The sequence below is a fragment of the Peromyscus leucopus genome, chromosome 17 (genome assembly GCF_004664715.2).
Source record: "Peromyscus leucopus breed LL Stock chromosome 17, UCI_PerLeu_2.1, whole genome shotgun sequence".
NCBI classification, from domain to species: Eukaryota; Metazoa; Chordata; class Mammalia; order Rodentia; family Cricetidae; genus Peromyscus; species Peromyscus leucopus.
Window position 1 is genome coordinate 29,426,739 of NC_051077.1, and position 288,358 is coordinate 29,715,096.

At 42.7% G+C, this 288,358-nt stretch overlaps 3 protein-coding genes across 10 annotated transcripts; all 3 read left to right on the top strand.

Moving 5' to 3' along the window:
* The first annotated feature begins 4,478 nt into the window (after window positions 1–4,478).
* LOC114701145 (60S ribosomal protein L23-like) lies at window positions 4,479–4,906 on the top strand. Its single transcript, XM_028881113.2, is given in 1 exon segment — window positions 4,479–4,906. A coding segment is annotated over 1 exon segment (423 nt). The 3' UTR covers window positions 4,902–4,906.
* A 111,126-nt stretch (window positions 4,907–116,032) lies between these two features.
* Window positions 116,033–239,573, top strand: Fat1 (FAT atypical cadherin 1). Of its 8 annotated transcripts, none has more exons than XM_028881124.2 (30): window positions 116,033–116,412; window positions 132,086–135,371; window positions 171,294–171,608; window positions 192,632–192,693; window positions 195,696–196,025; window positions 196,358–196,568; window positions 198,251–198,319; window positions 199,220–199,359; window positions 203,852–204,127; window positions 204,271–204,481; window positions 209,435–213,502; window positions 214,191–214,387; window positions 216,100–216,253; window positions 217,078–217,311; window positions 218,542–218,931; window positions 220,316–220,530; window positions 220,842–220,979; window positions 222,153–222,296; window positions 222,834–223,031; window positions 223,353–224,154; window positions 224,753–224,881; window positions 226,213–226,370; window positions 227,244–227,706; window positions 228,600–228,753; window positions 228,937–229,047; window positions 230,655–231,286; window positions 232,106–232,243; window positions 234,706–234,765; window positions 237,018–237,053; window positions 238,036–239,573. In XM_028881124.2, exons 2-30 carry the CDS (start codon window positions 132,104–132,106, stop codon window positions 238,662–238,664), a joined length of 13,932 nt encoding a protein of 4,643 aa, XP_028736957.1. In that variant the 5' UTR covers window positions 116,033–116,412; window positions 132,086–132,103; the 3' UTR covers window positions 238,665–239,573. The 8 variants fall into 8 exon arrangements, with proteins under 8 accessions (XP_028736957.1, XP_028736961.1, XP_028736962.1 ...); XM_028881125.2 differs by lacking the exon at window positions 116,033–116,412 and adding an exon at window positions 116,787–117,099; XM_028881127.2 differs by lacking the exon at window positions 116,033–116,412 and adding an exon at window positions 119,027–119,159.
* An 18,143-nt stretch (window positions 239,574–257,716) lies between these two features.
* Mtnr1a (melatonin receptor 1A) lies at window positions 257,717–273,956 on the top strand. Its single transcript, XM_028881115.1, has 2 exons — window positions 257,717–258,008; window positions 272,857–273,956. The coding sequence occupies exons 1-2, from the start codon at window positions 257,816–257,818 to the stop codon at window positions 273,723–273,725; spliced, it is 1,062 nt and encodes a 353-aa protein (XP_028736948.1). The 5' UTR covers window positions 257,717–257,815; the 3' UTR covers window positions 273,726–273,956.
* The last annotated feature ends 14,402 nt before the right edge of the window (window positions 273,957–288,358 follow it).

Genomic DNA, 288,358 nt, shown 5'->3' on the forward strand with positions numbered 1-288,358 from the left:
CATAAATATGGTAATACACATGATGTATGCTACCAGCACAGCCTGGGCTACAATGATATGGTTGAGTTTCAACTCAAAAATATCTCACCACTATTTCTGGAAGCCAAAAGCAGAATTTCTTCAATGACACTGCAAAGTAACAGTTTTAAGTACAATGCTAAATTGTTACAATAGATGACGGCATTTCACATCTGTGAGACAGAAACAGCTCTTAAGCAATTTAAGTTAAATTTAATAGTGAACAGAGGGTGACATTTAAGAGGACCCTATGTTGATTTTTGAATGATCACTGCTACTTTTAAAACTGAAGACAAAAACTAGGAAACAGCCAGCCTAACTTCGTTCTCATTTTTTGCAAAGAGAACACACAGCTCATCATTAGTCAAAAGTAAAGGGATTTCACTTTATCCTCGGGTGTGAAGTCTCATCTTTCCAGCTCCCTGCATTAACAATTTCCACCATCAAAACTCGTTCCAACTGAGTAGGTAGTAATAACCCAAATTGAGTAGTTAGGACCCATTTTCTCTCTTTGCCCTACAGACACAGGGGAGAGAAATTTCTGTGTGTCACCAAGTTAGAGAAAAAGGTTTGATGCTCGTCAATATGGAACACTACAGTGCTAGATTAAACATCAGCGTGCCTCTTAAGAATGAGCAGCTAAGCTTGGAAGCACGAACAAAGAAAATCCTTTAAGGTCAAAACAAATTTAAAAATAAGATCCCTGGGAGATAAAAAGACAATGAAATAAGTGGTTGAACTGGCATGTCCCCTAGTCGCAAGAGACCTTGAACTGTGGCTTTAGTTCTGAGTAGGGTCTGGGGTCCTTGCAAGCAACCATAGCCTGGAAGGCTATTGTAACAACAATAGCAAGATAAAATAGATGAATGGAAAGATACCACATAGACACAGACAAATGTATTCTCCACTTTAGTTATCCATGGAAGAAAAGAAGGTAACATAGTCCTGAGAGTTTGGGGCCAGAAAAATTAAGTTGCTCAGAGAATTTATGTGAACTTGGAGCCTAAAGGATCATTGATTTTGCATCCCTGGAGACCGCCAATCAATTCCATTTTTGATTAAACACTACACACAAGGAGTAAAAAAACACAAAACACGAGTGAACTGGTTGATGATTTTCACATACTGAACAAAATGAAAACAGCCAGCTGGAAGCCTTTCAGGGGCAACTCCTAACCTCTGTATCCCTCAAAGGATTGTCATTAGCTGTCAAAGAAAAAAGTTTGTGACTTTACTTTTTAAATTTTATATTCTTTGGCAATTTCATACATGGATACAATATATTTAGATAACGTCTACCCCTTCTAACTCTTCCCAGATCCCCATGCACCACCACCACCACCTCCTCCTCCTTTCTGCTCTTCCTCTCCTCCACCTCCTCCTTTTTCTTCTTTTCTTTCTTTCTTTTCCCTTCTCCTTCCCTAATCACTGAAATCAATTAGTACTAGCCACATGTATATGAGTCCATATGTGTATAGTTGTGTACTGAAGCATGGACAACCTACCATGGACCATGTCCATAAGGATAACTGCCTCTTCTCTCCCTTTGCAGCCCATTCCTTCCAAAAGCTCCTCAGTTAGGGTTGGGACCTAAGGATTTGCTCCACAACCTATGGTGTGGTATTAACTGGGTTGATAGAGCAGATCTTACACAGGCAACCACAGCTCCTATGAGTTCATTAGCATAATGATCCTGTCATGTTCAGAAGACATGGCCACTTTTGAAATGTGTTATCAATGAAAGTGTTTTATTAACTCTCTTGAACCAGGCTTCCTCCTCTATATTTTCTTCACTCCATTCATCCAAGTTACTGGTATCTGTTCTCATTTTCCACTAAGTAAACATATCATAAATTTTTTGTTCATTGTACTGTTGATTTGGGTTAGTTTCAGGTATGGATCATGTGTCTATGCTTTGATGAGTGCATTCATACTTATCTCTTCCATTCATGAAAGGGACTGATGGGTCATGGGAAACACAAACAACTTTGTAAGTTAGTGCTCATACCAGTGTACTCTCAGTCCACAAGGTATAGGAGTTCACCTCATTCTACAGCCTAGCTAAAGCCAAGTACTTTTCAACTGTTCTCCTTTAGTTGTTTTGGTAAATAGCTGATATTTTCCATTTTAAGCTATAATCCTGCTTGATAGGGCATCCAGATATCTGGAAGAGGCAAATCAAATGCTTCCTGGAGAAACGTGCTCTCAACTCAAGCAAATAAACAGAAGAAAACTGAAAGATTTTTTTTGTGTGCCAAAGTATTATCAGAGAAAAAAAAATCATGTTATGAACAGCAATGGGTTGGTAAATTGGAACTGTGAGGGGTGGAAACCAACCTTGATTGCGGCATTTACTAATTCCCACAGTGTAAATGCTACTGTTGGCAAGCTACCAAGAGGACTTCTCTGAACACAGATGTGAGAAGAAATGTGAGCTCTCAGGAGCCCTGTGAAGTGGCTCCAGATCACATGTAGCAATGCCAATGGTCAATGTGCTCAACAGTTTCTCCCGGGAAAAGCTACATGAAATCACCAAATTCCCCCTTTTAGTGGATATGATGGTTAGTCTTCGTTGTCAATGGACTATGAAATGAGAGATACTCGGGAATTAGAAAAGCATAGTTCTGGACATGTCCACAACGGTGTTTCCAGAGACAACTAACTTGTAGAATAGTTGGAAGGGAAACAGTACAAATGCCCATGGCACCCTCCAATACACGGGAGCCTGGTAGAATTAAAGTACAAATGAGAAAGCAAGCGCCATCCTTCCTGAGCAAATGAATCCATCACTTAAGGGCCCGAGATTGTGGTGCCTTCATACTTTTAAGGTGAATTCACACCAGCAACTTCCAGGAAGCTGTCAGTCCTTCAGCCTCACACTGGTGGGACATCCGTGGTTTGTTCTGGGGCTTCTAGTTTCTTGAACTGAGTATAACTGAGTGGGTCTCTGATTGCTGACCTTGTAAACAGCCATTATTGCACTAACCAGTCTCCAACTTTATAAACAAGTCTGATGAATCCAGACGTGTGTGTGTGTGTGTGTGTGTGTGTGTGTGTGTCTGCATGTGTGTTCTGTTCCTCTAGAGAACCTCTGACCATGTGGATTCCTTCCCCTGGGATCCGAGGACTAGCCATCAGTCTAATCGGGCACAGTTACAAAATATCAGCCATGAAGACAAAGTGAAATGAACTGCCATAACCCAAATTACGTTTCTTCATCACAACTCAATAAAGATAGGAACCGGTAACAACAGAAAGGATCGAAATCACAGCCATTTGAAAATTGTGAACTGATAGGATTTCTCCTGAATGGCTGCTTCTGCTCTATAAGAACAAAGTTTACTAAATATCAGACCTGAACAAAATGTAATGCTACTGTGCACTTAATTGATGCTTCTCTGGTGGGGGATGCTGGGGATCAAACTAGCCGCATGTACCTAGCACTTAACTACACCATCCCTCTCATCCAAAATTCCACTGTTTTGACCCCTTTGTGGCTTTGTTATAAGTGTACTGATATGCCTATATGTTTTATATAATGATGGACCTTTAGATAATGATTCATCCATTTAACATGAATATTTCTCAAAACAAAATGTATGTAAATTACTGTTTTGAACTGGAAGTCTTGGTATTGATTTTAGAAAAGAGAGTGAGAACAAAGCATATAACACTGGATAAAAGAAGCTATTTTCCTAGGAGACATCCTACCACTACTATTTTGCTAATGGTCATGGTATTAAACTATCCTCTGAATGTTTATCTTTATACTCATAGACTAATGTAGCTCTCAATGCTTATCAGACAAGTTTCTTTATGCTATGGTGATGATTAATACAGAGGCTCATATCTGGTCAAAGTGCAGAGAATAATAGACTATGGAAGTGTTCAGCCTTAAGTAGGCTATCTATATCACCTCCCCTCCTCCCAAGTCTAGGGATCATCACAGTAGAGAATAGAAAGATCGTAATAGCCCAAGGTTATAGGGGACCATGTGAAACAAAGATCTGGGGACACAACAGAGCCACAGCACATAGGAGCTCACAGTGCCTGTGGCTGCATGTACAAGATCTGAACAAGACAGCCACATTTCCAACATGGATTGGGAGTATGGGGGGGCAGTGTAGTCCCACCCTTAGTTGATGAGCTATTAGCAGGTGACAGATACTCAGGGAGGAAGGGTTGATTTTTCTTCAGGGAAGTGGCCACTGATAGACTGTCCATTGCTCAGCAAATAGCCTTGCACACTTACACCCATGTACTAATAGCACTAAATGGACTCAGTGTGTTAAAAAGAGAGTGCATGAGGTTGGAATGAAGAAGTGATGAGGGAGTATGGGAAGATTTGGAAGAGAGAGTGGGGTATAGATGTATTATAAAACATTGTATACAAGTATGAAATTCTCAAAAAATAGAAAGAGTGTGGAGCTTTTTTTTCTGACTCTTTCCAGGCATTCAAGATGTCGAAGCGAGGATGTGGTGGGTCCTCTGGAGCGAAATTCCGGATTTCCCTGGGTCTTCTGGTAGGAGCTGTGATCAACTGTGCTGACAATACAGGAGCCCAAAATTTGCATATCACCTCTGTGAAGGGAATCAAGGGACGACTGAACAGACTTCCTGCTGCTGGTGTGGGCCACATGGTGATGGCCACAGTTAAGAAAGGCAAACCAGAACTAAGAAAAAAGGTCCATCCAGCAGTGGTAATTTGACAATGGAAGCCATATTAAAGAAAAGATGGGGTGTTTCTTTATTTTGAAGACAATGCAGGAGTCATAGTAAACAATAAAGGTGAGATGAAAGATTCTGCTATCACAGGTCCAGTCGCAAAGGAATGTGCAGACTTGTGGCCCAGGATTGCATCCAATGCAGGCAGCATTGCATGATTCTCCAGTGTATTTGTAAAATATATTCATTAAAAAGTCAAAAAAAAAAAGGAAAGAAAGAAAGAGTGTGGGAGGCCAGCTTAGAGGCCAGCTCCCATATTTTACCCCAGGTACTCTTGAGGAGTGAGGGATAAGAGATTTAAATAGAAGGATAGAGGGGAGGGAAACAGATAGAAACACAGGAGAGCCTCAGGAGGGCCTGGATCCTTATCCATCAGCCCCTTCTGTCTCTTCTAAAGGGCTGTTTATAGGAATGCCAAGGGGTGGAGCAAAAGACCTCCCTCCCCCCAGCACAGCCGAGTGTGGACCCTTCCAATCACCTAGTAACCACACATGTGATCAAGCAATCCTCTAATGCAGCCCTGCTGGGTAAAAGCAAGCTCAGATCTCACTAGGAAACCTTTATGGGCCTCCACAAAAGAGGAACTTTTTGCTCAATTCTCCTCACTTCTATGTTCTATTATAATTTTCCCCGTGTTGTTAGTAAAAGTAGTTCTATTTTCTCAGATGCACCCTATAAATTGTTTTGTTGCAATATACTCCCTAGAAAGATTAAACTGTATAGTTAAGTTCATGGCTCCCACCTAATCACAGGAAAATTAAAATTACAACTTCTCTAAACATGTCACCTTTTTTTTTTTTTTTTTTTTTTTTTTTTTTTTTTTTTTTTTGGTTTTTCGAGACAGGGTTTCTCTGTGTAGCTTTGCGCCTTTCCTGGGACTCACTTGGTAGCCCAGGCTGGCCTCAAACTCACAGAGATCCGCCTGGCTCTGCCTCCCGAGTGCTGGGATTAAAGGCGTGCACCACCACTGCCCGGCTAACATGTCACCTTTTTTAGTTCAAGTAATTCAGTTGTCTCATTCCTCAAGGTCCAATATTTTCATTCATTTTTTCATTTCATACATATTGAAATGATATGAACTATGTGCTGGGTAAACCTGGCCATTGAAGATACAATAAGAAATCTAGGGACTGGAGAGATGGCTAGGTCATTTTAGAGTCCTGGCTGCTCTCCCGGAGGACCAGGATTTGATTCCCAGCACCCACATGGTGGCTCACAACTGTCTCTGATTCCAATCCCAGGGGTCTGATGTCCTCTTCTACACTCCTTGGGCACTGCATACACATTGTGCACACACAATCATTCAGGAAAAATACCTGTACAGTAGAATAAATAAATAAATAAATATTCTTCTAAAAAAAAGATACCGTAATTCTAACTATCAGTTTACTTTGTTGTAAGAAAACACACACATATATTCATAATGCATTAAATAAATATTAATCTAATTAACAAAATAAACATACAACATGTGTCCATAAAATTAATTTCTTTTCATGAAAGTATACAATGTAGAAAAACAGTGTGTGCATTCTATTAAAATTGGTCCCAAATCTGTATTTACACAGAACTAACAAAGTGTCTTTGTATAAAACAACCGATCCCTTCAGTTTCAAAATACAACTTAGGCCAGAATAAAGCGGAAACCTCCACTAGCTTAGAACAAGTGGAGAAAATGTTTCCTTCAAAGAACATACATTACAACAGCTTTTGAAATACGATCAGCTAACCTTTATAACTAAAAAGGAAGTGCCCGGAAAAAAACAAATGATCCATTCTACTCAGAAATGGACTGTGCCTTCGTGACAGTTGTTAGATGGTGGTATAATCCCCCTAGAAAAAAAAAAAAAAAACCAAAGGGTTGCTCTTTCCCCCCAAAGGGAAAAAAAATCAATTTGCACATAGTGTTTAGTCGACTATGACCTATTTGTGTAGCACAACAATTCCCAAGACACTCAGCTCGCCAATGGGACCACTTGCTGGATCTGCTGGTTGGAGCCAGTCTTTTAAAAGTTGAAGAAGGACGGCCTCTGGGGGGGTTGATGTAAAAGGGAAAGACAGAATCCAATCCTTCATAGAAGGCTGGCAGCCTGCCAAGGTGTGCTAGAGGAATTAAAACACGCAGAGCCTGGAATGCAAGCCCATCTGGGGAGCTCATCCGTGACGGAGAAGAAATTTGGGGAGCTGCTGCTGCTGCTGCCGCCAGCACACTGCCCACACTGACACTGCACCACCCAGTGGGGAGCAGACACTGCATCATCATCATTTCTGTCTTCAAGACATCCTCGTCTCAGATGCTTGGAGGGAGAGGCAGAGATGAAGAACGATTTGTCTCTAGTATAGAAACATAAGCAAATGATTTATCTTAATTATTTTTAGATTGCAATATGTTGCCTCATATGTCAAATGTACATTAAAGAGCAATTAGCTGAAATGTCAGCATTAGATGATTCGCTACTTAGCATTTCAAAAGCAGAAGCAGAAAAAAAATTGATGAAAGCAAGTATCAGTGTATACCAGCATGAAAAAGATGAAAAGTTTAGGTAGCTGTAGACACTTGTTTCTGCTCTGAATTTGGAATGAAGATGTCTCAAATGAGGCATAGTAACAAAGCATGAATGTGTGTGTGTGTGTGTGTGTGTGTGTGTGTGTGTGTTTGTGCGCGTGCGCGCGCGCGTGTGCGCAACTGTGGCCACATGCATATACTCACACAAACATAGCACTATCCACTGTCATCCCCAAATTAAGGCCCATAAACCAAATCTGGCCCATCACCTATTTTTATACAGAAGTTTTATTGATACGCAACCATACCCACTCACTTATGTATTGCCAATGAGATCAGGCTATTATGACAGAGTCAAATAGTTGCAGCAGAGTCGCAGTGTTCTTTATACCCTAAAACATTTTTTCCTTCCCATAGGAAAAATAAAGAGCGGGGAAAGTTTACTTATAAAATGCAGCTTGGGAAAGTGCATATCATCCTTCTGGATTCACTCTTGATGCAAATGCAAGTACTACATAGAAAGAGAGCTGTGCAGAGAGCCCTCGCCAGACTAGAGACAAGTGGTAAGAACGTTGAAGAAGCTATGAGAAGACTGTCAGGAATGGTTCCACACTCTCACAAAGAGTCCAAATGTGTTCATATGAATCATCCTAGAAAACACCATGAATCCAAAGCACTGGGTGGGCTATTAGAAGAGTGTTGTAGGACCAGAGAGTCGGGAGTTAAAAGTCCAGGAAATAACAATGGACAGCCTTTCAGAAGAAAAGATTAATAATCTTGAAGGAAAGAAGCACAAAGTACCATAATAGGTCTCCAAAAATGATTTTTTTCAATTAAGTGAAAAAGTATTGAGTAATTATGAAACAATAATATTGATGAAACTATTAAGGCCACTCCATGTAGTTAAAAGGAAGATTTATTTAGTAGATAACTTACAAATGAAGGGATAGGTAGGTCGTGGGGTCTGGGGAAGGTGTATCACAGTCCAGTGTTGTTCTCTGGAGCTCTGGTCGGTCAACCTCCACCATCTAGAGTCCAGGAACAGAGAGAGCGCTGGCCCATCCAGATCTCAGGTCTCTCAGCGCCTCCCTTGGCCCCACTTTGTAGGTGTGACAGTTGCCGAAGCATCAATGGGGGTTGGAACTTCCAGATCAAAGCTGGAATGGCTACCCACTACATCTCCCCCTTTTTGTCTAAATAAGAAGTTTCTAACCTAATATAAGACTATATACAAAGGAATGGTTATCAAATATTGTCCAGGAATAATGAGGGATAATGACCTAGATAAGATGGAACTACAACCAATGTGAACAATATCAAGCAAGAAATACATACTAAAATCCAGAGAAGTATAGAGCATAGGTAAATGGCATGTTACAAAGATCATTCCAAAAGGTGTCCTATCCTAAGGAACCTGAATCTAATACTTAATATGTTCTATCTAAGATATTATATGTATATATACTAAGTTGTAACTATAACTGCTAGTCTTCAATCCCATCAAAGACCTGAGAAGGAATATAATGGTACCTGAGAAATGGTAGATGGATGCAAGCAACTTTCAGTAATCTTGCAAGAGTAGACCAAGACAGCTGGCAGCCTGGACAGTCACCTAATGTTTCTCAGCATTGTTGGTGCATTCAAATTGACTACAGGCCTACAGTATCTGACAGACCATTTTCAGAAGCAGGAATTCTGAAAGACCATCTTACCCTGTCTTGGCAGAGTACAGTGGTCGCTTTCCTTGTGTCCTGCTTGTCCAGAAAGGACAGCATTGCATTCGTACTGTCAGCAGTCAAGGCAAGGGCAGTTCTTTGCCCAGTAGGCCATTTTTGTGCCAAGAAGACAAATTCCCAAATGGAAATGTCTTAGAAGCCCAACATTCTCTCAGAATCAAATTGGTGCAGCCAGGAGCAATTGTGTCTCACATCAACAGAATTCTAAGTTATTTAAATGCCATATTCTCTAGGTCTATGAAGTGTTTGAAGATTACCTGTCCATCTGACCTATGTATCTGTAAATCTGGACAACCTAACTAATGTAACTATAGAGATAACAAGCATAGGTGACTATAAATCTATAAGTCTTATCTACAGAAATAACCTAAGGACTAAGGCTTCCTGTAAACAAGGTAAACAGTCTATAAGCAAATGTATGGTAAAGAACGATGACCTCAAAATTGTGACAATATGCAAGATATTTATAAGAGAGGTAGGAATATATAGTGTGATATGCAATATGACAATAATCTTAAATATATATCAATATACAGAATATCCTAAACAGAAGTAGAACATACATACAGTATGACAGATATAAATTTACATCTGCATCAATATACAAATATTTCAAATAAGAGTAGAAATATATGTACATTATAACAAATATAGTTCTGTATTTGTATCAATATACAAATTATCTTAAACAGGAATATAAAAATAGTTTACATTTGTATCAACGTATAAGAATCCATAACCGTGCAAATTATCTAAGTTTGCTATTTTACTAAATTCATTTACTAGTATATACAATAATCTACCATAATATACCTATCCATTCCATTTCTTCTTTTCCTTTTTTTTATTTTTTTAGAATACTGAGTCTAATATTTTCTTCCACCCCCAACCCTATAACCATCATCCATAAACCTGAGAATTATGAAACCTAAGGGAAAAGGGGCATCGTTTTCTTAGAATTGCTTCCTGCTCTTTAGGGGGTGATGTTATCTCTATTGGGTACTGTGAGAAAACTCAGATAGTTAAATCTCAGTTAGACTAACTGTAGGTACTGCAGCAAGTCTTAAAGTAATGGGTAAGATTGTCTGAAATTCTGGCAAGAAGTGTAGTATGATGATGATTGCCATGGCATCATTCTGGATTGGGTAGAGTTGTTGTTGGGGCCCCATCTTCCTTCTGGAGACTTCAGAGATTGCTACTGGAAAAACTTATTTGTTATCAAAATGGAAAGTTTGGATTTAAAGAGGACATAGAATGTAAAAAAGGATTCTGAGAAATCAAGAGCAAGCATGGAGAGAATTAGAATCTTGAAGACAACGGTCCCTTTTTTTTTTTTTTTTGTTTCCTCTGTCCCACACCAGAGGGCTCCTCTGATATGGGACTGAAGAATCTCTCAACCTTTTCTTTTAGCAATATGCTTGGGTTTAGAGAAGGAGTGAGCCAATTCCATCTCCAAAGCCAGCTTGGCTTATAATTGATTTGGAACCACAACTTTTCTAGATTGATAGAGAGATAGATGTTAGACAGTGAGATTTTACCCTGTGTAGACTGATACCAATAAATTTTTTCTTTATGCTGTAAACATCCAGATATCCAAGGCCTTATGATTTTTGGAAGATGGGAATTTCCATTATCCTGGAAAAACAAAAAAAGAACCCTACCCCAACCTTTGATTGTTAAATTTTTCTTACAACTTGTAGAGATGTCACATTGGTGGATGATCTTTTACTTCTCCTCACCAAAGGGTTTTTCCTGTTTGAATCAAATTTTTATTAATTTTGTTGATATCCATAGCTTTTCTTCTCCTGCAGAAACAAAGACAAAACCCCTTCCTCAATGTAGAACATATCCAGGTTTCCATTCTGAGGTCAGCATATCCTTGAAATAAACCGGTTGGTTTAGCTCAGGAGTTTTGTCTGTCGTCCAATGTCTCTCCGCAGCTGTTGTTCCTTTCTCATCAGCATTGAGAAAATTCAAGGTTAATAAAGCACTATGAAATCTATTTCTAGGAGTCATTGTTACCTGTTGCTGTTTGTTTAGCATATCCTTTAAAGTTCGATTGGATGATTGGATCTTTCTATGACTGCTTGGCCTGTGGGATTGTGTGGTATACCTGTAACATGCTTTATATTGTAATAAGCAAAGAATTGTCTCATTTTATTGGAGACATATGCTGGGGCTATTGGTGAAATTATTATGGCCACTCCACGTAATGAAAAGGATATTTATTTAATGGTGTAACTCACAAATTAAGTGATAGGTAGGTCGCAGGGTCTGGGAAAGGTGTATTGCAGTCCAGCGGTGTTCTCTGGAGCTCTGCTCAGTCAACCTCCATGGCTCAGGGTCCCGGCACAGAGAGAGCGCACAGAAAGAGCTCTCTGGTCTCCAGGCGCCTCCCCTGGCCCCGCCTCGTAGGCGTGACAGTTGCCAGAGTCTCAATGGGGGTTGGAACTTCCAGATCCAAGCTGGAATGGCTACCCACTACATGGGGCATTGTCTGTCTTAATTTGTACAGGTATTCCCATGATGGCCATAATTTCTAAAAGGTGTGTAATCACAGAATCAGTCTTTTCAGAACTCATAGGAGTTGCCCATTGAGAGCATGAGACTCTTAATCTCAGGGTCATGGGTTCGTGCCCCACATTGGGCACCAGATATTGGTGAAACTATTAAGGCCACTCCATGTAGTTAAAAGGAAGATTTATTTAGTAGATAACTTACAAATGAAGGGATAGGTAGGTTACAGGGTCTGGGGAAGGTGTATTGCAGTCCAGCAGTGTTCTCTGGAGCTCTGGTCGGTCAACCTCCACCATCTAGGGTCCAGGAACAGAGAGAGACCTTGCCCATCCAGATCTAGGGTCTTTCGGCGCCTCCCTTGGCCCCACTTTGTAGGTGTGACAGTTGCCGAAGCCTCAATGGGGGTTGGAACTTCCAGATCAAAGCTGGAATGGCTACCCACTACACAATAATGTACATTTTACTTATTCCTTGGAAACAAGAGAGAAAAGGGAAACACCAAAAAAAAAAAGAACAAATTATGGGCCAAATAATTCCACATGTAACAAAGCATAAAGCCACAAGTTGCAAAGCTCAGTAAACACCAAGTCCAAGAGACAGGAGATGCAGTACTAAGGTTAATTGCCCCCATCATTTCTGTTTAACATTGCACCAGAAATGCCAGCTACTGCAATAATACAGAAGTCAGAAATGAAATACATCTAAACTAAAAAAGCAGGAAGGAAAACTACTTATGAATGACGAAATTGTTTATGTGAAAAAAAACTCAATGGAAATTACCAAAAAAAGGAAAGAAAGCCATTAGAAATAATAAATGCTTTTAAGACAAACCATGATCAGTATGCAAAACCAATTATAGTCCTATATGCTGATAATAAACAGTTGGAAGCTGAAGTCTAATAAATAAAATATTAAAAAGTACAAAACACTCCAGGATAAACACCTGCACGGCAAATGACAGCTGAGAGAAATCTCCAAACTGCTCGGATATTACACTGTGAAAGCAGGATGCTATTGCTTCAGGGTAGGAAGTAGAAAGCAGAGTAGAAAGCAAAACCAGACCCCCATGGATCACCGTTTTAGGAGGAAGTTGTGAAAGCAACTTAGTGGAGAAAGGTCTTTATAATAAACAGTACTGGAACAAGCGGTCATGCACGGGCAATTAAAAAAACCTTAATCAATACATTGCGCCATATTAAAAATTAACATAAAATAATATAGATCTAAGTGGAAAACCAAAACTTATAAAACTTCTAGAAGAAGCACCAGTGGAAAAATCCTTGTAACTTTAGACAAAAATTCATTGTTGGGTTTTTTTGGGGGGGAGGGGATTGTTTGTTTGTTTGTTTGTTGGGGGATATTTATGGTTGGTTTTTTGAGGCACGGTTTCTCTATGTAGCCTTGACTATCCTGGAACTTGCTCTGTAGACCAGGTTGGCCTCGCACCAGGCTGGACTCAAACTCAGAGATCCACTTACCTCTGCCTCCTGAGTGCTGGGATTAACAGCGTGTGCCACCACCATACCGCTTACTTTATACAAAAATTTCTTATACAACACACAAGAAAATACATATATGTACACACTGACTAATATGATCATACTGAAATAAAAAAAAAAAACTTTGACCTTTTGAAAGATATCAATGATTAAATATCAAAACAAGCCTAAAAGGAGGACAAAAATATTTGCAAGGGGCTGGGCAGTAGTGACACATGCCTTTAACCCCAGCACTTGGGAGACAGAGCCAGGCGAATCTCTGTGAGTTCAAGGCCAGCCTGGTCTACAGAATGAGATCCAGGACAGGCACCAAAACTACACAGACAAACCCTGTCTCAAAAAAAAAAAAATTCAAGGTCTGTGTCAGATAGGACTCATAGCTAGACTATGTAAAGAATTCTAAAAGCCTAACAAGAAAGTGAACAGTTGGGCCGGGCGGTGGTGGCACACGCCTTTAATCCCAGCACTCGGGAGGCAGAGCCAGGCGGATCTCTGTGAGTTCGAGGCCAGCCTGGGCTACCAGGAAAGGCGCAAAGCTACACAGAGAAACCCTGTCTCGAAAAAACAAAAAAAACAAAAACAAAAAAAAAAAGAAAGTGAACAGTTGAAAAAAAAAATTACAAAACCTTTCCACAGATACTTCATCAAAAACGTATAGGTGACATATAAGCATATGGATAAAAGCGTCATTAGTAATTAGGAAAATGCTGTTATTTATACGTTAAAACTGCAATGGGAGAGATTTACATGCCAATCAATATGGACAAAATTGAAAAGATTGGCCATTTCAACTGATGGTGAGTGTGCAGAGGATCTGAAATTCACACATGGGAATGTAAATGTTTCTACTACTTTGAAAAGCTTTCTTTTTTCAGTTTCTTAAGAAGTTCATATATCTAATCATTCGACCCTAGAAAATTCTCAACAAGAAATAAAAGCAAAGGTTCATATAAAGACCTACACACCAATATTCATAGCATTCTTATTTCCAGTAAGATAGAGGATAAGCAAATGTCCACCGGTGGCTTGGTAGATCATCAGTGGCATTCCCGTGAAATGGAATATAACATGGAAACAAATCTTAGTGAATGACTGATATGTTTGCTGGTGGTTTGGATGAGAAATGTCTCCCACAGTCTCCACATATTTGACCACTTGATTTCTGGTTGATAGTATTATTTGGGGAGGTTTGGAAATACTTAGAATGGGAAGCGTGCTAAAGGAAGTATGTCACTGGCTTTGAGAGTGTGCCTTGCCCCATTTCCAATTAACTCTCTCTCTGTGTGTTTGTTGTTGAAGATAAGGACTCTGGGCTTCCTGCTCCAGCCACCAGCTGCCACGCTTTCCCTGTCATTACAGACTTACCCTCTGGAACTGGAAACCCAAACAAATTCACCCTTCCATAAGCCATTTTTGGTCATGGAATTTTAATCACAGCATCAAAAAGTACCTAATACGGTCAGCAAGTATTAACTTCACAATCATTGTATAAAGCGAAAAGAGGTAAACAAAACAGAGTACGTTCTTGCTCATTCTGGTTACATAAAACTCTGTAAAATGCTAAAATACACCAAAGTTCACAAATCAGTGGTTCCTCAGAAGGGGGGGGGGTCAAGGAGCAAAGGGGAGCTGCCAGGGAGGGGCTTGGGGAAGATAAGAGGACATTTTGTGGCTAGGGAGTATCTTCACGCTTATGTGGTGGTGGTGCCTTGTGTCTGTCACAATGAATCAAGCTGGATAATTTAAAGATGTGCATCTTAACGACAGTGTGTGTACAGTGTTACATTACACCTAAATGAGGCAGTTCCAAAGGCGAATATTTGAAGATGTACATCACAAAAATCAATTTCCTTTGGAGCCAGGTTGATTACAATATATATCAATATTTATTGACCCTCCAGGCAGTTTTGTATATCTTACTCCAGTTAACCATCATAACATATCATATGAGACAGGAACTACTGACTTCACCTCATAGATAAGAAAACCAAATTGAGTGTTCATTAATTCCCTGAGTGTCATGCAGCAGCATGTAGCAACTTGCTTTTGAATTCTGTGCCCCAACCTACTCTCCAACATGCTCTGCCTCAGCAATAATCTCTTTTAAAGAAATAATTATCAAGTAATACATTAACTTAATACCCATTCTAAATTTCACTAACCTCTCAAGCCAACTAAAGCACACTTAATTACTAACATTTATAAATCAAATCTACTTCATACAAGTATTTATCATCATATAAAAGTCCTACCTATAGTGTTTTAGGAAGTGAATGGCTTTAATTTTCTTGCCCTAGAGTAAAGACTGAAACACAACTGAATATTTATGTACAAGAGAATGAAGTCAGAGACCTGCCCTACGCCACATGCAAAAGTTAAGTCAAAGTGGACCAAATCTAAATAAAAGAGCTAAAACTATAAATCCCTTAGAAAACAAAGGAGTTGATCTTCATCGCTTTAAATTTGGCAATGAACTCCAGCTGCGACACTAGCTTAAGCCTACTTTATAGGACTATTTCTCACAGCCTGACATTCTCCTGTGTAAGAAGGTGCTTAGATGAAATTTGTTGATACTTATAGTTACTTAGCAAAAGAAATGGCTGTCTTGTGAGCCACCGTGTTCTTTCCTTTAAAGGATGCTATTGTTTCCTTTAAAAGAAATTGGTGAGTCATTCAGAATTGCATACAATATTCAATAACCTTTGACTTACAGAAGCCTTAAAAATATAAGGTTTGTATTGTCTCCCGTTTTTCCATTCAATGTGTCACATCAGTCGCAGAAACACCAACTGAAGTAAGTTCTGTGTCCCATGAGTTACTACTTCCAAATACAGAGAAGTTTGCTAATGACACCATGTGTTCTCGCATTATTTTATTTAAATAAATGAGATCTTCAAAAACTCTGCCAGCCTCACCACAGTGTTTAGGACTTCCAAGGATTTCATTAACTGACAATTTTGCAAAGAAACAAGAAGTGATTTGCTTCTCTATTTTATAAGAAAGAGGACAAGAATAGACACGCAATGTTTAATTTTTTACTCTATGGTTTTTATGTAAATATATTTAATATCTCTTCACAGAATTCTTTTATATTCAGTTTGAAGGTTTCAGCCTCTTTCTAGAATCCACCAATGTTTGCTTTCATCAAGACAATCTTCTGGGATACTACTTCTGATCACTCTGGATAGAGTTCTAATCTCTAGACTATTCCAAAGAGATGCCCCCTTTGACTAACAGATTTAGCCAGAGATACCAACCCCATTCTTCCAGTCCTTTCACTTTTAGTTATCAAAAAACTTCATCTTTTAGTTTTAACTGTCACACTTCGTGGTTACAGACTATGGCTACCCCCCCAATGATATCTAAAATACTTCACTATACAATAAATACTATTTGCATTCATATTAGACATGTGTGTTTGCACAAGTACCTACATTTAGTGATGCTGAAATAGACACAGAACTTGAGTTATGCAGCTCTAGGTCTGGAACTCAGCATGGATTCTGATACAGGCATGAATACCGCTACCTCTACCTGTAAGATTCTACAAACAAAGGGCAGGATTTATATTTCCAAGATTCGAAGGAAAAACATAGCCATCATGGGCAACCTCTCTGCAAATGTAGGGATTTTCTCTTTGGTGTCCTGACTTTGGCTGGAATACTGCTAAACATAGCTCACATGATCTCAAAAAAAATATGTTGTACTTTCTTGAGTAACTAAAATTTATAGGAAGTTAATCATTGTAGCTAGGGTTAAAAAAAATCTGTTCCATGCCGTATACCCACTGGCCTTAGATCAATGGGCTGAGGCTAAAATGTCTGTTCTTTTATGGGAAAAGGAAAGAAGAGGCATGTACTAGTGGGGAAAAGTATAAAAAAAAGAGAATGTGGTGCAGTGAAATGCCGGTGGACGAACTAATTATTAACGGGCTGTGAATTAATTTGAGGAGGTTCTTCAAGAGGCTAATGATGAGATGGACATGTTTCATTAAGCTGTCAGCTTCTGGCCACAGGAACTCATCTATAAGTAAAATGATTTGACTAGTCAAGGGGTACAAGGTGACTTGTTTTCTAGAGACAGAAGCAAGTCAATGAACAGTTGACAAGAGAGAACACTCGTGGCAGTGTCAAACCAAAGAGCCGTATGCTCACAGTGATCCTAGTGAGAGCCCCCACCCACCCAACAAATACATCCTCAGTCGCAATCTGGATTTCAGGTTTATGATTTCTTCCCTTAGTCTAGACAGTCTTTCAACATAACAGCCTTCATCTACCAACAACATCTAGAGAGTTGTGCTCAAGTGACCCCTCACCACGTCATTCTCTGGAAAGTCTGCTCCTCGCAGGTATTCTGAACTTCTGTCTATATTCTGAGACATGATGTTATTTCTACATTATATATTACTTTGTCTTTTTTAAATTCATTTTTGTAGCTTACTTATTACAACCTGCTTCTCTCCCACAGCAATTTCATCCCCATCATTATATAAGAAACTAGATATGTTTTTCCAGGAATGTACAGTTCCCTCTAGGAACCTCAAGAGAATCCCTTCTCTTAAAGCAAAGGTTTAAGGTATAAGATGGCATATCAGGAATGCCCCATGAAAGTAAATCTGGGACAATTTGGGGAAACAGGATTAAAATTTTCAGTGTTATGTTATGTGTATGCCTTTCCAAGTTTTCAATGTACTTATATCACAGTAGAAAATAAGATGAAAACAGACCAAGGAGATGGCTCAGTGGATAAAGCTCTTGCCACAAAAGCATGAGGACTTAAATTCAGATCTGCAAAACTCAAATAAAGCTGGAGATAGTAGTTTAGTGTGTCTGTAATGCCAGAGCTTTTGCTGGGAGATGGGAGGTGGGAACAGGAATATCCTCACATGACGGTTACTGTTAACTGTCAAACTTGGCAGACTTTAGAGTCACCTAGGAGATAGGGCTCTGACTTATTTATGGGGGATTATCTTGAGTACATTAATTGAAGTAGGAAGACCTGCTAACTGCCGGTGGCACTATTTCCCATTAAGGGAATCTTGTACTATTGGTGTAATTATTAAGGCCACTCCATGTAATTAAAAGGAAAGTTTATTGGTGGCGTAACTTACAAACGAAGGGATAGGTAGGTTGCAGGGTCTGGGGAAGGTATATCGCAGTCCAGTGGTGCTCTCTGGAGCTCTGCTCAGTCAACCTCCACCATCCAGGGTCCAGGAACAGAGAAAGCTCACCCATCTGGATCTTGGGTCTTCAGGGTCCTCCCTTGGCCCTGCCTTGTAGGCGTGACAGTTACCGAAGCCTCAGTAGGGGTTGGAACTTCCAGATCAAAGCTGGAATGGCTACCCACTACATTGTACTATATAAGAGCAGAAGAAAGTGAGCTGAATACTAGCCTGCATGGAGTTATTGCTCTCTTCTTACTAACAATATTACATGACCAGTTGCTTGTAGTGGCCTTACTTCCCCATCATGATGGACTGAACCTGGAATCATGAGATAAAATCAACCTTTCACATTTAGGTTATATGTATTGGAATATTTTATCATAGTAACAGGAAAAGAGATTAAAATACCTAAGAAGCTTTCAGACAAGGTAGTCTGGCATACATAGTGCATATAGTAAGATATCTGGTCTCAAAAAAAAAAAAGATGAAAGGTAGAACTCACACCAGAGGTTCATCTCTGACCTCCACAAGAGCACCATGGTGCATGTGTAGGTATATCTTTATTCATAAACATGCCCACACATAGACAAAAATGTAGATCTCTACATCATATACAAACATACACAGGAACACACACCTATTGTCAGATTTTTCTGTCCTACCAGCCAGCTCCCAAATCATGACATGGAGTCTTATTATTAATTATGAAAGCTTGGCCGATAGTTTGGCTTGTCCAACTAGCTCTTATAACTTAAATGAACCCATTTCTATTCATCTATGTGTTGCTACGTGACTCTTGGCATTTACCTGTCCTCCTGCGTGTCTTGCTTCTTCTCCATCTGGCTGGCAACTCTACCTTTTTCTTCCCAGTATTCTCTCTGCCCCCAAAATCCTGCCTAGCTATTGGTTATTTAGCTAGGCAGCACACACACACACACACACACACACACACACACACACACACACACATACATACATGCACACAAACAATTACATGCACGCACAAGCACACATACATATGCACACACACACAATGTCAGTGAGTGGTCTGTAAATGTCAGCCCCTGTGTTGATGACCATTTGTATTTATTTGTTAAAATAATTGTGATAAACAGTGAATGTAGACAACTCCTAATTATCAGTCAAAAAATAAAAATTATTTTTTAAAAGTGTGGTGTGCTGCCAGTGACACTATACTTTGGAGAAGTAAATGGCACAAGGTCATTCTCTGCCCCTGAGCAGATCAATCTTTTTGTAAAAGACAATTTATTGCAACTTAGTTTTCCAATATAGAAAGTCTGATGCTTATCGCGCTTAATACATGGAATTGATGTGAAAACACACACTGAGATTGTATTTACTTTATAAAATATAAATAATTGTATTATAGGAGGTATAATTAAATTTATTGACAATCTCAGATTCTGAGATGTAGCAGTTATAAAAGGCCAGCGCTACTACTGCAAAGGTAAAAAAAAAAAAAGATAAATTTTTTAAAAAAATAATACGTCCTTAATGATAACAGAGAACTTTGAAAACAATAAATTTAGACAAAAACTAAAACTCCAGGTAGGCAGAAAACTTCGGAGAGGAACTGGTCATGAGCAGCCATTTTTTGTCCCGTAGAGACATTTGCTGAGTCTAGGCCAGGCACACAAAGAGGCTGGTCTAATCCCAGATCATTACCATGGAAAAGGAAAACATTTAGCTACAGCAGAAAGATACAGGACACATTACAGGCCTGGAAAGTTTAATGGCCTGATGTTCCACCTCCTGGAACATTTGCGAGGTTCTACAATAGGCTGTCAATCTAAGCCTGACATTCCTAAAAGTCAAGGTAATATCCCCCGGCATTTCCCAGTAAAGTATTCAAGATGTCCACCTGTCAAGAAAGAGATCTCCCTCAATCCCAAGAGCAAGACATTTGCTAGTTTCCTTTAAGACTCTTGGTTAGTTCTTTTGAGATAGGGTTTCTCTGCATGGCCTTGGCTGTCCTGGAACTCACTCTGTAGAACTTACAGAGATCTGTCTGCCTCTGCCTCCCAAGTGCTGTGATTAAAGGCATGCACCACCACCACCTGGCTTCTTGGTTAGTTCTTGAAGAAGCCTGGCGAAGGTGGCTGCCAATCTCAACTGGGAACTTTCAAGACACAGGTCTGGAACTTTCACAATCTTTCAGCAATGAGGAGGATTACTGATGAACTTCCAGTCGAATACCATGAGAACTGCTGTTGTGCTCTGGCTATGAAAAGTAGCCCAAGAGACTCATGTGCTGTTTGATTTCCAGCTGCTGACTCTGCTGCGAGGTGACTGGATCATGCGGACTCTACATCATCTGTTGATGAGCCCTAACTTATCCAGGTTGGAAGAAGTCAGCCTCTGGGGCATGCCTTTGAAGGGTATATCTTGTCTTCATCCATTGCCTCTCTGCATCCTGGCTGTCTAGAGGGGAGAAGCCTTCCCTGCAAAATGCTTCCAATGCTATGATGTTTGTGCCCTACCAGACCTAGGAACACATTTCTGAAACTGTGAGCTGAAACAAATGCTTTGTCACCTAAGTTATCTCAATGTCTCATCCAAGTGAAGAAAAGGTTGACTAACTTGATCACAGTTAAAGAACAACAGCAGCAGGGTGGAGAGTGAACTGTACCAACACTACCACTCAGGAGCAACTCGACACAGTCTCTGACCATGTAAGTCATGAGCACTGTAGTGGGTAGCCGGTCCAGCTTTCACCTGGAAGTGCCACCCCCATTAAGGCTTTGGTAACTGTCATGCCTACAAGGCAGAGCCGAGAGAGGACCCCTGAAGATCCGAAATCTGGATGGGCAGGCTCTCTTGGTTCCTGGACCCTGGAAGCTGGAGGTAGACCGAGCAGAGTTCTCCAGAGAACACCTCTGGACTGCGCTACACCTTTCCCAGACCCTGTAACCTATTCCTTCACTTGTAAGTTACCCCACAAAATAAACCTCCCTTTTAACTTCGTGGAGTGGCCTTAATATTTAAACCAATAGATCACTATACGCCATATCTCTCTGTCGGCACATTGGTGGAGGACTAAGTCCTTTGGATTGATGTGATTGCTTTGTTCACCATGTATACTATGAAGTCAAAACTTACTGGGTGTGATGTTCTATGTTAACTGTCAATTTAACAGGTATCACCTAGGAGATGGGCCTTGGACGTGCCTATAAGGCGTTATGTTGAGCAGGTTCATTGATGGAGTAGACGCATTTTAACTGTGAGCATGATCATTCTCTGAACAAGGACCTCAGACTATACAAAATGGGGAAAGTAAGCTGAGGACAGCCACACATTCATGCTCTTTGCTTCCTGACTGAGTATGTCACATGACCAGCTGCCCAAACACCTACTACCTTAGTTTTACTGTGAGCCAGACTAAATCCTTTATTCTCTAAGTAACTTTTCTCAGGGCACTTTATGATAGCATCAGGAAAATTAATTAAGGCACTAGGTACAAATGAATCAAAGAAATAGGACCCATAATAAGTAGGAAAATATGACAATGAATGAAGTCTCATGGATAATTTCAATATGAGAGATAGGAAATGCTTTTACAGAATGCATAACAAAAAACAAAGAAATATACAAACAGAAGCACAAAGATACACATATCAAAAAGCTGCACACTATGTTCTATTGCAGGATTATTTGTAATTACTAAACTGGAAACAAAGTGAATAAATGAATTGTGATATATTCAAACAAAAAATGCATTCACGAGTAACACTGAGCAATGTAAAGCTTCTCATAATAATGTATATGAATCTAGTAAGTGAAATATCAAATGAGAAAAAAAATCAAGTTCAAAAATTCATACAAGAAGCTGGGTGGCGGTGGTGCACACCTTTAATCCCAGCACTCGGGAAGCAGATCCAGGCAGATCTCTGTGAGTTCAAGGCCAGCCTGGTCTACAGAGTGAAATCCAGGACAGGAACCAAAACTATACAGAGAAACCCTGTCTCAAAAAACAAACAAACAAAAAAAATACAAGATTTTTATAAAATCAAAATTAATTTGCCATTTAGGCTGGGAGTCCAGATCAGCAATAGAACATGAACCTAAATGTGTAAAGATCTGGGACCATAGAAGGAAAAAAAAGTCTATAATTTTGAAATGAGGAAAATCATTACAGCATGAATGAGAGAAATGCCTAGGATGAAGCAGGAGCAGAATGCATCTGATGTTGGGAAAGCTGGGGGACGGGGAGGCGTCTATTTGTTTTAATTTACGTTTTTCTTGAGAATTTGATGCATGAGTATTGTATTTATTTCATTTACATCAGCATTTGCTCCAGCTCCTCCTGTGCCCCTTCACTTCCTCCCAAATCCACGGACTCTTCTTCTATATTATTAATGTTCCATCTATATGTATATATGTTACATTTAAATATAGCCGGCTGAATCCATTTAGTGTTGCTAGTACATTCATGTGTTTAGGACTTATCTCTTGGGATAACCTATCAGGGAGCTCATCCCTAGGGAAACTGAGTCTCCCTATCTTATCTAGGAGTGAAGCTTTCCGAGAATTTACACATCCACATTGACATGTCCATTGGCATTGTCATTATGAGGGGATTTTTTTTTAATGTAAGTATAATGTTGAGATTCCAAGGGTAGAATTTTGCTTTCATTGTCTAGAAAACATTATCTAGTCTTATCCTCTGGCTCACAATCTTTCTGTTCCCCCTTCTGTGACATCACCTATGTTTTAGGTATAGGGTTTCCATTGTATCAGTTGTGCATAGGCACCCCACTGCCTGCTGTTTTCTGCATTTTGACCAGTTGTGGCTTTTTTAATGCTCTCTGGCTGAAAAAGAAAAAGGAAATAAAAAAGCGTCTTTGATGAGGGCTTTTAAGAGCTACAGTTATCTGCAGGTATGATGATAAGTATTTAGAATGCTGTTAGGAATTATATTGGCTTATTGGCAGTACCAGAGTATCCTTGGAAGTCCATGATGTCTCCAGGCATCAGCAGGCAAGAATTCCCTGCTTCAGAGTGGGCCTCATGTTCATTAGAGAGTCATTGGTTGCCCCCCAAACAAAAGTGCCACTATTGCAGTACAGTGCATATTTGCCAGACCAGTGGTGATTGCAGTCCACAGAACTTAAAGATTCCTAGGACTCTCGCTAGCTTAACTTTTCTCCCTTGGTGGCTTGCATTGCACCTAATGTTGCTTTGAGAGCTGGATCTCTGGAATGTGCTCCCACGTCAGTTCCAGCTCAACTCCCTCAAGTCCTTTGTGTGAAGTGTGTGTCCTCCACAGCGACAGGGTCTTACTTTCAAATTCTGAGAAGCAATGCAGCTGTCTCCTGATGAAGAGAGGGTGGGAGGCCACAGTAAGAACTGGAAACTTGGCCCTCTGCATACATTCAAAATAGATGCCCTTTTCCATGAAATTCAACACAGTTTTGTGGTTTTGGTTTTTAGCAAAAAAAAGTAATCCATCTATTTATCTACCAAAATCCCCAAGCTAATTATGTAAAGCATATAACAACACACCCTATTTATTGATAACCTAAGACTATTCTAGGGGAAAGTTCAGCTGGTCCAGTTTTCCATGAACAGCATCGGAGACCTCATTCTACTACAGCTTGTCATTCTCCCAATCGCTGTCTTATCTCCCTCTTAGATCTTTATTTTTTTTCCTTAAATCGCTTGTAATTCTTCTTTTCCCAGCAACTGGTTCCAGCACAAAGCATTCCTTTGTGCAGATGCTCCTTTAAAATACTCAGAAAATTTGAGGGACACCGTAATGCACAGGCACATCTGCTTGGTAATATCCAGACCATAGGCAGCAGGGCACTGGGGACGTGTTCCCCACGGTATTTTCACTGTCATTTTGTCTGGCAGATCCTCAGCTATAATCCTCAGCTAATAGCCTCCAACTAAAACTCAGTCATTCGGAACATCTTGAAAGGATCCTGCTGCCTCCGCTGTGGTTGGCTTGCTCTCTGGATCTGTAAGAACTTGTTGATATTACTTCAGCAATCCTTTCTGGGGGACGTAGAGGGATTCTCAGAATCAAAACCTCACTTACTCCCTGTTGTACAACGGCATGGTCAGGGAGGAAATGCTTGACCATGGGGATGATTATTGACTTGTATACCTGGACACACCACACTCACATATAAAAAGAGATACGTGCAGTTGGGCAAACTGGCATACACCTGGAATTTCCCATACTTGGGAAGTAGACATCAGAGTATCTGGAGATCAAAGCCAGCCCAGGGAACATGGCAGGACCCTGCCTCAAACAAAAGCAGTAGGAACAACAGATATGTAACCAAAAAAACATCAGAATGACAGACAGTTCCCTCCTAGTATTATTACCATGTACATGTTTTTCCAGAAAGGGCTTAATGCACTTCAAAAAGCTGTACTGCATCTTTAATTTAAAATATTAACACATGTGCTCCCATGAAACAATACGTTCTATGTTTATGAGCCATTTTTCTTTGTAAGACTGACCAGAATGTCTTACTTAGTGTGTATTGTGGAATCTGCACTTTATTAGCAGGGTCCTTGTCAGGAATTTTTGAGAAAACCCCAGTGCCCTGCCCCTTTTTTGTTCTAGAGCTGAAGAAGATCATTGATGAGCTCATGGATGCGAAGGTCAGCACACCTAAGACCGTGCCAATGAGCAGAGGGAGGCAGACATTTTCCCAGAACAAGCAGAGTTGCGATGAAATCAGATTTTCACAAGCAAGCCGGGACTCCAGGAACAAATACATGGTTGTGACCTCCTTGCTAAATAAAAACAGTTTTCAAAGCCAAATTCAATGCTGTGCTGTAGTTTAAAGAATCATGTTCGTGAGAACGTAAGTAGAATTAACCAATGCACACTTGTTGGTGGCTGAGTAATTTGAATTTTTTTCTTCCATTACAAAAACACGGTAATTCAGGATCTAAATGCCAAAACCACTGTACTTCACTGTCGCCGCCACAGAGACCTGCCTGTGACAACAGTAGCTCCCTCATCTGTCACTCCTTGGGAGGATCATTAGCACATTTCATAAACAGCAGTTGCTGGCTTGTTTACCGATTCCTTTTCTTCCTTCTGGATAAAAAGGGATCATTTATCTGGGTTGTCAATCTTAAAGTTTTCAAATGTCAAGCTTAGGAAGTCAAGCCTCGTTGAAGGGGCATAGTGTGAGAGCTTTCCTTGTGTCTCCAAAGTTGTGTTTCAGCGTAAGCCAGAACAAAACTGCTGTGGACTGTAAAGTGGTCTCTAATGCTTGACATTTCAGAGGCTTCGGGAAGACATAAGGCCAGGGTGAGATGGTTTGTTGATGTTTGCCAGTTATATTTGCCACATTAGAGAAACAGTTTGGACAACATCCCTAGAAATGTCCTCTGGAAACAAGTCTAAATTTAGAAGAAATGTTTTTGCTAACCCATAAACGATAGCTTTACAATAATGAGTTGCATATGAATCTCCCAGTTTGGGTTAATCACAACTAATTATGAAAGGAAATGCACCCTTTGCATGTCCACCCACTGAATCCGCAGTGTGTGCCACTGTGAATTTTTTAAATCCAATAAAAAGCCACTTAGACTCAGCTTCTGCCTGATCCTTCTGATGCTAAACAGTCCATCTAACAAAAATGTTAAATGCCTGGTTTGGGGGAATTAACACTTTGTAACCATCATTTGCATTTGTAAGTTACATTTTTTAAAAAAAAATGTGATATTAGAAAGATTTTGCAACTGTGGCGTAATCTCTGTAAACATGATTTTATGCGATCCAATAATCCATGTTACAGCAAAAATTAATTGCAAACAAGTGCGAGAGACACTGAACACATTGAAAATCTCAGTCGACAGACAGCTTCAACAGCTGCTTCTGGGTGCAAAGTTTCAATGAGTTTACTGTCTTTGCTGTTATTGTTGTTTTTTTGAAACAGAGGAAATACAAAGTCCATGTTTAATGTCACAATTAATGATTAATTTCTAAATGACAAATCTTCCCTGCTCCCTCCCATCTGTCCCCCTCCCCGCTCGAGTGGCTCTTTAACTTTGAAGTGGTCCATCTATAAAACCAAGGGGGGTGGGCACAAAGCCGCCTTCAAGTGCCAAACTTCCTTCTGGAAGATTTCTTTTGTTCCACGTGGGACAATCCATCCTTATCCCTCATTAGTTCTAATAAACTCAGACAGGTGGCTGGCTTTCTCAAAAGACTTGCTTCAAGACTATAACAAAACTTATGTCTACACACATCAGATGGAGGGCAGAATTTAGCCACCTTCTGTTGAACTCAATTAGTATAGGCTGCCAGCTTCGATTATTTGGAGAAGAAGGAAAGAACAGGAAACCTTCTTTAATAGGCAGAAGCACTTGCCTTGAACTGCCCAGGTCAGCAAGCTGACTCACAGGCTGCCTAATCCACTGTCCTTACAAATAAAGTTTTATTGGAACACAGCAATGCTTGTCCGTTTGCATTTTTCCTAAGGATACCTCCTGCTACAACTACAGCATGAGTAGCTGTGGCATAGTTCAAATGGCCTACAAAGCGTAATAGATTCAGTGTACGGACTTCTACAGAAGGTTTGCCAACTCCTGAGCAGATCTACACCTCAACCCTTCTTATTTTCACTTCTGTGGAAGTAGCCAACAATGTGTGTGGGGGGGGGGGATCATTTGGCGCAGTTGATAGTAACATCTTGATGATGACTTTCGCTTTCTATTACTCCTAATTTTAAGGAAGAAAAGGCAAATCATTTCATGCAGGACTTTAAAAACTACACTGATATGCAAATTGGCATGGTTTTAGTTTTGCTATGGCCTCAAAGGGCATTTAAAAATTCTCCCTGCTGAAAAACGCGTCTTACTCAGTTAAAGAGATTTGTTGCTTTGATACGTGTAGTTTTTCTCTTTAATTGCTGCAGGGATTTGAGTTGCAGGTGAAATCAAACGTTAAAATTCCGAGCCCTTTGCAAACGTCATTATGCATGCCATCGGCAAGTTAGTAATTTAGTTATGCCAATGATTGTGATAAGATACATCATTGCTGCATTATAATGCATAAACAGGTTTTATGTTCTTCTGCATAATATTAGAAACTCAAATTTATGGAGTCACAGGACTGTTATCATCCTCCAGTTTTTAAATAAGGTAGCGAGTGGTGATTTATGTCACACAGAAAGAAGTTTCCTTGTCAAGGTGCTTGCTGATCCATGGCATATAATTTGGATAAATGATAGGAGCCTTTGATGGGGTCGTTAGGGGTTATTTGCATTCATGGTTTCTTAAAAAGTTGTTTGTTGCTGCTGTTATTAATCTCAGGTGGCACTCACATATTCTTTCTCAATAAATTGTGGTGGTTTGGAATACCCACTCAAACCATGCTTACATCAAAGCTGTTAAAATTATAATATATCTGTGAAGACCTAGGCATTGTGTGTTTTGTGACAAAAAGACACACAGGAAGTTCCAAGTGTCCTAGGTAATGAAAGCAACTTCATTTAGAAAGAAGTCTTGCTCAAAAGCACCATCCTTCCCCCGATCAGATCCAATCTAATCCCTAGGATCTAACTACTGACTTACAGGAAGGACAAAGCACACAGGACGCCGTTAACCGCACACCATGGGACTGCATCCCCCCAAGTCCACATGGGTATTTCCTAACCAAATAAATGTCAGGAGGACACAATAAAGTGGGACTCACAAAGACAACCTTAGGCAGTTATAATGTGTTTACCGTATTTGGGTCCAAATTCAAATGAACAGTTAAAAATATATCTGTGACCTTTAAGAAATATTTAGAGGTTTTGGCCTTCCCTGGATGCATGACGAAAGAATTGCTGTTAACTTTTGAATGCTATCAAGGAACTGTTGGTGTCTAGATATGGTTGTGGTCACGCCGTTATTTCGAATGACTCTTCGTCCTTAGAGACTCTGCTGAAGCCCTGAAGATGAAATGTGTGGCACTCAGGACTTACTTCAATAGAGTGAGGGGATCAAGCACAGTGGTGCCTACTTACAGCCTCAGCTGCTTTAGAGGCTAAGGTACAAGGTTCAAAAGATAAGTAATAACAGCTAAGCACCGTGGCACATGTCTGTTATCCCAGCACCCAAGAAGCTGAGACTCAGTGATTGTGAGTTCAAAGCCAGCCTGGGCTACAGAAGACCTTGTCTCCAAAGAGAAAAATGGGGAAGGAGATGAAGTCAAGACTGAGGGGAAAGGAGGGAGGGTGGAGTGAGGAGGAGGAAAGGAAGAGAGGGTGAAGAGCTAAAATTAAAAGGAAGAGGGTTGAGCCAGAGAAATGGCTCAGTGATTAAGAACACTTCCAGTGGGCCAGGTTCAGTTCTCAGCACCCATGCAATGACTCAAACCCATCTGTAACTGCTGGTCAAGGTATCTGATGCCCTCTGCCAATTCTTGTCAACACTGCACACACACACACACACACACACACACACACACACACACACACACACACACCATGCACAGACATGCCTACAGGTAAAACATTTATAAAATAAAAATAAATAAAATCTCCAGACATTTTTTTTAAAAAAACGTAATAAAGGAATGTGGAAATAGCTCAGTCAGAAAAGTACTTGCATAAGGACCTGAGTTCAATCCTCAGAATCTGTATAAGTAACAGACATTTATTACCCCAGCACAGGCAAAGCATAGATAGGCAGATTCCTGGGACTTGCTGGCCAGCTAGCCTAGCCTACTTAAGTTCTATGCAGTCTCAAGAAAAGTTGAATAACATCTAAGGAATGACCCCCAAAGGTTTCCTCTGGCCTTCCTCTGCATGAATACACATTTGTACACATGTACACGCACACACACACACACACACAAAGAAAAGAGAAAGAATGATGAAAGATAACATAAGCAGGATGGTCATGAAGTTGGAATGTCACAGTGTGATGGGTACATTGGGGCTCACTATGCAATCTCTACTTTTGTACATATTTAAATTTTCCACAATAGAAAGTTTAAAATATGTGTGTGATATAATACAGAACAAGGAGTCTCTTTGTCATTAATGCTACCAGTTGTGGTTAACAAAAGAAACAGCTGAGGAAAAGGTTATAGATATAGAATTAATTAATTTCCATACTAGCTCAAAAGAAAAATTTAGCTACACGGTTAACAGTAATATTATGGGATGAAAATCATAACACAAATTTTGTCTAAAGCTCAAAAAGTCGAGGATTGCTAAACCAAATGATGTAGTCCTCTAATCCTAACTGTTCAAGAGGCTGAGGCATGAGGACCACAAATTCAAGAATTCAAGGCCCAGCCTGGGTTACAGACTGGGTATAATCCAACCTGACCAATTTAGTAAGATGATGTCACAGAGTTCAAAAGTAAAATGAAGGTTGGGATATAACTCAGCTGTAGAATGCTTGGAAGCATGCCTAAGGCTCTATGTGGTAAAAAGGAGAAATGAGGTGCATGCTTATCTTTTCATCAAATGTGACATTGTATTTTGACTTATAACTCCAAATCCTTGACATAAATTTTGTTCAAATAGAAGTTGTCCACACATGTGCTCATGTATGTGTGTGTGCTTGTGTATGTGTGTGTGCTTATGTGGTGTGTGTGTGTGTGTGTGTGTGTGTGTGTGTGTGTGTGTGTGTATAGTTAGCTGGATCTCAAGTTCAGATGGACTCAGCTCTATGTCTTCCTTTTCCAGTTCTTCCTCAAGAGGGGAGAGTTGTGTCTGCTAGAGACTTATGTCAAAGTCACCAAGAGTGACTTAATGTAGTTCTTTGAGTCAATCCCCATGTTCTTCTCAAACGTATGAAGCTTTTTAAGCTCATTCCTCTTTCAAGCAGATTATTAAAACTTACCTAGTGTGTAGTCTCTCATTTTCCTCAGACAGTCGCAGGGTGTGGGGTCTGTAATGAACCATACATAATCACACACCCACCACCACCACCACCACCACTACCACCACCACCACCACCACCAAAAACAGTAAAACACCTTGGCATTGACAATTCAATTCAGTTTGGCATAGTCCACTGCACTAAAGCGGAATCTTTTAAATTCTCTCACAAGACTGAATTGTGAACAAGTGTGGTGATGTGTACCTGTAATTCCAGAACTCAGGAGGTAGAAACAGGAGAATGACTACTAGTCCTGGACCATCCTGATCTCCGAGTGCATTCCAGGCCAGCTAGAGCTCCATGGTGAGAAAATGTCTCCAAGTAAACAAATAGTATAAACTGAATTATGGCAGATTGAACACATGCAAAGCAATAAGAAGAAGCCCATGGACTTTGTTCCAGAATGAAATTAACAAGAATACAGTTTTATCATGCCTTTCTTTTCCAATTACTTATCCCCTCTTGTGAGTGCAATTTTTGAACTTCTCTACTAATTGTCTGACCATAACTTTTATTAAGTTGTGAATGCCCTTCTATAAAGAAACCGTACAAGTTAATCCAAGAGCAAATCCGTGCACCAAACAGCTGGGCGGCCATCTGCTCCTCTCTCCCACCTCTGACACTAGCCAGGTCCCAGGCCTCTTTCACTTACTTGGAATTTCACAGAAATGTTGGAGGTCTGCCTTCCCTCTTCTGGAATCTCTCCCTGTGCTGTATTCTACAATAATCCTGAAGTGACTGATTCTCTCTTTAAAAACTTGTCGCTGTATCCCCATCCTGCACTGTTGCCCCTGGCCCAACAGATCCCCAACCTCATCTGCAGGCTCCTCCCCTAGAGACATGCCCATATCCTATCCCAGGAGTAGCCTGCCTCTCTGAAAGCCCATATCACTCTCTCCCAGAAATGCCACAGAGCAGTACACACTCAGACACATATTCACACACATTCCCTGAGATCTGCTTCCCGTACACATGGTGACCCTTTGATGTCTAGCACAGAAACAACATTCACTAGTCTAGGAAATTGTTTCTATCATCCACATAACATGCCCCCGCTGTTGATATATCCCACTGTTTGGTAATTTGTTAGTTAAATGTCAGCCTGCTATTTTGTGAGCTCGGTAATTCCAGCAGCTGTATTTACCTTTGTGTCTCTAGTCCCCAGCCAGCATGCACTGCACAGTAAACCTTCAGTAAGTGTTTGTTGATTGAATACATGAATAATTGAATATTTCAGTTTAGGAGATCCCTTGCTAATACCTTCTGCAATGGTTTAATCAATTATTTGATGAATATGGAGTCTTTTGTGTATTACACTATGACCAGCAGGGATGTGAGATTCAAAACTAAGCAGGGAATGATAAAGCATCTAGGCTTTGGGAGGGAAGATAACTAACATGCATATGTTGTTAGTGTGCAAAATACAGAAACAGAGAACTGTAAGTCATGTATGAAAAGCAAGCAAATTGTTCCACAAATTATATGAGGAATAAGAGAGATTTCATGGAGAATGTGTCAAACATTTTAGTCAGATGGGAAGAAAATTAAAATCATTTCATCCTTTTAAAAAGGTTCATTTCTTTTTATTTTATATTTGTAAGTGTTTGTCTGAGTGTGTGTGTGTGAACCATGTGTGTGCAGTACATACATGGAGGCCAGAAGAGGGCATCATACTCCCCTGGAACTGAAGTTACATGCAGTTATGAACCCATGTGAGTACTGGGAACTCAACCTGAGTCCTCTGCAAGAGCAACAAATGCTCTTAACTACCAAGCCATCTTTCCAGTCCCTCATGGAAAAGAAATTAATCTAAAAGAAACCTTAAAAGATACCAAATGAAGGGACTCTTTTTGAATGACTCACTTACGACTTACATACTAATAACCAACTTTAAATGAAGAGAGGTTTATTTGGGCTCATGAGCCCCCAGGGTTTGGTCTATTATTAGCAGTTTCTATACCTTTGTGTTTGTGATAAGACAGAATTCCAGTAATCAACCATGAACGACAGAGCAAAGCTTCTTATCTCATTAAATCCAGAAAACACAGAAAGAAACTTCAGGGAATGGGGTCCCCATGTCTCCTCCAAGTTATAGCCTCAATAACTGGGCTTCCTCCCACTGAGGCCTACATCTTGAAGATTCTAAGGTTCTAATCTTCCAATATTTCCATAAACTGGGGTCCCCGCCTCTAAAACATGAACCTGGGGAACACACATTCAGCCCCAAACACTACTTTTTACTACCCTTTTAGCTAATGTTCAAAAATGTCCTTCTTAAAACTTAGAAATATGAAGATTAAAAAAAAATCTCACCAAGTTTCGGCTGTAGAGATGGCTCAGTGGTAAAGAGCACTGTCTGCTCTTGCTGAGGACTGGGGTTTTCAGTTCCCAGCAACCACATGACGCTTCACAACTGTCTGTAACTCTAATTTAAGAGACCTATTGCAATAGGTCTTCTGACCTCTTTGGCCACTGTATACATGTGGTGCATATACATGCATGCAAGCAAGCTCTCATGAACACAGAATAAAATTTATAAACCTTGAAGAACACTAACAATATTGTTACCCAATAGCCTTATTTAACAAGGAAAAAGAATTAGAACCTAAGTCTTCCTCCTCCAACTCTATAACTTTTTTCACAATAATATTCTACCTCAGATTCCACAAGTTAAGGGCTGTGATTCCATGAGGCACCTCACCTGGGCTGGTGTCTAACAATAACGTATTACTGGTGTGGAACAGGGGAATCCAACTTTTTTTTTAATTTAACTTAATTTTACATATCAACCATGGATATCCTTGTTCTCCCCCCTCCTCCCCCCCCACCTTCCCCTCAGCCCACCCCCCATTCCCATCTCCTCCATGGCAAAGTCTCCCCTAAGGATTGAGTTCAACTTGGTAGATTCAGTCCAGGCAGGTTCAGCCCCCTCCTCCCAGGCTGAGCCAAGTGTCCCTGCATAAGCCCCAGGTTTCAAACAGCCAGCACATGCACTGAGGACAGGTCCCAGTCCCACTACCTGGATGCCTCCCAAACAGATCAAGCTAATCAACTATCTCACTTATCCAGAAGGACTGAGCCAGTTGGAGGCTCCTCAGCCATTGGCTCATAGTTCATGTGTTTCCATTCGTTTGGCTATTTGTCCCTGTGCTTTATCCAACCTTGGTCTCAACAATTCTCGCTCCTACAAAGGGGGAAAACAAGGAATAAGAGACCATGGTAAATGGAGACCACATGAGAATAGAAAGAAGCAGGGTGCTAGAGACGTCCACAGAAATCCACAAGGATACCTCCACAATAGACTACTGGCAATGGTCGAAAAACAGCCCGAAATGACCTACTCTGGTGATAGGATGACCAAACACCCTAATTGTCGTGCTAGAAACCTCATCCAATGACTGAGAGAAATGGATGCAGAGATCCACGGCCAGGCCCCAGGTGGAGCTCCGGGAGTCCAATTGGAGAGAAAGAGAAATCCAATTTTTTAATGAAAGCAGAGCATCTCAAGGGCTCATGGAGGATATTGATATGAGGTGACTTCTCTTCAGTGCTCTGAATGCCCAAATGACAAATTCAATGGTGTACAGGTAGATAGTGATGTAACTATAGACATCTACAGATTCTGCTTTGGGTTATCGTCACTCTAGATGCTGACCCTAAAATGTGGAATGGAAAAAGGAAACGGAAAGACAAAATCTTGCTGATGCTTGGGTGACACACTGTTGTCAACTCACTTCAAGTTTTCCCTTTTCTGTGTTGCTATCTTTTATGTGCTGTTTACAGGTGAAAATAAAGATGAATACCAAACTATATATTACTTGTGTGAAACAATAAAATCACTCCAAAAGTATTTGAAGTGCAAATAATACGTAATGTTTTATGTGTCTCTCTACAGACTTTTAAGCATTTGACATATTACAGGTTCATCCTCACAGAAAATAAGGAGTGATTTTATATAATGCAATTTTGGCTAAGGTTTGCATTGGTAAATGAATCTGATATAAATAGAATTTGTTCAGTCATTCAAAGATACTATTTAACATTTTCCATGCATAAGGCACAGTGTTGCATCAACAAAATAATCACCATATTTTTGAAACTCACGTGAATATTGAGATTAGATAGCCCCTTTCTGCCTGTCATGCTTACGAGCTACTTTTATATTTATGAATAATATCTGAACTCAGACTACGAATGAGTCCTTTCCATAACCAGTAATTGCAAAACTATGCATCTTTCCTTTTTCACCATGTGTCACAATAAATGAGGTAGAGAAAAGATCTAGCATCACCCTAATGGGACGCTTGGGACCGAAAATCCCAAGTTATCTTTCTCAGATGGTTGGATGTTTCAAGTGTTATGATAAAGACAGGAGAGAGAGAAACATCACCCTAGCCAATCGCAATCCACCACTCTGAAGCTTTCCACAGGAACCCAGAGCCATTTTATCCTTACTTAAATGACAATTTGAAATTTCGAAGACGTGTCAAAAACTCTTCTTGTTTTCCTAGGCTCATTATCTGTACATCACAACTCCAGATAAGATGAAAACTGCAAGACAACAAATCTAACAGGTATCTTTCTTGGACTTTGACCCCAGTGGGTGGCTAACTTTGGGGTAAAAGTACTAAAGTGGTGATGTATTGCCACTGCACCGAGGGTAAAAAGGGATGAAACGTAACTGCTGAGAAGAAACATGGCAGGTGGTGACTTATCACCCACTTGATGTGAAAAAGACCTGTCATGTCCTTGAAAACATCTCTGCTCTGTTGCTGAGTATGTTTTCTTTCAGAGAAATCTGGAAGCAATGTTTCGACTCACTTACAATTTTTGCCCCTGGTTACTGTTTCCAGACTTCAGATTTGATAATTAGTAAAATATTAACTATAAATCTAGGGCTTAACCGAGAGGCACCAGTAGGTAAAACTTCTGTGGAATGAGCATACTTTAGAAAAGAAAAAATAATAATAATTGTAGCAACAATCATATTACAAAAACCAGAAAGAAGAGAATGTTGCAGCCAGGCCTAGAGGTGGAGTGGGAAACCCCTGACTGAGAAATCTCACGTTCAAAGCCAGCCTGCTCTACACAGAAAGATTTGTCTCAAGACAACAACAAACACATTCTAACCAGAGTAGACGAGGGAATACTATCAAAATAAAGGACAATCTTTCAAGTTGAAAAAAAAAAATGTTTTCAAAGTCTGTTTTTCTTTTTCTCCCTTTGGTACTCTCTCTGATGGGGCTTTCCACTTATTTAGCAATGAAGGACCATTGCAGGTGAAACAGGAGTTTGAAAGAGTCAAGGAGGGAACAAAGGAAAAAAGCATATCTGCTGTGGGATGTCCTGTATGCTGTGAATATATGCTGCCATGATTGATTGATAAATAAAAATGCTGATTGGTCAGTAGCCAGGCAGGAAGGATAGTGTAGGCAGGACAAGGAGAGAGGAGAATTCTGGGTGGAAGAAGGCTGAGTCAGATGATCCTGCCAGCCCCGTCAATGAGTAGCAAGATGTAAGTTACCAGTAAGCCACAAACCACATGGCAAGGTATAGATTAATAGAAATGGGCTGAGTTTAAGCGTAAGAGCTAGACAGTGGTAGGCCTGAGCTAATGGCCGAGCATTTTAATGAATATGAGCTTCTGAGTGATTATTTTATAAGCAGTTGTGGGGTCTGTGGGGCTGGGCAGGATTGGAGAAAACTCCAGCTACACATATCTATTCTCTCTTGGAACAAGCTCACTCCCTGGAAAGGAGTTCGGTTTTCATGTAGTGGCCAAGCTTTGCAGAAACAACAGTCTCCCAAGAGCCTCAGCTCAGGATGAAGTTCATGGCCACACCACTTTACGGCACATCACTATCACCGATAATGAGAATCGAGTGAAAGAGGTTTAAAACTGCATTCCAGCCCTTGCCCTGCTGCACTGTCCTGGGAGGGCTTAATCTCTTGGTGTGTTGTTTTCATTAGGAATATAAACAGTGGTGACAGCGGGACCCTCTTCAGGTGGCTTCGGAGGGAAAAGGCTGCTACGGTGCCTAGTAGACTGGCAGCTTGGGAAAGACTGATAATAAGGTTGATAGAAGGACGGATAGTCACAGCAACCTGCTCCCTGTGCTTCAGTCTCACACACACACACACACACACACACACACACACACACACACACGCACAAATGCACACACACACTCGCACGCACGCATGCACGCACACACGCACGCACACACACACACCATGCACACACACACACACTCACATGCACACACGCACACACGCACACATGCACGCACACACGCATGCACGCACACAGATACTTTAAAGTTTTAAAGGAACAGTAGAAATTCCTAAACGTATTTTCGTAGTATTTGTTCTAACATGCTGTTCCTTTTTCTCAGGGTAATAATACATCATCTAAGCTATTTGGGACTTAAGGATAGTGAGTTTTTATTAAAAGGCTCATAGGGTCAGGCTGGGGAGATGGCTCAGCGGTTAAGAGCACTTCCTGTTTTTGCAGAGGAGCCAGGTTTGGTACCCAGCACCCACATGGTGGCTCACAACATCTGTAACTCCAGTTCCAGGAGACCTGACACCCTCTTCTGAACTCTGTGGACACCAGGCATGGACATGGAGCATGTCAAAACACTTGTACATCTTAAATTAAATAAATCTTAAAATGGAAGGCCTCCTAAGAACCTGTGAGATGGGTCAACAGATAAAATTGCCTGCTCCTATGCCTGATGATCCAAGTTTGACCCCAGGATCCACAGGATAGAAACAGGGAACCAACCACACTGTAAGTTGTCCTCTGGCCTCCACACATGACCTGTTTATGTCCCTTTACACACATATAATTAATCCAACAATTAATGTAAATATAATTTAAAACTATAAAGGACTCTTTAGGAAAGCATTTGAAATGACTTGCTAGAGTGTCAGTCATTTGTCCTCGGGTCACATCCTAGGACTATCCAGGTGATCTTCCAGTATTTGTGATGTCATCTGAGATTCAAGGGCCAGGTCTTTGGCACTGTTGGCACCAAGATGAACCCTGACCTAAAAGTGACTTCCAGTGACTGTAGACCAATGTAGTAGAGACCGAAAGAGTTCAATGAAACCATGGTTACAAATAGTTCTTAAAAGTACTGCAGAACAGTTCAGAAAAGTATCCTTGGGTTTTAGATTCAAAAACAACCTTGATGTTAGTTGTTGCTGCAATTTCCCTAAGCATTATTAGTTAACAAGAATAACAATCACATTAGAACACACTCTATCAAAAGGAGGGAAGAGAGAGTAGGTGGTATATCTTGATTGAAGAATGGCGTGGGGGCGGGTACAGGCATGCAAAAGGTATAGGTAAGGTTAGCTTTATCCTATCCTCTTCTAGGTGCTGAAGGCTTTCTCTCGTGAAGCTAGTATATAGCCATGTACAGGAGAAGAGCAGGAGTAAGTGATACCTTATTTCAAAATGTTATTTTTAGTCTAAGTTGTTCTGTTTATCAATAAAGACTCAGGAGTCAGATGTTGGAGTAAAAATCTGCTGGATCAGAGGAGCTGAGAAGCAACCAGCTGACCTTCCTTTTTGACAGGAAACCCAGCAAGAGAGTGTCTGTTCACTGGTCTGAAACCAAAAAGGCCCACAAATCTCTAAGTCCCTCCCTAACGCTTCCTGTGTGGCTCTCTATCCATCTTGCTGGGTCCTCCATATTCTCTATGGCTAATTTTTGTCAACTAGTCACTGACTCCACCCCCAATCCAAGGTTAATTTTATTTTATTATATATATATAATATAATATATATAATACACACACATATATATATACACACACACATATATATATATATATATTTGAGACAGGGTTTCTCTGTGTAGCTTTTGGAGCTGGAATTTCACAATGCAATCAAATATCCTGCAACATATCAAAATAAGGAGAATGGACACACTTGAATGCCCTTAGAAAATGACACAATGCAACTAACACTAACCAGGTATGTCCCCTAGAGATATCCGTAGGCACAAACCCGAGGGGAATTATGTGCACTGCTGTTAGAAAACACTGGCTACACAATCATGAATAACTTTTGAATTTTAGAGAACTGAAGTTCCTGTCCGTGATCTCTGCCTTTGTATCCAAGCACTTCAAAGTCAAGAGTAAGTGGCTATTGCGTCCCATGGACAACGTGACTGTCTCAGGAACATATTGGAAGAAATAGCACCATTTAGCACACTTCTGTCCTTTGTACACACACTGTTAAGAAATGACTTATTGTGCTAAGGAAAAGAGTCGGCCATATTCAATTGCCAGATATAAGCTAAGCATTTCAGTTAGAAATGCCACCTGTAACATTATAACGTTTATAAATTGCTATCAGAAGTTCCCAAAAATCAATTTTAAGCTTGTACAAGATCTCAGAGCAACATAATCATGACATGTGTGGAGCCTACAAAGAGAAAACTGTGGACCCTGGAGGGTGAAATGAATAAATCCAGGCTACATTGGCCCAATTTCCATAATCAATCAGCTCTTGTTTTTTTAGTACTCAAGGTACTTTTCTACCATTATTAAAGCAATAAATAACATCCACAAAGAAAAGCGAAGAGTGTGCCTTTAAAGTCTAGTTTTATAAAATAGGAAACAAAATATTGTTATTCGCAGAGTTCTGACAACTATTTGGCTCCCATGAATACCCAATGTTTGATTCTTAATGCTGGAGATTCCTGTACTTCTGTGAGGAGAATTTAATTGATCTATAAAATACATTCATGTTCCATTCCCCCCTCCCCCATCTCTCAACAACTGGGCACAAACAGAAAAAAAAAAAGTCATAAACAGAAGACACAGTGCAATCAGGCAAATCCTGACGTCATATTTTTGAGCCTCTGTTCCTTCTCCCAAATCCTTGTGATGCTCTTTCCTCCCTCCTAGGCCTTATCTGAGGACTAAATGCCATTAGGTCCATGAATGCCCATCTCTTATCACGTGTAGCTAGCATTCAACTGAATGAAAAGGAGGAGGAGGAGCAGTAAAAACAGCCATGGTGAAGTGTGTGAATCACACCAAGGGGAAGGGGATGAATTAAACAGTTCGTGGCATCAGGAGTGATGACTTCATTCATCATTCTCACAAGCGGTTTGGTGCTGCCGGGGAATCAAATAATGTGTGTAGAGAGATGGCCTCATTAGGGGTGCTCTTGCTAGCAATATGGAAATAATTGCAGTCTGGCGACAAAGCAAAATTGACTGGCTCTGCTGTTCCTTAATTCTTTAATTCTTATTTTTTCTAGGCTTTGCTTATTGCTTATTGATTGATAGCTATTTGGGTTACTTTTCTTATCGTTGCAACCAAATAAATGACTAAAAGCAATTTAAGGAGAAGGGCTTATTCTGGACCACTGTTTGAGTGAGGGGATACAGTCCATGCTGATGTACTGGGGATGCATGGTGAGAGCAGGAAGCACAGTGGTGAGTCAGCTCCACTGAACAGTGAGCTGGCTGGCTCATGTCTAGAGAGACCTAGCAGGAGATCACTGGGGCCAGAAATAGCTGTGAAGCTATGAACTTCAGTGCCTACTCCTCCAGCTAACCACCACCTCCTAAGACTTGCCAACCTCCCAATATAGTGTCACTGCCTGGGGCCCAAGTGTTCAATCCTATGGATCTGTGGAGGCCTATGCTTATTCAAATTTTAACAAGGTCTTTGCTACTCCTTCCTTACGTATACTATCACCCTCAAAACAGTCATCACAGGTCCAAAGGCCATTTCTGTTTCTTCCTGTCTCAAGAAACAATCAAATATGGCATCCAGCTAATAGTTTAATTTTCAGAAGGAGAACTGTGATCTCTCCATTTCATGGATTTCCAAACACACTTCCCTAAAATTTAACGTTCATGAAATTTGATAAAACAGCAGAATCAGTTTTCTCTATAGTTCGCCAGGCAAGAAAAGAATTCTCTGGCCTTCTTCTAAAGTAGGCCATAAGAGGTTCATGAAAGAGATGCTGTCCCCCTACCTGGAAAAAAAAAAAAAAACAAAAAAAAACAAGAATGTCTCTTTCTCTACAGACATGCAGACATAGAAAAGAATCTGAACAAATCTTTTGCTGATACCCTCAAGTTTATGACCAACCACAACCGTTTCATGCAGTCTGTGACTAATCACAACCCTTTCATGCAATCACATTTCTGCACAAGATCTGCTGCTCATCCAATGTGTGCAAGTACTCCTGTCTTTGGATCTTCACCTCTGAAGATCCCTGTTATGTAAAACACAGCAAGTAAATCACATGCACTGCTCGTGTTTATCTGTAGTTTGTAATAATACAGAAGGATCTCATCAATAAACCTATCATTGAGCATGAAAGATATTAATAGTCTCCCTTGTATAAATTTTAAGGGGACTCACAGTGAACTTCCTCTCCCAAAATAAGAAGCAAGAATACATGCAGAGTATACTTATATTATTTTTCACACAGTTAATATTAGTGTAGTATGAACCCAGTTTGAACTTGAGCTATGTTGAACCTAGGATTCATCTCTGGACCTATGTGGGAGACTAATAAGACCAATTTCCCATGTTTCTATTGAAATCACAGACTAGAAGTTTCCTTAAGTCATACCCACCTTAAGGAATGAGAGACTTAAATATAGGCCTTTAATGAGAGGATGGTGGAGTATGTGGTAGAGGTCATTCAAGTACAGGGAAGTTTCTATCAACCACATGCTCTTTAGCAAGATCATGGAGCCATGTCTATGTTCTAGAGAAAGGAGCAACTATAAAACCGTGTGTAAAGCTCAAAAGACCATCTGATACACAACCACTAAGAACTATGTGGCAGCAAATGCTTTGTCATTTCTGCAGGAGCACAGCTCAAGTTAAATATCAGAATTATGGGATGTATGAGTCTGAGGTTTAGAAGCTGGACCAGTATCTGCCATCCTCCTTGAGAAGTTCTTTGGGCAGGGAGAATCCCTCCAGTGGGCTACTCAGCCACACTCCCTTGGCAGAGGAAAGCATCCTAAAGAGAAAGAACTACTCAAACACCTCCTGGAATTTCCACATAGAGCATCCCCTAAGACAATACGGAAGATCTGAACTGGCTAGGGTTTCCACAGAGTACGCAAAGGAGCTGGTGGAACATTCAATAATTCTGTAATAATAATCACACTTTTATCTCCAGGCATGATGGAAACAGTGGATGAGGGTCAAAGGAACATCTTATTTCAGAAGACTCCAGATCCTAGGCTCAGCTTTATAAAACTATTTCCTTCATAGTAAACCACAGCTTGGGCAGTAGATGTAGGCGGTAGGTAGAGGGCTGGCCTAATGGGCACGAGGTTCTGAGGTTTGTCACCCCAACATGACAAAAAAAATGTTAGTGAGAGATTTAATTAAAGAAACAAACCATGGCTCAAATATCCAGAAGGAATCTTGTCTTTATGCCAGAGAGAAATATTTTACAGTCCACACAAAGAAAACAAGTCCAAGGATCACTACACGTTGCGTTCTTTCCAATTACACTTTTCCAGGTATTGTCAAAGCAGATAGGGAGGGTGAAGACATAGGCCTCCCACCTGTAATGCCAGCACTTGGGGATGAGGCAAGACAATGGTGGCAAGACCCATGCCAGCCTGGCCTGGTGAGTTCCAGACCAACTCTACCTGCACAGCGAGACTCTGTTGCAAAAAAATAAAAATAAACACTAAACAACACAAAACACAAAAAGTTAGTTTTGTCATGAACATAAACACAGGAAACGAATACATGGGCTCATGTGTTCAAATGCCAACTGAAGCTCTCAGGGCTGTTAACCTGTGAACAAATCCTATAACTCCCTTTGTCTCACTGTCCTTACTTATACAATGATGATAGCAAGTATAAAATGCCTTGCTGTGGTGTGGTGAGGGTTTAAAAAGGTGAATGTACTTGGTGTACTTAAAACAATGCCAGATACCTGCCTGAATTTAGCCTAGGGAAAATTAACTAATATGTAATTGAATATGGCTTGTTCCACAAATGTTTATAGAGTGCACACAAATAAGGAACTCTGGATACTGACAATAAAAGAGAGAATAACGCATGCAAGATTACCTTCCCTAAAGAGTTGATATTCTAAACAATCTCAGTACCCAAGTGCTCATAATACCACATTAAAATGTTTTCATGCTGAGCCGGGTAGTGGTGGTGCACACCTTTAATCCCAGCATTCATTTGGGAAGTAGAGGCAGGCAGATTTCTGAATTCAAGGTCAGCTTGGTCTACAGAGTGAATTCTAGATAGTAAGGGCTACACAGAGAAACCAAAATAATAATAATAATAATAATAATAATAATAATAATAATAATAATAAACAAGTTTCCATCCTGGGGCTGAAAAGAAGATTCAACAGTTAAAATCACTGCTGGATTCCCAGCGCACATCTTGAGTGGCTCACAATTCCCTATAACGCCAGCTCCTCTGATGCACCCTCTGGCTTCAATGAGTATCTGCAAACACATGGTACAAGAGCACACACACACACACCATGAACACACACACCATGAACACACACACCATGAACACACACACAAATAAAAATAAATAAAACCTTTAAGAACTTCCCTATAATCTGCTTTTCTGGGTTCATAGTTTCTCGGCATTGCAAATAGTACTACTAGTGATCAGAACTCTACCCAAATTTATACACTTTTTTATTGTAAAAGCTAAAATACTGGAATAAATGATTCCAACACTATATTTTAGGGAATTTATACATGGTTCTTCAGAGCAACTTACTATCTATAGCATGTTAACACATGTAAATATTCACGATGTGCTAAAATAAAGCAATGGTTAATTCACTTTAGAAATCAGGTAAAGTAATGTTTCCTGCCATTCTGATTATAATGAGTTGGTAATCAACTTAGTCTTTAGAAAAGTATAAGTAACCTTAAAGTTATTAAACTGTGCTCAAAGAATAATGCTGCACAGTAAATCGCGTTTTGGAAGATAAAATTCAAGTAGAAATCACTGGGATTGAGGGGGAGAAATCTGTGAATTTCTACCATTCAGATAGTCTTAAAATTTTCAAGAAGTAATAAATCTCAAAAGATGAATGACCAATGTTAAGATAATTTTCAGACCTTTACTCCATCCCTGACCTCTTAGATCCCTGGGTTGGAAACTGATTGTACTACATCACATAGAAATTCAGTGACTTAGCCATCATTTCCTGCTAGGAGCAGACATCTCCTCAGATTCTTAAAACATATGTGACAATTTTAATACATATGGCCTTATCAAAAATATATCTACATATTATTAAATAGGAAACATGCTCATTTAAAGACTACTTGTGCTTGCAACACTCAAGTCTAAGGTGCTGTGTTTCTCTTGGGGCCCCTCCCAACACTCTTCCTCAGGAGTTCGCCTTCTGTGAGAACTAGAGTGTTCTCACTGGGAAGGAGCAAAGGACGGTAATAAAGTCTTTACCTTTCATTTGTCAAGAACTCAGAGGTAAATAGAAAGTTTGGCTCATTTAAGTCCTATGCTAGCTTTAACTCTCTCTCTCTCTCTCTCTCTCTCTCTCTCTCTCTTTCTCTCTCTCAATTTTTCTGTTTGCTTTTTATTTGTCCTGCTTGTAATGGATTTGGCAATTCAAAGTACTATCAAATTCCTTATGGAAAAACTGAGCTCAGAAGTCATACTTGGATCAATTATATTACAGCCAATTAAAATTCTTCCCCTGGTACTGGGGATGTAGCTTAGTGGCTGGGGTGCTTAACTAGCATCCTTGAGATCCTAGTTTTGATCTGTATCACTGCAAAACAATTCTTCCTCAAGATCAGATAATCAATATTTTTATCCTGGTCTTACTATGATGGCTCTTGGATCTCCTGAACATGGAATCAGAATGGGTCTGACAGTCTTTTGACCACTACGTATGTAAACATAGTAATGTGTTCCACTCTGTGGTAGAACATCTTTAGGGAAGAAATTAATCTCTGCACTGTGTGGGGGGTATAAATGGGAACTACTAAATTTGAACTCTAGAACTACTGTCAAGCAAATAATTCATTCCTTATACAAAACCATTACCATTATCCGAAAAGTCATTTTAAAAGGAATGTCCTGGGTTGGTGACATCATAAGCAAACAGGAATTCTGTATACTTGTGGTCAAGATGTCAATTAACACAGTCTTTCAGAAGTAACACATCCCAGCACACTGCACAAAGGCTTGGCATCCAAAGGACCCGGGTCCTGGTTCTTCTCTTCTTACATAGTGATGATATGACTTTGGTCCAGATTTAGCACTTTTGAAGCTCATATTCATCATCTTTAAATAGATACAATGATGGTAATGAATCTATACTGTTACGAAGATGGAGATACAGAGTTGAGCACACTGATTTTATTATTGCTTTTGTTTAGGTTTTGTTTGTTTAGAGTTTCTTTGTCTGTTTGTTTTTGTTCTGAGTTCTCATCCCATCACTGTGTAGCCCAGGCTGACCTGGAATGATGCTTCTCCCACCACAGCCTCCCAGGGACATGCACCACCATGCTGAACCTGATTATTCCTTTTCATACTGTGACTTGCCAGTCCAAAGCAAAGTTCTTAAACATTTGCTTCTAACCCAGGAATTCCACTTTTAGGAATTCAGCCTTAGGAAATAATCACTGACCCCCACAATGATTTAACTACTGGAACACTGTGGAATTCCAGAGTTCTAATTCTGAACATCAGTGTGGGCCTTGAGTCCTCCAGCCAGAGCCAGGAGGTACAAACTGTCTCCTTAGTGACCCTGGACCAGATGTGCTGTGCCTTAGCTTTTCTGAGTGAAATAAAGGACTTAAAAGTGTGATTATGAGAATAAGACTCTTCGAATGATGTAATGATTTTCATTATGAGAATGATACTATCAGGAATGCTGGGAATTTAAGGAACAAAAGTATGTTTAAAATAACCTTACAAGTTTTATGTAAGCTGTAAGTGTGAGGGGTTTTCTCATCTCCAGTGCAGAAATGCTCTCCGATGACAATAAATTAATAAGATTAGCCCCAGGACAATGTTTACTTGGTGAAACTCCCTAAACCCTCTGTATTAAAACCCACTGGCTTGTTTGATAAACACACAGATTCCTGTGTCTAGCGGAGCTGCTAACTCAGAGCCCTGGACAGGGCTGCACAAGCTTGTACTTCTCTTAAAGCACCAGGAGTTAGGCGGGCTAAAATTGATTTCCGCTTAACAGAGACAAAGGTTCAGAGTCCACCCAGGAGAGCAGCCGTGGACCTGCTCAGAGCTGCCTTGGCTACACTTGGAAACAAAAGCCAAACAATAGACGATTTCTTCAAAGGAAAGTCTAAGACGCCATTATTTTAGTTCACTTTTCTGGTTTGTAAGACTATATCAGGCCATTTTAAATGTGCCATCTACATCTGTGTCTGTTTCTGTTCATGCGCATTTACAGGATTTGATCACTGGGTTGGTTTTTTTTTTTTCCTTGAGTTTCATCATAAAGAACATACACATAGGCATTCCATTCTTTGAGGGGCATTTTCTTATAAACTCTTATATCCTTGACAAAACAGAACAGCTGTCCAGCCTAGCGTTCGCCAGGGTCGCATTTCTCTCTTTTCCACTCCGCTCGTCGGAGTAAGCCTTGAATTTATTGTCACAGACGAAAGCAGCTGAAAGATGGGCTTTCAGAGGCAAACACCGCCTGCTCTCTGGCAAACGTTCTACAGAGCAAAGGAATCCCTTGAGACCTCTTCCTGTACTGTCAATTGCTTCTCACTTAGGTTGAAGAACGTGATCGTTTACTAACTTTCATATCACTTTTTCAAACCGTCCAATTTCAAAAGTAAGGTGTGGGCAGCATTTCTGTTGCCCAGACTCTTAAGATTCTGGGACTGACAACAAGAAACAGAGCTGCTTCTCCATGGTGTTCCAGAGGCAGTGCCTCAGATATCAAGTTTTTAAGGATGATCATAGCTCAAGGAAACTTCTGGTAGATGACCAAGAAGGATGTAGTAGTTCCAGCATACAGGAAGCTTCTTTTTGTGTGTTTGTGTTCACGTGTGCACAGATGCATGTAGATGTGCGGTTGCATACCTAGGTATGCATGTGTGGGTGGAAGTCAGAGGACAACCTCAGGAGATATCTACCTTGTTTTTTTGACACAGGACCTTTTACAGGGACCTGGGCCTTGCTGATTAAGCCAAGCTGATGGCTTTGAGTCCCAAGGATCTGCCTATCTCCATCAACACAGTACTGGGATTGCAAGTGTGTGCCACGGATGTCCAGCATTTTTCAACGGGGATTCTGGGGTATTAAACGTACGTCTTCATGCTTATAAAGCAAGCATTTTTTTCAGGTGAACCATCTTCCCAACCCTTCTAAGATTTTCATAACTGACCAGTGACTACTTCATGTAATCGATATGTGTTAAATTTATGTATATCTTAGTTTATGCATAAGGATACATGTGCATATCTTATTATTCCACTTCTGTTAAAAGGGGCTGGACAGACAGCTCAGTTGGTAAAGTGTTTGCTGCACAAGCACCTGATCTTGATTCCCATTACCCACATAAAAAGCCAGACATGGTGGCACATACGTTCAAACTCCAGCACTGGGAGGAAGGCACAGGAGGATCATTGGGATGTCCTAACCATCCTGCCTCACCAAGCCACCAAGTCCCAGGGAAGACCTTTTCTCAAATAACAAGATGAGTGGAGCCTGAGGGACCACATCCACTGTTGACATCTGGCCTCACACACATGCACACACAGGTATGTGAGTGTACACACACATACAGGCTTGCATACACGTGTGTACGTAATCATATGTACCTGCATGCACACACACACACACACACACACACACACACACACACACACACGGGTTCACATTAATTACAAAAAAAATTTATTTAATCCAAACACTTCTTTTAAAGTCTAACATCTAAAAACCTATACATATGAAATATGAAACTATATTTTTTATTCTTGGTTAACTAGGAATGGACTAGTTCTATCTATCTTATGTCTGTTTTGTTTTTGTTGTCGTTGTTGTTGTTGGTCACATACTTCCATATGCAAACTCCCCACATGTAAACAGGCAAGATCTTCTGATGCGATTTCTCAGCAATGGAATTTCCTCTCTTCCCTGTAACCTATCCCGTCCACATGCTTTCCAGACTGCACCAGTTCCTGGTGTTTTATAAAGGACATTAAGTTTCTGTCCAGTGTTTACATCTCTCTTCCTCAAGGGCAGGAGGCCAGACTCTTAGTCTAAGAGAGTGAGGGATACTGCCAAGGGCCAGAGAAGTGGAGGAAAGAGACGATCCCACAAGATCATGAACCTGAGGATACTGGCCAGAGATGGCCTGAGAGAAGAGAAAAGAGTGGGGCCGGAGTTAAGAAGTAGAGTCCCACATCTACAGAGCTCACTAAGAAATGCAGCCAAAGCTGGGGAGGTGGGGAAGGAATGTTTGTCCCGTGTTCTTACCCCATCCTCTGGGGATTCTGTGGAAGATGCTTTGTTTTCAAAGATTTCATTAACCTAATAACCTACAATCTCCATTCATTAATTTATAATGAAATGAATTTTAGTGTTCAATGTGAAATGTAACAGGTGTGTGTGTGTGTGTGTGTGTGTGTGTGTGTGTGTGTGTGTGTGTGTAAAATAACACTCTGACATATATACATTTTCTACAATGAGGACATAATTGTAATTACAGCCTGTCTTGATTTAATTAAGAAGAATTTCTGTTGCCAAGCATAAAATAAGAGCCTAAATAGTAGCACAAGAGGGAAGGAATGAGGAAGGGTAAGCCAAAGGTGTATGCACAAGCCTCACTTAACTGGTTTAGGTTTACCCAGGGCCTGTCTCATTACTGATGGAAGCAGAAGATACATGTAAACCCTTTGGGTGTGTAATATTAGGCATGGCTGAGAACACAGTGTATTGGCCTGAATTCCACCCAGCATTGTAGAGGTGCGACTGATACCTTTACTCTCCTGAACTGGTACTTCCCACTAACTCAGAGATCTGCAACAAACACCCACATTTCTCGACATAGAGTCAGATGCTATGCGATAGTATAGTATGGAAACTCTCTTGTATCTTTGTCCTCCCCATCTTACCTCTGTACCTCCAGCCACCTCATGAATATTTAGCCAGTTCCAAACCAGGATTCCTACTGAGGTTTTGTGGGGTTTTTTGTTGTTATTGTTGTTTGTTTTGTTTTTTGCCCTGGATAAGAAATTCGTTCTCGTGGTTTCATTTATAATCTTTATATCCCAAACACCCTAACCTGAGTCTTCCTCCAGGAGCTCTCGCGCTCGTTCAAGACCCTAATATTCAATCTGCACTTCACACGCCTTCTTCTCCCTCCAGCAGTTGCCTCAAACATCAGTACCTCCAGTTCACCTCCACTGAAGGCTGTGTTTTCCTGCTGGGAATACGGCAATGCTGCGGAGATCACCTTGATTAGAAACCCAGGTCTTAAGCTGGCCGCTTCAGTTCCGTTCATATGGGTTCTCTCCTTCCTGCCATTGGTCCTCGTCATTCTAAAATAATGAATGACTCCCCATATTCCATGGCTTCTAGCAGCTTTGTCCAGGCAAATAAATAATAATAATCTCTCTCCTCTGTTGAAGCCTCCAACTGGTGTTTCCCTGTTTCTTTCTGTTCTCTTTAACTTCAAGTGCAAAGACCCAGAATGTTCTTTTGAGAAATGCAAACCTCACCACGCCAATATCCCATGGAATGTTCTACAAAAGTGTGTCATCGCTTTCCAGTTACTCACAGGTCTTTTCAACTCTGGAACTGGAGTTACAGCCAGTTGTGAGTTGCCTTGTGGTTTCTGGGAATTGAACCTGGGTCCTCTGGAAGAGGAGTCAGTGCTCTTAACTGCAGAGCCATCTCTCCAGCTTGATGCTCTTCTTCTCTTTCCTTGCCAAAATGACTTTCAATCCATCTTTACACATTTTGTGGTACCACACTCTGACTTACCTCATTGCTTACTTTATACGTCGTTCTTTTAGCTTGAACCTAGCCTGGCCACTTCTTAGTGGGAATACTAGAATTTATTGTTAAAAAGGAAAAAGGAAAATTATGATTTGAATGTGTCCCTCAACATTCGTACTCATGAAGTTGGAACAAACTCCCTAGTCCAGTATTGGGAAGAAATGAGGCTTCAGCTGGAGGTTAAGTTTGGTAGCAGAACTGAGGCTTAGCATGCACAAGGCCTTGGATTTGGTTCACTACCATACTCTCCCAAACAAGAAGTGAGACTTGTTGGGTGTGTTAGGCTCTGAAGGCTTCGTCCTCCTGGGTGGGGTTATCACTATAAAGGGCCAGAGAAAACCAGCTGTGTTTTTCTGATGATACAGACAGTCAACCCAACAAGAAGATCCATGTGGACTCTCACATTCGCTGCAGCTTTATTCACAATAGCCAAGATATGGAAACAATCTAAGTGTACTTAACAGAACCGAGGATAAAAAGAAGGTGGTAAAACTGAATACACAAAAACATGGATTAAAAACAGAGAGTACCAGGGTAGAGGGATGGAGAAAATGGGGAAGTCGAGATCAAATGACACAGAGGTACAGTTATAGAAAATAACCAGCGTAGAGATCTAATGAACACCATAATGACAATAGTTAACACTTTTTCACCAATGGCTGAAGATGTAGGAAGAGAATAAATTGTTAGCTGCTATCTCTGATAAAGACGCATTGATAGAGATGGCAATTTGTTGGTGTAACTACTTCATTATGTGTACAGACATCCAAACATCATGTCATAAACCTTAACTATGTGCAATGATAAAAAAGTAAAATATAATGTTGAGACACAATGTAATAGTGTTCAGTATTCCCAAACTAGGAAATCCTGTTATTCATAACACTTGAATAAATGTAGCAGTCGTGTGGTAGGTGAAGTAAGTCAGAAATAGAAAGATAAATGCTGTACACTTTTGAATATTTGGTATGGAATCTAAAGCAATCACACCCATAGAAACAGGAAACAGAATTGTGGGAAGATGAAGAATTGGAGGGGAAATGAGAAGATGTTGATCAAAAAGTATGAAGTTTCAGTTAGACAGAAGAAACAAGTTCAAGAGATTAATTGTACAACATGATGACTGTAGTTAATAATATGCCACAACCTGGAAAATTACTCAAAGAAATTGTAAATGTTCTGACAACAAAAAAAATAATAAGTATGTAAGGTGTTAGGTATGTTAGTTTCCTTTCTTTAATCATTTCACAATCTATACATATATCCAAACATCATGTCATATACTGTAAATATATACATTTTTTTCTTTAATGACAGAACCCCTAATAAAATATGGTATGTTCAGGAAATGTGCTTTCCTAGCTTTCAGGTTGGTAACATCCCTACAAATGGCTAGCTTCTTTTCCAAATCCCCTATCCCCATCAGTCATTATAACTGAACTTAGAGTCTGTTGAACACAACAATGTGGGTGGCTAAAATAGAACAGATATATGACCTAGATTCACCCAGGAGAGGTCTGGGGGTTGCAGCTGCAGAGAGATGGCGTAGTGGTAGAGAGCACATGCTGTTCTAGCACAGAACCCAAGGTTGATACCCAATACCCATGTCAGGCAGCTCAAAACCCCCAGTACCTCCAACCCTAAGGGATCTAATTCCCTCTTCTGGTCTCCATGGATACCCAGACAGACAGACATCCAGACACATACATACATGTGGGGGACTGGGGGTGGGGTCCAGCTCCCACCTTTCCTAGCGTTCTTAGGAGGAGGAGAGAGGAATAAGAAATGATAGACAGACCTAGCCAACGAGAAGAAACACGGGATAGCTTCACGAGGGCCTGAATCACTACCAAATGGCCTCAAAGATTTATTCAAAAGGATTTTTATAATACACCAAGGGGAGAGGCAAAAGATTTCCCCCTTGCAAGATCAAAGCACACTGCGCAGCCAAGGTTAGACCCTTCTAAACACATGGTAACCACGCCCGTGGTCAAATCATTCATTATACTGCCCTACTGGGTAAAGCAAGCTCAGATTCTCTGACCCTGAGTAATTTTGGTCTCCACACATACAAACACATAAGTAAAACTAAATCTTTTTATAAAGTCTATTGGAAGTCTCCTCGTGGTTTTACCAAATGATTGGTCTGATTCATTTGTTTTGTTTTGCTTTGCTTTTAGTGATGCCAGGGATAAAACTTGCATGCTAGGCAAGCTATATGCTCTTCCCACTCCCATCTCCATCCCCAGAAAATGTTGTCTAAGGAACAGATTCAGTTGGGATGTATTAGTCCTATGTCTCATGATTTTTTTTTTTTTTACCTCAACTCTCTCTTTGGGCTCTTGGGTGATGTCTAAATGTATGGGAGAAAGAACATTTTCAGGCTAAGGAAAAAATGTTGCCATGGTGGACCAAAACCGGATCCTGATACATTAAAATGGAGAACCTCTTAATTCTGTAAAGCTCACTGTCTTGTTCCTTGCTATGAGTTTCACGCAGTGTCAGACACAAAGTAAGAACAATAACTATGGCGTGAATGGATTAACGATGGATGAAGAAAGAAAGGAGGGAAAAGGAGAACATGACCGATGGTGAGAACAACGAACATGAGCATCCTTCAAACCTAAGTTTCTTCCTTCCTGTAAAATTTGTGTGTTCTAAAGGTTCTGTGAGTCTGTGACTGTAAATATCAGGCTATGGATATATAATGTTCTTTCATTAATTATCTCATTCGAAACCTTAAGATGGTTCAAAATAAATGAATTCCATAAATAGGGAAGAACACGGGTCATTAATATTCATGTTCAAATTAGTTATTATTAAATTGGATAATCTATTCATAATTTGCTTACAGGACCCTGGGATAGTGAGACCAGGATTGCAGATAGATCGGAAAAACAAAGTCAGTTGAGAGAAGGGTAGTTGGTGGGCAAGGTATATTCTGGAATATATAAAGTGTCTCAGTAGCAGTAACTAACCTAAAACATCATCTGCCTTAGCTCACACCGGACAGCTCCCCGAAGGCCTCTGGGTAAAATTTGGTTAATCTCCTTTACATCTGAAGCCTTCCCAGTATTGACACAGCCACAGAGAGGCAGTAGCATTTGTGTTAACTGAAATAGAGCAGCTATATCACTTGTGTTAGCTAACAGAGAGAGTTTATAGTGAAGCTCTGATGTAGGACAGGGACTGAGGTGGTGGCTGAGACGTGGGTAGGAAGCACTCTTTTTGTTGCAGTCTGCCTCAGCAGTGGTTGAGCCATATAGAAGTTTCTCACTCTTATTATAGTTAGAAATACATATCTCAGATTTCTAGAAGCCCTGGACTATTGTGCCTGGATGGAAAGGCTTTGATCAAGACCAGTTTCTTGGCTTGTAGACAGTTATCTTCTTGATGCACCTGTAACTGGTGAAAAGGGGGGGGGCAAGGGAATTTTCTGGATTCTTTTTTTATAAGAACAGTAATTCTATTTCTAAGGGCCCTATTCTTATGCCCTAGTCACCTGCAAGAAGTTTCACCTTCTTCAACTATTTTTGTTGTAGAATTTTAATATATGGATGATGGATGGGGAGGGCAGAGACATTTGAGGTTACAACCCTCAACCTATGGGTCACGACCCCTTTGGCTGTTGCATATCAGATATTTATGCATATCAGATATTAACATTACAATTTATAACAGTAGAAAATTACAGTTATGAAGTAGAAATGAAATAATTTTATGATTGAGGTTGCCACAACATGAGGAACTATATTAAAGGGTCACAGCATTTAGGAAGTTTGAGAACCACTGGACTATAATCATATGTTTTGGGGGAACATGAAAAATAAAATGGCATTGTCTTCTGAAGGATGTGATTTAACACATTTGATGAAGACAAGAAAAGACCCAAACTTCTTACGAAATTTCAAAGAAAAGTGGGTGCTCAATAAACTTCTTTAACAATGTGTGTCATTGCCTGGAATCCCAACTAGGAGGCTAGAGCAGAAGGATTGTAAGTTGGAGTCCAGGCTCGGCTAAATGGCATAACCCTGTCTCAAGAAAGAAACAGGCAATAAAAAAGCAACAGCAACAGATCCAAACTCATATGTCACTGAGTAGGTAAATGACTGGAAAGAACAAAGAAAGGAAAGAATTACACGTGCCTTTTCTAGTTCTTTGATGCTTAACGCTTACATTTTCAAAAAATCAAAATGGACAAAAAGCAAAGCATATTCTGTCCCAATGGTTAAAAGTTACCAATATCTCGAACAACTCATTGAAGAGCTGACAGTTGACACAGCATTGCTCTAGGCATCAGACATCAGCCAAAGTAAATAAGACGTAAATTAATCAGAATTAGAGATTTTTGAAAGCACTTCTGTTTGGCTTTAATGAATGGAAAAATTCTGAATTCAGATAATTGAATTTAGAAGATATGTTGTTTCTCTTTTTGTTTGTTCTTCTTAATGAAAGGAATCTCACCAATGTTCTTCATGTCCTGAGTGGCTGCAGCAGTGAGCATACCATGTTAAATGCTGCGGTCTGTGACTCAAAAAAGACATGTAGGAACAACCCGCTCTTCAACAATTGAAGCACTGTGGGGAGGAAAGGGGACAGGAATAGGCAAGAAGAGCGAGGGATGGCATTTCTGTTCTTTTGGGAGGAAAATAAACAGTTTAGATTAGGAAGGGACAAAGATTGAGAATGTACTGAAAGATGAATAGAAGGCCAAATGAGGCTATGATAAACATGTGGTCAGAGAGAAAAATGCAACCGGTAACCTAGTCCCAGAACACCCTCAGGATGTGTCAGATTGCCAACAGGCAAAGCCTAGGAAGCCTGTGCTTTTGCCTGAAGGTGATTGTAGAGAACAAGTCAAACCCTAAGATAGGGGAGGGGACAGGGATGCTGGCTTGTCCTTGTGTAGCCATCAAGAGAAATGCAGCAAAGTCTTGTAAAGGTAGTTCGCAAATGTTTTTCTGTCTTCCCACCCGACATGTGCATGATCCACATTGACTTCAAGGAGGGGTTCCCACAGCTGAAGAGGGTAGTCACTGATGGAGTCATTCCCGCAACGAAGTAGGCACAAGAGCATCGCCACATGTCAGGTCCAGAGTAAGATTTATCTGCATGGGCGTTATAGTTTCAAAACACTAACTCAAGAAACAGTACATCCTAAGACATGTATAGGCTTGTGTAAGCAGAGGCCCCAGGGAAAGGCCAGTATACACACACACACACACACACACACACACACACACACACACACACACACACACTTCAGATTCTAACTCTAGCAAGGATCACAAGTCCACTTGGTCCCAATGAGCCAGTTCCCTTAGATAAGCGTCGCACACACAGCCAGGCTCTGAGGGAGTGAAAAGAATTTACCAGCAAGGAAGGTTCTCTGGGCCAGGAAGCCTATTGTCCTCCCCATTTCCTCAAATTCCTCCTGGTCTAACCCAGCCCCCTCGGGATGCTAGCCTCGTGTCTAAGGCCCTCCCTCAGCATGAACTTTCTCTTCTGTCACCTAAGGAATGGGAGAGAAACTTAATACAACAAAGGCGGGGCATCAGGGGCCTGTGCCGGAAGCGGCCAAAGCAGCCGCCACTTCATTTGCCTTGTTATCCTCCCCAAGAAGAAAGGGGGAGCGGTGATTAAGTCATATGGCATGAGATTGGACATGCACCTTAAACAGCGGTGCAAAGTTCAGCAGAGCCATCGCGATGATCTCATCTAGTCTCATCTAGGAGGCATTTCCTGGTTGCTCGAGCCACAGTCGGCCCTTCCCTAGTAATTACGCCTCGGGATTTTGAAACAACTTTTATTGCCGCACTTGATGAATGGAAATAAAATGATTAATTTACATGTCTGTCTTCTCTCGAAAGGCCTTTTGAATTATGAGACTTCCATGGTAGAGCTTTATGTCTTTAACACACTCCCTGTGTCCCCAAATCTATAAGTGCATTGCACTTGTCTGACACTTTCAACATATATACATATACATATATATATGTATATGTATATATATATATATATATATTGCATGAAATCTAAATGGTCTTGTAATAAAAACCCGGGAGCAAGATATTGGGGTAAATGCAGAAAGATCAGAGAGACAAAGGGACAAGCCACTACTAGAGAAACTTCTCACCACTACTGAATCCTCAGGCCGAATAGAAGGCGAGATCCTATCTCTACAAATCTTCTCACTGAACACCTCTGAGTCCCTAGCTGAGAGGTGGCTCTTGTCTCCTCACGCCTTATATGCCGTTCTCCGCCCAGTCATTTCACTCCTTCCTAGTGCTGTTATTAATGGTGTGTGTCTTTTCAAATACTGGTAGCAAAGGCATGAGATCTCCAGTGCTGGGATTCAAGGTGAGTGCCGCCACACCCTGGCTCGGTTTCTCTCCTAGACTTAAGTCAATCTCATGGAGTCCAGGGTGGCTTTGAACTCACAGAGACCCAGGTGGATCTCTGCCTCCTGAGTGCTAGGATTAAAGGGGTGTGTGCCACCACTGTCTGGCCTCTATGTTTAATCTAGTGGCTTGTTCTGTTCTCTGATCCTCAGGCAAGCTTTATTTGATACACAATATATCACCACATATGCATATGTATGTATAATCTATGGATATAGATATATATGATTTGCAGTCAGAATCAATACATTATATAAGTTCCTGAAAAATGACTCTATCACATTTTTGTCCTCAAATATTGGAATATCTTCAAATTAGAAAGCAAAGGAACTTTCAGCATCCTTAGGCATGAAGGAAATGCCATTTAGAATTTCAATGAGATGCTGCTTCATTCCTGTCACTATCACTATCATCAAGAAAACAAATGACATCAAATATTGGCAGGGGGAACTCAATTATTCCCTCTTATGTGAACTAGTACAGCCATTACAGAAGTCAGTCTGGAAACCACACACAAAAATAATGATAAAATAAAATAAAAACTAAAAATAGAACTAACATATACTCCAGCTATAGCACTCATGAATTTGATTATAGTTAGCTTTAACTATGAACTTGACGTGGCCTAGAGTTGCCTGAATCTCAGTCAAGGGATTGCTCAGGTTAGATTGTGGGGAACATGTCGGGGGGGGGGGGGGGGGGGGGGTTCTTGATTGTTAATTGAAGTAGAAGGGCCCAGCCAACTGAAGGCAGCATTATTCCCTGAGCAGGTGGTCCCAGACTGCAAAAGACTAGCTTAAAAAGGAGCCTGTGTCTAAGCCAGCAAGCTGCAAGAAATACCCCATGGTTTGTTTCAAGTTCCTGCTTGATTTTCTTCCCCATCATCCCTCAATGACCAATTCTGGAAGTGTAAGCCCAATAAATCCTCCCCTGCTTGAAGCTACTTTTGGTCCCAGTCTGTAAATGATTGTTAAATGGTCTTATTAATTTAAAAAAAAAAAAAAAACCTGGAGCCAGATAGATATTGGGGTTAAAACTGTGAGATCAGAAAAGCAGAAAGAAGCCAGCAATGTTCTCACCACTTGAAGATCCTCAGCCAAAGAGACCTACTTCCTGTATATCCACGCCTATATAACTTTCTGTTTTGCCATCTCACTTCCTCTCTCTGCCCAGCTATATCACTTCCTCTTCCTGCCCGGCTCTGTCACTTCCTGTCTGTCTGTACAAACCTCCAGACCTTTATGGTTAGTGGTGGGATTAAAGGTATGTCCTAAGCCGGGTGTTGGTGGCGCACGCCTTTAATCCCAGCACTCGGGAGGCAGAGGCAGGCGGATCTCTGTGAGTTCGAGGCCAGCCTGGGCTACCAAGTGAGCTCCAGGAAAGGCGCAAAGCTATACTGAGAAACCCTGTCTCGAAAAACCAAAAAAAAAATAAATAAATAAAAATAAAGGTATGTCCTACCATGCCTGGCTCTGTTCCCAGTGTGACCTTAAACTCACAGAGATCCAAATGGATCTCTGCCTTCCAAATGCTAGGATTAAAGGTGCGTGTGCTCCCATTGCCTGACCTCTGTGTTTACTATAGTGGCTGACCCCAGATAAGTTTTATTACGGTGCACAATATATTGAAGGACACAATATATCACCACACCAGTCTTATCACAGCAACTGGAAGTGAGCTAGAACAACTATATACACCCAAAGGGTTCTAACTCAGATACCACAGAGAAACATGCACATCCATGTTTATTGCTGCACTTTTCACACTGACTAAGAAATTCAGCCCAGATGCTCATCAAAAGATGAATGGGTAAAGAAAATGGGAAACATGATGGGGTCAGGGGGAGAAGAAGGATGGAAGGGCTGGGGGGAGGTGAGGAGGGGGGCAGGAAGAGAGGGAAGGGAACAGAAGGGAAAAGGAAAAGGAAGGGAAAAGGGAACGGAAGGGAAAAGGGAACGGAAGGGAAAACAAACCTCCAACAAGTCTAAAAAGGGAAGGGTGAGCAGCTTAGAAGTTGTTTAAAGTCAATCATGGTCCTCCAGGGAAGAGAGTGTCTGGGGGTTTGGTCTGTCACTACTCTTGGAATGAGAGAATTTGCTCCAAAAATTAATAATAATAATAGTAGTAGTAGTAGTAGTAGTAGTAGTAGTAGTAGTAGTAGTAAAGAAGTGTTTGCTGAGCTGATAGTAGGGTAGGACCACACAACTTAGGACTCGGAGCCTGGTGGAACATCAGGGGATAGCGGGGTTGCCTGAAGGAGGAGGTGGGATCTAAGAGAAGCCTGGAAGGATGCTGGGAGAGGCTTGGTGTGGACAGTGAGGGCTGGAAGCCGCCTCTATCTGAGCTGCTGTGGGAAAGTGACCACTCGGGAAAGCGTTACTCCAAACCCTTTTCCGGGTGCGTCTCAAGGTCTTGGCTCCCATTATTTTCTCTAACCTTTTACTTTGAGGGTTTAAAAAGTCTTACGTTGGCGTGTAACCATAAAGAGCTGTTGCAGGAGAGGAGCCTTGTTGGGGGCCACCAGACAAGGGGGGCGGCCATGCACCCACCTGCCGGTTCCCAGTGGGCATTTCTTTCCTGGCGCTTCTAACCTGAAGAATAAAGCAGAGAACTACAGAGGAGAACATTCCAGAGAGCAGCAATTCGCAGAGGGAATTCCAGCAAATTCAAAGCCTGATACAGAAAATCGAAGAAAGCAGACGAGGAGGAGGCAGCCTGACATGTGGTCCCCAATCACCCGGGCTCAGGGCACATAGAAGACATGAAAACCACACTCCTGGAATCTGCTTGGAATGGGTTCTTACAGGGTCCCCGTCTCCTGGGTTTGTGTCTACCAGAGAGAAAGACTGAGATGGGGGTGAGGCAGGGCAAGAAATTTGGAAGAATCCTGTGCCCACATCCATCCTACACATGTAACTATAACTCCATAGGCTTGTTTCAACTCCAAGTTTCAAAGGTTAAATATACCTCATATTATTTTTTTTAAATGCCAATAAATGAAATTATAAGTTTATTAGCAATAGCTGCTCATTCTGGCCAAGAATACATCATTATTTCACTGTGGAAGATAGGAATCTGTAACTATTTTTTTATGAAATAAACCTGCTAGTAAATATAATTATAGATAAAGCCCTCGGTCTTTGACAGGATGGCTCTGGCATTTAATTCTGAAGCCCCTCCGCAGAGATCAGAGCACCCTGTTTTCTCTGAGTTTGTAGCTCTTATTCATCCCAAGAGAATGCTAACGATGATATTTTTATATGTCAATTTGCCTCCTGTAAACGATTGTCGACTAAACCTCTTTAACAGTTCCCTCATTCCCATCAACCTCCAGAGGAATTCATTGTCTGCACAGAACTGTTCTTGTTTTGATTTCTACAAATCACTGTGCAATATCAACAAATGCTTGCCTGATGATTTCGCTCGCACAAACTTGTTTGAAAATAATGTGTGTCATCCACCTAATATTCCAGCGGAATTGACATGCTCTTGCTGGGGCCTTTCCACCTGCCTTCAGTCTTTGTGCTCTTTCAAAGATAAGGAACATTATTTCTATATATCAAGTACGGCAAGCACTTTAATCTGAGACAGGACACTTACCTCCTTCTTGTCTTCTTTGTGCACACAAAAATACTAATATTTTGAATATTAAAAATAAGGTAGCATAAGCTATCAAATCAAAAAAGTCTCACGGAATCTAATTCATCGCGCACTCAGGTATGTAGTATTGTGTGGGCTGACCATTTCAATGCTTGTCTTAATGTCTGCTTATCATACTAATTCTGTTTGGTTTTGTTGGTGATGGGAAACAAAATACATATCTACTGTATGGGTTCCATCTGATAATTATTTAAAGCAAACAGGTTAAAAAAAAGAAACAAATGCATCATTATTATTTCTAACATACTTGCAACATATTTATAGAAAGAGGATATGCCGGGTCCTGGGCTCGTTGCATGAGTTGGCTGTTTGAATCCTGGGACTTATGCAGGGACACTTGGCTCGGTCTGGGAGGGGGGGAATAGACCTGCCTGGACTGAGTCTACCAGGTCGAACCCGGTCCTCGGGGGAGACCTTGATCTGGAGGAGGTGGGAATGGGGGGTGGGCTTGGGGAGGGGTGGGGCGAGAGGGGGAGAACAGGGGAATCTGTGGCTATTATGTTGAACTGAATGGTGTTGTAAAATAATAAAAAAAAAGAAAAGAAAAAAAAAGATAAATAATATTTGGTAAGAATAGGATAAAGTATTTAATGTTACCAAACTGAAGTGCATACTTAATTTAATATGCATGTGTGTTGTCTGTCTGCGTGTGTGTGTGTGTGTGTGTGTGTGTGTGTGTGTGTGTGTGTGTGTGCACATATGTGTGCAGACATCCCCTGCTATAGAGTTAGTGGAGATAATGGGCAAAGAAACAGCCTTCAGTGTGTGAGGTAGCCAGTGAGACACACACACTAGCATATTCACACTAGCACGGCCACTTCCCCATAATTACCAGCTTGTGAAACCAGGACCTGAAACTGTGGGACACTGATTACTGGTCAAAGCATGGCCTCTCAAGAGTCGGATCGCTTGCCCTAGAAGACAAGACTTTGCAAACTGCCAGGAAGATTATAAGATTAGTGTCCAGCAGAAGGCTTTCTGGTGAAGAACAAAAACCTTCTATTACTCTCTCCCTCGAGGTTTCATTTAAATGGGCCTGTTAATCACCTGCCCAGGAAAAGACCCTTCAGGAAAGCTGTCTGCTCCAGAGACTTGAAGAAATAGTACAAAGCTTCCATAGACATACAGGTCTTCACAGCGGCCTCTGGCTATTGTCCACTCTCACCCCCATGAGTGTGGCTCCTCCACAGTGGCTCCTTTGATCATCGCTCACTCTCACCTTTGGAGTGCCTCCTGCTGTTCTGTAATAAGCTGCCCTTGTCTTCTACATGACACTCCTTGTCTCCTATGAACTCATTCAACAGACATCAACAAGATTGGGATATTACAAGGAGGCCACAGTGAGATCCTGGTAACAGGTGTTGTACAATTATTTGGAAAGAATAAATCTAATAAAGATGCAAATGGATTCACCATCTGTAAATAAGAAAGGTATGTGGTTGGCAAACAAATTATATGAAACTGGAGCGCGGATGTTTCAATCATCTTTCAAGATTTTTGGAAGCAGTTAAAGTATGATAAAAGAGGAGAATGACAAGGACTGAGATCACAAAAGGTGGTATTTCAACAGGGAAGAAGCTTCCTATGTAGGAGAGCTGAGGACACCCTGGAGCGAATGAGATGGGAAAAAAAGAAGAGAGACTATAAAATCAAGAGAGAGGAAATAAATGCCAATGACGCCATTGCCTGAAAGACATGTACTGTGGTAAAGTTATTTGCTCAGGCTTGACATGATCATTATTACCAAAGAGTAGAGATCCTGTGGCAACCTGCAGACTATCACGGCCCTACAGTTATGGTAGCCACTACATAAGGCCACACAGGTACAGCTTGGTCTACAGTAATCTAATGGAGCTGGTAGAAGGGAAAGAGGGTCACCAGACCCTCACCTGAGATCCCTCCTATCACTCCCTCATGCACCCCATCTGCACACAGTCCTGGGAGCTGCTAGGATCCATAAAACATGGACACTGACTGCATTAGCACCTGTGTTAGGGTGGGACTTCCTGTGATGCAGAAGTTCCCAGCTAACCAAGTTCCTGTAAGCAATCCCTCACCCATGCTCCTGTAGCTAAGCACAATATACTCACTAGTATACCAAGGAAGACTTGGATAAAAATCAGTACTTCATTCAGTCAGGGCCCTGTGTAGGAAGAACAGATGTTTCTTTGTGTCTCCTCAGAAGAAGTTACACAGCATTACAACCAAAGGATCTTGTACAAAGAGGAGAGAAAGGATATATTCAGATTGAAACTCCAGGTTGGAAACAATTTGATTGTGTTTTATAAGAAAGGGAGAGAGGCATTTTTATTCTTCTCCTTCTCAGCACCATATTACACTTAGTACAGAAAGAGGCAAATCACCAAGATCTGGTTTTCTAAATAATTTTACCTACTTCACATAAACCCGGTTAGATTAACTAGATGTTATAAAGTGTGACTTTAGGCCACTTACTGATGCCATTTCATTTCTTTACCGACATATAAGCCAGCTAAACTAGCATAGAAAAGCCTCAAATATTAAAGAACAAAGAAATTCATTTCTCCTTTGGATTACTCTCGGAGGTCAGTATTCTTTATCAGATGATAATTCTACCTCTACAATCTCATGAAGGACCAGTGTGGCAAAATATCTCTAACATGTGGCATCAAACAAGATGTCCTTTAAAAGGACGTCTGATGAAAAAAATAAACCCCTTCCTTCTGTTCACATTCCTTTGTCCTGTCCCATGAACACATTTCACAGGCAAGGGCCTGGAGGTGAAGTCACATCCCATCCCAGTACAACTCCATTCGTCAGGAAGAAAGAAAAAAAAAAAAAAAGAGCAAATGTGGGTGGCAGACAAACAAAAGTCTTTGCCCCAGTGTCTTTAAAAAGAAACTCTTAATTGTAGCTTGTGTCTGGAACACCCTCTCCCAAAATTAGATTTCAGAGGTGGCTTTTCTCTTAAGGAACTCCCTCCGAGAAATATGCCAGCCGAGAAAGGAGGGCTCAGTGACAAGCTTGTTTCTCAATGCTGAACTGTAGATAACGTGCCCTCTATGGAAGAGCAGATAAAAGCCTGATAGATCATAGCTGCTTATTAATTATTTACATAAGCAACGCTTACTATGCCTCACTTATGGGCTCTGAATCTTACCCGGGTGCAATTAATTAGAAATGAGATCAAAGCTACATGCTCCTTTTGATGTCCTATTTATATAACTTATTTCTGTCAGAGGAAAATAATCACAATGTCATGTGCCATGTGAATACAAGCAAGTCCTTTCAAACATTGTTTTGAGTTTCCTAGCTTTTTCTCACAGAGGAGACGTCCTGTGATGTGACATCTTGTCTATTCTCACTGCATCCCGTTCTATACACACACTTGGTGGTCTTTCTAACCATGTAAGTCCTCTGGCTTATTTTTTTGCTTTATTGATGTAGCTTTCCAGTGCTTCGCATTGTTCACTTCTTAATCTTTGGATCTGAGTCTTTTCTTAGGTAAACAGCCCATCAGGGGTATGAGAACACTATTGGCTAATGTACTTGAATTGTAATTTTAGTGATTTTCACTTATATCCTTGTCTTGTATTTTGGTAAGAATGAGGTTGCACACTTCAAAAGCTATTTAGACCGATTACTGGGTATTTGGAAAACCAGTTATTTCTAAGTCAGCAACCAGTTAATAACCTACAAGACGCTCTCAAAATAACCAGTTGTATATTATCAACAACAAAAAAAAATGTTCTTTTAGTAGTCTTCATAAAATTAGTTTTTGCTCTGGCCCTGCTAAGGAGAGTTACTGCATTTGAACCCTCTTTTTAAATTCCTGTCACATCCTCACTGGTCCAGTGGAAATAGTGTCTTCCCAACCTGCCTTGTCAAGATATGGTTAAAGGTGGCATCATGGTCGTTATTATTTTAAGGTTTTAAGGAGATTTCAGTTTGCTGATTGAATCAAGGAGTGTAAAGAAGTAACAAAAGTGGTAGGAATAAAAGATCACACCAATAATCACTGAAAAAAATCTGTTCCTTTAAGGATTAGAAAAATTACATTAATTTTTCCATTGAGGCAGAGAAAAGTTTATTTCAATACTAGGAAGAAATGGGATTTGATGGGGAAATGACAAATGGCACACCTTCATATAAGCATCACTAATTTATTTTGTCCCTTTTCAACAAAAGAAAATCAGATCAGATTTTAAATTTCATCAAGTCAACTACATTTTTATTTTGAAATGTGGTTTAGTACTTCCAAGCGAATCTAAGGGTGGGATTACTTAACTATGCTATGCCAGACCACATTGCTGTAGCAGAGACATCCTTCAGATGGGAGAGACAGATGACCAGAGCTCATTGACTGGAGATGGGTAGGCGGTCCAGTTGGCAAGACATCAGAATGAGCGGATTTGTTTAGGGGCTCACTCTGAAATCTCTGGGTATCAGAGTTCTGTGGGTAATTTTGGAGTTGTCCAAGTTCTCTTGATTCAGAACAAAGAATTAGAAAAGGGAGTGTGGATAGTAGAGGGGGGGACTTTTTTTTTCCCAAAAGATAATTAAGCAGGCGGGAACAGGGAGAACGTTTAGATGCTCAAAGGGCAAGTTATAAACAAAATATGGGGTTTTATGCCACACTGTGAATGCTTTAGGGATCATTTACATTATGTAGGCTTTTTTCATGTATGTTCTACTCCATTCATATAACTTCATAAATTGCATGCCTCATTAACATCTCAACCTGATGAATAAGCTGAAAGAGATTTCATATCAAAGGAGTCACATGCATGCTGTAGCCTTTCTTCAGAATAAACTGTTCTGAAGGGAATTAATTCTATCCTAGAAGATGTGGTCCATTGCTGAAGGACAGCAGGAATTCATCTGTGAGGGTGTGCTCCCATTACTCATTACTATGATTGACTAGCCCCTTCTTTGTAATGTTACCCACACATACAGGATGTGATGGCGAGCTTTAATTGTCAGCTTGACATAACCTAGACTTACCTAGGAGGAGAATCTAATGAAGGACTGTCTACATTAGGTTGGGTGTGGGAATGTCTGCAAGAGACTCTTTTAATTGTGTTATTGGGTATGGGAAGATCCAGCCCACTGTGGGCAGCACCATTCTCTATGAAGGGGTTCTGGAACTGTAGATGAATGGAGAAAGGAGCTAAGCACCAGCAAACAAGGAACAAGCATGCATTTATTTCTCTCTGTTCTTGACTATGGATATGACGTGACCAGTCGTTCCTAGTCCCTTCTACCTTGACACCTCTGCAATAATGCAAAGTAACCTGAAACTGGGAGCTAAAATAAGCTTTCTTCCCTCTAAGTTGTTACTGGTCAAGATATTTTATCTCAGCAAAATATAAAACCAGGACACAGGCCATTATTGGGAACTACATTTCCAACACATGAATCTTTGGAAAAGGAAAATAGCCACAACTTGGAACTCTTTCACACCAGAGGGAAACAGCCCTCAAGTTCTTCAGTCTCAGATTTTTACACTTTTAAATTTTACAGAGGGTTGTAAAGAGCTCCTGGTTTTGCATGTTGCATAAAAATCTGTATCACATTCGCAATGAAAACAGAATGCTTGAAGTGTTTATTTGGTTCTTTTTAAAAAACAACACATTAGCTTCTTATTTTTGTTATAACAAACCAACTCAACTTAGAAAGTCTCCAAACAGTACCACACTATTTGTTTACATCTCTGGAAACCAGAAGTCTAAACTCCCATGGTTGGCAGGGCCACATTCCTTCTGGAGGCTGCAGGAAGAGCCATTATCTCGCCTTCTCTAGCTTCCACACACCATGGACAGGATTGGATTCTGGCCCCCACCCTCGCTTTGTGAAGCTCATCGCTCATCTTCTGTATTGGTTACTTTTCTCATTGCTGTAGAGAAAACACTGTGCAAAAGCAGCTAAGCAAGAACAGGTTATTTGGGTTCAAGGGTGGTACAGCTCATCATGGTCTAATAAGCCCGCTGGCTGCATAGCATCCACCTTGCTTGACTTTTTCCTCTTCAGTCCAGAATTGCCAAGCCAAAAATTGGTACCAATTTTTGTTAGTGCAGACCTTTTCTCCTCAGTTCACCCCTTCAGACAGTTTCTCACCGACATGCTGAGAGGTGTGTTTCCTAGGTAACTCTAGATCCTGTTGAGTCAGCCATCAGTATTAACTATCACACGTTCCTATCTCTATTCTTCTGGCATGCCCATCTGCCTCCTGAAGAGTGCTGGTCAGTACGTTTGCCTTCCTCCCGTAAACTGGGTTACCTTCTTTCTCAGCATCCTTAACTTACTCTCGTCTGGGAAATTCCTATGTCCTACAAAGTCAAGAAGTTATAGATTCCAGCAATTCAGAGGTGGACATCTTTGAGACATCATATTTCTACCACAAACATTATTAGTAAAGCCATCCATGTTAAGAGAAATTTATGAAAAAAATAACTACATTCCACAAAACACAAACTAAAATTGAATGTGAAGAGTGGCATTGTTTTACATTCTATAAATTTCTTCAATACCCAGATTCATAGATGATATTTATGCTTGCATATCTATTTCTGCCTCCAGTTGGCTCTCATGGGTTAGTTTATTTAAAGTAATGAGGAAAATACATCTCTACATTATTACATATTTGCTTTTTAAAAAGTGTTTTAAAGGTTTTTTTAGATAGTTATTGGCATGCTTATTTAATTTTGCAACAAAACTTGACTGTGCGAAAATTTTTAAATATTTTTATTAATTCTTTGAGAATTTCAAACAATGTATTTTGATCATAGTCACCCCATCTCCTCTCAGATTCATCCCCACTTTCTTGACCTCCTAACTTCAGGTCTTCCTTTTTTGTTTTTTATTCTTCTCTCATATATTACATGGCAATCAGTTTCCCCTTCCTCCATGTCTTTTTTTTTTTCAATAATGTATTTAATCCTATTTATGCTACCCATGTTCCTGAGTTTGGGGCTATCCACTAGAGAGTGGCCAATCTCCCAGGGTCTAAATCCTTAAAGTTAACTTACCGTCTTGTCCTGGTTACACTTTGTGCCAACTTGACATGAGCCAGGGTCATCTGGGAAGAGGAATCTCAGCTGAGAAAATACCTCCACCAAGTTGCCTGTAGGCAAGCCTGTGGGAAATTTTTGTGATTAATAATTGAAATGGCGTAGTCTAGCCCACTGAGGGTGGGGCCACATCATCACCACCACCACCAGCATCACCAGCATCAACCCATCCTGATCCCCGACCATATACGAAAGCAGGCTCAGCAATCCATGGAGAGCAAGGGAGCAATTAACATACCTCTATGGACTCTGCTTCAGTTTCTGCCTCCTGGTTCCTGTCTTGAGTCCCTGTCCTGGTTTCCTTTAACGATGGACTGTGATATGAATCTGTAAGTGGAAAATAGATCCTTCCTCCTCAAGTTGCTTTTGCTCACAGTGTTTTATCACATCATAGAAATCTTATCTAAGATGCTCTCCCTCTCTGAATAGCCCTCAGCTGTCCATCGCTCCTCATTTAGATATGGGGTGGGGAGGGCGCTAATACGTTCTCTGTGTCCTAGACTATTGACTCTTTTGTTCTTGGGCAGGTCTTGTGCAGGTGACCACGGCTGCTGGGAGGACATGAGGGCAGCTGTCTTGTCCTGTCCAACAGACACTCTTTCACTCTTGTCCTCACTGACCTCTGGCTCTTACAACCTTTCTGCCTCCTCTTCCACAATGGACCTTGAGCCTTGGGGGAATAGTAACGAAACATTTCTGACTGAGCACTCCACTGACATTTAATTCTCTGCACTTTTACCAATTCTAAGTTTCTGCATTAGCCACCACCCACTGCACCAAGGAACGTCTTTGATGAGGTCTGAGAGCTTCACTAAGCCATGTCAGAGAGAGAGACGAATTTAGGAGGCAGTTCCATACTATTTCCTTTTGACAGAAGACTACAATAGATTCACCTCCTCCCTACTTGGGGCCTTCGAGCTCCTCAACCATGTGTTCCTGTCCAGATTTACAGGACCAGGCCTGAGTTTCCTCCCGTGAAGCAGGCATTAAGTCCAATCCAGAAAGTAATTGAACATGGTAAATTTTTAAAGGTTATTGTGGTGTGGAACCTGTGACAATATCATTGAACTTTTCATATTCTGTCACATGGAAATTCGCTGGTTCCTGCTGCAATTTAAATGTATCTTTTCTGCATAAGCATCATATATTCATCATTTGGAAATAGATTTACTAAGTTGTGCATACTTTTAGAATTTTAGGAAGCATAGTACATGATAGTTTAAAGATTCATCAATACCAGTACCCTGCCCATCAAAAGAGTCTTTAGCTACTGGGACACTGCCAAGCTTATCCTGGTAGATACAAGGCTTCCACATCTAATTTTCTTTTTGGTGCTTGAATTTTATTTCTGGCAACAAACACTGTCAGCTATTTTTCTTGAAGTAACAGGCTTACTTTATTCATTTTCAAGTCAACATCTGTCTCTACCCAGTGTGAATAACTATAGTGTGCCTGTTCAATAGAGGACATGGGATGGCATTTAAAAATAAAAATCTAATGAATTCTCCACTCTTAGCCTGTAGCTAGAGTTTTCCTGCCTGGCCCACAGTCAGGACAAATCTCTGTCACCCGCAGGTCCCACAGCCGCTCAGACCCAACCAAGTAAACACAGAGACTTATATTGTTTTAAACTGTTTGGCCTAATGGCTCAGGCTTCTAGCTATCTAGTTCTTACATCTTAAATTAATCCATTTCTATAAATCTATACCTTGCCACGTGGCTCATGGCTTACCGGCATCTTCACATGCTGCTTGTCATGGCGGCGACTGGCAGTGTCTCTCTGACTCAGCCTTCCGCTTCCCAGAATTCTCCTCTCTCCTTGTCCCGCCTATACTTCCTGCCTGGCCAGTGGCCAATCAGTGTTTCATTTATACAGAACGATATCCACAGCATTAGCCTACTTGCATAGTGCCCCTTTCCCAGTTGTAATACTTCCCCTTACAGTGTCTGTGTGTATTTCTCATCATTATACATACACTGCCAAAAAGTCATTGTGACGGTTTGAATGAGAATGGCCCTCATAGGCTCATATATTCGAATGCTTGCTCTGCAGTTGGTGGAACCATTTGGGAAGGATTAGAAGGTGTGGCCTTATTGGAGGAGGTGTCACTGGAGGTGCGTTTTGAAGTTTCAAAAGTCCACCCCAGGCCCATCCTCTCTCTCCCTCTTCTCTCTCTCTCTCTCTCTCTCTCTCTCTCTCTCTCTCTCTCTCTCCCTCTCTCTCTCTCCATCCCTCTTCCTCTTTCTCCTTCCCTCTTTTCTCTCTGCCTCTCCACTGTTGTTTCAACACGGATGCTCTCAGCTCCTGACCCAGCGCCATGCTTGACTGTCTGTCCCCTGCTGTGATAGTCATGGACTAACTCTCTGAAACTATAAGCAAGCTCCCAGTAAACCCTTCCTTCTCTAAGTGACCACCCCTGGGCTGGTGGTCCCGTGGTGTATAACAAAGCAAGCAGTGTAAACCACGGGAGCAAGCCAGTCAGCAGCATTCCTCCATGGCCTCTGCTTCAGTTCCTGCCTCCAGGCTCCTGCTTGAGATCCCGCCCTGACTTCTCTCAGTGGTGGACTGTGATGTGGAGGTCGATGCCAAATGAACCCTTTTCTCACAAGGTTGCCTTTGTAAATGGTCTTTGTCACAGCAATAGAAAGAGAAGTTGTATAGTATCTCATAGTCCAAGGATACATGGGGGGAAATGGCTCATTTAGGCCACTGTCCCTGTCCACTGCCTCAATAAATGTCACAGCCAGGGTCCAAGTTTCAGGAAGAAGGGCTGAAAATAGAGGGCTGGCTGTGCCTTTTTATAGCAGTGATGGAGCAGTTAAGGCTGTTACTTCCACTCACTGGCCATTACTGAGACCTTAGTCACGTGATCAAATCCAGTAACTGAGGACAGTGCTCAGCATGGCTTTAAGCCACTGGGTGATGGTAAGAAATAAGGCCAGCAGTTCAGCCTTCCTGTGTTTGGTTAAAACTGGGTTATTGTTACCTAAACAGGGAATAAACTTTTAGGAAAGGAAGATCATACTATCACATAAGATACACTGAACTAGTTTCTTCTGTTTCAACATGGGATCATAGCTAGAGGAACCATACGTTATCTAGGCAATGTGCATTTCTTCTTTTTTTGGTTTTTATTTTCAATGTTTTATTAATATTAGATTCATTTACAGTGTGTGTGTGTGTGTGTGTGTGTGTGTGTGTGTGTGTGTGTGTGTGTTGTGTATAGCGGGTACCACTGCTTATATGTGAAGGTCAGAGAACAACTTCCTGGAGTTGGTTCTTCCTTTCTACCATGGAGATCCCAGTATCACACTCAGGTGCCTTCAGCAAGGAGCCGTCCTGCTGGCCTTGTTTCTCATGTTCTGTAAAACGGGTAGCTCACACTGGTCCCAAAGTTGCAAATTTCCCGCCTCAGCCTCCCACATGCTAGATTATGGGTTGGTGTCTCCGTGTCTACCTTCAGGTAATTCATTTTAAGTGCTGAGTTCTGCTGACAAGTACCGCAAATAGGAGATTACAGACAGTTCAGCTGATACGGGGAAGCTGAGACGTGAACTCTGCACAGGACCCCTGGGATGGGAGGGAGAGAATGGGGGCAGGGGACCACCTTTTCTAGGTGGGACCAGACTAAATCAAACCGCTGGGTAGTGTTAATGGAAAAGCAAAAATCTCCACAGGCTCCCACCAGAGCCCCTCTCCTCACTGGAGATGAGTCTTCACCAGAGTGGCGGAAACATGATGCTTTTTGTTGTTGGCCTGTTACTTTAGCGCATATTAATTGTATGACACGCTGAGTTTCCTTGTAGCATTTTCACACATGCATAAATGTACTTTGATCATTTCCACTCCCCTGGGTACCCTTAACACCCCCTTCCCCCGATCACCTTCCTCCTCCCTGGGAGCGCACCTGCTACCGGCCCACCCCAGCTCCACATGTAAATAAACCATGTTACAGTCATCTGTCTTTCTGCTTCTGGCTAACTTTGCTTAGCATGCTGATCTTTAAGTCCATTGATTTCCCTATAGACAACCCCCCCCCCTGCCAAAAAAGTTAAATTCTCACTTCATGTTTCTTATTTGTAAATGTTGAGGGGTAAGAAATCCACCTCATAACTGTATTTGGGCAGGTTACATGAGACAGTCTGTGTGTTGCACTGACTGCTGGCTATTCGGCCAAAGAACCTGCAAAATGGTTGTAAATTGTTAGGTAGCTAAGTGGTGCTGCTGGTTAGGAACTGAAGGTAAAGCCCCTGAATTATCTCTAGTTTTCCAGTCTCAGCACTCTCATCCAGTGTCCAAGTCAAAGCAGAAACGAAGCAAACCCTTTACATATTCCCAAGCAAGTAGGTGAACAACGGAAAATTTCCCAAGTTCCGAATGTCCTATACCACATCCCCAACTTGCCTGACTCCTGTGTCTTCGTAAACATGCAGACTGACCCCTCCCCGTGAATGTACACAGATCTCTCTCTTTCAGATCAGATCAACAAACCATCCAGCGATCTCTTTCCATTGAAGTGGGAATTGCCCAACAGGGTGAGCCAGTTGAGAAATGAACCAATACAATGGGGATTCTGCCACGTGTTCCCTTGCATGGTGTGCTGGTCTCTGAGAAGGTAAATGCTAGGGCTGGCAAGTCATTGACTGCCAGAGGTGTGTGTGTGTGTGCGCGTGCGTGCGTGCGTGCGTGCGCGCGCGCGCGCAGTGTGTACCTGTGTGCCACGGTGTATGTAAAGGTCAGAGGACAAGACAACTTCCTGGGGTTGGTTCTTTCTTTCTACCTTATAGATCCCAGGATTAAACATCAGGCTTGGCAGCAATGTGTCATTAGCAATGAGCCATCCTGCTGGCCTTGTTTCTGGTGTTTTGGAAAAGGGTAGCTCAGGCTGCTGCCAAACTTGCAAATCTGTCTCCTGAACAAGCTGGCCTAGGACAGGCTTACTGAACAGATAGATCCGCCTCAAACCCACAGGCAGCTCTCTGCCTTTTGTCAATGTAAACAGAAGCAGTATCAACCACCTGCTCAATGACTGCCAAACACTGAAAACCTTGGGGACAAAGATGGTTTTCTTCTCAGTCGCTTAGTTCATCTCCAGTTCACCCATGGCACACTGAATACGTTGATTAAGAGGAAAGAGGCTCTTCATGAACTTGGCTGCAGGGATCTGAGGCCATTTTGCATACAGACTGCTGCCAGGGACGGAGGGCAAGGGTATGCAGGGGACACAGATGCAGGCCTGTCATTCTGCTGATTACAGGGAGGATACAGGGAGGGCACAGCCAATGTGGGAACCTCACAGCCTGCCAAAAGCCCATCTCCACACATCAAAGGGAAGATGAGACTCGTGGAGGCCAGGGGCTAAGCAGGCTGCTGTGATGTTGCGGGAAGAAAACAAGTATGGGTCCTGCTGCTGCCCTGACCATCTTCAGGATGGATCAATAGCCCATGGAGTGCCCTCAGTCCTGCAGTGGCTCACACTGATCTTTAAAAGTAAGAAAACATTACTCCCTCTGGTAGGACGCAAAAAAGAACCTGCGCCATAAAAGTTTTAAAATGTTTTCTCTTTGGAAAATGGAAAAGGAAAACTTGCCTGAGAGTGGAAAATAAGCGTTCCTCTTGACTGACATGGGACAACGAGGAACAGGACACAAACTACGTCCAAAAGCCAGCAGCCTCGATGCCTTTCCGTAGCCCACCTTCCTGGATGCTGTAGTCCCCATTTGTGTGCACGGTTCAAGGTTTGAGACAGAGCTGTGGCCAGACCCACCACACACACACACACACACACACACACACACACACACACACACACACGCTCAGGAGGTTTGCAGATGCTACGACTGATACCAGCTGTTGCGGAGAAGCCCTCGGGAGTCCACATGTGCCAGCAGCCCGGCACATGCAGCATGGGTGGACTACTAGGAAATAACAGCACATTAAACACTTAAAACTTCAGCCCCTGAGCCCACCCCCCCCCCCTTTCTGAAGGTTGTTGAAGTATGCCAACAATAACCAAACGATAGCTTATTGCCATCTAAACCACTTGTGTAATAATATTTATTCAACATTCCATAAGTCCGTAAATAAAAGCAAACAGATTATAAAATCAAAGCTCATGAAAGCAGAAATGGAGAGCCAAAGCACATTAGAAGCATAAATAATGTGGAAGTGTTTACAACTTCTCATATTTTTCTGCAAAGTTTTAAGGGAGAGCCATGCTTCATAATAATTACAGACCTCAGGGTTGGTTTCTCTTCGGCTAATATCACCTTTATCCTTCTATTTCATTTGGAGAATACATCAAACCTGTTTTCAAACACGGCAACAGCTTTTAAGGCCCTTCCCTTCTCATCTTAGTTAAGTATTTTCAAATTTTCTCTTTCCTCGTAACTTGTTGAAAGGAGAAAATTAGCCCAAATAATACACTAAAGACAGGATTCAACCAAAATTCTGAATTGGCCAGACAAATTATGCTTAGGTTTCCCCCTATATCACTTTGCATTCTGGGAATGTGAATCCAGCCATTTCCCTCCATTCTGCTCCCAGGTATTCTTGTCTCTTTGCTTAGAGCTCAGAGTGTTTGTTTTTTTCAGTTCATGGCTGTCAAATTCTTGGTACGTGGAAGCCTGTAATACACAACTCATGCAGAGAGAGAGAAAGAGCGGGGAAGTGCTTCATTTCATCACACTCAAAAGGGAAAACATCTAGAAATTTCCATCTACAGTGAAGATCATGTCAACGTGCAATTATCTTGAATTTGAAAACTGTTTCCTTTTCTTTTGAAACATTTTGCCATCTTTAACCACACTGTGAAAACTTCTGAGGCAGGTGAAATCGCAGTCATATACAAGCTAAGAGTCAACTTAATTCCATCCTACATCCTAGTTATCTAGATAGCTTGAAGGAGGACCCCACTAAACTCAAGTCCATAGACTTTCCCCATGTTCCCTTTGCACTGGGAACAGTCAGCAACCCCATTAACTCTGGCCATTATTATGAGAATCATAATTATTAAGATTAAAACACTAACACTATCCTGTTTCTTCAAGGCCCAAAGGAAAGATGTTTGCTAAACTGATAATCTAATTCCACTTTAATACACCAGGGGATTATCAGTAAAGCAATTTAAACCATAGGCCTATTCTTAACCAGACCCAGATATCTCTAATAATACTCAAAAACATAAAACAGAGGGAATCTCGAGTTCACCTGCAAGTAGATATTCACCTTGGCAAATGTGCTTAATGTCAGGGAGCAATCAAAGGGGTCAATGTTAGTAATCCATGCTGATCTTTAGTTTTCAGACAACATTTGGCCACCCTCTGTTTGACAGAAACTTGCAAATGACTATCTCAAAGAACTGATCAGTCTATGAGACAAAATTTACATTCCCTTTCATGACATGGCACATGTGATACTATACATTTCATATGCTGCAAATGAAAAAAAAATTGCCCTGGAATAATATTTGTCTCCCAGTCAGACTACATCAAACATTTTTAATCTCCCTTTGACATAGACCATATACCTCATGAATAATTAAGTAATGATTCACAATTGGCCAGTTTTTCTTCATTTTCCCCCCTAACTTTGCAGACATCAAAGGACTGTTGTGTAGGTAAGAGGAGAGGCTGATGCAAAGATCAATCAAAATCATCTTATCACTACGTGTCTGGCTTCGCTAAGAAGAAATGCCTTCTTAAACCATGATGAGAGGAAGCCCAAACTACAGCTTCAAAGTCTCAAACAGAGCCTTGCTCACTCCATCCCATAATTGTAATTCTTCCACACCTGTCCATGCATCTGTGCTAGCGTCTGTGTGCAGTTATGTAAATACATGCACCAGGCTGGCCAAGACTGAGTCCTCCTGCTGACTAACACTATACAAGTAGGGACCAGGGCTGCCCAGTGGGGAAAACATTGCTTTTTTGCAGCCACACAGCCTTCCAAGCACATACCGAAACCGAGACACTTTGGTTTGTGATAAAATCTGTAGTTCATGCTCTTTAGTAAATATTTTGTTGAATGATTTGGTTTCCAATAGCACAAAAACTAAGAGAAAACAACCACTAGAGCAAGCCCTGGTCCTGGGCATCCATTCCCTTCTTATTAAAATCAACAAGTGCTAAGCAAAGGATGGACTTGAATCCAATTACAGTGGATACTAAAACAAAGCATATTTCAGAAATGTGTTACAGATACTCATTTAGTATTAATTATGGCATGTTTAGCCTTCAAAAGTCATGCTCTTAGAATTTAATTATTTCTTTAAACTTTTGGGTCTGATTTAATTTCCCTTGTTTTCTTACTTTAACCCATTGTTCTTAATAAAAGATGTGTTCAACTTTGACCAATAGGATTAAATTACCCTAGTTCAAATTTAAGCCAGCCTCTGGGTCACGTTTTGCTAGAGATGCCTACAGGGACTGACTTTGGCACATGGCTGCCAGAATGTGGACACTGTTCTTGGACTAGGGCAAAGGCAAGTTTAAGGTTGGCACCAGCTTCAATTCATATTCCTTTGAGTAGACAGTTGGTACCCTCCATCTGGGATTGTCCTTCAGATTAAATATTGCTGAGACTCGGAAAAATGATACCGTAAAATATGGTGCGTTGGCATGCTGAGTACTTTGAACTAAAGGAACTTAGGAGGCTCCAGACACAAAGTCTCTCTCTTTGGACCTTATCCTACCTCCATCTCCTGCTGGCTCCTCTTTTTTCTCTGAAGCGTATCATAGAAAACAGAATTCTTCTTCTCCAAGCCAGATCAAACACAGTGGAACTATTCTTCCACAAAGCAAGGCATAAGACCTATACCAATCACCCTATTCCACTGTCTCTTCTTCCTAGGAAACTCTCATTCCAGAGGGATGCTACTCAGTATCCAGAGGGAAGAATGCCATGTAGAGAGACCAAGAAGAATCTGGACACATAGAACTTACTGGTGGTCCCCCTCAGCCCATTATGATTATATCATATGCTACTGTCCAGTTACATTTGAACACAACTGTCCATTCTTCAATTAATTGTAAATATGGATGTCTGAACTCATTAGCTTCTGGATTCTTGTCCTACAGGTAGGAGCAGTATGGCAGAGCTTATCATGTTATTGCAGGTTTTCTGGGATGTGTGTTCCATGTTCTGCCATAGGGAGAAATTTGAACATTAGAAATAAGATAGGATGGACTTCTGATCTTGTTGATCAAGAAAGGAGCTGGATTTTGTTGTACTTTGTGTGTTCTTTATTCCCATTTCAACTAAAGAGGGAATCATGGTCAGTGTTCTTCATTTTGCTATTCTGGTGAATTCCTGTTCATTTAGAGGAAGCAAAATAAGCTCAGAGTAGGGTATGAGTGAAAAAAAAAAAACAAAACAAAAACAAAAAAAACACCACAGGTGCTGATCTTAGGTCCTTGTGGTTTCATCATCATTTCTGACCATTTTCCCTGGGTCTTTGTTTCTAAAACTTCCTGTGCTACATTGATTACATGAATTTGCTGTGCTTCCCCTTGCATCGAGCGCCAGCCATGATTCCTACAATGGATAAGGAAAGGTATCCTGCATCATCTTCTGTAGCACGAATCTTAAAGAGTTCTTATTAATAAAATCAAACCTGGAGCCAGGTGTTGGGGTGAGTGCTGAAAGATCAGAGAAGCAGAACAAGCCACAGCTTCCTCACTTCGCCAATTCCTCAGCTGATCCCGTTTCCTCAGATTGGAAGCCTCTGAGTCCTCATCCAAATAGATCTCAGCTGAACTGTTGCTCAAAAGCCTAAAAGCTTAACCAGCCAAAAGCTTCTAGTTTCTGGTCTTCACGCCATATATATATATATGTTTTCTGCTCTCACTTACTGGGATTAAAGACATGTGCCCCCACACCTGGTTGTTTCCAGTGTGGCCTTGAACTCAGAGAGATCCAGGCAGATCTCTGCCTCTGGAACACTAGGATTAAAAGCGTGTGCTACCAGTGCCTAACCTCTGTTTAATATTGTGGCTGTTCTGTCTCTGACCCCAGATAAGTTTATTAGAGTGCACAATATTTCAGGGAACACAATACCACCACAGTCTTCATTCATATAAAGTGCTTAGGACAGTGCCTGGTAGCAGGAGGAAACGGTTTAGCAAATATGGCTATTATCTGTTAATGTTGTTCTGTTGTTGCCCCCAACCCATGAGAGACAACTGGAGAAGCAAAGCTCTGCCTGTCCTCAGCACTAGCTGAAACTAAGGAACTGGAAGAGCAGGAAATGGATTTACATACACTTAACGAACGTTATTACAACCAGTTCCATGTAGAGGTCTCAAAGAAAGCCTTTTCTATACACCCCATATGTTATGAATAGTTTATGTTGTATGTATGGATATATATATATATATATATATATATATATATATATATATATAAAGGTCACTGAAGACTCAAAACAAACTCTTTATTCAATTAAGGAAAGGAATTTCAGTATTGGTATTTTCAGAGCCCATGAGCTTGTGGGCAAACCCAGGAAAGAAAGTTATAGTGAAGGAAAGTATGTGGGGGGGGGAGGGGAAACATATGTATATTTATGGATAAGCACATTGCATAACCTGTTGTGGTATAAAGAGAGGACTAACTTGGGTAGATCACATTTCAGTACCAATCATTCTGTATCTTTCATGAAAATCAACTGTAAGGTCTAATGCAGCTCCATTGTTGCCCTATAATAAGTCCGTTCATTGAACCACACATTCCAATATATCTAAATCTATGTTTAGTCATTCCATCAGTCAAGTGATATCTTTTTTCTATTTCTCCACCACCTCAATATAAAATATTATTCAACACGAGCTTGGACGTGTCTAACCTTCCATCAACTGCTAGGAGAAACTTCTATTTCACAATAGGACCTCAAATACTTGAATCTCTCTGATCGCCCTTGATTTGAAAATTCAAGCGGAATTTTATATTGCTGTGCTACAGTGGTTCCTGGAATCAACATCTGATAACAGTGGACATTCCTGACACACTGGGCTAAGGATGATGGAATGACCAGATACTGCAGCACATGCTTGTAATCTCAGCACTCAGGAGGCAGAGGCCAGATAATTGTGAGTCTGAGGCCAGCCTGGCCAGACTACAGAAATGGCTCGGGGCAAAACGTTCACTGTGAAAACGTGGAGACTTGAGTTCAGATCCCCAGAACCCACATGAAAGTCAAACACAGGACCACATGTTTGTAATCCCAACACTCCACCAGCAGGATGGCAGAAGACAGAAGAATCCTCAGAAGCTTACGGGCAAGCTAGGCCAACATATGCAGCAAAGCAAGAGGGTGTCTCAAACAGACTGGAGTCTGATGCTGAGGTTGTCCTCGAGTGCTATAAGGCATGCCATGGCATGTGTGTACCAACACACACACACACACACACACACACTCAAACATTCATACTGTCTCTCCCACACACACACAAGCAGACATTCACACTAACACAGACACAAGCAAATATTAACATACACGTATACACATGCAAGCATTCACTCAGAGAGAGGCAAACATTCACACACACACAAACACTCACAGTCACATACATGGGCAAACACTCACACACACACATTCATAGTCTCTCACACACAGGCAAACATTCATACACACATACACATACACAAACATTCATAGTCACACACAGAGGCAAATATTCACATATATACATAGGTAAACGTTCATATTCTCACACACAGGCAAGCATTCACATACACACAAACAAATATTCTCACTCTCATACACAGGCAAACACACACACACAAGCACACACACACACTCATACAGACAGAGGCCAAAAAAACAAAACGAAGCAACAACAAAAATTATAGGCAAAAAAAAAAAAAAAAAAAAAACACCAACCCTCCCCCCAAATGATACATAATAAATAAACGGCAGAAATCCAAAGACAAGTTAGGAGCCTTCAGAGCTTCCGGCATCAGACTTCCTTACATGGGAGCGTTACTTGAATAGGAAGTGTGAAAGCCCAAAACTACATGACTTCCTAAGGCTTTGTTTTTGTTAATTACACTTTTACTTAGTAATTAATTCTTTTTGTTTGTTGGTTTGTTGGTTTTTCTGAGACAAGCTTTCTCTGTGTAGCCCTGGTTGGCTGCCCTGCCCTCATAATGTAGACCAGGCTAGCCTCGAACTCACAGAGATCAGCCTGCCTCTGCCTCCTAAGTGCTGGGACTAAAGGTGTGCGCCACCACCGCCCAGCTTTATCTTTTTTTTTTTTTTTTAAGATTTATTTATTTATGGGGCTGAAGAGATGGCTCAGAAGTTAAAAGCACTGACTGCTGTTCCAGAGGTCCCGAGTTCAATTCCCAGCAATCACATGGTGGCTCACAACCACCTGTAATGAGATCTGGTGCCTTCTTGGCATGGAGGCTCACATGCAGGCAGGACACTGTATATATAATAAATAAATAAATCTTTAAGAATAGGCATTCAAGCCGGGCGGTGGTGGCGCACGCCTTTAATCCCAGCACTCGGGAGGCAGAGCCAGGTGGATCTTTGTGAGTTCGAGGCCAGCCTGGTCTATAGAGCGAGATCCAGGAAAGGTGCAAAGCTACACAGAGAAACCCTGTCATTCATTCGATTAACGTTCCAGGGAGCATGCAGTTGTGCTTGGAGAGGTCGTGTGCAAAGGTCAGGCCCAAAGAGCCCATAGAGATGAGGGCTTGCTCGTTCCCACACCATTCCCACAGCCTCGCCTGCGTGGACAGCTATTGGAAAGTGAGAAAGTGGGTACGTTTCGCTCCTAGTCAAGTCTTTACCGTGGCTTGGAGGGGCTCAGGTGGGTCTTTCTACGGTTACTTTATTAAGAACAAGGAATTTTTTAATGCCCCCCCCCTTCAATGCAGTAAATTTTCTACTAAGTAAATCAAACTGCATTTCGTTTCCCACAAATGCTAGGGCCACTCAGCAGATACTCTTACACTAACTACCGTGCCGCAAGGAGGGTTTTTTTTTCTTTTGGTCAATGTATTTTAAGGTCTCAATGAAGATCAACACAATGTTCAATTAATATTTCCATATGAGTCTCTTTGCTCTCTATTATATTTGAACTTGCTTCTTGCCTGGCTTTTTTTTTTTTTCATTTCCATAAAAATACATCCTTGTTTTGGAGCAAGAATTTTTTTACATCTAAGCAAATGAGATGCAAATCTTACCGTTTTTTATGTCAGTTCTTTCAAACACTAAAATGAAAAAAAAAAAAAAAGGGCACACGTGCAAAACACGGTCGGGTCTGGTGGTTTGAAGGAAAATGGCCCCCAAAGGGAGTGGCACTATTAGGAGGCGTGGCTTTGTTGGAGGAAGTGTGCCAATCTGGGGGAGGGCTTTGAGGTCTCTTTTGCTCAAGCTTCCCTCAGTGTGACAGTCAGTTGACTTCCTGTTGCCTGAAAGATGTAGCCTGAACCTCTGAAACTGTAAGCAAGCCACCCCAATTAAATGGGTTTTTGTTTGTTTGTTTGTTTGTTTGTTTTTTGTTTTTCGAGACGGGGTTTCTCTGTGTAGCTTTGGTGCCTTTCCTGGATCTCGCACTGTTGACCAGGCTGGCCTGGAACTCAGAGATCCGCCTGGCCCTGCCTCCCTAAGTGCGCCACCACCGCCAGGTAACCAAGGCAACTCAAAGAAAACACGCCTTTAATCCCAGCACTAGGGAGGCAGAGGCCTCTGCTAGTTCGAGGCCAGCCTGGTCTACAAGAGCGAGATCCAAGACAGCCAAAACTGCACTGAGAAACACTGTCTTGAACTCCCCCCACCCTCCAAGAGTTGCCATGGTCAGGGTGTCTCTTCACAGCAATAAAAACCCAAACTAAGAGGCACGCATACAATGAAGAATATTACTCCGCTTTCTCTCCCTTACAGAAATCTCAGAGGAAGCAGGCTGAGAGAATGAGCTGGTGAAATTTCTAGAGAGATTATGAAGCAGGCAGCCTGCGGGCTGGAGGGCAGAATGTGGGGGCCCATAAACACAGGGGGAACGCATTTAAGGAACAAATTAAATCAACATCGGGAGGAGGAGCGGGTTACTAAGCACTAACACTTTACATTGAAATCTCTAAGCTGGGGAAGATTAGCTCTCACCTGGTTGCTAACTCACGGCTTGTACACACAAATAAGCAGACTCAGGAGGAGTGGGTCAGAGAAGTTCTCCCGGCCCCTGAGTACTGCAAACAGATCTGAACCGGAGCCTGAGGGGCTGAGCAGTGGGCTCCGTCTCCCACACCCGGCTGCTGCAAGTCAGGCATGGTTTCTTGGGTGACGCGCTTCAGCGTCCTTGGATCACAGATATTCCACTTTTATATTCATCACACATATTTCACTGTATTCAAGCTTAGTAAAATGCACATGAACTGGGAAAAAAAACAATGTTCGTTTTAAAAGGTAAAGGAAGGCCGTGGAAATGGCGCAGTGGATAAAGACACTTGCTAGAAAGACGGATGACCTGAGTTCCATCCCCAGATCAGACCCGGTGGAAGGAGGAAACTGAGTCACGAGTTATTTTATGATAGCCACACATGCACTGTGGCTTGCCCCCCTCCCCCAACCCACACACATGCACTAAAATTTAAAAAGGTGTGAACATGCAAAACAAAAGGTAAAGAAATGGGGCCATGGCGCACCTTGTTTTTTGACGGACTGTATGTAATATATAGACCCTCATTCCCTTGGCCTGAGAAAGCTATGCTGCAGGAACAAGTGAAAACATAAAAATGCTTTGTCGCCCCCCCCCCCCCAGCTGTCTGTGTTTCTCTCCCTAGGTGTTCTTTCAGCGCCTGGGATCCTGCTGATACAACAACCAACTACAGGCAGGTCATAGGGACACATTACAGTAGCTTACACTAGCTGCGGCTTTTCTTAACACTGTCCCTTCAATGGCTCCACATAGAAAGCTGAGCCAGGGAGGACCGGAAAGGAGGAAGAAGCAAGGCTCCTTTCCACACAGAGAGCTTCCTTAGCTATGCAGTTTCTTCTCCTGCTCCCCCACCCACCCACTCACCCCAAAGGATGCCCATCTGTCGGCCTCATGTGCCGGCAGCTGTATTAAAAACAGAATATTAACATTCTTAATGTCAGGGGGTTGTGAAATTTTGCTTTTGTGACAAGAAGTCTTCAGGGCCATAATTAACAGACCAGGGAATTTCAGCCCAAATATTATAACTTCTTTAAAACTATGCCCATCTGCTAGCCTTATGTCCTCCATTGAGCTGAGTCTGGAGAGCAGGACTGGGAAAGAGAAAGAAAAATCACAAAAAAAATATTTTCAGTATATTCCCCGGGAATAGGGGATGTTGAGAAGACGGTATGAAAAGGCGAGGTGTGCTCTGTTCACGGTTCCTGAAGGAAGAAAGAGGGACTATTATAACTGAGCTTCTGCGCCAAGATTGGGCCAGTAGAATTGGGGTTATAGGTTTGGGGAGCACGGGTTGAAGGGTCTATAATCACAGAGTTCACACTTTCTGTTCTCCCCTTCATTCCCGCTCCTCTGTCACCCCACTCCTCGCCAGCCTTTCCCCAAACTTGAAAACCAGCTTCATTTTGCTCATGCATATCTAAGGTTTCGTACTGGCGATTCTAGGGGCCAAAGGGGGAGGACATGCAAGAGCATGCAAGATTCTTCTAGTCCCCTTTCTCCATCCGTGTATCTGCACCCTCCACCCCCAAACTGAGATTACACTAGAGGCATTTAGGCCAGATTCTGAGGCTGTAAAGACACACAGACACAGTCTCTGTCCTAGTAACCAAACACACAATGGGTAAAGAGCTCAATTCACCCAAGGGTTGGATGCTATAATGAAGAAGGACCCAGGGCACCCAAAACAGAAGAATGACCAAGGTCAGGATGAATAAGACAGACCAAGTTTCCCAGAAGACACGTGAAGGTCCCAGAGAAATTGATAAGGTAGAAAGGGGTGAAGGGGGAAAGCCAGAGGCAGAAACAAGCTGACCACACATTAATAAGAGTGTGTCAATAACGATTCAGAACTGCTTGAGCATGGAATTCCAGCTCCAGTGCCCTAAGACCGAGCAAAGGACAAGCTAGGGAGGCCCTTATAATGCTGTTACAGAACTTAGACTTTACCCTTTAGAAAACTAATCATTTTAATAGCCACAGTTGCCATTTAGATAGATGCTGCTCTATGCAGTGTGAAGTGCAAATTTTTTTAAATTAATTTTATTTTAAAGGGTTTTTTCATAATTTTATTTTATTTTATACACATGGGGTTTTGCCTGCAATTTTTTTTTCAGAGCTGAGGACCGAACCCAGGGCCTTGCGCTTGCTAGGCAAGCGCTCTACTACTGAGCTAAATCCTCAACCACTGCCTGCAGTGTGTGTGTGTGTGTGTGTGTGTGTGTGTGTGTGTGTGTGTGTGTGTGTGTACCACTGTGTGCCTGGTGCTCAAAGAGGCCAGAAAAGGCCATTAAATATCCGGGACCTAGGGTTACAGACCATTGTGAACTACCATGTGGATACAGGTCCTCTGAGCCCTCTCTATAGCTCCTAATTTATATTTTTAATTAAGAGGTAATTACATCATTTTCCCCTTCCTCTTCTTCCAACTCATCCTATACCCACTGCCTCATAAATTCATGGCCTTTCTCTTTAGCTTTTATTATTACATATATTCAGATTATTTTTGTAATAATATACATGAAGAAATATACAAATAAAACCCAATGTGTGTTTAAGATTGCTTATATGTGTACATTTTTAGGGCTGACCATATAGTATTGGGCGGCCAATTAGAGGGATCATCCCCAAGGAAGACTAATTCTCCCTTTCCTAGTAGATAATTGTCATTCGATAGAGGACACACCAGTCTGGAAAAACAGTTATCTGGCTAGAATAAGTCCAGTGGAGCAGAAAATACAGACTAGGGAGTGGAACGCTATTTCCTGGTTAAGTGGACTTTGAGATTCTTGCTTATACCTAGTTGTTTTAGGAGAGAGAGGCGGCTAGATCTGCTTCAGTGAGGGGAGGTGAAAGCTGAGCACAGTTCTCTACATTTCAAGTACAAGATGCAAGAGGCACAGGGCCAGGAAAGTTGGAGATAAACTCCTGACAGAGGTTGAGGTTGGGGGGTTGCAAGTGTATAATTTATCTGCACAGGAGAAAAAAAGCGTAGAAAGCCTGAGAGCAGATAACGTGAACTAAGAGCATAAACAAAGTGGGAAGAGGTGCGGGGAGAAACGTGAGCCTGCGTGCTTCCGGCACCCCACAGCGCCCAATATTGGGGTCAACAAGTTGAAGGGTCTCCCAAAACAGCTGCTTAGTCATCACTTAAGATGCACTTAGAGTCAAACTACAAAAGATAACATGGGAGGCAGCTTTTCCTGAACAACTATTCCAAGTGTGTTGGCTGACTGAATCATTCATTTGCTCAACAAATCTTTACTGAGCACTATATAAAATTGACAGTTGAAGACTGAAGAAGGGCAGGGCTGTAAAAGCTGTTGAGATATCTAGGTGTTGAACTTCCTGGTGGCTTTAGACAGTGTTTCTCAACTAAGGTGATTTTGAGCCCAGGAGACATTTGAGAATATCTCAAGACTTTTTTTTTTTTTGTCATAATGCATAAGAAGTGAAAATAGCACCTGATAGAAGTCTAAAGTATTATTAACCATCCTACTTTAGGATAGCCACCATGAAAAAAAAGAGTTGTTAGTTCCCACAATGCCAATAATGGCAAGATTGGCAAATCTTGGTATATAACCAAGATGATGAACCCTTAGGAACTGCCTGATCCCTTCTCATCTTCTCCCTGTCTGTCTGCTCTCAACTTCCCAATGAAAGGACTAATGTTTCCTGAGACATTTGACTTCATGACTGATGTCTCTTCTGATTGATCTATTGTCATTTACTACAGTAAAATAATACTCAGGATAAGATGTTTACTATAGCAAAGGACATTAGGGAAATATCGTCTCTTAAATAATTGTCAGGCCAATAATTTTCCATCCTGAAACTTTTATGTATATCTTACTAAATAGGAGGAACTAATATGTTGTTGGCTAAGTGGTACAGTATGTTTAAAGTTTCAATAGAAACACTTTAAAAATGAAATATCCCATGGAACTTGCCTAGCAAAGGAAGTCTGTTTTGAATATGTTGTTTCTCTCAGAACATCTTCACATATTGATGCGGTTAGTTACTAAAGATAAACATAAAATATTAATCAGCCACCTACAATGTTGCTTGCTGTTCAGTGCTACTGGGAGTTAGACAACTGAATTATGCCTATTATAATGCGCTGTAAATTGGAAAAACAGTTTGGTAAAGGCTTATAATTTTCATGCTCATACAACTTAAAACAGAGTAACATGCTTTTTAGTTTAACATGCTTCAAAGTCCCTTTCCTTCCACTTCATCAGAATACTCAGATCTAAATCGGTAGCATCAGTACAAACACTGCTTTCCCCAAAGGGTATCTTTTTAGCAAATAATGTAAGCCTTATAACTGTAGGCTGCTGGAAGAAAAATAAATGTGCAAGGGCTGTCTTCAAATATGTTTTTATTTCTTATTTGCACAAGCAACCGTTCTACTAGCAGATAGATACTACCACTAAAGGGTGGGGACACTTCCATTTAAGACTTAAGCCATTGTTTATTAAATGAAAGTGTCATTCGACAACTGACATAAAAAATATCAAAGGCTATGAATGAACCAAAGATATTTTAAAAGTATAACATGAGGATTATGGGCATTACCTCCAGGGTAGGTCTCTAGTACAGAGTCTGTGAAGTCCTGGGTTTGATCCACAGGAGAAGAAAAAGAAGAAAGTAGGAAAGGCAATCAAGTATTATATTCACAGTCACTGAGGAAACTGAGCCTTAGAACATAATGGTCTGGTGGGGAACAAGAGAAAACACAAAGAACCAACTGTTTGTTCCTTTTTAATATTAAAATGGTATCTTGCCACATGAAATCTCACCTGCTGAAATGGCTTCAAACATGTCTCCTGGTTTTTGTTATTTGTTGTTTGTTTTGTTTTGTTTTTTAATCTCAAAGAGCGTGTTTATGTGTAAGCTTTTTTTCCAGTGTTTGTGCATAAAACACCTATGTTACCTTTGAGGCTTGGTGTTATGCCCCCACTGAGAATTTGGCAATTTGAACTTTCTCATGCATGCCGAGATGTTGATTACAAGGTCACAATGTATTTTGTGCAGTCCAACAGGGCAAGAGTCTTAAAAGTCAGTTAGGAGATAGGTTCTGGTCAAGGCCCCTAAATGAAAATTGACCCTGAAGTCCATCAAAGTGATTATTCTTCAGTCACATTAAAGATTCAAATTCACTTGGAACCAAGAGATCTATAGTGGATCCTTACTTAATATTTGATAGGTAAACAGACAGGGACTTCGAAAATGTGTTGCTCTTTCATGATATCTAATACTTAAGATATTATATTCATTCACTCAGTTCTCTTGAAATTTTAGGAAATTGCCTTTGAACACACATACATGTTTGATACTCCCCCTAACCCAGGTGAAAGGCATTCTATTTTATGGAAATATTCTTAAATTATATAAATAATCCGGAGATATAAAACTCATCTAACATATACCAAAACCAATCTTTGCTAATGCTTTAGCATTTCAACAGACTCCAAATATCTAACTTGTTTTGTTCTCAAACATTAACAATAGCTATCACATCACCCCTGGATGCTAAATAGCTTGGCAGTCCCTACCTATGAATCTGAAGACTGAATATATTTAAACTCCTGATCAAAAGGTGATAACAGTCTTCTTCATCAGATAACTCATTCTTTCTAATCCTCCACTCTTGTGCCTGACAAGTATGGTTGATAAAACGACCCATGTCCATGCTCTATGTTGTTGTCAGACACAAGTTAAACAATGCACATAAAAGAGTAAGTATATGTTTACTCATGGAAGAATAGAATATTGAAGTTAGATGAACCTCAGTTATCCGTTCTGTTTAGAAATGAGACAATTAAGCCACAAGAAGGTCACATAGTTTGTCGGTGACAGATCCAAAAGCAAAGCCTTGTTCCCAGAATATCCAACTAAATGTTGTCTATACACTGCAAGGCGCAAGTTAAGCTAACTTTGAAATGATCAATAGTAAATATTGTGCCAAAGAACACACCATAAAGTTCTATCTTCTATCTATACACACATGCATATGACACACACTAAATAATAACCCTCATCAATCTTCTTAGGTCTGAGGAGGAATTTTAGTGGAACTACAGGCTGACACGGTAAACTCTTTCTCCTCTATTGCGAACGTTTAGATGGTGTGCTCTCTGAAGAGACTAGGAGCCCTTGGAATCCATCCCAAGGTGGAGGAGCAGTGGGTGGAGAGGCGGTACCAAATCCTCTGCCTTTTCTCCTTTTCCACGCTACGGTCCTGAGTGATTCCACTCTGGGAATTGTTCTGATGATTTGAGAAGAACTTGTATGTTTTAATATTCCGCCTCTGTATTAGTCAGCTTGCCATCACACTAGTGAAATACCTTAGGTTGTTAGAGCATAAAGGATTCTTTTGGTTCACAATCCTGGTGGTTCCAGTCTGAGACTAAGCGGCCCCATTCTTTTCTCCAGCCAGGGCTCATCCTGGTGGGCATGTGTAATGGAGCAAGCCACTCCTTTCTGGAGACAGGAAGCAGAGACATAAACATGTGTAATTCTCACAGTCTTTCAAAGACATGTCCCTGAAAAACCAAAGAACCTTCTTGAGGTACACTTCAATTCCCAGTAATTCCATCCCAATGACCAAGCCTTTACCATTTACACTTTGGGATCGCTCAACATCCAACAATGACAATCTTTTATTCTAAATATGCTCAGACATCACAAAAGGCAGAATATATAATGAACAAAAGCATTGTTTCCTGACCATCTTGAACAAACTAGCAACATTTTGTCTATAATTTCTATTCTATATATGCACACACATGCACATGCTCTCTATCCCTCTCGATGTTTTTTGGGGGGATTTTTAAAAAGTAAACCTTAGCTTTCCTTCTATTGTTTATATTCCTATTCTTTCATGTCTATCTGCCACATAAAGACTTTAAAAAACATAATTATAATGCTATTATCACACTTGAAAATATCAGAAATGAATCCTTAATACCATCTAATACTTAAATTTACTCACATTTCCTAAGTTTTCTTTTTCTAAAAAAAATTATATATGCTAACCAAGAAGCTATTTGCAATTGATACCTGCTGGCAAAGGGAAAATCTATTTTTTACAATGGAGTGTCGCTGAGTGTATCAGTCCAGCTCCAGGGAAGGCCCGATGCCCAGGAGTAGTTGGCCAACACAAAATGAACTCCATGTTTTTGTTTTTTATTGTGTTTTCTGGGGGGGGGGGCTGCTTTTTGTTTCATTTTCTTTTGTTTGGGCATTTTTTGTCTTATTGGTTTTATGTTTGTTTTGATTTTTGTTTTGTGATTGTGTATGAGTGTGTGTGTGTGTGTGTGTGTGTGTGTGTTAAAAGAGATAGAGAAAGAACATAAGACATAAAATTGGGTGAGCAGGAAAGTGGGAGGAGTTAAGGGAGGGAAAAATCATCAAACAATAGTATGAAAAAATTAAATGAAAGATATAGAAAGAATAATTTTTCCCTTTTATTGAAAATAGATTTTTTTTCTCATACAATATACCCTGATTACAGTTCACCTCCCTCTACTCCCAGTTCCTCTCCACCTCCCCTCCCATCCAGATCCACCCCTTTTCTGTCTCTTGTTAGAAAACAAACAGGCTTGTAAAGGTTAAGAATAAAATACAATAAGACAAAGCAAAAACTAACACATCAGAATGAGACAAAATAAAGAAGCAGACGGAAGAGAGCTCAAGAAACAGACAAATACAGAGACCCACTCGTTTGTGTACTCATGAATCCCATTCAAACACTAAACCGGAAGCCATGATCCATATACAAGGGACCTATAGGGTAAAAGGAGAGAAAAAAATAAAATAAAACTTAATAAGGAACAGTGAAAGCCCTGACATGACGTCATGAGACATGGAACTTGCAAAGATGAGACGCCATTGAGTTCATTTTCTGTTGGCCGTCTACTGCTGGGCATGCAGCCTGGTCTTAAGAGCGCTTTGTTCCCCCTTGGAGATTCCCCTGGAGAAAGCTCAACTTTGCCTTGCAAAAAGTTATCAATTGGAGACAGCGTCTGGTTTAGGGATAGGGCACGTGTCCACTTCTCCTTTCAGCTCAAGGACCCCATCTGAGGCAAAACTGCGCAGGCCCTGTGCATGCTGCCTCAACCTCTGTGAGTTCATATGAACTTCGATCATGATCATTTAGAGGGCCTTGTCTTCTTGGTGTCCTCCATCCCCTCCGGCTCTTAGACTCTTTCTGCCTTCTCTTCTCCATGGTTCTACAGGGGAGAGATTTTATGGAGATATCCCCTTTAGGGCTGTGTGTTTCAAGGTCGCTCATTTTCTGCATATTGTCTGGCTGTGGGTCTCTCTGTGTTTGTTCCCATCTGCTGCAAGAGGAAGCTTCTCTGATGATGGCTGAGCAAGGCACTGATCCATGATTATAGCAGAATGTCATTAGGAATGCTACCTTTTGTTTGTCTGTTTGCTTGCTTGCTTTGGTTTGTTTGTATGCATGTTCCTTTGTCTTTAGTACAGAGGTATTTGGTTTTATTCTGGGTCGCTAGGCTATCTAGTCTCAGGTTTTTGGCCACTCAAGCAGTGTAGTGTATGGATTCTGTCTTGTGGAGGGGGCATTAAGTCAAATCAGATATTGGTTGGCTACTCCTACAAGCTTTGTGCCACCGTTGTAGATCAAAGGGTTTGTGGCTAGGTTGCTGTTGACATTTCTCCTTTGAGAGTGTGCAGAGTACCTACCTGTACTGTGGACACTAGCACATAGGCTGAAGGCACTAAGTAGGCACCAGCTAGACTTCTGCATGATCACTCAGTTGTATATGTTGTCTTCTGCAATGAGGCCTTGCCATCGGTTGATAGAAAGCAACCTATATCTTGGCAACAGCCTGAATTGTTTGGGGGTTCCCATGGAACCAATCCCTTTGGCCAACAGCTCAATGAAAGGTAACCCAGTCCCAGTACTGGAAGTTTCATTCTGTGATAAGAGATGTCCAACTGGGGCTCTGTCTCCCCATTATTCTGCAATTTCATCTAGATTACCTTCATATATGTATATATTTTACAATGCTTCTACTGTACTATGTTTTCACACTGCCCCTCAAATGGCCCCTACTTTTTAGCTGTAGAGAGAGAATGATTTCAACAATTACCAAAGCTTAGACAGCCTGTGTAAGCCTTAGTAGACAGAGGAGGAAAGAAAACAATACATTTTTATAGTTGTATGTTTGTTTTGTGACGATGGGGATGCACACATTCCGCAGCACACAGGTGAAAGTCAGAGGACAGTTTGTGGGAGACGATTCTTTCTTTCCACAGATGGATCCTGGAAATTTTCAGGTCATCAGGAAGTAGCAAGTAGCTTTACCCAGTGAGCCATCTCACCAGCCCTTCTTTAAGCATTTTTCTTTTCCTGGGGTGCTGGAGAGCAATCTCGGGCCTATGACATGCCTAAGCATGCTCTCTACCACTGACTTACAGCAAGCTTCTTTCTCTTTATTTTTGATGTGTGCATGCCACGTGTATACCATTACTCAAAGATACCTGGAGAGGACATGGGACTGTCTGAAGCCGGAGTTACAGGTTGCTGTGAGTTCCCTGGTGTGGACACTAGAAACCAAACGGTCATCTAAAAGAGAAGCAAATGCTTTCACCCATCTAGCCATTTCTCCAACTCCCAGCCCATCTCTTAAATGTGTGTGTTAAAATTAGTTTGTTCAAATCAAATATAAACATGATTTTAAAATTGAATATTTTACATTTTCTAAGTCTCTCTAAATACTTGTTTTCTTCCCTATGGTCATTCCTATGTTGCCCTGTCTTGTTGAAAATGTGCTATTTGGTCTTTAGGATTTCCCTTATTTAGCAGACTGCATCCTCAGGGTATTAATCAATGTGTTTCTCTATCTCTTATATTTCCAATAAACTGATAAGTCAGTGGATTCCAGTTCAATTTTCAAGCACTCATACTTCATAGGCGGTCCTTGTCATCTGGCTGTTTACTCCACTTTTAGAGATGAGGGTCATCAGCGAGTTCCTGTGTTATCAGACTGTTCTGTTCTTACCAAGATTCCTGCTTAGCCCCTTGCCTAATGGTTGGAAGACTTTTCTTATCTATGCATTAATTTACTAGAGCTTTGGAAGTGAACAGCCTCTATTTCTACATTCTCTTCTGCTTTTGCCTTTATTAGGTGGGATTCCAGCAAAAGGAGGAATTCTGCTCACTGTTAGAGAGAAAATCAGAACAAAAATGTAGAGCCTTTTTCTACTTTAGAAAGTTTTACTTTTAATTAATTATTTAGCCTACCACCATAAACTAACTTTTATATGTTTAATATGTAGCAATCCATGGTACTTATTCTTTTTGTCATTGAAATATCTCCTTAGGAGCCTGGCTTGGTGGCACATACCTTTAATCCCAGCACTCAGGAGGCAGAGGCAGAATAATCTGTTGTGAGTTCAAGGCCAGCCTAGTCTACAAGCCTAGTCTACAAAGAACATTCCAGTACAGCCAGAGCTGTTACACAGAGAAGCCCTGTCTCAACACACACCCCACCCCTACAAAAAAAGAAAGGAAGGAAGGAAGGAAGGAAGGAAGGAAGGAAGGAAGGAAGGAAGGAAGGAAGGAAGGAAGGAATAAAAAAAAGGTAGATTTTCTTTGGTCAGCAAGTGTCTCCCAAGTTGGTACTGGGCCTTTTTAAACAGTCTTGACTTTGGCAGCCTCTTTATTTCCTGGCTCAATAAGATGACCCAGGCCAGGCAGTGGTAGCGTATGCCTTTAATCCCAGCACTCAGGAGGCAGAAGAAGATGGATCTCTGTGAGTTCAAGGCCAGCCTGGGCTATAGAGTGAGTTCCAGGACAGGCTCCAAAGCTACACAGAGAAACCCTGTCTCAAAAAAAAAAAAAAAAAAAAAATATGACCCTGAATGATATTCTAGGCAGTGTTCACTGCAGATTTGGAGTACCAGACCCAACTGTGGAATGTCTTTCTGTATGCTGTGAATATGTGTTGCTATGACTGGTTAATAAAGAAGCTGCTCTGACTTATGATGAGTCAGGATATAGTCAGGCAAGAAATCCAAGGAAGAGATAGGAAGAAGAAAGGCAGAGGCAGAGGAGACATCATCCTGCCATCCAGGGAGCAGCATGTAATGGCACACAGGTAAAGCCACGGAACATATGGCAACATATATATTAATAGAAATGGGCTGAGTTTAGTTATAAGAGCTAGCTAGCAAGAAGATTGAGCCATAGGCCATGGCCATAAGTTTGTAAATAACATTAAGCCTCTGAGTGATTATTTTATAAGCAGCTGTGGGAACATGGGGCCGGGCAGGACCGGACAAAACTTTCGACCACAAGACCCAGTTTATAGGCTTCCCTGGAATTGCTTGGCCACAGATTTTTGTTCCGTGTCAATAATCTTCCAAGAAGGCCAAATGGCATAGACCATAGCCACAAAGAGATTTGGTTAAGAATCTTAAAAATCCTTAAGTCTTATCACCACCTTTGACATGGAGGGCAGTTGCTTGCTGTAGAACACCCCCATTTGGCTAGTCACCCCCAGGGAAGCAGATGCTCTCTAGCCTCTTGTGTTGCTGGGGACCACAACCCTACAGCACCTCAGTCTGCACGCTTTATCCTTCCACCTGGGGTTTTTAGGTCGCCACTCAATCACACCTGCTCATGTGTGAGCCTCCAGGCACCAGGCTGTAGGCTGTAGGGAAGGATGACGTAAGTTTCACCTGCCGACAAATGTACATGGTACATTATGGCTCTGTTAGTCATGCTGCCTGAAGACATTAGGGAAGAGAACTAGGAACTAAGACAAACTTTGACCATTGAGTGAAAGGAGAAAAGAAGAGCCTGCAAGTATATTTATCATTATGATGCTGTTGCAAGACACAACATAGTGCAACAGAATGCATTGCTCCATGCAATGGCTCAGCTGGTGTCTCTTGTGGACAGGCAGCCAGCTAGAGTTCTAGGAACTCTAGCTGTGTTTGTTCCCCCTTCTTCTTTTTTCTCTTCACTTTTGCTTCCCTGGGGTCATCATACAAAGCAGCACACCAATTAATAGTTAGAATGAGGGTTTTAATGAGGAAAAATATATTAATATTCCTAATAGGTAACAATAGCACATTAATTGTCAAAATCATATGGATAGGCTAAGGAAATAAATAGCATAGTAGTAGAGACTTTGAGTGACATTGAAGAGTCTCTGGCTTTGACCTCAATGACAAAAACAACAGACACACACACACACACACACACACACACACACACACACACATCATTGTAACAATTTCAGCTTTTAGCACACCAGCTCAGGCTTTGCACTTCCATATTCTATAGCTTAAATTGAAGAGTTATGGTACAAACCCTTTTTGAAAAAAATTATCTGTAATACAAATTGCTAAATGATCTTATTAATAAAACACCCAGAGCCAGATATTGGGGTAAAAGCTGAAAGATCAGAGAGCAGAGCAAGCCAGCCATGTTCTTACCTCTATGAAATCCTCAGTTTAGAGAGCATTACTTCCTGTATACTCACACCTATATACCTTTCTGTGCCTTGCTATCTTACTTCCTCTCTCCACCCAGGTACATCACTTCCTCTTTCTGTCCAGCTCTCTCACTTCCTGTCTGTATAGACCTCCAGACCTCTATAGTTAACTAGTGCTGGGATTAAAGGTGTGTGCCACCACACCTGGCTCTATTCCCAGTGTGGCTTTGAACTTACAGAGATCCAAATGAATCTCTGCCTCCCGAATGCTAGGAAGAAAGGCGTGTGCTACCACTGCCTGACCTCTATGTTTAATATTGTGGCTGGCTTTGCCCTCTGATCCCCAGGCAAGCTTTATTTGTTAGAGCACAAATAAAATATCACCACATTTATCTTTGTATATGGGTGTTCATGTATGTGTGTATAGGTGCACACATGCCATAGTATCCACGTGAAGGTCAAAGGGCAACTTATGGTATCGTTCTCTTCTTTTACCTTGCTCAACATAGGTCTCTTGTTCGCCACTGCCTACAGAAGGCTACCTGGTCCACAGGCTTCCAGGGATTCTCCTGTCTCCACCTCCCATCCCATTGTAAGCATGCTGGGATTGCACATGTGCACAGCTGTGCCTAGCTTTACCTGGGTTCTTGAGATCTCAACTCAAGTCTGTATGCTTCCATAGCAAATGCTTTACCCACTAGACATCTCCTAAGCCATTGTACACTCTTAATAGGGGGTGTACAAACCAACGGAACACATTCTCAACAAAGCTATGGAGAAATATTTTGCATATGGTGATTTTTAAGTGACATTCAAAATTCAAGGCACAGTAAGAAAACTTCATATTTATCTTTCTCTCCTTTAACAGAAGCAAGTCCATTTAGAATTGTACATAAAACCAATGCACAGGTAATGTTATTACTTTTTTTATTACTTTTTATGATTTACAGCTTGTCTTGTTTTTAGCACTTTTTTTGAGAGAGGGTTTCTCTGTATAACAGCTTTGGCTGTCCTGGAACTTGCTTTGTAGATCAGGCTGGCCTCGAATTCAGAGATCCGCCTGCCTCTGCCTCCCGGGTACTGGGATTACAGGTGTGCACCACCACTGCCCAGCTTAGCACTTTCTTATAGTTTTCTGACGTAGATAAAATGGACAGTAGCCATCAGTGAATGGCCAGTAGAGGAGTGGGTTTCTCAGTATATGTACATTTGGGGAATTGTGATCTCCTGGAGTTCACAGTAACTGTAACAAGCCTTAGAAAGTAGAGTTTCTCAGCTTCATATTTGGAAGACTCAGTTTTAGTGGGCTCGGAGGTGAATCCCGGAAAACTACAACGTTCCAAAACTTTCTAGATTGTTCAGATTGGGTTTCAGCAGCAACACTGGATAACCTCACCTTTTCCCAGAGGATAACAAAAATACATGTTTTGACGGAATCACTCTTCTCCCCGCTTTTCCCTTCCCTTGGTTCCACTTGAAGAAAACAAGGAGAAAAAGAAGAGAGGAGCTTCACATGTGAGCCCTCAAAGCCTAGCTACACACCTTTATAGAACTAAAATCAAATTTTCTGACTGAGTGAATCAAGCTTACAAAGAAGACTAACTACCTGGGGCTGTATGTTTATTGCCACCACACCCACACATAACTTTAACACAAATACAGGGCCGGTCTCAAACTTACCCCTGATGGACTCGGTTCTGAGTCAACAATAAAACTTGCAAAGGTAAGTTTCCGTATTAGTCAGACGTTTTCAACACTGTGACATAGCACCAGGCCTACATGACTTAAAGGAAGAAACATGAATTTTGGCTCATGGGTTCAGAGGCTTCTGGCCACCGTGGCTGGGAGGATACGGCAGAGCGAACATGTCATATAATGAAAGGCAAAAGGCAGAGAGAGAGAGAAGACCTGTATTCACCCCACACATACCACCACCACCACCTTTAATGCATCCAGAGTCATCAACCTATGGGATGCTTCTGCCCTGGGTTAGGAGGGAAGATGGGGTCTTCCTCCCTTAGCTAATCTTCTCTGAAAATGTGCTCATCAACACATCCAAAATATGCTTTACTAACATCCAAGGTGCTTATCACTCCAAATCGGGTTGACATTCAAAATTAACCACCACAGTTTCTTTGTACTATGGACCAATCCCTCCCTATGGAGACATCACCTGGCCACCACCTAGATTTACCAAATCTTGACATCTTTTCCTCAATATGGAAGCTACTCTGTTATTCACTCCTCAGAAACCTCCCTTTTCTCTGTCCTCAAGTACAATCATTTTCCAGACTTGAATTGATCATTTTCACCTTTCAATAATTTCTCAACATACACACCCCAAAATAATGGTTGGCATTTTCTAAAACTGATATAAACTGCATTATAGCCTTCCACCATGCACTTTTGGTTCCTTGACATTATTTTTAAGATTTATATGTTGATATTCATAGCCTTTGTTCATTAAATTTCACTATTGCTCTTCAGTCCACTGCCTGAATATTTCACAATGTCCATTCGCTCATTCTTTTCCATGGATATCTACCCAAATGCCACTACTTAACAGTGTTGCAATCAAAAGATATGCATTCGTTATAGCTCAGATGCTTAGCCCATAAAGCATTTCTTTTCTCAGTGTGACAGTGACTTGGACACAGCTCTACTCCAAGCCTAGGGCATGAGAGAACAGTGAATGGGGAAATTCTAAACAAGTTCTGAACATTTTACTTTGCCTTGCTTTTGCAGTAATGTTTATCAAACACGGAGTTTGATACACACTGGGAAAACGCTTTATCGCTGAGTGATCCTGAGTCCTCTGTGTTTCTTTTCCTGCTCTTTGAGTCAGAACTAGACTATCCTGAAATGTTCTCTGCCCTGATTTCTGGGATGGTCAGAGAAAGTAGAGGAATAAGAAAACCTAAATAAAATAATAAAGTACCACAGTGAGGTTTTCTGGGATCCGCGCACTACTACAGTAAGTAATGTTCAGAGTGCTCCGACGCTGCTTCCTGAACTTTGGCTTGGCTTGTGGAGCAATAACAGCTCAGTGGAGAGACAGGGCAGCTGCTACATTCTCCATCTTTCTTTCAACACTTACAGTTATGTTATGTGTCTGGGTGTTTTCCCTGCTTGTGGTCCTGTGCACCACATACTTGCAGAACAGTGTGTTGGATCCCCTGGAACTGGAGTTATAGACAGTTATGAGTTGCCATGTGGGTGCTGGGAATCGAACATGGGTCTGCTGGAAGAATAGACAGTGCTCTTAACTGCTGAGCTATCTCTCCACTCCCCACCTCCAAAGTCTTCTTTATAAATTTTAGAAATGCATCTTATTGTTAATTGCACTACAGAGGAAACAGTTAAGCTTATTGATAGTTTGAATTTTTGGAGGCCTGCCTTGTGACCTGATAAAGCTTCATTAAACCTTCGTTTTCACAAATGCTTGTGAATTGGAAAGAAATGCTGATTACATCTCTTTTGTTTGCTTTCGTAACAGCATACCTTGCAGTGTTGGACTTAACCAGTAACTACCCACTTGTTGAAGCTAACTATGCATAATTCTATTGGTTTAAATATTATGGCAGCTCCACGTAGTTAAAAGGGAAGTTTATTTTGTGGGGTAACTCACAAGTGAAGAGATAGGTAACAGGGTCTGGGAAAGGTGAAGCACAGTCCGGCGGTGTTCTCTGGAGAACTCTGCTCTGTCTACCTCCAGCATCCAGGATCCAGGAACCAGGAACCAAGAGAGCGGCCCATCTGGATCTGGGGTCTTCAGGGGTCCTCTACCAGCTTGTAGGCGTGACAGTTACCGAAGCCTCAATGGGGGTGGTACTTCCAGGTCAAAGCTGGACCAGCTACCCACTACACAACTCTTTTCAATTTGGTGCGGTGATGTCTCATTGAGAACTGAAACCAGTAGGCTGGGAGTACAACAGGTCATTAGAGGTCTTCCTGTCTCTCACAGCCACTCCCAGAAAGCTGCATCTACATGCCTCCACAAATGCCTTTCCTTCTACTCTAAGAGACACATGAAAATTTTCCAATAGTTACACATGAATTAGGGTTCTCCAGAGACAGAACCAATGGTCTATAGAGAGGTATAGATAGATAAGGGAGATTTACAAGAGGAACTGGCTCACGGCATTGTGAAAACGTGATAAGCACCACCATAGATCATCTGTAAGCGGGAGAACCAGAGAAAGAGAAAATGTGGCTGGGTCCAAATGAGAAGTCCAATAAACCAATGGGGAAATTGCCAATCCAGGGATAAAGCCCATGAGCCCCAGGATGCCACTGTGAAGATAGCTGATCCCAAAGGGTGAAGACCCTGATGCTCTGACACCCAAAGGCAAGAGAAAGCTGCCCTGCTCCAGAAGAGGGAGGTGATTACCTCTTCCTCCACCTTTTTGGTCCATTTGGGACTGTGGCTGATTAAACGGTATGGGTTTGCACCTAGGAGTGATCTTCCCTATGAGGCCCACCCCTCATGTGCCTTTCTCCTCTGAAAACACCTTCATGGACACACACTCTGACACCATGCTTCATCCATCGCCCCAGCACCCCTCCATCCAGTTAAGTTGACATTAATTAATCTAAAATTAACCATCACAAATTGCAGCTTTAAAGGGAGAAGTTTAGGACACTTGAGCCTTGGGGGGATTTGAACCGTCCCTTTCAAAGCCTGGCCTGTGACCAGCACCACCTGGGGGTTTGTCAAAAAATGCAAATCTTCAGGCCCCACTGCAATCCTCCAGTCCAGAAACGCAATTGGAAGGGGCTCCAGCACTCTCCCAGCAGCTCTTAGGTGGCTCTGATGCCTGAGAAAGTTTGGTAACTACCAACATAAAAGATAAAGGATAACAGTAATTAACTTCCCAAGATAAGTAAAATGAAGATGTATGTGCTCTTTAATGTTTCTAGGGTTGGCAAACAGAGAGATATTAAACAGTATGGTTCTTTCTACATTGCAAAAGGTTACATCAAAGAAGTATCTGCAATCTGTATAATCTATTACACGTGAAAAACATCAAGAGATATTACATTGACATATTTGTAAATAATTCTGATTTATGAGATAACTCACGGCACTGCTATTGATTTATAGGGAGGCTCTCCTTTGATTTATGTTTTTGTTTTATTGCTACTGACCTCTGCATGATCCTATTTTGAGAGGAAGTTCTTTGGATCACAGTACTACAATATTGGTCTCTAAATGAACACTCCTATTGGAGTTCATTTTCTGGCTAATTTGCATCCAAATGGCCCAATCTGAAACACTGATAAGAGGGCTAAAGATAGTTTAAACAGCCACATCTATGGAAGAAAGCTTATTAGTGTTCAGCTCCAAGAGTTAGTTGTGTAATGCCAGAAGATCAAGTTTCCTTTATAACAGTTTTCTAATCTCTGCCTTTGGAAGATATAAAATGTACTTTCTGGTTATTGCTCAAATAAATAGAATTTGAATATATTGTATAAGACTTACAAGGGATGGTGAAAGTTGAAACATTTATTTGAAACTTTGCTATGCCCTTACATGTATTATTTCAATAACGAATTGAGTAAAAATTATTCTGTACATTTTGAAATCAGAAACTGAGGCTAAGAACGGCTAAATAAGTTAACCAACGTTACAAGTAGCAGCCTAATCCAGTTCTGTCTGACTTCAAAGCCCATGTTCTTGCTACTAATGTTTGTACTCTGTGGTCTAGCAAAAAAAAAATAATAATAATAATTCCCAAGAAGTTTCTAGAAATAAAAAGGAAGATTTAGCTCATAGAAAATGCAATAAAGCTTGCCCAAAGCAAAGGTCAGCTCTGGGCTTAAAGTTAATTGGTAGCCAATTCCCAGAGATGCATAAAAACATAGATTATTCAGTTTTTTCAAAGCTGGTGTGTCACAGTAGGTTTTTTTTTTTTTTTTTTTTAAATTTGGTGAGGCAATCTTGTCCAAAAACAAATTAGGGCAGCCTGCCAAGCCACAATAGTGATCACGGTGGCACAGTTAGTTATGAAAATGCTGCCTAATGAACATAACAAATATCCGTGGCTGCTTTCCTGGATCCCAGGCCGGCATCGCTCCTTCTCAAGACGCATCCATATCAGAGTCACCGTGTCCTCCCCCCAACCCCATCTTGAGGGGACAGCACATGTGGACGAGGCGCTCTGTCGTCTTCAGGCTATGCAGCTCTACTCAGACTCTCCTTTTAAAACCTGTCTGTGGCTACTTGTAAATGCTTAGGTTTAAAATAAAATTCAAGTAAACCAAGGCTGCCTTGACAGGAGAACTGAAATAATCGACATTTTATGTATTTCAGAAGAACATGAAACTTAATGATGGCTCTAGAACATTCTGGAGATGGTCAGAATTGGCTTTACTTGAATTAAAAGACTAAAGTCTACCCAAATTATCCCCTCGGTAGAATAACTTGGAATACACAAAACACGTATAAGAATAAAACCACTATTGGAAAATAATCTCCCTGTAGGGAATATCTAGACTTAAAGAAAATCTAGAATGTTCCCACAACTAAACTTGGCCAAAGCATATATATGCAGTTCAATGAATATTACATAAAATTTTACTTAGAACATCTCAGAGCTAGAACATTTCTTGGGAAATGGGTACCTTTAAATTATTTTTTATTCCAGCCTCTAAAATTTAGAGCATTCCCTCATCATTGTTTCAGAATTAATAGACCAGAAATAACAAATGTACAACAAGCTCAGATAAGAAACATCAAAACCTGAGCAGGGGTAATTGAGTTATCTAAGGCTTCTGTAGTCAAAGTACTCAATTCCCTTCCAGAACTTTCATTTCATATCCAAGCAATAAGACACCAAGAAGCCAGTGCCAAATGAAGTACTTGTAAACTCATTTTATGGCTGACTACTTAATCAAAATATGCTTTATCCCAGAAAGTCTTTAACAGGCACGACGACGAAGGAGATTTTTTTAAAAAAAGAAAAATATGAAATCATTTTTAAAGTGAATAAACAGTAGCTTTTATCAAACCAATGCTTGCATAAGGTCTTGACAGGTTATCTTCATAGGTACTTCAGAGTTACTATACTCATGTAGTAAGCATGACAACTTGATCCACAAGAATGCCTTGACTCCTGAGAGCTGACCATGGGCGGGGGAAGCAATAGTAAAAGTATTATGCTAGAAATAATTTAGTAGGTCCCTCCCGACCAAACTGTATTTTTTCCATAGGATCATTTCAGCCATTTTTGAGATGCATAGGACTTCAGGGAACCAACTGCTTCACTATGATAGCATCTCCCCAACAGTCCTGCTACCCTGAGTGACAAGTCAAGACTCACACTCTCGGCTTGTCACTTGTCTACACCGTGCTGAAAGGCAGAAGGAGCCATGAGCCCCCGCAGCACCCCTTCAAGTGGTGATCCCTATTGGAAAATAAAAAGCTGTCCTTTTCTCATGGCCATTGCTTCAGGCATCCACAGGGGGAACAGAGAGAGCCCTTATCTCCTCACTGTGCTCCCAAGCTCCTTCTTGAACTTGAACTGCTATCCCATACTACTTTTGTGGTTATTGTTGAGACTTAATTATCACAAGATGAACTCACTTTGGCTGCTTCTCTTTTTCCACTCCCCTTCATTAGCAACTTTTGAGAGGGCATGGGCTTAGGAGTTCCATGATGATCTCATTAACACAGCTCCCTTCAATAGGTTCCCTCAGTCCATTAATCTCCAATAAAGTAACCTACTTAGGACGTTGTTGAAATAGCCTTGAGTCACTTAACATGGTGGTGGAACAATCCACTGGAACACACCCCAATTTAACTGTGTGCAAAGGAAAATTCTTTTTCCCCCTAGTCTTTTAGCTTTACTCCTAACCTCCTCCTTCTATGGTATTGGAGAAACCCATCAACTTGTTACGTGACTTGGATGGTGCTATTTCCCGGCATGGTATAAGAAAGTGGAACAGGATTTGTATTCCCTGTCTCCAGTTCTACCATGCCACCCTCTACTTTTCCTCTTTGCAACTAAGTAAGGGAAGATCGCCAAAAATTATTTTCACTCCACTCTCTACTTCTACCCTCTGCTCCAGTCTCCAGAGACTGATCTGTGTCAACGGGGCTTCCTTGCTCTTTGGTTTCCATGGTGAACCCAAATGGAAGATGGAGAGGGGGGTCTATTTCTTTCCTGTGATGTTACTTCATACCGGTCATGCCCTCGAGTGCTGCGTCACCGTCACCGCTGTCTCAAGGTGGTAGGCTGGGACTCTTTCTTCTTGCTTTGAGCCCTCCCCTCCAGGATGTGCTCAAAATTCTGCTGCTATAAATACCAAGATGGCATGTTATGCCCTGAGAGATCCTTGTGATGATGGCTTTTATACTTCTGCATGTCTCAGAATCACAAAGAAGAGCTTATTATAATAGATTTCTGTCCTTGTCCCTGAAATCTTGGATCTGGTCTTCTTTGGTGAGGAGGCTGGCACGTTTGTGATTCTAACACGTTCTTAGAAAGTGCTGACTCTGCTGATGTGAGATCACACTTAAGAATCAATTAGAAAATGCTGCTCTATATAGACACCTTTGTTGACAAGGAACATAGCCAAATAGCAGGTGGCCTAAGGCTGCCAGGAAACCACTCCCAACACTTGAAAAAGCTGGTTTGAGAAATAATTAATAGGATTGCTTCTATCAGTTAGGGTCACAACTCGAAACAGATGGCATTCTTCAAACAGGGCAAGTCCCTACAACCAATGAGTAAGTGTGCAAACCACTCTAAGCCCTGCCATTTTGTACTAAAGACCTAAGCACACAGCTAAAATAATTCAATTCCCTCATCTCCACACGCACTCACTTAAAGCCCCAGACACAAAGGTCAGTTTTTGAGGTTACGGCCATCTATCTGGACAGGAGCTAAAAGGCTCAGCAGTAACCAAGCTGTACACTCCGCAACTTCGAGTTTTTCTTCCCAAGAGAACCCCGTGGCTCGCCTTCTCCATGGCACTCATTCGTCTTCACTCAAAGCGCGACTCTCCTGAGTTTAAGTATCCAGGAAAGCTTTTCTGTGATGGATCAGACTTTTATCTTACCAGACCTCCTTCCTCCTGCTGATCTATGGCCTGTTTTTCTATGACCTACTGTAACAGCTCTTCTTTCTTCCACGCATGGACAGAGGGGTTTCCTTTCCATTTCTGCAGGAGAGGTTATACACATTCTCGCTACCTTCCGTTTCTTCAAAGTCCTGTCCGAAGCACAGTCAACGGATGCACTAAGATGGGTCTTCATTTCAAGGACCAGTGTCTTCTCAAGTCCTCATGACCCTTTTAAAAATGGCTATCCAACTGCTTCTGCAGCCTCACCTAAACTACGTATTGTCTAGCTTTCTGTGTGTGTGAGCAAATTCTCTGCCGTTTCTATTTCTTACCCCATATTACTTTTCTAAGAACCCCTCATACTCCTACAGGCACCATGGTATCTTCACAGTGGAAAATTCACAGTTGGCCTATGCTTTAACTTGCATACTTTCCTGCTGTTGAACATTTGTGTGCTATCTTACAGATATGTCCATATAAGGATTTATTTTTAGAAGGTAATACTAAATTGTTTTCAAAATAGCTGCTTAATTTATAATTCCACCAGTATTGTATAAAAATTCCTCTTTTCCATGACTTTGCCACCTTTGGTATGAGCTGGCATTTCTTTCTTTCTTTCTTTCTTTCTTTCTTTCTTTCTTTCTTTCTTTCTTTCTTTCTTTCTTTCTTCCTTCCTTCCTTCCTTCCTTCCTTCCTTCCTTCCTTCCTTTCTTTCTTTCTTTCTTTCTTTCTTTTTTTCTTTCTTTCTCTCCTTTTGTTACAAGATCTCTCTATGTAGTCCTGTTGGCCTGAAACTCACTATGTAGACCAGACTGGCCCCTATCTCACAAAGATCTACCTGCCTCTGCCTCCCAAGTGCTGAGATCAAAGGCCTATACCACTACGGTGGCCTCTAACACCCTTTTTGATTCAGGGTGTTACTGTGTAGCCCAGATTGGCCTCAAACCACAGTTCTCTTGCCCCTACTTCCTAAGTGCTGGGATTGCAGGTGTGTGACACCACACCTGACTGATGTAGGTGATTGTGGTCAGTTTGCTGATGCTGTTAATAAGAAAGAGTATTGATATTTTAGCTTTCATTATTATCATAATGTAAGACAAACTGCTTAATGGTATTAATAACAATTCCAGAGCCAGATATTGAGGTGAAAACTGAAAGATCAGAGAGCAAGCCAGCCACGTCTTACCTCTAGGAAATCCTCAGCCAAAGATAGAGCTACTTCCTGTGTACTCACGTTTCTATACCTTTCTGTGCCCTGCCATCTTACTTCCTTTCTCTGCCCAGCTTCATCACTTCCTCTTTCCTTCCAGCTCTATCATTTTCTGTCTGTCTGTATAGACCTCCAGACCTCTATGGTTAACTAGCACTGGGACTTAAGGCAAGTGCCATCACATCTGGCTCTGTTCTCGGTGTGGTCTTGCAATCACAGAGATCCAGATGAATCTCTGCTTCCCAAATGCTAGAATTAAAGGTAGGTGCTACCACTGCCTGACCTCTATGTTTAATATAGTGGCTGGCTTTTTCCTCTGATCCCCAGATAAGCTTTATTAGGGTGCACAGATAAAATATCACCACATCTTAAAATTCAGTCTATTTCTCCAGTGACTAATGCAATCTGTTACCTCTTCATGGACACTGTGCCAGTGCTGTGTAACAGTTTCCTTCAGAATTAAAACATTCCCTTACGCAGGAAATCTCCTTAAGCGGGAAGGTAAACAAATCAAAATAGCTTCAGGAAGTCCCCAAAGCTGACAAGATTCCCCAGCCCCCAGACCCTTTCCCAAACAATAAAACTACTGAGAATCACTCTTGGACAAGCCAAACTGCAGAGAAGACTCTGATACCAGACCAGCTGCCTGGCCTGGAAGAAGCAGAAACCAGTTGAGGTTCCTGGAAGAGATTCAGGCTGAGTTATTTGGAAAGGACATTCTCCAACCTGTTGAGCTGCCTGCAGGCTGGGCAGTGTGCTCCAGGTTCCCAGCTCTGGGAGCTGTCACTCATGTTGGGGGTGATCTTTGGTGATGCAGCTGTCTTTGAGTCATTTCTGCTCCTGTAAGTTACCCCTCACTTGCATTTTTGTGAGTGACCCTAATAAAACTCATTGGTTCACCAAGGTGGACTTTTGGTGTTATCTGTACTTGGGTCTGTCATGGGCTTCCTCTCTGGGGTGAATAAATGTGTGTGTGTGTGTGTGTGTGTGTGTGTGTGTGTGTGTGTGTGTGTGTGTGTGTGTAGGACCTCCCTAGGAAAAGTTTTGTCCAACAAGAATTATTTTCATACAGTTGCTTTAACAAATTACCTTTACTGAGGTATCTTAAAACAACAAAAACGCTTTTTTTCACTGCTTTGTGGGCCAGAAGCCCCAAATCAAGAGGTGTTGGCAGGGCTGTCCTTCCTAGGGAGGTTCCCAGGAAGCTTTAGGCCTTGCCATCTTATTTGTAGTGTGTAGTGGCTCCAGGCATCTCCAGATTGTGGCTGTAACTCAGCCACCGCTGCTGGCTGCACGCATCTTCTCCTCCAAGCGTCTCTCCTGAGCGACTTTCATAAGGATGCTATATAAGATTTAACAACTACTTAGGAGACCCAAGTCAAAGTTGGGTTTTTTTTTGTTGTTGTTGTTATTGTATTGTTTTTATTTTTGTTTGTTGTTTGCTTTTTTAAAATTCTGTTTTGTTTTCTATGCTGAGGATTAAACTAAGCTAAAATCCTAACTTCACGCCCTCGCCCCCTATCCAAGACAATTCTTGTTTTGGCCGGGGGAATGTTAAGTGAGACAGGATCACACCATGTAACTCTGACCAGCCTGGAACTCCCTGTGTATACCAGGCTGGCCTTGAACTCATGGATGTCTGCTTGCCTATCCTTCACCAGTGTTGCATTGAAAAGTGTGCCCTAACACTCCTGGCTCCAGGGCAATTCTTAATTTTAGCTGTGTTTTCAAAGATCTTTTATCCGAAAAGGTCGACGTAATATATCCCTTGTGTTGTCATTTTTTAATTTTTAATTTAATTTATTAACTAATTAATTTTTTTGAGGCAGGGTTTCCTCTGTGTAGACCTGGATGTCCTGGAACTCAGTGTAGACAATGATGGCCTTGAACTCAGATATCTGCCTGCCTCTGCCTCCTGCGTGCTGAGATTAAAGGTGTGTGCCACCACCACCTGTCTAATGTCCTATATTCTAATGATTAGGATATGGACAAATATTTTAGGAACACCATTAACACACTGTATACACAATCACCATTTCTATTTCCTCCTCTTGAACTTTGGATTCCTAGTCATTCCCATTTTCCCATCAAATCTTTCTTCTCTTTTATTCTATTTAGCTTTTTTTTTTCTTATTGATTTATGGAACTTCTTTTTATTAAGCATATACTTTTAGAATCAATCCTCCTTATAAGTATTCTCTCACTCTGAGTTTTTCCATTTTTACTTACAATGGTGCCTTTTGACTGAGTCCCATATTTTCATGGAATTGAAGTTGTAAATCTTTTCTTTCACATTTACATCTTTTCCCTTTGTTTTGCGGTGTTGGGATGGATCTCAAGGCCCCACACAGAGTAAGCAACTGCTTCACCACCAAGCTACTATTCAACCTTGCTTAGAGCATTTTATATCTGTCATAGTAAATATTTAAAAAAAATAGTCTTATATTCTTTCTTAAATCTTAACAACTGGCTTTATAGCTTTACCTTTTAACCCACCAAGAAAATATGTGTGTGTGTGTGTGTGTGTGTGTGTGTGTGTGTGTGTGTGTGTGTAGTTTGGAAAAGGCTGCAATTTTTCCTTTTTCCATGGATAGGTTTAATATATTCTTCTTCATCCTTATGTGATCAATGTCTGCAGCAGCTGCAGTTACTTTATGATAAGGTGACCACACATTTAAGTGTAAAAGCATGATCTGACTTGCCAAAAGACTTAGGGATAGAGTCAATGTTAAAGTGACAATTAGCTGCATTACAGATCACAACCAACATATATCATTTAGAAAGAATTAGGAAATCCATATTAACCTCCCTAATTTTCCAGCAGCATGAAATACATGGGACCCTACAAGTCGTAACAGGCAATCGTGCATACTTAGAAGTCTATCTCTAGGCAGGTCTGACTATAAACACAGGTAACTTAGGGCATTAATTAATTCTGCACTATTCATCAGAAGCATACTCATCAAATGACATCATCGGATGCAGTGGTTCCAAGAAACACCAAGGGCTTAACTCTCATTCACCAGGTGGATGAGTCAGCATTGTTCTATGTGGTTCAGGAAGCCATGGTCACAGTGGTTCGTTGCAAGTCTTTTCAGTCCATTGTACAAATTAGCCAGTTGTGTGAGAGTCGATAGAACCCATAGTTTTCATGTCTAATAAATTGCTCAAACACATAAAGAATGGAATCTGTCTGAGGCCTCAGAATAATCCAGTTTTGCAAAATGCATTGTTCTGTTTTGCACAAGGAAGAGAATTATTGTGGAACTTAAGTCAACCCATCATTTCTGGGCCTTAGGAATAGCATAGGGCTTACTTTAGAAAAGTCATGTTCAGCGGAGAAAATATGCCTAGGATTTGTTTTTGTATTGTGTTCACTTTTTTTTTTTTTTAAAGATAATTGGTTTTGGAATAATTATTTGTTGCTTTATAAAGTCTCCAGACCAGCACTGACTCCAGACTACAAAATGGTAGTCATTATGCCTGTAGCCATTTAAATTCCAATGAATTGAAATTTACCAAAATAAAAATTCAGTCCCTCATTTTACACGAGCCACATGTCAAATATTCAATAGCACCGGGAAGTATTAGCACAGATAGGACATTCCTAGTAGGATATAAAATTCTTCTGGCTAATACTGCTGAAGATATTCTCCTCCAGTCTAGTCCATGGTACTAATATTCATACTGTCCTCTGTAGTTTTCTCATCTGGTGTGTGTGTGTGTGTGTGTGTGTGTGTGTGTGTGTGTGCGCGCGCGCGCGCGCGCGCGCACTTGCGCTTCCACAGCTGTTTACATGGTAGATGCAAGAATGCACATGGATGTGGAAGCCAGACATAGGGTGTCTCCCTTGGGGGCTCCCCACTTTATTTACTGAACCCAGAGCTGGTGGACTGAACTAGTCTATCTAGCCACATTGTATGGGAAGTCCCCTTTCTCTGACTCCAGGGTGACAGTCACATGCCTGTAGGGTTTTTATGTGCGTTCTGGGGATGGGAACTCCAGTTCTTCAAGTTTTCACAGCAAGCTCTTTAGCCACTGAGCCGTTCTCCAGCCCTCATCCATTACCGATTATTTTCTCACAGTATTACTGGTAGGAAACCTTTTTTTTTTCTAAAAATTATCTATGTCTGAGGAATAACTCCCTCCCCCAACAACTGGGCAGCTAAAAACACCTCACATTTTCTAAAGTGGGAACGTTGAGAACAGCTGGGCTGGGTGGGATGGCACAGGATCCCTCAGGAGGGCGCATTTAAGTTGTCTACTGGGATTAGAGTCCACCTTTAAACTCTATGTGCGGCTGAACCTGACCACATTTTCTCATTGCGCACCATCTGTGAGGTTATATACAACCAGCCCAGTCAGCCTTCTGCAAAACTCCCATACATGGGTTTAGCCAGAATCCCCACCCACCCGGTGTCGCCTACTAATAACGTCTGTCTCACTCTCTAACCATTCTGCTCTCAGCTCCTCAGCGGTGGTATTTTAGGGTTGAGCTCAACCTCTCTCCCCTACGGCGAAGTTCACTGTGATAGTTCCTCTAACTGTCTCAAGAGTCAGGAGAAAGTCTGCTTTACCATTTTAAGGAATATTGAATTTTTTTTTCTTCTTTAACATTCCTGGAACAACTATCAAGTAGAGAGGAAAATTAGAGGAACTTATCCTTTGTCATTTACTTTCCAGCCATAGGAGGAAAAAAAAAAAAAAAAAAAACAACTTTTGCAAACTGCTGCACAGAAAAAGGATGGGGTAGCTGCTGGAGTTCAGTTGTGTTTCCGTCCTAAACATACAAATCCACACAGCCTGCTTACAGAGACTCCTATCTCCAAAGACAGCACTGTTATTAAAGGACGAGGCATGGGCAGAAGGGACCACTGTGAATACAGGCTGGTTTGGGTTTGGGGCTTGGCATTTGATATTGGCAATGGGAGCCGCAAACAAATTCCAATTCCAAATGTCATGGACGTGCTGACAGTGGGTACTTCCCGCTGACTAGCTTATCCTCTGGTAATTATCAGGTATCCGGATTTAGTTAACATTCACCGGAATCACTTTGGAGCAATCCTTAAGAATCTGTTAGAAAGTAGTATCCTAGGAAATTTGGGGAATACTTGAGAGGAAAAACTAGGAGTAGATAAACAAATGAAATTTCATAGTCTTATTTTGTTTGCCGTCATGGTAGAAAAAAGAGGCAGCCTGCTGTCCTAAATCCTTTTATAGAGAACTTGTTTTCTCAGTGTGAAGGACTGACTTGAAGTTGTAACTCCTGAATGGATGGCATGATGATAGGATCATGCTCTTTAAAGTGTCACCAAGGCTAAATCACACCATGGTGGTAAGTGCTAATCCAATAGCTCCGATGTCCTTAGACCCTTAGTAGAGGAGGAAGATACCAGAAGTTAGTCAATCCTCTCTCTCTCTCTCTCTCTCTCTCTCTCTCTCTCTCTCTCTCTCTCTCTCTCTCTCTCCTCCCTTTCTCCCTCCCTCCGACCACCCTCTCTCTTTCTCTTGTCCCCTCCCTTCCTCCAAATACTGAGGAAGTAAGTGCCACTGTAGGACAGAGCAAGGACATATCATCTATAAATCAGGAAGAGGAGGAGTGGCCTCAGCAGAAATAACACTGCCGGCAGCCTGCTCTTAAACTTCCAGCCTTCAGAATTGTGGGGGAAACAATTCCCTATGGTTTAGGACACTCCGTTTGCTGTGTTTTCTTATGGTGCCTGAATAGGTAACTTGTCTCACTGTTGTAACAACAAAACAAAACAAACAAACAAAATCTGACAGAAGCAACTTTAAATACAAGATTTGCCATTCCGGGCATGGCGGTGCATGCCTATAGTCCTGCACTCAGGAGGCAGAGGCAGGAGGATCTCTGTGAGTTGGAAGCCAGCTCAGTCGACAAAGCAAGTTCCAGGACAGCCAGGGCTGTTACATAGAGAAATCCTGTCTTGAAATAAAAAGTCAAAACCAATAAAAGAACCCCCAAACTACAACAACAACAACAACAAAAAAAAAAAAAAAAAAAAAAAAAAAAAAGAATTTATCCTGGCTTACAGTTTGAGGGCATACAGTCCACCATAGCAGGGACAGTGTGGAAGCAGGGACCAGGAGGCAGCTGTTCTCCTGGTACCCACAGTCAGGAGGCAGAAAGTGATGCCTGCTTCTTTGCAGCTCATTTCTCCTTTTTCATCCAGTCTGGAACCCCATCCATGGAATGATACCACCCACATTTAGTGTGGGTCTTCACACCTCAATTAACAGTAATTTGGATAATCCCTCACAGTCAAGCAGGGAGACTTGCTTTTACCGTGATTCTAAATCACACTAAGCTAACAGTCAAGAGTAACCATCAATAAATACCCAAGCAGACCAACATACTCACCGCTGAAGGAAAACTTCAAGAATCTTTCCATTTTTGTTATCATAAGACTTAGTCTCAATTCCTGTTAGCCAACAAGTAGAAGAAGCATATAATATGTTATTATTTTATTTTAAATAATTCATTGTTCATTTGTAAAGGGATTTTTAGTTGTCCTAGATCATGCCAGATTCAAGTAACTCAAATTCTGATACAAGCCTGTTTAAATAATATGAAAATGTTTGCTCTCCCATATGAAGTCCTGAAAGAGGTGTAAGTGATTCAGTGTCTCTGGGCACCTCCACTACGCCCCCACCCCATCTTTCCTGGGTTAGGTCTCATCCTCAGTAAGAAAGATACCCAGATCAGTCCCTGGTATGATATCCTAACTTGATCATGTCCTTAGAGATAATATTGCTTGTGGACCTTTATCAGAAAAAAATTCCCTCCACCCCCCCCCACACCACCCCTACATATTGACTCCAGCATCTCATTGGCCACAGTTGATTGACAGGCCTATGGTGAGGAGCGCAGAGTTCCCATCATTCCTTTAGACACACCATCTGTTAGAGAAGAGACACGAGGGACATCACAATACCTCATTTTACAAGTGAGATCCTGGGAGTTTCTGTACAAGATTTATTTAAAAGCGATACCAAGATATAAGAGATGGGATCTAGTCACAAAAATGTACAGATGGGGGATTATTCCCAGGGAAAAACCACTTGTCCTGTTGTATTAATTATTTTTTTCTGTCACTGTGACAAAACACCATGACCAAGCGACCCATAGACGAGATTACTCAGACTTGCAGGTCCAGAGGGACCAAAGTCCATCATGGCATGGAAGTCACAGGCAGGGCGGCTGGAGTACCCAGCTGAGAGCTCACATCTTGAGCTGTACACATCAAGCAGACAGAGTGAAGTAGAAGTGGTGTTAAACTTTCAAAGCTCCTCCCCAGGGACACACTTCCTCCAACAAGGCCACACCTCCAACACCTCCCCAAACAGCATCATCAACAAGAGTTCAAGTACATGAACCTGTATGGAAACTTCTCATTCAAACAGTCACGCACCTGTAACCATAGGTGGAGAAAAGAAAGGGGAATTAAAAAGGGAACTGAACACTAGAAAATCCAGCCTGAAGACTGTGAAATGCAAAGTAAAAATTAAAATGCTGGTGGTGAAATCCTGAGATGGTCCTTGTCAGAATTCATTGAAAATCATCGGTGTGTTTTTTTTGTTGTCCAGCCTAAACAAGTTAAAAGCCAGATGGTGATTTTGAATCTAAAAACAATGTGCATAAGTGTATGCATATCCATCTAGGAATATAAGCAATCCAAACAAATAATGGATGCATTACACATATATTGCTAGACACAATCAGGGGCACTCTCCTTCCATGATTAAAGGACCCACTTGTGAAGAATTATTTATCCACATAAAGCAGAGCTTCTGGAAAGGAGAATTTTCCCCTGGCTATGACTTGATAAGATTTTCTCCCTCTTCCAGGCCAGTTTTCAAACTACAACATTGCTGATCTTTAATGTAAAACAGCCACGGTTCATAAAAAGTACAGATGAGGAGCAGGCTCTATGGAGCTATGCTGCATGACAGTAGACAATAATGCTGACTTTGCAGCCAGCCAGCTGAAGGTTTTCGTCCAAAAGATTGAGTTATCTACTGTATACTTCAGTTTCTCATCTGTGAAACCAGGGTAGGGGATTAATGACTAATGCCTTCTAGAATTTTGTTATTAGGGACTTTTCAGAACCGATTTAAGGAAAGAAAGATTTGATTTAGTGCAAGGTTTCAGGACACTGCCATGTATCATGACATGGCAGAACAGGTCACTCCATTCAGTGGAATAGAGTGGTTGAGCCTGCTTCCTGGTGTCAGCAGAGTGAAGCCAGAACCAGGGGCTGGGCTATGATCCTCAAAGGGCTGCCCCTAGTGGCTTGTTCTCTTTAGCCAGGTCATGTCTAATACATTTTCCACAGCCTGCCGACACAGCAACACCAGCCATAGAAGAAGAACTTAAAACAGGAGGCTGTGAGAGCGCTTTAGAGTCTAACCATAAAAGACTTTGTAAGAATGAATGAGAATACACACGCGTGTGTGTATGAGAATATATGTTTATATACATACACATATAATATAAACATATTATCATTATATTTCTCATATTATGTGTGTGTGATGTTGGTTGTTTTTATTCTTTGCTCTTAGCTCTTTAGCAGGGGCTGCCACCCAGCTCCCAGAGGTTTATTCTTACTTATAAATGCCCAGCCTTAGCTCAGCTTGTTCCAGGCAACTTTTTCTAAATTTTAAATTATCCCATCTACCTTTTGCCTTTGTTTTTTTTATCTTTCTCTATTTCTGTATATCTTTTCTTTCCTTAAATCATGTCTGGCTGCGTAGCTGGATGACTGGCCCCTTCTTTTCTTGTTCTTGATCTCTCTTGCTTCCTCATCCTTCTTTTTCTCCTTCTATTTGTTCTCTCTGCCTGCCAGTCCCGCCTATCCTTTCTCCTGCTTTGCTATTGGCTGTTCAGCTCTTTATTAGACCAATCAGGTGCTTTAGATAGGCAAAGTAACACAGCTTCACAGAGTTAAACTAATGCAACATAAAATAATACAACACATCTTTGCATCATTAAACAAATGTTCCACAGCATAAACAAATGTAACACATCTTATGATATTCCATAACATGTGTGTGTATCTTGAATACAACCATAGTACAACTGGTTCTGAAGTAAATACATGTTGCAAATTATTATTGATCCTGTAAAGCATCAGAGTTGACCTGGGAGTTAATTCAAGAAATCCATGGAGTCTGCTTAAAGGGCAAAGAAATTTATTAAGTAAAGAAAACTCGGCCGGGTGGTGGCACATGTCTTTAATCCCAGCACTCGGGAGACAGAGGCAGGCGGATCTCTGTGAGTTCGAGGCCAGCCTAGTATACAGAGCAAGTTCCAGGACAGGCTCCAAAGCTACACAGAGAAACCCTGTCTAAAACAACAATAACACACACACACAAAGAAAGAAAGAAAAAGAAAAAAGAAAGGAAAACTCAGAAGACAGAGAAGAGAGCAGTGAACAGCATATGTGCATCTCAGGTCTTAGGGTAACTGAGAGGCCCCGCCTCAGGGGCAGGTACTTGAAGGTCATAGGCAGGTAGAGCAGTCACCTGCTACATCTCTAGGGCTGTGCTTCAGGGTCATAGAACAGATATCCACTACAGGAAGTGGCAAGGTGAATTTCAGGAGAATGATGTTATTGTAACAATTATTTACTGATATCTCTCACAACTAAGAGCTGGATTTTTGTTGTTGTTGTTAATCACTTTGGAGACCTTAACAGGGTAAAGTAAGACTCCAAAATTCTGTGAAATCATACACATTTAGACTTGTATCTGTCAAAGAAAATTTTACAACTTCAAGCCTAATTTTCCCTTTGTTACTTCTACTGAGAATTTAAATAGTTTCTAGATTCGCTCCCCCCTCCCCCCACACGCTTAAAAAGGTAAGCTTGGAATCCTACAGTGACTGAGCTAAGCATGACAAGGGTTCTATTTCTTTTGCAAAGATCTGTTCCCAAAGTATTTGGGGATAACAAGCTTATACTTTGGAAGGGACAGCAGAAATCTACAACTATCCTGTTTCACTATATGTATTTTTTCAATGAACTGAAGCTGTATTCCGTATTTTTTTCTAAACAAAATAGCTGTCAGCAAATGATTGGTAATGCCTCCACGTATTTTCCTGACTGAATGGTTATGTCATCTAAAATTTCACCAGTAGAATGAAAAGTTATCATTAAGATATAATTTTAAGAAAGCACTCATTACTCTGATTTGGGAAGGGAGGGGAACATCAATACATCTGGAGTTAAGCACAGCTGAATCTCACCGGGTTGAGCAGTTGTATGGCCCAAGGTTCCTTTCAAAGAGTATAAGCAGATCCCAAAGGAGAGCTGGGTTGAATGCGAAGGATAAAATAACGTTTGAGGACCTGAAGAGATACTTCCTGTTATCATCTCCAGATGTGGGAGGAGGGGATGGGGGGGGGTCAGGGGTCGGGACAAAAGGAGTATGACAGACCTGGAAACAACAGAGAAACCAAAAGAGGGTGGGATGCCAGACATTAGTCAGGCTTATGGAGAAGCATTTGGTTCTAGGGCTGGTCCTAAAAATGACTTAGAATGCTATCTTGTTTAAAATTATTATTTTCCCTGTATTCTACACTGAGCAAAGATATAAAACAACTAAAAGGCCATGTTAATATTTCCTTAATCACTTAAACACACCTCGCCTATTAGGAGTTGAATCTTACATAATTTCACTTAGCATGTTGTTGGTACTTGAGAAATATTTGCTGAATGAGTGAATCCTTTCACGATGCTGCCCTCCCCCCCCATACTTTAGAAATGACTCAGTACTGGAGTGGGAGCTTGAGATTTAATGCTTGATGCAGCCTTTAAAAAAAAAAGGCAGAAGAATTTAAAGATATATAACAAGGTATTTCTAGTAGTACTCTCTGTGGTAATAAGATACTTTTTAAATTTATTTTGACTCAAACAGTAGCCACTAGCCAAATGTGGGTATTGAATATGTGATAGGCAGTTAGATTAAGGAATTGAATGTTGATTTAATTTCATTTAAGTCAAAGTAGCCACACGTGGCTAGTCACATCGACGACATTGGTCAGGTCAAAGGGTTTTGTTCAAAGTATCCCGTCCTCACTTTTCAAAGGAGCTATTTTTAAGAACTGCTACTATCAATAAAACGCAAATTTCTGTGTTCTTTTAAACTGGAAATCCCTTGGCTTGCCTAAGCAACTCTAAAGACTAGTATATCAAGCCAAATTGACTTGTGTGAGTAACAGTGCCTCGGGAGATTTTGCATCATTTTGACAACTGGTAATGCGTGGTCAATTTCTAGCATCAACTGTGGCCCTAAAAGGAGTGCTGAGCATGCGTAGTTGCCATAGTGAAGTATAGAAGTGGGCTGGGCATTGACAGACTTGCTTGACAAAACAGTCTTCCCTTGGATTGCCCCCCCTCCCCCCTCCCCAGGAATCTGGCGCTTCCCGGCTACCCCTGGGTATGCAGGGGACGCTAAGGTTCTTACCCCTATCCCCCCCCCCGCCTTTTATCTCCCTAGCCACTTAAAGCCTCCCCTTTCCTTACAAGAAACCCCAGACTGCAAGGGAAAATATGGGGCTCGGGAAACAAGTGAAGCGATAGATAGGAAGTGCCTCTTAGGTGCTCGCTAGATACTTTCTAAGATGCCCAGTAAAAGCGGGTTGTCTGCACGAATGGATGTTACCCGTGTGGCAAACAGATGAGAGCCAGTAAGGTTTGCTTTTTAATGTACAATTTTTGTCATGGGAAGCAGACATCGGTTCCATACTTCAGGTAGGGGAGTTCATTGGAGCTTGGAGCAGTCCTCAAGCTTAAGCACACACACACACACACACACACACACACACACACACACACACACACACGCCTTTTCATCTCTTTCCTTACTGTGTGACACCCCCTAGCTCTGTTACTCTTAACCTCTCAAAAGCTGTACAGACCAAGGTGTTTGCGCAAACGGATGAAAATATATTGATAGAACCCGCCTCCAGTCTCCTCCCTTCCTTTCCGAGGCTCCTTAAAATTTAATAACAATCTTTCGGGGCAGTGTCAATTTCCATAAGTGGCTCCCTTCGAATTTCATGTTGTTTAGGAGATGCATTTTGGTACTTGAGTGGCATTAAAAAAAAAAATCTCATAGCAGACATTTTCCCGGAACCTGGACGCTTATATAAAAGCGACGCGTTCATTTATAAAGTAAGGTTCAACAGGGTTTGCATTTTTATAAATTTATGTCGTTTCGAGGTGTAGACGATTTGATTTGTGTATTAGGCACTATCACTACAGATCACTTGTAAGACACGTTAAAAATTGGCTCCGCCCCCTTTTCTTCCCCCTACCCCTCGAAATCTATGATTCAGATTTAGACTAGGTCTAAAGACAGGAACATTTGGAAAGGATTTGGAGATTAAAAATACGACGCTGTGATTTTCAATACCAAGACCGCAACAGTGATAGACAACAGGAACTGTTTTTTTTTTAAATCTCATCTCCAGAAGTTGGAGGACGACAAAGTCCGAGTCGTCCAGTAAGCCTGCAGAGACTGATCGCGCTTCCGCCCAGCAAAAACCCGGGCAGGCGACACGTTGCGACGAGTTTCAGATGCAGAAGAGGAAGAGCATCATCTGCAGTCCGAGGCGTGGGAAACGCTGCCCAACGGGGTTTAGAAGCCCCGGAGGTAAGCGCAACGAGGGCCCCGGCGGACTGATCCGGTGCTGAGTGCGAGGAAGCCTGCGCTCGGCGGAGCTCCAAGACTCGGCGGGGAGGAGAGGGGCGGACCTTTCCTCGTGTGGACGGCGGCGGCCAGGGAGATCACTGCGGCTAGGAAGCGGCGACAGCCTGGGCGTCCGCAGCTGCAACTGGCTGGGAGGCCGACTGAAGCCGGAGAACCCCTTCAGCGCCCGGGAGCCCGGGGCGAGGCGGAGCCTTGACGTCACCTCCCCTCCCCCAGCCGCTCCTGGAGGGAGGAGTGGGGAAAGGAGGCAGAGGGATCCGCCGCAGTTGCCGGCCGTAACTCCTCAACTCGGCAGCTGGCTGCCTGGACATGTCCTGACAAACTTGGCTTCTCCTCGGCCCCCTCTCCAGACCTCGTGCGCGCTCTCTCCACCTCCTTCGGTGCTCAAAACTTTCCCCGGGTCGGAAGCCACTGGAAATGCGATCACCTGAGTCCCGACAGCACTGGAGGCTCGCACTTTTCTTGGGGATATGCTGAAGATCCAAGGGAAGCAAAGTTGGTACTTCGAGCCCGGCTCCTAACAAAAATCCAAACGGCGTGGGATTTACCCAACTGCCGGAGACTGTAAAGAAGAGAGCATCGAGGACCGGGCTACTGTGGTGAGTTCTTTGTTCAGTGCATGCCTTGTAGAATTTAAGTTTAAACGTAAATGAAATAACGTGGGGGTGTTTCTCAGTAAGTAAGTTGGGGAATTCATGTGGCTCTCACAGGGTCTGCGCTCAGGGAACTGGGCTGCCCGCGGCCTTTACGGGGCGCGGGAATGAAAGGCAAGCATGCGCAGCTTTTGGAATTCACAAAATACACACAGAGCGCTGTTCAAAAGAACTTGAGAAGCGAAGCCGTTTGTGCATTATATTCGGTGTAACTTGTTATAGAAATGGTGCCCAGGGAGGGCGCGTTGGGGACTGGATGATCTGCAGTGGCGCAGCGCCCTCTAGTCCGAGCACCGGGCAAGGCGCGCTCCCAGCTCCTAGCTCAGTGCAGACCTCGAACTTGGACGTGCTGGGTACTCTAAACGACGAGGACTAGACAGAGCTCGATCGTTTCCACCCCAGCCTTTCATTTATACCGGTCCACACTTAATACCTTTCCAAAAATCAGCTTAGGTGGACTGGCTGCAGAAGCCGTGCTGGGGGAATGTTTTTTAGGGGGAACAGTCCCCCTTCCACCTAATTTCCATGAAGCTCTGGGGACAGGGTCAAGGAAGATCGACTATTTAAAGGATGTTCGTGGAACTTGAACTACACTTCTCTTCGTGTGAAGGCAATTCGCTCGTAACCAAAAAGGTATCTCCATTTCGTTTTGTTGGTGGCTAAAGGATTGGCAAAATGTGGCAGCCTAGAAGACTGCATGCATCTTTGGCTTTCGGTGGTTCCTGTAGAGACCAAGTGCAACTTCTTCCAGGCAGTGAGGTTTATCAGTGAGCCTGGATAGTTAGGAATCTTAAGAATATATTTTAGTTCTAGTAAGCACTAATTATATATGTATGTATGTATGAATGAATGATATTTTTTTTCTCAGGAATTCCTTTGTGCCATTTAGAGAATCCAGCGATTTAATGTTATGGAATGGTGTGTTTTTATACTTTTTATTGTTCTTTCCCTCTCCTAGCATCACTACCCCAGGCCGTTTCACATCCCCTCCCCCAAGGGCTGGCTTTCTTGTGTGATAGCTGTGTTTTGCTGAGAGTTAAAATTCCGTGAGGGTCGCAAACCGGTTGAGCTCGGAGATCAGGTCGTTTGCCTTCTTCGCAGCGTTCCGGGTATGGAACTGACCGGAACTCCGCGAGCACTTTGCGCGGTTGTAGCCGCGGCCAGTCGAGTCTTTGGGTTATGATGATATTAGTATTTGCTGCTGGTTGTGAATTTGTGTGTGTTCCAAATAGCGAGCAGGGGAATGGAGAGCTGCGAATCAGCACACTCATTCTGCAGGCACTACTTTTTCTTCTTAAGCATAACCTGCTAGGCACCATTATTATTATTTTCAGTCATCTTCCTTTAAGGTGGCTTAAGAAGTGACATAAACTTTGAGCCAAAAAAAACCAAAAAAACAAAAAACCCTCCCTTACCTAGTCTCACTAGCCCCTGGCTGCTGTGCAGTTCGCCCTGCTGTCTCCTCCACCCCGCTCCCTGGGAAATCTGATCTCTTCGTCGTCGCGGCGTTAAAATGTTCGAGCCCCACAAACTTTCCGAGGTCAAGCCCTCCCTCTTCTCTGGGCTGCGTCCCAAAGCGAGGCTGGCTTCGGCTGACTCTCAATTGCGCTTCAGCCGGTACCTGGAGCTGTGCCCAAGCCGGGGATGGACTTGCAGCCCTGGGATGCGCTGGCTGGGCGCTCGGGCGCCAGAGGGAGTTCTGCCAGTGGGGCGCCTGTTAGCCGGGGATCCCTCATTCTCGCTAGAGAACTTGTAGCTATGGGGCCAGAATCTCAGACTGCCGGACCCTTGGGGCGGAATTAAGCACTGTGAATGCGCCTAGGGAGGCTCAGCTGCCTTTGTCCTGCAGACCCGGGGACTGGGGGTGGGGGAGCGTCAGTCCCGGTGGCCAGCGTTGGGGTTCACCGCCCCGGTCCAGGAGGATCTGAGGTCCAACCGAGTCTGCATTAACAGGTCTCGGGAAAACTTGTGTATTTTCCCCGGCCTTAATGTGGATTTCAGGAGGAAGTAAATTCCGACCTAACTGCATTCCTTTCCAGACCCTCAGTAGTTTTTCACCTTGGTGGCTGCAGACTCGCTGAGCGAGGCATTCAAATGCCGATTCGGGGATTTCCTGGAGGTTGGGAACAAGTCTAAAGAGATGCATTGGGGTGGGTGGCTGGGGGTGTTGCTTAGCCATAGGTGACTTCTCCTCCTTTACTGTCGTTTTTTTTTTTGGGGGGGGGGGGTAAGCAAATGTTTCCCCTCTCCTAGCAGGGAACATCCAATAAAATTCCTCGCAGCAGCAGCTCGAAATTCTAGAACAGTCCCCAAGCTGTCCCTCTCGCAGGAGTGCGAGCTGCTCCAGGGCGCTCGCCTTGCTCCCAGCCCAACGCGGATCTCGGTCGTCCCCTGGAGCTTCTGACCCGGGGCGGGGCGGTCTCGAGCTGCGCGCCCTGAGTCCCGGAGTCTGGGCGCTGCAGAAACGAGAGCCGGCGCAGGCAGGCGTGGCCGCGGGGCGGAGGGATACACACGGCGGGGAGCTGGGAGCGCGCGGGCCGGGCTGGACGCGGCGGGGCTGGACGGCCGGCGGCGCCATGCGGACGTGCGAGCCCAGTGCGGCTCCCGGCACAGCAGCCTCCCGCCGGCGGGCGCGCTGAGCACCCCGGGCTCCGCGCCCGACCGCACCGCCGCGACTTGGAGCCAACTTTGCAGTAAGTTTGCGGAGAGTGGCGTTGAGCCTGGCGCGGCGGGTAGGTGCCCGCCGTCCCTCCCACGCTTCTCGGGCTGCACCGAGGCGGGGGGCTGGAGCCCGTCTCCTTGCCCAGTTCGCAGAGTTGAGTGGCGGACGGCGGCTCCAGGATGCGGAGGCGGAGGGGTGGAGGGACCCGAGGGACGTGCGGGGAATGGTGATTGCGGAGTCGGGGACGGGGCGCTGCGGTTCCCGGGACCAGCGCGGTACTCCATGCAGCTCCAGACTGTCTGACCCGGGAGCACCGACTGCCCCGTTCCTGGTTCGACTCCTGTCCGTCTCGGCTTTGGAGCGTTTTTTTTTCCCCCAAGGACTGAGATGAAAGCAGAGCCGATCGCCTGAGCGTGGGATCTTTGAAATGGAGTCGCAGAGTTTCTTAGATGTTCTGTGCCCGGAGGAGTGCAGCGCCGAGGTTGAATGCGGCTCCTTTGCTAGGCTAAGCCGCGGGGGGAATTGTGCGGCCGGGCAGTTGTCTGTTTTCTGGAAGATAAACTTGGGAGGTCTTGATTAAAGCGAGGGTCTGATTCACAGCCTTCACCATGCTTTCTTTTAGGAAGCTAACTTTTGGTTGTCTTGTAAGACTCCCTCCCTCTCCCTTCCCCCCCGTGATGGGAATTGCAGGGACTTGGAAACAAGGAGACAATTGTGTACTATAGCAAAGTAAATTCGCAAATATTTTCTATGTAGTTAATTTTTTTTTTTTCCATGTGCCCGGACTATGGTTTCATTAAGTGGCTTTTGTTAAGCAACTCCCGAGTGCGGGGTAGAGATTTTTTTTTTTAAACTGGGAATTTGCATAGACAATTACAGTCAGAAAAGATTTAAAAGGCACGTACTTACCTTTGCAAAAGTTGACTTCTGGTGCTTCCTATATTCTATATTTAATAGTTTAAGGACATATTTTTATGTCCCAATACTAAGGAATGGTGATGTTTTTCACATCAGCCTGAGTTTTAGCTATGCTGTCCATCCACATACCCATTTGTTGTATGTCCTCTCCAGTTATATTGGTTCATTTTAGTTATTTGACTTTGTGTCTTGTAATCAGTGCTCTGATCTGGCAGTTAGAACTTGCCCTCTCTCCTTGTTCAATATTTTAATTTAAGATATACAGATATTTAAGACACAATTTTTTTTTTAAAAAAAATGACGAAACTCCCAGTTTTGCCTGAAGTAGTCTTTTATAAGCTTAGTGTAAGTTTTGTTTAAAAGTTGGCCTTTGTGTGCCCATTTCTTAAAAAAAAAAAAATAACATCTTAAATGATCTCGGGTCTTTTTTTTTTTAAACCCCCACTGTGAAAGGAAGTAAGGTTGTTAGAGGCCTTCATAAAGTCATTTGGGCCACCTGCGAGTTCATCTTTGAGGGTAAGTAGTCTCTAGGCATGTCTTTATTGGGTTCACGTCATGTATCAGTAGACTGATCAGTTAAATGCACACTAAAGATGTGTGTTCAAAGTAGTGAGTTTTCATTTAAATAATTCCCCCTCCCAGGGTATCTTCAGATTCAGCTCTTGAATCATCAGTGGAGATGTCATTTCCTTACATGTTAGAAGTAGAGGGGACTTAGAGGAACCTCTGTTTAATGCTCTTAGGAGGTTTGCTAGGGCTGCTTGTTTCCACTCAAGTCTGGCTGCTTTTTACGTAGACTCAATAAGCCAAACCCAAGCGGCACACTATTGCATTAAATGCTGTCTAGGTGGCTGATTTGTAGCCTGAAGGACCTTAGTTAATAGAGGAAGCTGTAGGGCTCTGCATTCTAATCTTCATGACTGGGAATTTACAGAAGGAAAGTACTCTTTTGAGCAGATTGTGTGGAAGATGGAGCCAGGGGCTATCTTGGGAGTCTCACTTAATTGTTAAATTACAGATGTCTGTTTGTCCTTAGACCCTGGAAAGGTGTTTTCAAATGGAATGACATCCAGCATTTAAGATCAGAAAATTGCTACTTCTCCACGGAGAAGCAACAATAATTTAAAATATAAATTTCAATTGTATGGGTGTTTTGCCTGTTTGTGTGTGCCTGGTGCCCTCAGAGGCCAGAAGAAATCCTCTGGAAATGGAGTTACTACAGATGGTTGTGAGTTGCCAGGTGGGTCGTGAGTTGCCAGGTGGGTGCTGGGAATTGAACCTGGGTCCTTGGGAAGATCAGTCAATGCTGTAAATTGCTGAGCCATCTCCAACCACCACCACCACCACCACCACCACCACCACCCCACACCCACCCTGGTTTAAAAAATGCTCATCTTTTCTTTTCCATTTAAATGCTTCTCCGATTTTTGCTTAATTCCAAGAGATCACTGTATATGTGAAGATAAATACATTCATTACTTGCATCCTTTGTATATAGTCCTTTAGAAATTCGGTCATTATTTAATTTTTGTCCTTCATAGAGTGTTAAAGCATAAGGCTTTGTGACAGAGTCGCTCTAAGACCCTAATGTGGCGTCACCCATAGCCAGTTGTGAAGGGTTTTGAAGTGGTAGTGACCTCATTTTGGACCAGCTAGGAATTAAGAGCCATATAAAGGGCCACCATCTGCAATGCTGTTACCGGCCTGGTGGATGGTCGTGTCTGAATTTTCTGTTAAGGGGAACGGAAGCACTCTTATATGATTGTTTTGTGAATCCTCTCCCCGACTTAATTTTGCCTTCTGTTCTTAGTCCTTTATCCATCTGTCCATCATCGTCAGTCCAGCAGCCGTGGGTCTTCCCTGCAAACATCAGGCCTTGGCACAATATACATGGGTGAACAAGTCAGGTTTCCTGTCCTTAAAGAGCTGAAGTCCGGTCAGGGAGAAGGATAAATCAGTTTGGTGTAGGAAGAGGTCTGTTAAGCTCAAAGTGGTGCATCACAACACTTGAGCAAGCTGGGACTCCTGGAGGAGGTGGATCGGGATGAGTTCCTCATGATCGGTGCGGGAGCGGGGAGCAAGGGACAGGGGTGAGGAGGGTGGGGAGAGGGTTGGGAGAGACCAGGGCAAGGGAATGGCAGTACAGAGTGTGTGTGGGTTGCATGGCTTGATTGTGGTTTGCTGACGAGACAGAAAAGAGACCAAAGCTACAAGAAAAAAAACAAAAGCTCTGGGGAGTTAAGCCCTGAAGCCGCTTCCAACCTAGGCTCCCTGGACTTAGCAACTGTCTTCTTTTGGCCAGGGTGGCACACAGAACAGTAAGTGAGCGTGGCGGAAGTTGGCTTGTGAAGACCAGAGGATAGTTTTTTATGGGGCAAAGGTTAAGGACAAGAAAAGAAGGAAATGCTGAAGAGAAAAGTGAAGCCACTACACTGTATTAGCAGAGTTACACTTGCATCATCTTTCAGACGCGAGGAGTTGTACCTGTTGCCTTTTAGATTCCAGCCCTCAGCCACTGGTTGGAATCCTGGGCTCGGGACAGCTTGGCTGGACACAAGCCTATGGAGAAAGTGCCTTTTTAGTTTGAAGTAAGTGATACTAGGGTTACATTAGATAAGGAGGTAGAGTTCAGATGATCAAAATTCTTTGTAAAAACCTAATAGGGGCACACCAAGTCAGGCCCAGGGATGATGACTCGCTTCTCTTGCGGAGGACCTGAGTTCCGTTCCCAGCACCCGCATTGGTGGCTAGCAACAGCGTAGATATAAAACGCAGCTGTAGGGGATGGGAGGCCTCACATGCGCGCATGCTCCCACACAAGACACATAAATTAAGATAAAGTACATCTTAAAGAGAAGAAGAAGCTGAACCAGCAGGCAAAGGGGAAATACTAAATCTTCTTCACGTGAGGATGTAAGTTTGAGTAGAGGCGACGGGATACATTGAGAAAACAGGTTTTCTAAGAAAGTTAAAATACTGTGCACATAGGAACTGGGTGGTCACTGCACAGGTGGGGGTTGGGGGCGGTGCAGCGCTGAGAAATTAAAAATAAATTGACAGGTCTAGGTAACATTATATAAATAGAGGTTTGACAGCAGTAGTAGGTCATCCAAACTCTGAATCGTAGGGGGCGAGGGGCAAGAAGGGATGGGGGAGGGCTGCCGGCAGCTGTAAAGACTGCATTTCAACACCCTCCTCCCCCCAGTTTCTCAAAGAGACGGAGCCCCCAGGATTGAGTGACCTCCCTGACCTCACTCACTTAGATAGTGCCGAGAGCTGGGGCTAGATGCCAATTTTATGTCTTCTGGTCCCTTCCTTCCGTGTTCGATGCCTTAGCTTGTAGATTTGAGGGATGTGGGGAGTTAGGACGGCGCTTCCCTGGAACATAGGGGGCAGGGTGTTACTTTGCAGTGGGAAGCCAGCAGGGAGACAGTCTGACTGAGGGCAGCTGGTACATCTGGAAGTCTGTTCTCCAGGTACCTGAGAGGGTGGACTCGGCTGTGGGCGGTCCTGTTGGGTGCCCCGAGGATGAGGTCTTTAAGGCGCCCATGGGTTTGGTGTCGGAAGATGGCTGGGAGGGGATGTTTGTCATACTGTACTCTCAAGTGAATGGGGTACAGAGCAGCAGTAGAGAGAACAGGAAAGGGCACTGTCTTTTCAGTGGTTGTTTTTTTAGTGTGTCGTGGGTTGCTTTCCTGTTTTAGGCTCGTGGGCAATGGAAAGGACACGGGATATTGTTGAGGGAGGTGAGCGGCGTGGAAGCATGGAGTATATAAAGATCCCGGCGGACACAGAAGAAGGTCATCGGGTTTGATGTTAGCTTGGGATGCCTGAAGAAGCTGTGTGTGTTGCCTGCCAGGAAGGACGTGAAGGATTTCTGTAAGGCGTTTGAGGATAACAGTGGTTTTAGGGGAGAGAAGGAAACGTGGAAAGAACTCCAAGAAGTGCTGAGAAAGTACTTTTTATTGAGATCTTTGCCAGTATAAAAGAAAAATAAGGGTGTTAGTTTAAAGGAAATGCAGGGCTGGGAGCCGTTTATTTTTAAGCAGGGAGGAACCTGTGTTTATAGACTCAGCAGAAGATTGAAGGAGGGAAGGGGTGGTTGAGTTCTGAGCTCTAGAGCTGCGGAGGGTGCAGGGCTTCGTGGTGTCGGGGTGTTGGCCCCATCTCTCAGGTGTGGGAGGAGAGAACGGGCCTCATGACTCTCTCTGGAGAGGAAAGAAGGTGAGGGGCTCTCAGCTCTCACCCCGACTTTACTCTTGTGGAACTTTTGCTTCCCTGACCTGCCATGTGGTGAAGTACCGGTGCGAGCCCTCAGGTGCACGGGGTTGGGGGGGTGGGGAGCATAATTTGGCTCTTCCCGAGGCCATGCTAATTTGGGAGTGGAAGAAGTAGCCATGGTAATTGCTGCTTACTGCTCCAAAGCATCCTGCAAATGGTTTCTGTCTGGAGAGGAAAAAGCACATTAGGTGGTAGGGAGTGAAATCCCGGGAGGCAGACAGCCTGTTTCTGTGGGCAGAGTTTGTCCTGGACCGTGGGTGTGACCAGCAGAGAATGAGCAACGAACATCAACTTCCATGGCCCCAGTCCGGAAAGAGAGGGGTGAAAGCAGAGGTGAATCCAGGGATGCCTTGTCAGCCGAGACGCCTGTCCCCCACACTTACTTTCTTGATTTATGTCAACTAGCAAAGCCAGCTTCATAATTCTCATAGCCTTGTTCCCACAGATTCATGTACCTAGTAAATTATATTCATATACAGATCATCAAAAACTGGGTTTACCTTTCTAGAGTGAGAATACCTGTAACATTTATTTTGGGGCCAGTGAAATGGCTCAGGGGGTTTAAAAACAAACAAACAAACAAACAAAACAAAGCCTGATATCTTGAGTTTGGTTCCCGGAGCCCACATGGTGGAAGGAGAGAACTTAACCCCTTAAAAATTATCCCTGACTTCCATGTCATGAGCACTTGCCGCATGCACACATTCACGCAAGTGCCCTCCAACACTCACACAAACGAGTAAGTGTATTTAATTTTTTTGTTTTGTTTTGTTTTATTTGGAGCAGATAAATGAGGGGAAGGCCGAAGTTTTCCATTCTGAGGAGGGCTGCGATTCTGCCCTGTGTGTATCGGGTACTTGAAGACGGTCCTCAGATAGGAGTCAGATATTGATCCTTTCCAGAGTCATATTTAAGAGAAGGCCTGCTGGGTTAGTCACACTGTTTGCCTCTCCAGTTAAATTGAAGAACAGAGAGAGTTACCCGGAGTAATCATGTGATAAGCACCATGCTGGAAGCTGCCTCTCTAGTTCCTGGTCCTCTCCCCTTTCCCTGAAAATTCTGTTAAATTACAGGTAAAAAAAAAAAAAACGAAACCAAACTGGTGTGTACCCAGAAAACAAAATTTACTTGTGGATTCTTTGTTGCAAGAATAGAAGCCCCTGTGATTTCTGTCTTGCTTAATTCACTAGAAAAATGGACCTTAGTGCCTTTTGGGTCTCCCCATTGTAAATATTTCTGGAAACTACCAATTGATTATAACTAAGGAATGGTCTTCTTCTTTGGGGAGGGGTTTATTTTGCTTCCAAATTATTTATTTCGCTTCTAAATAATCTTACAGATCATTAAATATTTTTTTTTTCTAATATACAGTATTCTTTTAAAATAAGTCACTTGCATTCAAACTGTTTTGGACAGCTTGTGTTCTCCAAATGATTTTTGTCCACCTGTTGCTTTGAAAATGTGATCTTTACAGTTTAAGAGACACTTTAACAAACAAACAAGCTTTAAGGATGGCATTAAGGGGGGTGTTGGCTTAGTGGCTGTGTCAGGACTTAATGAATAAACATAAGCGACAGTAAAATGAACGTGGAACTCTAAACTTCAATAACAGATTAAACCATGGTGTCACTTGCTGATGCTGAAGAGTGTGTGGGTTGCTGTGTGTGTGGGGGAGGGCACAACACAAAGCTCTTAACTTTAATTTTGGTGGTTTTTAATCTCATGGAGTGAAAAGTTCAATAATGTTTTCCTCATATGTAGAGGATAAACATGGCCACTTGCGTGTGTCAGGTGACCTCCGTCTCAATTCTAAGTCTTGGTGTTGAACAGAATTCTTGTGTTTGAGATGCTGCCGTGACCTCCCTCTCAATTCTAAGTCTTGGTGCTGTACAGAATTCCTGAGTTTGAGATGTTGCCGTGTCTCTGAAACATGGGAACTGCTTCTAAATCTTAAAATTTTAGGTAAAAATAGGTGAAGCAGAAAAAAATCCACTTTTTAGGAGATATTATTAATCCTATAGAAATTAGTAGTTATGGTCGCTGTGTGCTCTTCATGAAGAATGTGCATTCGCAGTAATTGGAGCATTTTACATGAAGGCCTCTAGTGAAGACCTATGAGGATAGCAATATCTCACTTTTATCAGAAAAGTTATTCTTTCTTGTGCATGTATGGGTTTTAGAAATCTATGCTAAAGATGTTTAAGGGGACCCCAGGCTCCTTTCCCTGAAGTCTGAGCGTAGTACATATTCTGTTTTGATTTTGGAAACTATAAATTAGAAGCACAATTTAATTATGAGTTCATGCCTTGTGACCTCCTTCTAAATATCAAAGCATAGCCCTGGGCTGAGATGAGTTTTGGAGTTTAATTTTCATAAGTATGAAACTTAGGTAATAACACACTTTTTAGACAAAATGGTGGATCCTCTCTCCTCCTGTGTAATTGTTTGTTTTGCGTAGAGTAACAGCTGTAGTTTGATTATGACATTTTATAGTGAAACCCAAGCCCACAATTCTTTATTAATACTTCTGTAGGGTCAATAACATCCCCTAGAATTTATTTATTTATTTATTTGTTTGTTTGTTTGTTTGTTTGTTTGTTTTTTGGTTTTTTGAGACAGGGTTTCTCTATGTAGCTTTGCGCCTATCCTGGATCTCACTCTGTAGACCAGGCTGTCCTCGAACTCACAGAGATCCGCCTGCCTCTGCCTCCCCAGTGCTGGGATAAAAGGCGTGCGCCGCCACCACCGCCTGGCTGATTTTTTTTTTTTTAATTATATGATTGTATTTAGTAATTTCACCTAATTCCAGTGGCATACTATTAGCAAATTCAGAGTTTCAAGAAAACAGATCAAGGGGTTGGGGATTTAGCTCAGTGGTAGTCTGCTTGCCTAGCAAGCACAAGGCCCTGGAAGAAAACAAATTGGTTGTGAATGTTAGTCAGTGTGGTCCAGGAAGTTACTTAGCCTGTGATGATGTGTTCAGTGGAGCCTGTGGGTTGGTTATGGAGAGAGAGAGAGAGAGAGAGAGAGAGAGAGAGAGAGAGAGAGAGAGAGAGAGAGAGAGAGAGAGAGATTTGGGGATCCTGAGAGGATGCGGGCAGGGACAGTGTGTTCACAGGGAGAGGACAGCTGTACTGTTTATCTGTTAGGATATCTCTTATGACTGAGGAGTTGGGATGAGTCTCTCTGAGGTGGTAGGAAGGGCATCATGGCAGTGGTTGGCGTGCATGGGGCTTGCCCAAGTCCGGATGTTAAGTTCCAAGCACTCAAGGAGACGGGCATCTGGAGTTTCTTGTCACCCTGTTTCTGGTTCTTAGTTTCCTCACCTCCTCAGTTGCTAATTTGTCTCCTTTGCCTTTCTTCTCTTTTCCTGCTGCCTCCCTCTTCATTAAGGCTCCATCCTTGCCTGGCCTTTCCTCCCCTTCCTAGCTTTAAAAGCTCTCCTTATCATGATGACTTCTTAGATCAGTACCTCCAGGCTGGAGCCTTCTTACGTAGCCACATCTGCTGGCTTGAAGGCTTTATTCGCCTAACCATAGCCTCTGTGTGTTAGTCACCTGTCTGTCTTCGCTGTGGTAGATACCTGAGGTCACCTACTGATGAGGAGGCATGGGGTAATTTGGTTCTTGGTTTCTGTCCTTGGTCACTCGGTCCTGGTTTTTGGTCTGTGATGGCATCTCGGTGGGAACCTGTGGAGAAGGTCTGTTTCCCTCGTCATGACTAGGCAACAGAGAGGTCGGGGTGGGGAGACAGGGAGGGAGCTGGGGGTCCCAATAGCCCCTTCAAGGTCATGCCTCCAGTGATGTAACTCCCTTCCTCTAGACCCCACCCATCTCTAATGACGTCATCATCTCTCATGGGTGCCACAGGCTAGCTACCAAGCCTTTGACACATGGGCCTTTGGGGGAACTCTTCCGAACAGCAGCAGTCAGAACATCTTGTGGTAGTGTGAACTGCTGGCCCCATTTCCAGGCCGTCCTTTTGTTCTCCGACCCTGCTAGTAAAGGTGCTGCCCTCCTCGATCAACGCCACAGTCTTGAAATCTTTGATACTTCAATGTGCCTTTCTGTCTCTCCCCTCGTTCATCAGAGAACCTTGCGACAGACGCAGAGGGTGACCGCTTCTCCCCACCCCCGGCTTTAATCATGATGGCTCACATAACCCTGGCTTTTCACCTGTCTTATTATGTAGCAGCCTCAGATTGGGGGTGCCCTCCCCTCCCCCTTCCCCGCTGGCTTCGACCCATGCTGCCCACATTTCTCACTGTGGAGTCCATAGGGATCCCTTCTTGCAGTCAGTGACCACATGTCCCTGCTCCAAGGCCCCCTGCAGGTTCTCATTTTATTAGGAGTAAAATCGAGGGCCATAAAATGTGGTTGAGTAAATATATACGTACGTGGTAAGAATGGACAAATCAACCTCAGGATTCCGAGTTGTGGGTTGTAGTCTCCACCCGAGGAACTGTCGGCTCCTTACTGGCCTCCTTCCAGAGCGTGTCATGCAGAAAAGCAGGGAAGGGAATGACGTGGCTGTGGGGAAAACCGACAAGATCTCAGAGGAGGTTGGGACCGGGTCAGTGTCAGCACTGGGATGTCAGGTATGTGTGTGTCACTTGTGTGATGTGTGGAAGATGACCCCGTGATCCTCTTCAAGACACCGTCCCAGTCTAATCATAAAACATGACAAAGTCCAGTGCCTGATGATACGGGCTCCGTAGTACCGTGCTCAGGGGAGATGCTGATGCAGGAACTCTGCAGATAGTCTCTCAATGTAAGATGATTTTACAGTAAAACTCTCCGTGGGGTTTTTTTTCTCTCCCTGACTCTGTCCCTGCCTTCTTTCCCTCCCCCACTGTGTTCCAGCCCCAGGACTCTCTCTCTTTTTTTCCCTCATCCCACTGTGTTCTAGAGAGCCCAGGCATTGCTTTCCAGAAATGTCACTCATGCTAAGCTTGAGAAGTACATTTGGATATGAGTTTCTCCTTTCCCCAGGCTCTTGTGCAGTCTCTGGCTATGGGCTTCTTCCACAGCGCTTACCCCTCATCCACCGGGCTCCTTTTCTCTTCATAGCCTATTTGGCTTACCGGGCTGCGCATCATCCATCAGGTGTGGGAAGTTTGGTTCACTTTCAGCCCCCCAGCGTCTAGAGATAGACCTGCCTCACAGCAGTTGTTCATTAAATATTTGTTGAAGGACTTAAATAGTTAAACGAGCAAGCAGATGATCAACATAATTCAACTAAAAATGGGTACAGCGCAGAACAAGTGACTGTATCTCCCTGTCTGCTTATTCCTTCTCCCTCCAGATGTTACAGATGTGAGCTTTGTCAGGAATTTGTGAGACTGTCAAGAATTTCCCTCTCTGTGAAGCCTGTCCATATCCATACACATGCACACAGTTTTTCTTTCCTCCTCTGGCAGACATAAATGGGATCGGCTTAGTTGAGAGTCCATTTCCCTAGCTGTCATTTTACATCAATCTGTTGGATGCCATCTTGTCTTTGATGGCTGTGTATTTTACATGTAACACTAAGCAAACACATTGACGTGGTTGCATAGAATTTTGATGTGCCTGCTCCTTGTGAAGTGGATCCTAGTAACATTGTCCCCAAAAGCATAATATGCTTCTCAAGAAGGACAGCACCCGTTCATCACTATTTCCATAGATAGTCTCTGAAGCATTTTTCTAACACGTGCTTTTATATTCCTGGTTCAAGTGTACTTGGATTGTGATCTTGGCCTTTCTTAAATCTGTACATACCAGAAATGGTGACATTGGATAGCATGACCTTGACGCCTGCAGTTGAGGTGAATGGAAATTTTCTTTCCGTTTAGTCAAAATTCCAGGATTTATATATATATAAATTCAAATTTCTCCCAAAACAATAGAACTGGTGAGCAGATTGAGTTTTTTTGTAGCGGTGGTTCTGGGAGAAGTTTATTTTGTTAAGTAATCCTTGTTCCCCTAGACGTCAGAGATCTGTGTGCTTTCCTGACTCCGTCTGCTGAGAAGGTGGGCTAGCTGTGGAGGAGGTTAGGGTGCCCAGCTTGAACTTGATTCAGTATCCAATGGCTTTAGACACACCAGTCTCTTCTTTCCCCCCTCTAATAAAATGACTAATGGGGCAAGTTGGCGGTGGCTGAGCGAGGATGCTGCAGATTCATATGGCGTTTCCTAATTCTGCTGGGCTGTCAAGCCGGCCCTCCAGTCTGCTGTTCCTTTCCACCTTTGCTAGCTCTCACAACTTAACGCATATTAATTAATCCGAGGGTCACTTCGCAAGGGTGCGTTTCCGTACTGTGCTGTCAGTGCCGGGAGTTTGTGAGAATGCATTGTTTTCCCTTTTTTTTTCAGGATGAATTTGTTGGCGTGAGGAAGAACAGCTGGTCGGAGAAAAAGCCCCATTCTCTGGCCAGACCTCAGCCCCGTGGACCTGGCCTACCTTCCTTCCCACTTGTTAAAGGCCGCCCTTTGTTCAGGCTCCCTCTTTTCCCTCCCGAGTCACCCTCTGCGCTTCCTGAAGTTCTGCCTCCCTGCTGCCTTGATACCATGCTTTGATGATTGAGTTTCTGTGTATTCCTATCTCGTCTTTTATTGGTGACTTCTGGGTGACAGGTGGTTGTTCAGGGTTTTGAAGATACCAGACCCCCTGAACAAGGGGTTATTGACAGCAGTGTCCGTAAAATGGCAGTGTTCAGGGTGAGATTTGCTTCTCTGCCTTAGAAAGAACTGTTAGCTATTCAGGTTTTCGTATTATAAAATGACCTTTTACTGTATGCTCATGTTGGTGTTTAGAAATTACTTGAGTACAAATTTGATGGTAGTGATTACTGTAATTCCTTCAGATAGTTTTATAGTACTAAATGAGACAGTAAAGACATGCTATAGGGAGTGAACTTAATTATTTTTATGAAGAAAATAATTTCAGGATACATTTTGAAAGCAGGTTACAAGCTATCATTATACAAGGGCCTGTAAAAGCCCCGTTTAGGACTTTTTTCTAGAAGCTGTGCATGTTTACAGTACTGTGTTAGCACAAGTTTGTAAGCTTCCCCGACTTGGTGAAACATGCGTGTCAGTCTAGCAGTGGGAGGCTGAGGCAAGAGGATCAGGAGTTCAAATCCATCCTCAACTACATCATGAGTTTAAGGCCAGTCTCAGGTACAGGAAGTCCTGTCTCAAGGAATTCCCCTTTCCCTCTCATGAAAATAAGTTTATGAGATTTTGAGAATGTAAATTCTGGTGTGTAAGAGAAGATATATAATATCCATTACCTGTCTATCTAAAAACTGATGTTTCTGTTTGCCCTGAAGACTTAAGTATAGCTGTGGAGAGATGGGTCAGTGGTTAAGAGCACTGCTCTTGCAGAGGACTTGGGTTCTTGGGTTCGAATCCCAGCACTCACATAGCAGCTCACACCCATCTGTAACTCCATTTCCAGGGCCTCCGACATTCCTCTTCTGGCCTCTTTAGGCACTGCGTGCATGTACACAGAAATACACCTGTGTTCACAGATACACACTTACACACATGAAAACAATATTAACAAGATTGCTGCCAAACATAATTCTAGACTTGTTAGAGTGTTGTTTGTCTTGAAAAGCAATTACTCATATTCTGTGTAGGTGGGAAATGCTTCCTTAAATGTAATTAATTTATAATTGGTTCTTACCCTGATACAATTTATAATTTATCCTTAATTTATAATTTACTTGTGTGTTATTTCCCCAGATAACACTTCTTGCTTCCTCTCTTACAGGCGGCCGAGAATTAAACAATGGGGAGACACTTGGCCTTGCTTCTGCTTCTCCTTCTCCAGCATTTTGGAGGGAGCGAAGGTAGCCAAAGACTCGATCCGCCGGCCCCTTCTCTACAGTTTACACACTTCCAGTACAATGTCACTGTGCACGAAAACTCGGCAGCCAAAACCTATGTTGGCCACCCCAGAAAGATGGGCATCTACATCTTAGACCCCTCGTGGGACATCAGGTACAAGATCATCTCGGGAGACAGCGAAAACCTGTTCAAAGCTGAAGAGTATGTTCTTGGAGACTTTTGCTTCCTAAGAATAAGGACCAAAGGAGGAAATACAGCTATCCTTAATAGAGAAGTGAGAGACCATTACACGCTGATGATCAAAGCGGTTGAAAAAAACAGCAACACTGAGGCCCGCACCAAGGTCCGGGTACAAGTGCTGGATACAAACGATCTGAGGCCGTTATTCTCGCCCACCTCGTACAGTGTTTCTTTGCCCGAGAACACAGCCATAAGGACCAGTATCGCGAGAGTCAGTGCCACGGATGCGGATATCGGCACCAATGGTGAATTTTACTACAGCTTCAAAGACCGCACTGACATGTTTGCCATCCACCCAACGAGTGGCGTGGTTGTTCTGACTGGCAGGCTTGACTTCCTAGAGACTCCGCTCTACGAGCTGGAGATCCTGGCTGTGGACCGGGGAATGAAACTGTATGGTAGCAGTGGGATCAGCAGCATGGCCAAGCTGACGGTTCATGTGGAACAGGCCAACGAGTGTGCGCCCGTGATAACAGCAGTGACATTGTCACCCTCTGAGCTGGACAGGGACCCAACCTACGCTATTGTCACGGTGGAGGACTGCGATCAGGGTGCCAACGGGGAGATAGCATCTTTGAGCATTGTGGCTGGCGACCTTCTGCAGCAGTTTAAAACAGTGAGGTCTTTCCCAGGGAGTAAGGCATTCAAAGTGAAAGCTGTTGGGGGCATTGATTGGGATAGTCATCCTTACGGCTACAATCTGACCCTCCAGGCTAAAGACAAAGGGACTCCTCCCCAGTTTTCCCCGGTGAAAGTCATTCATGTCCTTTCTCCGCAGTTCAGAGCTGGGCCTGTGAAGTTTGAAATGGATGTTTACAGAGCTGAGATCAGCGAATTTGCTCCTCCACATACACCCGTGGTCCTCATCAAGGCCACTCCTAGTTACTCCCACCTGAGGTATGCGTTTAAAAGCACCCCTGCAAGAGCTAAATTCAGTCTGAATCCCAACACCGGTCTCATCTCCATCTTAGAACCAATTAAAAGGCAACATACCTCATCCCATTTTGAACTCGAAGTGACAACCAATGACAGGAAAGCTTCCACCAAAGTCGTGGTGAAAGTTGTAGGTGCCAACAGCAACCCCCCTGAGTTTACCCAGACGGCCTACAAAGCATCCTTCGACGAGAACGCGCCCGTCGGTACCACCGTGATGAGGGTGAGCGCAGTAGACCCCGACGAGGGTGAGAATGGGTACGTGACGTACAGTATTGCAAACGTAAATCACGTGCCGTTCGTCATTGACCACTTCACCGGCTCCGTGAGTACTTCTGAGAACCTGGACTATGAGCTGATGCCTCGAGTGTACACGCTGAGGATCCGTGCCTCCGACTGGGGCTTGCCCTACCGCCGGGAAGTTGAAGTCCTTGCCACGATTACTCTCAATAATCTGAATGACAACACCCCCTTGTTTGAGAAGATCAACTGCGAAGGGACCATTCCCAGAGACCTAGGTGTCGGGGAGCAGATAACTACGGTTTCCGCCATTGACGCCGACGAGCTTCAGTTGGTGCGGTACCAGATCGAAGCTGGAAACGAGTTGGATGTGTTTGGCTTGAACCCCAGCTCTGGGGTCCTGTCCTTAAAGCACTCGCTCATGGATGGCTTGGGTGCAAAGGTTTCTTTCCACAGTTTGAGAATCACAGCTACAGATGGAGAAAATTTTGCCACGCCACTGTACATCAACCTCACGGTGGCTGCCAGTCGCAAGCCAGTGAACTTGCAGTGTGAAGAGACCGGTGTTGCCAAAATGCTGGCCGAGAAACTGCTGCAGGCGAATAAGTTGCACAACCAGGGAGAGGTGGAGGATGTTTTCTTTGATTCTCACTCGGTCAATGCCCATGCCCCACAGTTCAGCAGTACTCTTCCAACTGGAATTGAGGTGAAGGAGAACCTCCCTGTGGGTGCCAATATAGTTTTTATGAACGCGACTGACCTTGACTCTGGCTTCAATGGGAAACTTGTCTATGCCATTTCTGGAGGCAATGATGACAGTTGCTTTATTATTGACATGGAAACAGGAATGCTCAAAGTCTTATCTCCACTCGACCGTGAAGTAACGGACAAATACACCCTGAATATTACCGTGTATGACCTCGGTATACCCCAGAGGGCTGCATGGCGTCTTCTAGATGTCACCGTTCTGGATGCCAATGATAATCCACCTGAGTTCCTGCAGGAGAACTATTTCGTTGAAGTGAGTGAAGACAAGGAGATAAATAGTGAAATCATCCAGGTGGAAGCCACTGACAAAGATCTGGGCCCCAGTGGACACGTGACATACTCAATTCTCACAGACACAGATAAGTTTTCCATCGACAGCGTGACGGGGGTGGTGAAAATTGTCCAGCCTTTGGATCGCGAAGCCCAGCCTGTGCATTACCTAAAGATTGAGGCCAGGGACCAAGCCACAGAAGAACCTCAGTTGTTTTCCACTGTGCTTTTGAAAGTGTCGCTCGATGATGTTAATGACAATCCACCCAAGTTCATTCCACCTAATTACTCTGTGAAAGTCCGAGAAGATTTACCAGAAGGGACCATCATCATGTGGTTAGAGGCCTATGATCCTGATGTAGGTCAGTCAAGTCAAGTGAGGTACAGTCTCCTGGACCACGGAGAAGGCCACTTTGATGTGGACAAACTGAGTGGAGCAGTTAGAATCGTCCAGCAGCTTGACTTTGAGAAGAAGCAGGTGTATAATCTCACCGTAAGGGCCAAGGACAAAGGGAAGCCGGTGTCTCTGTCTTCCACTTGCTACGTGGAAGTGGAGGTCATTGATATGAATGAGAACTTACACCCGCCGGTGTTTTCTAGCTTTGTGGAGAAGGGGGTAGTGAAAGAAGATGTCCCGATTGGCTCATCGGTGATGGCTGTGTCAGCCCATGATGAGGATACCGGGAGAGATGGAGAGATCCGGTACTCCATTAGAGACGGCTCTGGTGTCGGCGTCTTCAGGATAGACGAGGTCACAGGCGAGTACCATTGTCGCTTTCGTTGGATGTTCTCCGTTCTATCTCTTCGGTCTTTGCTTCATAATTCCCAGTTGGTTTCTGTGAGGGCTTAGCATGGAAGTACGTACATGTGTTTTTGTCCCTTTGGGCTGTGAAGATAGAGGCCGTAAGCCATGAGGCTGGACCCAAAGGAACTGAAGGATTAAGTGTACGTCAGATGCACGAAAGAGAATTGAGATTGTTAACACCGATCGTGAGCTCTTAAATTTGAACTCTATTACCAAGATCGTCGTTGTGGTTTTGTAGTAACTTTGAAAAGCATTCTGGTTGAGGTGTTGCACGCTGGTAGATTTGCATGCTAGTGCAGTAACATTAACACCATGTGGCATGCCATCTAGGGGCTGTTGCACACCTGCAAAATTATGCAGTGTACCCAGAGATTGTACGCGCAAAAACTTTTTTTTATCATCTGCTTTACCCAATCCAGGATATGAGGGGCCATTGTAGGTAACGGAATGTTGAACTGAAAAGACCTGGCTGGCAGCTGCCTTTTTCAGTCATGGTCTTGGACGAGTGAAACACTTCTTAAAATTAACTTCTTTTTATTTATAAGGTAGACAAGTTCAGGTGTTTTTTTTTTTTTTAATTTTTGTTACGCTGCATGATACTGGGGATTGAACCTAGGACCCTCTGCATGTTGGGCAAGCACTCTCTACAGAGCTTGGTATATCGTCAAGGCTTACGTGAGGAAGTAGTAAAGTAACACGTTGGATTTATTAATCCTTTTTTTTTTTGAAATGAGAAAAAAGCAGTGTTTTGCTGGAATATGCTTTCTTCTAGAATGCAGTTCTCAAACTGGGATCTCCTCCAGGGCAGCCAGTTCTTGAGTCTGTACTGTTTTTCTTTGCGTGTACAGATTCTGCCCAAGTCAGTGTTCTAATGGGGTGTGAGCTTTGCAGGGCAGGCATTGTCTACCTCCAGCCTCCAGCCCAAAGTGCCCGGTGCACAGAAGCTGCTTGGTAAGCAGTGACATAATAGATAGGTAAATAATGAAGGTCTTCGCTCCGGCTGCCTCTCCCTCCGAGTGTGCTGAACAGAGGGAGACTAAAGGCTCTAGCGCCAGTCAGGTCTAGCTCTGCCTCAGTTTACTCCTTTCACTGATGCTCTTTTACAGATCTCTTCATTCTAAAAGGACCCTTATTATATTAAAGATTAGCACGTTCGGTAATACCCCACACTTAAAACCGCAGCAGAAGCCCATAGGATTTTAGCCATAATTCACCCTAGGACCTATACTGCCGTCTAAGGGTACATAGCATGTGGAAATACAGGTTTCTGGGTTTTTTTTTTAATTATATTTTCTATTAATTCAAGGGGTTTTCCCCTAATTGATTATATTTCACTAGCATCACTCATGTAGACTTCTCAGAATTAATTTAAGACAGGGGGAAGTGGAATAATCGATAGTGTTTGGTAATCAGTTTTTAGGAGGATAGTTTCATTTTGGGGGTGTGTGTGTGTCCTACTGCCCAATATAAATTAGAATTTCTGGTCCAGTAGCGATATAGAAAAACACTCAGGATTTAAGGTTGAAATTGATACTTTTCCTGTAAATTTTCTGGGAACAGTTATTCTTAACCTCCTTTTTTCCCCCCCTCTCTCAACATAAATTTCAAAGCCTGTAAGGAGCTGTTAGAAGTTAAAGTTGAGTCAGAAAATATAATTTGAGCCTTAATTTGCATTTTCTTCGTGACTTACATTATGAACACTGCCTTTTGGCTTTTTTTTTTTTTTTTTTGAAGTGAAAATAGCTTATATTACTGTCCTAAAGGATCACTTAGAAACTGGTATTTTTCACCTATACATTTAAGGGAAGGGGTTGTCCCTGATGCCAAACGGGGAGGAAGAGGAGGAGACAGCTAGGCATACAGGGTGGCATCCTGAGAGAGGTCCATAGCAGCTTTGCAGCAGCCAGGCAAGGCCTGAGGTTTTCCAGTGTTAATTTAGTGGGAGGGAAGGTGGGGGAGGTACTGGGATTCTGGGCAGTGAGCTTGGTTAGTGTGCGAGAGACTGTTACCTGTGTCTATAATAATATTCAACAGTGAGAGAAAAGCTGGGAAGGTCTAAGTCATTTATCTTGTGGTTCTTGATTTACAGAGGAATGTTTTCCCCGTGTGATAGATACGTGGGTGTGCTTCTGAAATTGCTTAGTTGATGTACTAGTTAGACATTTGGACCATTGTATTTAAAGATGTAAGTTGCAGCCAGGACAGTGGTATTAAGTGTTCAGTTTCTTCAGGGAAAATATGCATGTTTCATCCGGTAGAAATGCTAAGATTAAGGATCTGGGTTAGCTGGTCAAGTGCTTGATATGTAAGCATGAGACTTGAGTGTGAATCCCCAGCACCCTTGTGAAAAGCTGGGCGTGGGAGTCTTTGTCTGTAATCCCAGGCCTCAGGAGATGGGCACAGGCAGAGCGCTTTCTCTGGCCAGCCTAGCCAAGTGGGTGGGCTCCAGGTTCAGTGAGAGACCCTGTCCCCCAAAATAAGATGAAGGGCCTGCAAGGTGGCTCATAGGTAAGGGCTCTGCGCCAAGCCTGACAACTAGAGTTCAGTCCCTGGAACTCACATGGTAGGAGAGGAGCAACTCTTGTAAGTTGTCCTCTGGCCTCCATGGGGGTACTGTAGCATGGTTCCTCTTCTACTCCCCAAATAAATGTATGTTAAAATAAAAAATAAGGTAGAGAGAGATTGAGGAACACACCCAATGGCCTCCATACACATGCATACACATCTGCACATGGACCTGCATTCACTTGTGTAAACACACACACACACACACACACACACACACACACACACACACCCCATAAATACATACACAGCTAAAATTAGCAAGCTTTTTTATTTAATTTGGCCAGTATAGAAGTTGGTAAAGATTTCTGTCTAATGAAGAAAAGTAGGAGCAGTTAGGGAAGACTGGGAACCTCATGGAAGGCAGTCCTCAAGTGCAAGTCAACTGGAGGTGGACTAGCTGAAGTCAGGCTAGCACTTCGCTCCTTGCCCATTTCCACTGTGTTCACTTTTCACATTCGTGCATCTGATGTTGCTCTAAGTGATCAGGGCCTGTGCAGGGCTGTGCCGGTTAGTTTCTGTCCACTTGACACCAGCTAGAGCCAACTGGGAGGTGGGACCCACAGTTGAAGATATGCCTCCATCTGATCGGCCTGTGGGTATATCTGGGGCCATTTTCTTGATTGTTGACAGATGTGGGAGAGCCCCGCCCACTATGGGTGTATCCACCTCTGGGCAGGTGGTCCTGGGTTGTGTAAGAAAGCAGGCTGAGCAAGTCATAGGAAGCCAGCCAGAGCAGTGTTCCTACAGTCTCTCCCACAGTTCCTCCCTTTAGGGTCCTGCTTGACTTCCCTCAGTGATGGAGAGCCACCTGGAAGTACAAGATGCAACAAATCCTATCTCCAAGCTGCATTGGGTCAGTGTTTTGTCTCAGCAGCAGAGACGCTAAGTAGGACAACTGTTTTGGCTCTGGAGACCAAGAACCCATCTACTTACCAATCTGCGTCTTGCCTTTGGCATTCAGCTGCTCACGCTGATTGAGTAATCTGACCAGATTTTTGTGGTGGCTTAACCATTTCAACACGACCAAGCGTGCATATCTTTATGTGCATTTCACAGGCCAGGGAACAAACAGTTCAGCAGCCCGAATCAAATTCTTGCTCTGTTCAAGATTCTTCTCTCTATCTGCTTCAATTTCCAGCACCCACAACAATAGTAATTAAAAATATTCTATGGACTCCCTAAAGTATGTCACCCAATACACAGCCATATTAGCTGTGAGTTTCATACATATTTTGTTAATTGCTTTTCAGGGAGGGAATATGTCGTTGCCGTGTGGGAGCGGCGGCCATCTGCCTATCTGATATCTCTCTGTATGTGTTTCTAAGCAGCTTCTGGAGCTCAGCTACTCTCAGGGATCCTGGCCTTCGTGATCACTCTGCCACTTGAGGTTTGCAAGGGTCGAGCATTGTGTGGAACGACGGCTTGGAAAGCCAGTCTCCTCCAAGTACCAATTTCCAGAGGTCTAATTACAGTTCTTGAAATCAGTGAGGAGACTGGGAAAGTGGTACAGCAGGGAAAGTGTGGGCCACTCAGACTCGAGTTTAGTTTGCCTCCCCAGCACCCTCGCAAGTCAATCCAGTCAGGGCAGAGCCAGCCCCTAGCCCAGGGCTGGGGTGGGGTAGAGATGGGCAGATCCTTGAAGCTCATTGGAACGCACATGGTAGGAGGAGAGAACGGAGTCCTGCAAGTTGCCCTTCAACCTCTGGGTGCTGTAGGGATGGTTCATCTTCTCCCCCCCGACCAAATAAATATATGTTACAAAAAAAAAAAGCAAAACAGAAAAACCGGTAGATTGAGGAGCACACTCAAAGGCTTCCACACATGCTTGTACACACACACACATCTGCACATGTGCCTGTGCTCACATGGATCAAGGTGAAGAGGAGTGAGGAAAAAACTTGACTCTGGCTCCTACGTGCACAAGCATGTGTATGCCCACCGAGACACACCTGTGTTTGCAAGGGCTCTTGAAAGCGCATGCTCGCGCAAGCACGCGCACGCGCGCGCGCGCGCGCGCGCGCGCACACACACACACACACACTAAAAATATCCTTGCTGAGGATTTTAAAGAGAGATGACTAGAAGTGCGTCACGAGCTATCTTTGAAGCCCGCGTGAGCTCATGTTTAGATTGCAGTGTGTGGACATTATGCTCAGCTTTTCCCTTATCACTGCATTGTGCTTCCGATGGCTTTGTGGTCAGCTCCGCTGTGAAGCAGAAGAAACAGAGCTTTCCTTCCCTTTTGTACGTTTCTGGAATAAATCGTTTCGCTCTCTCGTCTCCCACCATGTCTGTTACTGCTTGAGGACCAGAATCTTAACATCAGTTTCTTAATTTTGAAAACTAAGCCAGTCTACAGAAATGCTTAGCCTTTTTTTTTTTTTCATTGTTCATGGACATTCAGGTTGGAAGCAATGTTTAGTTAGTTCAGTGTCTTCCCCAGTGTGGGTGGGGTAATCGGATGCCTGTGGGTACAGTTCCTCTTCATTCTGGAGTAGTTTGGTTCCGTGTTGGCTTGTTACAGGAATGCACCTCAGGAACAGTGTTCCCGGTTCGAACCGCGTCTTTGGGGAATCCATATTTCTCGTTAAGATCAAACTGTAAGCTTGTTCATGCCGTGTTTACTTGTTAGACGCTCAAGTCATGTTTTCAGAATTGAAATGTATGTTTCCATGGAAAAGTTGGAATGAGTTCATATGGAAATGTAGCTGTTGTGGCGAGAGAGCTCCTTATCCAAAAGATGTGGGAGGGAAACTGAGGGCTGCCTCCTCCCTCCCTCTCTCCTTCCCTTCCTCTGTTCCTCCCTCTCTCTCTACTTACCGACTTACCTACCTACAGATGCTAAGCAAGCATCTGTGTTCCCAGACCTTTTATTACTTCCAAATTTTTGACACAGGGTCTCTCTGAGACTGCAGGCTTCCGCCGTTAGACCCGTCTGGGGACCGGACGGCGTTTCTCTTACAGGGAAATGGGGTGGTGCTCTCTTCATGGGAACATCTTAGTCACTGATTTTTGTATGGGTTCCTTGCCTCCCACTGTGACGTGGACACAGGGTGAGTGCATTTCTGTGGTGGAAGCAGAAAGAATTCTAGTCCAGGCCAGCCCGACTGCTGACCTCATTGAGAGAGAGAATGTTCTGGAAGTCTGAATACATTAATTTTAGGTAGTTCCCTGGGTCCAGTTTTGAAAATGTCTTTTCCTAACTTAACACAGGGTAGTGTGCCTACATCCTCGGCCTCACGTTGTTATTTTTTTTTCCTGCTCCTGTCGGGCCACAAGGAGGAGGAGGGTCCCCCCCTGGGCCATGACTGCAGAGTCTGCAGAAGTGGCCGGGAGCTGGGTGGCCCTTGGTGGTGGTGTGGTTAACTGCAGAGTCTGCCCAGTGGGCAGAGCCAAGCGGCCCTCAGGAGGGTGGTGACTGTGGTGGGGGGCAGTTCCCCTCGCTGGAGCTGGGACTAAAATTTCTGGTGACGGGAACTTAAGGAAAAGACTGGTGGGAGGCTTCTCAGGGAGTCGAGAACATGGTTGGCACACGGGCTTCTAAGTGTTGCTGTCTCTTTCCTTAAGTGGCCACAGCTGCTGTCTGGCTCCTGGTTTTTTAGTCTTCCAGCAAAGTTGAGGAGAAAGAAATTTCCTTCCCAGCCCCAGAGAGATGGAAAGTCAGGCTGTGGCAGGACTCATCTTGGATGGTATGCAGTTCCGGTTCAGTTGAGGCAGGCCAGGCTGCCGCTCCTGGGGGCTGGGAAAGGCTCCTGAGGCAGGAGGATTTTTTTTTTTTTAAAGGTGAAAGTGAAATCTAATTAGTAATTCAGGAAACTCCCTATTGTTTTGAAAGGAAACAAGAGTTGCTTTTCTTTGGTTATTTGTGTGGTACTTACCAAGTTGATGCTTCTAGTGCTCAGTGGGGATGGGGATGGGGATGGGGGCGGGGCTTGGGTGTTGGGGTGGGTAGAAACACTATCAATCAAAGTTGTATATACTGAAGCAGAACTTAGTAGTACTTTCTTTACTACCTACCTTAAGGTTCAAATGAACTCTCTCTCTCTCTCTCTCTCTCTCTCTCTCTCTGTGTGTGTGTGTGTGTGTGTGTGTGTGTGTAGTGGGGGGCAGAGCTGGAGGGTATCAGGTAGAAGAGACCTTAAAACAGGGTTTGTAGCCCTGCTTTCCATGGTAGGGATAATGATGGTGAACATCAGTGTAAGAAAAACAGAGCCAGTTCCAAGTTTGAAGCCAGCCTGGGCCAAATACATAGCAAAACCCTGTCCCCAAAACAAAACAGAAAAATAAACGCCAGCCGCTTTCTGAACACTGCCACCAGGAACTGTTATAAGCACTTTCTGTGAATTCATGTATTAATTTTTACAACTACCAGATGCTTTGCCTGCATGTCAGGTAAGCTAACATTTATTATGAGGAGGCTAAGGAACTTGCCCAAGGCTGATTGGGTATTCAGCCATAGAACTTTGGATGGCTTCTCCCTTTCCAGCTGTGGTGCCCAGAGGGATGCTCAAAGGAAGCCCATTGGAAAGCTCCTGCCTGGCTGTGGGCTTCGGTCCTACTTTTCAGACTTGGTCTTGAAGGATCTTTGAATCTAAAGGTCTTCTGGCATAGTTTGCTCAGAATCACATACTGTATTTTAGCACCGAGATTGACATGGGCCTCACCCGGGCTCGTAATTAAAGTACACCCAGCATCAGTTAAAAATCCTGCCTCTGGAATGTGGAGGGTGCAGTATCCCGAGCCTTCTCCTGTGGAAATAATGGTTTAGGCCAGTGGTTCTCAACCTGTGGGTCGCGGCCCCCTTGGGAGTCAAAGGACCCTTTCACAGGGGTCGCCAAAGACCATTGGAAAGCACAGATATTTACACGACGATTCCTAACAGTCGCAAAATTACAGCTATGAAGTAGCAACGAAAATAGGTTGATGGTTGGGGGCCACCACACCATGAGGAGCTGTATTAAAGGGTCGCAGCGTTAGGAAGGATGAGAACCACTGTTGTAGAGAGTCACCAGGCTCCTTCAGAACCAGTGTACCCTGCAGGGTGGCTGAAGCTAACCTGATCAGTGCTCCTCCTTCTTGTGGTCCTTGTGCTCTATTGTTCTCCGTGATGCCCTGGCTCCTGCAGCTGTCCCCACCAGCCATCTAGCGCTTGGTAAGAAAGCCGGTCATCCACTGTTCTCTCAGGGAGCCATTTTTACGTTCCAAGAAGGTGACAGGTTTAGAAGTTTATCATTTGATGAGTGGCCTGTGTGTATAAAGATGTAATGTTCAGTGACTAGCTGGTCTTTTACGATATTCACCACCTTCTCCCATTATGAAAAATAGACTTTTACGCCCTAGGTGTCTGTCCGTGTTGAATTTTTCCCCCCCCATAATCATTTAATTGCTTTTGTTTTGATTATGAAGTGTTTTAGTCTGGCATGCTGGACTGGTCAAGTGTTTAATATTTCAGCTTATATTTTGTTTATTGTATTACTTTGCAGTTAACTTTACAGCATCTATTGATTTATTCTTAACATACTGCTGGTTATAAATATTGTATGTTCGCCATAATGCCACGAGTCTTTCATGGCTTGGTTACTAGGAATAAATGGAGTTGAGAAGATTGCCATTCAAGGACACATGCCTCTGCTTGCTGGCTTGGCAGCTCTCCAGTTCCACAGCAGTGATGCAAAGCAGGAAACATGTATGAACTTTAAATCTCATCATTTAGCTTAGCTTGCCTTGCTGGTTAAGCTAACCCTAATCTCAGGATAGCTGATACTGCATTGAACCCGCTTCATGGCCCATGCACTAACCTATCGAATGGGATTCTGTAACATTGTCTTTTTTTTTAAAAGGCTGGAAGAGGCCTCCACATGTAATTTTCCAGTAATTGATTTTGTTTTCAAAACTAGAAGTTTCCTGGCTATTTCAATAATTTCTTAATACTGTTTTAGTTGGTGATAATTTATCCCGCAGCCTTGCCGCTGGCGGGCTTCTCCCACCCCGCCCCCTTAATCCTCATCATCTGTATGTAGTTATAGTGAATATTTATTGAGTACTTGCAGGGTGTCACACCTGTTATAAATAGCCTTTTACATAGGCCTGTTGCCTTAGCTCTGTCATGGTAATCCATGAGTAAATTTAGATGCCGCTCTCTGTTGTTACTTAGGTTTTTTATTAAATGATAACACACGTGGTGCTGAATAGAGATCAGGCACATTGATTTCAGTCGTGGCATCTTGAAATATTCTTTATAAAATCTAACAGTATTACAGTTTTCCTGTATTGACTCTCCAATAGAGCTGATCCACCTTTCACGGACTTCTCCTTCACCCTTCTGTGCGTCTGTCCCCCGTCCCCCGTCCCCGTCCCGTCCCCCCACCCACCATGCATAAAGTCCCAGCTCTGGGGTCAGCCTGTAATGCCTCATAACCTTGCTTCCTGATAAGTGTTGTGTGTGCCCCTCACTGGCCCCTGCTTCCCCTTTGATCTGTGTGGAGCCAGTCCTGTCCGACCCCGCTCCAGCAGTCCTCAGCTTCCGGGGGACCACTGCTTCCAGTCGCCCTGTTTTGGGGTGTACTTCTATTGATCAACTTTTTTTTTTCTTCCTGTCCCACATAACTCTGCTTCCCAACACTTTATTCACAAGCCTTTTTCTTCACATGGAACTGATGGCACCCCCCTTTTTTTTTTTTTTAAATGCGCTTAAAAAGCTGTTCTTTTCTTGTACATTGCTCATGGTGGGGAATTCTAAATCTTTTCCCGGTGGATTCTGATAATTAACAGTCAGCGAATAATTTGTTAGGTTGGTCTGATAAGCAGCTGGATGATTCTCCTTACCAGCTTCTCCTTAGCACCAACTCACCTTGCTTCTTTGTGGTCACGGGGATGGTGTACTCAGTGCTGGGAGCCGGGTCTTCCGTTTCTATCTCTTTGGACACACGGTCAGAGTCCAACCTTAATCACCCTTCTGTCCGCTAAGCACCCTGGCCAACATAGCAGCACACAGTGGCTGAGTCAACATACACATGACTGACATCATAATTATAGTTACAAAGACTGAGCAAAACTCCTGCGTCCCTGATACCTAAATCTGAACCTTGAACACACAGAGGTGTACTGTGTGTTTGGTTGCCACGGAAACTTTTGGCTCTGTTTAAAAGATGTTTATTCTTCCTTCAGAGGTGGAGCAGGCTGCTGATAGTATCATGGGTTCACCCTGGGCTGAAGCTGTAGTCATGGACCTTCAGGGTCCTTAGAGCCCCAGCTTTAAGTCCCTCTGTTCAGATGTCTCAAAGTTGCCAGTCCTCCCGAGGTGCCATGTAGAGGGACCAGGAGGGGAAGGCTACCTGACGGTCACGTGAGGGATGTGTTACAGCCTACCGAGAGTAGTCTTCATTCCACGGCGCTTCATCCAGGGCTGCACTGCTTTTAATGTCGGTAGTTGTCTCGTTTCGCTTTTACCAGTGGACTAGAGAAAATTCTCTGATGGAACAGTATGCCCTTGTGAGTAAGACGACCCGGCAGACAACCATTTTATGTTGTGTCAAGTCAAGTAACCTCTTTCATTTCCTAGTAAGATGGTGCCGCCTCCCCGCTGAGGTGTGCTGGGTGCAAAAGTAAACCTGACGGCCTGTTTTGGTTTGAGGTGAGCAGCCCTCTGGGCTAGCATCAGGTCCTTCGGTGCGCCACCTTACCACTCCGGTCCCACTGTAGTGCTTCTTTATTTATGAGTAAGCCGACAGAAAACTCACACTTGCACAGTTCCGTTTTCTTGAAGACTCCGGTTTTATGTCCATGGACTTACAAATCAAGGGCGTGTAGGACTTGATGAACTATGTTAGATTGGTGAGTAGGTCTCTTATTTAGGACAAAAATGAACGTGCTTCTTTTGCGGGCTCATTACAAAAAAGGGTTAAACAACCTTGGGGGAAGATGGAGTCAGGGTGCCTACGGCAGCAATGGGATCTATGGCTTACAGCCCTTGACACACATGTCACTTTAGTCTTGAAGCCTCTTAACATTAGGCCACCTCAGATTTCCCTTATACTAGTGCCTGGTGTACAGTTGATATTCGGTGACGGCCATCTTTGGGTAAACCAAATCGGTGTTACATGACATTTTTCATCTTGGGATTTGTTGCTCCGCTGAAGATGTTTAATCTGTTTAAATGAGGGTGAGCTGGCCTTATAAAGGCCAGGTTAATTTGGTTGAGTGAGGCAGGGGAATAGAAATCACCGTTTCAGATTGAAATGTCTTCAGAGGATCTTTAAAGGTGTGATGATGGTACATGCCAGGGCTTGAAGGGAGGAGGTAGGAGAATTGAAAATTCAAAGCCAGCTGGCTACATTTTAAAAATATCTCCAAAAAAAAAGTGTTTATAATACTGTGATAACATGCTGGCTGTGGTGGTGCACACCTTTCATCCCAGCACTCGGGAGGCAGAGGCAGGTTGATGTCTGTGAGTTTGAGGCAGCCTGGTCTACAAAACAAGTTCCAGGGTAGCTGGGGCTATACGCAGAGAAACTCTGTCTCAAAAAACAGGGGAGAGAGATACTGTGATAACATTATAACTGATGGATGCTGATTAAGCAAGCATGAACACAAATCATTTATGTTGGGTTTTAATTACCTGTGTTATTGGTGCCAGAAAGATCTAATTAACCACCACAGCCACGGACTATGATTTAAGGCCAATGAAGTTTTTTATCTGACCTAATCCCAGCTTCCCATTCACACCTCTTCTTGTCCGTCTGTCCGCCCTTCGTCCGTCCGTCCCTCCCTCCCTCCCTCCCTCCTTCCCAAACTACCTTCCTCCCTTCCTCCACTCCTCCATCCCTCCCTCCCTGCCTCCATCCCTACCTCCTCTTCCTAAACTGAGGCCAGCCATGGTTAATGCTAGGATGATGATTGCTCTTTTTGACCTAACCTTGTACAGATCCTAAACCGTGGTGAGTTTTTCATGGCATCCCACAGTACGCCTCCCATCTTGAACCTTGGTTGAGGGAGCCCATTTAGAGCCCAGCACTCAGTAACCACTTATATTGACAAGCTGTGAGTCTGCATAGGTAGGTACTCACGGCAGAAAGAGGCTTTTCTGGCCAAGGCTAAGAGTAGAGAGCTAGCCTATGGGTTGTGAGAATATTTCCATTTAACAAAACCACAGTAATAGATGCCACCCTGGGGCCTCTGATCTCCTGAGCCTTTGACTTTTGACCAGGTTTATAGTACCAGTCATGAATTCCTTCCTGTGGAGCAGGCCTTGGGTTTGATCGGAAATCGATTATTTACCCCATCTCATGCTGGCGTCGTCACATCTTGCCTGGCAGGTTGCTTCCATAGCACTCAGAATCCAGCACAGGTTAAGACCATTGATGTCCTCTCCCCAGGTTTACCTTCTCCCCTGCATTCACCTTTTGGCACTATAAAACTACCCAGCAGGGAGGAAATTTTCCGGTCAGTCCCAACTGGATTTCTCGTTCTCATAACCAAAATGAATTTTGTCTGAAGCAATAGGGTCTTAGCATTTAGTCCTGTGGACCACCAAGACCAATGGCAATAGGTTGTGTTGTTTTGGAGACTCCTGGATCCTCTCCAACCAATAATTTATGGGGAGGTAGCCCATACCCAACTAACCCATGTCAATCCATGTAGGGTACCTGTGTTCAAATTGCTTTTTAAAAATCAGCTTATAAAATAGTGGACTTCTACAAGGGATTTTTACACATCCTTGACTTAGCCCACCCTCTTCCCCTCAGGGCCAAAAGTTTATATATATATATATATATATATATTTCGTCTCCATATGGTGCATTTTATAGCTATTTGAATGCATTTTAAAGATCTGCTTTGCCCTCCTTCTAGAAGATCGGGTTTGTGGGGGCAGAGGCTGCTCTGTGTCTCATGCCTAGAGCTGTGCCTGGCCCAAGGGCAACACAACAAGCCTTCATTGAATGAGTAAGAAATGGGCATCAGAATGAGTATGGTAAAATGGTAAAGGCAAACACCTAAGTATTAATAGAAAGACCCTATAAATCTGTCCTGTGGCTTGGCATGTTCTCTTTAGGTGGGGGCCACTTGACTTGGCCAGCATTCTTTGGCTGACAACACCTAGATAAGAAGTGGAACAAGAAAATGGCTCAATGCGTGATGCTGATCTCTTCCGGTTTCTATTTTTCCCTTCTTTTCCTCATTGGCCACGTTGAGGACCAAAACCTAGAATGAAGAGACCTAGATGCTAAGCCTCCTTTCCCAAGTGCACACACGTATCTGGGGTGGGAATATATTTCCCTAGGGTTGCAGAATGCTGACCTTGACTTACAGTCCTTCTGAGAAGTGTTTGCATATCCGTTTCCATGCTGTGTCATTTCATTTGGCCAAGCCTTGAGCTCTTGTCCAATTCGCAAAGCAGTGGGATCTACATTGCTTGGCATTGTTAATGAGTTTCTTAACACAGCAGTGATACACTTTTTTTTTTCCTCTAAGCACGGAATAAATGCTTTTTTATTTCATTTATTTATTTATTTATTTATTTATTTATTTATTTATTTATTTATGTTGTTTTGTTTTGTTTTTCAAGACAGGGTTTCTCTGTGTTGTTTTGGTGCCTGTCCTGGATCTCGCTCTGTAGACCAGACTGGCCTCGAACTCACAGAGATCTGCCTGGCTCTGTCTCCCGAGTGCTGGAATTAAAGGCGTGTGCCACCACCGCCCAAGTGATACACTTCTATAGTTTACAGAGTAAAAGTTTTCAAGCTATCTGGATGAAATTGAGCACATGCTGCTATATAATTTTTAAAAAGCCAGAGCTGGCGAGATGGGTCAGTGGGTAATGCCAGTTGTACCCCTATAGCCCAAGGTCATGGGCGGAGCAAATACCACTATACATAAATTCAATCCTTGTACCCACCCACATAAAGACAGAAGAACACAGACTCTATGGTTGTCCTTTGGCTTCCACATGCTCCCCCTACCCCCTTGATGAATGCGACTGCCCAACAATAATTTGAATATTTCTGTTGATGGATGCCATTGACTTAGAAACAAACTCCTGAGAAGCCAGGCTGAATAATGGGAGGTTAAGTGGTCAGAGCTCCTCGGCATCCCTGTACCCCCATGTTCTTTGGTATACTGGGCATTGAGACCAGAACCTTGCCTACGCGCCAGGGAAGTGCTCTACTGATGAGCTCTATCCATAGCCTTCTTTTTACTTTTTTTTTTTTTTTTGGTTTTTCAAGACAGGGTTTCTCTGTGTAGCTTTGCGCCTTTCCTGGAACTCACTCTGTAGCCCAGGCTGGCCTCGAACTCACAGAGATCCGCCTGGCTCTGCCTCCCGAGTGCTGGGATTAAAGGCATGCGCCACCACCACCCAGCTCTTTTTACTTTTTATTTTGACATAACTCTTACCAGATTTCTCACTCTGGCCTCAGCCTCCTGAGTGGCTGGGATTATAAGCCCATGCCTGGCTGCCCAGCTGGTTTTGAGGACCACAATCCATATGAAAACTGAAAACAAGCCCAAACAAAACATTAAAACCCTTATTTTAGTAACTGTATCGGAGTAAACTTTGAACTTACTTAAATCTTTGCCTCCTTCCTTGTTGTTTGGGCCTCCAGTTACAGACTTTTCACCTGTATTCACATAAAAGTAGAAGCATCTAGTTATTCCTTGGGAAGGAAGACTGAGGGATGGGAGACGTGCCCTCTGTGTCTCCGTGGGATCCTTTCCCGAGAGAGTGATCCATCAGGGTTTCAGAAAGGTTGAACGGCATAAATGGAGTCTAGATTAAGTTGAAGACCCACATGGAGTAAGTGTAGGAAAATCCAGAGCTGAGCCCAGACACTCACTGTCACAGACGATCAGGACCCCCCCCCCCTCCCCGAAGGCCATTATTGGGAAACAAACCATTCTAAACCAGCTTCAAACAACTCCCATTTCTTCAGTCACCCTTTGTACAGCGTCTGCCAGATGTTCTCTCTGCTAGGTTCCCCGGAGCTCAGTTGCTGTGTAGCTTTGGGGCTCTGCTTCTTGGAGAGCTTGGCTTGGTATAGTCCTTCCTCAGCCCCGGCTGTTCTTATTCACGTGGTGGCCCCAAGAGCTCAAAAAGAAGCCACCCCAACCCCAGGAGTCCTACATTGTCTCCTCTCCCATATTCGGTTGGTTTATTAGTAAGGTGATTCAAAACCAAGTAGCTAAAAGAAACTGCCTCTTGGTGGGAAGGGATTCCAGGATTTGTGTTCATGTTTCCATCTGACATAGGTACTTTTATGTGATGTTTTCCCCCCCTTTGAGATTTTTTTTGGGGGGCAGGGAGGGGATTAGGGGGATAGCGCATTAAGTGTGCTGAAAGAAGTTACAGGCTTTTGAAAATGGTTTATAACTGGTGTCTTAAGCTTCTGCCATACGCAGTCAGCTCACTTCTGGTTTTTAATACCACCAAAGCATGCAACCACACTAAAATACCTCTTCCAGATATTTTTTTAATATATTTCCATTTAAACTAGAACATAATCCACACGTCTGGTATTTCTGCTTCAATTTCAGCATAAATGGAAATGTATTAAAAATAACTTGAAGATACATTTTAATACCGCTTAATGTTAGGCAGAATTAGTCTAACTTATGTTAGAGCCATGGTGGGATATATATGCAACGTAATAAATACGAGGGTGCTCTGAGAGGCGGAAGTAAGCCTTCGTATTCCATCGATTGTATTAGTTCACCAAGCATCACGATAGCATTTCTGTCTGGAAATTTTGAGATTGGGGTTTTTGGATACATTGATCTGGGTAAAAGAAACTTGTAGCCATCTTGAGCAGAGTATTTTAGGGAAGTGATAGCTCCTGCTTGCTCTGTGGTCTGAGGACAGCTTGGAGGGGTTGGCTCTTTCCTTCCCCTCTGTGGGTCCCTGGGATTGAAGTCAGGCTTGTTGGTAAGTGCTGAGCATTTCTTTTCTTTCCTTTTTTTAAATGTGATATTTTAAATTGCAATGTTTTGTTTTAAATAATACATGTAGCTCATCTCACACCAACTAGTTCCACTTCTGGTTCCATTCAGCAGGTTAAAACAGGGTTTGACGATCATGTAGGTGATTTTTGTCCATTTAAAATTGGGTAGCAGGTTATCAGATTCTAATATGAATAGCATTCATGATGTCTACGACCTAGAGGTAGGTTTAACCAGGTCACTCACTTAGATGAGTTATAATGTATAAATCATTCTTCTGGATGCTTCTGAGGTATTGGACTTTTACCATCTTAGTTACTAGTGTTGAAAAGAACTAGTAACGGTTGGTTCAGAGAAACCAAGTTTGTTTCTCAGGTACATGTACTCCTTTTAAAGACACCTTTCTAGTGGACACTACCATGCCAACTACTCAACCTCTGTTGCTGCTCTCCAGCACCTCTCTGGAGGCAGAGCCTCGCTGTGTTGCCCAGGCTTGCCCCTCTGCATCAGGCTGGGACTTCCTCCTTCCGTCCCAGCACCTGGCTTCCCATCCTTTTCTATAGTGCATTGTAATAACTAGTGTTATTTACTGTTAGAGGTCCTTCGAGAGGAAGGGAGACATAATCACTAGGAACTGAGGAAGTGGCTACAGAAATCTGAAAACCTAATAAAATATCGAGGAAAAACATACCATTTTCTTGAACTTCTATGAGTCCTTTGGTATCCTGATAACGGTGTTTTCTCTCCCTTTCCTATGGATAGTAAACGATGGCCGCCATCAGAGCAGGGCCTGCCTCTCAGGTGAATTCCCTGTGATTGGTTGGGGAGCCCTTATGAGAAAAGGGTTGGTAGAAAGAGTCCCGTGCCGCTGCCTGTACTGATGGCCTTCAGCAAAGACATTGGAAATCCCTTGTGCTCCTGTGGCGGAAATGCCTTTGTCCAGAGGTGCTCATGGCGAAATATCGGCCGTTGGCATGGCTTTAAAACCCAACAGTGATGCAATTCTTGCCAAGATAACCTACTTAAGCTAGTGTCAGCTAGATCGGAGCTCATTTTGTAATTTTTTGACTTTGGCACTGTCATAATGGATGGGGGAGGGGGGAACTCACCCATTAATTTCACACCTAGACTTTGTTTCTAATTAAAAACTATCCAGAGGTAGCTTTTGTAAAGTTCTGAGTAAGTAAACGTCTATTATGGTATTGAAACTACCACTCAGATGGCTTTGGGGGTTGATGTGTAAATCTAACGACTCCACCTGTGAGACCTGACTTCTTATATGCCTGCATATGATGGCTTAAAATAGTCCCTTACTGAGCAATTTTCCAAATGATTTATTTAGTCTGGGCCCGCCATTTTGCAGTGAACTGAAAATCTTAAGTTGTTAATTGGCAGGGGGTCCCGTGGGCTTCCAGAATTGTTAACTTGTGTAATTAATTTAAAAACTCACTTTTTGGAAACCAGAGGCGTTAATGGAAAGTAGTTGTGGCTCTTTGGACTTGCTGTCTGTGGTTTCAGTAATTCTGTTTGTTCGGTCACGTTAACAAGGCGGCCACATTTTCAGGGCTTGTGGGATTTTCTGTGTGTATTTGAGGACAGACACACCGGCTGACTTTTCTGTTTATTCTTACATGGTAAGTACTTTTCATGTCACTGGTTTTAAATGAACAGGAGCAATTCAAATCCATGTCACCTTGTCCCTGCTGCCCCGGTATCTTACAAATAAATCTACCTGTTTCCAGTTGGGCTTGGGCAGTTTCACATCAAAAGTTGTGAATGATGCTTAAGTAAATATGTTTATTTTGTACTGGCTGCTGACCAGGAAATCCGCAGCAGCGGGAAGCTGTTTTTTTTTTTTTTTTTTAACTCCTGCTGGGTGAACCATCATTGTGACAGGTAAATCTTAGCCCTCAATAAAGCTTGAATTCCCTCCCACTTCATTTCTTCAGGGCTGGTGAATGTAGGGATTGTCTTGCTAGGAACCCTATTGATTAGGTCATTGCCCGTTCTGCAGAAAACGGAGCTGCCCAGGGGCCATCTCCCTGCAGGGGATTTGCTAAAGCCCCTCTGAAAGGGGCCCCTGGGGTCTCACCATTACCTTATGAACAGGAATCAGTTCAGGCAGCAGAGTACATATTAAGGACCTATTAACTTCTACAGGCCTGTCTTTGAGTTGAAAAGCACTTGGGAGCAAAGGGATAATAAAAGGAAATTATTGCCAAAGCTACCGAAGGTGCATCTTGCCATCTCTCAGTGGGTGCATCTGTTGAATTGCAAATTCGTTTCCTGCTGGGGCATCTGCCTGGCTTTCTGAAGTCGCCTTTAAAGGTCCTGAAAGGGGGAATTTAAAAATGATTGCATAATGTTGATTCTTTTCTTGAGTGGATTCTCCATAGCACTGGGACAGAATGAGGAAAGAACTACCTTTATTTTTAAAATGACCTTTATATTCCATAGAAGAAAAAAAAGAATGGGGGGCATATTGTAGAACTCTGGGAAAATGTAGAGGCCCACGCGAGGCTTAGGAGAAAGCCCCTTGAGAAAGCTACCACTGAAACTATAAGCCTAATCACCTTAGTTCTCCAACACCGTGTGGTAGATTTCCAAACAGCCAAAGCCAGCCTTGCAGGTCCGCTGCCATTAGTCTGTACAGAGCTCTCTGACTTGTAAAGCTTCTTAAAAGAACGTGATCTGGGGCAGTCATCTACGCCACCCCAGAGCGTACAGTGTGTGCAGTGTGACTTTTGTCCAGGTAAATTGTTGCCTTGTTTGTGTGTGTCTTTGTTATTTTATCCTAGCCTACATTCTAGGAAATAAGGTTCCTAGGTCAGTAGGTATGGGGACTTGAAAGAATTTAAAACAGTTCCCCACATTTCTGGCCAGAAGCAGTGTCACACCAGCAGCTTACTCATGCTCAGCTTCCTTGTTAGCTCTGAGTATTTAGACTTCCTCCTGAAAATCAAAACGGTACCAGTTAGGTGAGCGGGCACTGCCTAGTGTTGAAACAGTCGACGTAAATTTTGTGGTTCTGGTTTTGCTTGAAAAATCTAATATGTTTTTAATAAACCAACCTTTGGGTCAGCAGTCTGGTTTAACTTCGACTTTTTTTTGGATTTTTGTCCCCCCAGTGACATCATAAGGCTCATTTCTTTATATTAAGTTATTAGTGTTTTTAAAAGCCAGTGTCTCCCAGTTGCTTGCTGGAGCTTGTGTGGGTGAAAAAACATCTTTCCTGACTGGACACTTCTTGCTCTGTAACATTGTGTTTAAAAAGAATGTATAGTTTTAGTTGCCATGAGATTAATTAAAGAAAAGAAAATGACTTAAAAAACCCAAACCATACTTTTTTCCTTCCTTCTCCAGGTGACCCTTATAAAACAATTCCTCTTTCTGGGTCTACACACATATAAAAAGCAGTCGTTATTCAATGACACAGGTCTTCTTCACAGGATGAGGTGAGAAGATCAGATATGTATCCAGGCAGCAGGCAAAGGTTAACTCTTAACTCAGGTTGAAAAGTTAGAAAAGGGTGGTGGTGGTGGTAGCTCAGTTCATAGAGTCCTTGGATCTGATTTGCCCCCCCCCCCAACCCCCTGTAAAACAGCTAGGTGAGGCTTATTACCTTATTACCTTATATTACCTTAGCAGTGGGAGACGCAACAGGTGGGTCACTGGGGCTTCTGGGCCACCAGTCTTGCCTCCTTACTTCCAGCCAGTGAGAGACTGTCAACAAACAAACAAACAAACAAACAAAACCCAAAAAACACAGACAGAAAAACTGAGATAGATGAGGAGCAACACCAAAGACTGACCTCTGGTCCTCATGCATGTGAATGAGCGTTTCATACACCCATGTGCTCATCTATTGACATCCGTCCCCACCTCTTCTTGATTGAGAAAAGACCGAGTGAAGCCCCTAGAAACAAAGGATTCTGTTCACAACCCAAGAGGCCACACCAGTGGACAAAGGACAAATAATTCAAAGTCGCTCATTTAAGACAGTGGAGTTGTCTAATTTAGGAGTTAAATACACATATGATCCTTGTATTTAAGGCACAGTGGTGCACTGGGACACACAAGGTCCAGACGTTATAGGTTAACGTATAGATTTACAGGAACCAGGTTGACAGTGAGCCCTGGGGAAACAGAGCACACAGTCAGAAACTCAGAAAACTTGGTTCTCCTTAGCTTCATCTTGCCTTTTTCTTTAACTCCTGTAATGCATAAAAACTGCACTGTAGAATGTAGCTTACCAGCAATATTATAAAGGTTGGAGGATATGAGTCAGGAGATCTTTACAAAATTTGATGAAGAACCAAATGTACAAATGCTTAAGGTAGCTAGCTACATAAGCTTCCTGCTTTTGGGGTGCGTCTCATCCAAGAGGCCACAGTGCTGACCAGATGCCTCTTTTTGTCATCTGGAAGTAAGGAATCCATTACTTTTCTAGCCTAGACAGTGGTTGTCTGCTTCAATAGGACCCTTGACTGATTATAGCTCTTCAGGACAGTATTTCCAAATGCTTTGCCCCCTGGGTATTTATTGTCCTCATTGGGGATGGTCATAGGTGGCTCAGAGAGCCAGACAGCTTAGGATTCTGAGGCTTATGCATTTATTTAGGTAGGTTTTATTTGATTGTATGTAGTGTTAACAGGATTTAAAGGAAATGATTCCAGAGAGTAGATTTCCATAGCCCGAGTTCTTCGTTTGTTGGGTGCTTAGAAATTGTTCATTACCCACAAATGCAGGAGTAAATCTTTGCTGTGTTATGGTTCAGCCTACCAAATCGAACCAAGATTTTAAAACCTGCCAGGATTTTCTTGGTTGGTAGAGAGAACTTCAGTTGTAGAGAAAAAAACAGTCTGAGTGGAAATAGCAAAAAGCCTTGTCTGTTACAGTAGCCAGGGAATGTATGTTGGCTGTACAGAAATGAGTTATATTGCAGTTACAGAATTGGCTAAAATACATTTTTTTTTAAAGGTAATTTATTGGGCAAATTCTCCAAAAAGTTCTCGAAAGGAATCTCTAAAATATACAAAGAGGAAAAGTTAACCAGAGTAAAATGTGTTGACTACACGTTCCCTATCAGAGAATAAAGGACGACTAATACTACCACAGACTTTTTTTTTCTAATTGTAAAATCAGAATTTAAGAATAGGAATATTTTTTTAGTTGAAATAGGAATCTCTAGGCCTTTTGCTGTATGGTCTAACAGATATCAGAGTATAGATTAAATTGCTCGTTCACAGTAGTAGTCACTTAACATTGGTTGCAATTCTGAAGGGCGCCCTGCTACCAGACGATAGTTAAGGCCACAGGTAATGGCCTGGTTCGGTTAAGTTTATTCCTTAATGAAATGTAGGATCTGTTCTCGCTTCTCTTGCCTTTTTGGATCACTTTGTTTGCTGGGGATTCAGTGCCCTTGGAGTGCCCTTCCTTCATGACCGAAAGGCAAGGCACATCAAAGGGAGGGTAGATAAGAGGGGAATGTGCCCGTGGTCACAGCTGCCCTCTTGGCTTTGAGGCTGTGCTCTGTGTGCTTCACCTTTCTTGCCCAAGGGATTAGAGAGGGCACCTTCCCTTTTAGCTACAATGTTTCATGCACAACTGGGATTGGCTGCTTAAATTCCCAAATTCATGGCTTGGGTTTGGATATAAAAGAAGCTGGCAAGATTGACCTTTTCCAGCTAGTCAAAAACCAAAGGCCAAATATTAAATCAAAGCCCCGTCTACGGGTGATAAGAGGTCGCCATTTTGTTTACAGTTGTTGCATTTTTTTTTGTTGTTGTTGAGTTGTTAACCCTGTTCCCATTGTTTGCCTGAAAGTGTCTGTGTGCCGCCATTAATGCTTTTGTCTCTTCCCCTCCTATCCCAAAGTTAATGATTAACATCTGGCTGTTCGCTTTTGCAAAGCTATTGCTTTGGAAAATACGTGGTGACTGTATCAAGCTTCCCGAAGAAGCGTGGAAGGCCTTTCTTCCTTGTTGAACGTGGGCTGAGTGTCAGCTCTACCCTTCTGCTCTGGAATGCTCAGGTGTAGCAGGCACATTTTTCAAAGGGTGAAGCACAAACCAGTAGTGAGTCTTGTAAGAGAGCCAACAGGGGATTTGTAAAATCATGTTCTTTCACACAGCTGGCCTTGCCCTCCTAAACCATGGTTTCAGATATGCAAGGGTAGGTGAACTGTACTGTGGAGTCTCATACTTTCCTTCACGTACTTATACTTTGGGGAGACGTCTAGATTGTATAGCTTAAGACAGAGTGTACCTTATTGTCCTCAGATACACAATTCATAATCATTTGAGTGAGCAGGTGAGATTCCTGTGTAAAGAAGGACTTCTTACGGACAATACATCCTTTAATACGGTAAACAAATTCTGTCATATTTCCTTAAGGAGGTAGCATGTATTTATAGTTCTAGCTGGGCCTTTAATTTTCTTGTTCACTTATTTGCAGAAGCGAGTCATGGAATGTCTATGTCTTATCTCAGTGGAATTAATGAAGTAACTGGCCTAATGTGGTATCACTCTTAAAAACCGAAAACTCTTGTTTTCTTATATTTTTATGCAGTATTTTGTGGTTTAATTTTTTTTTGTCTATGAAGATTTTAGGGGTGCCATTTAGAGAATTTAATCATTTTCAGATTTCCACCCGCCCGTGGATATCTCCATTTCCCCCCCAAAATGAATAACTACAGAGAATAGGAAGTATTAAGAACTAAGTAAAAAAAAGCCAATGATCCTTGGTGGCCCTTGTACCTTGAAGACAGTTACCTTGTGTATTGAATTAGCCCAGAATCCTGTAGGAGGCTGTGGGAAATTCGAATGGAGGGGCGAGGGTCGGAGGGGACGGGTGTGTGTGTGGGAGGGGGAGGCGTCAGGGAGGTGCTACCTGTTCCCCATGTGCTGTTCATTAACACTGTGTATGTGTGAGTCCAGCCTGCTTTCCCCTTCCTTTTTCAAGGGACAGTGACATTAGAGGCACCACCCGTGCCTTTCCAAAGGGGAGAGTTGGGAGCATTTCACAGGTGAAATTGCAAATGAAGGAAGTCTTAGAGCAACAGTTCTCTACCTGTGAATTTCGACCCCTTGAGGGTCATGGTCTCCTATCAGATATCCTGCCTATCAGGTATTCACATTGTGATTCATCACAGTAGGAAAATTACAGTTATGAAGTCCCAACCAAGTCATTTTATGGCTGGGGGGCAGTCACCACAACACGAGGAACTGTATTAAAGGGTCGCAGCGTTAGGGAGGTTGAGAACCCCCAGCTTAAGGGAAGAGCTAGCTGCTCATGCTTTCCATTCTGAGTACTTAGCCTTTATGGTCACCTCCTCTGGTAAGAAGTTGTTTCAAGTGCTGAGGGTTTCAGTGTGCAAGGTAGACGCAAGGCAAACCGCGCTGCGTTCTTTACGAAGCTTGCTTTCTGTGGTGGGAGCAGGCAAGGTGAAAACCAAGCTGTTTTCTCGCACAGGCTCCCCACCCTCCTCCTTGAGCTCCGGAGTATTGTGGGGGGAAACTCAACAGAGCTGCAGTGTGATATGGCTGTGTGCGCTGTTCATTGCCCTTCTAGAATGAGTGGCCAGGGAAGGATTTCTAGGGAGGAGTTCAAAAGCTGGGACTCTAGTGAGCTGAGTGAACAGACAGCTGTTTGTAGAGACTTTCTGGCCAGAAGGAATAATAGCCTCATTATACCGGCCTGCTTGTCCGGCTGCAAGTTTGGCCTGAGGTTGGACCAGGCTGAGCCCCGAGGCTGCCGTGGGAGACTGAAGGTAAGGTGAGGTTGGATGCCCCAGTCAGTTCCAGGGGGGGGCATTGCTCCTCTGTCTCTCCCAGCTGTCTACATCCCACATTGCAGTCAGGCCTGTCTACTTGTCTTTTTGTGTCCCCTCTGGGCTCGGGGGCCAATGCTCCCTTCCTGACTGCTGCCTGTCCTGTTGTCCTGGAGGCCCCATTCATTGATAGTTTTGATCTAGTCTGAGCGTTGCCTTTGGCTCTTCCAGAGCATCAGAGATAATCTGCCTTCACTGATAAGAAGATATATGAAAAATGCTCTTCTGTGTGCGTCATGGCTCCTTTCCATTTGGATGGTGTACCAAAGCAGCTTACCTCTTTGGCAGTTTTCTTTTGGATATAAACCTTATAAGTAAGTTTGCTGCTTTTAGCAACTTAAAACAACAACAGCTAATTCAGAAGCACATTTTTTTTTTCTTCTGAGAAGCATGTTTTTAATTTCTAAAAAGTTATCTTCATGCGTAGAATTCATAAAATTCATGTTAGAAGCGAGTGCAGTTTTTAGTAGCAGAAGGTAAGGCAATAAATAGGTAGAAGGCGCTCAGGAGGAGGTGAGGGATTCAGAGTCCTGCCTTCCCAACAGCATGGCTGTTCTTCCAGCTCTTCTAGAAGGGTCCCTGTAAATGTCTCCTGTCTCCTCCATGTGATGCTAATAACTTCATTTGGGGACTAAGAATTAAGTCTTACATAGGGATAAAAGGTTTACCTCAAGGATGAGTTTGGCGGACTTGATTAGTTTGAAAATTCACAGCGACTAAATTGGATGGAAATACATAGAAACGAGAGTGTTGGAGGCAGAGTCCATCCTGGATGGCCGTTCCGTCACGCCCCAGGCATTTGCAATGTGATTTCTCCTAGCTTTGATTTGCATTTCATATCTGAAGTGAAGCTTCATTGTGTCTTAGAAAAACTAGCCGCGTGTTTGATTGGGGTCGGGGAAACACTGAGCCTTTGTTTTGCCAACACGGATGTTCGCTGTGCACATGTCACCTTTACGCACTCGATGAAACTAACAGTCTGAAATTCTTGGGCTTTTCTGCTTGTGTCTTTTCTAAACAGTCAAGAGCTTCAGGCGAGCAGTGGCTTCTTGCCTTTGTAAGTCACTAGTCGTGAGGGCCGGGGAGATGGCTTGTGGGCAGTGCCTCTTCCGTAGGCGTGAGGGCCTGAGGATTGAGTCCCCAGCACCCTTGTCAAAAGGGGGATATAGTGGCAGTACCTGTAATCCCCGTGCTGGGGAGGTGGAGACAGGAGGACCTCAGGGAGTCATTAACTAGCCAGTCCAGCCTTAAAAAATATGGTAGAGGGGCCAGGAGACGGCTTGGCTGTTAAGAGCACTTGATGCTCTTGCAGAGGACCTGTGTTGAGTTCTCATTACCCACACACAGGCAGCTCACAGCCACCTGTGATTTTAATTTCAAGGGATCTGATGTCCTTTTCTTGTCTCTATAGGCGCCGGGCATGCATGTGGTAGTATACATGTATGTATACAAGCACTCACACATACAAATAAAAATAAATCTTTAAAACATATGTTGGGGGGTAGTAGAGGAAGACACTCAATAGAGACCTCTGGCCCCCATACATGCAAGACACAGGTATGGGCATCCACACTCCTAACCTATGCACACACTTTTTTTTTTTTTTTTTTAAAGCAACTGTTAGTGTGTAAGCATCACTACCTTGGCCTTTTAGACATATCCAGCCTGTAATCCACAGGCCACTTGTGTCTCAGGCCCAGGGTCATTTGTAGATCCTGTGGAAGTGTCAAAAAGTTGGTCATTCCTTGCAAGTGATTCTAGCAGCTCAGTTTCAAACACTGTTTTCGTAATAATGTGCTTTCATTAGCCGGTTTTTCTCTCTGGAAAGTTAATATCCTTATAAGTCCAGAGGTTGGGCATGGGTATGGCTCAATGAGGAGGCAAATTCCTGTAATATATTTGTAATCCGTAATATATTTGTAATCCGTCACTCATGCGGGAGGTTGATGTAGGGGGCTCTTGAGCTTGAAGCCAGTCTGCGTGATGCTGAAATGATTTTCTTCTGAAATAGTCAAACAGTACTCCCTTGAGTGATGATTGGGAGTATTGTGAGCGGCCGGGTCTCCCACTGAGCCAGGAACTCACTGAATGGGTAGGACGAGAGCTAGTCCCCAAGCCCCAGGGCTTTTCCTGTCTCTGCCTCCCCAGCACTGGGGTGGTAGGCACACACACGGTAGGCATGGCTTTTTATGTAGTTTGGGGGATCCGAACCCAGGTCCTCAGGATCATGTGGCAAGCATCTTACCATTTGAGCCGTCTTCCCAGCCCCGCCGATCTGTTCTTAAATTGTCTCTTCATGTCTTAAGAATATTGTATTCTCTGTCTCTCAACTGATGGGTCGGCAGCAGCCTTTCTCCTCATTAACCGAGTTCACTGTTCGAGAGGACTCCACGATTTGCTTCCTGTCCGCTTAAAATAGTGTCCACTAGATAATTCACATCGGTGCATCCCAGTCGCTGGCTCCTCAGAAATCTTGGTCCTGGTGGTTTGCGAGTTTATATTGCATGCTTTAATGCATCCTTAACTCTTGATTACTTGTTTAATAATTTTAGAGTACATTAGTATCTTTTGTCATTAAAATTTCAAATTAGAAATCCTCAGTTACATAAACACGTCATTTTTTCTAAGAAAAATATAAGCTTAGAAAACACACAGTGGCCAGGTGGTAGTGGCGCATGCCTATAATTCCAGCACTCTAGAGGCAGAGGCAGGTAGATCTCTGTGAGTTCTAGACCAGCCTGGTCTACAGAGAGAGTTCCAGGACAGCCAGGCTACACAGAGAAACAAACAAAACAAAACAAACAAAAAAAAGAAAAAAACACATATAGTGGATTCTTAAAATGACCCAATTGGTGACCTTTGTTTCAACAAAGGTCCCCAGGTCTGCATAATCAAACCTTACACTGAATGGAGATCTTTATGGAGAGATAGTTGAGGTAATTTGAGGTGTTTGCTAGCACAAAATATAATATTCAAGGTTTCTACTAAGTAACCAACTGTGTCTGTGAAGTAGTACATGAGTAGGTTAGGTTGACTCAGAAGTTTTTTAAATTCTTTTTGGGATTTGACAGCAAAAATGGGCGTTTTGGTTATTAACAATATGTGAATAGTTGTTGTAAATTACTTCTGTTCAACAAGTAGCTAACTGAATTTTTTTAAATTGAGAAATTGCTTTATTAAAGTAAGATTTAGTTTTGTTTTTTTTTTTTAAATTCTACTACACATTTGGTCAAAACTTCTAGCCAAGAAAGAAAAGAAAAAGAAAAAAACTCCTTGGAAGTGGGAGAGGAAGGTAGGAGTGGATCCAGGTCCATTATCACAAATGGCAAAAAGCAAATGGAATTCTTGTTTGCTTGGTTGGCACTCCGTTTGCGTGGAACACACCTTACTTCTTGTACAGCTGAATTGCATATGGATCTTAGGTTGTATTTTAAGAAAATCAGTTGCCGCCCTTTTCTGCATTTCAATTTTGTTTTGTAGGAGTTCAAGCAAGCTTGGAGAAAGTCGGGGGTGGGGTGTGTGTGTGTGTGTGTGTGTGTGTGTGTGTGTGTGTTCGCCGTCCCGCTCAGTTATGCTCCCTTCCAGCTCGTGCATTCTAGGACTCCAGAGACAGCTGGCTGTTTTGGCAGGAGCCCTGTGTGTGCAGACAGTGACCTGGGCGGTCTGGGAAGGGGCAGGCCCAAGCTCATTCCATTCCTTCTTTAGCAAGGAGCTGGGGAGGCTGGCACAGGACTGGCTGCTTCAGCTGACATTTCGCTCCCTGAATGGCGCTTTGTCTTCCTGCTGAAACATACTTTTCCATCCACATGCTCCCGGCCCTTGTTAGTCAGCTTAGGAGAGCCAGCAAGTCACTCTTAATTTCTGCCTTTTACATTCTTGAGATATCTTAAGTTGTGTTGATAAGACCTTCAATTAACCCTTTGTGAAACTTGTTTCTTTGTTTTGATTTGTTTTAGTAGGATGATATAATTCATGTCTGCAGAGGTATTTCTTTTGCACAAATTAGAAACTATCAACAGTTCACCAAGTAGCATCTGCTCATTGCTCCAACCTCTCAGTGCCTTTTTCCCCCCCTGTTCCTTTCTCACAAGGTAGGGCTATGCTGTGATTATTTTGTAAGATCATGTGATCCCATATTGCCCCATGAATTTTAGGCGGGAATCCCTAACCTCAGATAGGCATTTGTGTGGGGGAGAGCTGTTAATGTACCCAGTTGTTAAAATACAGCGTTACCCTTCTCAAACCGTTGTCTGCCCCGCTGTTCTGGTGAACTAATTTTCACTTAGTCATTTTGCCACAAGACCCTGCTTTCCTCTTTCTTAATTCCTGGAGTACCTGGTTCCATGCCTGGCACATGGTACGAATTTCATGTTGGTTGCATGGATTAAACCAGGTAGTAGTAAGTAATGTGACATTCTAGATTATTCCGAGCATAATTCAAGATACCACAGACAACATGGAATGTTGGTGATGAAGATATACCATGCAGTAGTCAAATACCTATTAGGTCAGTGTTGAGGCCTGCATTCAAACTAAGAAAGAATTTATCGACATTTCTTTCTCAAGGGGTTTTCCTTAAATTGTCACTTTTGACCTGCCATAAACTTTTATAACTGGCTTTTGATTGAGAACTCTGGGGGTACTTCCTGCTTAGTGTTTTAACACTAATAACGTATTCACAGTTATCTCATGATTCCTATCCTGTTACTATGACTACAGTATGTTGTTTTATGTAGTATGAGTACATAGGGAGATGCTTTGGTAAGTACAGTAGCATTGTAGTGGTTATGGTGGAAAGGAGTGGTGTCGAGTTCTCTTCAGTTGCATTGAGTCGCCTGACTCCTGAGCCTCCTTGACATGCTTATCTGCTGGTTGGGCGCCTCATTTCAACCCATGTTGCCTCTGGGTCATGGTCAAGCCCTGGCAAACTTCAGAGCGTGTAATTTCACCCTCAACCACTGATAGGTTGATAAGATCACCTTCCCAAGTAGATGGCAGCAGCGCCCTGGTTTTGCACGCCTTTAATGTAGTCACTCAGGAGGCAAACGCAGGTGGATCGCTGTGAGTTTGGGGCTAGCCTGGTCTACATAATGAGTTACAAGACAACCAGCACTATATATAGTAAGATTCTGTCTCATATATGTATGAGACGTGTGTGTGTGTGTGTGTGTGTGTGTGTGTGTGTGTGTGTAGTGCATGTAAAGTGCCTGTGAAGTACATTTACTAGTCTACAAGTGAGAACATAGTTACTGAAATAGTTTCTTAAAGCTCCCAACAAACATCTAGGAATGTTACCATTAGTTTGTTGAGTTGAATATACTTTGTATTTCAGTTTCACCAAAGGCAATCTTAATATGTATTGGTATTCTCATAACTTTTCATACCTAAGGATGAGCCTCCTTACAAAGAGAGTTTCACCATGCGAGCCCTCGTCAGAAGTATCAGTGATCAGAAGTGTCTGTGATTCTGATGTGGAAATCAGAATTCGAGTCGCCTCTCCACAAGGCTTGAAAGCATAGGTCTGCAGAGCCTGGGAGTGACTGCTGATTAAATCTGCAGACTTGAAACATGATACCTCAAATCAGATTATGTAGTTAATTAATGTGAGGCCAGTAAGCTTCTGGCCTAAGAGTTTGCTTAGATTACTTTAAAGCTACCTCAACAATTTCAGATGGAAGTTTAGAGATACATACTTTTTAATTAAAGAAGCCAGACTAAGTAGTAATAATAAAAACCAAACTTGACCATTGCTACATAGGAGAAAACTCCTTTGAATTATTAATTTATGACTTAATGCTAGACAACAAAGTACAGGAATTGTAAACCTATAACTTTGTAAGTTCATGCAAACATACTTTGAAATGTTAATTGTTGAAGATGTTAGACTATGTATTGTTAAACACCTGTTCACAAGTGGCTGGCACACCTGAGCGCTACAGTCGCCGTTATTATCACGAATTTCCTCTCCTCCCGGATATAAATGGCTTTTTATAACATGAGAGTCAAGACAAGCTCTAGTGGCTTGGAAAAATTGAGACATGGTAGTCAGTAACATGTCTTCAGCTCAGCGGGAGAGCTAGGAATTAGATGTGGTTGATGGCAGTCTTCCCTACAAAGGGCTTTCTCTCTAGGGTGAGTACTCTGCCTAGCATTTTGGCCAATAAGAGATGGCTTTAGATCATGTGTTTACTTTTATTTATTTTAACGGCGTTCCTCTTTCTCTCCTTGTTTCTTTTCCTCGTCTTCCCTTTCTGTTCTGTTTTTGTTACTTGGCAAGTGCTCACACCGGAGCCCAGGCTGGCGTCAAGCTCGGGGGCAGTTTTGTATGTACCCCAGCCTCCTGAGTACTGACTGGCATACAGGCATGAGACAGCGCTTCCAGCTTGCTGCTGTTTCTTACACAGAGTGTTTGGCGTTTTTGTTTAGTCATGTGACTTCAAGAAATTGCAGTTTTAATTACGTGTATGTGTGTGTTCATATACACGGGCCATTCTGTTTTCAAAAGTACTAGATTTTAGTTTCAGTCTTTTCTGTACAAAATAAACAATTATATAAACTTCTTTCTGTACAAAATGAACAATTACATAAACTTCTTACTGTAATACTGAAAGTGTTTCTTCTGTTTCATTCTCCAATCAAGTAGACCGAGTAAATGGCCACTTCAGAATCTTAACCATCCTCACTTTATCAGAATCTTCCTTTCTATTTCTTTACTTTATTGGTCAATAGCATTACTTTGCCGAATAATGGCTGAAGCAGGCAAGGGCATTTTTTTTCTGTTTGTATAAAATTATAAATTATATAAGATTAATTTATATATTATATAATATTTACATATGCATAAAGATATATAAAATAATGTTTTGTATAATATAAATAAAATTTACACACACACTTCTAATATGATCAATCACATTGTTCTAAAAGAATTCAAGGGTTTCTTATTAAATAATGTTGCATGTGAAATTGGTTATTTTAATGAAGAATCAGATTTCAGAAATTGCACTCCTTTAAAAGGCTCAAAGGCATGTGACAGTTGATCATAGTATTCTGGTGGTGTGAGCCAGAATAAACCTTTTACTACATTGTTTTGTATTTATAATAAAACAAAAAAAAGACACTAAAACGTGAGTTTTGGGGTTTGGGGTTGGGTGGGTGGGTGAGGCATGCTGAGACACAAACCCAAGACCCTGTGCTCCCTGGCAAGTTCCCTCACCCCAGCCTCTCCCAGTTTTAAAGGTAGGCAGTGTTAAGTTGTGGATTGAACTTATTTTTGAGTAGGAGTAACCAAGGAGTCAGAAATAACAAGCTTTTTGTCAAAATCTCTGGCACTAGGAACTATTAACGGTCATGGTCCCTTAAATAAAATCGGCAGAACTTCAACAAGCGAGGTATTCTGTGGGCATGGAAATTTGAGTCACTTGAATTATTTTTGGCAGTAGGGCAACTTCATTTTGCCTTACAGAAGTTACTATGTCGAGACTGGGGCCACTGTGTCATGTCAGCTGGTGCAAGTGGTGGATGTTGAGGTCAGGATTGGAAGTAAGAGTAAAGCCAACCATCAGCGGTGTGCGAACAAGGCTGGCTTGGAAAGCTTGCTTTACTTTTAACTGTTTACGTGACAAGTGGTGTTATATGCCCTAAGCCTGGAGAAATCAGGCCAGGGGAGGATGACATCTGTACCTGCTTCATTAAATATCTGCTGCATCCTTTCAGAAGGAAGGTCTGCCACAGCGATATTTCTCTTTTTCTTCATTTTTTTAAACATTAGCTTTCTTTCATACAATATATTTTGGTTATATTCTTCCCCTCCCCCAGTTTCAAGATCCTACCTACCTCCTTACCCACCCAGCTTCCTCTTTTCTCTTCTTCTCCCGCACAAAAGAAACAGACCAAAAGAAATGAGAATCAATTAAACAAGTTAAAAAGACCAAACAGCCAAACAAAATATCTAACAAAAAACCGTGGAGAAGGTTTTGTGTTGGCCAACTCCTCTTGGGCACAGGGCTTGCCCTGGAGTGGATACACCTGGTGACACTCCTTTGGAGAAAACTCTTTTTCCCTTTGCCTGAAGGTATTAATTACTGGGAGCTTCTTGGTTTAAGGTTGGGACTTTGTGTCATCTACCCCTTCCTTTTTGTTTGTTTTGGTTTTTCGAGACAGGGCTTCTCTGTGTAGCTTTGTGCCTTTCCTGGAGCTCACTCTGTAGCCCTGGCTGGCCTCGAACTCACAGAGATCCGCCTGGCTCTGCCTCCCGAGTTCTGGGATTAAAGGCATGAGCCACCACCGCCTGGCCTGTGCCCCTTCTTAATGCAGAGATTTTATCTGTTTTTAACTTTTATAGGTCTTGTGCACGCTGCCATGGTCTCTCTGAATTCACCTGTCTGTGAGGCCCGCTGTGTCTGGGTGACTCTGTTTCCCTGGAATCACCCATTACCTCTGACTCTTGACATCCTTCCTCCTCCTCTTCCACATAGATCCCTAAGTCTTGAGCGGAGGGATTTGATCAGGACCTCCCATTTACAGCTGGGTGCTCTTTTAGAAATCACATGATCTTTCTTTCTGTTCAGTGTAGCAGTGATTTCAGTAGATGCATATTTAAAGTCAGTTTCCATAGTGACATCTGGCGGTGGCTTTGCAATCCCATCAAGCATGTTAGGAATGATAAATATTCTTAGCTAATAGTTTCATGTTTCCAGCTCTTTTTTCAGACTGTGCAGCTTATTAACAACTTTTTTTTTTTTTTTTAATGTTTTCATTGTACTCTGAAAGTTAGAAAGTTGGGCACTTAGGACTTCTGGAATAGTTCTTTAAAGTAAAGGAACAGTTCCCAGTTATGCTACAGTGCTGGGCAGTGCCTAGAATAAGCATGTCTGAACCTGTCTTCTGTGCTCAGCATGACCATCACAGCGAGTCTCCCTGGTCTCCCTGGTCGTCCTGTGCGGGTGGGTCACCCATTCCTCAGGAAGTAAGAATCCTGTCATTTCCTTGTTCCTCTCCATTCTCACTGGATTTTTCTTTTGCATCTGGCTGGAGGGAATTCTCTAGAAGGCCAGGTTGCCTCTTCCTCTTGACACCCTGGCTTTATCTGTCTTCTAGTCGCACACTGTTACTGCTATCTAAAAAGAGGGAAGCCAGGTGTGGTAACAGGCACCTACGATCCCTGCACCAGGGAGACGGAAGCGGGAGATTTCATCTCATAGCAGCCATTCTGTTTTTGTTTTAAAAGCAAAGAAATGAAAGATAGAACATTATACCTAGGAACAAAGAGTGCAAGGGGAACAAAACACAGGATGTTGAAGACAGAATGTAAACTCTAGGAGAGTTGTGAAGATTAAAGGTTTACTTTATGTGCTTAAAAAAATCTGTAAAGACTATAGATTTCATTAGTTCCTTATTTTTCCCAGGAAGAATGACTTTGTAACTTCTTATACAAAAGATCTTATTACAGATTATCAACAACGGAAAGTTGATTCATAAACAAGAGAGTTAAGAATAGGAGTCAAATTTTAAGAATGAGTACAGTTGTCTGATTCACACCCAGTGATGGCTTGAAGGCTTCAATTTTACTTTATTTTTTTTTTATTTTTGTTTTTGTTTTTCCCCTGTATTGGTAGTGGCTTTAGGAAGTACTAGTTATAGGAATAAGGACTTAAGAGTGACCCCAACACTGAACATTATTTCTAGTCATATTTGTAGATGGCTGGCATGTGGGTTATTTTAGAAAGGGGGCTTTCTGTAAAGAACGGACTAGATTCCTATCAATCCCTGATTTGATCGAGCGGGTGTATCAGTACGCATTCTATGCTCCTCACAGCCCGTGACTTCATGCCATAGGAAAGTGGGCCTCTCACTCCGTAATCTTAGTCTTTAATTAACATTTGATACAACCCTGTTTTTCTTTATATCTGAGCCAGAACCACTGTGTTTCATTTTCAACCTTTATGTATATCCAGCCATAGCTAGAAGGTCATGGTAAGGATTCACTTTAAGAGGAACATGGCTCTTCCTCCCCTCTTGCCCATAGCCCCTGGCCATAGCTTGGAGTTCATGGTAGGGGTTTGCCTTAAGAGGAACATGGCCCCTCTTCCCCCTCTTGCCTGGTTGACCGGGGGTGCGGTGGGGAAAAACCAGTTCTCAGTAGAAGGCTACACAGATGAGACTAGGGGACAAAAAAACCCATCAAAGTAAATAACCAGTTTTCCATCGTAACATGCTTGCATTTTATAGTTTCCCCTCAAAGCTGTTGTGTTTGAATGAATACATAATCTTCACCTGAATACCGACATTAAAAAAGTGCGTGGGATATGAAGCCTGTCCTTTCTTCCGGGTTATCACACTTTTTTTTTTTTACCCCTCCAATTATTGTTCACAGAATAGACCTGACCAGGACCCGTGCTGGCCCTGAATTCACATGAATGCTGCCCTTTACGGTGGCCCTGGGAAAGTTCCTCATCTCTTGAGTTTTTCATCAGGAACTGAGGACAATCGCACCACTAGTGTAGAAAAGATCAAACAGGACAGTGCAGGACTACCATGATGCCTGGCGTAGAGTAAATTGTTTATGTAATTGTTGTTGTTTTATGAGCTTATAATTACATTGGAAGGACTAAGATTAAAAAAAGAGAGAGAGAGAGCAGCGTGAAATATTTGATAGTTAGAAGTGAAAGGCAGGGGGTAGAATCACAATGTGTCTGTCTGCTTGAAGTTTTCTAATAATACTTCACTTGTCCAATGAATCTAATTGCATTTTAATGGAGCAGCAGCACGGGAGAGGAGCATATGTGCCTTCGTTTGGCTAATATGTAATCCGGGGAGGGGAAACAGCCCGTGTCTCTGACTTCTGCGGGTGACGCGATGGCTGCAGTCAACAAGGGAACATAGAAAAGATTTATTGGTTGCAGATACAAACAGTTATACAATATAGCCATTTCGTGAATTATTGAATGTGTATAGGTTGTGTTTGGGTTAGAGGAAAAGAGGAGCCATTTTAGTGTGTAATCCATTGTTAATCATAAGTGGCTGTAAACATTCATCTTGAGGTAGTTGACTTTGCATTTGGTTATTCATTATTCTGTGACTTTTTCTGATATCACCCCCAAATAAGCAAGCACTTAAATTTAAATAATCCCAAATAGGATAGGTATTAAGTATTACACACACACACACACACACACACACACACACACACACACACACACACACAAATAGGATAGGTATTAAATATTACACGCATGCACGCACTTAACTATAGGAGGAGGTAATGCATAGATGATTAGTTCAGCTGAACCACTCTACATTGTATCCACATTTCAAAGCATTGTGTTACATAGAGTTAAGAGCTTATTTCATAATTTAAATACATAACCCGGGTTAGCGGTTGAGATAAATACTGTCTGACTGCTCAACATAGATGACCTTGTCGGTTTTTGATTTTGTATTTTGCATCAGATAGGGAACCTCAGTGATTCTGAAGTCGGAGAATTTCTGAAGTGTAGTCAGGTGCACGGTGTTGAATGCTCAGGTGCCGTCAGTTCACAATGATCAATCATTCTGGGAGCCAAAAGGCAAGATTATGCCATTAAGTGAAAGGCCAAATTTGCTTAAGAGAGTTGATATTTCCACTTCTCATCACTTTGTTGGAGGAGGATTCTGGAATTAAAGTCTTAATAGATTTCCACGACGGAGCTGGAATACAACAGTCCTCTTGACCCTGCTCAGCCATTGTACACTTTCTCTCTTACCAGTTCTCTCTATAAATATGGGTTCTAGTTTAGGTCTCAATGGAAGCCTCTGTATCCCAACGCCAGACAGTATACTGGGGCAGTTTACTCATTAAGTGGATCATGCTTTATGTGAGGAGCCAGAAATACCATGAGTAGCTAGGAAAGATACACGTTTTTTTGCAGTTTAGAACATAACAGGGAGAATTTATGTTTTTATGCCACACTGGTTTGCTTAAGATGGTTAGAAATATTAAGAAGTTTAGCATGTGAGAAACCTGAGCAATTTCTTATGCTAGGCTTACAAACGTTTCCCATTTTTTTTTCTTAGTAGTTTTTTAAAGGACTGGGTAGTTTAACTCAGATGTCTAGAAGAATGTTCTCCCTGGTCTCTGTGCCTGGGCTGTGGATTAAGGAGTGGGACTGAGGCCATGGAGCTGAGCCCTGACTCTTTATCTTTGGTTTCTTGCTTAATCTCCATGGAAGCCAACACATTTCAAGTAGCCATAAATTTTAACCTTTGGAAAACAGAGTAATTATTAGACCAGAAGATGATCTCTTAGTGCCTATACCATGGGGCATTTTCAGATTTAGATGAGACATTTTCTAAGTAATTATAAATACTTCTGTAATCAGTATTATATGCTACATATTTGACCATTACATAGGTATTAGCTCGTTTAATCAATCATTAAGGAGCTTGCAGTTATCTTCACTCTGTTGGAAGGGAAACTGAGGCAAGGAAGGTTAGATAGCTTGCTGAAGTTCATGCATCTCGTAAGTGGCATCTCGTTAACTTTTTGTTTTGACTGTTTCTCTCTAGGTGTTATAGAGACGTCGGACCGACTGGACAGGGAATCGACTTCCCACTACTGGCTCACAGTCTACGCCACAGATCAGGGCGTGGTACCCCTGTCGTCCTTCATAGAGGTCTACATAGAGGTGGAGGATGTCAATGACAACGCACCACAGACATCGGAGCCTGTGTACTATCCAGAGATAATGGAAAATTCACCCAAGGATGTGTCCGTGGTCCAGATTGAGGCATTCGACCCCGATTCTAGCTCCAGTGACAAGCTGACGTACAGAATTACAAGTGGCAATCCACAAGGGTTCTTCTCAATACATCCTAAAACAGGTATGTCAGTACTTTTAAGTGGACGGTGTCTGTGTGAGCACACTCTCCCAGTTGAGGACTAAGTTAGTGTTTCTTTGTTGCTGAGCTTTCTTTGGCTTGGCTCTTCCCTTTCCTTTTCAGATAAACCTTTATCTGTGGATGAAATTCAATCCAAACGTGTGTTTAACCTCTTTGGGCTTCCTACCATATAACTCAGTGGTTCTCAGCGTATGGGTTGCGACCCCCCCCCCCATTGACCATTGGAAAACCACAGATATTTATATTACGATTCATAAACAGTAGCAAAATTACAGTTATGAAGTAACAATGAAAATAATTTTATGGTGGGGGAAGGGGTCACCGCAACACGAGGCACTGTATTAAAGGGTCGCAGCGTTAGGAAGGTTGAGAACCCCTGATATGGCTGGTTTATGATTTTGCTCCACAGTGAAGCTTTGCACTCTGGGTCTGAAGGGGTTTCCATTATTGCAATACTAGTTCAACCATGATATAATAAACCCAGAGCAAAGTCTGCTACTGTGTATCCGAATTTTTATAATGGCGCGTTATTTGGGAAGAGTATTAGGTTTTATTCCACAGTTCGTTGCTTTGTGAGTCCTGATTTAAGTTTTTTTTCCCAGTGCTCTGACTGGAGGTAACAGACCTGGGGCTAAAGCCACCGTAGGGTTGGAAGCCATCACCCTCATGGACTACCCCCCCCCCCCCCAGCCATTTCCTTCTTTGTTCTAAGTCTGGGACCCCACAGAGGCTGGAGAGACAGCTCCATGGTTCAAGAGCATGCGCCCCTCTCACAGAAGACCCAAGTTCAATTCCCAGCACCCACTTTGGGTGGCTCTCAGCCTTCTGTAACTTCTGCTTCGGGGTGTCGAACGCCTCTGGCCTCCGCGGCACCTGCACTCACAGGCACAGACTTGCACACTGATAAACACACGTGCTCACAGTGGAAGAAAGTAAAAGTGTGTGGTTGTGACCCTCTGCTTCTTCGAAGGTTGACTCCGTGACCCGCGGATCTTCCTCCATCCTGTGAGCCCACAGTCTCTGCTTTTCTACTTTGGCTAATATGTTTCATTCCGGTCTTGCTTCTTAGGCCTCCCTCTTCATTTCCCATGCCGAAAGGAGATGATCAGTGTAGTTATCGTTTTTTTTTTTGCACAGCAAGCAACCGGGCTGCGTGTGAGCTATGAAAACCTTACGTGTGGAGTGCAGAAGAATCTCGTTTTATTCTTATTAGTCAGTTAAAACAACAGCTACTGTATGGCGTTGAAAGGACGCGTTCCTTGTAGGAGGATGAAATGGCTTAGCCTGTCCATTACTGGCCTGAAAAATAGCGTGTGTTTCTTCCATCTTTGCTGGTAGAATCTGATGAGCCTGGCATTCTAGAGAGCAAGATAGATAGATGCAGCTGTCTTACCCTTGCGGGAATGTCAGAAAGTTAAAAGCTTCATCTTCCTTATCACGTCTCCTCCACACACCATTCTTATTTCTTACGTTGTTCCCTTGAACTTAAAATGAAGCAAATCTTAAGAGGATAGGCACCTGAGTTCTAAGTTTATGGAGGAGATGCCCGTATGTAGCTAGCCATGGAGGTCATGAAGGCGTCCTGTTCTTGATCCCTTGAAAAATGTGCTTACGGGCTGATATGACTTAGTGACCAAGCATTTGCCCAACATATATGAAGCTAGGTTCTATCCCCAGTGTGTGTGCGCGCGCGCGCGCTCGCGCGCGCGCGCGCGCGCGTGTGTGTGTGTGTGTGTGTGTGTGTGTGTGTGTGTGTAAGGGGGCTTAAATTGTTAGTTTATAAAATTCTTGTCAGCATATTTTGGCCTAACATTACAGAGACTATCTTTTCTAATAGTTGAGAGTAACTTCAAGATTTATTTTGTTTAGGGAATCATTATACTCTAGCTTTTTGGAAAAATTCTGGTCCAGTTTAGATTCTTAGAAAACTCAGTGTCAAGACTGATTGGGCCTTAAAAAACTGAAGTATGTAAAGGCGAAATGATAGGATCTGAGAGGTGTTCTGTTTTCAGGAGCATTGACGGTAACATGGTGGACCTGGAGCCTAAGAAGTAGGTTAGCATCACGGACCGTGCCGAGTTTCAGGCAGCCTGTACTCCAGCAAAAGACTTGTTTTATCTGTGTGCTGTGTACTGCTTTCGCTGTACAGGTGGGAATTAGGTCCCACTTTTGTTGTGAAATCAGATGAAAGTTATCAAAAAGCTAAGTGAGAGTCAGAAACTTAGAACACATTGCCAGCTATAAAAGAAGAAATATGTGAGTTTAAAATAATTTCAGAGGAGGATTTAAGAGTCCAAAAAGCATGCCTGAACTGAAGGGGTCCCAGGATTGAAAGAGAGAAAAGTCTACAGGAAAAAGCCTTGATGGGATAGCTCTGCTTAAAACTGTTTAAAGAATTAAATTTCTAAAATGTTTCCATCATATGCCTTGAGTCCCTCTTTTAGATTAGATTAAGTCCCCCACGAAGAGGGAGGAAAGCAAGTGATAAATGCCCTTTCTATTATCAGAGCAAATACTGCAGGTCTAGGCATAATTAATAGGAGAAAGGAAGTTAAAATTGTCTAGGTTAGGTCTCAGGAATAATGACGCCAGTGTCATGTCCCCTGGAATGCGCCTGTGTCCAGCCTTGCCTTCCCTTTGAGTCTGCTCTCTGGCTCTTAGGAAATGAGGCCTGTGGACTCCTGCATTCTTCCTTATCTTCTGCGTGAAGACACACCCTTGAGGAGTTCACCGTGAGCTCGCACCCCTGGGTGAGAAGCCCAGGTATCCTGCCCGTAAGATAGCAGGAGAAAATGCATCAGTCTCCAAACAGGTTGTTTTTTATGGCTTGAAGGCTTGAGATAGGAGTGGAGACTAAGTATAGCGTACGGGTCTAGTTGCTGAGAAGCATGCTACAAACTGTATGTTTAGTAAAGAGAGTTGCACAAATCGCAGTGTCTTTAAAGATCCAAAAATAGCCCTGGCTCAGCAAGCATATTGTTAAGGAAATATAGTAAGTACAGTTTCATGAGTTATGTCTCCAAATGGTTCTCGTTTCCCAGCTCAGCAGAAGATCTCAGTGGGGTCCTCCCCAGGCCCAGTTGGGCGTTAATAGGAGCCTCATCCCCCGAAATAGCAGACCCCGAGTTGTAAGAGGTGGTTTGTTAAAATGGGGGCTGAATCGTGGGAGCTGCTGAAAGACGATCTGAAAGAAGAAAGTTCTTGTGATTTACTGACCTGGAACACCACCTGGAGACCTTAAATCAGGGTCCTTAGTAATTAACGGCCAAAGGAGAAAATCACTGGGCTGGAACTCTTGAGATGTAGTCGTGGTTAGGCCTTCCTCCTGGGACCGTGGAGGAAACAGACATTGGTGGGGAGGGGGGGCGAGGCTTTAGGATTAGCGATGAGCGATCTACACTCTTAATAAGGTTAGTCCCCCTCGAGTCCTCGGAGTCCTTTGTGGAAAATGCGCCGCAGCCTGTTTCCCTTCCATGTTTCAGTTGCTTGTTCAGTGTATCTGAGACAACCAAGGTTTCGGTGGATTACTACAGCTGTGCATTTTCTTTGAATAAACACATGTAGGGTGAAGTGCACCTTTGCTTCCCGTGATTATCGTCTGTCGAGTAAGACCACGGAAAACCCAACATTCACAGTGTCTGTTTGGACATGAAGCGTTTTCTGTGTTTGCCCTGGGAAGGCGGCCCTGCAGTGCTTTCCCGGCATGCCATTTGGAGGTGTGAAGGAGGGCAGGGAAGGAAGGGCGTGTGCGAGGCAGCGTGACCCAGCCTGTAATGAAGGTGTGTGGAGGAACTGGGGACAGACTGATGGTGTGGGGACAGTCAGGAAATAGCCCCTGGAAGTGCTGAAGGTGAGGGAGCAGATGGAGTAGTTAGAGTCTAAGAGACAGAGCTAGGTGAATGGATAGCAGCCCGGACACTGGAATATCAGAGTAACAACTAAAGATGGCGTTCATGTTGCCTTTGTGAATAAGGAGTCTGTATAAAGCCCGTAGAACATTTTGTAGACATTTAAATGACCTCTTTATAGTCATTTTGTAAGTGAGGGAAACATCCCAATTATTTTTGTTCTTGTTGTTGACAAAAAAGATTTTTTTAAAAAAATATTCTGGAGCTGAGTTCAGTAATTTTTTTTTTTTTTTTTTTTTTTAAGTTTTGGTCTCCAAGCGGCAAGCTTGAATGAACTTCTTTTAGAATCTTCCAGTGTTTAATTATGGTGCTGAGGCTGTCTTTCTACGTCTCAGACAGTTGTTAGTATACTAATTATAAGTAGGTTTTGATGAGATTTCTCATTTCGGGCACACGGGCTTAATAATTCATTTTCCTTTCCTAACACAGACACTCTTTTGTTAACAGCGTGTAGATTTTTAGTAACTTTTTTTTTTTCTGTTTGTTTGTTTGGTTGTATCAAGTATCAGTTAGGGTCAGTTTGCTTCTTTTAACATAAACTGTGCCTCTGCTCAAGGCAGGAGAGAGACTGCAGCACAGATATTTTATTGTTTGGAGCCTTGACACTCTCCGGCTCACGCAAGCAGCAGCATCATAGCTCCGTGGTATGCCAAGGACAGAGGAGGAGCCCCAGACAAAAGAGGCCAGTGTGAGCTTCCTTATCCTCCAGTAACCCCTGGCAACTGACTCCACCTGTGTGCACGCGCCTTCACATTATCAGCTTTGAAGGTTACTCTTGGAGGCCTGTGCCCGCTTCAGAAAAGACCGATGTCTTAGTCTCAGTGTATTTGTTATCTTCCAGGTTTTTGATGGAAAATAAGTCTTTTTTTTAAAAAAACATCTAAAAAGCTCCCTCGAGGCATAATTAACATGCAGTAAACCGCACACACCGAAAACCTGAAGTTCAGTAAGTCTTGACGTTTGTCTGCTACCCAGGAAGCCGTCACCTTGTCAAGCAGTGGGCACACCCTTCACTGCAAAGAATTTTCTTTTGGCGTTCTGTAGTCCCTGTCATTCTCATGGTCCTGTCCCCATCCCTCTATGACCTCGGCTCTGCCCCTGTCCTTATATTAGTTATAGACAGTACATTTGCCCTTAGAATTCACATAGGTGGGCCGACGTGATGTATCCATTTTTCAGGGGAAGGCTCCACTCCAACGTATTTGTTTGGGATTCATGTATGATGCAGCTCTGGATGAGTCTTAAAGTCCCTCCCCTCTTTGTATCCTTCTGCAGATACAGTTTACTCACGCAGTAAGTGATGGGCATTTGGCTCTTACCATGTTTGGTTATAGGAAATAATGCTGCCATTAACGTTGATAAAAATCTTCAGGAGATCATAACGGTCCATATCTCCTGGACTTCATAGGAATGAATATTCTGAAAACCATGAAGGCTGAAAGCTAACTGAGACTTACTCTTTTTTTTTGGTCTGATATCGAATGCCTTGTAAACTGTTATTTTGTCTATTTTGTTTGTTTTTGGTATCTTTAGAGTATAGCTCTGACCCCTTGATGCGGATATGAAGCTCAGTTATTGCTTTTTTTTTTTAAATCTTAAAAATGCTCAGTTTCAGATGTGCAATAAATACACATATGCTCCTCCTCCCAAAATCTTTAATAAAGGAGTAGTAGATAATTCCAAGCAACATGTGTGTGTGTTTAAATTGTCAAAATTGAACTTGCAGATTAATTTTAGATATAAACTTAGTACATGTGTTTCTGGCGTTGGTAGACAAAGAAATTCCAGTTGCCTTTCTATCTCTCCAAACTGTACTGTTGAGGACGCCCAGAATGGGCTGTCCTCGAGTTCTGGCTGGTCTGCGCTCCTCACAATGACCATGCATTGCCTGTGCTTACCAGCACTGGGATGTAGATGTGTTTTAGTGTCTGCACACATGCTGCGAATCACACGCCTTCTGGGATATATTACCTACTTTAATAAGTAGTGGATCCACATGGTACTGAATTCAAAGGGCACCGAAAGATCCCCCGTGTAGAGTCTTGACTTTTACATAGTCCCCTTGATTCTGCTCTGTAGTTATAACTACATGTTGTTTTCTATGTGGATGCTCTGCAATCTGGAGCCCTATCAGGGAGCGGCTGCCTTTCACAGGCAAGCTAACTGTCTTAGTTAGGGTGACTGTTGCTGTGATGAAGCACCATGACCAAAAGCAACTTGGGACAGAAAGGATTTATTTATTTCACTCACAGTTCCATATAACAGTTCTTCATCAAAAGCAGTGAGGGCAGGATCCTGGAGGCAGGACCTGATGCAGAGGCCATGGAGGGGTGCTGCTTTCTGTCTTGCTCCTCTCGGCTTGCTCAGCCTGCTTTCTTACAGAACCCAGGACAGGGATGGCTCCATCCACAGGAAGATACCGTATAGCATCAATCACTGATTAAGAAAATGCCCTGCATGCGTGCTTACAGCCTGATATTATGGAGGCATTTCTCAACTGAGGCTCCCTCCTCTCGGGTGACTCTAGCTTGTGTCAAGTTGACATAAAACTGGCTGGCACACTAACCAACCTTGAGCCCCTGCTCATAGCCCCTCCTCTGTTTTGCTGAGCCACTGTCCTGCCCTGCCTGTTAGCTGGAATCAGCTAAGGACAGCCTCTGTGCCAGCTGTTGGATGCTATCTAATCCAGCCAACCCCAAGCGCCTTTTGCTACCTTATGTGTTTTTTAAACACAGCAGTAAAGGCTCTTTCCATGCTTTCTGTCTCTTGATGGGTCCCCATGCTTTCCCATGTCACTTTGCTTAGTGAACATGCAGTGGGACTGTTAAGTAAACAGAATCATCTTTTGGGTTTCCCACACTGAATAATAATGCAGTCTCTATTTCCAGACGCAGAGGCAACTGCTTATATTTCTTTTCACTCTTAGGTGAAAAGCAAGGCAAAACGCTTGTTATTTTGCTCGCATCTTGTTAATGCAGGAGTTGACAACCTGTACCCACTGATAACACATCTTCCGTTCTTCCCTGAGGTACCATGCTTAGAAAAATTCCTTTAGCATAGTTATTGATGGACTTGGCACATTATTATTACTTGACTATAGGTGTGTGTCCCTCCTTTCTCTGCCCATTCCGTTGACCTTTATCTCCTCTAGTAAATAGGTTACCTTTTTACAGATTTTCATTCACTGCTGTCTTCCTGTCTGGAGAGAAATATCTGAAGAATTTTATTTTGGGGCTGCACTAAATAGGTTAGAAATGGATAGCAAGCCCAAGGAAGGCATCTTTGTTTTATATGTATGGTTATTTCAGCAGGCACATTTCCTGATCAGCCGCATCATTTATTTCTGTCGACTTGAGATTTAAAAATGGCTTTGAAATTTCATGGTGGCCTTTTTCTTTTCCTTCTTCCTTTGGACAGTAATGGGGATTGAACCTAAAGACCTATGTATGCTAGGCAAACGCTACCACTGAGCTACAACCCATGGGTTGGATTGAGGCCCTACTCAAAGCCTGTTCATTTCTGGATCGGTATAGTACACATTCGACTTTTCTAAGTGCCGCTGGTGCTCTTTTTGGACTAATTTCCACTGTGTATCTATCTCAGTTGTCTTAGAGAATTGAGCTTCAAGGAGACAGTCATAGAGATGTGGGGTGTTTACCCACCAACCCCACAGTTCCCCAGAGTTTACTTGAGTGTGAGCAGCAGGAAATATTAGATAGAAGGATTTAGATTGTGGAGATAAACACATAGAAAATAAAGGATAGCCTCGAGAGGGCTTGGAACCTATTCCAATGAGCTCTGTCTCTGCCCCGGGTATTTATAGAGACCGCAAGGGGTGGAACAAAAGACCTCCCCCCCCAGCACAGCCAAGTGCAGACCATCTCAGACACCTGCACTCAGGCCCCTTGGTCCAATCATCCTCTCTATGCAGATCTGCTGGGTAAAGCCATGAGGAACCTGAAAATGGGCTCCCACAGAGAGACCAGCAAACCTTGGTTTTTCTTTCTTTGTTTTTCTTTTCTTTTCTTTTCTTTTTTTCTTTCTCTCTCTCTCTTTCTTTCTTTCTCTCTCTCTTTCTTTCTTTCTTTCTCTCTCTCTCTCTCTCTTTCTTTCTTTCTTTCTTTCTTTCTTTCTCTCTCTCTCTCTCTCTCTCTTTCTTTCTTTCTCTCCCTTCCTTCCTTCCCCTCTCTCTCTCTCCCTCTCTCTCTCTCTTTTGCTATTGTTGTTTACTTATACTTTCTAGCCCTTCTTGCCTCTCTTAGCTTCATTTTAACCCTTCCTTGAGAGCATAAAGCACACTCTTTTTTCTCTATGCTTTGTACTTTGTATTTTACAATCACACTCACACCCTTACATCTCTGAAATCTTTGTAGCGACCTTGTGAGAAGGGTAGAGATTCAAAACACTTACTTGCATTTTCCCCACTTTACAAATAATTACATGACTCCAGAGAGCTCAGGACCACCCAGGGGCCCAAGCCACAGGCATGAATCTCCTAGCTGCTGCTGCTTGATATAGTGGCTTTGATGTGTGAGTGTGGGTTCACAGCCATTATTATGCATCACAAGAATGCTGTGTGGTATAATAGTTGCTTGTAGGCTGATAGTGTTTCTGTGGCCCTTTTCAGATGAAAACCACAACACTCTTAAATGGCACAAGAAGTTTAAGCTTACTGCCATTAACAGTGTACAACAGGAATCGCTGGACAGTTTTTGTGTAAAAGGCCATAAAAGTTTTCAGGTAGGCAGGTGGTCCAGTGTCTGTTACCTCCATTCAGCTCTTTTTTGTTATTGTTGTTGTTTTTGTTTTTGTTTGTTTTTTTAAGCACAGTCTGCCATCTAGGGACAAAGACACATGCCCAATGACACAAGAAACTTGGAAATTGGTGTCAGTATCTCAAAACGTTGTGTTCAGCCATTCACAATTTAAAGTCTGTACAGGTTGAGCAGTGGTCCCCTGCCTCTGATATGTTATGCTTAACAGTGGAAATCGTTAAGGTATTAATTTATTTTATTTTTATATACGGTGAAGGAAGTAGCTATTTAAATTGAACTCTTTCTGGAAGAAAAACATCCAGCTTTTCCCATTGCTACAAGCAGGAGCGCATGGAAGGATGTACTGAGTGTGGCCTCTCCAGGCCCTTAGTCATTTACATTACAGCAGTTAGAATAGTTGTTGCCACGAGCCCAGTTTTGAGAGTTAGCAAGTTCACGATAGATGCTTAGACGTGGGCAGTCCACCACTAATTAGTTCTTTTCTTCTTTAAGAGAGAAATTGTTTCTCACTTGAAGATTAAACTGTGCCTGCTTTTGGGAGACTTCTGCCCTTGTGCTGCTGGTATCTCTTATTAAAAATAACTGGAGCTGCAGATGCCAGCTCGGCCGGCTCTGGGTGCTTGGTGGACCTGCACTGTTTTTCCATTGGTCTTTTAGTAACCTTATCCCGAGCTGACTTGCTCGTGCTCAGATGGTTACCTTCGAATTTTTTGTGCTTTTGACAGAACATCAATACACTGTTGTTGTTGTTGTTTTTTAATTTCCTTGTGAGCATGTAGAACAGTGCATTTAATATAGAACTGTTTGTGTTGGATATAAGCGATGGTGTGATTGTCTAATAGAGGGCTCAGATAGATTTAGTAGCGATAGGATATTTACCTTTAGTAATCCCCAAAGCATTCTAAGATCACAAAAGCCCTACAGTGGCTAGTAGATGCAGTGGGCACCTAGCCATGTTCCAGGCCCATGCTCCTTCGGTAATGAGTGTTGTATTACCCGGTAATGAGGTAATAAGTAAATGGCGCTTTATTGTGGCTGGGAAGGAGACCTAGCAAAGTGCAATAGGAAGGAGCTACAGCTGCAAACAACTTCCCAGGGTTTCCGGCGACATTTGATAGCTCGAGAGAGGAAGGAAATGGAGGGCCACTCACACCACAATGGCAGGAATTCATTAACAACAACAAAAGAAGTTTACCTGTGTCTATTTGTAAGGACTGTAGATCGCTTCCTTACCCAGTTCTTATACTAGTTTTCATGTTGTAATGGAATGTCTTAAAGCCTTAAAAAGTCGGATTTTATTTCTCTGCCTTTTCTGCACAGGTCAAATCTGTTTTCAGGGGATCCTTCAGGTCAGTTGGGTCGAGGAGAAGTCTGCTTTTCTGTTTCACTGAATGTCAGTGACTAAAAATTACAAGTAAGATTTTGAGCTTAAAATTCTTGAGTTGAGCTGAGCTGGTAGTAACCTTAAGTAGGCTGAGTACCCTCCCTCCCTCCCTCTCGCCCTTCCATCTCCCCTCCCTCTGCTACATAACTTCTATAGAGTACTAAAAACAATGAATTCCCCGTGAATTCGATTTGCCTTCTGATCTTGCGTTTTGAAACCACCCATTTCCAAGAAGATAGAAAAGCAGAAGAGTAGCCGGTGACAGTGACCTCAGCTACTCCCCGCGTTGACTTCAGAATGGCCATTTGATGAGTTTTATTAGTGTTTTCTGTGGCGCTCTGGAAGTTGGAGTTAAATGAACGCCAAGCTGCTTTCCAGCCTTGACAGCCTATGAATAGAATTCCATTTTTGGCCCCAAGCCTAATCCCGCCGGCACCAGTACCACAGTGACAAACAATAGCTGTTCAGATGGCCTCAGCTGCCAAAGAGCTCCCGGCCGACTGGAGTTTCGATGTGGTCTCAGAATACCACCTCAATGAACACAGTGCATGCCGCACAGGCCCTGGGCTATCAGTCAGAAGCTCTGTCGGAGTGGATGCTGAGTGGCAGCTATAGGGAGAGCTGAACCTTGGCTCAGGGTCTGCCTATGAGGCCAAGCTCGCCTCTAGCACGGGAAGTCCGGAGAAGTGCCGTCCTGCCTCCCCGTTGGTCTGAGCTGAACAGGGACGCTGACTTCTTCATTGTTGGTTCTGATCTTGCCCGTTGCTTGGTTTTCTGTTCCTGGCTGAAGTCCTGAAGGGCCAGGACCCTTTCTGTATCCAGTGACGGTATCCATGACAGAACGAAGCCCAACACTGAGTGTGGGAATGCTCCTCGATTCCTGCCTTCCAGTTCACTGCTAAAGGGTTTTAAAACTCAGCCAGATGGAATGGTTCTGCTTTTCATGTGCCCTCTTTAGCATCCGTTGCCTGTCTGTCTTCCATCCATCGTCTGTGATCTTCACAGCTGCTACAAATGGCTTCGTTCAGATGCCATTTTTCTTTTCTTTTTTTTTTTTTTTAAATTTTATTAGGGCTGCTTGGTACAGATATGCTAGCTAGGATGTTCTTAGAGAAGTTGCTTGCGCAGTCTTCTGGGTTACATGGGACTCTGTACTTACTGTCTCCTGTGTGGATGTGCTTTCACTTTATCTGAAACATAATGATTTCCCCCTCATTATCTTCTCTATGACCATAGTTTCTGAGGTCCTTGGCAATGTAACTAATGCTAAGTGTGTTTCAACATTATACCATGGAAACAAGAAACTTGCTTAGCAGCCCAGGGTTTGAGATATATAAAGTTCCATATGGAACACTGTCTTTAAATGCTGCTATTTTATCCTAATAATTGACGTTATTTTCACCGTAAAAAAAATGAGTATCAGTGTGAAAGAGGAACAGAGAGATGGTTGAAATAGAAAAGATGGGTTTGTGAATGCAGGGAGAGTCAATGTACATTTTCTGACTCGAGAGGATATATTGTTGGTTAGGTTTGGAGACGTCTTGATTAATTTCATTGTGTCCTTCATGTTCATTGTTAAGTGAACTCTGGAAAACATAGAAAAATTACTTTGATTCTATCTTGATCCTTAGTTTCTAACAATTTTAAAATCAAGACTTTCTATTTTGTAGTCATTAAAGAAATATTTATAATTGATATTAGTCTCTCTCTCTCTCTCTCTCTCTCTCTCTCTCTCTCTCTCTCTCTCTCTCTCTCTCTCTCTCTCTCTCTCTCTCTAAGACAGGGTTTCTCTGTGTTGTTTTAGTGCCTGTCCTGGAGCTCGCTCTGTTGACCAGGCTGGCCTCGAACTCACAGAGATCCATCCACCTACCTCTACCTCAGGAGTGCTGGGATCAAAGGCGTGCACTGCCACCACCACCACCTGGCGCAAGTCACTTCTTATAGAGGAGAAAGTATTTGAAATACATTCAGAGAGAACTATTAAACAACTTACGTTATGCTAATAATAGAAAAAATCCAATTTGAGATTAATAATATTACATATGTACATAAATATATAAAGTACCTAATTTTCTTTAGCAGTTGTACCTCAATCGATATAAAGTTGTTAATTTTTAAATGTGTGAGTTTTCTAGGGCTACTATAATAGATCAGGACAAAGCAGACAAGTCTGAAGATAGCTGCCTGCAGGCCACTTTCCCTCTGAAGACACGCTGTAGCTTTGGCACATGAATAAAAATTGTGTTTCTAGCTTCAGGAACTTCTCTGTGCCTCTTAGTCTCATACCTCCTCTTAAGAAGCCACTTCTGCCAGGCGGTGGTGGCGCACACCTTTAATCCCAGCACTCGGGAGGCAGAAGCAGGCGGATCTCTGTGAGTTCGAGGCCAGCCTGGTCTCCAAAGTGAATTCCAGGAAAGGGGCAAAACTACACAGAGAAACCCTGTCTCGAAAAAACCACAAAACAAAACAAAACAAAACAAACCACACACACAAAACCCCACTTCTGATTGAATTTAGAGACGTCTCAAAGTCAAAATGCTGGCATCCAGAGGTCCTTAGTCCTCAATTTCAGAGACCTTTCTTCCGGAGAGGCCACATTTGCGTGTTCCGAAATAGATGGAATTTTTGGCTGGGGCCTGCCATTCAGTTCACCATAGAAGGCATTTACTCAAAACAAGGAAGAATAAGGCAGACATAATATAGGGCTTTAGATTAGTTTACATGTGGGAAAATGCCTTTCATTTCACTTAAGTTCTGTAGGGTTTAACGATTTGGACAGTCGTCAGTGGCACCTTGGCAGGAGGATGCTGGGAGATGTTTAAGTCACTGCTGAGCAACAGGGGCCGTCGGGGCGGCTCTTTGGACACTGTTCAGCATTTCTTACAGTTTTGTTTCTCTCCTGTCATGATTCATGTTCGATTTTTCTCTATTTCACTGGTAGCTTAAAGAAATAAATATGCTTCATATTCAGATATGGGTGGTGGTAATTTTTATAGTGACTAAAACAAAAATTACAAAAGTAAGAAAGTCGGGGTTTTGGTTTTTGTTTTGTTTCGTTTAGGCTAAAAAAAAAAAAAAAAGATTATAATGGTCTGTGACTTGAGATCACCAGAGTACCTTCATGAGATTGCTCCGATGGGTGCTCAGACATGCGGCTTGTGATTCGTGGCTCCAGCATGGGAATGGGAATGTGGCTCTGCTCTTCCCACTTCGTGATCTTGATTCACATTTAAAAGCCCTAGAGTCTTCTGAGTCGCCTGAAGGCTGCCTTTGGTTGGAGCTCAGCTCTGTTCTCCATTGTATTGCTGAGTCTGGCAATAAGTTTACCTTTCCTGGAAACTCATTCTCTCACCCGTCAAATGCAAGTGTTGGATAGGGGATTCTAAAAGTCCCTCGATTCTAGGAAATTTGCTTTGTACAGTGAGAGGCAATTTTATAATAGAATGCGTTTCATTTGGAGTTGCCTCGGCTAACCAGAAAAAGGTGTCTCCCGTATGCTGCTGTGGTAAAACAGTTTTACTTATGTTTTATCAGTGGCTTGCACAGTTGAGGCTTTAACAATGTTTTATTTAAATCTCTTCAATATAAAAATAACTTTCACTGAGTAAATGGCCCTTCTATTTCTTTTGCTCCTAGCCTTAAGGTATTTTTAAGGCTAAAGTTTCTTCAAGTAAAATATTCATTAAAAACTGAAGATCACTACCGCAAAGAATTGTATAATGTAAGAAATGAAACTCTCTTTTTTCTTGCCCCCTCTCAGCCTCTCCCTTGACCAGTTTTTTTCCTTTCTCTCTTGACAACTTCGGCTTGTAAACATTTCCGCACACGTTTTGTGTAGACACATTGCATCTGTAAGTGAGGCCCACACTAACATTTGCCTTTTTGTTCTTGGAGCCCCTTGTCTAAAAGTTGCTCAACTGCAGTACGTGTTTTCAGCCTCCCTATTGGTGTATCTGCGGCTGATCGTTTTGATTTTCCTTCATGCTTTAGATTCTTAGAATGCTTAACCTGGAACCAAAGAAAGCACCAGTTATTGTGCTAAAAAGGAAGCCAGGTATGGTGGATCACACCTGTAATGGCACTATTCTGGGGGGTTGAGGCGAGGGGAACACAAGACCCCGCCAAGCCTTGTCTAGTAATGCCCAGTCCCCCCAAAGAACAAAACGAAACCAGCTCCCACCACCAAAAAGTGCTACTTTTCCTATGGCCAGCTCAGCCTTCTCTACCTGTGCTAAGACCATAAGGCATAAGACAGCTTCTGTATTGGAGCCTAATGTTGAGTCCAGACAAGCATAAGCAGCCTGCTTTTGTAGTTAGAAAAGGAGCACCGGGGTACCATGGGTTCACTTGTAATCACCTGTCTCTGCACTGTTTCTGGTTCACCCACTCAAATACCTTCAGTTAGAGACCGGTCACAGGCCTCACCTTCCCTTGCTTGCAAGCATTTTGCTGAGTCACTAGGAGGGATGTCCTTCCTGATTTTGGCCTAATCAAGCACAGCTGTTACTAGGTGTAGCAGCCAGCTAGGGTCTAGGCCTCAGGAGAGGTTGTAGGCAAGGTCATCTGGAGGTCACTAAGTCTTGGCTTGCTTGCTGTGGATTCTTCTAAGTTGCCTGGAGCTGTCCTTACGGAAACACGCCTCCCAAAGAAGTCTGTAGCTTTAGCAAAACCTTGCTTGGTTCAGCATCCCCCGTAGCCTGAGCACTGTTCCCTCAGGGCACCTTTAATGGTAGGATGCCTTGATAGCAGCTTTGCTGGTCCCCTAAGTAGGTGTAACTTGCTTACGGGCACAAGGTAAGAATCTGATAGCTGTCAATCAAAAGGTCATATCTTCTGGTCATTCTCCAGCTTGCCTCATTTGAAGAAAAAGTAAGCATGAAAGGGTGCTTGTAACTGAAGACCCACCACTGGCATTCTTAACATCATTAACACTCTCACATTAGCTCCTAGACAAAGACTTTAGACCTCCCTGCCCCTGATCTGTCTTACCTTTCAGGGCAAGCTCTCTGTGTGTCTTTCAGGGGACATAGTTGGGGAGGCTGTTTTGGCGAACACATTAAATAACAGTGCAGGCAGAACCACTGGGCGTTTGAGCTGGTGAATATTAGGAAAGCATTACTGCTGTTTATGAACTCAATTTGTCAGTTTTAAACTACTAGAAAGAAGCCATCAAATGCAAAAAGAGTATACTGGTAGACAAGTTATATTCAGAAGTTGGGGTTGAACACAAAGACATGATTTTTAGGTATCAGGCAAAGCTATAAAGTAACAGTGGTAGACTAGGATTCATCTCCAGCTCAAGACTGAGGCATGGTAGAGTGGTACACCAAACACTCCCCCCCCCCCCCCCCCCCCCCCCCCCGCACTGAAATACTGGAAAACTTTATATTTGTAAGGCAGATGTTTACAGGATTTGGATTTTGATAATGGATGTATTTGCTATTGGATTGTATCTTTAGATTCTTAACCACAAACATTTTCAAATAGTGTAGATTCATGTTGGCATGTTCTTTGAAATGAGAGCCCATTTAAAGGAGCAGAAATGACCGGTGGCTTTTTAAGTTATGCAAATTCAATCTGAAAATCTACTTTTCCAGTTAGCCTCCCCACATTCCAGTTGCTCAGTGGCTGTGTGCCACTGGGGACTACCGTATGAGGCAGTACAAATTTGAGGGACTTTCAGGCTAAGAGAAACTGCCTTGGACAGTGCTTTTTAAAGACAAAAGCTGCAGCAGCTCTTATATTATTAGGAAAAGCAAAAAAAGAGGCTGAAGAGGTGGAAAAGGAAATAACCTAAAGGATTAGGTGTAGTAACTGTAGGTTAGGTGGATGCCCCGCCTTGGTCTTTTCACCTTCCAGGTTTTATTCTCCACGTAGAACAATAGGAAAATTATTGAAAGTCAAGTTTCTGCCAAGCAAGGTTAAGCAGGTGGCCGCACACACTTAGGACCTTGTCCTGTTGCCTTACAATTTGTAAATTTCACCTACTACAGATCACAAGTACCTTCATGCAGTTGGACCTTAGCCCTATTCAGAAATCTTGGGTTTTTTTTCCCCCTCTGGTTGCTGTCTGTTGTGTTTATGATGTTGTTGTTGTTCAAACCTACCTTCCTTCCTTGTTTCTTCAAGAGCCTTAAATCCCTTGGCCTGTCTATCTGTCTCTCCCCCCCCCCCTCGCTCGCTCTCTTTGTCTGTCTGTCACAGATGTGTACAGGTGCACTTGTTTGTGCAAGCCCACGTGGAATCTGGAGGTGGGTGTTGAGTGTCTCGCCCCCCCTTCTCACTCTCTATTTTTTGAGGTAGGGTCATTCACCGAGCCTAGGCTCACAGTCTGTGCTAGGTTGGCTGGCTGGCTAGCCAGTCCCTGGGATCTGCCGGTCTCTGCTCCTCCAGTGCTGAAGTTACACGAGTGTACCATCTTACCAGTGTAAACTTGGGTTTTAAGTTAAAGGTGGGTTTTGGCAATGCGAGCTCAGGTCTTCATGCTTCCGAAGAAGAAGTCACCTCACCCACCAGGCCATCTCTCTGGGCCTGATTTTCCCTACCTGTAATGTAGACTTTCGGCACTGATGATCTGAGTTTCTAAACTGCCAACTTATGTTTGAATAAGAATTAATCTTTGGAATCTGTAAAAAAAAAAAAAAATGAAGATATTATCCAGTAGGTAATGTATTTAAAGATCAAAGCCTAGTCCGTGAGCGTTTAATAAGCACTATAGACATTAATATAATACTTGCTGTATCAGCTGCACTTAGAGAGCAAGCTATACTAAACCTGGGTGGATCTAAAAAAAAAATTCAGAATTTAGATCAGAATTCTGTTAGTGTTTCTGGCTATAAACTTGGCTGATCTTTTATACAAGGGTGGTCAGCTGTTAGCTGGCTTGGGGCTGGTTGGTATTAGGTGGCCGCACTTAGGTGCTTGGCTATAGGAAAGAAAGGGGTGACTGCAACCTGCAATTGATTATCCAACCAAACGCTAATGCTCTTGGGCATTAGAATTCTCAGCACGCGTTTTCCTTGTGCACGAGACTTATCCGTGTCAAGTTCTAGTTTCTACCCTTCTTTCTCGGAGACACGACTCTTTGTTAGTCATGTCTGGGTTCTGAGTGGACAGTACAAAGCAGTCAGATAAACGTGTAGCCACAGCTCTGTCTTCACAGAGTAAGCCGTTGGTAGGCACCTGTGTGTGCTGTCTAGCTTTTGAAGATCTTTTGTTGAGTGATGCCCCTACGTAAAGATTTTTAAAATTCGATTAATATTGAAGCATTATGGGGCGTCGAACAGTCTGTCTTAAATTTCTAAACGTCGGAAGTAATGTGAAAGACTACAAGGGAATTTTAAATTATGCTCATCAGTTTCAGTTAGGTTTGGTGTGGTCCCTTAGTCACACACATTTATGAAGTAAATTTGTAGATACCAACTAGTGGGAGGGTAGGAAACTGGCCTGTTCTTTCAGCCTGCCCTGTAGGATTTGTATAGAGAATGTAATGTTTTTCTAAATCGGGGAAGGAAAATTTCTAGTCTTTGTCCTTTCTTCTTTTTTTTTTTTCTTCTTCTTCTATTTTTAGCTTCAAGGTACTTGCCAAAAATGCTAAGACTTATAGTTACAAAAGGAAGGGCTTGCCTGTGCACGCTTTCTGCTTTTATATTCTCTTCAGTTTCTGACTTCCTTTTTTTTTTTTTTTTTTTTGGACCTACTAAAGTGAGTGACGATTAATCACGGCCACTTCTCCCTTAAGTTTTGAGGAAGTCGTAATTAGGACTTTATTTGAAATGCCATGACACTGTAAGTTATGTGTTTGATGTGATGGGGAGTTAAAATCCTCATCTGGGTCGCGAGAGAGCTAAACTCTATGACCTCATTAATGAGTTACTGGTGACCTCGGAGAAAACTTAACTTCCTTTTAGCTCAGACACCTGACCTTGAGCATTGTGCTGTTTCTATTAAAGTGTGTGTCTTTCTAGAATTCAGGGAAGAACACAGCATACGTCTAATTTTTATTGAAGGAAAGAAATGTATAATGCTGTTTCCTAGGATATTTAATGTCACTCAGATATTGACTACAAGGTTAATCACCTGGTGAACATTCAGTTTCGAAGCAGGTATTTGTCAAGTGGGTGGGGGGGCTGGGCGGGACTCAGCGGGAAGGAGACTTATAAAAGCACAGTGGTGATGATGAGTATACATGTAGACTGTGTACATAGGCCAGGATGTTGGACTAGGCACCCCAGGGTGTTGACCTCTCAACATGCTTAGTAAAGTATACCCCAGGAAGGTGGAGCATGACCCTGAGAAGCTCCTAATTTTCCTGCTGTGTTAAGGAATTTTATTTTTTCTTTCAAGTTCAATTTGTAGGAAAATTCTGTAGTAAACACGACTGTACTCCTCTCAGAGAAGGCATGTCTCCACACGCTGTGACATCAGATGTGCCGGCGTGGCCTCTCCTGGGGAAGGCTACAGGGAGAAAGCTCAGGACACTGTTGATCGGATTCTCTGTGGGTTGTATTCTGCATTTGGGTCAGTGCTGTGGCGCGAACATCCCTTGGTGAGGGGCATGACCCATGTATGCCACCTCCATCATTGGGTCATAAGTTCTAGGGAACTTAATAGTTGACACTAGGATAGAATAGATTGGAATAGACCTTTCAGTTCATTGCATTTAAATGGAATCTCTGTTCCCTGTGTTACGGGGTGTGTGTGTGTATGTGTGTGTGTGTGTGTGTGTGTGTGTGTGTGTGTGTGTGTGTGTGTAAGTGGCAAGGGAGGGAAGGGTTATGTTTAACTGGAAGCCTGGAGGATGTGCAAGTAATTCTGAACCTAAACCTGGAAAGGAGTGTCATGTGGCCTGGTTCCATATTGAACTGGTCATGCAGAGTGTTAAGTCCCTCCTTGGCAGTTTGATGTAAATGAAGTGTAAAGGGAAATTGTGTTGGGTGCCCTTGGAGAATGACAGAAAGAGTGCCAGGCAGAAGTTCATCGTGTGACCATGCCAAGCTATGTCCTGTGCCACCTTGCCAGTGAGAGTGACCCTTGGATAGGAACATTAGGACAGTTAGGTGGGACACAAATAAGTGATTTCCTGTGATTTTTGAATGGCTTTAAACCCACAGTTCCGGGGTGATGGTGGTGGTAAACTTTTGATCAGGACAGGATTAAAAGGCTTGTGGCACTACAAGGGAAACTCTGTGCCACATCGGGCAATGCCGTCATGTGGTTACAGAGCTGGAAGCATCTTCCTTGAGTTGTCGTTTGGGGAAAAGCCCAGTGTCTAGCTGTATCCCAGGCTTCTGTTCCGTCGAAAGGACAGTGCTGTTCGTCACACCGTGTGCAAGTTAGCTGAGTTGTTAACTTAAGAACAAGAAGCATTGAGTTCGTAAAGACACCGCCTTGCATTCACAAATTTAGAGAAACATTTTAAATAGTCTTTAGTTGCTACTGTGAAAGTAATTAGGACTATCGGAGAAAATCAGTTGTTAAGGAAAGTCAGATTCTTTTTTCACGTGACATGATCGTTAGTTCTTTGGGAATTTTCTACAATGTATTTTGATCACACTCGCTTCTAACCCCTTTCAGATCTACCCTTACCCAACCCACTCCCAATTTCACATCCTCATTTTTAAACTATCCCACCAAGTCCAGTTGTGCTCTCCGTAGGCTTATGGGTATGGATCCACCCACTGGAACATGGTCTACTCGTTAAGGGTTGCACTAAAATTCACTTTGCCTCCTCCCGGAAGCCATCAACTGCCAGTAGCTCTGCCCTGAGTGGTAGGGGCTCATGGGTCCTTTCCTGTTCCATCCTGGAGCATCAGCTGGCTTGCTCGTGTGTGGACAACCACAGCCATAAAGCTAGTTCTTGAATTACCTGAACTGTTTTCCTGGCAATTCCGGGAAGGAGAAGGATTGCCCCAGCATTCACCTGGCTGAGTCGACTTTACCTGGTTCTCAGGTCTAGTTCTCACTCCACTTCTGATGCGCCTATCCCTACTGATGGCAACTGTACAGGGAGGCTTTAGCACAGTGGTTGGTGTTCAACCTGTGGGTCATGCATGATTCATTGGTGGGTCGCATGACCCTTTCACAGGAGTACTTAAGACCATCGGAAGACACGGATATTTATATTACGATTCATAACAGTAGCAAAATTACAGTTGTGAAAATAGTTTTAGGGTTGGGGGTTGCCACGACACGAGCTGTATCAAAGGGTTGCAGCATTAGGGAGGTCGAGAGCCACTGCTTTAACGGTTAGTGAAATTCACTTGGGTGAAGCACATAAATACATCCTAGCTATTTTAGCAACCTTCTAGCTTATGGCATATATTGGCAGTTCAAGAGACGTTAAGATTAAAGTTCTAGAGAGAGGTTGATGCTTTTATTCTAGTTTCATGTCATCAAAGAAATGGGGAATGCAAGATTTCTTTGGACATCATTTTCTTTTTTCTATTATTGTAAATTCAGTGACTGTTGTTTGAGCAATATTACCGGAAAGATTGCATTACTTTTTCTTTTTAACAACAATTCTTCATTTGAAGATAGATGATTAGAAGATAGTAAGTTATAGCGATGTGTTTTCTAATGGTTCCTTTTTTGTGTAGTTATAGAATAGTATAATCGTTCCTTTTCAGTGTAGTTATAGAAGTGAAAACTCTGTTTCCTCATCTCTGGAGCAGGTAATGGAGATTCAGGGAAAGATGAAATTCTGGGTAACTTCATTTTACCTTTAACCATTTATTCTGACAGAATGTCTTATGACCAGAAAATGTAGTAGATTTGAGCCTTTCCCTTTTCATAATAGTTCTGTCCATTGTCCAGGGTTTCCAGGATTCATTAAAGCAAGAAAGTGTAGCGAATTCCCGTGGCTTATAAGTAAAGTAGCCAGGCATGGTGTAACCGATGGTATTTTGCTAGGATCAATAAACTTGCACCGTTTTGCAGGTCTCATCACAACCACGTCAAGGAAGCTGGACCGAGAGCAGCAGGATGAGCACGTACTAGAAGTGAGTCTTCCTTTACTTCTGATTACTTCTAAAGCATTCGCGCCAGAAACACCCTGAGCGCCTCTCGTTGCTCATATTTTGTAATGAACATCCCCCCTTACACACACACACACACACACACACACACACACACACACCAACTCAACCTACCCACAGAAAACGACTTTGTCATAACGACCTTTCTGAACTTTTTTTTTTTTTTGAGACAGGGTTTCTCTGTGTAGTTTTGGTGCCTGTCCTGGATCTCACTCTGTAGACCAGGCTGGCCTTGAACTCACAGAGATCCTCCTGGCTCTGCCTCCCGAGTGCCACCACCGCCCAACTCCTTTCTGAATTTTGTACTTAGCCCTCACACACATTGACAAATACATTGATAACCAATGTCATTTGCATCTTGTTTATGCCCTCACACACATTGACAAATACATTGATAACCAATGTCATTTGCATCTTGTTTATGCTTACAGAAGTGATATTTTTTTCTCCATACCTTCCACAGATTTCTTTTTCCTCAGTTATGCCTTTAAGATATGTTTATATTTAGAGATCAAATTTAACCGGTTAAACTGTGTTTTGTTTATTTCCGGATGGTTTTGCTCCAAAATCATTGCATTAGTCATGCAGTTTTACACTTGAATTTGTTTGTAACCTAAAGAAATTTTCTAAAAATATCAAAATAAAATAAAAATAAAGTAAAAATAGGTGGAAACCAAACGTTTCCTCATCTAAGATGTTCTGGTTAATTTAAGATGTGTCTGCACTGACTTCTTTACGCCGTTGTGGCTGGGGGCCGGTGGTTTTCAGAATGAGGCTGGGAGTGAGTTGAAGGAGGCAAGTGGAAGACAATATGGAGATAGATTGGGGGCCGGGGGTGGGGGGCAGCCAAGAAAGGCCACCTTCGGAGACCGGGTGAGGCGGAGCAAGCCCGTGCCTCTGTGGGCATTTCTCATCACGTGCTAATCATGCTCACTAGAGAGCCAGGCCCGGAGGTCAGGTGTTTTTGTTGTTTGTGAGCTGCCTGGTAATGTGTCCAAACTCTAACAATGTGGTTTGTAGAGAAAATTCGAAATGATGATGTGCTCTTTCTTTCTTCTTTCTTTCTTTCTTTCTTTCTTTCTTTCTTTCTTTCTTTCTTTCTTTCTTTCTTTCTTTCTTTCTTTCTTTCTTTCTTTCTTTCTTTCTTTCCTTCCTTCCTTCCTTCCTTCCTTCCTTCCTTCCTTCCTTCCTTCCTTCCTTCCTTCCTTCCTTCTTTCTTTCTTTCTTTCAAGATCTTATTTCTGATGTATGATGCCTGCTTAATTTCATCTTTGGGCAAAATATCCTAAATTATCAGTAAAATATTATTTCTTGTTAAGCCTGCATGTGGGTGTATGTGTGTGCATGCTGATATGTGCATGTGCGTGTGTTACCAGCTGGTTTCCAAACCCATCCTGTTTTCCCACTGATAATTCTGCCCTTTCATGTATAGATTGTGTAGCTCCCTGGCGTTCATTTTCTTTATCGCAGAGCAGGGTTTTGGATTTTCATTCACTGGCTGCAGAAGTTGACGTAGGGAAGGTATGGATGCTAGAGAAAGAAAGCGTGGGTGGTTGCCAAGAATTGCAGTTACTGCATGCTTGTCTGGAGTTCATCCCTTCACGCGGGTTGTAACTGCAGGTTTCACGTCACTTGTATACTTAACCTAGATCCCTGTTTCCCAGTGAGTGTCAGAGGCCAGGTGGAAGCAGGCGGGGGCTTGGAAGACAGTACAAGGTGTTGATAGGGAAGGTGAAGTAGGAATTTGTGGACACGCCACACGTGTCTCATTCTTTTGTGTCTGTGTTTGAAGACTCACTCAGGTCAGTTTGACTGTCTTGGACAAGAGAGTGACTTCAGATGTTGGAAAAGCTCTTTATTGTGGAACGTACAATGGACTGTGTTTGGTTATATTTCTTCTCCAGTTTTGTCCGCCTGTACAGGTCATCTGACACATGACAGGAAGTGTTCAGAGAGGTTAAAGTTAAAACAATAATTTTATTTCATTTTATCCTGGAAAACTTAGGAAGATAAATCTTATACTTAAGTGACTAAAAGCAACTGTTATTTTCTAAAACTATCTTGTTAAGTCCCTTAACAATACATTCACACTTCTTCTATACGTAGGATTTACAAGTACCAAATTTCGAAAAGAACATACTTGCATGAAAAATTTCTCTCCGTTTTAAAAAATATTTCCAGTTAATTTAGAAGGTGGTGGAGTTTGACTCAAAGAAGTCGTGACCGTGGCCATTATTTATTTAACGTGTACTGCTGTAAATGTGAACTTCAAGGGCGATGTTGACTCAGGCATAGCCACTCTTGCAAGCCCGAGGACATGGATAACCTAGAAGCAAGTGACTTGACTTTGCTTTTCCTGAAAACCTTATGTAATGCAAAAGGCTTAAATGTTTGTTCATCTTCCTAAGCATTTAAAACGATTAAAAAAATAACACACATCAAAGTCATGGTTAGTATGCAAACCTGTAACATTTAAATTTGTAAAAAGTAGCATATACTTCTTTAGAATGATGCTTTAGCATACTTCACAGACAAGCTTAAAAATGGCAGTCTTTTAATGTAGTATGTGGAGAATTTGTGTTTGAATATGCAAAGAGAATTTTCTTAAGAGGACACTTAAAAACTATTCAGCCTGACTTTCATGAACCCAAGAATACTGTCTTCGGTAGTTTTAACATTTTGGTAAAGTTGATTCTACCTTTACTATAAGGAAGAGAGAAGCTGGTTAGAAGTGTGTGAGAAGTGACCGCTGTTTTCTCTCCACTGTCCAGGTCCCACCTCTCTCTCTCTGTAAAGCCAGAGAGTTTGGTTAACCTGTGTAATTACCTGGGCAGTGTCAGAACGAGGAGGCGGAATGGACCTTTGTGTTGTGTGACCTGTAGACCTTTCTACCAACACTACCTTCCCTTAGGAAGGGCTTCGCTTTTTACGTTCCTTAAAGACACCTCTTTACTTTCGAAACCCAGGTTACTGTGACTGACAACGGTACACCCCCCAGATCCACCATTGCAAGAGTGATCGTGAAAATCCTCGATGAAAATGACAACAAGCCCCAGTTCCTGCAGAAGTTTTACAAAATTAGGCTCCCGGAGCGAGAAAAAGCAGACGGAGAAAGAAACGCCAAGCGGGAACCTCTGTACCGCGTCATAGCTGCGGATAAGGACGAAGGGCCCAACGCCGAGCTCTCCTACAGCATCGAGGAAGGGAACGAGCATGGCAGGTTTGCCATCGAACCCAAGACGGGAGTGGTTTCCTCCAAAAAGTTCTCTACAGCTGGGGAATACGATATTCTTTCAGTGAGTTGGATTTCTCGCTCGCCTTTCCGGGAAAATAGTCACGTAGTTCTTCTTTCTCTCTGTGGAGAAAGTGGCTTCAGTGTTGGGACCTGACAGACAGAGCTCGAAAACGTTTGGGAACTGTGGATTTATTTTCTCTGTCGTCTCTCACTCCAGTGAGTCTGGCCACGTAGCACTTACTCTTGTCACCTAGCATTAAGCGTACACTGTATCCAGATACAAGTTAAGAATATTTGAAGCTGACTCAATTAGACGATCAGACCCGTCTAGGCTTCCGTTAGCGGGTCTGACTTGCGATTGCCGTTTGCATCTCCTCTCTTCATGTTTTATAGATTAAGGCAGTCGACAACGGTCGCCCTCAGAAGTCATCAACCACCAGACTCCATATTGAGTGGATCGCCAAACCCAAGCCGTCCTTGGAGCCGATTTCGTTTGAGGAGTCGGTTTTCACATTCACTGTGATGGAGAGTGACCCAGTGGCTCACATGATTGGGGTGATATCAGTTGAGCCTCCCGGCATGCCCCTGTGGTTTGACATCATTGGTAAGCATTGCTCATAGCTTTGGTCCTCCTCGTGTGGGTTGCACTGAGAACCTGATATGGTTTTCCAGAGGTGAAGAATTTTCTATAATGGTTTGACAGAAAAAAAAAAAAAATCTCACCACATGTGTTAAAATTACTTAAAATAAGTACTCCTGGTGTAGAGAGATGCTTCAGTAGAGGAGAGCACCAGCTGCTCTTCCAGGGGACCCTAGTTGATTTCTTGTATGCACATGACAGCTTACAACCCTTTAGAACTCCGGTTCCAGGGCATTGGATGCCCTCTTCTGGCCTCTACAGTCACTGCATGCATGTGGGGCAGAGACTAACATGCAATGGAAAAACATCCACCACACACATAAAAATTTAAAAGGAACAAACATAAAACACGTATTCCAACACTGTTAAGTCAATTCACTTTTTGCTTGTTTGTTTTTGAAGACAGGGTTTCTCTCTGTAGTTTTGGTTTTGGTGCCTATCCTGGATCTCACTCTGTAGACCAGGCTGGCCTCGAACTCACAGAGATCCACCTGGCTTTGCCTCCTGAGTGCTGGGATTGAAGGCGTGCACCACCGCCGCCCGGCTGTCAATTCACATTTTTACAAAAAAAATTTTTTGGACATACACAGGGAGTTTCAAGAACCTAAATTTGGACCAGTCCATATATATATATTGCACATGCCATGTTATTATTTGTGATTATATGAAATTGATAGAGTCTGCAATAGCTTCTTAGTATTATTTACCTCATTTTCCAGGAAGCTTCACCCTCCTATAAAATATGCATGCTTAAGTCAGCATTTTTGCCATTTGATGAACGCACACTTAGACTTTTCAATTTGCTGTTTTAAAAGAATATGTTAGACTGTACACCTCACCTGACCCCCTTCACTTCCCACCGCCTCTTAGATGAACTCAGGCCCGGACCATGCTAAGCCAAGCAAGCTCTCTGCGACGACTACACTGCACACTTACCCTTGTTTTTTTTTTTTTTTTTAATTTTTGAGACAGGATTTTATTAAGTGGCCCAGGGTGGCTTCAGATTTGTCACCCTTTTCTACGTCAGCGCCCTGAGTAGCTGGGATCATAGATGTGGGCTACAATGCCTAGCCTTAGGCCTTTTAAAAATTCTTTTTACTACAATATTTTTTTTTTTCTTTTTGGCTTTTTTTTTTTTTGAGAGAGAGTTTCTCTGTGTAGCCCTGGCTGTCCTAAAACTCCCTCTGTAGACCAGGCTGGCCTCAAACTCAGAGATCAGCCTGCCTTTACCTCCTGAGTGCTGGGATTAAAGGCGTGTGCCACTACCATGGGCTCTCCACAGTATTTTAATTACAAGGACATTTAACGAATTGGAAGTCTGTTTATAGCCACCATCTCCAGTTGGAAGTTAACCACGTCTTCCTTTCCTCCCGTCCCTTAGCCCTGTTGCCCTCCAGTGTGTGAAATGTTAGCTCTGAAACCATGAGGGGTTGTCCTTGATGGGGGGAGTGATGAATGCCGTCACGCTAACCATAGTCATGGCGTTTTCTTTTCTCTTAACTTCTCTCACGTTTCCAGATTAACCAGCTTCTGTTGTACCGTATCAGACTTGCTCTTAATTCCTCACTGTTGGGAACCGGTTTGATTGACTGTTCTTCTTCTGTGCTTGCTTTCCACGCTTGCTTGCTTCCTTTGGCTGTGGCCAGGAGATACACTTGCTAGAGAAGTCTTTTACATCTTTCAGATGACTTGTGACCTGAACTGTACAGCAGAAGGTATCTGCTGAGATCACATAATTTGCCGCGTGATTATGAGATCAAAAAATCAAAGCATGGATTTTGTTTCTGGAGTCGCCAACCCCCTCCCCCCCATCCCAATTCTTTTCATAGTGTGTGCATGACCACCCATCTCAGTCATAAACGTGTTGATTCCTGCATCAATAATTGTCCCTGCATCAGTAATTTCAGGTTTGAGACAGATGACTAGTGTTTGTGTGTGTCTCTCTGTGTGTATATGTTTTGTTTTGGGGGTAGATTCAGCCCATAATTTAAGTATATCATTAAGCCTTATTTTCATTCCATTTTTTTTTTCATATTAGTATGAGTGTCTCAAGTTCCCATGTGTTTCAAGAGAGTTTTATTTAGAAGGTAATTGGGGGGATAACTGGATAATACTAATAGGACAGAAACTTGCTTCTGAAAACGTAGCTTTAAGGAGATGGTCTGATTCAAGTTAAATCTGTTTCAGAGTTCACATTTGTTTTTAATAGTTATTGCTAGTGTAGTACGTTCAAAGTAGTACGGTTCTTTTTTTTTTTCAGTAATGAAAACTGTTTTCAGTGAGGTTTTCATAACCATGCCCAAATTTTTAGACTGCCTGAAAAATCAGAAGTATTTGACAGGCAGTGAGCGTTAGCAGGGCTCTTTGATTGTGGAGTTGCTTCTTCTCAGTTCTTGACCTCCTGAATGTTCAGGTCCTGTGTTTCCCTGAAAGCACGCTAAAGAGACAGCCATTCTTTCCCTGCGTTTGGAAACCCTAGCTCCTTGGAGTCACTTGGGTCATTGTATTAAAAGTCTGTTTTCATGGCCGTTAAGTATCGGAAAGCCCTAAAGCACATGGCAGATCTTTGTTGTGTGGTTTGCTCCAGCACTTCTGTGTGTCCCCATTTCATCTAGGTGGCAACTATGACAGTCACTTCGACGTGGACAAGGGCACTGGCACCATCATTGTTGCCAAACCCCTCGATGCAGAACAGAAATCCAACTATAACCTCACAGTGGAGGCGACCGATGGAACCACCACCATCCTCACTCAGGTGAGTGAACGCAGGCCATGCGTTTGTGAGAGGGGCCGAGGAAGTGCCCTCCCTTCGGGGATGCAGAGGCACAGGGGGCAGTTGGGTGTTGATGTAGTTTACACGTGTACACGCCAAGAGTTCTTAGGTAGGGACAGAAAACGTAAATCCCGAGTGGGGTTTTGCCTTCTGTGTAACAGTCTCATAAAAATTTCAATAGGAGAATGTGACCAACTAGTGCGAAATGCGTGTTTAGCAAGCATTAGGTACTGTATTTGAACCAATAAATGTGAATCCTCTGAAAAAAAATTCAATAGGAGACTTAAGTCCAAAAACATTTTCCCATCAAAGCCTTCTTGGCGTTACACTTATTTTTAGGCCGTCTTGGTAGAGTTTTATCACAGGATGAGTTACATACATCATTTTCTTGAAGCTCTTAATATCTTAAACTGCTGACAGGTTCCCTCTCTTCCTCCCTCCCCTCCTTTCTTCCTTCCCGTTTCTTTTCATTGGAATTAAACCCCGGCTTGTGTCAAAGTGAATCATGAGTGAGGTTGTACCAACAATTCCCTTTACATTTTTGTTGTTGTTGTTGTTGCTCTCTCCTCATTGATAGCTGGTTAGATTTCTGGTTTTCATACTTCAGCGTTAAAACCCTGTAAGTGAATTGAATTCTCCTTTTTAAATGAATTCTCTGATTCTTCGTAGGGCTGTCCAAAATAAAGTTCTTGGATGAATGGTAATTGTGTGTTTTAGGAGGAATCCTTCCCTCCCTCCCTCCCTCCCTCCCTCCCCTCCCTCCCTCCCTCCCTCCCTCCCTCCCTCCCTCCCTCCCTCCCTCATTCACAAGTACTTGTTGAACATTGTGTTAGGCCGCCTGTTTCTTTAGAAGCCAGAGTGGGGCAACAGGGGCCCAAATCCTGTTCTCTTGGATCTTAGATTAGGGTGACAAGCTAAAAGACTTGTGTGTTACTTAAACATCCCTAAGGAAGCTGAGGCTTAGGGACTGGACTGCTTCTGAATTCTATCTTTATATTATGTTCTCTGAAATCTGAAATGAGGAAAAACACCCCCTCTGTCATTTAGTTACATTAATGATTAAACATGGGATGTGTTTTCAGTTAATAAATGACTAGATAATTTAAGGGTAGCTGTAAAAGCATTTTATTCCCCTCTCCATCAAATCAAATCAAATCAAATACTTGTGATTTTAACGTACGTAAGATTGGTGTTGTATGCTGTAGTTTATGCTTTCAGGGGTCATCTTGAGTTGCCCTGTGGAAGGTGTAGTACCATATCGCAGTTTCTGTTTCGGTCTTTGCTCATCTCATTGTGGTAACGAGCAGCATACATTGATTTTTCTCTCCGTGAAAAGAAGCCCCTGATGTTCAACCATAGAGAATGAAAGTGAGAATGAAAACATCAAAAATTACAGTAAACTTTGAACAATCATTCTTGGAGAAAGATTTAAACAGTGTCGCTGTGCGTGGTCTAGTTCATATGAGGAACCGGAAGTGTCGCAAGAGGAACCTGGTAGGCTGTGGAAATGGCCCTCTGCAGCGGCCGTTCTCATGACTATGACTGTGTTTCCACATGGCATGTTTACCTCATTAGGAAATAATTAGTAATGCACCTCTCGCCACCCCCACCCCCCCAACTGCATTTGTAGTATGGTTGGGTGCTCAGGATGAAAATTTAATGTATACTACTAAAATTCCTCTGAAACGCAGGAGATGAATTAGTTTCCCTTCCTCTTAAAATTCAGGGCAGTGTTTGTAGCTCTGTAACGTGCTGTGAAGCCTGTCCAGAGAGTCCCGACAGTGTCCTGAGGGACCAGTGGCATGGAGAGGTTGTCGCAATACAAGACAGTGGTGACAGAGCCCCGGGCTGACCCGTGATGATGGGGACAAAGGGAACAGGCAGTAATTAGGTTTAGGTTTCTGTCGGGAACTGTGCACAGGGAGATAGAGATCTGGGATGGAGTGGAATGGATCCCGTGACGAGGCACAACGGCCACCTGAGCCACACTGATAAGGCCTGGGACACTGGGCAGCTGCAGGTTTGTTGGTGAAAATCAAGAACCCATGTGGCAGCTGTGTGCATTCAGGTCCGCAGCAGCTCAGGTGCGGGATGTGGGAGGGGCCGGTCAGACACGGCACACTCTGCAGAGCAGAGACAGCGTGGATGGCACTGTTCTGCGCATAAAGCTTCTTCCTTCCACTTAGGATGCTCCCGGCACCTGGTTGAACCATTTTTCCTTTCCTCCTGAGTGTGTCTGCAGTGAACTTACACATCCAGCTAATAATTATTATTATTGTTGTTATTATTATTTTATAAGACAGGATGGGGTGGTGTTGCATGGAAGCGGCTTCATTCAAGTTTTCTTGCAGTTTCTCTGGAACATGACTGGTGGGTGCATCATGCGCAGGCAGCCTGGTTGGAGGCTCGTCTCCCCCTCGCGCTTGCTCCTGGGCAGGGACGAGCCTCAGACTCCCTCCGCTTCCGTTCCCTCACCTGGAAAGTGGAGATAGTGGATAGTGCTGGCCACCTTCCCAGTTCTGAGAGTCACGGGAGATGGAGCAGAGGACTCGCTCTTCATGCTCTTACCGCCTGTCCCCAGGACATGCTCACATGACGTAGATGCCCCACAGCATCACTGTGGAGGCTCCTGACCCTCCCGCACCCCTGAAACTTGATTTGCTTTTCTGTCTCTGGTCCCTGAAACTCATCCGGGGCTGCTTGCCACAGAAATGGTCCCCTTGCCTGAGAAAAGGAGGTGAAAATGCATTTCCTCTGCTGAAAGGATGTGTGCCGTGTATAGGATAGCTAACTCTCCATCCTTAGCCTGGGAGTTTAGGCTGGTGCAGATTCATTTCCATAGTCTTCCTGGTCCTTTGTTCTTTCAAGTCCAAGTCTTTCCGGTCTCTAAAGACAGGTATGCATTCTCAACTTTGACCTTCCTCGCTGACCATCTTCTTCCCAGTATCTCTTGCTTTGGAAAGCCCCACCCAACCTCTGGACTTTATAAACAAGTTACCTTATGGTGTGCTAGCAGAGTTTAGGCTTTGTAGGACTATGGCATTGCCCTTGGAGGTTGAAAATATGAGGACAGTCACTATTGTATACTTGCTTTTCACCTCAGACCTTGTGGGTGAGAGCTGGGCCAGTGCTCAGTGAGAACGTGTCTCATAAATTACCTTGTCAAAATGGGTTGCTCATTCTCATCAGCTTTTTGTATGATAATGGTTAACCGAACCCAGAACAGCATCAAACTTCTCTTCCTAGTTCCCACTCCATGGTCAATGTAAGTTTTAAACTTGTAAATGGACCATGATTTGACTTATAGAAGGACACCCCTTTACAGCTGTGCCTCTGGGGCCCTCTTTCATCTTTAGAAGTGAGCCATCAGTAATTTCAAATGATTACATACCTTTCACATCACACCTTTTTTGTGGTTTGGTGAATGAATTTAGTATTCACATAGAATTGAGGGTGAGGGTGTGTCTGTTGATGCTGTGATGTTCTTTGGCAATACTGGTATAGTTGCATGCAAAGTCTGTCTTCGTGTGAGTGCAGTAGCGTGGTCTACAGTTACCTGGCATTGCTAGAACTTTGGCCCCTTGTTCCCCTTAAATTAATAAAGCCCTGTGTTCTGTCGAAGCCAGTGAAGCGCAGTTTTCTTGTTCATAGACTGTAAGCCATATTTTATGATTGGTACTGACTTTTTTACTATGCCTTATCCATCTATAAATCGCTGCATTCTAAAAATTAATCATCTGTCAAGGTAAATATCTTTTGTTTATAGTTATGACTAAGTTTTTAGGCATCTTCCTTTTTGCTCTAACGCTTTCATTTTATGTTGCTATATTTGACAAGAGTTTTTCTTTTCAACCCTACTTAATTGCCTTTAGGAAAGAAACATTCACTACTTGTATAGATTTTGAAGTCACAGAAATAGAGTTTAAGAACATAATTTGCCAGTAGTGGAGTTCTAACTCTCAGCTCATGCGTGCTAGGAGGTAGCCAGTCCCTAAACTACAGCTTCAGTGGTTTCTAGTTGCTCCTTTTGTGTTAAAATCTTACGAGGAACTTGGAGTCTCAGATATTAGAATGAGAAATTTAGGTACCGTTATCACTCCCCTTAAGGGCCTAAATCTAATGTAGGAAATGGGTACACCATAATGCTGGCAAAGTAAAATCTGATACCTTTTCTGAATCATTTCTAAAGTTCTCTTGTAGAGACCTGCAGAGAAGTTAGCCTGCATTTCATAAAGTTTCAGCTGTGACCAGAATCCTGTCGCCATAGTTATTGTTAAGTATTAAGTAAATAATACACCAAAGATCAGCTGTAGAAGGTTTCTTTGATTCTAGACTTTTGTTGCTTTTCTTTCTCATGCTCATATTTAATTTGGCTCTGTAGCATTTTTCAATATACATGTATCATTTATTTAAATATTAAAACAGCCTAATTATGAATGTATCTTTATTCGAGTCCTTCTGTCTCTCCCTCCAGGTCCTCATCAAAGTCATAGATACAAATGACCACCGCCCGCAGTTTTCCACATCAAAATACGAAGTTGCTGTGCCTGAAGACACAGAACCAGACACAGAGATTTTGCAGATCAGCGCCGTGGATAAGGATGAGAAAAACAAACTGATCTACACCCTGCAGAGCAGCATAGACCCAGTGAGTCTGAAGAAGTTCTGCCTGGATCCCGCAACAGGTGCTCTCTCCACATCTGAAAAGCTCGATCATGAAGCCATTCACCAGCACGTGCTCACCGTCATGGTACGGCCCCTGCCTACCCTGGTGTCGCGCCCCTTGACTGGAAGGTTTCCTGTGATGGGAAGGAGGAGCGATACCTTTTTATTTCTAATCCGCAGGAAAGAAGAACCACAATAGAGGTAACTACAGTGTGTTGATTCTTTCAGGTACGGGATCAGGACGTTCCCGTGAAACGCAACTTCGCCAGGATCGTTGTAAACGTCAGTGACATGAATGACCATGCGCCGTGGTTCACCAGTTCCTCCTACGAAGGCCGGGTTTATGAATCGGCCGCGGTTGGTTCAGTTGTGTTGCAGGTTACGGCTCTGGACAAAGACAAAGGGAAAAATGCCCAAGTGCTGTACTCGATCGAATCAGGTATTTTTGAAGCTCTTGTCTTTCTGTTTGAAAAGTGTATCCTGCACTTTCTAAAATGACTTCTAGGTGTTGAAGCATTTCTATGTACCGCTGCAAAAATGTATTAAAATTTTAACTATTTAAAAAAAAAAAAAAAAAAAAAGCCCCGCCAAGGAACAAAGATAAAGTTCTAATAAGCTTGAGTGTCAAGAATTCTGGAGATTACCAGTATTAACATAAATTAAGACTGATAAATCGTGCGGAGGTGGGGGAACTTTATTTTCCTAATTCAGTATTTCTGGAATTATTTCAGGCAGTCATTTTAGGCTCTAAACCTAGTCAGGAAAATGCTGGCTTAGGAATTCAACATTTTAATGAGAGTATTTTCTCTGGCTTGGAGTAAAAAAATGCCACGACAGTGTGATGACTCGCCCGTCTCGGGCCAATTCTCAGAGAAAAGGGGGCTCCCTGCTTCCTTCACCTTACAGGCTAGCCTCACATTCCATCTCCATGTACCATTAGCAGTTGAGTATCATGCAAAGAATCGAGTTGTTGGAACAGGCTACAGAGTGGGAACACAGAGGTAGCCTGCCGGAGCCAGGAAGGTAAACTGAGCCTAGGCCTGGGAGTTCCAGAATAAAATCAGGAAAGAGCCCACCGTTGAGGATCATCAGAGCCGTGGTCACAGCTACATGACGGTTTTTGTTCTTTTTCTGTGACTGTTTGCTTATGCTGGGTTCTAAGGCAGCCCCGTTCATGTGCAGGTACTGTGCAAGAAGTCTTCATGCTGTGCTCGGTAGGTCGGGCTTTCCATTGGCCTCACCTGGATGAGTGGAGAGAGGCTCTCCTGTGGGGCGCATGCTCATAGTTAGGAATTCTTTTGTCCTGGGCCTTTCCTAACCCTGCTCTGTACCCAGTGAGTGACAGGTGTGACGAAGACACTTCGGTTTCCTGGGCCTCACAGTTGTTAGTATAAGAAATAGAGCCAAGTTCATTCCTTGTAATGATTTTAGAGGATTTTAATCTACTTTTTCCTTTAAGTGCAGAGCTCTGTCTACTCACACATGGTCTCTCCTAGGCACTGAATCCATAGAGCCTGTTGATGATCTGTAGATCACAGACTCCAAATCTGAGTATATAAGGAGTAATTTTGACATAAATACTTACTGGTGTGCTTTATGCACTGATTAAACTATTTTTATTTCCTTACACGTTTGAAAACTTCACTTGTTTCCTTTAAAAGAACTGGGTTGACTTCATTATTCACAAATAAGATTTTATATACGGCCTATGATTAGAGTGTTAAAATGCATTGTAGTTCAGTTAGTGCCTTGGAAAGAGATAAAGAACTTTTTCCTCCCCGCTGCTTGAGAAATTTAGCAGTTAGAAAAACAGTACATTCCATTCCTGCATGCCCGAGCATTTCAATGAAGTGACTTTGTCATAGACAAACCGACTGGGTTTATGTAGGAGAAAACGTTCAACTTTCCCTTAGCTTTCACATAATTTTCAACATCTGGGTGGTTAAAATATGATTGTTGGTGCCTGAGTGAAGGCATGTACATTCTTTGAGTGTTTGTGATGACTGACGGGATTAGTAATTTGGTATTCTAAGAATGGAACTCTGTCTCTCCCCAAAGAATAGACTGAGCACCACTGGACGGTTCCCATGTGGAATTGGAGTTTAAGACACAGCTTTCATAATGCAATATCATGCTACAAAGTGCTTTCATAGGAAGCCACTACCAAGTGTAGTAGCATTTGTATGTGCCTGTGTCTGTGTATATACGTAACACCTACTGGAATAGAGTGACCTGTAAAATGGTCATCCTACCTTTCATTTAATACATCATTCATAATCAGCTATTCGTAACTTGTATCCAGTTGCATTTAATAAAGTTCAAAAAACTGGTTTTCAATTTTACTTGTAATACTGCATGTTTAATTAGGAGAAATTTATTGAGCAAAAGGTTTAGTCTGATTTGAAGTTCTCAGGGAAAGGAATTTAATAAAAAGGTATTTCCAGTGGCAGTTGAATTACGTACTAGAGACACAGAAGTGCCATACTCCGGGCTGGATGGTGTTGACTTGTCTAAAAAGTAGACTAGAGCATTACTTCACTGCTGTTGTCACTGCCAGAGAGAGCTAAGACTTGGTGAATGTATCATTGATTAGAATTGGTTTTGTGCCTCAGACTTACATCATCATCGCCATTGAAACTTGGTAGAGGTTTCCACACTGTCAGCAAGTCCATACCGAACACAGGCTGTAGTGCATCCCTCTCTCTTGTGCTGTATAGGAAATAGCCATGGCCTAAGGGCAACATTGGCTTGTTAGTGCAGATAATTTTCCCGTGGAAAAGCAGAGAATAATTTTTTACAGTTGTACTATTCCAGCTAATGCAAATGAGTCAAGCCCACCCTAGTGCAAACTTCTGCTTGCCTCCTTATTTCCATTCACAGGGAGCAGAGATGTATTTCAGGGCTTGGGAAACACGCCTGTCACACAGCAGTCCACAGCCTGCCTTGCCTTCTGTACATCAGAAACTTTGTGTCTTGATGTATACCCCTGTGAGATCCAAATAAATCCCTGGCTGGGCTCCTGGTGAATCTTTTTTATGTCATTGACAAGCTAGGGGTCCCCTGAATCCAATGCTAGGATCTCCCAGCTGATGAAAAAATTGTTTTGAATTTTACACAGCTGATAAATAGCAAGAATGTTCTGCATACTGTAAAGAAAATTCAGGAGCTGGGTGTGGTGGCATATGCCTTTAACTGCAGCCCTTGGGAGGCTGAGGCAGGAGGATTATGAGTAGGAGGCCAGCCTGAGATACATAGTGTGTTCTGGATGAGCCTGAGCTACACAAAAACAAAAGGCCAACCAAAAATATATGAATAGGAAGAAAGAAAACACTTAAAATGGAAAACTATAATCAAGAATAAAAGTAGCCACACCGGACAAGGAAGGCCTTCAGGCAGAGACATTCAGGTAATTCCAAGTGAACAAGTGAGTCGGTGAGTGGAGAAATTCTGAGCGTAGCTAGGGAAGGCTCCTTTGGGAGAGAATATGGTGAATATAGGCGTCCTGGGGTAAGAGAAGAGCAGAGAGGATGCTGGGAACACAGTCGTGCATCATAACACTGTCCGTCTCTGCAACACTGAAAACCTCGCTTCATTTCTTCATTTGAGGCCTTGGGTGTATGAAACTTTATTGGCAAATAAGATTTCACAATGGAAAATAGGACAAATACATGCAGATGAAGGGATATAAATGTTGCCAGATGGACTGTTTTCCAAAGCAGGCATAAGAAAGACTCAGGAATGGGTTGGGGGTGTGGGGGGGATAAAGTCAGTTGCCAACAATGTGAGCAGGTGCACCTGTTAGTCTAGGCAGTCACCGTAAGTTTGGAAGGTGAGAGTAACAGGCAGGTAGAACAAGAAAAGGATCTCTGAGTTTAGATGTTTGCCGAAGACACAGTGACAGCCTGGGATCGTGGATGCTCCTAAATACAGACAGGCCGGAAATCGGTGTCTGAGCAGCCTGGCAGAAGCCTGGGCCAAGGTTCAGCCCAGACCTTCAGGGTCTGGAGAAGCCCGTGCTTCCTCCCTGTTTCAAACCCAGGCAGTGCCTGGGGCTTGGACACAGAGCAGGCCAACTTAATGAAAACCAGGCTACGTCTGGCCTCAGAAAAAAATGTCATGGATTTTTGGAAAATGTATTTAATGAAGGAAATGAACACTGTACAGGAAGTGCTTACTCTTCATGGGGAGAGAGAAGTGCTCATTAGTTAATCCTCTGGTTTACAGATCACACTAAGTAGCTCTAGTCTCAGGAGTCTGCCGGTGGTAAACCCGGAGGAAGGCCGGTGTGAGGACACACTTACATGGCAAGTGAACTTGGTTTTGCCATAAAGTGTACATTTGGGAAGAATGAATTCAGGGCTGGGGCTGATTTCTAGATGCTTATTTATGAAACGGAAGGAGAGTAAGGATTCATGGAGGGATCTAACCCGAAGACAGATGCACACACTGCCTTGGCCTCATCCAGAGCATCTAGAGAAGTCCTGGACGCTCTGGAACATCCAGCGTGCTATGGGGTGTTGGGGAGTCGAGGGAATACTAAGTCTCTGCGTAGGAGAGCCTGGAAAGGTCCAAAGAAACGCCAGTAAACCCATCTGTCCTAGCAGTTTGCTTCTCATCTGCAGAAGCGCTGTTGAGGTTTTGAAGCAAATAACTCCGTGTTGCGGAGGCTTTTGTGTGCCGCGTGAGCTGGTTTTGTCTCTTGGCTGCTGTCATCCACGTGGAGTAGCACTTCCTCCCTTCAAGTTGTGACAGCCAAACTGCCAGGTGTCTCTCCCCTGGAAGCAAATCCCCCCCCCCCCCAGAGTCACAGAAGATAAGTCAACTTGGAAAAGGTTAAGAAGGGAGTGTTGTTGAAATCTTTAAAAACCGTGACGACGTAGGGTGGGCTACAGAAAATTGTTCCTCGGTTCCCTAAGTACTTACAGTACAAAGCTTTCTTCAAGCGCAGTGTAAATTTTCTTAGTGAATTGCAGTTTTCCCTTGTAAGTGGTAAGTGCTGAAAAATTGATGCGTCCTGCAGAATTTCAAGGTACTGTTGGAAAAAAAAAAAATCCTTAACTGAATTGCTTTGTGAGAGGAGGGCCATGTGTTCCTACAACACATTTTTCAGTTCAGCAGAGAGAGAATTTTGAGTTTAGGTACAGGACAGTTTTTTTTTTTTTCTTTTTTCTTGCTTTTCAATATTTGACAGCCAAAATTCTGAACAGTTTAAATGAGTAAAAATGAAGTAAGTTGAAGGTTTCATTTAGTTGTTGATATCTCCTGCTTTCCTACTTAATTCAGGATGTACGTTTTAAATATCTCTCTTTCTGTTTCTCTGCTATTTCTGTCATCTTTGGGTTTTTCTCTAATACATTTCTTTTTTTTTTTTTCTTTTTTCCTGCCCTTCCAGGAAACATTGGAAATTCTTTTACAGTTGACCCCATCTTGGGCTCTATAAAAACTGCCAGAGAATTAGATCGAAGTAACCAAGTAGACTATGATTTAATAGTGAAAGCTACAGATCAAGGTGATCCACCAATGAGTGAAATGACTTCTGTGCATATCTCTGTCACCGTGGCCGATAACGCCTCTCCAAAGTTCACCTCCAAAGAATACTCTGTTGAAATCAGCGAAGCCGTCAGCATTGGGACTTTCGTTGGGATGGTCTCTGCTCACAGTCAGTCATCGGTGATGTATGAAATCAAAGATGGGAACGCAGGGGATGCCTTTGACATTAATCCACACTCCGGAAGCATCATCACTCAGAAAGTCTTGGATTTTGAAACACTGCCCATTTATACATTGACAGTACAAGGGACCAACATGGCTGGTCTGTCCGCCAACACGACGGTGGTAGTGCACTTGCAGGATGAGAACGACAACCCACCCGTTTTTACGCGGGCAGAATATTCAGGGTTCGTTAGCGAATCGGCGTCCGTCAACAGCGTGGTTCTAACAGACAGGAATGTTCCGCTAGTGATTCGCGCAACGGACGCGGACAGGGAATCCAACGCTCTGCTGGTTTATCAAATAGTCGAGCCGTCTGTGCACGATTATTTTGCCATTGACTCCACCACTGGTGCCATTCACACAGTCCTGAGTCTGGACTACGAAGAAACGCGTGTCTTCCACTTTACGGTACAAGTGCATGACATGGGGGCCCCACGCCTGTTTGCTGAGTATGCAGCCAATGTGACTATTCACGTAATTGACATCAACGACTGCCCTCCTGTCTTCTCCAAATCACTGTACGAAGCATCCCTTTTGCTGCCGACGTACAAAGGCGTGAAAGTCGTCACCGTGAACGCCACCGATGCCGATTCCAGGGCATTCTCACAGTTAATGTACTCCATCACCGAAGGCAACATTGGGGAGAAGTTCTCAATGGACAGCAAGACGGGCACAGTAACAATACAGAACACAACCCAGCTGCGCAGCCGCTACGAGCTGACCATCCGAGCCTCCGACGGCAGATTTGCCAGCATGACCTCTGTGAAAATCAACGTGAAGGAGAGCAGAGAGAGCCCGCTCAAGTTTACCCAAGACGTCTACTCTGCAGTTGTGAAAGAGAACATCACGGAGACCAGGACGTTAGCCGTCATCACGGCGATAGGGAACCCGATCAACGAGCCTTTGTTTTATCACATCCTCAACCCGGACCGCAGATTTAAAATCAGCCACACGTCGGGGGTGCTGTCAACCACCGGGATACCATTTGACCGTGAGCAGCGGGAGGCGTTCGACGTGGTGGTTGAGGTGACGAAAGAACATGAGCCGTCAGCCGTGGCCCACGTCGTGGTGAAAGTCACCATAGAAGACCAAAATGATAATGCGCCGGTGTTTGTCAACCTCCCCTACTACGCTGTGGTGAAGGTGGATGCTGAGGTGGGCCACGTCATTCGCCACGTCACTGCCATCGACAGAGACAGTGGCAGGAACGGTGAGGTACACTACTACCTGAAGGAGCACCATGACCACTTCCAGATCGGACCCTCTGGGGACATTTCTCTGAAAAAGCAATTTGAGCATGACACCTTAAATAAAGAATATCTTGTCACGGTGGTTGCCAAGGACGGAGGAAGCCCGGCTTTCTCTGCCGAAGTTCTGGTTCCCATCACCGTCATGAACAAAGCCATGCCTGTGTTTGAGAAGGCCTTCTACAGTGCAGAGATTCCAGAGAACATCCAGATGCACAGCCCAGTGGTCCATGTCCAAGCCAACAGCCCGGAAGGGTTAAAAGTCTTCTACAGCATCACCGATGGAGACCCTTTTAGTCAGTTTACTATTAACTTCAACACTGGCGTGATAAACGTCATCGCACCGCTGGATTTCGAGTCCCACCCAGCCTATAAGCTGAGCATACGGGCCACCGACTCCCTGACTGGCGCTCACGCCGAAGTGTTTGTTGATGTCATAGTGGAGGACATCAATGATAACCCTCCAGTGTTTGTGCAGCCGTCGTATGCCACAACCCTGTCTGAAGCATCTGTCATCGGAACATCTGTCCTTCAGGTTAGAGCGACGGATTCTGACTCAGAACCAAATAGAGGAATTTCCTACCAGATGTTTGGAAATCACAGCAAGAGTCATGATCACTTTCACATAGATAGTAGCACTGGACTCATTTCACTGGTGAGGGCTTTGGATTACGAACAGTTCCAGCAGCACAAGATTTTTGTGAGGGCTGTCGATGGAGGGATGCCCCCACTGAGCAGTGATGTGATTGTCACCGTGGATGTCACCGACCTCAATGATAATCCACCTCTGTTTGAACAACAGGTGTATGAAGCCAAAATTAGCGAGCACGCCGCTCATGGACATTTCGTGATGTGTGTGAAAGCCTGCGATGCCGACCGTTCAGACCTAGACAAGTTAGAATATTCCATTCTGTCTGGCAATGACCATAAAAGCTTTGTCATCAACAGCAAAACGGGGATTATAACTCTCTCAAACCTGCGCCGACACACCTTGAAGCCATTTTATAGTCTCAACGTTTCCGTGTCTGATGGGGTTTTTCGAAGCTCGGCTCAGGTTCACGTAACTGTGATGGGAGGCAATTTGCACAGTCCTGTTTTCCTTCAGCATGAATATGAAGTGGAATTAGCTGAAAACGCTCCCTTACATACTCTGGTGGTCCAAGTGAAGGCAACTGATAGGGATTCTGGAATTTACGGCCACCTAACTTACCATATTGTAAATGACTTTGCCAAAGACAGATTTTATGTGAATGACAGAGGACAGATATTCACTTTGGAAAAACTTGATCGAGAGACCCCAGCAGAGAAAGTAATCTCAGTCCGTTTAATGGCTAAGGATGCCGGAGGGAAGGTTGCTTTCTGCACCGTAAATGTCATTCTTACGGATGACAATGATAATGCCCCACAGTTTCGCTCAACCAAGTATGAGGTGAACATTGGATCCAGCGCCGCCAAAGGAACGTCAGTCATTAAAGTCTTCGCCAGTGATGCTGATGAAGGCTCCAATGCTGACGTCACCTACGCCATCGAGGCAGATTCTGAAAGTGTGAAAGAGAATTTGGAAATCAACAGACTGACAGGCCTGATTACTACAAAGGAAAGTTTAATCGGCTTAGAGAATGAATTCTTCACTTTCTTCGTTAGAGCTGTGGATAACGGGTCTCCCCCCAAAGAATCTGTTGTTCCTGTCTATGTGAGGATACTTCCGCCGGAAATTCAGCTTCCAAGGTTTTCAGAGCCCTTTTATACCTATGCCATTTCAGAAGACATGCCTATCGGGACAGAAATTGACCTCATCCGGGTGGAACCTAGCAGGGCTGCTCTTTACACCCTAGTCAAAGGCAATACTCCCGAGAGTAATAGAGATGAGTTCTTTGTCATTGACAGGCAGAGCGGGAGACTGAAACTGGAGAAGAGTCTTGACCATGAGACCACTAAGTGGTATCAGTTCTCCATCCTGGCCAGGTGCACTGTTGATGGTCATGAGGTGGTGGCGTCTATAGATGTTAGTATCCAGGTCAAAGACGCCAATGATAACAGCCCAGTTTTGGAGTCCAGTCCATATGAGGCCTTTATTGTTGAAAACCTGCCAGCAGGAAGTAGAGTCATCCAGGTCAGAGCATCTGACCTAGACTCCGGAACCAATGGCCAAGTCATGTACAGTCTAGATCCATCCCAAGGTGCAGACATCATGGAATCTTTTGCCATCAACATGGAAACAGGCTGGATTACAACTCTGAAGGAGCTTGACCATGAAGAGAGAGCCAATTACCAGATTAAAGTGGTCGCGTCGGATCATGGTGAAAAGGTTCAGCTGTCCTCCACAGCCATTGTGGATGTGACCGTCACTGATGTCAACGACAGCCCACCACGGTTCACAGCTGAGATTTACAAAGGGACTGTGAGTGAGGACGACCCTCCAGGTGGCGTGATCGCCATCTTAAGCACCACCGATGCTGACTCTGAAGAGATTAACAGACAAGTGACATATTTCATAACAGGTAAAACGCCCACGACAAATGATTCGGTAGAAAATGAATCCATATTATATGAAATATGCTAGGTATGAAATTATGGATTTGGGGACTTGATGTGACTTTAGTCAAGCATGTCTAAAATTAGTAGAAATAATATATAAGTTGAATTTAAAGGTTTTTAAGCAAAGCTGTTTCAGCCAAGACTCCTGTGACTTACTCTGTTAAACTTTAGAGTGACTATTTAATAAATATGATTAAAAGCAAATAAAAGGTATAGGTTTATTTGCAAGCTAAATTATCACTCTTTACGTTTGATAAATGTTAATCTCATATTTGAATAGAGATGTTGCTGATGCTTTGTTATTGTAAAAAGGAAAGGTCATATGTAGCAATATGTATAGCACACACCTGTAATCCCAGCTCAGAGGAAGCTGAGGGAGGAGGATTCTGTATGTCAGAGGCCAGTCTCGGCTGTAGCCCAGACTACATAGTGAGTTCAGTCCAGCTTAGAATACAAAACCACAGCAACAAAAGTAAAGAAAAACTAATATGCATCGCATTTAATTATAATGTCAGTAGTCTTAAATCCCCTTTAAACCATAATGTCATACATTTTTTTGTGTAGTTTATTTTTTTTCTCGTGATTACTTAGTTCACTTTCTAACCCATCAGCGTTGGCCATCATCGGTCTTCCTCTCTTTTAATTTCCTAGGAGGGGATGCTTTGGGACAGTTTGCTGTTGAGAATATACAGAATGAGTGGAAGGTCTACGTGAAGAAACCTCTGGACCGGGAACAGAAGGACAGTTACCTTCTGACCATCACAGCAACGGATGGGACCTTCTCTTCCAAAGCCAGAGTGGAGGTGAAGGTTCTGGACGCCAACGACAACAGTCCAGTTTGTGAGAAGGTAGGTGTGCATTGTACATCAGGATTGTACATTACCAGTGTGAGTCTCTTCCACACTTTCCATAGGGCAGCCATGGGGCCTTGTAGTTCACACGTGTTTTGTGTTATGGTTGCTTATTGTTGAGGTGGAGGAGAGAGAGTCACATGCACAGGACTTGAGAAAGCGTCAAGGCTACTTGGCATGCTAAGTAGGTCAAGAACTTTTTACTAAAACACTGTAAAGTGTCGGCCCCTTATACCAGTATCTGACTTTAAAAGTGCTCTCTAAACTTTTAATAATAATAATCTCTTCATTTGAGGATAGGGTTCTTCGGGGGGATGGGGAGACATCTGGCCAGCAGCCTTTCCTGCACGGCACAGGTGTGCTGGAACAGACCATTTTGAGGCATTGGTTGTTCACACCAGAGAAACCAAGAGGTCAGTGGAATGACCTGCTGCTGCTGGATCCAATTTAACTGGGGCCATGGAACCGTAGCAGGAGTAATCGCTGGAGCTGAGCCATGCAAAGCTGCCCAGCGGCAGAGCCGGGTTTAACCTTTAGAAGGTAGCACTCTGATGACCAGGGGGAGATGGAAAGCCTTGAGTGTGAAGAGTGAGGGCAGGCGTGGGGAATACCAGCTTCATTTGCCAGCAGCGGAGGGATCTGTTAGCAACCATGAAAAAGGCCCCAGGCATAGTGGCTGGCCCACACCTGATACCCCAGCCCTTTTGGCTGGAGTAGGACAATTGCCACAGGTTCTCAGAGAAGTCAACACAAAATTCATCGTCAGAGGAAGTGCGGCTTCTGAGGGATGAGTTGTTGATTCCAGAGTGTATTTGTATTTTTTGGATGGCAGTATTTGATAACAGTGACAGTCTGTATATCTGTTCTTTTAGAACACCCACACATACATACTCTCTCTATATATATATAGTATACACACATACACACACATATAAAACATTTTTACCCCATTCATATTTTTAAAATATCATACCACTCTGTCTTAGGTAATAATGTAATTGGGAGCACAACCACTTAAAGTAATCACTGTTACAAAATACCCTGTTTTGTGAACCATAAAATATATGTCCCTATATGAAGCTCTTACTAAGATGTCATGCAGCAGAAGCGTAATCTCTTTCCCTTGTGTTCTATTTATGGCATGGCTAATGTGATAATTGGAACTGGAACCAAGTGTCCAACTGTGTGAGGATTTAGGCAGATGTGAAGAAAGCGGAAACCAGGCAGGCTGACCAACATGTCTGAGCCGTGCCTATCCTGTTTTCCTCCCCATGAACAGGACATTTCTAACTACAGTTATCTGGTTTTGTGTGATGAACAGTTGGTTGTCCATAGTAAATCCCTGCGCTTCAGACTAAGCAAATATAATGTAACGGCTTCGTATTTCCTCTAGATTTTGGATGAATTTGGGCTACCCCTTCACATTTTCCCCTAAGTGTTTGAATTAAATGTGAATCTGTTCAGCAGCACATCCTATTTTGTATCCTGTGGATTACATGTCAAGGGGGCTGCTGCCTGTTACAGGCTCTTCTTTGTTTTCACATCTGTTTTATAAGGACGATCATTTTAAAGGCTCTTCGAGTATTAACTTCACTCATTTCCACGTTTTCTGTGGGCAAAATGAAATGATTGCTTTTCCGTCGTTCCCTTGGCAGTTGCCGCTCACTTTGAATGCTTCTGTTATAATAGTGTTGTTTACTGTCTTGTAGACTTTATATGCTGACACCATTCCTGAGGATGCCCTTCCTGGGAAGCTGGTCATGCAGGTCTCTGCCACAGATGCGGATATCCGGTCCAACGCGGAGATTACTTATACTTTATTTGGTTCAGGTGCAGAAAAGTTCAAACTAAACCCAGACACAGGTAAGGATGGGATTTCAGACTAATTTAATTATGTATTTCCTATAGGGGGGTGGACTTGAGATCATGCACAAAACTGGAAATTACATTTTCTTTTCCTCTTTTAAAATTCATTCTGATACTCTGGAAATGACATCATAGAAATCTAAACGGCAACTTAAGAGTGTGAAAGTTGGGATGAGATTAAAAATGAGCAGCCATTGTATCATCTACTTCAACAAAGGACTTTAAGATTTAGAAGTTAATACAATTTCTTAGAAAAAAAACTCAGAGCGTATCTCAAAGCCTCTGCTTTACTTATATAATGTGTCTCTTAAACTTATGGACCTAAATTTATAATTGGCATTTTCTATAATGAAAGTGTTAGCATTTAGGCATCTGTCCTGGCCCGCCCTTAGGGTCCTGACAGGATATAACCTCAGCTGCAGCCACTAAGAGCACCCCTGTGTGCATTCGCTACCTTTCCTTATAAAAGGTGGGCCTTGCCCACCTCCTGTCTCCTTCCTCTTTCCCTTCCTTGTCCCCAGGGATCCATCCCTGCCCCCTTCTTTGCCCCTGCTTTCTCCCCTTCCCCTCAGTAAACCTCCTACGTGGGCCCTGTTGTATGGTGTGACTCCTTCCCGCCATTTTTAAAATATAACAGAAAGTGATCCATATTTTCTTCATCTTTAAGCTTTTGAACTTGGCAAGGTAATTGTTGATAATATTTTTCTCCAAATGAGAATTGTGGTTCAGCTTCTATAATTGTAGGAGAAAAAAAGATGGTGGGTAATCGTGGTTCAGATCCTAAATCTCCAGTGTCCCTGTTCACTTCTCTTTGTTTCTAGGTGAATTGAGGACGTCAGCCCTCCTTGACCGTGAGGAGCAAGCAGTTTATAATCTCCTCGTCAAGGCCACCGATGGAGGGGGACGATCCTGTCAAGCTGCTATTGTGCTCACGTTAGACGATGTGAATGATAATGCCCCTGAATTCACTGCAGATCCATACACCATCACCGTGTTTGAAAACACGGAGCCTGGGACGCTGTTGACCAGAGTGCAGGCCACGGACGCAGATGCAGGTACCCCGAGTCAAGGAGATGTTCTGCCCTGGGGGTGTGCAGAAGGCTGTGGGGATCCTATGGTGGACACACTGCCGTGGAATGTGTTTGACTATCTTCTTTTCCTCGTGCCCATGATGGAGCTCTGTGTTGTTGTAATAACAGTAACTAAGTCATTTCATTTTCCGTGAATGTTTAAAGTCTTGACTATTACACCCAGTGAACGGCCTGTTGTGCTGATTGACTGTTAACTGATTGGCCCCCGGTGTCGGGGATTGAACTTGTGGCCTTCATATGACTGGCCAGTGTTTTGCTAACTTCCTCCTCAGCCTCTTGAGGTGCTTTTTGTGAAGGAATCAGTAGTGATGTAAAGATGTTAACAGTGTCACAGGCACAGAGCAAGCAAGTACTGTATTGCTAAAGGTTTTGAATTAAACTCAGGACTTCTGGAAGAGTAGCTAGTGTTCTTAACCTCTGAGCCATCTCTCCAGCCCATTGCTGAAGTTTTACCAATTTTCAAAAGTATTTGTGAAGAAAAGAAGTGTATGCATTCAAACATTCTAATAATAGAAAATAAAATTATTGTCTTGAGTCATTAATACTGAATTTTTAAAAGTCGCATTTTAAATAATTCTTTGTCACTGAAGCTAAATATCAAATAGATTTCATTTTAAGAAGACCTAGAGATTCCAGCATGGAAGGGATAGGGGCTGAAGAGCTATTTTTCCTAGCTGAGGAGCTATTGACAGTTCCTGGCTTCTGTTGGAGGGAGAATCAGTTTTCTTTAAGGCTGTGGGCCCTGGTTGGTCACCCACACTCTGGCTGGGGCTCCCATACCTTTCAGTAAAGGCAGCACAGGTTGAACATGGTGAATTATTTCTTAAGAAGGAAAGAAAAGGGCATGTGAAGATGGGAAGAAACATAGGGGGTGGACCTAGAGCTAGAAGTGGGGGTGAATATTACCAAAATACATTTATGCGTATATGAAATTCTTAAAGAATTAATAAAAAAAATCACATTGAAAAAGGCTACTGTCCATGTAGTATAAATGAGAGCCTAAGAAGTCAGACGTCTAGAGATCATATTTCAAGTCTATAAATTTGTAGTTCTGGGTATGTTTTCAGATCATCTACATGGTGAGGCGGAGGCTGTCTTTATATCTGTTTGCATTTTATCATTCAGAAATGCCCCACGTTTTAAAACTTGCACATTTCTTACTATGAAACCTGATAGGATTTCGTGTTTTGGCAGGACTGAATCGAAAGATTTCCTACTCACTGATCGACTCTGCTGATGGGCAGTTCTCCATTAACGAGGCATCTGGAATTATCCAATTAGAAAAACATTTGGATAGAGAACAGCAGGCGGTCTATACTCTCACTTTGAAAGCTGTGGACCAAGGGTTGCCAAGGAAACTGACAGCGACTGGCACTGTGGTTGTGTCCGTTCTGGATATAAACGACAATCCCCCTGTGTTTGAGTACCGGGAATACGGTGCCACTGTGTCTGAGGACATTCTCATTGGGACGGAAGTTCTTCAGGTGTACGCCGCAAGTCGGGATATTGAAGCAAATGCAGAAATCACCTACTCCATAATAAGTGGAAACGAGCATGGAAAGTTCAGCATAGATTCTAAAACAGGTAACCTTCCCTGTAAACGAGGAAGCCCTCCTTCCACACTGAGGGCTGCGTCTGTCTCGTCCTTAACTTCGTACTAGGTGATGGGTGGGTCACCTGTGGTCAGTCAGTGGGTGTTTTAAGGAGATAAAATTCAAGTTTACTTTCTGTTGTTTAAAGTGGGATTGAAAGTGGTTTGGGGAACTTTATACTCTAATTCTACGTGGTAACTACTTTCTGGCGCATCCATTGTAAATTACAAGCCAATGGAGAAAACTATTGACTCTTACCCAGTCTAGTGATGATGATGCAAAGTGTTTCCGGTTTGCCAAGATAGGATGCTTAGTGGTAATAAACTTTGTGTAGTTACTCATTTTATCCTGATATCAAAGGCATATGGAGTGGCTTCCCCAGTCACACTATCCTTTTGACCTCTCTTAATTCCGATACTGGACATCTGTTAGTTCTTTAAGTTGGCTTCTTTACTATGCTAGTTACCTACACTAGTTGAAGGAGACTGGATTACACTGAACCGATAGTGTTACAGGTCAGTCATTACTAACTCCTGCTTTGTGAGTAGTGGTGTAGTTGTGTTAGCCTGTGGTCTAAAATACCTATTAACTCTCAGGACATTGTAGAACGTTACTCTTTCAGACAGCACCTAGTTGAATGCCGTGTGTGACTGTTTCTGAAGAATAGGTGTCTGATGATGGTATTCTACAATGTATTTTTAATGTCTATTATAAAATGTCTTTAGGATTTTGTACCAATTACTTTTTCAAGTAGGATAGACTAGGTTGAGCCAAGACGAAGTGTTGCCATGTTGTTAAATCAGTAGGGATTTTATTTTATGTATTTGATTGTTTACTGAAACAGGATCTCGATGTGTTGCCCAGGCTGGTCTCAAAGGTACGGTCTTCCTGCCGCAGCCTCCTAGCTGCTGGTATTAGAAGCCTGTATCCCGTATCCCATCATTCTAAGAGGGGACGTTTAATACCAAGTGGAGAGTTATCTTAGAAACTCTCTTTAAAAGGACATGCATGGCAATAATAACAAGAAAGAAACTAAAAGACACTGAATTGAATTTTAAAAAGAATTTATTAAGTTTGTAATAAACTACATCAAAGAAGGAATAAGAACTACCATCATTTTTAAAGCATTATAGCCAGCATTATTTATGGGGACAGAAAATTAGATGTCACTAGGAATATAAGGAAAATAAAGGAAATGAATGGGGTTGTTGGGTAGGTAAAAATCCTAATTGTAATTATTTAATTAAACTATAAAATGTACAAAGTTTTTGTTATTTTTTTTAAAATGAGAACTAAACGTGTTTAAAGGTACTCATGTTGTAATAAGAAAAAATGGAATTACAGCATCATAGAAGTAATTCTGTCTCTCCATACAGGGGCCATATTTATCATTGAGAACCTGGATTATGAAAGCTCCCATGAATATTACCTGACCGTGGAAGCCACCGATGGCGGCACGCCGTCATTAAGTGACGTGGCGACCGTGAACATCAACGTCACAGACATCAATGATAACACCCCGGTGTTCAGCCAAGACACCTACACCACGGTGGTCGGCGAAGACGCGGCTCTTGAGCAGTCTGTCATTACAGTGCGTAGTTTCCCGTCCCCCACCCCCCCAATCCCCAGCTTGCCTCTTCTGGATCTTAAAGGAGCAATTAGTAAAATCATTCTAGTTCTTCTGCTGGTCCTGTTTAAAATATGTTAGAGCACTGGAATGGCTTAGCCAGTGGTGGAACACTTACCTGGTCCCTGTGAGGCCATGGGAATCCTCACCGCTGCAAATTAAGAAGGTCCTCATGGAGCCAGTTACTGGCTTGAAGTAACAGCCGTAAAACAAGTAGCTGTTGTTTCTTCCGCCCCTGCCTTCGCTGTTTGCTAAATGAGAGTGATATTTCCTAGATTGTGGCCGATGATGCCGATGGCCCTTCCAACAGTCATATCCACTACTCGATCATAGAAGGCAACCAAGGAAGTCCGTTTACAATCGACCCCGTCAGAGGAGAGGTGAAGGTGACCAAGCCCCTAGACCGGGAAACGGTGAGTTTGAAACCGAGATTTTAACTTGTCGACGGAGCACTAAATCATGCGTCCGTATCCGCTTGGTCTGATGTGAGGTCCCAAAAAGGAAACCTGCATCTTAGGAAATGACATGCTAAGAGAGAAATACTTGAAAGTCAATTCAAGTTTCTGTTCTTCGGTTTTTTGTGGGTTGTTTTTTTTTTTGTTTTTTTTTTTTTTTTGGTTTTGTTTTTTCTGAATTGCTTAAGAGTCTGTGAAGCATGAGATTAGACATAGAAAAATCTATTGTACTAGGCAGAGTAAAATATGATTTTTTTTTTTTAAAGCACAGGATCTTGCTGTATAGTTCAAGTTGCCCTCAAACTCACCATACTGTTGCCTTGGCTTTCTGAGTGCTGGAATCGCAGGTCCCTTTCACCATACCCGACTGAAATTTAGTAATTATGAACACAATGGTGTCCACTGTGAGACGGTAGAGGAGGTGGCCTATGGCGTTCTCCAGGCTGTTACGGTTGAACACCTTTGCGGGGCTGCTGTCCCGCAGGGCGGTATTCTGGGACTTAGCCATCGTCCTGGCTTCTCCCAATGCTTACTCTAAAGTGACCATCATGGGGGCCGCCCCAGCCCGGGGAGCCGTCTCACCCCGCTTGATTTCCTTTGCAAGAGGCCACAAATAATGACCTTGGAGGGATTTAGACGGCCAAGTGTAATCCAGGTGTGACATTGAAGGCGACGGTGACCCGGCGTATCTTGAGGTGTTAGAATTGTGTCTGCACACGGGATGAGAGAGAGGCGGCTGGTCTCTACTTCTGGCTCAGCAAGGTTTAGCCTCTTGGGAAGGTGACACCTCTGGTATTACAGAAGTGACAGCATGGGAGCAGGGTTGGCAGTTTCCTCTGGTCATTTGCATAATTTGTCTTCTTATTTCTAATAGGACTGTGAGATTTTTTTTTTTCTTTTTTAAGATCAAGCGCTTTAATAAGACCCAAAGGGCAGACATCAGAGAACCTGCTTCTCGTTGACAACTGTTTCTGTTGAGAAAATAGTGTACACTCACTCCCACTGGTTGGGAGTTTTCATTTTGATTTTAGGGAATTGCCGAGACATAGGGCTTGGTACGTAAGATCAGTGGGTTCCCAGCTGACTGGTCCCATCCAAATGAATGGGTGTGCTGTTTTTTTTCCCCTAAAGATCTCAGGCTACACACTGACGGTGCAAGCTGCTGATAACGGCATTCCACCCCGGGTCAACACAACCACAGTGAACATCGACGTGTCCGACGTCAACGACAACGCGCCTCTCTTCTCCAGAGACAACTACAGTGTCATCATCCAGGTGAGTGGGTGGTGTGCTGGGGGGCTGTGTGGCCTCCTCCACCTTTCACGGACAGCAGACCCTCATTCGAAATAGCCTTCCTTTCCAAAGACCATGTTTTCAACAGCTGGGAAAGAAGAGATCAGAGGAGTCCCTCTTAGAATAGAAGAGGCGTTTCCAAGGTCAACTTTCATCACTCCTTTTCATACGTTGCCTTTTTTTAAAAAAAGATATCCTCACTCTCCTAGGATTAACTATCTTTTAATGCATTGATTTCCCGCCCTCTTCCCCCTTGTCCACTTCCCTGTTACTTCTCTCCTAACCCCCATGGATCCTGTTCCACCCTCTCCACCCCTCTTGGACCTTAGCCCTCCAGTGACCGCTTCTCACTCGGCGTGTTCCCGTCCTCTCCCCTCTCCCATTTCCTTCTTGCCTCCGCCTCACTTCCGTCTTCCTCGATTCACCAGCAAGAAGGTTTTCTTGTCTCTTACGTGCCCCTTACCGTATCGGCATGGTCGTGCTGACAGCCTTCTGTTCCGTGTGTTTAACGTGACGCAGGAAAACAAGCCCGTGGGTTTCAGTGTCCTGAAGCTCGTAGTGACCGACAAGGACTCGTCTCACAACGGCCCCCCCTTCTTCTTTACCATCGTGAGCGGCAACGACGACCACACATTTGAAGTGAACCAGCATGGGGTCCTCCTGACGGCAGCGGCCATAAAGAGGAAGGAGAGGGACCATTACCTCCTGCATGTGAAGGTAGTGCAGTGTTTGTGGTTTCACTTGGGTGTGTAGAGAACAGCGTAGGTGGTTGCCTTTGTGTGTTTAGACGGCTGCCTTCCATGTTACGGGAAGACAAAAGGGGATATAATTTGTTTGCTCGAGAGCATCTACGCTGCCTTTTCAGAGGCAGGCTGGACCTTAGTGTCCGTGTGACCAAGTGACAGAACCGTTGTCCTTTCCTTGGTGGGCTTCTGTTGAGAAATGAGTATCGAACGGTTGATAGGGCTGCGTAGGCAAACTCATGGGTCTTTCCCGGGAAGTTGTAATGATGACAGGGGATGACTTCTGTTTCTGTAGGTGGCTGATAACGGGAAACCTCAGCTGTCCTCGTTGACGCATATCGACATTAGGGTTATTGAGGAAAGCATCCACCCTCCTGCCATTTTGCCGCTGGAGATTTTCATCACTGCATTTGGAGAGGAATACTCAGGTGGGGTCATAGGAAAGGTCCACGCCACCGACCAGGACGTGTATGACACGTTGACGTACAGCCTGGATCCCCACATGGACGGCCTGTTCTCGGTGTCCAGCACGGGGGGCAAGCTGATTGCACACAGAAAGCTGGATATCGGCCAGTACATCCTGAATGTCAGCGTGACGGATGGGAAATTTACCACGGTGGCTGACATCACCGTGCATATCCAGCAAGTGACCCAGGAGATGCTGAACCACACCATCGCCGTCCGCTTTGCCAACCTCACCCCGGAAGAATTCGTGGGCGACTACTGGCGCAACTTCCAGCGAGCTTTACGGAACATCCTGGGTGTTCGGAAGAACGACATACAGATTATCAGCGTGCAGCCCTCTGATCCCCACACGCACCTAGACGTCTTACTCTTTGTAGAGAAATCGGGCGGTACCCAGGTCTCAACCAAGCAACTTCTGCACAAGATTAATGCTTCCGTGACCGACGTGGAGGAGATCATTGGTGTGAGGATACTGGATGTGTTTCAGAAGCTCTGTGCAGGGCTGGATTGCCCGTGGAAGTTCTGTGATGAGAAGATATCCGTGGATGAAAACGTTATGTCCACTCACAGCACAGCCAGGCTGAGTTTTGTGACGCCGCGGCACCACAGGACGGCTGTGTGTCTCTGCAAAGGTAAGGGCACATGGGTGTGTGTGGGTGGGTGCTAAAGAATATTTTATCTTGGAGGCGTTAGAGAGATGGCTCAGAGGCCTCAGGTTTGATTCACAGCACCCACATACCAGGTCCACATTTGTAACTCCCATTCCAGGGACGCCCTCTTCTGGTCTTCACGGGCACCAAGAGCCCACATGGTACACAAACATCCATGGAGGCAAAGCAGCTGTACACATATAATTTTTTTTAATTAAATTAAAAAGTCGTTTTTGTTTGTTTGTGTGTTTGTTTTTAATTAGAAGAAGAATGTTTCATGGCCAGGCCTGGGGTATTATATATAGGCCTATGATCCCCGCTACTTGGAAGAATTATAAGTTCAAAGCTGTCCTAGCTACATAGTGAGTCCAGGTCAGCCTGGGCAACATAATGATATCTCATCTCAAATGAAACAATTAAAAAGGGCTGGAGATAAATGTAAGCCAGGGGAAGAGTGCTTGGATTTTAACCCTCCAGTGCCACAAAAAATAAACAAATACCAAAGAACAGCAGGGATTTTTTTTCCTTTTTAATTCCTGTTTTCTCTCCTTTCTTCCTCTTGTTTTTCTAAATAATAAAGATGGGAAATGCCCACCCGTCCATGGATGTGAAGAAAACCCATGCCCTGCGGGCTCTGAATGTGTCGCTGACCCCAGAGAGGAGAAGTACAGCTGTGTGTGCCCCGGGGGTGGCTTTGGTAAATGTCCAGGTGAGCGCTCCTGTGGCCGAGTGTGAATTCATTTCGAACCGTCCCTTACTGCACTGTTTCGATAACCGTTCTCTTTACTGGAGTACAGAATGATGTGCACGTTGCTGCTCACAAGCTGGGTGTGTAGAGGTGAACAAAGAGAGTGGAGCCTCCCTGAGCTCTCCGCTAAGCCCCTGCTCAATGGCTGTCTAATCTTCCGAGCTTCAGTTTTTTTTTCCTTTTTCTCTCTCTAATCCTCTTTTTTTTTTTTTTTCATTTTTCTTTTTCTCTCTAATCCCAATTTCTCCCACAGTCCTCGACTTCTTGCTCTGGTCCCCTGCTTAGCTTATCAAGGGCATGTTCCCAGCCCGTTTGTAATCCTCACTCTTTTTAAAGACTGGGCCGGGATTTAGTTACCACTCTTTATATATAGAGGCTGTAATGCGCCTCTCCTGCTAAAAATCCTTTTAAGTTCAAATTTCCATGCTGATGCTCCCCCCCCCTTCCATGATCTTCTGAAACTAGAATCAGCTATCAAAAATTAAATACATTAAAAAAAAAAACAACTTAGATAATACTGTTATTAGTGTCCAAAAAAGTTGAACTAATGATTCCAATTAAGGTCTCATGTCTCATTCTCTTACCTGTATTGAAAGCTTTCAATTAAAAACCATTATTTCCTCCTTAGTGGATTTGGAATATTTACTTAAGATTTTAACTTCTCTGGCTGCTGATGGAAGGAATCACTGTTAATTAGTTGGTGTTAGCATCCCCTGTTTGTGTGGCTTGCCTCGTGGGCTGCCTGTTTCTGAATGTGTATAACTCTTTATGAATTATGAATATTAACCTGCTTCCTATTGCAGTTTACCCTCCCTTGTTATTGGTCTTTTATTTTGTTAAATGTGCCTTTTGTCATTTTGAAATTGAATTTTTATTTAGTCAGTTCTGCATAACTTAATTTTCATTTCTGGAGGCTGGTATGATTTTCATCTTCTTTGAAGGATGGGGGATTGTTTTGTGTTTTGCTTGGCAGGTTTTGCCAAATCACCTTGAGGCTACATCACTGTTTTCTGAAATTGCCTCATAATGACTTGCACAGAACGGCTTTATGTTTAGTTCTGTTATTATTTTAAAACTTACTTCTTCGTGATACGGTGCTCTCCTTCTCTACCATGTGGAAACGTCAGTTGTGCTGTGCTGTCTGTTAAAGCCGATAGACATTTTCCTCAGTGCTGTCATCTTATATTTAGAAAACAAAAATCAGCCTCTAGGGAAGGAGGGGGGGGGGAATCATACTTTTAATAATATGCTAAGGCTTGGTGCTGATAGAATTTTTCCTCTGTAATCCGTAGGGAGTTCATCCATAACTTTTACCGGAAACAGCTTTGTGAAATATCGTCTGATGGAAAATGAAAACAAATTAGAGATGAAATTGACCATGCGGCTGAGAACCTATTCGTCCCATGCGGTTGTGATGTATGCGCGAGGAACTGACTATAGTATCTTGGAGGTATGTGTTCGTCTATCCTTTCACCTCAGACTGTGGGAGACTTTATAAATGTAGATTCTATTTTGTGTTCTGATGGTTCCATTTAAAAACAAAGGAAGAAAGATGGGTTTATTCCACGTCTCAAGGATTCCTGGCCTGATAACTTTTGACGCATGGGTGGGATCAGAAGTTCTTCTACCCAGTAGCATAGAAATTTAATTCTGATGTTCTTTAACAGACATCTTACTAGACATATGACAGCTAACATTCAAGTTTGTCCATTATATCTTGCTAATATTACCATAGTTTATACACTTCTTGTGTTTGTCACAGACAGTGTAGTCAGAGTTAAGCAGCATGTGTTGTGACTTGGGACTAATTTTGGACACTAATAACAGTATTATCTAAGTTTTTTTTTAAATGTATTTAATTTTTGATAGCTGATTCTAGTTTCAGAAGATCATGGAACTGGGGGGGGGGGGGCACCAGCATGGAAATTTGAACTTAAAAGGATTTTTAGCAGGAGGGGCGCATTACAGTCTCTATACATACAGAGTGGTAACTAAATCCCTGCCCAGTCTTTAAAAAGAGTGAGGATTATGTATATCTTACATATTTTGTGTGAATGTATATGCTGCATGTGTTCAATTAACAGTTAATTACTAGTCACTTCCATGTTATTTTTGGATGTGCGATTGGTATTCAGGAGCCCCCGGACCGTCCATCTTTGTCATCTATATAAATCGATAAAAGAGTTTGTGCTCTTCAGCACCTAGACACAAGTTAATGTTCTTCCTGCCCTCATTCACTCAACGCACCCTTCCTATAGCTTTTGCATAGACCAACGCTGAAGATTGTATGCGATTAGTTTGGATGGTATCTCTTCTGTTGCAGATTCATGCTGGAAGGCTGCAGTACAAATTTGACTGTGGAAGTGGCCCTGGGATCGTCTCCGTTCAGAGCATTCAAGTCAACGATGGGCAGTGGCACGCGGTGTCCCTTGAAGTGGAGGGCAATTATGCCAAGTTGGTTCTGGATGAGGTCCACACTGCGTCAGGCACAGCCCCGGGGGCCCTGAAGACCCTGAACCTGGATAACTATGTGTTTTTTGGTGGCCACCTCCGCCAGCAAGGAACAAAGCACGGAAGAAACGCCCAAATTGCCAATGGTTTCAGGGGCTGCATGGACTCTATTTATTTGAATGGGCAGGAGCTGCCTTTCACTAGCAAGCCAAGAGCCTACGCACACATCGAGGAATGGGTGGACTTATCTCACGGATGCTTATTAACAGCCACAGAGGACTGCTCTAGTAACCCTTGTCAGAATGGAGGTGTCTGCAATCCCTCTCCGACTGGAGGTAGGCTTCCTAAAGCTACCGTTGCTCAGATGTTGCCCACGTGTCCATTTAAAAGCAATTTTCCCAGGTAGCATTGGTGTGCCTCCTTTTGCTCGATGATGCCGTCACTTCCTGTGTTCGTCACAGATAGTGTAGTCAGAGTTAAGCAGCATGTGTTGTGACTTGGGACCAGTGTTTGTTTCCCATGTTCTTTTTCCTCCTGCTGCAGTGACTATGGCCAAAGATAAACTAGGGCCATGTCCAGCCTTTAAGGGAGCAGAGACAAACTGTCTTACCATGTTCCCTAAAGAATTATACCGTTGGAAATAATCCTTATGGATGTAAGCACGTTGAATTGGTATTGCTTGTGTGTATGTTCACTGGTGCTCTGTACATTTGACCCACTAGACTTATATAATTATTATTAACTAAATTTGGTCACAGATATTTTCTGACTTCTCTTTTTAGCTTCTAATACAGGATGAACATGCTAAATTTTAAAATCCAAAATCTAAAATGCTACAAAATCCAGTACTTTCTGACTGCCAATGTACTATTCAAATTTCCAGGGTTTGGGGCATTGGGGGGGGGGGGGTGTCAGATTTCCAGTTTAGAAGTGTTCCACCAGTAAAATCTATATATAAAAAAAATTCCTAAATCTAAAAAACTCTAAAGTCTAGATCATTTCCGGTTCTAGAATTTTGGATAAAAGCTATTCCACCCATGGGGAGTAGAAAAAAGGCTCACCCATATGGATAGCTCTTTACTCATAGAGAATGGGAATTTTACTGCCTTTCTTAGATGTTGGAGAATTGTATCTTCACTTAAGCATAAAGGTAAAAGCCAGTGAAACATTTTCTGGTCATCGAGTGCCTAGATATTTTTTGTTGTTGTTGTTCTTTTTCGCCGTGTAGGTTATTATTGCAAATGCAGTGCCTTATACATAGGGATATACTGTGAGGCGAGCATCAACCCGTGTTCCTCCAACCCCTGCCTCTACGGTGGAACGTGCGTGGTGGACAACGGAGGCTTTGTTTGCCAGTGTAGGGGCTTGTACACTGGCCAGAGGTATGTTTGGTTTTTTTCTTAATGAATTGTGAGGTTAACTATTTAAAGCATGGGGTTCTGCATGGGAGAGATCACTGTGTTCTTCGCTTGTTAATGCTTTTTATTCGGTGTCTTTATTCGCAGTGAACTCATGAGGGGTTTTTTTTTTTGCATGTTTTTTTTTTCTTTCTTTCCCTTCTTCAGATGTCAGCTTAGTCCGTACTGCAAAGATGAACCCTGTAAAAATGGTGGAACGTGTTTTGACAGTTTGGACGGTGCTGTCTGTCAGTGTGACTCAGGCTTTAGGGGAGAAAGGTAAATGGCTTCTTTCGCGCTTCCTATCCGCTGCACCTCTCCACGGTGTCCTGACCATTAACACAACTTCATCCACCTACACGCATCACTTCAGAATGTGGCGATTCTCAGTGGCCTCATGACCTACAGACAAAAAGTCTTTAAGACAAAAGAATGTATCCAAAAGATTAATATAAAGTTGGGAAACCATGCATCTATACTGTAGAGCTATTATTTATAGATAAAGAGTACGTGGGTCTTTGGCAAATGCTTGTAAACTGGTTGCGTTCATTATGTGATGGCCTGTGACACAGTGTCATGTATCCTTGAGAAGGTTCTGATGATGGTTTCTCATAGCGTTTTGTACCAGCACTGATCCAGCATCTAAATGTTGCTGGTTTTCTCTTTTGTAACCCCCAGTCTAAGCACAAGAGTTGGCTTATGATTTGGATATTTAGACAATGAGAGTTCTCGAAAAATATGCATCTATATATCTTAGGAAAAAGTGCACAAGAGACTCTGCTTTCAGATGCAGTTTTATATTTGACAAATCATTTGGAGTCAGGTGTGGTGGTGTACTCCTTTAATCCTGGTACTCAGTAGGCGGAAGCAGGTGGACCTCTGTGGTCTACCTAGTGAATTCCTGGTTAGCCAGGGTTGTGTAGTAAGACCATATCTCAACAACAACAAAAAGCTGCTGGGTCCATGTAATTTTCAAGTGCCTCGCACAGAACATGTAGATAAGCCTCGCTCAGTCTCGTTAGGCAGCTAGCGTGGCCTGCCTCTAGATATTCTATGTCATATTCCTTTTGCAGTCATTATAAACCTGAATCTCGCCATTAGTTATGTGGCCCCGGTTCATTAGTTGATTTTTTTCTGATCCTGATCAATAAATGTTCCTATACATTTGACAAAAATTTACCAGGATTCAGAGATTTTATTCTAGTTGCTCATGATTTGCTAATAGATGATATTTTTTTTTTCAAATGAGAAAGAGCTTCAGTAGTGAGGAGGAGATGTACACAACAGCCCCACGTGTCCCCGTTTAGAAAAGCAGCAGGGACGCGCTGTGTGATCTGTGCTGTGAGGGTGACGTGCTCAGGAGGAAGATCCGAGAAGGCCTAACGTTTCAAAGTGGGAAAGTGTGTTTTCTGTCCCCTCACAGGTCTTACAGGACTGCCATAATCCCAAACAGGACCATTTTCACTGAAGTTTAATCGGGCCCATGAGAACGGTTTGCAGCACACACTACTTATTAAAATGCACCTCATCTTCCCGGTTTCTAGGTGATAGGCTGAACTGTCAGACCTTGAAACAGACTGATGCTGGAGCCTATTGAATTGATTTACTAATCTGCTAATTCTGGAACAGTGCAGCTAGATACTGGCTTGATACGGTTCCCTCTCAAATACACATTCAGTGTATGGCCAAACGACTTAAGTCGTCTACCAGAGGCCTTCTGTTCTAGTTCCTGTTTCTGTTGCTTTCTGATCAGCTTCGCATTTAGCTTTGTTTTGGCCCCTCTTGTGAAGGAGTGGTGGTGTTGAGTGTTTATCCTGAAGGATTGCAGGACTGGTGTGCTCTGATGTATGTCACCTTCAGAGATCTCTCCTCCTTCTCCTTGGCAGATGTCAGAGCGACATTGATGAGTGTGCTGGGAACCCCTGTCGGAACGGGGCCCTTTGTGAGAACACCCACGGTTCCTATCACTGCAACTGCAGCCACGAGTACAAAGGCAGACACTGTGAAGACGCCACTCCCAACCTGTACGTGTCCACCCCGTGGAACATCGGCCTGGCCGAAGGAATAGGAATTATTGTGTTTATAGCCGGGATATTCTTGCTGGTGGTGGTGTTTGTCCTCTGCCGGAAGATGATCAGCCGGAAGAAGAAACCCCAGGCCGAGCCGGAAGACAAGCGCTTGGGGCCAACCACGGCTTTCTTACAGAGACCTTACTTCGATTCAAAGCTGAACAAGAACATCTACTCTGACATACCACCCCAGGTGCCTGTCCGCCCTATTTCCTACACTCCAAGCATTCCCAGTGACTCCCGAAACAATCTTGACCGAAATTCCTTTGAAGGCTCGGCCATCCCCGAGCACCCCGAATTCAGTACTTTCAACCCCGAGTCCATGCATGGACACCGCAAAGCTGTGGCCGTGTGCAGCGTGGCTCCAAACTTGCCTCCGCCACCACCTTCCAATTCTCCTTCCGACAGTGACTCCATACAGAAGCCCAGCTGGGACTTTGACTATGATGGTAAGAACACGTTTTCCAGCTCTCCAAATGGCCACTGAGATGGCAATTGAGGTTGCTGGCTCTGCTGTATTTGTGGAGATGAGGATAATGCTTTCCAATCTGAAATGGTCGAGAAAAGTCATTCGGATACTCCAGTTCCTGGCTGGGATTGGGAGCTTGGCGTTATTTTAATAAATTAGATCTAATCGTGCTCTAAGTAATATTCTGGAAAGATTGTTTCACTTTTGTAACCAACACACCTTCTCAACTATGATTTGGGGTGTTTTATTATAATAAGAAATAATGCGTAGTCTATGCTAATTTTTATTAGTATTTTATAATTTATTTATAATTATTTATATATTTATTATTATATTTATGATCATTATATAATAGCGGGTCATTTCTATGCTAATTAATTTTTTAATATATCCAGACACGGTAGTTGAGTTCATGAGCATATGAGCAGTATTTATATTAGTGGTTTAGCATATACCTGAAGCTTTAGAAAAAGATACACACACACACACACACACACACACACACACACACACACACACACACGTCTGTGTGTGCCCGCGCGCGTGCAGCATTTTAGGACGAATTTAAATTCATTATCAGTTACTCTATATACGCTAATTTATGGAGAAATCTAATTTGTTGAGTCCCTTGAGAATACTGTAGGCCTTTTTAGTGTTTTGTTTCTAGGATGCTTCTCCAGCTCACTCTCTCCTCCATTCCGTATTTCCGATCCTAGCTCAGCTCAGGTGCTTATTCCTAAACTGTGAACCGGAGGGAACTCAGAACTCACTTGCTTGCCTCCCATGTCTTCCTTTTCAGCCAAAGTGGTGGATCTTGATCCTTGTCTTTCCAAGAAGCCCCTGGAGGAAAAGCCCTCCCAGCCCTACAGCGCCCGGGAGAGCCTGTCCGAGGTGCAGTCCCTCAGCTCCTTCCAGTCAGAGTCGTGTGATGACAATGGTATGTGCTGTGGCCATGTTGAAATGCTGCTGATGTCCATTGGGTTGCATAGTGATGTAGATGGACTGGGTCCCCTCATTAGGTGTGAAAATGCCCCGTGCTTCCCTTGGCGCAAATGTATACTACAGTATAAGTACTTGTTGCATGAATTGTTGCAGTATTTAAAGTTAGTTCAGTCATAGGGCGCCTGCCTAGTATAGACAAGGGGCCTGGACTCAGTCCCTAGTTTACGAAACAAAACGTTCTTACTGAAGTGCTGTTTTAACTATATCAATAGGAAAGAAAAAATAGCTCGTTTCACCTGTTTGGCTACCCTTGTATTTGTACTTTTTTTTTTTTTTTTTTTTTTTTTTTTGCATAACAGTAACTGTTATGGAAACTTTGGTTTTTTTTTTTTTGTTTTGTTTTTTTTTAACTTCTGACCGTGCACGGCACACGCGCGCGTCTGTGCCCCTTCTGAGAAAAGATGTGTAGAAGTCTGAGATGTTCGCTTTCCGTCACACCTTTGGTATTACAAGGTTTTATTTGTTTCCTCCCCGCCCCGCACTGCTGCCCCAGCTCCCATTTGGATCAGAGCACACTGACTGAGAGCAGAGTTTAAGAGACGGCTAGTAAGTCGGATTATATTCCTAATGAAGAAGGTTTGGCAGGGGGATCGAGGACACCAGCTGCGGTTAATCTGGTTTTCCCAGGATGGAGTGCACTGATAGCAGCTTTGCTGTGTTAGTGCATGTATGGAGCGTTATCAGTACTGTGATAGTGGTTGTCTCCTGGAACTGGTTGAATCTCAGAATATCTGTAGGCTCCATTTTAATTTTTCTCCATGTGTAAAAATGCAATGGGTTTTACATATGAAGACTATTTTAGCATTGTAAAGAAGAAATTTGCTAATAGCTGTCAGTTTCAAAATCACATAGTCCATGACCAGAGCATATTAATGAATCACATCTATGGGTCCCTGGGTCTGCCTGTGTATAAAACCTTGCAGAGCCCTTTCCTCGTTAGAGGCGACCGTATATTCCATTTCTTGGAGATTTCAATCATGTTTTAACATTATGTAAAGCACACCCTTGCTTACTACGGGTGGAGAACATAGATCTATTGTTGCTTACCAAACCAACAAGAACAAACCAGGATCATTTCCTTCATTAGTTTCAGTTTTCAAAAGTTTATATTGTCAGCTTATGTGATTTATACGTTAGCCCCTTACATGCTATTCAAAAATACGTTGAGAATTCTGTCAGTATTTTCTTTCTTTTTCTAGTCTTTTTTGTTTTTTGTTTTTTTTTTCTTTTAAACCTCAGTCTCAACAATATTCAGACGCTTTTGAAAAGTCATTGCCAGGTTAGTTACGGAAGTTAATTTTTAGGTGACTCGGTGTGAGGGAAGGTCTGCTCAGGACTGCAGGTGTTTTATCATTACATCTGTCATTTTCGGTCATAAAGTTCAAGTGCCGAGTCCACATTTCACATTCCATCTGTCATTTTCTGAGCCACTCTAGGAGTTAACGCTTAGCCATTCAAGAGCTCACCGGCAGTTCTTTGTGGTTCTGGAGTTTAGGGGTCCACTGTGTCCCAGGACTGAGAGGGCCACATCTCCTCAAGCTCTCTTACTTTTCTCGTTTCTCCAGTGCCTAGAAGTCATTTACTTTCTTGCTAATTAAGGCTTTTAGCTTTCACAGTTCATTTTGCTCCCCATTCAGTACCTGTAGTAAAAATGCCAAGCTCCAGCCACAGCTGGATGGCTCCCTTTTACAGGCTGGTCCAGTTCACTCAGCCCACCCACCAAATTCAGGAAAATCTCTCCATCTCCCCTCATATGAGCCTTAAAGACAGCAGGAAGGTTTTGTTTGTTTGTTTGTTTTTCCATGTATTAGGCATTATAGTCATTAGATCCCAGGATTAGAATGTACCAACTGTTTACATGATGCACATTTATGTTGACATTGGTACTTTAAAACAAATGAAAAAGGAGTCTAAACAGTATCTGTGAGACGAGAAATACATGCTAAGCAAAAGGAACATGACCAATTTATGTTGTATACATGTTGCACATGTATCTCCCTAGATTTCCTTATTCTCGGGCAATATACTAGTTCCGTGAATGTGTAATCTTTTGTCCAGGAGATGTAAATCTGAATTGTTTTTCCCCTGATATAATCCATAATTATAATTGTAGAAAATAGTTAGCCAAAGCTTTTCCCCTAACATCCACTAAAACATGGCCGCTTCATTCACTTGACTAATAGTAACAAGCCTATAGCTTGATTAGAAATGTCCTGAGACCCATAACTAGTAGGGAGAGTGCAGGGGTCGCATATAATTATCTAATGGTATCAAAGCATTCATTGTGAGCTTTTTAATTAGGGGATAAATTGCTTTAGATTAGGAATTTTATTTGATGCACTGTCTTCTAGTAAATGAGGATTTTCCTAATTGACTCCTTTTCTGCCTTTTTACAAGCTTCCATAGTGACTGTAATACACCTTGTCAACGCTGTCGTTGACACGGTGAATAAAGAAGGTATAAGTGCTTGTGTTTTGTGTTTGTGACTTGAAGTGACTGTCAGCGGTGTGATGTGTTTCTCCTTATTGTCCTGTTATTAGAATAGTTCATGTTTAGTGGCTTTCATTTGGGGAAGTATATGTTCACAGTGTAAGTGCATATGAAAATATTTCTATGTCTTTTTGTTACTTGTTTTAGGTATTATGGGGGCTGCTGGTTCCCAGCACCAATTTTTGACTGAGTAGGTCTGTGTTGGGCCTGAGAACTTTCATTTTTAATAAGTTTCCAGTTGATTTGGAGCTAGAAATTTCCTGATGTAAAAGCCATCACTCGGGGATTACTTGCATAGACGATCAAAAGCACGTGTATACACTTGACTACACACACAGTATACACACACACACACACACACACACACACACACACACACACACACACAGGGCTGGGGGTGGGGTGGCACAGTGGATAAAGTGCTTGCCATACAAGTGGCAAGTGTGAGGACCAGTTCATATTCCCCAGGACCCATGTAAAGGAGGGTGGGCTTGATAGCCTGCTGGTAATTCCTGCCTTGGAAGGCGGAGGCAGGGAATCCTCAGAGCAAGTTGGCTCTGGGACTATCCGCGAGCTCTAGGTTTGATTGAGAGACTCTGCTGAAGGTGACGAGAAACCGAAGATATGTCCCAACATCAACACTGGCCTTTCACATGCACACACATGTACACACATGTACACACACACACACACACACACACACACACACACACACACACAAACAAAAAAAAAAAAAACCAGAAAAAGACAAACAGCACTCAAGCATCTCCAGCAGTAAACACGCGGATTCTTCCGCCAAGGACATGTCAACAAACACCTTTTAGGTGGGAGAGGCGAGGTTTCCTGGTAGATTTGGAGGGAGAGGAGCAGGGCAAGTGTCTCACGTCAACAGTTTCAGTTACTACGGGAACTTCATTTTCCTTCAAAGTACCATGTTTTCACTTTGTAAGTCAGAGTGTTATCTGTGTTTTGTCTGCCCAATTTTAGTTGAAACCTGATGACATTCCAATACGTTAAATATTGAGAGTTTAAAGAAGCAGAAATTTAAACAGTTTTTAAAGTCTCTTCCATGTAATTTCTACTGATTTTTTTTTTTTTTTATCTGAAGTGAGTTTAAAGTGGAAAACTCACATAAGTTTAAAGGGTTTTCAAATGCACAGTCAATAACAAAGGTTGCCAATCCTCATTTATAAAGAAATTTACTACATTGTAGTAAACGAGCAAACAACTCCATAGATACTTTTCCTAAAATTACTCACTTTATTCATACTATGGAAACATCTGTCGTTTCTACTTTTATTTAAACTCTGCCACAGATGTCAATCAAGTATTAATTTGTCAAAATTAGTCCATTGTCTTGGTTTTCAAGGACATGATGGAGTACCCAGAAAGCATGACCCCTGTTCAGAAGAGTGTTCGTCCTTCTGTCTTATAGTGATGCTGACTGATCTAAAGGGTCATATTTGAGCCACGATGTCTTGTTTAATTCTACCATAATCCGTGGGGTTTTCACCTCATTTCAGATAGACAACCAATCTGAGGTTTACCTAGGCTAATCGTTCCACGGTCCTGAGATTTTTCTACCCACTACCTTGGACATGGGGCTAGAGTTCTGTGTGTAGTGCAGTCACGGGAGAGAGAGTATAACTATAGATTGGGTGGGAAGGGGCCAGACAATACATGTAGCTAATTAAGGAGTTCCCTAGGGAAAGGCTAACAGTATAAGTATGAAATTGGAAGTGAAAGGGACTAAGGTCTTGGGAGGTGGTCAACTCCTGGTTGTGAGCATGGAACATCGGTTTCTTCGACACTGTACTCTGGAAGGTTGTGATGTGCTTTAAAGTGTGTGCACTGTGTGGCTCCATGTGTTTTTAAATTATCACTTAAGTAACCGATCAGTACATTTTGTACATTTTGCATTAGTGTCTGTAGTTTATACTTTTCCTAAGAAAATTCTGTTTCCAGGATTCGTAGCAAAGTCTCTAGCTTATCATCAATCATCTCCTTTTTCCGTTTCCCCATCCCATTCAGTTTGTACAACATGAATTTCTCATTTGCACTCGTTAGAGAGAATGAGGTAAAGACAGCGTGTCTGTCTGGCTGGCTGGGTCTTTACAAACACATTGTATTGTACCATGCGCTCATCTGTGTTGCCATTTCCGACGTCTATCTATTTTAATTATCAATGTTTTCTTTTCTTTCTACTCTGCCACCAAAAGAATCTTTGGCTGCTCCTGACCTCAGCAAACCAAGAGGTGACTTATGCATGCCAGCTGTGCATTAATAATCACTAAAAATCTTTGGTAAAGATAGACCCAAGGCCGACTTGCTTCACTGGGGTGCTTGGTGCTGTATCTCAGACTGTGGTTGCGCACTGCCTTGTAAGATGGGTCTCCTAACCTTCTCTTAGCTGTCAAAGGAATTTTTTTTTAAATCCTAAGAGGAGAAAAAGAAAAACACCTACTCCTAAGTTAGGGCTTGCTTTTCTTTTAAAAAAACAAAATGAAAAGAAAAAGATATTTTCATAATCTCCAGAATGATCCTTAGTCCCTTTAAATGTAACAAAGATTGATTGGTATAGCCTGTTACAGACTGTTATTGTTAACACTTACTTGGTTATATTTTGTTTGATTTAGGGACATGGTTTGATACATAGCCTGTATTAAAATAATTCATCATGGCTAATAAAAATATGACTATTACTGTTACTTTTACTACTGAACTTAGAATGCTAAAGGCTATTTTTATTATTTTTAGATTTGCCTTAATTAGTTTTTTTTTGTTTTTTTTTTTGTTTTTTTTTGTTTGTTTGTTTTTTTTGGATGACAGAGAGCACAGAGCCCAGTAATGTTTGGAATTTCCCCCACTAGAAACCTTGGCTTTGAAAGCTTCTTACTAACTTCCTATACTGCCTTCATGTCGAGCAGGGCCAGCAGTTACAGAAGGGAGGTCGAAGCGTGGTTAGGGTTGGTTGTAGAAAACTGCATGTGTTTTAAATGGTATAGGTGCTTCTTTCTGTTGGAACTCTGTTGCCTTGAATGTCTGATGTGTACTAAAACCACAGGTCCACATTTCTGGAAATAGAGTCACTGTGTTGGGGTGGGGCTGTGCAGAGAGATGCGCTTGGAATGAATGCACATATACGTCCTGTGTCTTGCCTCTGATACACTGAGCTCTTTCCCCAAGGCACAGAAGCTTAAAGAAACCAACTGAAATCTTGTTTTCTTTTCTACCAAGGGTACCACTGGGATACATCAGACTGGATGCCGAGTGTTCCCCTGCCAGACATACAAGAGTTCCCCAATTACGAGGTTATTGACGAGCACACACCCCTCTACTCGGCAGATCCAAACGCTATTGACACTGACTATTACCCTGGGGGTTATGACATTGAAAGTGACTTCCCACCCCCACCAGAGGACTTCCCTGCGCCCGATGAACTGCCACCATTGCCTCCAGAATTCAGCGACCAGTTCGAGTCCATACACCCACCCAGAGACATGCCCGCGGCGGGTAGCTTGGGATCTTCCTCCAGAAGTCGACAGAGGTTCAACCTGAATCAGTACCTGCCCAATTTCTACCCCGTCGATATGTCTGAACCTCAAAAGCAAGGCACTGGCGAGAACAGTACGTGTAGAGAACCCTATGCCCCCTACCCTCCAGGGTATCCAAGAACCTTCGAAGCTCCCACGATAGAAAACATGCCCATGTCTGTGTACGCCTCCACAGCTTCCTGCTCCGACGTGTCAGCGTGCTGTGAAGTGGAGTCTGAGGTCATGGTGAGTGACTATGAGAGTGGAGATGACAGCCACTTTGAAGAGGTGACAATCCCTCCGCTCGATGCCCAACAGCATACAGAAGTGTGACCCTCAAACTCCTCCCCAAAGTGCCTGGACTTTAGCGAAACCTAGAGGTGGTATCCGTGATCTCCACGTTTGTTCTCTGCAGCCGCCTTCCATGCTTCCCAGTGAGCCGCCGTGGGCGGGGCCGCACGGAACCCCACTGCCGTGGGCGGGGCCGCACGGAACCCCACTGCCGTGGGCGGGGCCGCACGGAACCCCACGCCTCTTGACATGTTAGCCATTTCCAGTGTCCCCACCGACGGTCGTCATCAACGACGACGGGGTTTTTCAATCGCCTGTGCCATTTCTGAGCGTCTTCGCGTAACTTAGATGTGTCTCTGTTAAAATAACGAAACAGAAGTCGGTCCTGTCACCCTGTTAGCGTGAGTCATGTATTTATATAGATCCGATTATTTTATAATTTTGCTTTTTTGTGTGTGTGTAAATTTTATGTACAGATTTGATTTTTTTTAAACCCCCCCCCCCCCATAGTTTTAACTACGTTTTCAGAACGCGTTGGGCCTTTTGTTTTTCCTCCGGATCTGGGTGGTGTTAGTGTCGTCCGTCGCCTGGCACCCTGATTCTCTCATGTAACCAGGGTCTCGCTCTGTTCTCTCCCCCTGAAGTTATGACATTTCATTAACACATTTCAGACTAGTCATTTGTTCCTAGCTGTACATACAAGGTGAGGAAGACCTGTTAGGGGACATGTCTTAAATGGGTTGCTGTATGAGGATTGTAAACATTTTTCATTATTGGAAAGTGTAAAGGGGACCGTCTGCATACCTGTTTAGAACCAAAACCACCACGACACAGTTTTTATAGTGTCTGTATATTTGTGATGCAATGGTCTTGTAAAGGTTTTTACTGAAAACTATCATTAGCCAGCCTTTCTTACTGACAATAAATTATTAATAAAATACTTTAGCTTTACTGCCTGGTTTTCTTCTGCATTTATGTTACTGTTCGTGATTCACCTGGTAAATTGAAATAGAGGATTCGATACTGAGGTGAAGTCTCTTTCCGGTTGACAAAGCCAGGCCAGGCCATCCTTACGTATGTGGTAGCCACTTGGTGGCAGAATATGGCTAGTACATTTTTTTTAAAGAGCCTCTGCATATTCTTAAGTCCTCCTTTCCCAGCTTCCTTATTGCTGGGATCATAGTTGCCTACAAACATGCCCAGTTGTAAAAACACATCTATTATAATTATATTATATTATATAGACACATACATGTATATATAGATACGTGTTGTATACACACACACACACACACACACACACACACATATATATATATATCTTTTCCATGAAAATTTCCCCCTTATACATTTTTAATTGATGAATACTTTTCCTAGCCATAATTTGAAAATCCTTGTCGAGGTCATATATCTGTAGCAGGTTTTCTTGGGCTGCCAGCCCCCAAATCATAATGCGGAGACTATAAATTATGAATGCTCGGCCTTATCTTATGCCTGTCCCACTGGCTCTTATAACTGAATTTAACCTGTTTCTCTTCATCTATGTTTTCCCTTGGGGCTTTTTACCTTTCTTTCCTTCTGTATGTTCTACTTTTCCTGTTTGTTCCATGGCTGGCTGGCTGGCCCCAAGCATCTCTCTCTCATTCTCTCTCTCATTTTTTAAGCCTAGATTTTTTCCTCCTACTTATTCTCTCTGCCCACCAGCCCCACCTATCCCTCTCCTGCCTAGCTATTGGCGGTTCAGCTTTTTATTAGACCAATCAGGTACCTTAGGCAAGCAAGGTGAAACAGTAATACATCTTTTTTTTTTTTTTTTGATTTTTCGAGACAGGGTTTCTCTATGTAGCTTTGCGCCTTTCCTGGAACTCACTTGGTAGCCCAGGCTGGCCTCGAACTCACAGAGATCCGCCTGCCTCTGCCTCCCAAGTGCTGGGATTAAAGGCGTGCGCCACCACCGCCCGGCTAACAGTAATACATCTTTACATATCATAAACAAATGTAACACACCCTTACTTAGTTAAAATGACATTCCACAACATATATATCACTTAGGAAGCATTTTTCCTCACTGTTGTCATACACTCACACTTGAATATGAAATCTAAAGGTATTTTCTGTTTATATTGTTAAAAATCCATCTGTTCAGCGGGTATTTATAGGATTAAATGCCAGCCAGCGTGGTATGGATTACAAAGAATCATGATTGCTTAGGGCTTTAGAAAGGCGTTGGCCTTGCACTCAGTGTGGTAAACATCTTTGTCAAATTGTCTCTGTGTGTATGTGTGTGTGCACGTGTGTAAATGTGTGTACAGTCACACAATTTAAAAGAGCAGAAAGCTAGCATGTATAGTAGTGTTCGTCCATCCCGTGCACTCTGCTCCTGTGACAGACAGCCCCTGGAGCTGTTCTCAGCAGTCTCCTGAATTTTCAAAGTGCTGTGTTGTGCCTGTTGACACTGTGACGCTGTTGGAGGACTGCATCGTGTTACCCTTCCTTACAATGCAGTTTTTAGATGAATCCACAAATAGCGTTCATATTATTGAGTGTATGCAACTATTCCAGATCGAAACTAACTAGCACGTGATGGCCATTCCCTTAATTTTTATTTTACCTGTTTTTTTTTTAAACATGTGTCTGACTCATTCAAGTTGGTGTGTGTGTGTGTGTGTGTGTGTGTGTGTGTATTGCTTACATACAGTGCACAGATTGACAAAATTCTCTGCTTTCTTGAGGCTGACATGATGGTGGGGATGACAAATCACTTAAGTATAAAATAGTGTATAAAGCCATGTGACTTAAGGAGACAGATTTTGATTTGGAAAGTGACACCTGTCTATGAGGGAAGAAGAGACCTGGAGTTTTGAGAAGGCGAGCTGCCGTTTGAATGAAATCCAGTGGTTGAGACGACGGACACATGAACGCCTGGGAAACGAGTGTTCCAGGCGGAGGATGCTTACTGGTCAAGCATCTTTGATAAAGCTGGAGAAAACAGACTACGGTGGGAGGTGGAATCCCATCTGCCCTCCACTTCTTTAGCCCTTTGGCGTTTGTACCTTCACGGGATGCCGAGCTGTCTGGGAGGGTGGACCAGGGATGCAAGACACCGCCCTTCTGGGATCGTTCAGGTGGTCGTTCCTGGCGATGGCCAGTTTGCTTCTGCTCAGAGCATCAGTCAGTAGGCAGGATTGGAACGGATGAGTAGAAATGACAGCCTCTTCAAGCATTTTATGAAGACTTCAGGAATAAAATCAGCCCATTTAAAAGCTGCCATTCCATAATGACTGTTACCTTTTAGTTCAGGAAAATAAATGATTTTGTATGTATTCAGAATCAGCCCATCACCCAGAAGCAGCTGTCACTTCATGTGTGTGCTGAGTTAACTTTGTGAATGCATCACTTAAGTGTGATACCCACTAAATTGGTACAATTGTCCTTGTGCCAAGCCTTGCACCCTGCTGGCTCACTTCAAAGAGTGAGATCCTTTTTCAAATACTATCTTAAGGAGATGCAAAGTAGCTCTTTGCCAAAAGTTAGCCATTCTCCTGTCCGCTACTTTTAAGACTTTTTTTTCATTTCTTTATTATGCATTTCAGCATTAACAGCCTTAAATATTAATGTTTGCTTCTCTTCAGGACAGATTTCTAGAAATGTGGATCATCTGTTCCTAGAACATGGCTTATATTTTTGGTTGTGAGCCTAGCCTTTAACGGCTGAGCCATCTCTCCAGCCCGAACATTGCTTATGAAACTGGAATTCCAGGAGTGTGAAGCTGGAGCTTCAGCAGGCATCTTGCTACAAATTCTTTGACACGGACAGTCTCTACTATGATGTTGTAGTAATACTTTCTCCCTTCCCCTTGCATTGAGAAAGCAGCCCAGCAGGGCCAGCAGGGCGATAGCTCCACAATAGACTAGCCAGAGAACACAGAACAATCCTATCCCCTAATCACCTACTGAAAAGAAAAATTAAGAAAATTTATTTCGATGAAAATAAAATCTAGACAGAAAATGAGTCATCTGTGACATTAGCTTTAATTTTGAGTCAATTTTCAGGAACTTGTGTAAAGGTAAGTTTGGGGTTTGGCATCCATGAGATCTCACAGCAAACTATCTTGACCCCCCACTCCCCCCCAATTCCATCTGTCTTGAGATAATTGTATCCTATGAACTACAGCCTCTCCCTGCACTTGCTGGCAGTGGGGAATATTATATCTGAATTCAGGCTACTGAGACTAGTCGGGAACTCTGAAGGTCACCGTGGACCGTATTTTCTGTCGCAGATTCATTCTATGGACTTGCTGTTTGCTCTTCAGCAAAGACATTAGGTTCCATTTCAATTAGTGCACCAGCTGAGGGGAGAGTTGTTTGTCAGAATTTAATTTCCTCGCTAGCAGTTTACAGCCTCGGCTGTGCACAGAAGGAACCACTTGAATAGAATGGGAATGGAAAGCTTGTTTCTTTTTTTTTTTTTTTTATTTCCCCAAGAAAATTCCAAACCTCATGAACGCTTAGGCACTTAATGGCCTCGTTGTGCTGGGTGGACATGTAAGAGGCTACCTTTCCAAATGATGTTAGTCCCTGGAGGAAGAAAACATGATATATTTCAAGGAAAATGTCATCAGGCCAAATATATCTTGTAAAGAGCTAATAGTGTACACATATGTGGAAGAGATGATTAATAGGAGCTATTTTTCTACATCGGAGCCATTATCCAATTATCTCAAGGGGTGAGATGAAGTTGTCAGAGTACTTAATGACTATCACTTCAATTCATTTTAATGTTCATGGGCCCTAACCAATAGTTTTGATGCGAGGATGCACCTCTCCTGAGCATGTGTTGACCTCCAGTCAAACACTCAAGAGCCCAGTTCTGCTTTTTCAAATCCACAGTGTTAGCCTACCACAAGCGAGGGCTATGGCGACATATTTACATTTTGTTCTAGTTTTTGTGATTGGTGCTTATATATATATATTTTTTTTGTCTCAAAAGGGATTCTTATATCCTTTTTCTAATTACAGATATTAAATATATGCATCATGTTTTGCTACACATAGTACAATGATTAATTGATATTCAAGCAAATTCATATTTAGTCTGTCATCTCACAGATGTTACGAGGGTGTGTGTGTGTGTGTGTGTGTGTGTGTGTGTGTGTGTGTGTGTGCATGTACACATGTGAAAAGTACTGAGACCTAGGCATGTTGTCACAGGACTCTAATGTCAGCATTTTGGGAGGTAGAGGCAGGAGAATCATGAGCTTCAGGCCAGTTGGGCTACATAGCAAGAGAATGTCGATAAATAAACAGTACCTAAAATTTACTCTGTTGGCAAATGTCCTGTTGAACGAGAAATGTCTCCCACAGGCTCATATATTTGAGCACTGGTCCCTCATAGTCTCGTGTATGTGAACGCTGATCTCCAGACAGTTAGTGGTGCTGTCTGGGGTGATTTTGGTGGTAGAACCTTGCTGGAGGAAGTAAGTCTATTACTGGTGGTGGGCTTTGAGATCTCATAGGTAAGCCTCACTTCCGGTTCACTTCATGTCAGGGGTTGAGATGTGATGATCTTTCCACATCCTGGTGTGGCTCCTTGCTCTTGTGCCTCCCTGCCATTATGGATCCTCCCTCTATAACTCTTCCTTCCAAAGTCGTCTTGGGTGTGTTACCACACAGCAACAGAAAAGGAACTCAGAGCTGTGGTCTTCATGCTGTGCATCAGCTCTCCGGGTCCTACTCAGGCTGTCTGTGTGAAACTTGGTGCCCTTTGGCCTCCACCTCCCCGCTCCTTCATGTCCCTCACCCCCAACAGCCTGATTTCACTTCTCTCAGTTTCTATGTATCTGTATTTGTGGTTCTGTTTGTTCAGAATTTAAGTGAAATCAGGTATTTTGCTGACTCATCTGATTTAGCACAACGGCTTCCGAGGTCATCCACGTTGTGGCAAATGTCAGCATCTCCTTTTGCATTACCAAAAGAAGGTACCTGGTGGTTTGAGAATATGCTTAAATAAAATACATTTCATTTTCAAAACCAAAGAATGAAAGTATTAAATAAATCCAGGCCTGGGAGACTTGAAATGTATCGCACAGAAAACAGGCAAATTTTTCAGCTAAAAAGCAGAATAGAGGAAATTTGAAGCTAAAAAATGCAGGGAATCTATATTTGTGAATTTATGATTAGCTGAGGATTAATTTAACTTTTAAAGAGATTTTATTTATTTTGGCTTTTTATGAGTATGTGTATTTGCCCGCATGTGTGTCTGCCCACCGTGTGCCTGCCTGCGCCCTCAAAGGTCAGGAGAGGGCAAAGATCTCCCTGGAACTGGAGTTACAGACTGTTGTTAGCTACTAATATGAGTGCTGGGAATTGAACCTTGGCCCTCTGTAAGGCTTGATTTTTATAAGGAATAGGGCCTTTGTGTCTCAGATTTGTATAAAATTTAACCTTCCCCAAATTATCAATCTCCTTTCTATATAGACAATTTTCATGAATTTGATCATTTGGAATCCTGCAGTTCATTGCCCTCATAAATACTAATAATTTTCAACGTTCCTTTAAAAAAGTATGAGTGTGTATACCCCTGTGCATGTATGTGTGCTGAGTGCACTTGTGTGGGCACGTGCATGCTTGTGTGTGTGTGTGTGTGTGTGTGTGTGTGTGTGTGTGTGTTTTATTTGTGTAACCATGCATGCCACAGTATGTGACGGTCAGAGAACAGCTTTGTGGAAGCAGTTCTCTCATTCCACTGTCATATAGATCCCAGACATGAAACTCAGGTCCCCAGGCTTGGCCAGCAAGTGGCATTGCCTGCTGCACTATCTCACTGACCCCATCTGAAAACGTTCTAACCCACCAACACCAGTGTTAATGTCACATCTTGTTAATTCCCCCACCCCCACTGACTCCAGACCTTATAATAAGGAAGATGCCGAAACATACTAAAGTAAAAAATGGTCTTAGAAAGACTTTATGAAAAAAATGAGCAAGCGTTTGTGGAAAAGCCTACATTTCCAGCTCTAGAAAGAACTAAGCAGAGAGAATTTCAGCTTCTAGAGAGCTCACATCTGCAGTGCAGCTGATCAAACACTGTGAGTCCAGTGAGCCTTCATCTCAAAAGGTGAACAAACACTGATTTCCTCTGTGAGGGCAAATGACGTCTCATTATGCACATCCTCCTCCAGATTCCAGTAAGGGATACTTTGTAACATCTGTATGTTATGATGGCCTGGACTTAGCATTCTTGAGTTGCCTTCTGATACCAAGGACTAGGTCAAGCACCATCTTCCTCTCCAGCTCTCTCCAGCACACTCTCGGCAGCTGATGCAGCTTTCTGTATAACACAACACTCTTCTATTCCCTTCACTGACTAATATGACCAATATGAAATTAAAGCCGTTATGTGTAACTCATAAGCATGTCTTAATAAGTATTTCTTTCAACTGAATTGTAAACTTCAGATCTGTGCAATGTTCTTCAAAAAAAAAAAAAAAGTCTTCTGAAGGAATGGTTTCATGAGGATTTCTTTCATAGCAGTTTCATTAAGATACATTGATGGGGGTGGCCAGGTGACTGAGCGGGTGGAAGAGCTTGCTGGGGAGCCTGAAGACCTGAGTTTGATCCCCAGAACCTACGTGGTAGAAGGAGAAAACCTACAACTTGGTCTTTTGACCTTTAGATTTGTGTGTGTGTGTGTGTGTGTGTGTGTGTGTGTGTGTGTGTGTGTGTACATATGATTATATTCTATATATTATATAATCATTTATATAATACGCATATTATATACATATATAATCATTTTAAATGCACATATAAAGGAGTGTATAACACAGCTGAGGATGCCTCTACTGTATTGTCATTTCCCATCATTACAAGTACTGGATTCTACAAACCACTGTTGGTGGCCAGAGAAGGTAGCACATGACTGTAGTCCTTACGCTATGAAGAGGCCAGAGAGTAGATGCAATTTCCAGGCTAGCCTTATCTTCAATGCAGTCTAGGCCCACAAGATCCTGTCTCAAACCAAACCAAATAAAACCATATAAACTATTTGGTGCAGGACATCAATTTTCACCTGTGGTAGAACCCAAGGGTCAATTTTTAGTTCTTCGATTTTGAATTAAATTTCTCTGCTTGATGAGTTGAAACATAAACATCTCTCTGAAGGAGCAAAGCCTGAGATAACTAATTGTTGATTGACATATCTATTCACAAGTACAAACTCGATATGTAAAACTCAAACTGTGAACCTGCAAGTCAGATGGTATGAAGCCAGCTGCCATCTTTCATCCATGATCCTTTTACAGTTTGAACTCAAAGACATATATATGATAAAGTAAATTTTAATTTTCTTAGAATTGTCAGACTCCCATCTTTAAAAAACAAAGCCTTACCAAAGTTAATGTCAGTGAGATTCTTCCTTACACCCTCTTGTAGAAGCTTCATGGTTTAAGGTTGTACACTTGGGTTTTTCACCTTTTTAAAAATTATTTTTGTGCATTGTATAAGAAGGTACAGCAGGAATTCAGTTTCCTCAGCATCACGTATTGAAGAGAGCATCCTTTTCCTTTGTGTCTTCTTGGTAGGTGCATGCTCTCAAGACGATATACTGTTGTAAGTTAACATGAGCAACATAAAATCATATTCGTAAGCCTTGTGAAAAACACAAATTCCTCTTGCTAAATACAGTGATCACTGTAGATGTAACCAACTGTCTTATTAAATAAGAAACACAAAGCCAATGCAGAGATGAAAGCCAAGAGGTCAGAGCAATAGCTAAGAGCTAAAAACCTTACCCTTCACTGTCACGGTCCTACCTCTTCGAAAGAGACCTACTTCGTGTGTGTCTGTCTTTATAAAGACTTTCTGTTCTGCCTTTTCATTGGGGTAAACCCAACCACATGACCACCTCGTCACTGCCTGTCTGCACAGACCTCCAGGTCTTCTATGGTTGGTATTGAGATTAAAGGTGTGTGTCTCCAATGCTGTCTGCATCCTTGAACACACAGAGATCTACCTAGCTCTGCCTACCAAGTGCTGGGATTAAAGGCGTGCACCATCACTGCCCAGCTTCTGCAATGGCTTGCTATTAGCTCTGACCCCCAGGCAACTTTATTTATTAACATACAAGTCACATTTTAGTACAAATAAAATATCACCATAGATCACAAAAGCAAAAATCCCCACCAATAGAAAGCTGTTCATGTGTAGAAATTACTTGCAATCCATCAGAAAAAAATGGAAAGTGAAATTGCTTTGGGATTCCATCTCACCCCAGGCATAAGGACCAACATCAAGACAAGTGCTGGTGAGGACACAGGGCAAGAAAAAGCCACTGTTGGTGGGAAGGTAAACTGGTGCCGCCATTATGGAAATTAGTGTAGAAGTACTTCAAAAAACAAAACTAGAACTACCATGTGGCTGGGCAGTGGTGGTGCACGCCTTTAATCCCAGCACTCAGGAGGCAGAGGCAGGTGAATCTCTGTGAGTTTGAGGCCAGCCTGGGCTACAGAGTGAGTTCCAGGACAGGTTTCAAAAGCTACACAAGAGAAACCCTGTCTCGAAAAACAAACAAAACAAACAAAACAAAAAACCTACCATATGACTCATCTATACCACAGAGATACTTGCACATCCATGTTTATTGCTGCTCTTTTCACAATAGCAAGGAAATGGAGTCAACCTACATGTCCATCAATGGAAGAATGCGTAATGAAGATATGCACATGGGTACATATGCACAATGGGATTTTATTCAATTAGCAACTAAACATGAAATCGTGGGAGCTGAGGAGTTAGCTCAATAGCTAAAAGCACTTGCAGAAGACTTGGGTTTGCTTCCCAGGTCCCACATGGCAGCTCATCACTGTCTGTTACTCTAGTTCCAGGGGATCCTTATGCCCTCTTCTGGCCTCTGCAGGCACCGGCCTCATATCTGGTACACTTAAATACATGAAGGCAAAACACTCATATACATGCAGTCAAAATAAATAAAATTCTTTTTAAAAAGAAATTTCTAGGAAAATGGATGGAGCTAAAGAAACATTGTATTAAGTAATGTGAAGGCTCAGAAAGTGTTTGTTCTCTCCTATATGACTCCTAGCTTCTAATTGTTAAATAAGTGTGTCTGCAAGAGAGTAAATGTGGGTAGAGACCAAGGAACTAAGGAGGGGTTCAGACGATGGGAAAGACGAGACATTTTAAGGGAAAGGTATGGGGAAGACAACAGAGTTCATGAGATATTAAAGTAGAAAGGGATGCTGGGTGAAAGGGTACAGCATTGTAAGGGAAGAAGGGAGATGGGGGAGGACTGGAGGGTGGGCTGTGGACCAACCAGAGCAAAGCATATCAGTAAATGATACAAGCTTACAGGCTACTTTAAATCATGATAATAATAAAAAGAAATTGTTCTTAAAAAGAATAAATTCTTAAAACTACTAAATCTTAATGTTTTAATAAGGAACTTCACAAAACTGTATTCATACACAGGTCATTGAAAACTAAAATTCCTGAAACCAACTTCTGTGCTGTGGATTTGAATCTTGCATGTCCAGGGGACCTACTATTTGCACTGAATAACAAGACTAAGTTTGTTCTTTACTAAAATAGCAGTGACAGATTCCGTGGAGTCTGGGGACCATGCTCTTATGTATGAACTTCAGCTACATGATTATCACCACAGTATAGGCAGTATCTATTGCTATCACCCCCACCACACACACACACACTTTATAATTAGTTGTGCTTAATGACAAAACTAAATCTTAATGACCTTTCGGTTGCTGTGATAAAACACCATCACCCCAGCAATGTCTAGAATGAAGACTTTATTTGGGGCTTACTGTTCCAGGAGGATAAGACATCATCATCACAGCAGGGGACCAGGCAAAATGGTGGCTGAAATAGCCACTGAGAGCTCATCACTTGAAACACAAACAGGAACCAGAAAGAGTGCATTAAAAACCGCATGTGGATTTGGAAAGCCTGCCCCAGTGACATACTTCCTCCAGCGAGGCCACGCCTCCTAAACCCACCCCAACAATGTCACCAGCTAGGGACCAAATATCCAGATGCCCAAGAGTATGGGGGACAACACCTCATTCAAACCAGTGTAGTGAGGGATGCACAAGATAGTCCCTGCTCTTTGGGACTGAGAGGGGGTGTCCAGAGTCAAATTCTCAGCTCTCTTCCTCTCGGCTTGCTTCACCCACACTTCTCTGCTATCTATTTTAGCTCAGCTCAAAGTACTGGAGCTGCGGAAACTCTGCCCTGGGCTTCATCCATCCATTCTATTCTCCACTTAGTTCCTCTACCTCATGATCTGTGTTCACAGCTGTCAACGTAGTAACCATGAGCAGAATCAACTTCGGGTACTCACGCTCTTGGACTGAGAAACGGCTTCTCAGTGAGGTCAAAGGACATGCATGGAGCAATGGAGCAGTCCTTTATTAAAAACAGAACCACTGAGGTTGGGGAAGCATCTCCGTTGAGGCTTACTTAGCCGGTAAGAAGCCTTTGCCTTGATCTCCAGAACTGCGGAAAGCTGGGCATGGCAGTCCACGTCTCCAATCCTAGCCCTCAGGAAGGAGAAGCAGGAGGGTCCTAAGTTCAAAGCTATCCTCGGCTTCATAGGAAGTTTGAGGTCAGGGATGCGTGAGATCCTATCTTGCAACAAACCAAAAGCCCCCTGTCTGACAACAACAAAGAGCAGAACTATTATTTTTATTGTTTTGTTTGTTTTATTTCTTTTTTTTCTTTTTTCTTTTTTTTCTTTCTTTCTTTTTTTTTTTTTTTTTTTTTTTGTCTCTCAGTGAGTAGATCAAAATTAAATTAGAGGGCCTTCCTACTCACTTTGTAAATTTTCTTTCCAAAACTAAAGCTCCTTGTTGCGGCATACCTCAGTGGTAGCATGTTTGACCAGAATGTGTGAAGCCTTAGGTTTGATTTCCAGTGCAGACACACACAAACAACAGCAGCAACAACAACAACAACTACAACAAAACACTACAGAGGCCTAAAGTACCGTGACTGTTACAGTACTGAGTGTTGGCACAGTCAACCTGTAGCAGGAGCTAGCCCAAGATCGAATGAAGATAAGGGGATTATCTGTAAGGAAATTTCCGGTTCAAAACACAGTAACAGTGCTCTCATGGACCACTGATGGGCTCATGCCTTCACTGAAAGGACTGAGGAGTGAGACTTCCTGTCTTTGCCGGCATGGGCAATGGAGGTGAGGCTCTTGTGCCCCTGCTTTAGAATGTCCCCGGATGCTCACAACTTCTGGGAGGTGGAAAGGGACCAGATTTGCTGTGGGGACTCCACCAGTATTACCACTCCGTTGTCTGTAAACTGTGAAAGTGTTTGCACCTGGTCAGCTCCGTTTATTGGCTCTCCTTCTCCAGCACAGCCACACACAGAGACACTTCACCTGCTCTCCTTCTGGCAAAACCCCTCATTTTCACAGCTATACTTCCTGGGTTACTAATGTTTTGGCTTGCGGAGATTTCCCAGAAGTGCTCAGGAGACACTTGGTATGAAATTGCTCATGACATTCAGGCCCTAGTTTTAAGCTAAGCTTTATGGAAGGCCCTCTAGAAAAATAGAACTCCTACTTAGATCAAAGGGATTAGAGTTCCCCCGTAGGGGTTTAAGATGAGGTCTGAGCCCTGCTGCAGATGAACTCACAGCTGAAACCTAATGTTTCCTTGAGGCAGAACTAGGTTTATCAAATCTTGGACAAGTCTTTATTGCAAATTCCTATAGATTGTGGCAACAGTCTCTCTCTCTCTCTCTCTCTCTCTCTCTCTCTCTCTCTCTCTCTCTCTCTCTCTGTGTGTGTGTGTGTGTGTGTGTGTGTGTGTTTCACACTCCAATATCAGCTTTGATTTGAGCCCAGCAGGCAGTGTTCAGGTGTATAATGTGTGATCGCACACCTTCCTCCGTGGCATTAAAAAAAAAAGGCTTTTAATGTATTCAGGACTTGTGTTCAGCAAGTTTTTAAGCAGCAGAGAGCACATTTATAGAGAAATTAATGATGCAGTTTCTCACCTGTAGTCAAGAAACATATCTTTCTCTATGAAGGTGCTGTGACAGACAAGTCCTCGTGTCGTACTGGGAAGACCTCATTCCTTTCCCCCAGTGCCATTTGAGATCCACCCCTCCTCTGAGGTAATTCACCTCTCAGGGTGGCTTTGATCTCAGGCACTCTTTCAGGGTCCATGTCCAGAGTCACGCACAGAGACTAAAGTTGCCCAGAAGTGACATCTCATAGCGGTTACCACAAAGGTCACAAATTCACCCTTAACCTGCTCTTGTCCACTGTAGCCCTTAATATAAACCATAGATATGAAAAATCAGTTGTCTCGTGTGCCCCACTTTTCAGACCTTCTTGTTTGTATGTATGTGTATGTTTGTGCATGTTCATGTACAAGCAGGTACATGTGTGCGAGAGTGTATGTGGAGGTCAGAGGCCAACCTTGGGTGTTGTTCCTCAAGAGCTGTTTTTGGAGACAGAACCTCACATTGGAACCTAGGGCTAGGCTGTATGACCAATAAGATCTAGGGATCTTCCTAAGTGTGCTTTATCCCTGACTTTTCATATAGATTCTGGGGATTGAACTTGGGTTGGTCATCAGGCTTGTGTATCAAGCACATTGCTACTTGAACTATCCTCCAGCCCTGTAGTATTTATAGTTAATACATCTATATGTTATGAACCACATGAGCAAAATCATAGTTTTAGGTTTTGTTCTACCTCCACCGTGCATGTGGTGTGTGTGTGTGTGTGTGTGTGTGTGTGTGTGTGTGTGTGTGTGTGTACTAGCACACACATGCCAAGGCACAGGTGTGGAGGTCAGAGACCAACCTTGAGCCTTGGGCATCAGTCCCTGACTTCCACCTTGTTCGCTGTTGGGAACACCACATTAGCAGACTATGGACTTGTGAAGAAGGTTCACGTCTCTCTGCTCCCCATCTGGACATGGAGGCACTTTTATGTGGGTTCTGGGCATAAGAACTCAGGTCTTACAGAAAGGGGGTGGGATGGGATGGGAGGTCGGGTGGAACTGGGGGGAGGAGAGGGATAAAAAAAACATAATCAGAATATATTGTACGAGAAAAAAATGTTTTTCAATAAAAGGGGGAAAAAGAACTCAGGCCTCACACTTGACTATTTGACCCAATGGGCCATCTCTCGAACCCAAATTTTGTTATTTTAAGTTCGCAGTTTACAAGAACTTCAGAGAGAAAATAGAGGAAAAGGCTCTGTGTGTTTTCCCAGATATCGAGCCTTTCTGATTTTGAGGTGATGGTTCTGAAAATTAAACCCAGGGCTTCAGGTTTGCTAAGCATACCCTATACTACCAGTGATAATCCAAATTCTCAATTTCATTGTTAATCATTGTCTAGCTGCTTTAATCATATTGCTCTTGTTTTATCTACAGACACTTGGAAAAAGTTCCTTATGTTAATATATAAATTATTGCATAAATAATTTATACAAATTATTTTTATAAAATATTTTATATAATAAATTTATTATATAAAACTTACATAAATAATATACATTATGTTTATTGATGCTTCATTCTTAGCTACATCATCATATATCACCCCCTGGTTTATTTGTGTTTTAATAGATTATGGTATATATATATATATACACACACACACTTTTCATTATAGTACTCAAACATTTCTGTGGTCAATTCTAGTTTACTGAGAAATACTGTCACTCAAAAATGAGGTTTGAAGCTGTGGAATCAGAGGGACTTAGGTTCAAAACCTGCCCCCAGCCACCGCCAACTGCTTACCTCTGTGTATACCTTCACTTGCCAGTGTTACAGTGTCACAGAGTCACAGTGTCACAGCATCATAGCGTCACAGCGTCACAGTGTCACAGTGTCACAGCATCACAGTGTTACAGCATCAATGTCACAGCGTCACAGTGTCACAGCATCAGTGTCACAGTGTTACAGCATCACAGCATCAGTGTCACAGCATCACAGCATCAGTGTCACAGCATCACAGCATCATCACAGTGTCACAGCATCACAGTGTTACAGCATCACAGTGTCACAGCATCACAGTGTCACAGCATCAGTGTCACAGCGTCACAGTGTTACAGCATCAGTGTCACAGTGTTATAGCATCAGTGTCACAGTGTTACAGCATCAGTGTCACAGTGTTACAGCATCAGTGTCACAGTGTTATAGTGTCACAGTGTCACAGCATCAGTGTCACAGCGTCACAGCGTCACAGTGTTACAGCATCACAGTGTCACAGTGTCACAGTGTTACAGCATCAGTGTCACAGTGTCACAGAATCACAGTGTTACAGCGTCACAGTGTCACAGCGTCACAGTGTCACAGCGTCACAGTGTCACAGTGTCACAGCATCACAGTGTCACAGCGTCACAGCGTCACAGTGTCACAGTGTCACAGCATCACAGTGTCACAGCATCACAGTGTCACAGCATCACAGTGTCACAGCATCAGTGTCACAGTGTCACAGCATCACAGTGTCACAGCATCACAATATCACAGTGTCACAGCATCAGTGTCACAGTGTCACAGCATCACAGTGTCACAGCATCACAGTGTTACAGCATCAGTGTCACAGTGTCACAGCATCACAGTGTCACAGCATCACAGTGTTACAGCATCACAGTGTCACAGCGTCACAGTGTCACAGCGTCACAGTGTCACAGTGTTACAGCATCACAGTGTCACAGCGTCACAGTGTCACAGCATCACAGTGTTACAGCGTCACAGTGTCACAGCGTCACAGCATCACAGTGTCACAGTGTCACAGCGTCACAGCGTCACAGTGTCACAGCATCACAGTGTCACAGTGTCACAGTGTTACAGCATCATAGTGTCACAGCGTCACAGTGTCACAGCGTCACAGTGTCACAGCGTCACAGCGTCACAGCATCACAGTGTCACAGCGTCACAGTGTCACAGTGTCACAGCGTCACAGCGTCACAGTGTCACAGCATCAGTGTCACAGCATCACAGCGTCACAGCATCACAGTGTCACAGTGTTACAGTGTCACAGCGTCACAGCGTCACAGCGTCACAGTGTCACAGTGTTATAGTGTCACAGTGTCACAGCGTCACAGTGTTACAGCATCAGTGTCACAGTGTCACAGCATCAGTGTCACAGTGTCACAGCATCACAGTGTCACAGTGTTACAGTGTCACAGTGTCACAGTGTTACAGCATCACAGTGTCACAGTGTCACAGTGTCACAGCGTCACAGTGTCACAGCGTCACAGTGTTACAGCATCACAGTGTCACAGCATCACAGTGTTACAGCATCACAGTGTCACAGTGTCACAGTGTTACAGCATCACAGTGTCACAGTGTCACAGTGTCACAGCGTCACAGTGTCACAGCATCACAGTGTTACAGCATCACAGTGTCACAGCATCACAGTGTTACAGCATCAGTGTCACAGTGTTATAGTGTCACAGTGTCACAGCATCACAGTGTCACAGCATCAGTGTCACAGTGTTACAGTGTTACAGTGTTACAGCATCACAGCGTCACAGTGTCACAGCATCACAGTGTCACAGTGTCACAGTGTTACAGCATCAGTGTCACAGTGTTACAGTGTCACAGCATCACAGCGTCACAGCGTCACAGTGTCACAGTGTTACAGTGTTACAGCATCACAGCATCACAGTGTCACAGCATCACAGTGTCACAGCATCACAGTGTCACAGCGTCACAGCGTCACAGCATCAGTGTCACAGTGTTACAGCATCACAGCATCACAGTGTCACAGCGTCACAGTGTCACAGCATTGGAGTGTCACAGCATCACAGTGTCACAGTGTCACAGCGTCACAGTGTCACAGCATCACAGTGTCACAGCGTCACAGCGTCACAGCGTCACAGTGTCACAGCGTCACAGCGTCACAGCATCACAGTGTTACAGCATCAATGTCACAGCGTCACAGTGTCACAGCATCAGTGTCACAGTGTCACAGCATCACAGCATCACAGTGTCACAGCATCACAGTGTTACAGTGTCACAGCATCACAGTGTTACAGTGTCACAGCATCACAGTGTTACAGTGTCACAGTGTCACAGTGTCACAGCATCACAGCATCACAGCATCACAGCGTCACAGCGTCACAGTGTCACAGCGTCACAGCGTCACAGTGTCACAGCATCAGTGTCACAGCATCACAGCGTCACAGCATCACAGTGTCACAGTGTTACAGTGTCACAGCGTCACAGCGTCACAGTGTCACAGTGTCACAGTGTTATAGTGTCACAGTGTCACAGTGTCACAGTGTCACAGCATCACAGTGTCACAGTGTCACAGTGTTATAGTGTCACAGTGTCACAGTGTCACAGCATCACAGTGTCACAGTGTCACAGTGTCACAGCGTCACAGTGTCACAGTGTCACAGTGTTATAGTGTCACAGTGTCACAGCATCACAGTGTCACAGTGTCACAGTGTTACAGCATCACAGTGTCACAGTGTCACAGCATCACAGTGTCACAGTGTCACAGTGTTATAGTGTCACAGTGTCACAGCATCAAGAAGCCCTAGCTCAGATGGTGACAGCCGTCACTGTCCTTCCAATGCTCATGATGGCTTTCTGTCCTGCTTTGTTGCCCATGCTTACCGAGAGAGTCCATTGCCACCCTGAGGTTATAGAAATGTTTGCCCACATTTTCCTTAAACGTATATTTGTCATCTATTCCTCTTCTTGCTAATTTAAATGGTCGCCTTCTTAAATCTGTGTTTTATTTATTTATTTATTTATTTATTTATTTATTTATTTATTTATTTATTTATTGTTTAGACAGCATCTCACACGTTCCAAGATTGTCCTGAATAGCAGAGCATAACCTTGAACTTCTGACCCTCTGCCTTCACTCCTGGATGCTGAGTTTACATGACTGAGTTGCCATATCCAGTTTATACAGTACTAAGAATGGATCCTAGGATTTCACGAATACTAGAGAAGCACTCTATCAACCGAGCAATGTGTTCAGGCCCCTCTCTCCAGCATTTCATTTCTTCTTGAAATTGTTGATGAATGTACCGGCATGCCTTAATAGCCCGTGTTGAGACAGGACTGTACACTAGGGCACTGGTTGATTGTGTCCTCAAAGTGGCGTCCATCCTCCTGTCTCAGCCTCCAGGGCTGTGACTCAAGCCCCTCTGCCTCATTGGTTAATTTGTAATGTAGATTTTGATATTGCAAGGTCACATTTTTCTTGTGTTTATCTTATTAAAATTTCCTTTCCCCCATTTTCTTTTGACTCTTCAAAGGAACTCTGGAGGTGCTTGGGAATTGGGCTGGTACAAAATATAGTGAGAACATGGAAATTTTAAGTGTTCGGTATGAGAACATCATATGTTCCCTAGCTTGTGTAAGCCTCCCTTCCTGGGTCTCAGAAGGTTTGGGAGTTTTGTTTCTGGCTGTACAGAGCTGGCTAATCCATTCCCCAGCAACCTTACATTGTGGATCTCTATCAGCTTTTCTCACCTCATGTTCCTGTTCTCACTGATATTTTTCAAAAGAATGTTCACACCAGTCTTCTGCAAATATTTGCATTTTTTTTTCATTTAATTCCCTGAAACCTCCAGCACAGACGTTACAATGGTGCTTTGTCAGAGCGACAAGGTGTCCTTTTAATTTTGTTATTATTTTCATCTTGCACATCTCTAAAGTTGATGAGTTAGAGTCTATTTCATTCCCACTCTGCCGATAGGGAATCTAGGGCATCTAGTGGCTAAGTTATCTACTTCAGTCCTGGTTAGGGTTCAAGTCCGTGCGTTGTGGCAGTCCCGCGTGCAAGGTCCAGATCCAAGGAGGGAACTGAGTGGTCTCCCTCCTCTTGACGGCTCCACCTGTCTCTCCGAGTCCCGCCGCACGGGGGCGCAGTGTGCACGCGCTGCGGGACCTTGGAGTCCAAGTGGCCCGGCAGTGGACAGCAGGTGTCAGCAGGCGGCAGCGGCCAAGTGCAGAGAGGGTGTCCGTCCACGGGGAGGGGCTGGAGCGGGCTGCATCGCCCGCAAAGCAGCCTCAAGGATGCAAAGTAGGCGCGGGAGGGCTGTGCCAAGCCATAAAAAGTGGCGGGGAGGGCGGGAGCAGAGCTGGGCACTCGAGGGGCGCGGGGCGACAGGACGATGGCCGTGGCTGTGCTGCGGTGAGAGGCACCCAGGGGATCATGAAGGCCAATGGCAGCGCTCTGCTCAATGCCTCACAGCAGGCACCAGGAGGCGGGGAGAGTGAGCAGCCGCGGCCGTCGTGGCTGGCCTCCACACTGGCCTTCATCCTCATCTTCACCATCGTGGTGGACATCCTGGGCAACCTGCTGGTCATCCTGTCTGTGTATCGCAACAAGAAGCTCAGGAATGCAGGTAGGGGCTTCCAGCACCTCTCCCAGACCTAGCACCCCCCTGGTGGGACACCAGGAAAACTTCAGAAAGTCAGCTTCTCGGAAAGCAGACTTTGAATCATTTTTCTTCCTAGCGAATATGTGCTTCCTTCTCTTCACCCCGTCCCTCTAAGATGCCTTGTCAGAGATCATCCCCAAGTCTTCAGTCCCTAGAGGTGGAAAACTCTTAAATGATGTCTGTCTCCTTCAGGAGCGTCTTTTTACTCTAGCTTTCCGATTCCCTGGGTTCATTAGCTAGGGTACTGGTTGAGTAAATTCCTCAAGACACCTTTTCAAATTACATCAACGAACTCATCAATTGTTTGGATTTGCATATAAATCAGTTTTCCCAACTTGGCTAAAATAGAAGATGCATGAGCTGCCAAAATGACGGTCACTGTTTCTGTTGTCGTCGGGTGTAGATTTTTCAGCTTTAATAGCATCCAATGACAGGGTAGAGGGGATGGTCCTAAGAATGCTGGGTGGAACGGTCAAAATGACTTTTGCTCTTCAAGCCAACAAGCCTGCATTTTAAAAAAGGATTTTGTAGCGAGGGATGCATTTACAGATAGTGTAGGACTAGACTTAATTCTGTGTTTGAGTTATAAATTGGGGTTCCCTCGAGCAATGAGGTGAACCAGTTACCCTGGATAAGAGCAGGTCAGTCAGTTCTTTATGAGCTATGCTTTTCCCCCCACACTTTAAACGGTGCCAGGTGGCTTGGTTTTCTGTCCCTCGTTTGGAAGCAAACTTTTGGAAGAAGGGTAGAGAGGAAGACGTTCACTTAAATATTTGCCCAAAGTGGTATTTGTGTCCTAAAGCGGGTAGCTGGTGAAAAAAACGTAAACTCAGGCAGAACATGTCTCCCCTCTGCCCTAGCTTCTGCAACCCTTCAGGCTGTGCAAAGTGTAAGCATTAGTTTGAAGACATCTAATATGACTTCCGTTTGCCTTAGAAAAATGGGATGACTTCCTTTCATGAACGAGTGGTTTAAACTAGAATTCTGTCTTCAGGATTCAATAGCTTAGTGGCAGTGTTTGCCCCCCACCCCCCATTGGTAAAGCCCTCAGTCTGATCTCCAGCACGGCAATCAATGAATACCTGGGAGAGCATACTCCCTCATCAACTAGGAGCCACATTCTGCAGGCTGCATGTGGCTCTGAGCACCCTCACACAGAATTCTTTGGTCAGCTCAAGGGTGGGTGGGGTGTCAGACGTACCCATTTTAGAGAGAGTGATGCATGATACTCAGAGTCTTGCAGGCTCAGTGACGGGAAGGGCTGATTCTTGGCGCTTCTGCCTGGAGCCCACCCGCTGTGTGTCGCTGCTGTCTGTAACTTACGTGAGGAAGTGTGAATCGCACAAGATCTTTCCTGTAAAGAATGTTCACATTCCTAGTGGCTCAGGCACAGTACTTACAACTGTCCTACCGCTTTGGACTTTATTGGCTAAGCAACTCCTTGAGAGGAGAGTCTATATACTGCATACCCAGCTTTGTACAGAAGACCTTAGGTGAGCTTTAATCCATAAAGCTTTAGAGCGTCATGTTTTTATAGCTGGGCTATTTGCTCAAATACACCACCATTGAGTTCAAACCATTTGAGGCTTTAACAAAAATAGTGATTTGGATCAGAGCTAGAGATAGCTGATTCAAATCTGTTGTTAGATGCTTATTAAAAGTTTTATTGATGCTAGGTGTCATGGCCCGTAACAATGTGTAGAAGGCAGAGCCAAGTGGGTCTCTGAGTTTGAGGCCAGCCTAGTCTATATAGTGAGTTCCAGGCAAATTGGCATTATGTATGAGACCCTGTCTCAAAGCAAATGTTTTAATGACTGCTCAGTTTGCGTATTTGTTCAGTTTTTTCATTGGTTTTAAAAGTGGGAAGATCATAAATAGGCTGGAGAGATGGCTCGGTGGTCAACATCACAGGCAGCTCTTACAGAGGACCCGGGTTCGGTTCCCAGCACCCACATGTCAGCTCACATCCATCTGTACCTCCAATTCCAGGGGATCCTACACACTCTCCTCACCTCCATGGGCACCAGGCATGTATGTGGTGCACATACCCATATTGAGGCAAACACTGACACTCATATAATAAAAATACATAAATCTTTTCTCAAAAGGGAAATATAGAGAACAGAAAAAAAGACAAGAATGCTAAAACACATGAACTTTCCAATAATTCTTTCCGCTGGAAATCTGGTATAATTGAAGAATTATTTTTAACCTTTTCCTTTTCTCAAGAGACTAGCTTGGCCTTTGATATCTCTAGGAAGAAATCACCAATACTTAATTAGCTGAGGGACTGAGTGATCACAACAGGTACCATCTTTAAGCAACCAATCATTTGCTAAAGGTTGACTGACTATCTGCTCTTTTTCTCTCCAAGTTTTGCTAATGAGAAGTGATACATCTTCAGTGGGTGTAGCACAGGAGAAGGCTTCCAGAAGTTATGTTCTCACTGTGTACATTACAACCCAAGAAATCAGTTGTGGTCCAACCTTACTTTCCACATTGGTCAGATAGGGATAACGCCTACACTTGAGTCCCACACTATGCACTATGCTCTGTTGTAATTGTTGCAAGTATCAGGTGAAATGATGCCTATGAAAATACTTTGAAAAAGATGGAGAAATTAATGACATTTGGACTTTATTGTTTGGGTGGTTTTTTTTTTTTTTTTTTTTTTGGTTTGTAAAAGGTAGCATTGCAGGCTCTGGCGTGGTGCATTTTTCTTTATGTACATTACACTAAAATAAAACTTTTCCTAAAACAATGCAACGGCATCCTGCCTCCTCAAAATTCAGTTATCCAGCAAGGAAAGCTGTATAGGATATGCACAAAGGGTGAAAATTAACAAAATGGTAGGCTTCCATGCATAGACAGTTGGGCTCTATAGAACTCAGGATTCTACAAAGTTGTCTTGCTGGGGCCTGGGTGCCCAGGCAACAAATTGAGGGAACATAGTTGGCACTGTTATGTGGCCCCAATGAGTCTTTGGAAGCCACCTACCTTACTCTAAGTTCCAAGACCCCTGGAATTCTATGAGAATCTGACAGAGTGGTAGTTGAGGGAGCAAGAAAAGGATTCAAGGGCAAGATAGACAATGGGGAATGAATTTCATGGCAGCGATAGGGTGAAAACACGTACAGTTAGCTCGACATATCTCAGTATCATGTATCCAGAGATTCATAACAACGGAGGGTCAAAGACAATGGACAAGTATGGTTTTTGTAACTTCTACACAAACAGCACAGTGTAAGAAATGTTATATAGAATTTACAGTTTGGTTTTGCTTTAATTTTCTGGGCTGGGTCTTAAGTTGTAGGCTTCAGTGATCCTCCAATCTCCACAGAGTAGCTGGGATGTCAGGCATGTGTCATAGCATCTGCTCAGTCAACAACTGTGCTATCTAGATACCATAAATAATATGATGTAAGGGCACAGGAAATGTGCATAGTTTTTAATGCAGATGTCATGTCATCTGATTGTAGGGACCCGAGCATCTTTGGAGCTGGGTACCACAGGGTCCATGGAACCAATCTACTGTGATTATCAAGGTGTAGCTGTATAGCCAGCCCTGTGTAGCTCCTCATCAGTCAAATGCTCCTGTGTGGGGACAGTGGTGTCAGGTAATATGGAAGTGGAAGCTGCTAGAGCGAATGGCCCAAAGTCTGTACTCCAAGGTTTTCACTGTGTTTATAGATAATACCTCTTCTGTGGGGAAGATCAGTCAAGCGTTTGCCAGTTCTAAAGTCCTTTGATTTCCCTAATTACATCTTTGGTGAAGACAGCCAACTTATCATAAGTCAGCAGGTTGCCATGTCATACCTACCTCACTCTTCTGGGGAAAATGGCCCCTTGATGACATCTGCTCTCCCTTTCAAGGAACATTTATGAGTTTTAAAAATCCCTCTTGCAGTTTTCCCTACTTGAGAGAGGATGAAGTAGCTGACCACAGAGAATCATTCAAGTTCTCTTCGGTGGGATGCTGTCTGGATGAGAAACTATGGGTGAAGTTTGGCAAGATGGGTTAGGGGCTCTGGTGATGAATGAGCCAAGTAAGGGGTGTGTACGAGGAACCAACTCTTTTTACTTAGCCAGCTCTGCTGATTTTGGATGGACCAAGGAGAGAAATCAGAATTGTCATGACTCCATTAAGATGTGTCCACTGGGGAGGAACAGCCGTAGTCAGCAGCCAGCCTGGCCATTCAGTTTATAACAATGCTCAAGGAGAAAACAGCAGAGTTGAAGTTCATGTAGTGAGCACATGGCCCACCGCTGTTTCCCAGGGATAGTGAAAATTAGAGCTTTACTCATGAGAAGGATTTGAAAAATAGAGAACCAGGTGTTGCCTCCTGCTGCATCGACTCAGCACATCTGTTTTAGGGTCACAAGAGTGGCTTGTCAGGTGGTTTAATAGCAATTTGAACACCAATGTTCTGTGATGTCTGAAAAGAATACTAGACAAGAGAATAAAATATACACACCAGATAACTGAAAAAAAAAATCTCAAGAGGAATTTATTTTAAAATAGTAGGTATCTGGGACAATGTCTTTAAATCATCTTATGTTTTCAGAAATATTTTCCACAAAAATGAATTTTACTTCTTGCATTTTCTCACTGTGAATGTTATGATGGACATCAATTATGAGAGAATCAGAGTATTAGTAAAATACAGCTTCTGGGATGAATTAAAAGCAGCAGGCTGAGCCGGTTTTTCAAAATATCATTAATCTAAATTTGTGGTAAAACTTTGCTCTCTTATTGTCTTGACCTATAATTGATTAACAAAAATTGATGACCACTGTTGATTGATTATTTCTGCTTACAATCAAATAATGTATTGTATCTATATCCAACGAATGCCAACAATGATATGAATTAGTTTCCCAGACCAACAGTGCAGGAATTTTAGAAACTTTATAGATGGATTTGTGTTAGGAACATTTCTAAGCTTGAGAAAAATTAAACCAGGTAATTGATAAAACTGTGTTTTCTGTTACACTTTTCACAGTATAGCGTTTATGGTTTGGTTTCTGCTTATTTTCTTATGTAGAAAATCTGACCTAACACTCCATAACTAAGTGCATAATATAGTGCAACCTGCAGTTTTCAAAGCACACTCCCACAGTTTAACATCACAGTCTCTCCCGGTAGATAAGAAAACTGGGACCCCAATTTCACAGCCAAGGAAACAGTTCTTCTTATTCTAGAACAAAGACAATTCAGCCTAGGGCAATGCAAGGAGCCCAGGGATTAAAATCAGAGGATCCAAGTTGAGTCTCATGACTACTTCGGTGTGTAGTATGTCTGGGAGATGAGGTACTCAATTCCTCTGTTGAGTCAATGAGGTTAAGACTATAATATCAAGGCATACCCTAGGAAGATGAAGTTGGGGTCTGCCTCACAATCTACTTGCCCACAAGCCTGTCTGTCTACCTAGTCACCCATCTATTTATCTGTTGTTTTGAACTTATATACAAATAATGGTATTATTGTATTTCTATAATGCACTCAATGATTAGTTCTATTTAGTTTGCTTTTAATTTTTTGATTTTTTTCTTTATTAAGAAATTTTTTTTATTCACTTTATATACCAACCACAGATCCTCCTCTCATCCAGTCCTTGGTGACTTTGTCCCATGTTTTAGGCAGCTCAATCAGGGCAGCACTATCTTCCTCATTTTATGGCAAACAGGAACAAAAGAGATAGTATGTCAGAAAAGGGCCATAGATAACTTATCCCTAGGGTCCTGTAACCCAGTGTCCTGCACTGTCTAGCCAAGCTTCAACTCATAATGTTTCCACAGCCTCCCCAAATACTACCTGGAGACAAATGTTTACCACACATGACCCTGTGGAGACTCCTCTTACCCAAACTCTGGCTAATAAGAAGCCTGTGTTCCTTATACATTGTTTGTTGGATGTCTTTTCATTTTTAAAGCCCTTTCCAGAGGGACATTCATCATCCTTCAGCATGGAACAGGCCCTTCCTGCCCCAATGCTCCCACAGACTCTGCCATGATAGTAACTTCCCTGCAGCAGTTTTTATCAGTGGTTGATGCTATAGCCATCTGTGTGTGTGTCTCTGCCCTTTCCTTAACACTGGGAGCTCCTGGATGGGCATGAAGGGAATGGTAATGCTAGATGATAATGGAGGGTCTACAAGATTAAGAGTAGGAATGAAGAAGACAATAAGGTAGAGATGTTTCACATGCAATTTCTTTGGTATTATAACTTATATATGTATTATAATCATTACTAACTAAATATATATTTGTATATGTGTGTGTATCTCTCTCTGTCTCTCTCTGTGTCTCTCTGTCTCTCTCTCTGTCTCTGTCTCTCTCTCTGTCTCTCTCTCTCTCTCTCTCTGTGTGTGTGTGTGTGTGTGTGTGTAACCAAATATTCCAGATTGTGAGAGGCTGAATAGATAGCTCAGCAGTTAAGAGCATGTACTGCCCTTGCAGAGGACTTAAGTTCAACACCAAGTATTACAACCACCTGTAACTCTAGTTCCAGGAGATTTTAATCCTTCTTCTGGCCTACACAGGCACCTCAAGTGTCCAAACCTGCACAGATACACACACACATACACATAATTAAAAGCAAAATACGTATTTTATTAAGTTTCAGGATGTGTAAATCTGGATTTCTTAACTATAGCTGAAGTATATAATCCACAACACTATCTAAAATAAAGATTTTTTTTCAATAAATCTGTTTCAAAAAATACCTAGAATTCTTCAAAGGATTCTGTATAATCACTAGGTTTGACTATTAAGAGAAAGAATGGCCAGGCAGTGGTGGCGCACGCCTTTAATCCTAGCACTCGGAAGGCAGAGCCAGGTGGATCTCTGTGAGTTCAAGGCCAACTTTAGGTTTTGGTCCATAAAGTTGCTCCATTAACCTTTTCCCATCGACCCTCTGTACATTGCTATAATACGAAGATAACGAGTTTCTGCCTGAGTGCTCTCTTCAGAATGCTGGTAGAAGAAGCCCTGGCCCTCCGTCCTGGTCTTCACATCTGCTTACTCTCCTTTCTTTATAGGCTTTACCCAGGTTGTTGCTAATGCCTGTCTCAGATCCCCTTTGCCAAGAAGCCCCGTTTCTCTCTGAAATTTCTGAGGCCCACACACTCCCTGTAGGCTCACAGAGGTTTGGTTCTCCGGTGACTGCCCTCAGTGACCAGTGGCTGATACAGGGAGACAGAAAGCCTGGTCTGCAGCAACGGCAATGCTGGGGATGGATTTATGCCCGGAGGATCCTAGTTGTAGACTAAGCTAAGCCCGGCTCCACCAGAGTTCCCATCCTTGCTCACTCTCCCTTGCCTAACTCTGCTCTCCTTGCTGGCTTAGAGTTCCTCCTGCCAAGCCCCAGCATGACCAGGAGAGCCAGTTCTCTGGCTTGAGTTTCCTTCCTAGGAAACTTCTCATAATGACCTGCGGTGGTTTTCTCAGGAAGCCGCTGGCTTCTTGGTAGAAAAATGAGAAACTGCTTACTTTAGTCTCGCCCATAAACTAATCAAGCTTAGTAGGGAGAAAGATTAATTCTAAATGTTCTTGACATGGCTCTTTAATCCTTTTATCCTCATTTGGAGTGGCCATCTACACTCCCTTCAGCAAAGCAACACATAACCACACACAATCACATGGAAGCTATGACCCTCTAAAACAATGAGATCCAGGACCCTGCCTGAGGCTCCTATGAGCACAGAACTTAGTACACAGCAGTTGCTCAAGAATGGTTTTCTGGATAGAGTACTGTACTCTGAGTCTCTAAGTGACACCCACACAATAGAAATCAGTGGCTCTCCTGTGTGTATCTACCAAGGTACTGTTTTTTCTCAGTGGGCCAATTCCTATTTACTTCCTCTTTCAGCCTGGATCTTAACTGTGAAGAAAGCAAGACCACAGACCCATTGATGACTGCTCACACAGATTTTCTTTTGATGAACATCTGAACTTTGGCAAATTCATAGATTCAGATTCAAGAGGCCAGGTTTATGAAAAGATCTGTTTTAAAGCTATTGTGTCTAGCCAATTCCACGTGGATGAATGTTAGTGATATGACAAGAGAAAGCAGAGATGCAGAGGGGGATTAAGGAATATTCTTTGAACCGTGCAAGGGAACATAAAAGGCAATTTACTTTTTCTTTTTTGTGTACATCAAATCCCAGGGGCAGTATCTGATGTTCCTGGACTGAAAAAGTCTGATTGCTTTAGAAAAGCATCTTCTCAGAGACTACCGGCAGTGTGCACCCCAAGTTTAAAGACAGGCTTCCCCCTAGATTCACATCCTGGTATTGTCAATTGCTGGGGATTTGAACTCGTGTCCTCATGAGTGCACAGCAAGTGCCCTTACCCAATGAGCTATCTCTTCATCCTCTAGAAGCCATCCTTTACACAAGTCTTTCACTCTGACACATCATCAAAAATTTAAGGGTCAATCATATTCTACCTTACACTGTAGGAATACCATGAGAATTTCTCCAAATGAATATTCAATTCAGTCAACACACAGACAGCTCAATCTCAAGGCAGGTAAGTATCCTTTCCAGTTGTATGCATAAACAACTCAAATTAGCTGCAATAATTTGGGTAATATTCAGCACTCTTTCCTATCCCATTCTCCAAGACTAAACACTCAATGTGGTTGTCATAAATTTGTAACTCTCTGGAAGAATAAGTGTTTGGATATCTCAACTAGGGGGGAAGGAAAAAAACAAACAAACAAACAAACAAAAAACTAAAATCTTCTCTTGTCTGCAATGCTATTAAATTTCAGTGAAAGTTTCTAAGATACCATACCTCCACTATAGTCAACTTGTTTGGCCAACCTAATTGAGAGGTGAGAAAAAATGCAGGTACCGATCAAGAACTGACTTTCCAGAGCAGACTAAGAGAACTGAACAGTCCACACAGAGTTCTGTGCATGCACCAGCATATCTTTAAGAAATACCCAAGCTGGGCGGTGGTGGCGCACGCCTTTAATCCCAGCACTCGGGAGGCAGAGGCAGGCGGATCTCTGTGAGTTCAAGGCCAGCCTGGGCTACCAAGTGAGTTCCAGGAAAGGCGCAAAGCTACACAGAGAAACCCTGTCTCGGAAAAAAAAAAAAGAAATACCCATTGATTGCCTCTCCAATGGTCTAGAGCCTGTGTGTTTCTATTGAAGAAGGCGGGGTCTCTCTGCCAGCCTAAACACAGTTAGAAAAGGGGTAATGGTCAGTACAGCTAGTCTTCAGTCAGGGTTTACCTGTATATCCTTTTGATCCATGTCTCATTTGCATAAACAAATATTAAGTAATGCATAAATTTCTTTACTCAACAAGCAAGTTAGGTGGTGGCACAATGACCTGTAAATCCACAACTTAAAAATGAATTGTACTGAATCTGATCAGATTTTATTTTCTTCCATTCTTTCTCTCTGTATCTCTCTCTCTCTCTCTCTCTCTCTCTCTCTCTCTCTCTCTCTCTCTCTCTCTCTCTGTGTGTGTGTGTGTGTGTGTGTGTGTGTGTGTAAGTATTTTGGTCTTTTGAGACAGGGTTTCTCCATGTAGTTTTGGTGCCTGTCCTCTGCAGTGTCTGAGTGATGGCTTCTTCTTTGAAGCAACAGAGACAAATGAGCCCTAAGAATCTGGTCCACAACAGGACTCTTAAAAACTCTCTCAGAGCTGACTTCATGGAGGAACTACATCAGTGTCTAACAAACCGCTTTAAACTCCCAAGCATGAAAAGTACAGCGGACACCTCGTTCTCACCTTTTGTGTTATGTAAAAAATTCTTTTGTGAGTCATGCTCACACTAACCCATAGCTGTACGGGGAAGGGAATTCTGGGAACATGTGACTCAACATAGCACGAAAATAGTAGTCCCCCTCATGGCACCCTGACAAGTAGATATTTTAGTCAAAGGACAACTTCGTAATAAAGGAGTCACCAAAATGATGCTTCTGTATGACAAAATGGGACCGCTCTTCAGAAAATTGGAACCTACCAACCTTCTTTCCCCAAGACAGCCATATCTTTATTCATCTTTACATGCCTTTTATTAATTTCTAATCGAATCACAGTCCCCATTTATACCCTACAGTTTAATTACTGAAATACAGGCTTCACTGCTGCCACAAATTGGACAGCAGGCCAATAGCTAAGGGAAAGAGAAACCAATGGTTAATAGGGTCACAACTGAACCATGGTGAACAAGAAATATTCGTGATTACTTTAGTGTTCATCTCTGCAGTTGGTCACATGATCATTATGAATATTTTTAAATACTTTCCTTTCCCCACTTTCTTTTCCCTCCACACATCATGGTTCCTTGCCTGTTCAGGTAGCTCATATACTCATTTCTAAGTCTCTAGGACATTGACATACCTGCCTGATTTGTTCTATTTAATATCCCCATTGGCTTTATTCATGAAATATGGGAGTACTGAAACTTCCTAGCATTTCTTGCCCTTGAGATATGTACTTTATGGGTCTTGTGTGTAATGATAATCTGTCTTCCTTATTGATAATCAAGACAGATTACAGGAATAGCCCCCTCCCATTGATCCACTGAAATAAGGAGCTCAAAGTATATAAATGTCACCCTCAACTTTCAGTCTAATGAAACCACGGGCTCCCGAGCTGGTGAAAGAGTTTCTTCTTTGGAGCTAAGCTTTTAGGCTCTCGAGGCTGTCCAGGCCTCTGATGTTGCAGCACAATGTTCTCATCTATACAGGTGTTGGGCCAGACTGATATCTCAGGACACACGTGGCCCACGGGCAGCAGGATGGCAGGGTGGACATGCCTGGAAGACCAAAGGAGCCTAAAGTTGTAAGGGCAGAGGGAGGCAGGAAGCAAACAGTTTGGTAAGGAGTCACTGGTGTGATTATGAGAGTAAAAACTAAAACATCCGCCATGGACCAGTGAATCTTTGGGATGAGGTTAATAATACTATTGATTAATCATAGATTTGACACTCATATCCCACCCTGGGGTATCCCATCCACAGGGTGACCCAATCAGTTTTTAAATGAACCTTCAAAACCAATATTCTAAGGTGGGAAACATAACAAGCCCAGTGAATTCCAAGAGCATGTCCCTATTACTGCACAATGAATTCCTTAGTTAGAAGATATCTTGAGAAATCCCATCACAGTGGACACAGCATCCTATAAGGGAATACCATTCATTGTCTAGGATTCGCTTTTATTCAAGTCAGAACAAAGTATCCCATATACCTGTACTCCCAGGAAGAAGACCAGAGACAGCTCATCAAGGTCGGGGAAGGAGGGGTATTGGATTCAACTAGACAGATTTTGCCCTTTCCAAAGGCAGATATTTGCATGCTTCTTTGTAAACCTGGTTTTCCTCGTTTCTAGACTCTGCTCCCAGAGTGTGTGGATTCCTCCTGTTTGTGTCTCAAACAGCATCCCCAGGGACTTTTCATGTGTTTGAGCATGTAAATTACATTGTTACCTCCAGACATTTGACACAAAGTAAGCTTTGTAATGAAAGTTTCTTGAACTGCAATTAAGGAAAGAAGATGAAAAGCAGTTATGACGTAAGAAATGTGCTGAAAGTTTTCAGAAAAAAAAAATTGTTATAAAAGTAAATTCTTTGTGTGCCTGTTTGTGATGCATGCATATCTATGTTTCTGTATGTTACATTTGTGTATGCATACGCATGCATACGTGTACATGTATGTATAAATGTACAGTACATGCCTGTGCATGTGTGTGTATAGGCCACACGTAGACACTGGAGATCTGTATCAGTTACTCTCCATCTTTGTTTTTGGGTCACAATCTCCCAGTGAACCCAGAGCTCACCGACTTGCCTAAAATGGTTTGCTAATAATTCGGGGATTCTGTATCTCCACCACTCCAGCATCAGGACTGTGGGTGTGTATAGCCATGCCTGGCATTTTACGGGAGTGAATTAACTCGAGTCTTCATGCCTGTGCAGAAGTCACAGCGCCCTCTGCCCCATCTCCCCAGGTTCTTTAAAAGTCAGTTCTTGAAAACGCTGGTGATGAGTCCAGACTAAAGGTTCCATGGTAAATTATTTTTCCCCACAGGTAATTTTAAATGACAAGGGAAATAGTTAAATTCTGGAGTCAGCCCATTTTCGCTAGAAACATTTAGTAGTTTGAAATGATGTTTAATGTACGAGACCCAGCTACACACTGACGTAACATCCAAACAGTACATTTAAACCCAGAATGGTATGTGGTAAAATGGCTTAGTGTAGACTTATTTTTAAAGAGCTTAAAATTCAAACCACAGACAACATCATAGTTGAGTTTCTGTGTGTGTGTGTGTGTGTGTGTGTGTGTCTTTGATCCTTCATGTCTTTTACAACAATTGTGCTTTATTAGTATTCAATTAACTACATTAATTAAATCATTAGTTTAATTTTCTTTGGATTAATCTCATTTTACAAATGTTTGGGGAAACATTAAGCCAGAGAGTCTATGTAGATGTGTTTATCAGGTGGCTTTGTCCTCCCCTGCTGTAATGTTCACATGTGTTATATTTAGGAGATTTGGGGAGGAAGAGTTCTCTCTCTCTCTCTCTCTCCCTCCCTCCCTTCTTTCATTCCTTCCTTCCTTAAGAACACAACCAGGTAATAGTACTATATCATTTGGTCATAATTATTGACATTTTAAGGCCATGTATTCTTCTGGGGTGGTGGTGGAGGTAGGCATAGTACATGTATGTTGGTGTGTGCATATATTTGGGGAGTGCACATGTGTGCATGATTGTGGAGGTAAAAGGTTGATGTTGAGCATCTTCTTCCAATGTTTTCCTTCTTAGTTTTTGAAACGAGGTTTCTCCTGACCCTGGAGCTCATCTATAGTCTAAAATGAGTGCTCAGTGAGCTCTGGGACCCACCTACCTCTGTCTTCCCATCACTGTGATTACAGTTGTGACAATAGATGAGCTCCAGGATCAGGAGAAACCTTGTTTCAAAAACTAAGGAGGAAAACATTGGAAGAAGATGCTCAGCACCAACCTTTTACCTCCACAAGCAGGCACGCTGGGGATCCAAAGTTGGGTCCTTCTGCTTGTGTGTCCAACATTTTTACCAACTGGGACATTTCCCTAGCCCCTGAGGTCATGTACTCCATTCTCAACTCTGTGTCATTCCACATAGGTTAGCATTCTACTCCTTTCTATAGATAGATAACAAACTTACAAACTTGCTCTTGATTCTGTTAGTTTTGTCTTCCTGCCTGTTCTTACTCAGTCCCCCCAGAACTCTTTATATGCATTTGCTAAATTCTTATTGAATGGAATGTATTATAACCTATTCCAAATTAGATGGAATATAAATAAAATAATTTTGGCATCTTCACAGGGGAAACTGCTTATCTCTGGTTGGGCAAATAAGAAAAGGATGTGGGCATATCCATTTAGGATAGGCTTGAAAAAAATTAATAAAATTGTCAAAACTGGATTGAGGAGCAACTCAAAAGAGAAAGGATATTAAGAAATAAAGCTTTTTTTAAAGCCACATAAAAAAAGATTATATTGGTAGAACATCTCATACAACTTAGCTAGATAAGTTCTTTTTCTATACACTGAAAATGTGTTCCATTATCAAATTAGTAGAAGATTACCACTGATTCAGAATATGTGGGGTTCAATATTCTTATTTGGTTATTCATAAATACAGGAGAATGCCTTCCTTTCCTTTTGGTTTGGGGGAGAGAGTTACAGAGCATTAACAATTTTCATATGAGTTGCAGACAGTGCACAGTGCTTGACATACATTGCCTCATCTGAGGCTCACTTGACACTAGAAAGGAGACACGTTGCAACATCTCTGTATCATAGGAGAAGGAATGGAACATTGCCAAAGTGAAATGCCTTGGTCCAGTTCCACACCTAGTCAGAGATGGCACCATCTTCAAATCCAGACACTGATGGTGGAGCCCTTTTCTCTTAAGACAAAGATATATAGCGCCCCTCAACATCAGAAGCTAGAAGCCCCTTTTAGCTTTGGAAGAACCAGAGAGATCAGAGATCTGGAATTGAAGGAATTCATGGCAGACTTGAGAAGTAAAGTTGATGTCAGACTTCGCAGGTGAGACCCCCCAAACAGAAGACGGCGTGAATGTGTTATGATCTTGAGACTGGTCACAAGAAGAGAATATAGTCTGAAATCCCATGCTTTGGAAAATGGAATGGCCTGGAATACAGACATTCAGAAAGTGGACGTGACTCAACAAGGGCCACATTGAAGCTTATTGGTGGTATTTATTTCAAATATCACGTGGCATTCATGCCACATGGTTTCAGGTCACCCACGTTTTTGGAAAGAGCTTGTCCTGTCTCTCCCCTACCTCCCCGGACTGTCTGTCTCTTCCTCCTTCTTTCCTTCCCCCTTCCTTTCTTTAGCAATATGGAAGAATATATGCTGTGTGAGAATATATATTTGCATGTCTCTATGCATGTATGCATGTGTACGTTCATGGGTGTGAGGCTGGGGGTTGACACTGATGTCTTCTTCAGTCCTTCTACAACTTCTTTTTTTTTTTTTTGGAGGCAGGCTCTCTCAATCGAACCCGGAGCTTGCCGCTATTACTAATCTGGCTAGCCAGCTTGCTCTGGGGATCCCATGTCTCCACCTCCCTTGCATGGGACTATAGGCAGGTATCCAAACCCACAGGGCTTTTAGATGGGTACTGAGAATCCAAAATACAGTCCTCAAGCTTGCACGGCAGGTTATACTGGCTATCTTTCCAATCCCCCTTTCTTTAACATATATTTAAAGATGCAATGCGTGTAATACTGGTGTTAACCTGTGTTTTATACCTTTTTCCCTCTTAGGAAATATGTTTGTGGTGAGCTTAGCTGTTGCAGACCTCGTGGTGGCTATTTACCCATATCCCTTGGTGCTGACATCCATATTTAACAATGGCTGGAATCTGGGATCTCTGCACTGTCAAATCAGTGCGTTTCTGATGGGGTTGAGTGTCATCGGCTCGATATTCAACATCACCGGGATCGCCATTAACCGCTACTGCTACATTTGCCACAGTCTCAAGTACGACAAATTCTACAGTAACAAGAACTCCCTCTGCTACGTGTTCCTGATATGGGTGCTGACGCTCGTAGCCATCATGCCCAACCTGCAAACCGGAACTCTCCAGTACGATCCCCGGATCTACTCCTGTACCTTCACCCAGTCTGTCAGCTCGGTGTACACGATAGCGGTGGTGGTTTTCCATTTCCTCGTGCCCATGATTATCGTCATCTTCTGCTACTTACGCATCTGGATCCTGGTTCTTCAGGTCAGACGGAGGGTGAAACCTGACAACAAGCCCAAACTGAAGCCACAGGACTTCAGGAACTTCGTCACCATGTTCGTCGTGTTCGTGCTCTTTGCCATTTGCTGGGCTCCACTCAACTTCATAGGGCTCATTGTGGCCTCAGACCCTGCCACCATGGTCCCCAGAATCCCAGAGTGGCTCTTCGTGGCTAGTTACTACATGGCATATTTCAACAGCTGCCTCAATGCGATTATATATGGACTACTGAACCAGAATTTCAGAAAGGAATACAAAAGAATTATCGTCTCCCTGTGCACAGGCAAGATGTTCTTCGTGGACAGCTCAAACGATGAGGCAGATAAGATTAAATGTAAGCCCGCTCCCCTAATAGCCAAGAATAACTTAATAAAAGTGGACTCTGTTTAAAAAAGCCAGTGGTGCTAACAAATTACCCGCACTGGTTGGGGTCTTACCGCTTTCTGCGTCGGCTTTCTCTTGTCTAGAAATCAGCATAGTCCAACTTGAAGCTCTTTAGGGTTGCCTCTGTGTTGCCGGAACTGAGCCACTGTGTGCTTTATAACCAGATCTCTAGTTCTGCCTATGAAGGGGAATACTGAACATGTACAGCCTCTTGTTAAATGAACCAGTGGAGGAGGTTGAAGTACAGTGCAAAATGAATTCAAGACAAGAGAGACTGTGGGAACCTTTATTTTATTGGAAACGTGACACAAATGTAGTACAGGCGTCCCTCCTTACCTATGGTTGAACTGAAATATTCACAAAAACTTCACCTGTGTTGAATATGGACACATTTCTTTTTCATGTCGTTATCCCCTAAACAATACAGTATAACCTTTACAATGTACTGAGTGTTACATGTAACCCAGCAATGATTTAAAGTATTGTATGTGTAAGGGACATGGGTCAGTTCTATACAAATACTGCCTCGGTTTTCTCTAAGTTATCTGAGCATCTTCAGGTTTTCATGTACTTGGTGTTTGGGATCCTGGAAGTAGTCACAGTAGGACAACAATCATTTATTTTTTTCTCCTCACATCTTCAGAAAGATCCCTAGCAGAGAAAGGGTTAGTTTGTTTTATTTGTAAATGAGCGAGGGGAACACAAAGAGAAAGTGAGAGGAAAGACTCTTATTAAAGAGTGAAAAGCTGAAAACGAATCTACAAGTGAGTCCACGGCAATAGCAACCACCATAGTCACGAACACACACCATTCGGCGGGCAGTTTCACAAAACTGGGCACTTCTATCTATAATCCAAATATTGTCCACCCTGCACCATGCCACAGGGGCCAACGGACCAAGAACTGCTCTACCATAAAGATTTTTATTCAGATGTCAGTTATTGTGATGTTTGAAGGCACTAGCTAAGTGCAAAGCTTTGTTCAACTTTATTAGGCATTTGACCTAGGGTTTTGTCACTACTTTGGATTTCTGTTGACTGGCTGGATTATCTACATAGTTCATTGAAAAATGAAGGGTTCAGGAGAACTTGGGCACAGTACAGCAAGTGCTCTAGGTTGATGATCTGATTGCATAAGTAAGTAATTGACACCCAATAGCTCTTACTTGACAGAAAGTGCAGAACCAAGACTCTTCAGTCGTTCACTCCCATATTTGTTTGTCTTAGAGTGAAAACCAAACAAAAACAAACCACGTCTGACAGAGCTCTGGTGTGATAAGTGCTGCCTATTCTTTATCCCAGATGTCTGCTAGGAACTACTGTGGTGTTACAGACAATGCTTTGCTACAAATTGCAGGTATGTTTTCCTTCATTTTTAAAGACCTATAACAAAAACTGTTACATAAAGCATAAGTTGATGGCTGTGAACACACACACACATGCACGCACGCACGCACGCACGCAGGGAGTAAATTATATTTTGATAAATTTGCTGCTATCTGTCTATCTACATAGAATTTCTCTGGGAAAGTTAGAGATTATAGTGTAAGACTCCTCTGATGAGTCTTTTCCTCAGGCAAGTTTAAGAATTAATCTAATTATGTTGGAGGCAGTTGTTGTTGGGGGTATACATCCCCATGACCTTTTAAAAACCTTTTACAGATTATTTTAAACTATGTGAATGTGTGTGTTCTGTGTGCACGTGTGTGCACATGAGTGCAGGTGCCCTCGAAGGACAGAGACACTGGATCCCATTGAAACGGAAGACACGGTTGAAAGTCCTGTGGCCTGGCGCTGGAAACCAAACAAGACTTCCCTGCAAGAAAAATGCATGCTCTTCGCTGCCAAGCCGTATCTCCAGCAGCTATAAGCACAAGTTTTAGCTTCAAAATGTTACCTAATTGTTTTATGTTCAAAACTTCTACTTCTTATCCAAATATAATTTAAATGGTCAAAATAATATGTAACATAATATCAGGACATACCACAAAGTCTACATGAACACCATGCTCTGAACAATTGAGCTAACTGGCAGCTCTATAGACGTCATTGTCATATAAAAGAACACCGTCATTTGCTCAGAAATGACTTAACAGATACGACAGATTGAGGGGAATAATTTCATTTTTCCCAAATGCATCTTGTGTTACTAAATATGTACAAGTATGTATGTGCATAAATAATTTATATGTTTAAGCAATGCATTTCCCCCCAATATATCTTCAGATTTTTACATATTTTTGGCAGATTTTGGGTAGGGTAATCAATCTTAAATGTTAAATTCATAATTGCTTATTGAATAAGCACACTCATTCTGAATGTCATAATAAATAATGGTTTTGATTATTTTTTGGACTACCTCTGATGCTGTCACCAAATATTCCACCGTGAACAAGCAGGCCCATTTGGAATGTAGTAGATATATTTTCAGTCCATTTAAAACACTCAGTTATTATGTATTGTGAGTTTCCTGAGCATAATAATCGTGTGTGTGTGTGTGTGTGTGTGTGTATGTGTGTGTGTGTGTGTGATGTGTGTTTGTATTACTGAGGATTAAACCCAGGGCCTTTCAAATTTTAGGCAAACACAGAATAGCTATGTTCCCAGCTCCCCCCTTTCCTTGTTATTTTGACAGGGTCTCACTAAACTGCCCAGACTGGACTTGAACCTATTATGCAATCCATGCAGGCTTTGAACTTGTGGATCCTTCAGAGTTAGCCTCCAGGCCATCTGGAGTTACATGCCAACACCACCACTGTTTAGCCACATAATCTCCAAGCAACTTTTTCCTTTAAAAAAAAAAGCTCACAAGATTTCTTCTTCTATTGTACTTTTACTTTCTTTGACTTTTGTGTTTGAGAACAAAGCAGCTCCAATTGTAAACGATTCCCGCACAGTGGAATCGCTGTGCTCTCTGCAGGTCTTGGCTATTGGTCATAGACGTTTGAAAATGTGTAACTGTGTGTTCCTGAAGACTTACAGGATAAATGCAAGTGGCTTTATTTGTCACCAATGTTTACATTAACAATAAATGAGAGCTTATTTTATCAAAGAACAAAAGATGAATGGTAAACCAACTTTTGGTATATATATATATATATATATATATATATATATATATATATGCTCATAGTATGTGTATCACCCAGTTAACTGCTTTTGTGTAATTTGTAATGTTGGTAATGTTGGATATGAATGGCTTTTACAGCTTTGAAGAGTCAAGGGTTATGTGGATGCTAGGCTATATTGTTATAATGATAAAATAATGGCATATTTCTAGGAAATGGTACCTTTATTATGAGGACACCTTTTTTGTATACTCAGTTCAGGAAATCTATGAATAAAATATTCATTAAAAACCAATTCATCACTATTGCTTTAGACATCAGACACTGGCCATGTCTTTTCTTGTGTCAATCTGGTGCTCCAGTTTCTGATAGAACTCACTTTTCAGTGTTTGGTATAATGATATCTAATTTAGTAACATGAAGTGAAGAAACTGTCTTGAATAAAACAAATTAGAGGTGCCTTTCATTTCTGTGATGATGGTCAACAAACCCCTAAACACTCTTGAGATTTGGTGCACCAAGGGACAAATGCCAGATGAGCTTCAGTGTTTACGATGCAGGAGTAAGAATCAGGTCAATGAGTGTATTCTTATCGTAGGGAATAACTAGTAAAGTTTTTTTCATTACTCTGTGGCCATTGAGCTATAGGGTCCATGTTTACTTCAATAATGTTTAGATAATTTAGAGTAGCTCAACACACCATGTTAATCTAAGTTCTGTTATTATTTAGTTCTCGTCAATCTTTTCTTATGGTCTGTATACATTTGAACAAAACCTTAAGAAGTCCTTTAGTGCTAAATTCATATTTCTGAAAATACGCCCTTTATCTAACTGCATGTTTTTACTTATGCATGTACCCCGTGGCTGCCAAGGATGAATTACAGTGCAATCTTTGATGGCATGTGTTTTGTTTTGATAAAAGTTACGTGTGCAAGTTTGTATGAACACATGTATAAAGATGAATATGATTTCTTATTGCTTTCAAGTGTTCAGTTTGTCTTCTATTATCAGCTAGCAATTAAAAGTTAATTAAGACTGGAGGGTGGTTATTTATGCTGGTCCTAGCAGACATTCATCAGCTTCTTGTCACAGCATGAGGAGGGGAAGCCAGGAAAATAAAGGGTTCTATAAGAAAGCAAACTGAGCAAGCTATGAGGAACAAATCAATAAGCAGTACTCTTCCACGGCCTCTGCATCAATTCCTACCTCTGTGTTCCTTCTCTTTTTGAGTTCCTGCCCTGACTTCCTTCAGTAATGGACTAGGAAATGGAAATGTAAGCAAAATGAACCCTTTCCTCCCCAACTTGCTTTTGGTCAGGGTGTTTCATCATAGCAATAGTAGCCCTAACTAGGACAGACCCCAAAAGCATTGGGTGAGTCTTGACATTTCATGCCTGATCTCCACTTGTGTTGTTCACTATGTGATAGACCTAGGTCAGCAGGACCTCTATAAAGCATTGTGGTTCTCTCTTTGTTTAGCCCCTAATTCTCAGGCAGTTAAGAATGACAGAATAAAAAATAAAAGATGAAATGAACAACATGAACTTCAATAGTCACCAGAGGAAGCAACAGAGAAGGAGAATGGTCCTATATTAACTTACAGTTAATGTCTTACGAAGCACAAGGTCAAGCTGTCAATAGCTCATGAAGCCCCACCCCTAAGTGATGGTCACTGGGGGAGGGAGAGTTAGTTTTCTTCATCAGTGTGACCCAGGGTCAGTTGTTCATGTTCCAGTGGATGACACCTAGCACCCATGAGCATATGGACAGTACTAACTGGGCTGGGGGGTAAAAAAGCAGAAGATCTGAAGCTGGGAGGGAAATGTTGGGAGGAGGGTCTAGGAGGAGCTGGAGGGGAGCAGAGGATATAAATGAGCTAAATACATTGTACCCATACATGAAAGTATCAAACAATACACAATCATTTAAAGTTCTCCTTCACAGAATCTGCAAAGGAATCAGCTTCAGCACATGATGTGTCCAAATCAATGTCTGTGACAAAAGTTGAGGTTTCATTGGCCTTCAGGGGAGCTTTTTGAAAAGTGTTTGGGCTTGATATTTAAAGTACCACAATTACTTCCTACTTCTATTCCACATTTCAGATTTTCCAGAATACTAATACCCTATTGTTTCTAATGGAGTGGTCTGGGGACAAACTCATCTACCTGTCATTCAGCCTCCTGATTCATAATTATTGTGTATTTTCCCATTTGCTAGTGCCTTTATCAATTTATTACTTTGAAAAACAGTTTTCAGACTCAAAGAAATTCTATTTAAACCAGGAACAAGACATCTGCTATTAAATATAGTACTTGAAGAATTAACTACAATAATAAGAAATTAGAATGAAATGAAAGGGAATTAAATAGGAAGAGAAGCAAAATTATCCGTTTTCAGATGATATGATACTATACATAATGGGTTCCAAAAATCCCATCAGAAAATTTCTACAATCAATCAACATTTCAGCACTGGCGGGACACAAAATCAAGTTACAAGAATCAGTATACCTATATACCAGTAACATGCACTGAGAATGAGATTATGGAAATACTCCCACTCACAGTAGCATCTAAAAGTGTAAAGATCTATGAATAAAGCCAACTAAGTTTATAAAAGAACTCTTCGAAGTAAACTTTAAACCTCTGAAGATAATGAAATGGAGGAAGACACTAGAAAATAAGATTGTACTAAAATTACATAACCTCCTTCCCTTCCTTCCCTCCAAACCCTTCCATGTGCCTCTGTAGCTAGAAGTTTTTCTGTGGCCCACCTGGTTCACAGCTGCTCAGACCCAAGTAAACACACAGAGGCTTATATTAATTAAAACTGTTTAGCCATTAGCTCAGGCCTACCACTGACTAGCTCTTACACTTAAACTCAGCCAATTTCTGTTAATCTATATGTTGCCACTTGTTCCATGGCTTTACCTGTGTGCCATTACATGCTACTCCCTGGACGGTGGGCTGGCGTCTCCTGACTCAGCCTTCCAGCCTTCCCACTATTATCCTTGTTTGCTTGCCCTGCCTATACTTCTTGCCTGGCTACTGGCCAATCAGTATTTTATTTATCAACCAATCAGAGCAACACATTCACAGCATACAGAGTGATATAATCCACAGCACTACCCCCAACACTATTTTTTTAGAAAGGAAAGTTTTAATTTAACCTATTAAAATTACATGTAACAAAATAGTTATCAAGCAAGAATTACAGTTATAATATCTAGTCTATTTGTATTTTGTCAGGGACAAGGACAGAATTTCTAGTTAGTGGAAAAATTCAGACCCTCGATAAGACAGGGAACTAGATCATCTTACAGTCAGGTTGCCTAGCAACAGGACATTGAGTCAGAGCCCTTGACCCTTTCACCCAGTAAACATCCTACATAAACATCCTGTTAGCTTGTCCCACCTTATGCAGATAGCAGCTTCCTGCTCCCCCTACCCTGCAGGAACTATATAAACCCTCCTGGAGAAAAATAAATTTGCACCTTGATCAGAATCTAGACTTGGTGTATTTCCTTTGTGTCTCCTGTCCCTATCATTCTGTCCTTAGGGTGGTCGAGAACCCGTTGAAGCCCTGCTGGCCGGGGCAGTATTTTGTAAAATTAAAGAAAGTATTCTATCTATCCTATACTTGTGAGTCTAAATTTTATATCACCAGACAGCATACCCCTTTTATCTTTCAAATTCATGGCCTCTTTTTCTTAAATTGTTTTTGTTGTTACACACACACACACACACACACACACACACACACAACACACTACAACCTGTTTAGTCCATATAGTGTTCTTGTACATATGTTTCCAAGGCTGACCATTTGTTATTATATAACCTGTGGGAGCCCAGCTGGGAGACTGGCTCCCATATTTTATGACAGGATACTCCTGAGGAATGAGGGATAAGAGATATCAGATAGAAGGATAGTAGGAAGAGAAACAGATAGAAACACAGGATAGCCTTGGGAGGGCCTGGATCATTATCCACCAGTCCCTTCTGTCTCCTCTAAAGGGTTTTTAAAGAAATGCCAAGGGGTGGAGCAAAAGACCTCCCCCTAGCACAGCCAAGTGAAGACCCTTCCAATCACCTGGTAACCACACATGTGGTCAAACAATCCTCTAATTCAGCCCTGCTGGGTAAAGCAAGCTCAGATCTCACTAGGAAACCTTTGTGGGCCTCCACAACAGCCAACTGGTAAAATACACACAACATTCTTCACAGTAATAGAAAAACAAATCCTAACATTCATATGGAACTACAAAGGACCAAAGATGACCAAAGCAATTCTGAGCAAAAAGGACAATACTGGAGGTATCACCATTCCAGATTTCCAGATTTATCACAGAGCTGTAGTAATACAAACAGCACAGATCAGTGGAACAAAACAGAATGCAAAAACACAAATGCACACAACTACAGATGCACAGTACTACAAAGATGGCAAAAAATACACACTGGAGAAAAGACATTCTCTTCAACAAGTGATACCAAGAGCACTGGATATTCATCCACAGAAGACAGCTTATGTCAGATTGAAAAAGTCCTCTGTTTCAAAGAGTCTTAAGTTTCTTTTTAAAAATCATAAGTTGTTTTTTTTTATTTAATTTAATTTTATTTTACAATATAATTTAGTTCTACATATCAGCCACTGATTCTCTTGTTCTCCCCCTCCCCATTCCCACCTCCTCCAGGGCAAAGCCTCCCCCGAGGATTGAGATCAACCTGGTAGACTCAGTCCAGGCAGGTCCAGTCCCCTCCTCCCAGACTGAGCCATGTCCCTATATAAGCCCCAGGTTCCAAACAGCCAACTCATGCAATGAGCACAGGACCCAGTTCCACTGCCTGGATGCCTCCCAAACAGATCAAGCCAATCAACTGTCTCACCTATTCAGAGGGCCTGATCCAGTTGGGGGCCCCTCAGCCATTGGTTCATAGTTCATGTGTTTCCATTCGTTTGGCTATTTGTCCCTGTGCTTTATCCAATCTTGGTCTCAACAATTCTCGCTCCTATAAACCCTCCTCTTTCTCGATAATTGGACTCCCGGAGCTCCACCCGGGGCCTTCTCAACAGAGGAAACTCAAATGGCTGAAAGACATTTAAGGAATTGCTCAACATCCCTAATTATCAGGGAAATGCAAATCAAAACAACTCTGAGATACCACTTTAATGCCTGTCAGAATGGCTAAAATCAAAAACACTGAAGACACCTTATGCTGGAGAGGATGTGGAGCTAGGGGAACTCTCTTCCGCTGCTGGTGGGAATGCAAGCTTGTACAACCACTTTGGAAATCAATATGGCGCTTTCTTAGAATATTGGGAATCAATCTCCTCCAAGATCCAGCTATACCACTCTTGGGCATATACCCAAGGAATGCTCAATCATACCACAAGGGCACTTGCTCAGCTATGTTCAGCATTGTTTGTAATAGCCAGAACCTGGAAACAACCTAGATGCTCTTCAACTGAAGAATGGATAAATAAAATGTGGTACATATGCATAAGCTGTTTTTAAAACTAATATATATATATATATATATATATAATATTCTCATTATATATATAGTATACACTTTTTCCCTTTATTTTTTCATACATTGTGTCATAACTGGCTGATTTTCAAATGTTCAGGTAACTTTGTTTCCTTTTTTTAAAAAATTACTTTCTTATTTTTTTATTTTGCTTTTAATTTTTACTTATGCATGTCTATGTAATGTGTGTATGAGTGTCTTCAGAGCCTAACTGGAATTTGTGAGCTGCTTGACATGGGTGCATGTGTGTATATGTTTGTGTGCATATGTGTGTATATATATGTATGCATGTGTGTGCATATGTGTGAATAGGTATGTGTGTACGCATGTGTGTGCATGTGTATATGTGTCTGTGTATGTATGTATGTGTATGTTTGTGTGCATATGTGTATATATATATGTGTTGTGTATGTGTTTGTGTGTGTATATGTGTTTGTGTGTGTATGTATGTGAAAATAGAGGAAATTCTGGTATTAATTCTCACATTCCATCTCGAGACAAGATCTCTTGTTCTTTACTCTAGCTGTCCCTTGAGCTTCCAGTGAGGGTCCCGTCTTCACCTCCCCCTCCCTGCCCAGGTGTTGGGATTCCAGCCCTGTGCACCACTGTGTCTGCCCTTTATACGGGTCCTGCCATCTGAACTCAGGCTATCAGGTTTTAGTGACAAGCACTGTGCCCTCTGAATCCCCCTTCCCCAGCCTACCCTTTATTCTTGACCTTTCTTACAAGGATTTGCCAAGTTTGGGAGCTTTTTATTCTTTAAAAATCACTTTTTTGGCTTTGTTAACTTTTTCTACTTTATATTTGTTTTCTATTTCATCCATCTCTGCTCTGAGTTTCTTTTCTTTTCTTTTTTTCTTTATTGAGACACAGTCTTGCTCTGCAGTCTAGGAAGATTTGGAACTTACTATCTCCCAGGCTGATCTTTAACTCATGGAAATCCCCCTGTCTCAGCTTCCACAGTTCTAACACTAAAGCTACACCCAGTGCTGACTTTACTATATCTGTATATTTTAGACAGGGTAGGTTTTTTTTTTTTTCTCTCTCACTTTTCTTGTCTCTGTGACAAAAATACCCTGAGAAAACCAACTTAAGGGTGAGAGGGTTTATTTTGGCACATAGTTCAAGGTTATGGTCCATCATGGCAGGAAGTCACAGATGTGTGAACTTGAGGTCATTTTTGATCCATAAACACAAAGCTGTAGTGATGAATGCTTGGGCTTATTCATTTACCCCTTCTGGTATAACCCAGAGCCCCAGCTCAGGGCACAGTGCCCACAGAAGCTGGTAATTAACCTAATCAAGATAATCCCCTGCCGTCATCCCCAGAGGCTTATGTCTCAGAAGATTCTAGGTCTCAACAACTTGACCCTTGAGATCAACCACCACAGAGAAAAAGATGAAAACAGAAAAAAAAAAAATGATCAAAGTCTATAGGGAATCTATCCTAATATATAGGAGAACATAAATCTTTAATGTTTGAAACTTGGTCAGTAGAATGGAGAACTTAAAAATAGCATCTGTGAAGAATTTAATGCAGACTTTCAGTGGTACCCCACTAAAGGGATAAACTTAAGCATCCCGTCTTTTCTGCCTGCAAGTCTATCTTATTATTCAAAGACTAGTTCAAGGCCTATATCACTATTGAGTTTTTCTTAGCCAGACAGGCTTACAATGATTTCTTTTCTAGGAGAGAGAATACTTTTCTTGATGGGAAAATGTATTTGGCACTTCTCTTAGAGTCTGGAGCTGACACAAGGAATACCATCAAGGAGGTGGTTCGGACACCACAGCCTTGCTTTGTACAGCTCAGGAGTTCAGGTGTCAGCAGGATTGATTTCTTCTGAGATCCCCCACCTTGGCTTATCGACAGGACTCACATTGTACAATGACATGCATTTGAGAAAAACACCCATATATGTAAATAAATAAGTCTCTAAAAACTTATAACTCTTTCCCTTTTTGCTCCTTTAATAAGACATTTACAGAATGATATTATTCAGATTGACAGTGTCCCTTCCAATAATGCATCTTTCTTCTGACTTCATGTTCTAGCTAGTTTGTACCACTAAGCATTTGATGAAATGTCTAAAAAAAAAATGTTCAGTGCCCTTCCAAGTGACTTTTCCACTGACCGGTCATTGTTTTATGGGGAACAGAAGAATGGCTTCCAGTGCATCCTGTGTGGGTTAGAGAGTCCAAGTTCTGGCCCATCCATGGAATTACAGTCTATGGGTAAGGACTAAGGAATATAATTGCCTGATTTCTACTGTCCCTGTTTTACTAAGTTATTAGTCCTGTGACTATGGGAAAGTGACTTCAAGTTTCTGGGTCTCAGTGTCTTCAAATGGAAAGTGAAAATATAAAGAGTGCCCACTGCGTTGGCTCGTTATGAAAAGAAAACGACAGTAGATGGGCCAGTTACCACCTCCTTTGAAGGGTGCTTTTGACCAGTGCCTGCCATTCAGCAGTATCAGTTAATGTTTTTATGATTGTCTATTTTCATCTTCTATTCTGATGATAACATGTGAATCCCAGAGTCCCAAGGCTTAGGAATCAGTTGCTTCTTGTTCTGTGCTCAAGGGAAGTCCTACCCACTCGCTAACTTGGGACCAACTTCTCAGCTCATCAGTCCCATCAAACATCTCTGCAGGACTGGGCAGATTCTTAGTTTTTCACTCTCCGCATGATTTCCAATCCTACTCCCTTCCCTTCTTGTTCCTACACCACCTTTTACAAAGCTTGTAGGACCCGAAAGAAGAATGAAGAATGAGAGTAGTACTGAAACGGGAGTATGGAAGCTGTCATTCTTCCTGGAGATGGCGTGGGTGAATCTGAAGATGTTACTCTTGTTTGTGATAACCTGTAGGCCTGGTTTGGACCTTGGAATCTTTTATGTGTTTTTGAAACTTTTCCTAAAATTATCACCTAGACTCCCAGTGATTTTGAAATAGGATAGAGACAGAGCTTTACTCCAAACTCTGTGATAAGCTACACTTCTTTAAAAGAATATTTCAAACTCTGGTTCTTTGGAAGTACTAAGAGATGGGATAGCCAGCTGAAATAACGGCCTCTTTTAAAAGAACAGAGTGCCACTGTAAGTTTATTTAAACTTTTTAAAACAAATGTGTTTATGAATAGAAAGTTTTGATGTAACGTCTCCAAGCAGAAGGAAATACTTCAACACTTTTGGTCCAAGCAGACATGAAAAACTGTAGTTAAAGTTTTGAAGGAAGAGATAGTGTTCTTTCCGTTTTAACACTTCGAAGTTTCAGAGTGCTCCCTTACACATTGTCTGAATCAACACCTTGGACAATGCTGATGGAGGTGAGCCATCACTACTCTTGACCTTTTACAGAGAAAACTCAAGTTGAAGTTCCCGCAGAACTGAATCCCGGGCACTCTCCCTCTTGATCCAGTGCCTTAACAATAAAAAAAAATACTGCAAGAAAGAAATTAAAAAAAAAATACCACAATACATAATTTTCTTAAAGGCACCATTCCCTTCCAAGGGGAGCATCTATGAGATCAGTATGTAAGCACCATAATGGCTCGCACCAAAGAGAGGGCACCAGAAGCTTGTGAAAGCCATGTTATTCTGTTAGGAATTTTTCTCCCAACACCTTGAAAATAAGTGAACTTTCACCACTTCAGATGCATTTAGCCTACTTCATAACTTTTCATGGAAACTATAAGGTCATAAAGAATGTTGGGGGCATTGCCGCTGGTTGCTATGGTTACAGAGAAATCCTAATTAGCTGCTTCTGCTGTGTACATCAGTACTCTTGTCTATTAAGACTCATTTTCTTAATTTAGCTCTTTCAGATAGCGAAAGAATTTAAAAAGCATGAGTGCTTACATAGTGAAATGAAAAATAGATGGAGAAGCTAATAAGAATGTAAGGCAAGAAAAATTTTCCTTTCTAAGAATAACTGATGATAAACATATTGGAAAATGTGTTCATTTTCAAGGTAAAGAAATGCAAGCATCTGTGATCTGAGTTACAGAGAGAAAATGTCATCATTGGAAGGCCTCCTTAGTTTTGCTACTCATTAGTTAACAGAGCATTTGAAACATCTTTTCAAAAGATGAGAGACAGGTTTAATGGATAAGGGACTTGCAGGATCCCCAGCACTCACAGAAATGAATGGGTGTGGAGTCTCCCATCTCAGGCCAGAGAACAAAAGATAGACAGGTTGAGACTGGTTGAAGAACTCTGACACTGACCTCTGACCTCTACATGTACCTGTGTGCATATATACATGCCACATGTGTACACATGCACATATATATACACACACTCAAAAATCTTTTCAGAGAGAGAGATGTGTTTGGTCATTTTATATCATTTAATATAAGTCCCGTAATGTTTTTTTAACACAGCTTTAAAATATGAACACAGAACTATGTTGGGTTTAAAACTGTAAGTTTTAAACTATATGTTAAAACTGTATGTTTATAAAAAATCATAAGAAATATGGAATAATTATAACTGCTCTGAGTTTGATGCTACATGGACTGAAGCAACAAAGTCCCATTTTATCTCCTTTCTGGTATTCACAGTGTAGTGACATGCCAGAAAAAGAGCAAATGGTTAACATCATTAAGATTTCAGTTTTGTTACCCATATGAAGGCAGGACACAATGGAAATCCAGGAGGATTTCAGGAGATGTATCTGAGCCTAGGTTCTAAGCAGAAAGGAAGCTGTGGATAGGAGGACCCCTGGAGCTCACTGGGCAGCTCATCTTGCTGAATCTGCAGCTCTGTGAGCCATATGTTCAGTATATGACACACACCCATATGTGCTCTCTTTCTCTCTCTCATTCCCTCACACTCATGCATGTGTACATACATGAGCACATACACATACAATACACATGACATGCACACATACATATAACACACATATGTAGGTGCTCTTGCACACATGTGTACATATATGAGCACACACACATAACATACACACACACACACACACACACACACACACACACACACACGCCAAAGATGTCACCATAAAAACTGAACTCTGAAACTCCTAGACAAGAACGTAAAGAGCATACCACAACAGGGAGGCATAGGTAAGGACTTTCTGAATAAGACTTAGGTTAAGTAAGTAAGGCCAGCAATTAACGAATAGGCCCACAGGAGACTGAAAAACACTCTATATAGCAAAGGAAACAGTTAATAGGTGGAGGGGCAGCTATAGAATGGAAGAAAATCTTTGTGCTGTACACCCAATGGGGAATTGTATCCTCTAGGATACAGAAATAAATCTCTACAATAAAGAAATCAAAGAATGAAACACCAAGGAGACAAACCACACAATAAAAATGGACTATAGATCTGAACAGAGAATTTTCAAAAGAAGACACGAGTGGCCGATAGCACTTTTAAAATGTTAAAAATTATTAGTTATGGAAAATAAAAATTAAAACTCCTTTGTAATTCCATCTCACCCCAGTCAGAATAAACATCATCAAGAAACCAAATGATGATGAATGCTGGCTGTCAGAACCAGCTGACCTGTCAAACAGCACCTGAAGAGGGGAGCGAGGATTCAGAAAGAAAGAGACAAGAGGCAGAAGACAGAATCCGGAGGGCTCTCGGTGAATACTGCAGCAGCCCTGGATTTATTTCTCACAGCCTTTTTATATCCAAAGCAAGGGAGGCAAAAGACTTTCTCATGATGATTCAAGAAACAAACAAGCGTAAACACCTCCATAATTCTCTTATATTTTTGGTTGTGAGCCTAGCCTTTAACAGCTGAGCCATCTCTCCAGCCCTCCTTAATTCTCAAAACATCTAGTAACCACACCTTTGGCCAGTCATCCTGTTATTCAGCCTTAAGGAGCCAAAACAAGCTTGAACTCTCTGACGTTAAGTCAAGGTGGAATCAAGCCACTAGCTGGAGTCACTGTGGGCTCCCCACAGCTGGCTAGGATGTGGTGAAAGGGAATCCTTCATTTACTGTTGGTAGGAGAGCAAACAGGTGTGACTACTGTGGAAAGCAGTGTGGAGATTCCTCACAAAGCTA

What these genes read in the sequence shown, in the direction of transcription:
- Fat1 (XM_028881124.2), top strand. Translation starts at nt 132,104, where the DNA reads ATGGGGAGACACTTGGCCTTGCTTCTGCTTCTCCTTCTCCAGCATTTT. An exon ending in CCTGAACTGTACAGCAGAAG is followed by an intron (nt 198,320 to 199,219) that starts GTATCTGCTGAG and finishes CATTTCATCTAG; the next exon opens with GTGGCAACTATGACAGTCAC. An exon ending in AGTGACATATTTCATAACAG is followed by an intron (nt 213,503 to 214,190) that starts GTAAAACGCCCA and finishes TTAATTTCCTAG; the next exon opens with GAGGGGATGCTTTGGGACAG.
- Mtnr1a (XM_028881115.1), top strand. Translation starts at nt 257,816, where the DNA reads ATGAAGGCCAATGGCAGCGCTCTGCTCAATGCCTCACAGCAGGCACCA. An exon ending in CAAGAAGCTCAGGAATGCAG is followed by an intron (nt 258,009 to 272,856) that starts GTAGGGGCTTCC and finishes TTTCCCTCTTAG; the next exon opens with GAAATATGTTTGTGGTGAGC.